This window comes from Cetorhinus maximus, chromosome 5 (genome assembly GCF_964194155.1).
Source record: "Cetorhinus maximus chromosome 5, sCetMax3.hap1.1, whole genome shotgun sequence".
NCBI lineage: Eukaryota > Metazoa > Chordata > Chondrichthyes > Lamniformes > Cetorhinidae > Cetorhinus > Cetorhinus maximus.
This window is the reverse complement of record NC_135883.1, coordinates 123,117,437-123,405,794: the sequence shown is the minus strand read 5'-3', so window position 1 is coordinate 123,405,794 and position 288,358 is coordinate 123,117,437. Positions and strand designations below refer to the sequence as shown.

The window sequence follows — 288,358 nt, the reverse complement described above, 5'->3', positions numbered from 1 at the left end:
GTGGGAGGAGAGGGAGGTGGGGGGGAGAGGGAGGGGGAAAGGGGGAGAGGGAGGGGGGAGAGGAGGGGGGAGAGGGGAGGGGGAGGAGAGAGGGGGGGACAGGGGGAAGGGGAGAGGGAGGCGGAGAGGGGGAAGGGGAGAGGGAGGAGGGAGGAAGAGAGGGGAGGGGGGGAAGAGGGTGGAGGGAGGAGGAGGGAAGAGGGAGGAGGGGGGAGGGAGGGGGGAGGGGGAGTTACCCCAAAGATGCGCTGGGAAATCCCCTTCACAAGTTCCCAGGTTCCAGGTAATGTTTGCACGGCAATTGCCGGAAGTGCAAGCTTCCCTGGGCAATTGCCCTGGACTCGGAACCATCAGCAAATGTGATTTAAGTGGCAAACTTTGGATGGTCCCAACTGGGTTACACCGATAGTTACCCAGAAAATGTTAGAAAGATTAAAAGCACTTCTAACTTCTGGGTAACTATTGTATAGAGCCAGGGAACTCCCCCCTCACCCCTGGCTACTGCCCCTCACGGCACACCCCCAACTCCTGACATCCACCCCCCCCCCCCCCCCCCCAGGAGTCTCCCCTTACCCCACAATCAATGCCCCTCCCCCCCACAGGACTCCCCACACCCCCAAGGGATTACAACCCCTGACAGGAACTTGCCAACCCATGGGAATCCTCCACCCCAAAAGGAATCCCCCACCCCTCCCCATCCATCAGGCCTGATTCTCACCCCCACCCGCACCCATCCCCCCCACCCCCACCACCGAGGCCTGACCAGACTTCCAATGCTCAACCTTCCCCCCACCGCCTTTGACCGTCCCATCCCCGCCGATCTCCAACCACCACCAACCTCTGACCACCGCCCTCCGATTCCCCCCGATCTCCAACCACCCCCCCCCCCCAACCTCCAACTCCCCCCTCCCCCAAACCTCCAACCCCCTGACCACACCCCGATCTCTGACCCCCTCACCTTTGACCCCTCCAGCCCCCACTTCCAACTCCCTGACTTCTGGCGCCCCCCCCCACCACCCAACCTCCAACCCTCCCGCCAATTCCGATTTCCCTTCCCAAACTCTGATGTCCCCCTAGAACCATCACCACCCTCCCAAATCCTATCTACTTACCAGAGACACTTACCTTTAAACTTCAATGGATCGTTAACTTACCTGGTTTACGGCAGCTAGCGCCATAAAAAAGGGGTTGCAGACTCCTCTTCGACTGAATTGCACTTCAGCTAGATAGACCCCAGGGACACACTGGATCTCGACTAGCCTGATTTGGAAGGTCGGGCCAGATAGGATCAAAAAATGTTAAGGTAAGAAATTGGGTACGAAGTGGCAATCCAACACTGATGGCCACACTGAGGAAGTTCAAGCCCTATATGCCCTTGCTCTGTTGTGCCTTCCACTATCTTTTCTTCATTTTTCCCATTTTCCTCTGAGAAACAGAAATGGCAGATTTTGCTTATTCTCTTGTTAAGGGCCATTTCTTTCCTGTAGAATTACAGGGATGGGGAAAGGTTTATTCTTTTCTTTCTCCTACAACTATTCTTAAACCTCAAATCTTTTACTTCTGTTCTTTTGAACGAAAGTCCCCACCCACTCCGGGCTAGCAGGTGATTAAATTTTCTGCATTTTCTTCCAAAATGTCCATCACTTGTGCCCAAGGCTCTTGTCATCCTCAGTCTTCTTCTGTATAATTCCATTGCCATTATGGCTTTGACCAAAACCTGGCTCACAGGTAGTGAGTGACACCTTGCCCCTTACTGAAGCACCCCACCTGATTACATTTTCCACCATTTTCTGTGTCCAAACCATTGTAGTTATGTTGTGGCCCTCATTACCAAATTACACTGCGCTTTCCCCTCTTTCAGGCTTCTAATCTGGTTCCATCCCTCACAAAGCAGCCACATTGGGCTACCATTTTGAGCATCTTTTAAAGAGATCCTCTGCTACACTCATGGAAAGCTGTTTAGGATTGGTCAACTATTTTATGTATGTCTGATCTTCCGCGAATATGGCAAAAATTTTGCTTGTTGCTCAAAACCAATGCTTCCTTTCACTTGAAACACACTTCCAGCTCTCCCCTTTTAGAGCCCTGTTACCTGCCCTTCAATACCAACTGCCCTACTGGATTTTCCACCCTCTAGATTAGCAAGCTGTCTACAGGGCCCACATTTTGCACTATCATCAGCTTTCTGAATCAACGTAACTAATGCTGGGTTATGAACATGGCCTGAGCACCATACTGAGCCTTTCCGGTGCTTGTCGGGCTCTGCCCCTCTGCCTGATATTCTGCCAAATACAAACATTTTACCCCCCGCACCCAGCATATCTCCCCCCCCGCCGCCACCCAAGTATATTCTAGCCTGCTGCTGGTTCAGTGTACATTTAGAAGTACAATTGGTTAGGGGCTAGTGACAGACTTTATTCATTGTCTGCAGTGTTTGTTTCCTCCGCAGGCTGAAATTGTCACATGTGCTAAACAGATAGAAATGTTACAACATCAATTAAATAAACGGATGTTGGATCTGAATGCTGTAGTCAAGTCAAAGTCAGCAGTGCCCACCGCTCAAGTCTATGTAAGTTTGGCTTTATAAGGTTTGTTCCTGCCACTTTAAGACTTGTAGAACTCTGGTACAAATGCACCTTTGTTTTGCACTATTCTGTGTTTCTATTTTAATCAAAGGAATAAGAATCACTGTGAAAATTTTTAAAAATTGTTTGATTAACCGCTCTCATTTCTCACTCTTGGTCATGTGGTTTGGTGACAGGTACAGGAGAACATGAATGCCCAGTAGGTGCAAATTGGTAAACCTGGGCAAAAGCAGGACAATTACCTCGCTCATAATTTTAAAAGTCAAGTATTCACAATTCTGCCGAATTAGGAAGAAAAGTGGAGAGAAGAGGGAATCTGGGTAGTTTGCACCAAAAAGACTTTCGTTAGAAATGTTTCACATAAGCACACTCTCCTGCAAAGCTCACCCACTTTGGTATTAGGGCCAAGAGCCCCAGTTGATTTTTTTTTTGACTCTATGTAACCCAGTGGCATTCTACTTTAAAAATCTTCTTAAAACAAACAGGGTAATACCACTACTAAAATAGCAGAAAAGGGGTTTATTAGATAGCAGGTGATGCTTTTGTTCATAATATTAACAGCTAGGCGCTAGAAGCTTCCAAATTTGTATGAGGAGTGAATTTACCCATTCAACAGTTGGGAAAGTGATGGTGGGGGTGTTTAACCGTTTTTACATACAAAGACAATTTCATGCTTGCCATAACTTTCTCAAAACGCCTTATATATTATATAACGAATTCTTCAACTTTATATTGAACCTAATGTAGATTTCTGTTTACCTATTATACAGCCTCATTTTATTGCTCTCTCCAACCTGTGGACCTCTTTCCAGGATGAGATGGTGCTGCTCAGCGTCTTCAGCAACTTAGTAACCAACCTAGATCCATATTTGGGAACTCACTCACAACTATTTCCAGATGGTATCATTGGGCCCTTACTGGAGGGAGTGGTTGTGAAAACAGACGAGCAGAGGTTAAGTGAGGTATCAGGTATGCCGGACAGGGACAGAAATGTCGTCACTCCAGTGAGTTTTAAATTTGAGCCTCCCAGCACAGTACTTTGCTTTTCAGGGGAAGGCATAGTTGAAATTTGGGCACAGGGGTCAGTAAGCCCACAGCTGGATTCCTCATTCATGGTTGTGGGACAGTGAACTTTCCTTTCCTGGCTGATTTGCCAGGTAATTGCTAATGAGAACCTATTGCAACATCTCAATTACAACAGCCTGCACTTGTCAGCATTCGACATCAAGAAAATAATAAATTAGCCACATGCCCACAGAATAAAATTGACACTCTCAAGGTTATTTTCTGGTGGACAACTGACAGGATCAGATTGGCGGCCTGTTTTACACTCAGTCCCCTTCCGCTCTCTGTTGACTTGGATGAGAAGTACAATTGGCTAGAGTGGCAGCTGACCCAATTCTTTTGGTTTCCCACTGGGCAGGTTCGGTTAAATGACCCTCTTATTGTAATCTGTGACTGTAGTATCCTGAAGGGAGCACATCTAAGGTTAAATATATTGATGTTATTCGTTTTGCTTTGGGACAAAAGCAAAATTTGCCCTTGGTCACATTGTATACTCCACCTTCACCAATGACTTAGTGGATGCCACAAAAAGCAATCGTGTTCCCTTTTCCAGTGACAGCAAAGTGCTATCTCAAATGCTGAAACGACAGAACCCTTAACTGTATTTCCACTCCTTGCTTTCATGCAATTTTCCAACTTATACCTGCCAGGAAGATATCATAAACCAGTCTGAAAGGGTGAGGATAGGGGTTGGGGCTTGGACAGTGAGCATAGTGAAGATGATCAGAGGTTTGGTCAAAGTGACGCTTGAGGCTATGTTTTTAAGCAGCCTATAAAGTTATTATTAATGTAAATGTTGTACAAGTGCTCACTACCAGTAGGGAGCTCGTTAGCAACTGCATTTATCAGGATGTCATGGATGGATAAATCTTGGGGAACATGGACACAATTTTCAGCAAAGCTGCCCACTGGGTTTGTAATTTTGCAAAATTGTTCCTGAGAAGTTAATGTATAGGATTATGTTGAGGTGGCATTAAATACAGAACTTGTGGTCATCTTCCATAATTGACCAAACCATCATTTAAAATTTACTTGATGATGCAAGGCATCATCAGCATTGGTATAGAAATTATTCTTTCCTCTCAAGCTTTAAGTTCCAGTCTGTGCTGAGTTAGTTGATCTAAGCCAGGGCACTGCAAGATGGTTGCTGCTATTGAGCTCGATCCTTCCCATTTCTGATTGTTGACCATTGGCATTTTCTAGATAATGTTTGTGTGTCAATATTGGTGAGGATAAGTTCAGGGTTTGTTGTGAAAATCCCACCACAATCAATTAGGCTGCCAAATCTCACTCTCTGGCTTCACATATGAAAAAAAGCTACTGACATATCAGAAAACTCCAGGTATCATTAGAATCATTTCTCATTGGTTAGTGTGGAGAATTGGTTTGGAAATAAAAAGCCACTAAAAGCTTACCTTCCTTCACTTCTCCATCTCACCCCCAAGCTTGGGAATAGATGTGCCTCCAGTCACAGAATCACAGAATCTTTACAGTGCAGAAGGAGGCCATTCGGCCCATCGAGTCTGCACTGGTTCTCTGAAGGAGCATTCTACCTAATCCCACTCCCCTGCCTTATCTCCGTAACCTTGCACATTCTTTGTTTTCAAATAGCAATCCAATTCCCTTTTGAATACCTCGATCGAACCTGCCTCCACCACCCTTTCAGGTGTTCGTTCCAGACTCCAACCACCCTCTGGATGAAAACATTTTTCCTCACATCACTTCTACACCTTTTGCCCATTATTTTGAATCTGTGCCCTCTAGTTCTCTTGAGTAGGAACATTTTCTCATTATTTACCCTGTCCATACCCCTCAGGATCTTGAATACCCCTATCAAGTCTCATCTCAGCCTTTTTTCCAAGAAAAACAATCCCAACCTCTCCAATCTATCCTCATAGCTACAGTTCTTCATCCCTGGAATCATTCTTCTGAATCTCCTCTGCACTCTCTCCAATGTCTTCACATCCTTCCTCATGTATAAAGCCCAGAATTGGACACAGTACTCCAGATGAGGCCTAACTATTGTCCTGCATGAGTTTAACATGACCTCCTTACTCTTGTACTCAATGCCCCTATTAATAAAACCTAGGATACCATGTGATTTATTAACTTCTCTCTCAACATGCCCCGCCACCTTCAATGACCTATGTATGTTTACACCACATAAATGCTTGTGCTTCCTCTCTCAGGCCTGAGGAGATTTCTGCCTTCTCATGCTCCAGATTTTGTCACTCAGTGTTCTCAGAAGCTGAGAAACTAACTCAATGTCACTCACACTTCAATTTGAAGCTTGTAATCCTCTCAGCGGAATCATCCCAGATTTGATCTAAGTACAATAGTAGGCAGGAAAAAGGACGTTTTACCCATCGGCAGCAATTGGTGGCTTTTCAAGCCATCTTGTCTGCTTCCCGCCTCAGTAATTATGCAGCCACAGGAAACACACCGTCTCGCTGGTAAGCGGCCTCTGAATTGCCTGCCACACCGTTACCTCACTGTTTCCTCACTCTGGGCGCCATATCTAAATTGCAGTCGCGCACACAGTTCTCAATGCTTTCAGCCTAGGACTGCTCCAGTGAAGACATGGCCCTGAAAGTCAGGAAGAGTTCAGTGACCCGTCACTGGAATGCCTTTCGGAGGCCCGCTGTGATGTCCTCCACTTCCACTCTGGCCGCAGAGGTCCAGCAATCTCACCACTCCGGCTTGGGAGGCGATGGCAGTGGTGGTCAGTGCCAATACTGCACAGAAGAGGTTGGCCTTCCAATGGTCATCCAGTGCAGAAAGAAGATGAATGATCTTACCTGTGCAGCCAGGGTAAGGCAACCATCTCATCACTCTAAACTCTCACACTCACAAGGCCATCACACATTCACTGACATCTCACTCACTGCCAGCTCAAGGGACATCACCACTCACTCTCTCACACACACCCTCGTATCTCCATCTGGCCTCATCTCCTCTGCAGACTGTCTCCTCAGCCCTCATCGTCTTGAGGCCACTTGCACAGATCAACATGTGCCCCCACACACACCCTGGGTTACCCCCCTTCCCCAGTACAGCCCTCAGCCTGCAGCATCTTCCCTTGCCTGAGGCCTCTTCTCCCCCTTCCCCAAAAAAGCCCAGCGCTGCAGATGTTGAAAAGCCACCCCCGTCTTAAGGCTGGTCTGGTAGGTAGAGACCTGCCCGTGAGCCCCCGTAAAAGTGATCTGGTGCTGCCTGTGAAGCTTGGCGCTGATGACTGCGAGTGCTGCCTGAAGCAAGGTAGGCAAACAAACCTCAAAGCCCCGAGTGAAGTGTAGCCGCCAGGTGCACATCCTCATGCCGATGTGCCAGGGTGATCCAGCATGAGGTGATGATTCCAGCAGACAGGACTTATAATGATATGCAGATAAATTACAAAGAAGTTCCTGACGTCCGGCGATGGGAAGTGCGGCCCACCATTGACGGGTAGAGTAGAGGATTGCAAACTGGTTACATGACCGCATGAAACCAATTTTTGGCCTTCCCACCATATTGTCCGCTCATGCCCGCCATGATGCCCGACGTCAATGGGCGTGGAAAATTCCACCCCTAGTAAACCCCTGGTTTAGCTGGCGTTACCCATACAAATGTTGGCAGAATATAGATATTAGTCTGTGATGCCAACGCAACTAAAGCAGAAGAACTATGCTCAACTGTTGTATTCCCTGCCCAACTGCTCCACTCCTCAGTCCATATCCCAGATGACCCAAAAGCAACATGGGGGGAAGTCAATTGGTAGATAACCAAAATATTGAGGTTATATTTTATTGTTCCTGCATCTGAGAGCATTAGATTGCCTAGGCACTTTGCATAAAAGAAAATTATACGGAGAGAATCATATGCCCATAAGGCAATCTTCCTGATTTTCTGTCTATTAGTGAATGGAAAATTGAGCAGGTTCCTTTAAAGGCATACAATCCTTTCTATCTGATTTTCCTTTATGCTTTTTGCTCAGGTAGCCCTCTGTATCCAGGAGGAAGAATAGAAAAATCAGTAAAATAAAAGCAGGTGCTGGAAATCTGGACTAAAATCAGAAAATGCTGTAAAAACTCAGCAAGTCTGGCAGCATCTGTGGAGAGAGAAACAGAGTTAATGTTTCGGGTTAATGGGAGAATGGGAATTTTCTTGGTAGTTCTGCCATTCCACTCAATCTGCAAGCTCTTAAAGGGCCAGCACCGATGGGCACCAATGGACATGGTCGCAAGATCTACACATGATTAAGAGATGTTAAGTGGATAAAAACCTTTTGTTATTGCTACTATGACTGGCTGTGGTTGATTGACATTTTTATGAAGTTTTTCTGAGCAGATTTTTTCACAATAGGCTTGTCAAAGCCTCTTTGCTTATGTTGTATGTTTCAGGCGCATTCAGAGCTCTGAAGAAGAGTCATGCGAACTCAATAGGAAAATCAGTCCCGTTATCTTAATGTAAATAAGGCAATTGCGTAACAAGCAGTGATGAGGGATTACGCTGAATAACACCAACTGTTCCTTGTACTGTTTCTCTGCTCAGGGCAAAGAATTATTCCATCAGACTTCAAGAATCGTGAGTGGATCTTTCCAGAAGACATTCTAACATATCGTCAACCAACTATACAGTATCGAGGATTTTGTGCCTATGCATTTGGTGCAAGATATGGTCTTCTTCTGAGAGGTATACAAGATGTACTTTTTAGTTTAAATAGTTTTCCTAATTCGTGAAAAGCCTTTGCTTGATCTGCACACTATCGTGGTCTGACAAGGAAACTAGGCAACAGGTGGTTCGTCCCTGCCAAGTTCTATGAAGTGACTGCTAGGTCATACACATTAACTGGTTATTAATAGCTCTCCTATGGTAGTAGTAACCCCAACAACTTGCATTTATACAGCATCTTTAACACAGTAAAACGTCCCGAGGCACTTCACAGGAGTATTATCAGACAAGATTTGACATCAATGAGATATTAGGGCAGGTGACCAAAAGCTTGATTAAAAGGTAGCTTCAAAGTGTATCTTGTAGGAGAAATGAGAGAGATGAAGAAGTTTAGGGAGGGAAGTCCACAGCTTAAGGGCTTGGTATTGAAGGCACAACTGCCAATGATGGGTAAAGGGAAATAACTCTCCAGGTTGCCAGTCTCTTGAGGAAAACGTGAACTTTATATGGTACTGTCCCATATGAGGTGCCTGAGATTAGAACTCAGCAATGTGGGGGGTGGCCTTGGATGCAAATTTATGTCCCACCACTCCATGGTGCTGTAGTACATTGTGTCGCTATGCTACCAGATGTCACCATTTTAGCTTATTTTAACTTCACTGATCTTTATGGCCAGGCCTTAGGAACCAAAGGACTTGGCTGAGTATATAGCTCTCTCCCATAAGCTTGTTCTAAGCAATAACAATTAAATCATCTATTTAACTTAAAAAGGAGAAGTACTTTCCACTTTGCCAAATGATCAGGAAGATGAAAGCATGGACCTATTGGTAACCCCTCAGGGGGAATATTATAGCCCCTGCAGCAAGCGTATTTTCGGTGTTGGGGGGGTCACATAAAATAGGTTGGGTGGGTAGCCCACCGCTATCTGCCCAGTCTCCATAATATGGTGGGTTAGGGGGAACCTGAATAGGGTGCCCATTAGCCTCCCATCCTTAGGCCTATTGAGTGCCTTACCCACCCAATTAAAGGCCTCAGTCTGCCTCTGCAGAGGAAGCCACTGCCACTGCTGGTCAGTGGAAGGTGGGCAAGAGTGGGAAGGCTGTTTTTTTCACCAAATTTGGCAAAAGGACAGGAAGGAAGGGGGTGCCTTCTGCATGGGGTGCCCTGGGCACATCGGGGACACCCCTCGCCCCAAGATCGTACCCCCCCATTTTGTGCCTCCAAAACCTACCCCGTTTTCTAGGGTGCCCGTTCCCTCCCTGCCCAAGAAACAAGGGAGTCACATTGTCCAGTGTCACTTCTTCATGGGCCTCTTTTCAGGCCCAGCAGCAGCCACGACTCTCCTCCGGCCCTCTTCTCTTTCAACTGAGGGGCGGAAGTCTGACCTTCAGCTTGTTAAGACCACACGCAATTATGGCTGTGGGGTGGCCTTTTTAAAAGTCGGTCAGTTTGCGACTGAATTTTCTTCCTGGGTGGTGGTGGTGGTGGAGGGGGGTGTTTGGCAATGAGCAGTACATCTCCATTCATCCCCCCTCACCATCCGAAAAAGGTTCAGCTCCCTGTTTCGGGGTTTCTGCACTTGCAACATGTTGAATGCAATAGATAGGGTAGTTTGACCTAAGTCATTATTGCTGCAAGTTATGTGATGGGAGAGCACTTTTGGACAAAAAAATGTTCCTGGTGCAGGCATTGGTATCCCAGTAAACTAAACGCAGTGCCCTTTCATTTCAATATTTTTCAGTTGGTCCTAATGTGTGCTGTCCACATGGATTCTGGGCCACTCTGGGTGTTGGTAGCAATTGGCTGACTGCTTTTACAGAGCCAACATTTTCTTTTTTTATCTATCAGACACACAGTCCTCATGGGAGAATTGGAATTTTCTTGGTTGTTCTGTCCTTCCATTCGATCTGCAAGCTCTTAAAGGGCCACAACTGATGGGCACCAACAGACATGATTAAGAGGTGTTAAGTGGATAAAAACTTTTTGTTATTGCTACTATGAATGTTTTATCAAAGCCTCTTTGCTTCTGTTGTAAGTTTCCGACTATTTCACAGACTTGGCAAGTCTAGCAAAGACTTGCCAATGGCTCACTCGTTCTGTGCATAGTGTTATAGGTGAGCAGTATGGAGAATGCATGGGGGCATGGAAGGAGCCTGGGGCATGTGAATGGACATGGGAGATATGGGGGGTGCATGGAGAAGGCATGGGGGCATGGATGGGGCATGAGGTGTGGGTGAGGAGTACAGGCTTGAGATCCTGACAGTCTTGATTAGAACTGGGTCAAAGTCTCAGTAAATGGAGGCGGGACTTCAAGGGTCCCAGCCTCAACATCCGCCCGCCTCTGCTGCCGCCTCAGGCCTGCCTCCAGTGGCAGCTGATCCAACTCCTTTCTGCTGTCCCCACCACCCCAGAACAAAACTTTCCCGACTCACACCTCCCATCTCCTTCACGAAAATCCGCGCCATAATATATGACCAACAACTTGACCCTTCATCATAAATTTTGTAAATTTAGTCAGGAATAACATTAAAATTTAGTTTAGAATCTTCCCCTGTCTTATTTGTTAAAAAAGGAAAAATATCTGTACTTTGGGCAGTTCATATCCATTATTCCTTGTTTTAGGCAGATTACAAACAAAAAGTAACACACCAGATGACCAGCTGTGGGATGAGATCCCCATTTCCTTTTACTTTCAATGCTTTCCTTTTTGAATTAACTGTGGTTAATTGATTTAGCATTTCTATAGAATCCAGTTAGTCTTTCCCCATGTACCTGCTATTTTTTTCTCTTTCAAGTATTTATTCAATTCCTATTTTAAAGCTACTATTGAAGTTGTTTCCACCAAACTATGAGGCAGCATATTCCAAATCCTAACCACTTGTTGCATAAAATGAAGTTTTCCTTCATGTTGCTTCTAGTTCTTTTGTCAATCGCTTTAAAGTTGTGCCCCTCTGGTTATCGACCCGTCAACCATTGGAAACAGTTTCTCTTTATTTACTCTCTTTTGCCCTGATTCACTCAAGGAAATAATATGGACTTTTAATCATTTCAGAGGTAAACACACAAAGGGTCGCTGTAGACTAAAAAGAAAGTATCACATATAAACTGATATTGTCATGTTATATAAGTAGCAGAATAATTGGGTATAAAATATTTTACAAGAGTGTCATAAAATAATCTGTTCTCTATTTTTTTCAGGAAACCCAAATATTGGAATTCTTAAATATCAAGAAAAGTATTACATATTCTCCTCAAAAGAGGCTGCCAGTGCTTTCGCTCAAAAGCCTGATTGTTACATTTCTATGGCAGCAGAGCATGCTAAGCACTCTGCAGAACTCATTCAGCTCCTGGAGCTCCATCAGCAGTTTTCCACAATCACTACCTATACAAAGGTATAGCGACTTTAGATGAAACTTCTCAAAGAAAAGTGGCTACAAACCATGTTGTTTGCACTTCTCCACGCAGTTCCAGTGGGATCGCGATTCCAACCTCCAATATTCAGTCCAATAAACAGAAAATACCATAAAATTGCAGCATTGAGCCCAAGAATAATGATGAAAACACCAAAAATACTGAGATTCTAGTAAAAGAAGCAGATTTTTGAGGGAGTTAAATGTATATTTTGACTCCATTCCCACTTCAAAATCTTCAGATAAGAGGGCATTTTCTCTTAAAACACTTTTGTTTTCTGGCCAGACGTTTTTCCGCACCTTTATTAACAATATTTTGAATATTCAGTGTTTTGGAACAAGGTACTGATGGTGATCACATGCACAAAGTAGCTAAGTGGAATAATCGAGCTGTACTACAGGCAGAAAAGAAGGAATAAGTGACAGCAATAGAGAGAAGTATAGATGGCAAAGAAAAGGCAAGAATAGGAAATGAGATGTACTAGAGACAGTATAATATAGAGAGAAGGCTACAAATATTCTGTTACTTCAATTTTCTCCCCTTGCCAGTCATGTGACCTTGGATTTGGAAGTCCATGAAATTTAAACACCAATTATGTCATTCAGGGTCTTAAAACAATTGAAATAAATTAGAATATTTTTCTCACCCGGAACCTAAAAATGTCCTTACTCTGTAACATTCCATTATTACAGAAAGACTTGCATTCATACAGAGCCTTCAAGGGCTCATTACGTCCCAAAGCTCTTTATAGTTAATGAAGTACTTCTGCAGTGTAGTCATAGTTGTAATGTAGGAAACAGAACAGTGGGAAGACTTTTTTAAATTATGAAAACAAACTAAATACTTAATTTCACTTGTATGTACATCTCAAGGCAAAATAAAGTTACTGAGGTTGCTGCCTGTTGTTACAGACAGGAGGGGGATTAATTTAAGCAGCCTTGATTTCTCCTCTCACTACCCGTCCATAAACAGGTGTTTTTGATTTCTGATTTCCCCCTTTATAAGTGGTGTCATGTTTTCCCCAACCCTTCAGTTTACATCCAATCCTCTATTAATAACCCCACAGCAAACTCGAGATAAGGTAAAATAAGAGGGCTGGTTTATTTTACACATACACAAAACGCGGGAAAGGGGTTTCGCAATGTTCGCCCCTGTTTGCACTCATACAGTAAAAGAGGGGTAAGGGAAAGAAAGTGGTTACAGGGCAAGACCACGATAAAAATACGAGTTATGGTTTCACTTGAGTCCAGAGTCCCAGAATCAAAATGTCCAGAAGTTAGCAGGCTGAAACTGTTGCATGGTAATCCATCTTTCCAGAAGCAAGGGCTTCCATGACGGGAGAAGACACGTAGAGATTAATTAATCTTGAAGACACAGACACAGAAGTTCCAATATTCCAGTAGTTCACAGTATAGATGAGGGCCAAGCACTTTACCTGGACAGAGCTTTTTCTGCTGCTATTAGTTGGTAAAGTGGTAGACTGGCTGGTTTCAGTTCCACATGGCAATATTACAGGTTCTAGCAGCTTGGGTGAGGTCATGTGACATACCTCTCACTTCTTCTCCTGGGTGTTGGACAAAGGATGTATTTTCCCAGGTCTGGAATCTTGAGGTGTTTAATAGAGGAGTCAGGGTTTCTTTTTTCCTTGCAGACATACCGTCTCCGTTGGCCAACTCTACCTTAGAAATGTAAAGGGTGTGGGTACATTTCTTTGGAATTTGATTTTCTGCAGTCACGGGGCATTAGTGCCTCTTTAAAGGTAACAAGGTCCCTGCTAGTTTCTGACGGATAGAAATTCCTCTGGTATGAATCATGGCTATTCAGGGTAAAGCCTTGGTCCATTTAAAAAAATAATAATTTTACAGAGTAGCCAGGTTGACATAGATATATATTTTCCTTCCTGTCTTCTGGCCGGGACATGGTATTCTCTCAAAGCTGGCTACAGGCATGGACAGTGGGCAACCTGTCTTAACTCCTGATTCAGAGAAACTATCATTGACAATGCAGTGTACATATGTCTGTACAAGTTTCTTTAAATGTCAGTTCTATGCTAATACTATAAACAATCTTTGGTGGTAAACATGAATAAATTCTTTCTTGCAGTCAATTAAGACTTTGTGGAGCTCTTTCTATTCCAGGAAATGAGGTACAAAATCCAGAGCACAAACAGACACCTATTTCATAAATTTCCAATGTAAGATTTGTAACCTTTAGACCAGCGGGTCCAGGAAATTTCAGTAACTGGACTACGACACCAAAGCAAACTCATCGTTACAATAATATAAATGTTATGCTTCTAAAATAATGACTGTAAATTTAAACATAAGTTTTACAGTGACAAAAGCTATAGTTGACCTTATTGCCCCAGACCAGGGAAGAAAAAAGAAAACGCCTCGTGTTACCACTGCTTATTCCTATCTAGTAGCCCATGACGGAAGGTGTGCATGTGTGGACTGAATTGGACTTAGTTGTGATTAACAGTTTATTGAAACTCATTCACCAGGATCCCACATGGCCATTTAAGCAAGATAGTGAAGATCTTCAGACCAGGAGGAAAATTTCAATATACTTGATTTTATATAATATTTTTTTAAAAATTAATATTTTTGTAGGGGGCACGGGGGTTGTTGAGGACTAAGACAAGTAAACTATTTTTTATAATTCAGGCATTGAAGAATAAGTCAGTTTTCTACAGTTCTTCATCATTTTGCAGTCAGATTCTTGTCTTTTACTCCTTTATTTTCTTTACTTTCTAAATTCTAGGCAGCCAGCTGCATGAAACCCATCATAAAATATGACAGCTGCACGCAAACTGACACTCATATCCTGGAGCCGAACATTGTCAAATCATATGAATGGAATGAGTGGGAGTTGAGAAGAAAAGCAATTAAATTGGTGGGCATGCTTTTACTTAAATTTAATTTGCCAAAATTTTTTTGCTTATAACCCACCAACCAAAGCTACTATCAGCTGGCAATATCCATACCTATTTATTTATAAAAAGATTCATCAAGCATACAGTGCACAAGTGACTAGCTACATTGCACTCATGTCACTTTATTACAGGTGCAATGTAATAAACTGACAAGCACATTTCCATTGCCAGTTCCCTGATCAAACAACTGTTAAACTCATGATGGATTTAGCTCTATTTTGTCTACTAACAATGTGATTTTGTGACCTTACCAGAATATATATTATACATTATATGCTGTAACACTCCAGTCTTTATAAAATAGCATATCATGCAACACCATGGGAGAACCATAAATATATCCAATGTATTAAAGTCTTGCCTATAGTATGCACCTTAGTGTAAATGTCCGTCTCACTACCTACAACACTTTTCCTGTCATATTTTGTAATCACACAACTGTTATAAATGTGGAACGTGGAACTTGAAACATAAACAGATCAGCCATGATCATATTGAACAGAAGAGCAGGCCTGAGGGGCCAAATGGCCTACTTCTGCTCCTATTTCATATGTTCATAACTTACCTTCTGGCTTACCAGGAGCAGTGCCACAGAAGATTAATACACCTGGACATAGTTAAATTACTTACAGCTGATTGGCTCAAATTTTATGTTTTTTTAATGTTTAGCAGAACTCAACAGATAAGGATCATTGAAATCAGGAAGAATTGAAATCGCCAAACAAATGTTGTCTCCACATAAAATACTGTGAACAAAATTGTGATTTGCACTAAATGTATTTAGGCCACAGAATAATGGCATTTTAACTTCTCCAATTTCTCCAGGCAAATCTGCGGCAGAAAGTCACACGCTACATACAGACAAACCTCAGCCACATGAGAAGAGACAACACTTCCCAAGTCTACCCACCAAAGAACAAGGCAACACAAACAAAACAAGACAATTCCAGCAATGTGCCCAAACCACAGGTCTTCTATGCTGGCTTGCGTGGAGGGAAGACTACAGAACCTACGCATATGATCAAATACAACTTAACAAGAGCAATAGATGAAACATAAAACCGAACCTCCCTTTTTGAAAAAAGGCTTAATTAATCAATCTAACTACATTTTTATTTTGGCTTCAACTATCAAATTTAGTATTAAACGGTTGGAGATGATACATTTAGCAGCTATAATTCTAAGTTAATTCTTGTTATTGTATTGCAGACGTTTTAGCAGCATGTTGTTACCCTGACAAGCAAACACAAATTTATGAGGCTCTCAATAAAATTGTTTAAACTAGTTGATGTTCAAGATGTTAGCCACAGCCTGGGTGGAGGAATTCAAGCAAAACAGCTGGAGGAACTTCTGAATGAAGGCTCCAGTAATTCTATAATGGCTTATAACACAATGATTGACGCCGCTGGACTTGCAAGCCAAGAGGAAGAGGTCCAGGCACCATTTTAAATTGGCCCTTGGCCTCATTGGAATAAATGCTATAGGCGCTCCAATATAACTCACCAGTCCCAAAGAAAAGGTGGAAGGGGAACGGCGAACAGGAGGACTGTGAGCGCAGTATTAATGTGAAGGCAGGAGGAGCACTCTTTCTCCTTCTGTTTCCACCATAAAGTAATTTCTTTTACAAAAAACTTGCCTGCCAATTTGAAGGTTGGCCATCTCATTAACCCGCCGCAGAACTCGAAAATACAGGTAGAACTTGTGAGGCACAAACTCTTGACTAGTTTCTACAAATGTAGAAAATGGGTTCTGAAATGAGTGCAGGACCCTCCTTTCAGTCCTGAAGTGAAAAGAATTGAAAATCTGAAGAGATGTATAACAAGCGATTCAATCGGGATCGTCTGTTTTACATTATCACTCAAAATCAAAACTGCCTTCATGGCTTCTTCCAGTTGAGCTTGCCTAAAGACCCTTACTGTTGTACAGGTATGTCTATGGTTCTTGGTCCAGGATGTCATCTGCCTGCTCCGACGTGAGGTCCCTTATAGGGTGATTTATGTTGCTGATAAATTTAGTGGCTTAGACAAATAATGTATCTGGTGCTTGGATGATATCACGGGAGGCTGGGAGGTTTAGCATTCCTTTCCTGACCTTGAGAAGGTGATGGTGGACCATCTTACAATAGGATATGTGGCACAGAAACAGGCCATTCAGCCCAACCAGTCCATGCCAGTGTTTATGCTCCCCTTGAATCTCTCCCCATTTTTCTCACCTATGTATACCATCGTAATCCTCTATTCCCTTCTCCCTCATATGCTTGTGTAGTTTACCCTTAATTGCCTCTACACTATTCACTTTAACCACTCTCTGTGCTATGGAGTTCCACATGCTCACCACTCTGGGTAAAGAAGTTTCTTCTGAATTCCATGTTGGACCTATCTTTTTGAACCATGTGATTGTTACGACCAGTCCTCACACAAGGTTCCCCCGATTTGTTATGCCGGACATGGTACCCCAAATTGTTATGCTTCCAGGTGAGAAGGGATGAATTGGTTCCTCTTCTTTATTTAACCCCCTCAGTTGATCACAACAAGGTTAATTTAAAAAGGATCCCTTTCCCCTTAGATACCTTTTCCCAGTCCAAATGTATTTATGTTTTAAAAGGAGCCAATTTAACCAAGCTTTCTTGAGTCAAAGAAGGAGTGAGTTTATTAGTTACTAAAAATTGAGAAAAAATAATAAAAATGCAAAACACGTACACACAGTTTTAAAAGATATACGAATCAGTCTTTGGCTTGTCCATGAATAGTAGATGGCAAAAAAGTGCAGTCGTTAAGTTGGGTGATTCCAATAGAACTGACTTTGGCAGTTGAGCAGTTGGTTTGGAGATTCTTGGTTCTGCAGGTTAGCTGAAAGGAGTTGATCTGTTTCCATATCAACTGTGGCTTTGCTGACTTGTGACTTGCTTCCAGCAATCAGAGAGTGAGGACTTTCTTTTACCTACAGTGCAGGGACGCCTAGTTGATGTTCTTCAGCTGCAACCTTCACAGTACACCCTCACACACCAGGCCTAGAATGCCAAAACTAGCACACACTGAGCAAGTTTGCAGTTGTCTTTCAGCTCCTTTTCTTGTGTATTCCTGGAGGGGGAAAATCAAATCTGTCTTTTGCCCAGAAACTGCTTTCTTTCAACTCACATCATGTCCACAGTCTGGGATGTAACTCACAGGAGATGATTTCTGTTGAGATGGTGATCAGCCTTCAATATCTCCGCAACCACAGGAGATTACAGTTCAATTTTTGCATTGCATCTTTTCCTTTGAAGTGTCTCAGTATGAAGTAGGCCTTGACACCAATTTAGGTGCCACATTCCATTCTCTGGACTAGTTGGTCAAGTGTAATCCACATAGGAATTTTCCAGCAAGCGGTTACTTTACAGTCTCAGCCGACTTTTGCTTGTATGTCCTAATATTAAGAAAACACGTCTTATTTAAAAGTTCAATATGCCTTAAATAATGGAAGCACCTTGGAAGGTGCTTCCAAGGCCTGGGTGCTGCAGGATTTTGACCTAGTGATAATGAAGGAAGGAAAATATATGCCCAAATTGGGATGGTCTTTGACTTGGAGGGGAACTTTGAGGTATTGGTGATCTCTTGCAACTGCTGCCCTTGTCCTTCTAGGTGATGGAGGCCGTGAGCTTGGGAGGAGTTGTCAAAGAAGCCTTAATGAGTTACTGCAGTGCATCTTGCAGTTAGAATGCACTGTAGCCACAGTGCATTGGTGGTGAATGGGGTGCCGATCAAGACCACTGTTTTTATCTGGATGGTGTCAAACTTCATGAGTGTTATTGCATTTGCGCCCATTCAGGCATGTTGGAGAGTATTCCATCACACCCCTGAAAATTCTCCTGAACATACTTAAGAAACTCATCCTTTTCTCTGCCCTTTCTCCTATTACTATCCCAGTCTATGGCCTGAATTTTCATCCTTGAGGTGAGTAGTGGGAGCCAGAAAAATTCCCACTCAGCCCACCCATCTTGGAAATAATTGCCCGCAAAAGCGGGGTCTTCATTGCCGGGGTGGGGTGGGTGCAAGCTGGAGTCGGGCCAGCTGACCTTGGGAAAGGTTTGGAGGCAGCCACAGGGGCTGCTGAGTGCGGAGGTTGGCTGTTTAAAAGGCCTGCCTCGATGTTATGTGACTTTGTCCGAATTAAAATAAAACACAAAAGCCCTCCAGCTCCCACCCCCACACATCCATGCCCCATCACTGATACTTTATGACCCTGCCCATATGGCACCTCATGCCCCCTATGCCAAGCTATGCCCTTCCACCCACCCCTATGGCCCCTTATAATTCAATGCCAAGCTATGTCACTTCCATGCCCATTGGCCCACTATACACTGTGTAGAACCGATGAACCCTATAGTAACGGTAGGACATGTATTAAAAAAAAGTTTTTAAAACAATTCATTCATAACTTTCCACTATGTTAAAAAAGTTACTTCACTAGAAGGCAATAAAAGTGTCAATCTTTCAGCCCCCTTAAAGGATCAATCACAAAAACCACAAGCCCTTAAAACCACTTAACCTTGTGTAATTAAACATTCTGAAATTGACGGCAGAAATCAAAGAGCCTGAGTTGTGATTCAACCAATGTTTTCTCCAAGACGGAGGCGTTCCAACAGGAGTAATGGTTGTCTGGCTTTCAGCCAAGCATACATGAGAGGTTTGGCTGTTATCCCAGAAAACCATTACTCTTGTTGAAACAGCTGGGCCTCAGAGAAAATATTGCTTTATTGACAGCTCTGGCTCTCTGGCCAATTTCACAATGTTTGTTTATGCAAGGTTAAGTGGTTTCAAAGGTCAATGGGCATGGAAGTGCCATAGCTTGGCTTAGGAGGTGTGAGAGGCCATGGGGTGGGTGGTAGGCATAGCTTGGTATGAGGGCCATTGGGTGTTGTTGGGAGGCATACCTTGGCATGGGGGCATGAGGAAGACCTTTTGAACTTACTGTTTAAAAGGTCTCCTCATGCAGACAACTCCTCAGAGGGGCCATGAGCCATGAGTTTTTAGAAACATGACCCAACGCCATGAAAATTGTGGAGGAGTACAACACACCTTTCTCTGCAATAGAATCAGCCAGGTTTGGAGTGCCAGGTGTGGGCTTTTGATGGGAACCAGCCCACACTCTTTAAAGGCACTGCGGAAAATCAGACAGCTCAGGAATGGGGTAAGGAATCCTGGAATCGAGATCCACCTGCCATTTTTAAAAGGCTCCTGGATCATCCCAACTCAGTGAAAATTCAGCCCTATATTAGGATAATCACAATGACCTATTATCGCATGACACCCTATAGTTTTTGCACCTTTCTGTAATTTCTGTGTAAATTCATTCCTTGTCTTTCCAAATAGTTTGCAGCCTATAGGATACAGCTAGTAGTGTAAAGGTACCTCTATTGTTTCTTACTCTAACCAACTAGATTCTGTACTTGACTTTTCTAGGAGAATCCCTCGCTCTAGCACTGTAATATTCTCCTCAATATTGCCACCGCTCCTTTTCTTTCCTTCCCTATCTTTCCTGAACACCTTGGGTTGGATTTTCATCATCCTGTATGGGACTAAATGGAGTCAGGTGGAGAAAAAAACTGGTGGCCAGGGTGCAAATCCGGACATCATGCTGCTTTTGCCTGCACTAAGGCACTAAGGTACTGCCGAATGTGGCTCTCCATGAGAGGCCCCGAGACATGGTCGAGTTCATCTGCTGCATGGACTTCCCCATTTGCAGTCCAGGAGCCTGCACAGCCTCAAGGAGCTTCAACAGATGGCCTCATATCTGCTGCCACTGCAAGTACTGAGCCCCAACATGACTCCAGAGGCTTTTCCACATTGGCAGATGGAGTATCACTGACTATCGCCCCCCCCTCATCTCTGAGGAGGGCCGTCCACAGATGCCGCTGCCACTTCCTCCTGCACCCTAGTGCTGTGTTCCTCACCCAGCACCAGTGATTAGAAGTGTGCATAGACTCCGTGAGGTGCACTTCTCTGCGCTGGTGCCTGGTGCTCCTGGTGACCCTGCATCCTGGGAACTCCTGATGTCCAAAGGATTCCTTGGCTTGCGGACGTGGGCACACACTGCTGGGACCTGTGTGAAACACAAGAGAAGCTCATGAGAGGTAAGCAGGGAGATCCTGAAAGTTCCACAAAGATGGAGCTCCCCACACCACCCAATCCTCAGCATACTGTCAGACTAGGTGCAGCACCCACCCAATTTCCCTACCCCACCCCCACCCCGCCACTGCTACCAAGACATTCCTCCAAACACTACCACCAAAACCCCTGCAACCACATCATGTTGATGTAAGCCTGTTCATGGTCATGTACACCTCAAATTCACTACCAACAACACGCTCTTGTAAGTGGACATGGCAAAGCCCAAAGCCATCTCCTCCATGGCCCATGCTGCACTCAGCAGTGGCATCCCACCCCCAACCTATGCCATCTCTTGGGTGTTGTGCACCTGGGTTCTCCTGCAAGGATAAGGACGAGAGGGAGATAAGGCTGTATGCTGTATGGACAAGGGCAGCTCCTCCACGTGGATTGAGACAGCATTTATTCACCAGCAGCCGAACCCATAAGCACAGAGCGTTGTGTCAGTATCCTAAGCACACCCTCCTGCCAGGTTGATGGGCAGCGTGCGCCCTGTATCCCCACTGCTGCTGTGCATGTTGCAGGCTGTGAGTCAAAGGGAAGCATTGAATAGCTGGAGGCCACATTCAGCTTTCCAGAATGCAACAGGACATGAAACCTTTCCTAGCACTGCACCCATATTTGGCGGTCCTCCCCCAAGGCACTCCCCACTTCTGCAATTTTCACCCATGCCCTCTTGTTTAGGGTTGGCGACAGCTTGTGACCTTCCAGGTACAGGATTGTCCATCCTGTCATTGATTGCCTACACAAGCAGATGGCCACTGAATCTTGGAGCTGACAAGACAGGGTTCTCCTGACTACAGGATTACTGCAACATCCTGGCATTAGAGTAGATGAAGTACATGGGTTAGAATGTGTGCTTGCCTTTTCTGAAATGCACCATGGCTAGGCATGATTACATTATAACGAGGGGCTGGTGACTTGTGAGATGAATACTAGCGATGGGTTCACCATGTGTAGGTTTGGCGGCCTCGCCACTGGTGTGTGAATACCAGCGTGACATGGGTTGATACTGTACGGCAATGTTCTGGGAGGCTGGAGTCCCTTGAGGGGCACACTTGCATTGGGATGATGGAGGCTAGGAATAGCCAGGGGATTGGTCAGTGGTTCCCGTCCTCTATTGAGATTGTAGGGATGAGGTACTGTGAAGGGCAATAAAATTGTGGGCTGACTGTGGGTGGCAGCCCCTGAGCAGGGCTGCTGTGCTACATTGCAGCACTGTGCTGGGACCTGCTGCAGCTGCACATGACAGTGTGCAGCCACTTGCAGGGAAGAGCAGAGACAGGTTGGGACAGCCATCCTTCAGAGTTGGGTGTCGGAGGCATCAGAGCAAGAACTCAGGGGAGCCTGCAATGGGCTGGGAGTTCACTGGGGGGTTCCTCAAAGTTGAGCCAACAATAACAGGTACATCAAACTATGGCCAGCAATGACATCAATAATGAAAGTTAATACTCATAGTACAAAGTTCAGCCAGCACTTCCAAGGATGCCTATCAGTTGCACTACAAGCCATTGGTCTCCTGCAGCACAAAGATGGTGGCAGAAGAAGGCTTTTTATCAGGCCTGTGCTGGGATTGCCCTGTATCCGTTTCAAGGCTCCATGCTGGTGTGGGAGGTTGCAGGCACATCACAAGTCTGTCCATGCCTTTACCAGACAAAAGTACTGCCAGGACAGTGGCAGGATTGTGATGTCAGGAAAATTCCCAACTCCTGATTCCCGGCTTCATGATGAAAATCTGGTGCCTTGTATCCAGGAACATTTAGGCCCCAGCCCTGCTCATCTTTGAGCCAGATCTCCGTATGGCTACAACATCATATTCCCCTGTGTCCACCTGCATCTGTAGCTCACCAAATTTATTTAGCACCCTCCATTGTTATGACCCCCTCCCTCCATACCCATGAAGACCAACCAATAAACTAGAAGAACCAATCTTACCAAACAGCCCCAATGGAAGAAACTGATGGACACGATTTCACTTTTTATAACTTTTATTCTAATAATCAAACCAAAATCAACATAAATTTAGTATGGATTAACAGGAAAATTATATTTAATATAAACTATAAATTACGTTTTGAGTAGCTTTAAGCTCGACACCATCCAGGACAAAGTAGCCTGCTTGATTGGCACCCCATCCACAAACATTCACCAACTCCATCACCGACACACAGTAGCAGCAGTGTGTACCATCTACAAGATGCATTGCAGGAACTCACCAAGGATCCTTAGACAGCACCTTCCAAACCCACGACCATTACCATCTAGAAAGACAAGGGCAACAGGTGCATGGGAAGACAGCCACCTGGAATTTTCCCTTGTCAGGAAAACAAGAAATTGTAATATTTTTCTTCTGCTAATTTCACTGTCATTTTTCTTATGCACAGGAAGATAATTGGTTGGGGTAATTGGAATAAGAGCCAGAGTGACTGCACGAGTCTAAAACCAACAGTAAGAAGTGGTTTTGATATGTTAATGAACCAAGAGGAACTTCAATCAGAGTTTTACATAAAGCATAATAACAGGACTGTTTTTGAATTGAGTTGCTTTAGTTGAAAGCGGGATATATGCAGGTTGTAAAAGGTGTAAGTAAGGTAAAGATAGGGTAAGTTTGTTTTTACAATTCTAAGAGCTAGGTTAACGAAATGAGTTTATTCAATTCTGAGACTAGGTTGCTAAGACTTGTCTGGGAGTTGGTTATAACCTTGGTTGGTTTACTAAAAGGTGACTAAAGCTAAGTTAATGGAATTGGCAGATAAGTTACAATTAGGATTACCTGCAAGGGTAAGGGAATCAGGCATAATTGAAGGTATAGCACAGCATTTGAAATTGGAAGTGATACCCAAGAGACCGAGATCTCCTGTCAAATCCAGTTCCAAATGAAAAGGATTGAATTGGAGGAAAAGGAAATGGAACAAACAATTCAAAGGGAACAGGCAGAAATACAGGAGGGAGAAAGAAAACAGGAAAGGGAATTGGAACTGAAGAAATTAGCAATGGAGAAAAGATGAAAAGGAGAGGGACAGAGAATTCCAGCTTAAAAAGCTAGCAGTTAAAAACGAGACACCAGAAGGTGAGAAAGGATTTATTTCCAGACCAGAACCCAGTGGGGAGATGTCTAAATTTGTACAAGCTTTTCCAAAGTTTGAAGAAAGAGATGTCAAAACATTCTTTATCTCATTTGAGAAGATAGCTGAATAGATGAAATGGCCAAAAGAAATTTGGACATTGCTATTACAGCCTAGGTTGGTGGGTAGAACTAATGAGGTATATGCATTGCTATCAGAAGAAATATCTGGGGAACATGGTACAGTGAAGAAGGCTATTCTGAGTGCCTTTGGGGAGAATTTTCTCCCCGTCGGTGGGGCTGAGTGGGAGCGGGTGCGGGCAGGCACGCAGTCAATCACTACCTGCAATCGGCTGCTTGCCGCCATTTTACATGGGCAGGCCAATTAAGGCCCGCCCAGCGTGATGCGCACTCGGAAGCGCTGTGCGCTCCCTGTGTGGGCGGGGGGAGGGAGGAGGCTGAGTTGGGGCCAGCGCTCTTTCGCACGTGCGCATGCGCGAAAGAGCACAGAAATCTCCCTGAGGCACGGAGCTGCCTCAGGGGTATTAATTTCATTGTCAAAAAGTCAATAAAAGATTTTTAAAAATTATTCGGACATGTCCCCTCATGTGACAGTGTCACACGAGCTGGGGCATGTCTATGAATTTTATTAAAAATTTTTATTAAAGTTTAAAAACTTTCATGAAACCTCATCCCACCTGTGATGAGGTTGCATGATAAATGCGAAGGCCGCCTGGGCTCTTCACCTGCCCGCCAACCTTAAGGTTGGACGGGCAGCTCTGCTAATTCTTTTAATTGATACTTAAATGGCCTTAATAGACCTTTGACGGTTTGGCAGGTGCGCAGCTGACTCCGGTGCACGCCCACCGAACTGAAGATCTGAATGACGCGCAGTGACATCGGGACGTATGCCCGACATCACCGTGGGTCATTTTATGTGTCGGCGAGCGTAGCCTGCCCCCGCACACCAACCCAAAGATTCTGGCCCATGAGTTGGTTCCAGAGGCATAGAGACAGAAATTTCAAAATGTGAGAAAACAGCCTGAACAGACTTATATGGAGTTTGAAAGAGTCAAACAAAGTAATTTTGACTAATTTCCTTCAGATTCATTTCCTTCAGTAGTAAGAACCCATGTGGAGGAACAAAGGGTTAAAACTGCTAGGCAGGCAGCAGAGGTAGCAGATGATTATGAGCTGGTCCATAAATCAAAACCTTTTTCTCAACACCCTTTTAAATCTGAGGACAGAAAATGGGAAGGTGAGAGGAAGATAGGTAGTCAAGGAAGAGAAGGAACAGCTGGAGATTCTGGGGAGATTTCACCTCAGGCTAGGAAGGAGGGTGCTGAGAGTAGAAGGGATGTAAGAAAGTTTAAATGTTTTCATCGTAATAAAATTGGCCATACGAAGTCAATATGCTGGGGGGTTACATGGGAGACCTTGTGGATTAGTAGGAACTATGAAAGGTCTGTAAATGCATTGGCTTTAGAACAGAACAAGCCGGTAGGATTTGTTCAAGTAGAAAAGCAAGCACAAATATTAGCTGAAGGTGTGCAAATGGGGTCACAACCTATTCAAGGGATTGTTGAAAGGGGGGTTGCACACCTGTTTAAAGATTTCATCTGAAAGGGAAAAGTCTTTTCATGTGTACAAGGTGGAGTTGGCAAAGATATCCAAATTTTAAGGGATACTGGAGCCAGTCAATCCTTAATGATATGAAATAGTGATATTTGTTGTCCAGAGAGAATTTTGCAGGATTAGATATTAATAAAGGGAATTCATGAAGAAACAAAAAGTATTCTATTGTGTAAGGTGAATATGAAAAGTAGCTTGAAAACAGGTGAAGCAATTGTAGAAGTAGTGGAGAAATTGCCTATTTCAGGGGTTCAATTTATCTTAGGAAATTATGTAGCTGGGTCACAGGTGTTTGTGATGCCTACAGTAGTTGAACAGCCTGTGGAAAAGCAATCTATAGAAGTGTTGCCGGAAGAACATCCTGGCTTGTTTCCAAACTGTGTGGTAACACGATCACAGATTCATAAGTTGAGACAGGAGGAAGAGTCTAGAAGACAGGGCAAAGAGACAAATGCAATTAGCTGAAACTATCTTTGATAAGATTGTTTTGGAAGAGAGAATGGAGGAGAATGAAGCTGAAGTGTTTAGCTCAAGAAAATTGATAGAGTTACAGCGAAAAGATCCAAAAATAAAGCAGTTATACCAAACAGCTTACTCAGAAACAGAGGCAAAGTGTACTCCAGGAAGTTATTATCTTAAGTATAATACATTAATGAGGAAGTGGAGGCCTTCTCATGTTCCGGTGGATGAGAAGTGGGCACAAATACAACAGGTAGTAATACCGTCTAGATACAGGGAGGAAATTCTGAGAGTAGCTCATGAAGTTCCAGTAGGGGGGCATTTAGGAATAAAGAAGACCCAGGCTAAAATACAGAAACAGTTTTATTGGCCTGGACTGCATAAAGATGTATCAGGTTCTGTTGAACATGTCACACAGGTCAGGTGGTAGGAAAACCTCAAGCAGTAGTAAAACCTGCACCTTTTATTCCTATTCCAACATTTGAGAAACCTTTTACTAGGGTCCTAATTGATTGTGTAGGGCCCCCCCAAGACAAAAAGTGGAAATCAATATCTGCTGACAATCATGGATGTAGCCACTAGATTCTGGAAGCGATACCATTGAGAAGTATCACAGCAAAAAGGATTGTAGAAGAATTGACCAAATTCTTTACCAGATATGGTTTGTCAAAAGAAATACAATCAGATCAGGGTTCAAATTTCATGTCACAGTTGTTTAGGGAAGACATGAACAGCCTAGGGATAAAGCAGTTTAAATCATTAGCTTATCACCCTGAGTCACAAGGGGCATTAGAGAGATGGCATCAAACTCTAAAGACTATGATGAGGGCATATAGTCAGGATTATCCACAAGACTGGGATAGAGGAATTCCGTTCTTATTATTCGCTATTGGAGATGCATCTAATGACTCAACAAAATTTAGTCCTTTTGAATTAGCATATGGTCATGAAGTGAGAGGACCACTCAAACTAATTCAAGAGAAGAGAGTGAGTAGGAATTCAGAAACTACACTCTTGGACTATGTAACAAAGTTCAGGGAAAGACTGAACAGAGCATGTGAATTAGCTAAAGAGCATTTAAAAATAACACAGCAGGTGATGAAGACAGATAGGAAGGCAAAAACTTGTAGCTTTGTAGCTGGAGAAAAGGTGTTAGTTTTGTTGCCAGTATCAGGTGAACCATTAAAAATCAGGTTTAGTGGGCCTTACCAAATTAAAACAAAGTAAGTGAAGTGAGTTATTTGGTAAGAACTCCAGATAGAAGAAAAATCCAGAGGCTATGTTATACAAATATGCCCCAAAAGTACTTCAGTAGGGACGATAGTCAAAAAGAATAAGTATTAGTCATGATGAATCAGGAAAAGGAAGTAGGGATTGAAGATTCTGAAATTGACTTTCCTCAAATTCAATTGGACAATGAGGAAGTGCTTAAGAATTTGAACAAAATACTGAGTTACCTTCCAGATAAGAATTAAAGTGACTTGAGAGAGCTATTGCAATCACATAGAAATATCTGTGGGGATAAATTAGGAAAAACAAAGGTAGCTGTACATGATGTAGATGTGGGGAGTTCTATTCCAATCAAGCAACATCCTTATAGGTTGAAACCAGTAAAATTATCAGAAGTGCAGAAAGAAATTGAATTTATGCTCAAGAATGACATTATTGAGTTGAGTTGCAGCAACTGGAGTTCACTTATTGTGATGGTACCAAAGCCGGATGGAACACATAGACTGTGTGTGGTTTATCAAAAAGTAAATGCAGTGACAAAAGTGGATTCATACCCTATTCCATGTTTGGAAGACTGCTTTGAGAAAGTCTGACAACCAAAGTGCATAACAAAGATTGACTTGCTGAAAGGATATTGGCAAGTACCTCTATCAGAAAGGGAGAAAGAGATTTCAGCTTTTGTAACACCAGATGGGCTCTATTAGTTCAAAGTCATGCCGTTTGGTATGAAAAATGCACCAGCAACCTTCCAGGGACTAACGAATGAGGTTATTGCTGGACTGAGTAACTGTGCTGTGTACATTGATGACTTGGTGGTATCCAGTCAAACATGGGAGTAGCACTTCTAGCATCTGAGAGAACTATTTGATTGTCTACAAGAAGCTAATTTGGTGGTGAACTTGGCTTAGAGTGAATTTGTAAACGCACAGGTCACATATTTAGGCCATACTGTTGGACATAGCAAGATGGCCCAACGAGATGTAAGAATAAAGACAATTGACAAGTTCCCAGTGCCTTCAATGAAAAGGGAAGTTTTATGATTTCTGGGCATAAGTGATTTTTACAGGAGGTTCATGCCAAATTTTAGCAGCGCGGTTGCCCCATTGAGTGAACTCTTTAAAAAGAACAAGAAGTTCAGCTGGACATCACAGTGCCAAAATGTATTAAAATAAATGAAAACTGTGTTGACAATAGCACCAGTTTTAGTGACACTGAATTATACCAAGCAGTTTAACTTGGCTATTGATGTAAGTGATATGGGTATTGGTGCTGTATTTTTGCAGGAAGACGACTCAGGTATTGAACAGCCTGTGGGATATTTTTCAAAGAAGTTAAATATTCATCAACAAAACTACTCCACTGTTGAGAAGGAAACATTGGCCAGAATTTTTCCATCGGCGAGCTGGGGGTGGGGCCCGCTCGCCGACGCAAAAGTGACGTGGGATGACGTCGGGAGGAACCCCCGACATCATCTCGCCCCATTTAAATATTCAGGAAGGCGGGGGGACAGCGAAATCAGCTGTCCACCCGCCGACCTGTCAATGGCCAACTGAGGCCATTGACAGTAATTAAGCCAATTAAAGGCCCTGCCCGTCCAACCTTAAGGCTGGCGGGCAGGCCAGGAGCCCCATCAGGCTTCTGAAAAAACATGAAACCTCATCCACCGGCGGGATGAGGTTTCATGTCTGTTTTAAAAACTTTAATAAACTTTATGTGATATTTATTAACATGTCCCATCTCGTGTGACATTGTCACATGAGGGGGACATGTTAATAATTTTTTTATTATTCCATTTTTGAAGTTTATAAAACTGTCAGCGCTCTCCCTGAGGCAGCATTTAGTCTCAGGGAGATGTGCGTTCTTTTGTGCACATGCGCGAAAGAACGCACTTTGACAGTTGGGGAATCCCCCCCCCCTGCACAGGGAGCACATAACGCTTTCAGTTGGGCGGCCCGCTGGGTGGGCCTTAATTGGCCCGCCCACTCAAAATGGCCGTGGGGCCTGTTTCGGCGGTGGTGATTGGCTGCCTGCCCACCGCCGAGCTAGTGAGGCCCGCCCGCCCATCAAGGTCAAAATTCTGCCCGTTGTGTTTGGTACTGGTATTGCAACATTTTGAAATTTATGTTGCCAACAACTCATCAGAAACAGTTGTTTACACCGACCATAACCTAATAAGATTTTTGAAAAAATTTTCAAACCAGAATGCTCGTCTGTTTAAATGGAGTCTATTGTTACAACCATTTAACTTGAAAATTATGCATGTCGAGAAAACGTAATTGCGGATGCACTATTAAGGGTTTACGGTGTAAGGAAGATTGGACAAGTGAAACGTGGAAAAAAGGACTGAAATGGACTCTATTTTCACTGAAACCTTGGGTATATTATGTTACTGCATGCATCTTATAATGTAATAGTATAGTGTATAAGAGATAAGTAGTAATTAATACAAGGTTGAGAAAATGAAACTGTCTTTTTGAATTGCAATGGTTCATTTTCTAAAAAGTGGAGGGGGTGTTGTCAAGAAAACAAGAAATTGTAATATTTTTCATCTGCTAATATCACTGCCATTTTTCTCATGTATTGGAGACAGGCAGTTGGGGTAACTGGAGTAAGAGCCAGAGGGACTGCACGAGTCTAAAACCAACGGTAAGAAGTGGTTTTGATATGTTAATGAACCAAGAGGAACTTCAATCAGAGTTTTACATAAAGCAATAACAGGAGTGTTTTGAATTGTGTTGTTTAGTTGAGAGGGGGATATATGCAGATTGTAAAAGATGTAAGTAAGGTAAAGATAGGGTAAGTTTGTTTTTACAAGTCTAAGAGTTAGGAACAAGTTTAATCATATCTGGGAAGAAAACATTTCTGAAGAGACTGGTTGAGACAATAGAGAGATCAAAGGGAAGGAATGTATTTAAGGACATACTGATGCCTAGGTCAGGGTAGCTGCTCAGATCTCCCAGAAGGCAGAGTGAACAAGGTCAGGCCTGAAGGCCCAGTTGCTGTCAGCCTCAGAGGACACCCAAGGGAAAAAGACACTGTGTGGTAAAGATTATTGGAATTCTATAGATTTTGAAAATCTATAAGGATAGTTGCTGAACAGAAAAGGGGAAGGTTAACTCTGAGGGTAGTTAAGTTAAGATATTTTGGAACTGTTTTAAAGTACTGTTTACAGTGTGAAGCCATTCCTGTGTTTAAGTGTAATTGCGTTTTTTTCTCTATTTTCTTTTAATAAATGTTTACTCTACTATAAAATCATCACAAGTAGTTTGGGACATAATTTCCTAATTTCAGAACCTCTTCTCATACTATACAAATTGCAAAAACTGTTTCCGCAGTTGTTTCAAGATTCCCTCTGGGATTTGGGCAGCTCGACATTTACCATCAGCTGTGCCATAACACCCTCCAAGTCACACACCATCCTGACTTGGAAATATATCGCCGTTGCTTCACTGTCTCTGGGTCAAAAGCCTGGAACTCCCTCCCTAACAGCACTGTGGGTGTGCCTACAACACATGGACTGCAGCGGCTCAAGAAGGTAGCTCACCACTAACTTCCCAAGGGTAATTAAATTAGGGCAATAAATGCTGTCCTAGCCAGTGATGCCCACATCCCGTGAATGAATAAAAAAGAACAAAGGTGGATCTCACCAATTTCTCAAGTAGTCCCTTCAGCATATATGGCATTAATCTCAGCGACAAAGTCCTTCAAAACTCTGTCAGATAGGTGACAGGATCTCGCTTGCCAAAAAATCTTTTATGAGTCTGGGCTCTCAGCCAAGCATGCATAATGAGGACATCCAGTTCTACTGAAAAAGTTCTCACACCAGACTCAAAAGGATTTTCCCAGCAGGAGGTTATGTTTTCGCAGCTGGAGAGAACTGTTGACTTTGCTTGACGTCTTCTTCCAAACGATTTGTGAATAGGTTTTTTTCTGAGCAGTTCCACACATTATTTCTATATGGTTCATTGATTCTGTACATAGGGTATACTGAATGCATGGGCATGGAAGGACCATGAGTTGGCATGGACAGTATGAGGGACCATGAGGGGGGGTGGGTAGGTAGCATAAGCTGATATGAGTTGGTTGACATGGGGTTTGATAGGGGCATGTGTTGGTATGGAGGAGCATGGGGACATGAGTAGGACCTGTTGAACTTACCTTTCAAAAGGTTCCCGAATCCAGACTATGGCTCACAACTCCTCTGGGGGACCTTAAGCCACAAGTCATCTTGCAATTGGTCTGACTCTACGAAAACTGTGGGGGGCTAGGAGATACCTACCCTTGCAATGGAGCTGGCCAGGCCAGGAGCACAGCGTGCAGGCCCACGCTGTGTCAGCATAAATTGGGATGCCAGGAATGGGGGCAGGAATCCCACAATCGGGGCCCCCCCGCCATTTTTAAACAGCTCTGGAGTCGTTCCAGTGTGAAAATCCCGAGCCACACCCATTCACAGAAACCTCAAGTCTTAATTTCTCTGGACTGTCAAAAAAAAACAAGCTCTGAGACCAAAATTTTTTTTTTTTGAAATTGAAGTTTGGGTTCTATTCAAAATGAACAATTTGGTATACAACATATCACATGACTGCCAGCCTCAAGGACAGTAGATGTTAAATCGTTAAGACTGTCGGTCCTTTTCTTAGTGATTGCCATTTTATTCTTTGCTTTCAACCTTCCCTGCTCCTTTTTTGTTGTGTTTCTTGGCAAACCGCATGTTCCTCAGGAACTTGGGATCAACTCCTTTCAGGGGTTCAAATCGGTAAGACTTGGGCTTTTTGATCCCTGTCCTGTGCCACGTGCTGGACTGATTGTGATTGGTGTGATTCTTGGACTTGGCCAAGACTCTCAACTGATCTCCTGAGCCTCCACCACCACCAGCCATGGAAGAGAAAGTAATCATTACCCAAAGTGAGGTTTGAGACAATTACCCTGGGATTAAGAGCCTCATTAACTATGTGCACCCAACCAAACATTCGACAAATCATCTGCAGGTAACAGCTGGCACCCACTCCCCACTGGCTCTGCAAACCATGGATTTCATCACACTATGTATTGACGTGCATGCCAAACAAAGAAGATTACTCTGTTAACTCTGTTTTTCTCTCCACAGCAGCTGCCAGATCTGCTGAGTTTTTCCAGCGCTTTCTGCTTTTACTTGACATACGTTCACTCTAAACCTAATTTGGATCTTTATACATTGCCTCTCTGACCCCACCTAATGCTTTACTATGTCTTCATCTGGTGCTGTCTGTCCCTCCACCCTGGTATTCCTTTCTGATGCCACACGTCACTGATCCCACTGCCAAGTTAGTTTAAACCCTCCTCAACAGGGGCCACAATGATGTTCTCTCAGAGGTGGGTGTTGCTGCAATAGTCAGTTTGTAAGGCACCCTTAGAAGACATATCAAAATTATTTGGCGACGGGGGGGGCGTTAAATGCTGCAGCGCCAAAAGCAGCTCTGCAGAGGTGAGATAATGGAGGGCCACCTCTAATGATCTGCGGGACTTCGCCAGCAGTCAATCCACCAATGTATCCCCCAAGATAAAAGCAAAAAACTGCGGATGCTGGAAATCCAAAACAAAAATAAAAATACCTGGAAAAACTCAACAGGTCTGGCAGCATCTGTGGAGAGGAACACAGTTAATGTTTCGAGTCCGCATGATTCTTCAACAGAACTAAGGAAAAATAGAAAAGGGGTGAAATATAAGCTGGTTTAAGGGGGCGTGGGACAGGAAGAGCTGGATAGAGAGCCAGTGATAGGTGGAGATAACCAAAAGAAGTCACAGATAAAAGGACAAAGAGGTGTTGAAGGTGGTGATATTATCTAAAGGAATGTGCTAATTAAGGGTAGAAAGCAGGACGAGCAAGGTACAGATAGCCCTAGTGGGGGTGGGGTGAGGTGAAGGAATCGAGAAAGGCTAAAAGGTAGAGATAAAACAATGGATGGAAATACATTTAAAAATAATGGAAGTAGGTGGGAAAAGAACAATCTATATAAATTATTGGAAAAAACAAAAAGGAGGGGGAAAATCGGGAAGGGGGTGGGGATGGAGGAGAGAGTTCATGATCTAAAATAGTTGAACTCAATATTCAGTCTGGAAGGCTGTAAATTGCCTAGTCGGAAGATGAGGTGCTGTTCCTCCAGTTTGCATTGAGCTTCACTGGAACAATGCAGCAAGCCAAGGATGGACATGTGGGCATGAGAGCAGGGTGGAGTGTTGAATTGGCAAGCGACAGGGAGGTCTGGGTAATGCTTGCGGACAGACCGAAGGTATTCTGCAAAGCGGTCACCCAGTCTGTGTTTGGTCTCTCCAATGTAGAGGAAACCGCATTGGGAGCAACGAATGCAGTAGACTAAGTTGAGGGAAGTGCAAATGAAATGCTGCTTCACTTGAAAATGAGTGTTTGGGCCCTTGGACACATCTTCCCTTCACCCTCCCTGGCGGCATTCCATAGGGATCATTCCCTCCGTGACATCCTGGTCCACTCCTCCATCACCCCCTACACCTCAACCCCCTCCCACGGCACCTTCCCATGCAACTGCAGAAGATGCAACACCTGCCCCTTCACTTCCCCTCTCCTCACCGTCCAAGGGCCCAAACACTCATTTCAAGTGAAGCAGCATTTCACTTGCACTTCCCTCAATTTAGTCTACTGCATTCGTTGCTCCCAATGCGGTTTCCTCTACGTTGGAGAGACCAAACGCAGACTGGGAGACTGCTTTACAGAATACCTTTGGTCTGTCTGCAAGCATTACCCAGACCTCCCTGTCGCTTGCCAATTCAACACTCCACCCTGCTGTCATGCCCACATGTCCGTCCTTGGCTTGCTGCATTGTTCCAGTGAAGCTCAATGCAAACTGGAGGAACGGCACCTCATCTTCCGACTAGGCACTTTACAGCCTTCCGGACTGAATATTGAGTTCAACAATTTTAGATCATGAACTCTCTCCTCCATCCCCACCCCCTTTTCGATTTTCCCCCTTTTTGTTTTTTCCAATAACTTATATAGATTGTTCTTTTCCCACCTATTTCCATTATTTTTAAATGTATTTCCATCCATTGTTTTACCTCTACCTTTTAGCCTTTTTCGATTCCTTCACCTCACCCCACCCCCACTAGGGCTATCTGTACCTTGCTTGTAAAAACAAAAAGCTAAAAGCTACTGCGGATGCTGGAAATCCAAAACAAAAACAGAATTACCTGGAAAAACTCAGCAGGTCTGGCAGCATCGGTGGAGAAGAAATCAGTTAACGTTTCGAGTCTTCATGACCCTTCGGCAGAACTGAAGCATAGTTAGGAGAAAGGTGAAATATAAGCTGGTTTAAGGTGGGGGGGCGGGGGGGAGAGAGAAGTTGAGGGTGTGGTGATTGTGGAGATAAGCAAGTAGTGATAGGAGCAGATAATCAAAAGATGTCACAGACAAAAGGATCAAAGACGTGTTGAAGGTGGTGATATTGTCTAAGAAAAGTGCTAATTAAGAATGGAAGACAGGACACTCAAGGTACAGCTCTAGTGGGGGTGGGGTGGAAAGACTAACAAAGTTTTAGTTTTAGATTTAAAAATAATGGAAATAGGTGGGAAAAGAAGAATCTATATAAATTATTGAAAAAAAGGGAGGGGGGAGAAACGGGGTGGGGATGGGGGGAGGGGGAGTTTAAGATCTAAAGTTGTTGAATTCAATATTCAGCCCGGAAGGCTATAAAGTGCCTAGTCGGAAGATGAGGTGCTGTTCCTCCAGTTTGCGTTGGGCTTCACTGGAACAATGCAGCAAGCCAAGGACAGACATGTGGGCAAGAGAACAGGGTGGAGTGTTAAAATGGCAAGCGACAGGGAGGTTTGGGTCTTTCTTGCCGACAGACCGCAGGTGTTCTGCAAAGCGGTCGCCCAGTTTGCGTTTGGTCTCTCCAATGTAGAGGAGACCGCATTGGGAGCAACGAATGCAGTAGACTAAGTTAGGGGAAATGCAAGTGAAATGCTGCTTCACTTGAAAGGAGTGTTTGGGCCCTTGGACGGTGAGGAGAGAGGAAGTGAAGGGGCAGGTGTTGCATCTTCTGCATGGGCATGGGGAGGTGCCATAGGTGGGGGTTGAGGAGTAGGGGGTGATGGAGGAGTGGACCAGGGTGTCCCGGAGGGAACGATCCCTACGGAATGCCGTCAGGGGGGGTGAAGGGAAGATGTGTTTGGTGGTGGCATCATGCTGGAGTTGGCGGAAATGGCGGAGGATGATCCTTTGAATGCGGAGGCTGGTGGGGTGATAAGTGAGGACAAGGGGGACCCTATCATGTTTCTGGGAAGGAGGAGAAGGCGTGAGGGAGGATGCGCGGGATATGGGCCGGACACGGTTAAGGGCCCTGTCAACGACCGTGGGTGGAAAACCTCGGTTAAGGAAGAAGGAGGACATGTCAGAGGAGCTGTTTTTGAAGGTAGCGTCATCGGAACAGATGCGACGGAGGCGAAGGAACTGAGAGAATGGGATGGAGTCCTTACAGGAAGCGGGGTGTGAGGAGCTGTAGTCGAGGTAGCTGTGGGAGTCGGTAGGCTTGTAATGGATATTGGTGGACAGTCTATCATCAGAAATTGAGACAGAGAGGTCAAGGAAGGGAAGAGAAGTGTCAGAGATGGACCATGTGAAAATGATGGAGGGGTGGAGATTGGAAGCAAAATTAATCAATTTTTCCAGGTCCCGACGAGAGCATGAAGCAGCACTGAAGTAATCATCGATGTACCGGAGAAAGAGTTGTGGGAGGGGGCCGGAGTAGGGCTGGAACAAGGAATGTTCCACATACCCCATAAATAGACAGGCATAGCTGGGGCCCATGCGGGTACCCATAGCCACACCTTTTATTTGGAGGAAGTGAGAGGAGTTAAAGGAGAAATTGTTCAGTGTGAGAACAAGTTCAGCCAGACGGAGGAAAGTAGTGGTGGTGGGGATTGTTCAGGCCTCTGTTCAAGGAAGAAGCTAAGGGCCCTCAGACCATCCTGGTGGGGGATGGAGGTGTAGAGGGATTGGACATCCATGGTGAAGAGGAAGCGGTTGGGGCCAGGGAACTGGAAATTGTTGATGTGACGTAAGGTGTCAGAGGAATCACGGATGTAGGTGGGAAGGGACTGGACAAGGGGAGAGAGAAGGGAGTCAAGCTAACGAGAAATGAGTTCCGTGGGGCAGGAACAGGCTGACACGATCGGTCTGCCAGGACAGTTCTGTTTGTGGATTTTGGGTAGGAGGTAGAAGCGGGCCGTCCGAGGTTGGGCGACTATCAAGTTGGAAGCTGTGGGAGGAAGATCTCCAGAGGAGATGAGGAGACCTCCCTGTCGCTTGCCATTTTAACACTCCACCCTGTTCTCTCGCCCACATGTCTGTCCTTGGCTTGCTGCATTGTTCCAGTGAAGCCCAGCGCAAACTGGAGGAACAGCACCTCATCTTCCGACTAGGCACTTTACAGCCTTCCGGGCTGAATATTGAATTCAACAACTTTAGATCTTAAACTCCCCCTCCCCCCATCCCCACCCCGTTTCTCCCCCCTCCCTTTTTTTCAATAATTTATATAGATTCTTCTTTTCCCACCTATTTCCATTATTTTTAAATCTAAAACTAAAACTTTGTTAGTCTTTCCACTCCACCCCCACTAGAGCTGTACCTTGAGTGTCCTGTCTTCCATTCTTAATTAGCACTTTTCTTAGACAATATCACCACCTTCAACACGTCTTTGATCCTTTTGTCTGTGACATCTTTTGATTATCTGCTCCTATCACTGCTTATCTCCACAATCACCACACCCTCAACTTCTCTCTCCCCCCCGACCCCCCACCTTAAACCAGCTTATATTTCACCTTTCTCCTAACTATGCTTCAGTTCTGCCGAAGGGTCATGAAGACTCGAAACGTTAACTGATTTCTTCTCCACCGATGCTGCCAGACCTGCTGAGTTTTTCCAGGTAATTCTGTTTTTGTTTTGTACCTTGCTTGTCCTGTTTTCTACCCTTAATTAGCACATTCCTTAGATAATATCACCACCTTCAACACCTCTTTGACTTTTTGTCTGTGACATCTTTTGGTTATCTCCACCTATCACTGGCCCTCTATCCAGCTCTTCTTGTCCCACCCTCAAACCAGCTTATATTTCACCCCTTTTCTATTTTTCCTTAGTTCTGTTGAAGAGTCATGCGGACTCGAAACGTTAACTGTGCTCCTCTCCGCAGATGCTGCCAGACCTGCTGAGTTTTTCCAGGTGTTTTTGTTTTTGTTTTGTGCCGTATCCCCCAAACTGGCCACTAATAACAACTATGTTAGCTGATCTTTCGGAGTTGCCTCCCGGTCCCGCCTCCACCCTGTGACCAGCGGGTTGGGGGCGGAGTTTTGGTCTGCGTTCTTTTTTGGAATGTGACCCGGAGCGTGTGGGTTCTTTTCAATTGTCTTTCGGTGTGGGCCTCGTTTGATCGCAGCGCAGCAGCGGGGCTTTTGGTGAGCAGCGAGGAGCGGAGGCGAGGGTCCGCAAACCTGGCGGTGAATCTGCTGAACACACACACACAGGATTCTTGTTAGAAAGATGGCTACCGGTAAGCGAACATGTCAGCCTTCGTGCACTTTTGCTTTTAGGTGTAATGACATTCGTGTTAATTGAGGTATTTTGATGTGATACCTTCAAACCACATCCTAAAACAAAACCAGTGTGATCTTGTTGATGCCAGTTTACGGTTATTCTTGTGCCCTGTAGCAGTGTTACATGTAGATATGTTTATTTTTGTACAGATTATTACCGAAAGACTGATGATTGAGGCACCGTATGCCTCAACGCCGATGTATGATGCCACTTATTGTCGGAAAGCTGGCTCAAATTTCCCCACCCGCTTTCCCAAATTGACATTCAGGCTGCTTTGGGGAAGGGGCTGAACACGGATGAGGAGAAATATCCTCTTTTGGGAGAGCTAAATAGGCATGATTAGGGTATTCCTATGCATTGACCAATGGCTAAGTGGCAGAGGTTTAAATATTGCCAAAGGAACTAAGATTTTAAAGATTTATTCTTGGGATATTGGCAAGGTTTGTACTTGTTGTTCGTCCAGCTGCACGTTGGTGTGGGACAACAAGAAATATTTATATAGCAGTCCCTTAATGGGAGTGAAGTCACATATAGACCAGACTGGGTAAGAATGGCAGATTTCCTTAGTTGAGTTTTTAAAACCATCCAGCAGTTTCGTGCTCACTTTTAATAATGCTTTAATAATTTCTTTATTTCCATGTTTTGTTTTTCGAAATCACATTCTCAAACTGCTGTGGTGGGATTTGAACCTGCATTTCTGGGTTACTATGTCCAGTAACAACGATGATGCTACCCTTCCTTAATGCTCAATATGTTTCAGTCTCTATGGAGCAGCCACAACAGCCAGATCTTTCATTTATCTGGTGCCTTTAACAAGGTGAAACATCTCAAGGCACTTGGAATAAAGCAACTGAAATGGAAACTATGTAGCCAAAAGTGCAAGTTGGTGAAAACTGTTGAGTGTTTAGGCCAGACCACACCTTAAGTGCTAAGGTGACTTTTAGTTATTGAAACATTCATGCCTTGTAGGCAATGTGGAGAAGAACTGATTTCGTACATCAGAGCAGTGAATTTTGAGAAAGGAATACGGGCAGAAAAAAACTAGGGCGATTCAGCCTTAGAAGTGTGTGTTCCAGATGGGATCTCCTAAAGAGATACAAATGAAAAAAAGTGAACTTGGGAAAAGAATGATTACTGTGTGGAATGGGTAGGGCAGAAGAGGAAGTAAAACCAGTTATTTGAAAACATGGGGATGCTGTAGGTGTTACAATGAATGAGCTGGTTTTGGTTGAATGGTTTCCTGAGTCATATCTACTTTTGTAGTTCTGCAGGTTTTTTCTGTTCCTTTTGAGACATGTTTTCCTTTATCTTTCAGAGAATGTCAGCCTACTATTTAAACTATACTGCTTGACAGTAATGACGCTTGTGGCTGCCACTTATACTGTGGCATTGAGGTACACGAGGACAGTCTTAACGGAGATGTATTTTGCAACCACTGCTGTTTGCATCACTGAAGTCATCAAACTAATTCTGAGTTTAGGTATGTTAACAAGGTATGTGTGAAATCTAACATATTAGCTCAGATTTGAAAAGCATGTGTTGTATTTTAATACTGATTTTGTGAGTAGGCAAATCAGTATTGCTTTTGCATATCACTTGTGTAGAATATTTTTCAGTCATTACACTAGATTAAGTCTGCTGTGTGTTGTAATTTTTTAAAAATTCTTTTCTCCCATTCCTAAATTTCCTTGAGAAGGTGGTGGTTGTGCAATGATAAGAAACAGACTCCCATTCATGATGTACTCATCACTCTAGAAAGAATCTCAACACTTCATATGCAATAAATTACTTTGACATGCTGTGATGTAAGCAAATATTGCAGGTTATTACTTACAGGAAGATTTTACATACTGAATTGACTTGTTGATCTGTTTTTTGGACATGGTTAAGGGAAGAATGTTGGCCAGGATATTGGGAGAACCTTGCTGTTTGAGTAGTGCCATCGGATCTTTCACATCCTCATGAGCCATTCGAGCTGGCAAGCATATTTAACACTGTACACAATGCAACATTCCTCCTATATTGCACTGGAAGGTCAGCCTAGTTTATACATTGAAGGCCCAGAGTGGGATTTGAACTCTAAAACCTTCAGGACTTGGCCAGGGTGAAACGAGCTGTGCCGAATGCTGTATTAACATCGTGTGCCATGTGGTCGCTACTTTTCTCTGCAGAACATGGTCTGTGGTGGGCTAGGTGGCTGGAGGCCTATTGATTTGAAGGCCTTTTATTTTCAGCATACATTTTGCTGCAGTCCATATCTCAACATTGCATTTGCGAATCTGTAATTCAAGGCCACAAGAACTGATTTAAAGAATCAAAGTAATGTGGGGATTAATTGTTGATCAGGTGAAATTCTAGCTACTAATTCTTAGAAGTTCTTGAGGTTTTTGGCTGATTTTAATGCAGTTTCCTGTCATGGGACAAAATGCTGAAAGTATTGGTGATTGCAGCAAGCGGAGCATCAGGCAGGTACAATGCATGTCACTTCCTGGCTTTATTTATAATCTGCTTGGCCAACATATACATGAAACACAGTGGCTAGCACTTTAAGTTTGGGTGGGTAACTCTAGCAGCCTGGGATTTCCATCCTCCCTGAATGTAAGTTGGAATTGACTTCCACTGGAAATTGCACCAGAATGGGGAGAAGGTCTTGAGGGTTTTATGTGCAGTAGGAAGAAGAGGCTGTTGCTGGGCTGCTTGAAGGAAAATGTCTTTGTTGGCAAATGTCTACTTTCACTGATGGGGCCTGTGGGTGACCACTCTCTGAGCCTTCTCCATTTTGTTGAAACCTTCTCTGCAAACCTTTAAATGATGGGCCCTGGGGCCCCAAAAATGGGCCCACTGTATTTACCATTCAAACTGAACAAATACGGAGTGTTTCTTTCAGTGTCCTGTGACATGCGGGTGTTCACTCATATAAGGGTGTGTGCATTTCATGGCTTTGGGACTGACCTCCGAAAAAGGGAGATGGGGTTTAGCAGAGAACTTTTCAAGTCAATTTTTTGTCCCATTTTCCCCAGATGTGAGGGGTAGGGTCAGAGAAGAGACCAGTATCTTTATCGTTACTTGTGATGATTTAACATACTGCGTTACTTCCATTTTTTTCTTCCTAAGGGACACGGGAAGTTTGAGTAGACTGCTGTCAACATTGCATGAGCATGTAATAAGGAGTCCCAAAGAATTGCTGAAGCTCAGTGTCCCGTCTGTAGTGTACGCTGTTCAGAACAATATGGCTTTTGTGGCACTTAGCAATTTGGATGCAGCAGTGTATCAGGTAAGGAATATCTGGATACTGATCATGAAGTCTTTATCAAACAATTTTTCTTATCCCTGTGGTGTATGTATTACGTTTTTTGAACAATTTCCTATTTAATAAAAGCAAAATACTGCAGACGCTGGAGATCTGAAGTTAAAAACAAAGTGCTGGAAAAACTCAGCCGGTTGGGCAGCAACTGCAGCGAGAAACCGAGTTAACATTTCAAGTCCAATATGACTCTTCAGAACTGAAGAGTCAGAAGAAGAGTCATACGGACCCGAAACGTTAACTCTGTTTCTCTCTCCACAAATGCTGTTAGACTGGCTGAGTTTTTCCAGTACTTTTTAGTTTTCGATGAAGTAAAAACAAATGGTTACAGGGAAGGGACAGAAAAATTGGGCTGAGTGGATAGCTCTTACAGAGTGATCACATAGGTGCATTGGACCCTATGGCCTCATTTTGTGTCAGAAGCGTCCATGATCATTGTCACTGGTTGAGTAGGTCGTCTGAATTTGAATCTTGAGGTGGCTATTCAGAGATGCATAATAGCCTGAGAAATGGCTTGATCTCTCCGTCTTTTTTTCCACCCTGCAGAGAAGTCTCTGTGCACAGTCCCGTGCAAGGGAACAGCAGAGACCTGAGACTTGGTTGAACTAAAGGGACAGTGCGCCGACAGCACCAGAACCTCTGATAAAGGGGATTTTAATGGAACAGCTGCAAGCCGACCTCAGCAAGGGTGTTGCAGTTGGCCTCGGCTCCCGGGAAAAATCAGTTTGGGCAGTTGCACCTGTTTTCTGTCTGGCAACCCTGCTTGAAATATAATGTGCGGGGATGTGAGATAAGGACCATACCTTGGCTTGGCTATGACGCTGCCTGCCCAGAGGGTTGACTGGTGCCTCTGTAATCATGCACGAGTAAGGTGCCAAGTCCTTGGACAATATAGTGAAGTCGTCTTGTTGAAGTATTTTTCCTGGTGAATAGTAAGTACCACACTGGAAGAGGTAGGGGGGAGCGGTTGGTGTTGGGGCCAAAGTTTTGGGCACTGCTTGTGGAATGACAGCATTTGATTTCTGGCAAGGAGGGCAGGACGATGGCGGTGGTACACTTTGACATCATGAGGTCAAAGTGCAGGAGAAGATCTAAGCCCGTGGAAAGATAAGGGCCACTTGGGCAAAAACATGCTTTACTAGTCCTCATCTTCCCCACCAGTTTAGGAATGGATTCAGGTGCTCTCTATCAAATAGTGGAGAGGCCCCTAATTTCATTATTTTTATGGTCTTAATGGGCCTTGTGCATAGTTTATAGGCAGGCTTCTAATTCCACTTTGTGCCCGCCAGCCGCCTACATCAAAGATGCATTGAACCCATCAGGTACATCTTGGATCAGAGCCCTTCACGACTAATAATACGGAGCTTCTATTGCCACTTATAAGAATCCTTGTTAAAGCAACAATTAACGTCTCTTTAAAAAAAAGTTAGCAAAGTCAATCACCAAAATAACCGAGCACACCATAGGCTTTCCAGCTGGACTAATTAGAAAGAAAAGTGTACAGCTTCTGTTTTAATTATATTTGTATTTTCTTTTAAGGTGACGTACCAACTAAAGATCCCCAGCACAGCACTGTGCACAGTCCTTATGCTAAACCGTTCACTCAGCAAGCTGCAGTGGGCCTCGGTGTTTATGCTGTGTGCCGGGGTAATGTTAGTTCAATGGAAGCCTGTAGAAACTACGAAGGTGCAAGTAAGTAATTAATTAAGTTTTGGAGATGGCTTGTGTGGAGCATAAATGTCGAAATGGACTGGTTGGGCAGAATGGCCTGCTTCTTGCTCTTTTCTGTTATTTAACCTCTTGGCAGAATAAAAGTTTTCAGCTCCATTAGAAGAAATGTGACATTTTCACACAAGGCACTTGTTTCGCAAATATAAGAACTCCACTTGTTTATTACAAGCCAGCCAACTGTGCCACAACAGCATTGGTTCACTTTATGTACTTATGATGCTTAAGATCTGCTTTTGTCATCATGAGTGGACTAATATCCAATGACCATTGCTGCAAGTACATGGATATTGGGTGAGGGCAAAACTTGAGTATGGTTGTAATTCACATGATGAATAACCAATTGAGCAAGATACTGAAAAACATGCTAATACTTCTGGGAACCTACTTTAGCACAAGTCGCCGCTCTCAGGAAAGGAATGGTGCTGCATTTTGACACTTTCTAGCACCATTTTTTTCACCGAGACATTTTGGGATGATGTGTTTTAAAGCAGAGTGTATTCGTATAAAAGAAAGAAAAATGCTCCAAAAGGGCTGATAGATAATTAAGATGTTAACTGAACTAATTTTGGTGTTCTTTTGTCTCAGTAATCAATAAACTCCTCGTGCCCACTATATTGGAAGTTGTTGGTGTCAGGTGCTCAGCAATGTATTCCTGAAGACCTTCCCTTCCAACTGGGAAGAGAGAAACATAAAATCCAGACACAGGCAGTCAATCAGGATTTTGAAAGGAAATGCTGCAAGGCAATCTGGTGTCAAAACTGCAGAAATTAGAAATGCTGAAGGGCAGTTAGAAGTAATTATGTTTAAGTCAAGTAAGTTAACTCTCTGATGTGGGCAAGGTAGAGTAAGGATTTATTTTGTATTATTATGCAATGGTTAAGTTGTATTGATTTGAATTGAGTGAGTCCAATTGTAAACTGTTGTTCTGCATGTTCACCTTCATTGATGGAAGACAAGTTATGAACAAATAAGCAAAAGAAAGGGACTAAAGATAATTGTGAAGTTTCTTTTGGATGTTTGTTTTTCGCTGCAAAAGTCAAACTAATTTTGCAAATGTACCCAGCTGATCTGATTCATAAAGCAGCGTATTATTCATGTACAATAAGGAGGTCAATCTTTACAGCATATTTGCTCATGTTGCAGGTTGAACAGAATCCACTTTTGGGATTTGTTGCCATAGGCATTGCAGTATTATGTTCTGGATTTGCAGGTAAGTAGATGTAACCTGATATTTAACAACACCATCTCCTTCCCATTTGAGTAAAATAATCCCATACCAAAAATAGAAGTTCCTCGATTGTGTATTTTGCATTGTTAATTCTTTATTAGAGATCAAATCACTTCCTAATCTTCTAAATTCCCAAGAATACAATATCATTTTAGGTAATTGTTCCTTGTAATTTAACTCTTAGAGTCTAGGTAGCATTCTAGTAAATCTACACTGCACTCTCTGAAACACCAGTAAACCCTTCTTAAGGCGTGGTGCTTAGAACTGAACACAGTATTCCAGATGCAATCGAACTAGGGCTTTATATACTTGTAGCAAGACTTCTAACCCCTTTATTCTAGTCCTATAGATATAAAAGCCAACAATACATTAGTGTTTTCAATTAGTTTCTGTACTTGGCCATGACATTTTAATGATCTATGTACATGAGCTCCTAAGTCTCATCTGACCACCACTTTCTAGCTTTTTGCCATTTAGAAAGTACTTGACTTGCTCCTTTTTTAGGTCCTCACCCTTGCCTATATTGAAACACATTTGCCAGAGTTTTATCTATTTATGTAATTTTGTTTTCATCTACACTGCCTATCTTTGCATCATGGGACAACTTTGGCACGTGGTTCTCTATCCTGTCATCCAAATCGTTATTAAATACAGTGAAAAGTCAAGGCTACACCACAGATTTGTGGGATGTCAGTAGTCACATCTGTCAATTAAAGTACCTGCCCCCAATCCGTACTGTTACTCAACCAATCTCCTAACTAGGCCAGTACTTTGCACTCAATTTCATTAGTTCCTTCTCCAAATGTAAACTGAAGCCTATCTATGAGAATACTGGAAGATTACCTTAGCTAAAATAATGCTAAAATGTTGCATATTGGATAGCTGAATGTGTGCTTGTAGTTATGAAAATATTTTAATGGAATGTGTTATTGCATAGCAATTCAAATGTTCACCAAGGGCTATTTTTTAGTTGACCCCAAACCTGGCCAAGGTAGCCTCAACGCAACTAATTTTGACAGAAATTGATTGTCAACAATGACTTTCACAATATAAACAAGAAGCATAATAAAATAGTGGTAAATGTTTCTGGGGAATGTTTTGCAAACACGCGAAAGAGTGGAGGGCTCCTTGCATGAAATTTCTCATAAGTACAAACAAAAGAGCAAGAGCGGCTATGTACAAAAGCAAAATACTACAAATGCTGGAAATGCTCAGTAGGTCAAGCAGCATCTCTGTTCCAAAACAAAAACAGAAATACCTGGAAAAACTCAGCAGGTCCGGCAGCATCGGCGGAGAAGAGCATAGCCGACGTTTCGAGTCCTCATGACCCTTCAACAGAACTGTTCAACAGGGTCATGAGGACTCAAAACGTCGGCTGTGCTCTTCTCCGCCGATGCTGCCAGACCTGCTGAGTTTTTCCAGGTATTTCTGTTTTTGTTTTGGATTTCCAGCATCCGCAGTTTTTTTGTTTTTAGCATCTCTGTTTCTCTCTCCAAAGATAGAGATTCAGGTTGATGACCTTCCATCAGAGAGCTGTGTAGATTGAATATTAATAACTAGTTGAGACTAAATGGATCAATCTTCATCTGGAGACTTTGTGCATTTAGGCAGTGCAAAGCACAGCCTGAAACAGCACAGTAGTCTTTTAAAAGACGTTATAACAATGGAAATTGAAAATGGCTCTGGCACAGGACCTGAAAATGTTTCAAAAGAGTTAGTGATTTGTCATTATGAGGAACTGCTAAAAGTTCTGAACGACAATCAATTGGTTGGACAACAGGGCATAAAATGCACAGAGAGCAGATTACAGCTCTAAGCCCTTCCAGGATGTGGCAGAACTGCTGATCTTAGGCTGGAGCTCAAGATGAATTCCATGTCACTCTATAATATAAGTGTAATCCTGAGTTAAGAGTGGTTAGAATTTTAGCTGCTGACTGATCTGGTATATTATTATCTCAGTGAGAGTCTAACATTGACTGAACAATATGGAAAGAAAGTACAATCTGTTTCATTTTTCTCAATTGTAGGCGTTTACTTTGAGAAGGTTTTGAAAAGTTCTGACACCTCTCTGTGGGTGCGGAACATACAGATGTATATCTCTGGCATTGTGGTAACTGCAATTGGAGTTTATGTGAGTGACGGTGCCCAAGTGATGGAGAAGGGCTTTTTCTTTGGATACACCCACTGGGTCTGGTTTGTTGTATGTGAGTACCATCATATTCATAATAAAGTGGGCATATAAGTCTAATTGTTTTAATACAAATGATAAAATCAGGAACCTGAGAACTGTAGACATTAAACGGTCTCTGTGTGCTGAATAAATGGAAAACCATTGCATTCATAGAATAAGTTTCAGTGATTTAAATGGCCTAAGATGTTTTTTGCTTTCAGGATTTTGTATCCTTTTGGAAAGGCGACTTTTGCCTGTCACTCTTCCCTGCCTTTTTTTACGAGTTTGGCCTTGCTGGCAATCTTGTAGCGCGTGTAGCTATAGGAATCCTAAGGTGTATATTGACCAGTGAAGGTAGGCTTGGGATAGACAGTAATGGAGAACCCGTTAGCAGATTTCTCAACTAGCTTGTTGCGGAAAAGGAGTTTGTTAGACTGTTCCATTGCAAAGGTGAATTTGCAGGATGTGTCGGGATTCTACAGCTGCAGATTCAAATATAACAAACATCTGCATATTTCCAATATGTAGATGATACAGGTGTTCTGTTCACTCCAATCTCTAGGCCAGTTTTCTGGGTTAATGTGATTTCAATAATTTGGATGGTGACTCCTGGTGGGATTCCTGCCACATTGGGAAACTTGCCTGGGCGGAAATTGGAAGATTGCTGTAAGACTGCTGGAGACTTAACACAATGCAGTATGTTAAATACTTGACATATGCAGTCAATTGCTCTGTGGTCTTTCACATTAGAGCTCTCTCCACTGCTGCTTTCACAACCCGTGATGCCAGAAATGAATGTGATCCTAGGGCCTGGCATTGCTAGCCTTTATAGAAGCATGTCTTCATGGATCTGTGGCATTGCAGGTTGTTTGCTTATGCTGTGAACTGTCCTCCATGAATTGGTTTGAGGGGGGGGAAGATGTCTGCAGCTACCTGCACTCCAGTAAGAAAGATATGCACCTGAACTTTAACTCAGCAGCCCAGTTGATTTGTGCCTCTGCCACTGAGTTCAGTTTTTGCTCTCTCCATCATTGCATGCCACCTATATAGAATACATCACAGCAACTTGCAAGCTTTATTCAGCAGCATCATTTAGTCCCGTGTCCTGCACCACCAGTTAGGACTAGAGCATCAAGATTGTGGGGCCAGTCCTCACTTTGATTCCCCTTCAAGCCACGTGACTTGCACATGTATTGCTGTTGCATCATTGTGTTTGGATAAACATTGTAGCACTTGTGGCCACACCATTAGCACAAGGACTACAGGTTCAAGGTGAAGGCCTCTTAACTTGAATCACAGGGCAGCTCGAAATGGGTGAATAAGAAAATGAGGCCTTGGTAGTGTCGCATACATTGAGTTCAGATTCGTTAAAAATTGTTTGAATTTATGCTGTAACCGTTTGGTAACTCTTCCTGTTAACTACCTATAGCAATGGATCACTTTGATCACTTGCAGCCTTTCTTTCATCTCCACAGTATTAGCGAGTCTTGGAGGCCTGTACACTTCAGTTGTTGTGAAATACACAGATAACATCATGAAGGGATTTTCGGCTGCAGCGGCAATTGTCATTTCCACAGTCGCGTCTGTGTTGCTGTTTGGCTTGCAAATAAGTAAGTATAAAAATTCATTACATTAGCTCTTACTGTTGGAATGACACCATGCCTTGTCAGTGCAATGATACAGTTTGTATCTCGAGTGAGTTTACACAAGCACGTCTTCCATGCACTTTGGGGGCTTTAATAAGACACACCTCTTTGGAAATCCAGTTTAGCATGCATTTTTGACCCTAGTTGCTGATGTATCTCCAGGCAACTTGGAAACTTAGTAGTAAAACAGACACCAGGGCCAGAATATAACACTCGTCGGGTGCACCCAACCGAACCAAGTGTAAAATGACACGTGATGACGTCAGGCAAGGGTCCCGACGTCATCGCGTAGTCGTGCAATATTTCGGTCAGCAGCGCGCCTGCTGACAATTAAAAGGCCTATTAAGGCCATTAAAGTTATAATTGAAAGAAATTATTTGCTGCCCGCCCGAACTTTTGGTTGGTGGGCAGGTGAAAAGACCAAGCGGCCTTTGCATTTTTTAGGAAACCTCATCAATGGGCGGGATGAGGTTTCCAACAGCAAGTAAAAATAAAATAATTTTAACATTTCATTAATAACATGTCCCTGCTCGCGTGACAGAGTCACATGAGGGGACGTGTTTTATAACCATTTTAAAATCTTTATTTTTAATTTTTAAACTCTTCGTCTCCCTAAGTCAGCTCTGTGCCTCAGGGAGCTTTTTCATGCGCGAACTTGCACGCTTGCTCACCCCGTCCCCACCCCCAACACAGGCAGTGCTGCCGTGCGCGTTTCACGCTGGGTGGGCCTTAATTGGCCCGTCAGCGTGAAATCACGGTCGGGCCCCGTTCACGGGCGGCAGTCGGCTTCCTGCTCGCCCGACGAGGGAAAAATCCACCCCCAGCAGATTAAATTAAATATAATTTATGTGGAGCTCCTTGCACCCACTTCCACTGAGGATGCAGTGCACTGGCTGACTGCCAGGTTTCAGGATGGCTCGGGGACTGAGAGAGAGAGACCGCACAGGTTCTCGATGTGGCATTGGAATCCCTGGTGGAGGGGTTCAGGAGGAGGAGCGATGTCCTGTACCTGCATTGGGGAAGGAGTCCACCTTACTCTCCTGTCTCTCTATCCTGCAGCAGCCAGAACTGCTCTGCCTGGACTCGTGTCCTCTCCATCCAGACCAAGGGGGTCCTCTAACAAGATGCCCATGACAAGTATTTCCCTTTCTCTTGGTGACTACTATATAGTAGAGTAGCACAAGACACACTCTCTCTTTTAGGTGTAGTCCTCAGAGAATTTCAGGAATGAATATTGCTCGAGTGTTGGTGCAGTCATGATAAAGTGTTTCAAAAAGTATTTGAAAATATTCAAATCGTCAGTAACAAGTGAACTGTAAAGGGTAATATACCTTTAGTGCTCAAGTCCTCAGCAAATTGGAGGAAACTAAAAACTGAGGACAAGGTATTCAAATTAGAGGGTGTGGCTAAAGAATAGTACAGCGTACAACATGGGAATTGTAAAATGTATTAACAAATATTAGACAATTTCTAATATAAGCGGTGTACTTTATTTTCTCTGTTTAATTTCAGCTCTAAGCTTTATATCTGGATCCATTCTGGTCTGTATTTCGATATACTATTATGGTTTACCAAAGCAAAACACAGCCACATTTGAACAGGTTGTAACAGAGAAGTCCAAACAGCCACTGGAAGATGTGTGACCTTGAACACTTCATTCAGGAAAGGTCAAAAGAGCAGAGTAAAAGACCCCCTTATCTGCATCTTCCCTCGACCCAGCTTTTGGCGGGACGTGACTTTTTAAAAAAAATCTCTGTAGGTTATTGACTCATTGATGCATTTTTATTGCACTTAGTGCTCAGCAGGGTGGATGTTTTTGTGCAATGTGGCAACCAAGGAACACACCCAAGTTATTTACCAGACTGATAAAGAAGGATTTTTTTTCATAAGAGACCTGTTTAAGGTGCTGTCAATACAATGCCCCAGCTTAGTCACATTTGGTAATCAAACAATTCCAAAATTCTCTGTTAGACTTTACTATATATTTTTTTCAGACATCATTTCTGGCAGAATGCAAAGTTTAAAAGTCACATGCTTTTCAGCCACCTCATTTACTATATTTTTAGTTGCTGAATAGCTCAATGTTTTTTCCCCAATTGATATCTGGAACAGTGGTACTCTTGCAAGTTTTGTGCTACTCTGTAATTTTCTCCTCTTCCTACTAGATTAATTTTGCGCTGTTGCCTTTGCAACAATATGATTTGGCTTGAACACGTGCAAGCCTTTTTTTAACATCTGCCATTTATATTGTCACTTGCACTTTACAAAAACTAAGATTGATTATTTAAATTGCATTCTTATCATTCACAAAGAATAAATCAACATTGACACCACACACCAACTGGTCTAGCAGCAGAATTACTTCTTCTGATCCTTTAAACTCTCTATAAATCATCTGTGTGCAGTTGCATGACTCGCTGCGGAATAGCCTGAAAAATCACAATTGGTGTTACAAATCAGATTTTGGTATTGGGAGATATTCTCTGCAATCTGGAACTCCTTTCATGGCAGTGACAAAAACAAAGCAATTGAGATGGTGCTCCATTCATCCTGTCAAACCTGAACCTGTTCTTAATCTGCACTTGGTTCCTCGCATTTATCCCTTGAAACACCCATGGGAAATAGCTGCAAGGCCTCTCCTAGTTGTTTAAAAAGACGTAATTGAGCAAACCTCCCCTCACTCACCAAAATAAAAATCTGCGTTTCTCACTCTACTGTTGCTGGTTATTTCCACAGATCCTAACATCCCAGGAACTATTAATCCTCTTTGAAGGTTACTGAGATAGAAGAACAATAGTATACTAACTACATGACTTTGATTTTTTTTGTTGTTACTGGAATTAATCCATAAAATCCTTTAAAATCCAATTTATTAATGACAATGCAGTAATGCTGTTGTGAGAAAGGGCAGGGAAAATACCCCTGGACATGCTCTTTCTAATCTGAGGTTAAGGAATATGAAAAGACACAAGAAATATTCTTCCCCCTCTGCAAAGAAAAAAAATAGTAACTATTGAATTGGTGCTTTGTGAGACTAGGCACTCTCCCATCTTGGAAATGATGTTGGTAAAAGTCTGACGTTTATTCATTCCTCAGAATAGGAGGGTTGTCGTGCCTAAAGAGGAAGGAAACAAACATTTTAACTTTGGTGAACCGTTGAACAAATGACAATAATAATAACAAAAGTCTGGCTTTTTAAAAAAAAAAGGCCTTGTGCAATTGATGTTTTTTGAGAAGTGACATATGAACGTACGAAAATACAAATTTGGAGCAGGGGTAGGCCACTCAGCCCTTTGAGCCTGCTCTGCCATTCAATGAGATCATGGCTGAGCTGATTGAAACCTCAACCCCAGATTCCTGCCTGCCTTGATAACCTTTCACCTCCTTGTTAATCGAGAATCTATCTAGCTCTGCCTTAAAAATATTCAAAAACTCTGCTTCCACTGCCTTTTTAGGAAGAGAGTTCCAAAGACTCATGACCCTCACAGAAAGATTTTCTCCTCATGTCTGTCTTAAATAAGCAACCCCTTATTTTTAAACAGTGATCCCTAGTTCTAGATTCTCTCATAAGAGGAAAAATCTCTACATCCACCCCAACGAGAGTTTTCAGGATCTTAAAGGTTTCAATCAATTATCAATTCATCTCATTCATTTTGTTGTAAATCCTTACAATGAAGGAAAAGGTGCATTCATCAATGTTTCAGACATGAGGAAAATGTAATTTTATTCTTATTAGTTGATGGTACAAGGATGAGGGGACAGACACAGACTTAAGGTTTTGGGAGAGATACAGGGTTGTGAGAGAAAGAATCTTTATGCAGCGAGTGGTAATGACTTGGCACTCACTGCCTACAAAGGTCGATGGAAGAAGAGACTATGATAGGTCTCAAAATGAACTTGGATGGGAGTCGAGGGAAACAAAGTTAGAGGGCTACATGGGTAGTGCGAGGAAATGGAACTGATTGGAACACTCTACAGAGTCAATATGGGCTCGATGAGCCGAATGGCTGCCTTCTGTGCCACATTAACTCTGGGATGGGTAGTATGAGGGTTTGAATACTGGAAACTGTTTTACACTTCTTAATTCAAACCAGACTTTGCTGGCTAAAGTTTGAGCCCCATTCCTGTGGACTTAATGTGCAGGACTCTACAATTTGATTAGGCCAACATAGAGTTAGTAGCCCTGTTTACGATGCACCCTTCTGCTGAATTTGGGACTTTTATTTATAAATGCAAATGTAAATTCCAAGTATAGCTGTCCCTTCTTTAGAGAAGGGTTAGTATAAACAGCATTTGCTTGGAATTGTAAACTGAAAGCTAATTTGTTTATTGCGTACAGCTTGCAAAAAAGTATGATTTCTTCCCTTTTTGATTTATTGTCTCCCATCCTGTCTCTGTGCCATGTCCTCCTTGACTCAGAACTGCATTGAAGCAAGCTATGACAGTGATTGCCACACCCTTTTTTAATGTAAGTCTTTTTTGTACTTCTGGCATGCAAAGTTCTGCACCAGGAGTGCAGATCAGGCAATGGGACTGCACTGAATATCCAATATGCATTTGACAGCACACATTAAAGATTTTTTTTAAAAGTATTTTTTCTTCTTTCCAAAGGCAAAGTGCTTCATCTCCATTTGGAACTTTGTGACAGGGAAATACCCTACCCGTAGTTGAGATTGGAAATTTGACCGGTAATAAATTGCACACTAGTGCTCTGGCCCTCCAACATTGTGAGACAATTACCATTACATAAGTCTTTATTAAAATAGGTTAAATGGTAATTTTTTTAAAAAACAAAAATGTAGGGAATAAACCTAAATTTATAACAGACACTCCACAGATTGAAGTAAAGTTCTAATTTTAATATTAGCAGGTCTTAAGAAAATAAAATGTTTCTTTTAACCCTGTCCTTAGGCAAAATAATGGCATTACCATTGAAACCAACATGGTCATTTCGTTGACTGTTGGTCTTTATCTAGTCTACTCCATTTTTTTTTCTTTCTCTGATCACTTTAGGATTGCTATAACTGGTAGAAAATAGCACATTCATTAAAAGACCAAGGCAAATGTGGGCTGTAGCACCATAGATTAACAGTTCATTATTGGGTGCATCTTTTGATGGGTATTTATGTTTAAGTTTTAAATGGTTTTCCCATATTCAATTTGAACTCTTCTGATATTGAAGAATAAAATTATGTGAGAATCTCAACTTTTAGACTCCCACCCCTTTTTGTCTCTGTATTTCAAGTTTTTTTAAAAACCTGCATATGAACGTATAGGTGCCAATGAAATATAGCTCAATTCCTGTGATTTTCTAATGGTCATTCTGACAAGTGATTTTTTTTTCTACCGCTTACCCCCTTTTTAAAAAGAAAAGTATTTTAAAAATTGTATTGGTTGTCCACTGTCTCTATCCCCAACTTCAATTCTGCTTTGACTTTCTTCTGTTGAACTGTCCTTTGAAACATTATCGAATGAAACAGGACAACATTTATTCATTGAATGTTTCAGTGCCTTCAGCAGCATGAGTTACCTCACAGATACTAATGCTGATGAAACTTCCTTGTGTTACTTTGAAGTTGTGGTGTGGGAACGTGTCCAAATATTTGTAGAAAGTGTGGTCTGTAAATGCTGTGTACTGTATGGAGAATTGAGCCTTTATAGCAATCCACAGCAGAGGTGAATGGGCACTTTTCTATTGTGAAAAATTCTAAACCATTATTCTGAATGTAGTTTGAAATTATCTAGTAGTCTCAGCGAATCATCTGAAATTACAGGTTTCATCCATCTGTGCTGGGAGGTTGCTGTCATCAGTTGGTAATATTTTAGTACCGTAAGTGGAAGAGCTCATTACATGTGTTAATAAAGACAAGTTAACCTGTAAGTTATGTGCACCAAGCTCCAATTGGTATTAGGATCTTTTCTGTGAAAATATTTGTGGTGTAGTGTGGTCAGACAAGCTGTGGGAAAGGTTACACTAATTGTTCTTTTGAATATTAATTTGCTTTGGACTTTCTATGGTGGGAAATAAATGTTTTTTAGCAAAACCGTTCACCTTGTAGCTGTACTGAAGTCATCCAGGAGGGGAAACAACAAACAACCAAATTTACAACATGCAACTTTTACACATTCATTAGACTATATATAACCTATTTCATGGAATGATTTATGATTATTTATTGTCCTTTGGAGAAAATTTTAATTCTGCAGCATGTGTCATTTGATGTACATTTTTTGAATATTATCCTTTTATCATTTTTTCACTCATTCATGGGATCGGAGTGTCAGCAGCAAGGCCAGCATGTGTTGCCCATCCGTAATTGCCCTTGATGCACCTTGAATCACATGCAATCCGTGTGGTATAGCTACTTGTGGGGAAATCTACAGAGGAGCAGTGGGGGGCATTCAAAAAGGAAATGGGGAGGGTACAGGCTCAACATGTTCCCTCTAGGGTGATAGGAAGGAGTAACGAACCCAGAGAACCATGGATGACCAGAGATATTCATGATACAATGAGAAGGAAAAGAGAGGCTTTTAGCAGGTACAAGGGGAGCAAATCAGCAGAGGCATTAGTGGAGTACAGAAAGTGCAGGGTGGAGCTTAAGGAAGCAAAGAGAGGATATGAGAAAGTTCTGGCTGGTAAATGTAGGGAAAATCCCAAGATATTCTATAAGTATATCAATGGGAAGAGGATAACCAGGGAAAGAGTAGGGCCCATTAGGAACTTGGAGTGGGAGGGGGAAGATCCAGTTGTCGTCCATGTAGGTACCAACGATATAGGTAGAACTAGAAAAGAGGTTCTGCTGAGGGACTACGAGCAGCTCAGGGCTAAATTAAAAAGCAGAACCACAAAAGTAATCTCTGGATTAATCCTGAGCCACATGCAAATTGGCGTAGGGTAAATAAGATTAGAGAGGCAAATGCATGGCTCAGAAATTGATGTAGGAGAAATGTATTCTGATTCATGGGGCACTGGCACCAGTAGTGGGGAAGGAGAGAGCTGTCCCATTGGGGCGGGCTTCATTTGAACCATGCTGTCCTGGCAAATGGTATAACTAGGGTTGTAGATAGGACTTAAAACTAATTAGTGGGCTGGGAGGGTTCAATTGAAGGGAAGTTTAAGAAATCAGAAAGAAAGGAGAGAGAGCAGAGATGCAGGGTAGTGAAGAGGCAAATGATAATCAAAGTGTGACAGGAAGGGGCAGAAAATATAAGCAGAAGAGTGCAGCAGAAATCAGTAACAATGAGCAATAATGGTTAAAAAGTCAAAGCTTAAGGCTCTTTATCGGAATGCACGCAACATTTGTAACAAGATAGATGAGTTGACAGCATAAATAGAAATGAATGAATATGACTTGATAGCTATTACAGAGACTTGGTTGCAGGGTGGCCAAGACTGGGAACTCAATATTCAAGGGTATTCGATGTTCCAGAAAAATAGGCAAAAAGGAAAAGGAGGTGGGGTAGCTTTGTTAATAAAGGAAGGTATCGGTGTGGTGGTGAGTAGTGATATAAGTGCAGTAGAACGTGATGTGGAATCAGTTTGGGTAGAAACAAGGAGCAGCAAGGGGAAGAAGTCACGGGTGGGAGTCATCTATAGGTTCCCTGAAGAATTGCCTCACTGTAGAACAAAGTATAAATTGGGAAATAATGGAGGCATGTAAGAAGGGCACTATAATTTGAGGATGCGACTGGAGAACTGATAACAGGAACAGGGAAATGGCAGATAATTTAAACCAATATTTTGCATCGGTCTTCATGGTGGAAGACACTATAAACATCCTGAAGATATCAGATGTGCAAGGAGCTAATGGGAGGAAAGATCTTGTAACAGTCTCTATCATGAGGGGCAAAGTATTTGACAAACTAATAGGACTAAAGGCAGATAAGTTGTCAGGACCTGATGATCTGCATCCAAGGGTTTTAAAGGAAGTGGCTGCAGAGGTAGTGGAGGCATTGGTCGAAATATTCCAGAACTCACTGGATACCGGGAGGGTGCCAGTGGATTTGAAAACCACTAATGTGATGCCCCTGTTCAAGAAGGGAGGGAGACAAAAAGCAGGAAACTACAGGCCAGTCAGTCCTTGCATCAGTAGTTGGGAAAATGATAGAGTCCATTATTAAGGAAGAAGTAGTGGGACATTTAGAAAAGCTTAATGAGTCAACATGGTTTTGTGAAAGGGAAATCATGTTTGACAAATTTGCTAGAGTTCTTTGAGGATATAATAAGCAGAGTTGATAAAGGGGAACCAGTAGATGTCGTGTATTTGGATTTCCAGACGGCATTCAGTAAGATGCCACATAAAAGGTTATTGCATAAGTTGGTGCTCATGGAGTTGGGGTAATGTATTAGCATGGATTGAGGATTGGTTAATACACAGAAGACAGAGAGTCAGGTTGGAAAGACATACCACAAGGATCAGTCCTAGGGCCTCAATTATTTACTACCTATATTAATGACTTGGAGGAGGGGGCAGAGTATAATGTATCCAAATTTGCTGATGATACAAAAATAGGTGGGAGGGCAAGTTGTGATGTGGACATTAGGAATCTGCAAGGGGATATAGATAGGTTGAGTGAATGGGCAAAAACTTGGCAGATGGAGTTTAATGCAGGAAAGTGTGAGGTCATGCACTTTGGTAGGAAGAATCAAAAGGCAGACTATTATTTAAATAGAGAGTGACTCTAAAAAAAGTGCAGCCCACAGGGATCTGGGTGTTCTTGTGTATGAAATACAAAAAGTTCGCATGCAGGTGCAGCAAGTAATTAAGGCGGCAAGTGGAATTTTGACCTGTATTGCTAGGGGATTGGAGTTTAAAAATAGAGAAGTCTTATTACAACCGTACAGGGTGTTGGTGAGGCCACACCTGGAGTACTGTGTACAGTTTTGGTCCCCATATTTAAGAAAGGATATACTGACATTGGAGGCAGTTCAAAAGAGATTCACTAGGCTGATTCTTGGGATGAAGGGGTTGACTTATCAAGCACGGCAAAACAGGTTAGGCCTTTATTCATTAGAATTTAGGAGAATGAGGGGTGATCTTATTGAAATGTACAAGATCCTGAAGGGGCTTGACAGGGTAGATGTTGAGAAGATGTTTCCACTAGAGGGGGAATCTCGAACTAGAGAAAATTGAGATGCAAAGGAATCTCTTCTCTCAGAGGGTAGTGAATGTCTGGAATTCTCTTCCCCAGAGAGTTGTGGAGGCTAGATCACTGAAAGTATTTAAAGAGGAGGTAGATAGATTTTTGAAATATCGGGGAGTTGAGGTCTATGAGGAGCTGGCCCAAAAGAGGAGTTGAGGCCTGGGACAGATCAGCCCTGATCTTATTGAATGGTGGGGCAGGCTTGAGGGGCCAAATGGCTTACTCCTGCCCCTCATTATTATGTTCTTATGTACACCAGGAATTCATCTGCCACAGTATTATTGCTAATTTGGTTTGCCCAATCTAAATGTAGATTAAAGTCACCCATGATTACTGTAGCATGTTACATGCATCTCTAATTTCCTGTTTAATGCCATCCCCTACCTTATCACTACTGTTTGGAGACCTACTGACAACGCCCACTAATGTTTTCTGCCCCTTGTTGCTTCTTAGCTCCACCCAGACTGATTCTACATCTAGATTTTCTGAGCCAATATCCTCTCACTATTGCACTGATTTCATCCTTAACATAAGAACATAATAACTAGGAGCAAGAGTAGACAATTCAGCCCCTTGAGCCTGCCCTGCCATTCAATACGATCATGGCTGATCTCATTTCGGCCTCAACTCCAATTTCTCGCCCTCTCCCCATAACCTTTCAACCCGTTACTAATTAAAAATCTATCTCCTCCTCAAATTTATTCAGTCTGGCATTCACTGCACTCTGAGGTAGTGAATTCCACAGATTCATGACCCCTTGAAAAAAGTAATTCCTCCTCATCTCTGATTTAAATCTACCACCCCTTAACCTAAAACTATGGCCTCTCATTCTAGAATGCCCCACAAGGGGAAACATCTGCTCCACGTCTACTTTGTCTATCCCCTTTGGCATCTTATATACCTCAATTAGATCTCCTCTCATCCTTCTAAACTCTAGTGATTAGAGGTTTAAACTGCTCAATCTCTCCTCATAAGACAAGCCCTGCATCTCTGGAATCAACCTAGTGAACTTCCTCCGAATCCCCTCCAATGCAACTACACCCTTCCTCAAGTAAGGGGACCAAAACTGTGCACAGTACTCCAGGTGCGGTCTCATCAATACCTTGTACAATTGCAACAACACTTCCTTATTTTGATACTCTATTCCTTTAACAATAAATGCCAAAATTCCATTTCCCTTCCTTATTGCCTGCTGCACCTGCATAATAGTTTTCAGCGATTCTTGCACAAGGACACCCCAGATCCCTCTGCACTGAAGCATTCTGAAGTTTCTCTCCATTTAAATAATAAGTCACCTTTTTATTCTTCCGACCAAAATGGATAACCTCACACTTATCCACGTTAAACTCCATATGCCAAATTTTGGCCCATTCACCTAACCTGTCATATCCATTTGTAAATTTCTTATTTCTTCATTGCAACTTACTTTCCCACCTGTTTTGGTGTCATCTGCAAATTTAGCTATAGTACCTTCTATCCCTGAATCCAAGTCATTAATATGGATTCTAAATAGTTGGGGCCCAAGGACCGAACCCTGTGGCACCCCACTAGTTACAGCTTGCCATCCAGAAAAAGACCCATTTATCCTGACTCTCTGCTTTCTGTTGGTTAGCCTATCCTCTATCCAAGCCAATAATACCTAACTCTGTGATTTTATCTTGTGTATTAATCTTATGTGTGGCACCTTATCAAAGTCCAGATATAGTACATCTACAGGATCCCCATTATCCACTTTGCTTGTCACATCTTCAAAGAACTCTGGCAAATTAGTCAAACATGATTTACTCTTCATAAAACCATGCTGACTTTGATGGATTGCATTTTGACTTTCCAAATGCCACATTACTACTTCTTTAATAATGGATTCCAATAATTAAAAATGCCACACCAGCTTCTTTTTCTTTTTGCCTGTCCATCCTAAATATCGAGTACCCTTGGATATTCAGTTCCCAGCCTTGGTCACTCTGCAGCCATATCTCCATAATTGCAATCATATAGTAGCTGTTTAAATCTATTTGCATTGTTAACCCATCCAGCTTGTACAGGTCCCATCTTCCCCAGAATTGGTCCCAATGCCTCAGGAATCCTACACCTACACCATCTCCCCAGCCATGCATTCATCTCGTCTGTTCCTGATCTTGCTAGCATGTGGCACCGGGAGTAATCCTGAGATTATTACCTTTTGAGGTCCTGCTTTTTAATTTATTTCCTAGCTCCCTATATTCTGCTTTCAGGACCGCATCCCCCTTTTTACCTATGTCGTTGGTACCGACATGGTCGATGACCTCTGGCTATTCACTCTCCCCTTTCAGAATGTCCTGCAGCCGCTCAGTGACATCCTTGACCCTGATGTCACATCTGTGGTCACAGAAATACCTGTCTGTTCCCCTTACGATAGAATCCCCCATCACTATTGTCTCCCACTCTCTCTTCCCCCGCCCCCCAACATCCCCTAGTGCAGCTGAGCCACTCATGGTGCCACGGACTTGGCTCTTGCTGCATTCCCCTGAGAAACCATCTCTGCCAGCAGTATCCAAAATGGAAAATCTGTTGGAGAGGGAGATGGACCCAGGGGACTCCTGCATTACCTGCCTATGCTTTTACTCTGTCTGGTGGTCACCTATTCCCTTTCTGCCTGTGCACTCTTTACCTGCGGTGTGACTCCCATGCTGTATGTGCTATCCATGAAGATCTCACCCTTGCAGATGCACCATAGTGACTCCAGCTGCAGCTCCAGCTCCGAAACATGGATTTTGAGTAGCTGCAGCTGGAGAAACTTCCTGCACACATGGTTGCCCTGGACACTGGAAGTGTCCCTGACTTCCCACATCGCACAGGAGGAGCATTCCACTTGGCTGAGCTGCTCTGCCATGACTTACCCTTAAATTACTCCCTTTACTTTTAATTCCTCTAGTTTAGAGAATACTAAGGACAGAAGAACTACTCACCAGGTCCTACTTACCAAGGCAGCCACTCTCCTTACTGAGGAAAGGTAGAAAATGAGAGGATCCCTCCTTCCCTCTTCACCAAACTCCAACTGATACACTCTAATGGAGCCCTAAGCAGCACTCCAGTTCAGACAAAAACAGCACTGTAGATGGTTTGCTTTTATGCTACCTGAATCTAGCTTCTGAAAACTTGTTTAAGCCAATTAAATAATTAACTAGCTGCAGCTGCAAGCAGAGTTTATATAACCCCTGTTTTAAAGCTGGACTAAAACTCACCTCCTAACCCAAAGAACAACTTTTAGTTAGTTGCTAAATTAAAGAAAGATTAGGCGTTAGATAGAAATTAACTCTTACAAGTCCCTCTCTCACTAAACCCCAACAGAAGCACTCTAATGCAGCCCAAACCAGCACTCCTGTACAGGCAGGAAGTGTTGTTAACATTTGTTAATATGTTTAGTATCTGTGGGGCTTGGGTTAAAAAATGTTGACATTGTTTGTAACTTCTGTTAATGGAAGGAAATGTATCATTTGTTTACAATGAAATGTAAACTCTGGGGGCCATGAGGAAACAAGGGATAGACCTTTGTCTTTAGTCTATATGACTCTAGTTACAGAGGTGGGGAGACACAAGATGACTCGCAGCCTAAGCCAATGGAAGAGGTGAATTTGGACTATTTTCAAATAAGGGATTCCACAATGATGAGAAGTGGGGAGTAAAGTTGGAAAATTGGTATCTTTATTGGCACAGTGTTACCATGGCTTCTTGGGTATGACTCTTCTGGACAAAGTTCAACATTACTTCAGAGACAGAAGAAGAGAAAGACACATCACATGCACTGGCAATACTCAAGAAATCCATGGATCATGAGGGATGAGAAACTTCTATTTTGTCTTCACTGTTTGTTGTTAAGTATATGTAAAATCTTGCTTAATAAATTCTATTTGATTCAGAAAAACTAGTTACCTTGTTAGATCAGGCACAACTGAGGGCCCTAGTGTTAGAAATTAAGAATTCGGAACTTAGAGATTTTAATTAGAGGGGTCTTATACCCCAACCCTAAAATCTGAAAACCCCCAGTGTTAGTATAGAGGGTGTTCCAAGATTTTGAACCAGTGACATGGAAAGAGCAGTGATATAGTTACACATTGCGATAGTGTGTGGCTTGGAGGGGATCTTTCAGATGGTGGTGTTCACCTTGCTCTCCTAGGTGGTAGAAGTTGCAGGTTTGGAAGATGCTGTCAGAAAGGGTACGTTTTGGACTGATGCTAATCAGTCTGTCACCTCAGTAGCTTCCCCATATCTTTGGTCTACTTAACAGACACTTGTAGAAAAGCATTCCCTGTTCTGACCATTTATGTGAAGAACTTTCATGTAACTTTTCACTTCATTCAATTAGTGATAAACATCATTCTACACCTGCTTATACCAATTTGCCAAACAGCAGAAATAGTCCCCTGGTTACTTCTTCAATTTTCACTTGGCGTAAACTTTTCTCCATAATTCTACCTTCTTGTTATTGGTATTATTCTAGTGAATCAGCCAACTTTTGAACTGTAGAGTGTTTTCTTTATTCTTTCTTGGGATGTGGGCATCGCTGGCAAAGCCAGCATTGCCCTTGAACTGAGTGAATTGCCAGATCATTTTAGAGGACAGTTAAGAGTCAACCACATTGCTCTGGGTCTGGAGTCAAAGGCCAGACAAGGTAAGGACAGCAGATTTCCTTCCCTAAAGGACATCAGTGAACCAGATGGGTTTTTACAACAATTGGCAGTTTCATAGTCACCATTACTGAGACTAGCTTTCAATTCCAGATTTTATTAATTGAATTTTAATTCCACCAACTGCTGTGTCCTAAGATCACAAAAGGCAGTATTTAAATGCACAGATGTAGTTATCATCCTGGTCTATCATTGATATCATTTTTAAAACATTTGTCCTGGCTGGGATTTTTTTTAATTAAGGTTCCTTGTTCCTAGACCAAACAAAACCCATCCTGTCATTAAAAGCAAAAAACTGTGGATGCTGGAAATCCAAAACAAAAACAGAAACAGAAATACCTGGAAAAACTCAGCAGGTCTGGCAACATCGGCGGAGGAGAGCACAGTTGACGTTTCGAGTTCTGTTGAAGGGTCATGAGGACTCGAAACGTCAATTGTGCTCTCCTCTACCGATGCTGCCAGACCTGCTGAGTTTTTCCAGGTATTTCTGTTCCCATCCTGTCATTGTGCCTCTATGTTTTTCCCATTCTCTTTCTGAATGGTTTATGCTTTCTTTCATTCTTATCCCAATGTACATCTCAAATTTCTTTCTCACTCTTCCTGAAAGTCTCTCTTCCCTATCTTCTCTCATTCTCTGACAATTTTCCAGGTGTTACTAATTTCCCGTTTTAATCTTTTTTGCCGCTGTAATATTGTTCAAATGGTTGTTTTGAGTTCAAGCATTAGAGCCAATGCTGACAAGGATGGAAAAACACAAGTTGAACAACTTAAAAAAAATGCACGGGAATTTTAATCTGTAATACTAGCCAGTGATCTATTTTGGTTGGATTCATGAAGTGAGATAGCTAAACAATCCATAATTGTGCCACATCAGATCCTATGTTCACCTAATCAAAATGTACAAAGGTGACACTTAAGCACACGAGCTCTAGACTTAGAACTTAGACCTCCATGTCAGAGATGCATGAGGCAGACAAAGCACATACCTGTTTTCCACAGCTTGTTTTTCCAAGAACAGGTTGTTAGCCTGAAGCCAGAGGCTACAGCTTGCGGGGTGCCACTCTGCATCAAGCATGGCTGACCAGGAGTGTCTCCCACTCTACTACAGGCATGTTGGGGAAGGAAATCTGCTGTCATTATCTGGTCTGGCCTACATTTGACTCCAGACCCACAGCAATGTGGTTGACTCTTAAATGTCCTCTGAAATGGCCCAGCAAGCTACTCAGTTGTATCAAACCACTACAAAGTCACAAAAAAGGAATGAAACTGGACGGACCACCCAGCATTGACCTAGGCACTGGAAACAACAACAGCACTCTCAATCCTGCAAAGTTCTCCTTACTAACATCTGGGGACTAGTGCCAAAATTGGGACAGTTGTCTCACAGACTAGTCAAGCAACAGCCTAACATATAGTCATCCTCATGGAATCATATCTTACAGATAATGTCCCAGACACCACCATCACCATCTCTGGGTATGTCCTGTCCCACTGGCAGGACAGACTCAGCAGAGGTGGCAGCACAGTGGTATACAATCAGGAGGGAGTTGCCCTGGGAGTCCTCAACATTGACTCCAGACCCCATGAAGTCTCACTGCATCAGGTCAAACATGGGCAAGGAAACCTCCTGCTGATTAACACGTACTGCCCTCCCTCAGCTGATGGATCAGTGCTCTCCATGTTAACTTCAGGGACTTCAATGTCCATTACCAAGAGTGGCTTGGTAGCACCACTACTGACTGAGCTGGCCGAATCTTAAACGACATAGCTGCTAGACTTGGTCTGCGGCAGGTGGTGAGGAAACCAACAAGAGGGAAAAACATACTTGACCTCATCCTCACCAACCTGCCTGCCACAGATACATCTGTCCTTGACAGTATCGGTAGGAGTGACCACCGCATAGTCGTCGTGGAGACAAAGACCCGCCTTCACATTGAGGATACCCTCCATCATGTTATGTGGCACTACCAACGAGCTAAGCGGTTCCACAACCAACAGATCAGGTCTAAGCTATGAGGTCCTGCCACATTCAGTCATGAATGGTGGTGGGTAATTAAACAACTCACTGGAGGAGGAGGCTCCATAAATATCCCCATCCTCAATGATGGAGGAGCATAGCACATCAGTGCAAAAGATCAGGCTGAAACATTTGCAACAATCTTCAGCCAGAAGTGCCAAGTGGATGATCCATCTCGGCCTCCTCTGGAGGTCACCAGCATCACAGATGCCAGTCTTCAGCAAATTTGATTCACTCCACGTGATATCAAGAAATGGCTGAAGGCACTGGATACTGCAAAGGCTATGGGCCCTGACAATATTCCAGCAATAGTACTGATGCTCCAGAACTTGCCACGACCCTAGCCAAATTGTTCCAGTACAGCTACAACACTGGCATCTACCCGGCTATGTGAAAAATTGCCCAGGTATGTCCTGTTACCAAAAAACAGGACAAATCCAATCTGGCCAATTATTGCCCCATCAGTCTACTCTTGATCATCAGTAAAGTAATGGAAGGGTCATCAACAATGCTATCATGCGGCACTTGCTTAGCAATAACCTGCTCACTGATGCCCAGTTTGGGTTCCACCAGGGCCACTCAGCTTCTGACTTCATTACAGCCTTGGTTCAAACATGGACTTAAGAGATGAACTCCTGGGGTGCGGTGAGAGCAACTGCTGTTGACATCAGGCAGCATTTGACCGAGTGTGGCATCAAGGAGCCCTAGCAAAACTGAAATCAATGGGAATCAGGGGGAAAACACTCCACTGGTTGGAGTCATACCTAGCACAAAGGAAGATGGTTGTGGTTGTTGGACTCCAGGACATCACTGCAGGAGTTCCTCAGGGTAGTGTCCCCGGCCCAACCATCTTCAGCTGCTTCACCAATGATCTTCCTTCCATCATAAGGTTAGAGGTGGGGATGTTCGTTGACGATTGCACAATGTTCAGCATCAGTTGCGACTCCTCAGATATTGAAGCAGTCCATGTCCAAATGCAGCAAAAACTGGTCAACATTCAGTCTTGGGCTGACAAGAGGCAAGTAACATCAAAGCCACACATGTGTCAGGCAATGACCATCTCCAACAAGAGAGAATCAAACCATTGCTCTGTGATGTTCAATGGCATTACCATCACTGAATCCCCCACTATCAACATCCTGGGGCTTACAATTGACCAGAAATTGAACTGGACTAGCCATATAAATACTGTAGTTACAAGGGCAAGACTAGGAATCTTGCGATGAGTAACTCATCTCCTGTCTCCCCAAAGCCAGTCCACCATCCACAAGGCACAAGTCAGGAGTGTGATGGAATACTCCCCACTTGCCTGGATGAGTGCAGCTCCCACAACACTAAAGACGCTTGACAGCATCCAGGACAAAGCAGCCTGCTTGATTGGCACCACACCCACAAACATTCACTCCCTCCACCACTGACGCATAGTAGCAATAGTGTGTACCATCTACAAGATGCACTGCAGGAATTCACCAAGTTTCCTTAGGCAGCATCTTCCATACCCATGACCACTACCATCTAGAAGGACAAGGGCAGCAAACACATGGGAACACCACCACCTGGAAGCTCCCCTACAAGTCACTCACCATCCTGACTTGGAACTATATTGCTGTTCCTTCACTGTCGCTGGGTCAAAATCCTGGAACTCCCTTTCTAACAGCACTGTGGGTGTACCTACACCACATGGACTGCAGCAGTTCAAGAAGGCAGCTCACCACCACCTGCTCAAGGGCAACTAGGGATGAATAATAAATGCTGGCCCAGACAGTGAAGTCCACATCCCAGGAATGAATAAAATAAAAAGATGCGGGTTGATGATCATCATGTTTGGCTGTGTTAGAAACGCACCTTCCATGCTTGGTCATCAATTTGTGGGTTGGAACTTGAACCCGGAGCTTCTAGCTCAGAGGCAGGGACGCTAGCCACTGCACCACAAGACCTCCACAAGCTCTAGACCCAGACAACAATCATTAAAGGTAAGGGGTTTCCCTATTGCCACCCCACCACATAGTTTGGCAATGGTGAATAGTACTTGAGTTTAACAGGCAGGCATCCTGCTACCAGGACCTGACTAATAATAAATCAAAAGCAAAAATACTGCCACATGTAGAGAGAGAGAGAGAGAGGGTTAAAATTTCAGGTTGATATTCTTTCATTTTCTATTAATCCCAGAGTTTGGGAAAAGGTTAATGGTTACTTTGTAGCCTGCGCAATCAATAGTTTAAATGGTGAACTTGGTATATAAATGTAATTTTAATATTAAATGTATGACTCTGCTGCAGGTGCTGCATTCAAGCACAAGGCTACTTGTGTGTGACAGGGAAGCCTTGTAGGAAAAATAACTGTTACAACAGAAATGCAATTATTTAACATGGCAAAAATACTACTACTTCATTGTGGTAGGGGCCAAAATCCAATGAGCAAAAAGGAGAGAAAAATTCAGAGGAACTTAAAAACATGGAAAGAGATTCCTCCCTGGAAAGTAATTTCTATAGAAAATTGGTGGTTGTTTTGTCACATTAAGCCTTTTATTGTCATCTACACTTTACACTGGGACGTCGATTAGTAAATTATTTACAATGATATAAGCTGCATGGGCACAGTTCATGTTCCTATCAGACATTACTGTCCCTGATAAATTGTGCTTTTACAGCTTCAATGTCTGTAGCAGATACTATTCAAAACATTCTTCGTCGCCATGCTTCTCTCTAAGCTCTTCCTTTAGATTCTCATTTCAGTATATTCCAGGACTTGATTTTTCACTAAAATGCTATTGCAAAAATAATCTAAAGAGTGGAAACCAACTTAATCAGATTGGTATGGTGATGACAGTTTTTTTAATTTCCTTGTTTTTAAACAAGTAGTTAATAAATGCATATTGACATTAAGAAAAGTTAATAACTTACATTAGTATAGTGCCTTTAATGGAGAAAAACAACCCAAAATGCTCCACTGAGTGGTGTAGAAGGAAAATGTATAACATGCCAAAGGAGGTGTTATTGGGAAGGTGACCTAAAGCTTGGGAGGAGGAGAGTTTAAAGGAAGAGGCGGAAAAGCAGATGAAGGCTTGGTAGTAGCACAAGAAGCCAAAGTTAGAAGAACATAGGGGGGAGGGGCAGCAATTTGGACCATGGAAGGAATTATAGGATTGGGCAGAATTGGACTGAAATGTAGATCAACAGGGACTAGGTGGGTGGTACACAGGATTTCATATGGGATGGGATATGGGAAGCAGAACATTGGACATGCTTAAGTTTATGGATTGGAGCCCAGCCAGGAACACTGGGATAGTGGGAGAGAGAAAGACGGATGAAGGTTTCAATGGTCAAAAGGTGTGAAGTATGGGCAAGTGGGCAATTAGTATGAAGGTAGGTGTTTTTTCTCACGTGATAGAGAGAATGAAAACCAGAATGTCCAGTCAGGCTGGAATAATTTACTGAGGTTATGAAGCCTTGTTTAGCATGAGATGGTGTCTTGGGGAGGGGGATGGGGAGTGGCATCAGCGGTGAGGGAGATGAATTTATAGTGGAAGTTGAAGACGATTGCTTTGGTTTTCCCACTGTTCAGCATGATCTATTGAACAGCACAGAGGCAATGGTGAATGGGGGTGGGGAGGGGTGAAATGAGAGGGAGAGAAATGGAATGGTAGAACCAGGTGTAAGCCAAAAATGGGGGGAGTACCCATGTTGTAAACTCTCGCAAAAGGAACTGGTGACATTGTAGGTTTAAAGTTAGAATTTATATACTTGTCTTGTCAAATTTACTGAATTATTTGCTGGAAATCTGAAATAAATAGTGTTGGAGATAATCAGCAGGTCTGGCAGCATCGGCAGAGAGGTTCTGCCAAAGAATTATACTCGGCTCCAAATGTTAACACTGTTGCTCTCTCCATAGATGCTGCCAGGCCTGCTGAGTATTTTGAGCACTTTGTTTTTACATTATAGTTTGTATGATGTGAAGTCTCACGAAAGAGACAGCAGCACATTAATTGGAATCACCTTTAGCAAATCATTAATACTTTCTATAGGACTTTTAAAATTAGTTTGTGGAATCTGGACGTCGCTGGCAAAGCAAGCATTCCTAATTGTCATTGAGGGGGTGAGCTGCCTTCTACAGCTGTTGCAGTCCATGTGGTATAGGCACACCCACGGTGCTGTTAGGAAGGGAATGCCAGGGCTTTGACCCAGCGACATTGCAAGTACAGCAATATAGTTCCAAGTCAGGATGGTGTGTGGCTTGGAGGGGAACTTGCAGATGGTGGTGTTCTCACGCATCTGCTGCCCTTGTCCTTCTTGGTGGTAGAGGTCATGGGTTTGGAAGGTGCTGTTGAAGGAGCCTTGGTGAGTTGCTGCAGTGCATCTTGTAGATAGTACACACTGTGCATCAATGGTGGATGGAGTGAATGTTTAAGGTGGTAGATGGGGTGCCAATCAATGGGCTGCACTGGCCTGGATGGTGTTGGCCTTGAGTGTTGGAGCTGCACTCATCCAGGCAAGGGGGGTGGGGGGATATTCCATATCACTCCTGACTTGTATCTTGTAGATGGTGGACAGGCTTTGGGGAGTCAGGAGATGAGTTACTTGTCACAGAATTCCCAGCCTCTGACCTTTTGTTGTAGCCACAGCATTTACATAGCTTGCCTAGTTCAGTTTCTGGTCAATGGTAACCACTAGGATGTTGATAGTGGGGGAATTCAGCAAATATTACCATTGAATGTCAAGGGGAGATGGTTAGATTCTCTAATGTTGAAGATTGTCAGTGCCTGGCACCTATGTGGCAAGTAACATTCACGCCACACATCAGCCCCATGCTACACATGGACAGGGGCTGCTTCAATATCTGAGTTGTGATAGATGCTGAACATTGAACAATCATCAGCCAACATTCCCACTTATGATGGAGAGGTCATCGCCGAAGCAGCTGAAATGATCAAGCCTAGGACACTACCCTCAGGAGCTCCTACAGTGATGTCCTGGGGCTGAGATGATTGACCTCCATCTTCCTTTGTGGTAGGTATGACTCTAACCAATGGAGAGTTTTCCCCTCCTGATTCCCATTGACTCCAGTTTTGCAAAGGTCCTTTGATGCCACATTCAGTCAAATGCTGCCTTGATATCAAGGGCAGTCACGCATCTTCTGGAATTCAGCTCTTTTATCCATGTTTGAACACTGAGCTGTAGTCACCCTTATCTTCCTGATCCCTGCTCACTGTAAATGTCCATCTCTTCAGGAGAAACCTGTCTTAAAGGCACTTAACTTTAGCAAAATAGAGATTCCAGCATTCTGCTATGCACAAAGATGTCTCTGCTTCCAACTTCAGTGAAAAGCCAAGAGCAAATATTGCAGCAGACTCAAATGGTCAACCACCAGTCCCATCACATCAATGTGGTTAGCAAAGCTAAGGTTACAGAAACATCTATTTCCACGTTATTCTAGATATAGATCGTACACCCAACTTTTCATGTGAGAAATAAGTTCATACGAACAAGGAGCAGTAGGCCATTCAGCCCCTTGAGTCTGCTCTGCCATTTTGACCTTGAGCTTATCCAAGTGCCCTGTCATAACTTCTTTAATAATAGCTTCTAATATTTTCCCTACAACAGATGTCAAGCTGCCTGTAGTTCCCCGCCATCTCCTTCCCTTTTTGAAGAATGGGAGTTACATTTGCTATCTTCCAATCTAATGGGACCTTCCCTGAATCTAGGGAGTTTTGGAAAAATTAAAACCAATGCATCAACCATCTCACTACACACTTCTTTTAAGACCCTAGGGTGAAGTCCATCAGGACCCGGGCTCTTGTCAGCCTGCAGCTCCAACAATTTACTCAGTACCGCTTCTCTGGTGACTGTAATTTTCCTGACTTCCTTCCCCACTTCCAGTTCCTGGTTTATAGCTGCTTCTGGGACGTTATTTGTACCCTCTATAGTGAAAACTGATGCAAAATACCTGTTCAATTCATCTGCCATCTCTTTGTTTTCCATTATCAATTCTCCAGACTCACTCTCTATAGGACCAACACTCACTTTGATAACTCTTCTTCTGTTAAAATATTTACAAAAACTATCTGCTGTTCCTTATATTCTGTCCAATCTTCTGGCCTTCCACCTATCTTTGCACAATTATATGCTCTTTCTTTAAGTTTGATGCTATACTTAATAGCAATGAGCATGAAAGCAAGCTCCTGACAGCAGTCTACCTATAAATAAAACCACCAGAGAAAATGATCCATTATTCGAGTTCCAAATTGTCACCACATTCCTAAGATCATTCTGTTAGTATTAGGGAGCAGTCAAACAATGGAAGTGGAAGTCTGGCCCAATTAAAAAAAAAAGTGCAATGAAACAAGAGGTACAGACAACCCCAAATAAGGAAAACAGCCACTGCCAGTTTTTACTGTGAAGCTTCTTTAATGGTTTACAGTTAAACCCAGCAGTCCCTATGACTACTGCAAGGTATACAAAATTAGCCATTCAGCAACTGATAGCACGCAAGCTCATCGTTTTGCAAGCAGTTCAAAACTTCAGTGCTTTTGTTCAGTCTTGGACCATGGTTACTGCTATTGGACCTGCATCTGTGGAGTGCGACAGTCAGTCAGCAGTCCTTTGTAACTGAAAACTAGTTTTGCATGGGAGCCGGTCACAATGTGCCCTTTATGTTGTACTTGGGACACATTCTGAGCTCTGCTTTCTCTTAAGTGATACATCCTTAATATTAGGAGAGCTCAGTAGGGATTGTCACTTCATGGAAAATAAGCTTACAAATTGCCAAGTTGTGAAACACAGTTCTAAATTACACCACACCCACCCAACTTTCTTCATGGGTGCTCATACACTTGGCTTTAATGCATTCATCAACCAGATGAGGTGTAACACCGGAGTAATATTAGCATTTTCATGTTGAGGTGTACCTCAAATTAGTTTCCTTGGATGAAAAGGTGCAGTAAATATACCCACAAGCTCTCATCTGATAAAATAATTTGGTGAGGGGCTGGGGTAGCCCAGGAAGAGAAAGAGATCTTGCATTTTCATCCTGCACAGCATCAGGGAAATAATCGATAGGTTACTGCTTAGAGATAATGCCTGCAACTCATTTCTTCATCCTCTCCAATTAGCATTGATTTTCCTTTCCTGCATTGCACTTCCAGATCAGCTATAGGATAGCCAGGTACAGAGTAACCCCTGTAAGCTCCTTTACTCTATTTAAACTCCACATCAATTTGCCAACGATTTTCTGACCGTTATCCATACCAGTTATTTTATGGCCACTTTTGAACCTGTAAATCTGTGTCTCCTTAATACTGGCCAAGTTCATTCACAACCAGAGGAGATTTTACCCCAAAAATATGGTTGTATACAAGTCCAGGTTGCAGAGCTAAATAGACACTGTACTGTTAACCAGCAACTTTTATAATAAGCAATAATTGCAGCTAATTCTAATGAATAATTACCATGTAACAAAATAACATTGTGACATACTGTGTAGGTTCATGACTTTGATTTTTCATGAAAGATCCCAAACCAAATAAAAACAGAAGAATTGTGTTTGTGAAATAGTGCATGATGGTATATTCTTGAGAATATCATGTCTCGTCTCAATTGACTTGACTTATCTCTAATCACACAATTAGAAACAGAACCCCAACTGTAAATGTTGGCCGGGCGTTTGCAAGTTACTTTGGCCATATTTCCTTCAGGGTAGAAATCCATCTCAGGTAGTCAACGTGCAATGGGTAGAAATAAAAGGGCAGCTCATGGGATTTTTAAAGCAAGTTGCTTGTTAAGCTCAGTACTGAATAAACACTCAAGGTCTAGATAGATTCTTGATAAGCAAGGAATGAAAGGTTATTGGAGGTAGTTGGGAATGTGGAGTTGAGGTTACAATCAGATCAGCCATGATCTTATTAAATTGTGGAGCAGGCTGTCTACTCTTGCTCCTAATTCATATGTTCATATGTATCACACATTGCCTAGCCCACATAATCTAATCTTCTTCAGCCCTGTACTGCTCAATGTTAAGAATGTGGTTCTGGTTGGCCATTGCACCCAGAGTAATAATTTGAATCATTGATCCACTTGTACATGATGTCACCTATTACAGAATACAACTCTTTACAATCTACATTAATGACTTGGATGAAGGGATGGACTGGATTGTAGCCAAATTTGCTGATGATATACAGGTATGTAGGAAAGTAAGTTGTGAGGAGGATACAAAGAGTCTGCAAAGGGATATAGATAGGTTAAATGAATGGGTAAAAATGTGGCAGATGGAGCATAATGTAGGAAAATTTGAGGTTGTCCACTTCGGTAGAAGAATAGAAAAGCAGATTATTTAAATGGAAAGAAACCGCAGATTGCTGCAGTACAGAGGGTTGAGTGTCCTTACAGATGAATTACAAGAAATCAGCATGCAGATACAGCAAGTAATTCAGAAGGCAAATGGAATGTTGGTCTTAATTACAAGGGGATGGAGTATAAAAACAGGGAAGTCTTGCTACAATTGTACAGGGCATAGGTGAGATCGCACCTGGAATACTGTGTACAGCTTTGGTCTCCTTAACTTAAGGAAGGATACCCTTGCATTGGAAGCACTTCAGAGAAGGTTCACTGGGCTGATTCTTGGCATGAAGGGGTTGGACCTATACTCACTGGAGTTTAGAAGAGCCAGAAGTGATCTTATTGAAACATAAGATTCTGAGAGGGTTTGACAGGGTAGATGCTGAAAGGATGCTTTTTCTTGTGGGGGAAATCTAAAACTAGGGGGCACGGTTTAAAGATAAAGGGTCTCTCATTTAAGACAGAGATGAGGAGGAATTTCTTCTCTCAGAGTATTGTTAGTCTTTGGAATTCTCTTCCGGACAGCAGTGAGGTCATTGAATTATATTCAAGGCTGAGTTAGATAGATTTTTGACTGACAAAGAAGTCAAGGGTTATGGGGAACAGGCAAGAAAGCGCTGTTAAGGTCACAATCAGATGAGTCATGACCTTATTAAATGGCAGAGCAGGCGTGATGGGCCGAATGGCCTGCTCTTGCTCCTATTTATTATGATCCTAGTTCTGTGAAATAGGCTGTCTGAAACCAGGCAGGTTATTCTCTGCTCTTCATTTTTCTCCTTTCTGGACCGTGGGCCATGCACTGCACGGAGCTGAGTTATAGGGACAACTGCTCTCTGCTGCATGTTGTACAAGGGCAGTTTCAGTCTTCCATCTTGTTTTTCCTTCTTCCTTGTGGGTACTCAGATAAAAACAAAGTTTACTTTGGGTTTAATCAGTTTTTGTAAACCTGTGTGCTTAATCACACCTTTACTTAAGTTACGTTGAGTAAAGTCATTAAATTGGCTAGAATATAAAAGCAAATGTTTCATCACATCTTCTCCACTGGAGTTATACCAAGCAGCTTCATTCCATTGGCTAGTACAGAAGCAGTTCCCTTGAAAAGTAGAAATCTTGCCTAGAATAAAAGAGGAACAGAGGTGAAATATCTCTTGGGAGTGTTAATACTGGATCAGCAATTTTAGCAATAACATGCACTCCTTGGATTGAGGAGGGGAAAGGTACCCAGTTTACTGGAAGCATAATACTGTGGATGCTGGAAATCTGAAACAAAAGCAAAAAATGCTGGAAAAACAGTTCCAAAGAGAAGTGACACTGGACTCGAAACATTAACTCTGTTTCTCTCTCCACAGATGCTACCAGACCTGCTCAGTTTTTCGAGCATTTTCTGTTTTTTTTAATTGCCAATTTTATTAGTTCTTATGTTCAACTTTGCTTTTTTTTAAAAATGAAGGTACTGTCAATTGACTATACTTAAAAAAAGAAAACAGCTTTTATGATCTAAGGTGTGTAAAATTCTCAGGTGTCATGACAAAATCCATGCAATATTAACAAGGACTGTGACTCAAACCATAGCTTCTCAGTTAAGAGTCTGGTGAGATTGCCAAAGATGTCATAAACAAAAGGATAAAGGGGTGTTGACAGTGGTGATATTAGCTAAAGGATGAGCTAATGGTGACATTAAGGGTAGAAAGCAGGATGACAAGTGACAGATAGCCCTAGTGGGGGTGGGGTGGGGGGAGGGGATCGAAATAGGCTAAAAGGTAGAGATAAAACAATGAATGGAAATACATTTTAAAAATAATAATAGAAATAGGTGGGAAAAGAAAAAAAAATATAATAATTATTAGAAAAAAGGGGATCAAAAAGGGGTGAGGATGACAGGGCCCTCAACTGTGTCCAACGCATCTCCCACGCCTCTGCCCTCACACCTTCCTCTCCCTCCCAGAAACACGATAGGGTCCCCCTTGTCCTCACTTTTCACCTCACCAGCCTCCACATTCAAAGGATCATTCTCCGCCATTTCCGCCAACTCCAGCATGACGCCACCACCAAACACATCTTCCCTTCACCCCCCTGGCGGCATTCCACAGGGATCGTTCCCTCCGGGACACCCTGGTCCACTCCTCCATCACCCCCTACACCTCAACCCTCTCCCATGGCACCTTCCCATGCAACCGCAGAAGGTGCAACACCTGCCCCTTTACTTCCCCCTTCCTCACCGTTCAAAGGCCCAAAAACTCCTTTCAAGTGAAGCAGCACTTCACTTGCACTACCCTCAATTTTGTCTACTGCATTCGCTGCTCCCAATGTGGTCTCCTCTACATTGGAGAGACCAAACACAGACTGGGTGACCGCTTTGCTGAACACCTTCGGTCTGTCCACAAGCATGAACCAGGCCTTCCTGTCGCTTGCCATTTCAACACACCACCCTGCTCTCATGCCCGCATGTCCGTCCTTGGCCTGCTGCAATGTTCCAGTGAAGCTCAACGCAAACTGGAGGAACAGCACCTCATCTTCTGATTAGGCACTTTTACAGCCTTCCAGACTTAACACTGAGTTCAACAACTTCAGATCATGAACTCTCTCCTCCATCCTCACCCCTTTTTGATCCCCTTTTTTCTAATAATTATTATATATATATTTTTCTTTTCCCGCCTATTTGTATTATTATTTTTAAAATTTATTTCCACCCATTGTTTTATCTCCACCTTTTAGCCTATTTCGATCTCTTCCCCCCACCCCACCCCCACTAGGGCCATCTGTCACTTGCTCATCCTGTTTTCTACCCTTTATGTCACCATTAGCACATCCTTTAGCTAATATCACCACCGTCTACACCCCTCTGATCTTTTGTTTATGACATCTTTGGCAATCTCTCCTTTGCCTCCACCTATCACTGGCCCTCTATCCAGCTTCACCTGTCCAAACCCCCTTAAACAGCTTATATTTCACCACACTTCTATTTCTCTTTAGGTCTGATGAAGAGTCATACGGACTCAAAACGTTAACTCTGTCTTCCTCTCCATAGATGCTGTCAGACTTGCTGAGTTTTTCCAGCAAATTTTGTTTTTGTTTCAGATTTTCAGCGTCTGTAGTATTTTGCTTTTATCTCTGTGACACTAAAGCATATAGCCAGGAGCAAGACCAGGATTTAGCTTTGCTCTTTATTGCAAGAACTGAGCCTCACTGAGACCTTACTCTCTGCTGCTCACCTCGCTATATTGAAATATCTTTGAAATGTTTAACTCCTGCTGCCCATATGGGTAAATTCTAACTCTGTTAGGAGCCAGTTTCATGTTAATGGAGACGGTATTTAACCAAACTCTTTGCAGGTGTGAAAATGCTTTGTATGGTTAATGCTCACTGAGCAATTGCACTTACACTGGGCATGAATAAACTCTAATCAATATGGTACTGTCTTGACCTGTTGCAGTTGTGAAAAATAGAATTGGAGTGGGATAGCTAAGAGCTGGAACACAATTCTGGACGTTCAAATCCAGTTTAGTTATTGCACATATTCAGTGTCACCACACTACTTATACCAATATGGCTTCTTGCCATACTCCAATTTTCCAAAGGCTTTGCCATCTCCATACAATCTTACAGACTCAGACATTTACAGCACAGGGGAGGCCATTTGGCCCATTATATCTATGCTGGTCAACAAAGATATGACTACACTGATCCCATTTTCCAGCACTTGGCCCATAGCCCTGGAGGCTATAGCAACGCAAGTGAATATCTAAATTCTTCTTAAATGTTACAAGAGCTTCTGACTCAACCACCCTTTCAGACACTGAGTTCCAGACTCCAACCACCCTCTGGGTGAAAAATTTCTCCTCAACTCCCCCCTTAGCCTTCTACCTCTTACCTTAAATCTATGCCCCCTGGTTATTGACCCCTCTACTAATGGAAAAATTGCCTTCCTATCCACCCTATCTATGCTCCTCATAATCTTATACGCCTCTATCAGGTCCCTCTCAACTTTCGCTGCCCAAAGGAAAACAATCCCAGCCTATCCAATCTTTCCGCATAGCTCAGACCCTCCAGCCCAGGCAGCATCCTGGACATTCTCTTCTGCACCCTCTCCAATGCAATCACAGCCTTCCTATAATGTGGTGACCAGAACTGCACGCAGTACTCCAGCTGTGGCCTAACCAGCGTTTTATACAGTTCCAGCATAACCTCCCTGCACTTGCATTTTATGCCTCGGCTAATAAAAACAAACATCCCATATGCCTTCTTAACTACCTTATCTACCTGCCCTGTTATTCTCAGGGATCTGTGGATATGCACACCAAGGTCCCTCTGATCTTCAGTACTTTAAAGGTCCTACCCTTCATAGTGTAATCCATTACCTTGTTAGCCCTCCCCAAGTGCATTACCTCACATTATCTTGACCAAGACCACCTTCTAAGGATCACCTCATTTTAGGTCCACAAGTTACTGAACAACAACTTGCCAATCCCAGAGATGAAGTGTATCTGTTGCTTCTGTGTTAACTTTAATTAAAAGTTTTTTGTTAAAAAGACAATGTCTGGAGGATTAATCCATTAGGCAGCCTCAGGGCTCAAACCTGTGATCTGAAGCTGATAGAAGAAAAATGCTAATTGGATTTTTAAAACTTTTTTATATATAAACACTATGCAATAATATCTTATAACAGCTGAATAGATATGATGCATAATACATACTAACCGTTGCTACTTTAGGTAAGCTGCCCTTAACGTGCAGAGTCCTATGAGCTATAGAAGCAAGACGGCTGTGAAAAAGAAATTGAAAAAAAATTCAGCACATTTATAGTTTAAAAAAGGTATTGGGAAGCAAAGGCATTGCATTTTTTTTAACATTCAGTGGGGCCCCTACATGACTTCCCTGGGCTACCAAGCAGAAAATGAAGTGGGTCAGGCAGGATGCCTACTCTAGGTTGCTATTTGGTCAAGTGGACCGGAAACTGCTCAGGTATAAATATTGGGTAAGGGCAGGATCAGATTCAGTTGTGATCCTGTCCAGTCAGAAAGCCTCACTTGTACTCTTAGATGAAGATTGGAGGGCTACCACTGTGCACTGAACCATATCTCAATTCAAGTCTTCTCAGAATAGAGGAAGTGTGGAGAAAACTAAGAAATATATTGACAATTGCTGAAAATATATTTAATAACAACTTCAGGTAACTAAGGGTTTTGTATTTTTTTAAAATTAAAATTGGCAAATCCTCAAAAGCACTTCGGCAATAATCAGTTTGAATTTCATAATCAAGATGTCAAAGGCAACTGAGGGATGAACTCATCCTTGGAACAACAATACCAGGGAGGTCTTTCCAGCATCACTCACACCCTGAAAACTAAAGCAACCAGGTTGATTCAGTCTCCACCTGTGTCTGGTGGAGATTCCATGAACTACTCTGATGGCTTTGTGCAATGAATTGACCTGCACATTGAAGGGTTATCACAAGAATAGCAACAGTTCTGATTGTGCAATTGACTATTTTTTATAGTCAGGAATAAATGTGACATTTTGCTACTGACCATTAATTGTTGGGTGGCCAGTTTATGTTGGTCAAGATATCGTGAAACCGAATGATAGCCCAATGCTACTCCAAAATACTAAATCTGATTTTATTCATCCCGAAAGTCAGGAGTTTGCAGCTGTTCAAGGTGTTTGCAGAGAACACATATTCCACAGCGATGAAGCTTCAGGCATTGAATTCTGTCACCTACAAACATTATTGAGGCAGCAAGAGTCTTTACCTCAACATTATCAGGTAGTTAACAAGATGTTTAGGTTGGAGGTCCTCTGAAACCTGGTACAGAACTTCATCGTACCTTAAAAACAAAAAAAGGACACAAATATCTGAAACTCCTCACCATGACACGACGTGCACTCCTTCAAAATGAAATTTCTAGAAGTACTTCTTACAGAATCAAAATGAGCAAAATGATTGCTGTGTAAATTTAATGCACAAAATATTTCCACCTTCTTTACTTGCTCAAGGGATGCGGGTGCCGCTGGCAAGACAAGTATTTATTGCCCTTGGGAAGGTGATGGAGAGTCACCTTCTTGGATTGCTATAGTTTTGTGTGGTGCAGTTACACCAACAGTGCTGTTAGAGCGGGTGTTCCAGGATTTTGATCCAGTAGAGTATGCAACAGGTCAGGGGTGGAATTTAGAAGAGAAAGAACAAGAACATTCGCTAACAAAAGGAACCCACTACTCACAGCTATTAAATCCAGAATTATAGTTTTGGAATCCCTTCCCAAAAAATATAGCTGCATCTGTTATCAACTTTGTACCTGAGGAGATGCTGTAGTAAAGTAATTGCCTGAGGATCTTGTAAATAAGCTGGGTTGAACTGCACCTGGACATCATTTTGACATGTTCTCTGTAAACTAAATTTTAAGAAAAATTACAGTTGTAAATACATGAAGGAGAACAAGCAATATTGGACACTTCAGCCCTGCAGCCAGCATCAATAGTAGCATTGCTAAGTTAATTTTATCCAGATTTACAAGAACTTGTTAACCATTAGATGGTGCATTTTATTCCCAATTTGCTGGTCATTCAATAGGAATCTCTCGGCCATAACTTCCAAGCTCCAGGGTGTTCTTTTGGGGAGGGGGTGGGGTGAGTACCCCAAAGATGCACTGGGGAATCACCGCCAAACCCCAGAAGTATCACAGCTGAGGTTTGCACGGTAATTGCCCAGAGGTGCAAATTTTCCCTGGGCAATTGCCCTGCACTGGGGGCCATCCGGAAATGTGATTTAAATCGCAAACTTCAGTTGGTTCCAACTGTGTTACATCAATGGTTATCCAGAAAAAGTTAGAAGAATTAAAGCCTCTTCTAACTTCTGGGTGACTATTGTACAGACCCACACTGACACCCACCATGGGACTAGACCCTACACGCCAAGCCCCCCAGGGTGCTTTCACCACAGGACTCTTCCCTCCCTCCCCCCCATATCCCACCCCACTCCACGGGACTCTTCCCTCCTCCCCACCCACCCCCCAGGACTCTTCCCTCCTACCTCCTCACCCCACCCCACGGGACTCTTCCCTCACTCCACCAGACTCTTCCCTCCACTACCTCCCACCCATCGGGACTCTTCCCACATAATTCTTTCCAAAGCCTCTCCTCCATCCTGGAACTACTGGAGCTCAGGGTTTGAAGGGAGGCCAAAACTTGCATGGTGTGTGGTGGAGCGGGGGTAGGGAAGTTCTCCTGCTCCTCATGGCCCAAGAAGTGCTGAAAGAGCCAATTAACTTTGGGGAGTTGGTAGCTCCTGCTTGAGCTCATTGGCCAGGAGTCCGACAGCTAAAGGTCTCTCCCTCACTTTCTGTTACATTCAAGTTGAGCACTGATGAGGTCATCAGGTTATGACTATGGTTCAATCATTAGGCCACTGCCTGCATCTCCTGTGCCCTGAATTATGCAATTGAGCATCTAAATGGACAGGAATGGGTTCAGGCTGTCCAATCCTGATACTTGATTCCCACCCTCTCCCCAAATTACCCTTTTCCGTCCTTTGCTGGTACGTTGGGACAGTCAAAGCCTGACTGTCTAACATTCACAAATGCACATGCTCATAGTAGAAAAAAAGCTGGTAAAAGTGGAGGCACGCAACCAGTGTAAAAAATTTTAGTGACTAACCTGTCTCCCGAGAGTGGACTGGTCGCCCACCTCCTAACCCATCTCTGTTAAAACCACAAGTGGTTGTTTTCCATACTTAATTAGTCAGGAATAAGAATGACTATTCAAAAGCAAAACCAGTAGGAACTCTTTGGAGATAACACAGCTGTATTCAATAAAACATCCCTCATTTCCTCCAAAAACAAGGGACCTGGGGTATTCAATGTTGCCACTCTACAGGTGCCATGTCCAGAATAATAGATGCAGGCAGCATCAAACAGTGGTCATTTTGGGGGTGCTATAAGACATAGTACTGTGCATTTTTTCCCCCCTTAACTACATTTATAGTTGAGGGTTCAGTTTACACAGAATCCTACAGACAACAACTTGAACCTAAATAATGTCATTAAGGCAGTAAAATGTCCCAAGGCGTTTACAGGAGCATTATCAAACAGAATTAAACACCGAGCCACATAAGGCAATATTAGGAGAGGTGACCAAAAGCTGGTCAATGAGGTAGGTGTTAAGGAGCATCTTAAAGGAATAAAAGGAGAGGTAGAGAGGCAGGGGGGTTTAGGGAGGAAATTCCAGAGCATGGGGCCTAGGCAACTGCCAGCGATGGAGCAATTAACATTGGGGACGCGCAAAGGCAAGAAATTGAAGGAATGCTGATACAGAGCAGAAGGAAGCGATTCAGCTCATCGCGCACGTGCCAGCTCTTTGAAAGAGCTATCCATTTAGTCTCATTCTCCCGCAATTTTTGCTCCTTTGAACACTTTGCATGAAAAATTGTTTAATATTGGTCCAATAACTGCTAAAGATTTTATGACTCTTTAGCATTCAGGCCTTACCTACACAGCCTTGCATGAGTGTATTGTAGGAACACTCCGGTATCTCCCTGGCTCTGTAAGACACGATCCCAGTCGAAGTCATAATCAGACAAAAGGGGACCTTTGAAGTCCTATAAATTACATTAAAAAATTAGTTACTTTTCTGCAAGAAAGAAGCCTAACTTACAACTTGAAAGAAACTCAGGAAAAGTTGACTTTGAGAAAGAATTGAAAATTGTGCGATTAATATTGTATTGCACAAACAAATTCAGTTACATCCAACATGGCTGTAAACTTAAATCAATTAGATGGTTTTTACATTCGTATACAATCTGTCTTCTGCTGGCTCCAAAATAGACAATGCACTATTTGCAGGCCCAACAGTCACAATGACTAAGGGTACATGAGCGAAGAATTTTGTTGTTCAATTTTTATGCAAAACCAACATAGAAAAATCTATATTGAGCTTATAAGCACATGTGCATCATGACAGCACAACCAGTGTATTGCAGCAACCAGATATAGTAATAGAGGAGCAGGTGGTGAATTCACAACCATTATGCCTTAATGTTGCTAAGTTTCTGCTCTCCATTGGGAAGTGTTAAGTGGAGACTAGATGGTTCCTTGCATGGAGGCAGTAATTCCAACGCCCTTCTAAGGTGCACACTCACTAAGTCTGGATATGCTGGATCCTGGCATATGTTGCCCATATTCTTGGAGAGCCTTATAAAAAAAGGTCCAAAACCCTTGTCTGCCTGTTTCAAGGTCACCTACATCATCAGGTGCAGTTGGAGAGTAGGCTCTCAGACTGGGAATTTGACGTCTGGTGTTTAAACGTGCGCCAAGATGCCAAAGATGCACACTAATTTGAGAGTCCAGTTCTGGACCCTTTTCTTCTTTCCTTTTATTTGGGACCCAAAAGCCATAAAATCATCTTCCTAGAGGGGCAAGCTGGCAATCCCCACCTTGGACAACTGCATTAGGTCACTATTTCGGTTTGTGGGGGCAGGCAAATGCTCGATATATGCCTGCTGAGGAAGTTTTCTTTTATTCTTTCATAGGTGTGGACATCTTTGGTAGGGCCAGCTTTTGTTGCCCATCCCCAGTTGCCCTTAGGAAGGTGGGGGTGAGCCACCTTCTTAAACTGCAGCAGTCCATCTGGCATCTCAGGTGGCTTGCTAGACCATTTCAGAGGACAGTTAAGAGTCATATTGCTGTGAGTCTGAAGTTGCATGTAGGTCAGATCAGACAAGGTTGGCAGATTTCCTTCCCTAAAAGGTCATTAGTGAACGAGATAGGTTTTTCCGACAGTTGATGGTAGTTTCATTACTAAGACTTGCTTTCAATTCCAGATTCATTAACTGAATTTAAATTTCACTAGTTGCCGTGGTAGGATTTGAACCCATGTCTTCTGAGCATTAGTCTGGGCCTCTGGATTACTAGTCCAGTGACATTACTACTTATGCCACCGTCTCCACTAAAAGTGAAAATCAAGAAACCTCTTCCTGACCCTGCAGACTCTTGGAGTCAGCAGCAGTTTCCTAGCAGATGATATCCTGATATAAGTGCAGGGATTGTCAGCCTGCAAGTTTTCAGGGTTATATTTAGGGGACAAAACTTGTGCAACTTACTGAGTAGCTGAGTTAAAATTAGTATTGGCAGAGATTTGGGACAGAATGTGTAATTTTGTTACCTTTTGCAGTGTATGCCTCACACGAGTGCCTAGGGAAATTCCATTAGCAATGCCCCTGGATCATCAAGCAAATGCTAGTACCCTTCTTGGAAGCCAGTTCGAGAAGCCTTCAGGCAAATTCCAGCAAAATTAACTTCAATGGACAGCACTTGGTGTTCAGATGGCTGAAAACTCTCTCCCACCAGGTCCTGTTTTCTCATCTTTCAAATGGCCAACCTCCCAGGGGGGGACAATGCTTTCAGGACATTCAAACTCTCCTTCAAGCATTGATAACTGGGAAGAGCTTGCTACCAATCATTCAGGCTGGCAACAACTTGTCCATCAAACTGCATCACACTGAGTCACAATGTCTTAGGGATGAGGCAGAGCGGCAGCAGAGAAAAAAGAGAAGCAAATCCTGCATCTTCCCGCTACCTCATGTGATGCCCTACCATTTTCCCAAAGATCTGCGGGTTGAGAATCGGCCACTTCATTTACATGAAGATCCACAGCAGGAACTTGCAATCCTGAGTAGACGTCATCCTCAAATCGAGGGTGTGACAAACCCATGTAACCCAGGCACATTATTTTCCAAAGCGACGTTTCACCCTGTAATTTTGTAGTTTGACCTTGTCTCAAAAATCACATCCCCAATATTTACAAACCTTAAAAAAGGATGGTGATAAACTAGAATCATCTAATCTCTCATAATGACACTGGGCCATTTTCATGGCAATCATTACCTGAATAATAAGTGCAGCCACACCCACTTTTTCAGCTGTATCTTCAGGGTCCTCCAGATCTTTTGTTGCTTTGCATGAATAAAAATAAACAATTACACACAAACCATCTGTAATCACTTCTTGCAATGAGTTTATCCTCATCTTGGAAACAAAAAGAAAACTTGTGTTTTGAACCTTCAGATTTTTAGCATTCTGCATCCAAGTTCTGGAATTTTCTTCAGCAGTTTGTCCATGAGTGCTCATTTTTAATTTTGAAACTAGTTGTGTCAATGGCAACAACTGCATTTAACTTTTGGACTTGTGTTACGTCACCGCTAACTATGTTAAAACATTTAATTGTCCCATTGCACATAATGTACAATAGGTGCTTATAACCAGGTACTCTGATTAGAATGGTCCTGTAAATATCTCATAACACTAGATTTTTGAATGCGTCTCTGATATACAAGAGTATTATTTTTAAAATCTAAGTGGAAGGTTATATATTTTTTGGCCTCATCCATGTGCATGGAACAAAGTGATCAAGAAATTTCCTGAGCATAATTCATAAAATCATCAGGTGTATCCCTGATGATTAAGGTGGTAAACCAGTAGCTCCCAGGATCAATTCCTGGAGCTAACTGTATTAATTCAGTCAGTATAATTCTAGTATTACCCGGCCTCAAACTTTGGGTAAGACAGTCCTTTTAGAAATAGTCAGATGGTAATGCTCAAATATTAGGAGTGGAGTACTCACTCCTTGAGGCAGCCATGTTTTGCAACATTCTGAGCCGGGCTTCATTTAGAACATCTTCGAGAAAGACGACATCTCCTTTTCGGGTCTTCATCCCCTTAACTAACCCAAAGGGAACATGCTGACAGCTGCAAAAATGACAAATAAAAATGGTGCACAAGGTTAAAAAAAATGACAATTTTGAGTTCCTCAAGCCTAAAAATTGCAAGGGAAGCTTAAACATTTCAGGAACAAGAAGCACATTTAAGAGCCACACTGATTCTTACTAACTTCTCACTGTTTAATGCTGTTGGGTAAATACAGCTAACTTAAGAAAAAATCTTTGGTATGTAAATTTGTTTTAAAAAAAAAACAATGATGAAATGAAACAACGTTTAAGGTTTTATTTCTTTATATTTGACTGACAATGAAAATTCTTCAGCTTTTACAATTTATGTCACAAGATGCTGAAATAATTTTTTCAAACACTTAGTGGTGATCTATGAGATTTTCTTTGCTTCATTTATTGATTTTTTCCCCTCTTCTCCAAGATACTCTGTGTGATCAGCTGCCTGGGGCGTGTGTGTCTTTAATTGGAAGCTAGACAAGTATTTGAAGGTGAAGAGAATTGAGGGTTACAATGCTAGGTTTAGATGAGAAGATGGGAGGAGGCTCAAGTGGAGCATAAGCACTGGTGGAACTGGTTGGGCTGAATGGCCTGTTTCTCTGTCGTATGTCTCATGCAATCCTACATACCATTACCGTCTCCTCCACTTCTACATGGAAATTTTCCTTTGGGTCCTTAATAGGCCCAACCTTTCCCCTAGCAAAACGCTTACAATATGTTTAGAAAATGTTTTAGGGTTCAATTTAATGTTGCCGCTACTTTTTCCCCCAAAACTTGTAATCCCACTTTGCCTTCCTTATTAACTTTTACAATTCCTTCCTGTACTTGATATACTCTCCCCGGTTATTAACTGAACCTTGCTCCTGACATCGATCATAAGTCTCCTTCATCTTGTTTTATTTTAACTTTTATTTCCATTGGCATCCAAGACACATGAGCTTGTAAGCGGAATATGCCTAGTTTGCACTTGAAATATCTTTCTTGAATGCCCTTGATTGCTCCGTTATTACTTCACCCTGCAATTACCTTTTCCAATCTACCTGTGCTAGGTCCCTTCTCAAAGTCACTGAAATTAGCTCTTCCCCAGTTGAGAATTTTCATCTTCAATACTTACTCGTCTCTTCCCTGACTACTTTAAAACTGAATGATGTTGTGGTCACTGTTAGTGAGATGATCTTCTACTTGTCCTACTGAATTTCACAGAAACAGATCCAAACACTGCTTTTTCCCTTATTGGACCAGAGACACGTTGATTAAGAAAGTTCTCCTGTGCACATTGCAGAAATTCCTCTCCTTCCCTAGCCTCAGCATTATCTATATCAGGGTAACTGAAGTCTCCTATTACTACAGGTCGAATATCCATTATCTCTAAATCTGAAAACCGAACACGTCCAAAACCCAAACCTTTTTGAACCTCATCAACCTTTAGCACAGGAAGTCTGTGGCCAGAGCTGAAATGAACCTCACCGACCTTTAGCGTGGGAAGTATAGTTGTTTCTCTGCACTGTTTACCTGGCAAACCCTTTCCTGCAAGCAGGATCGCAGATTGCACGACAGGTGGAAATTTACAGATACCCTGTATTTATTATTCAGTGGTACATCTTACTTTCCTAGCCATTTTATTTACTGTAGACTATAGCTAGCCCAGGCTTCAGCCATTGTAAGTGGGCCTAGGCTTATACGTGGTATCCGAAAACCAAAATTATCTGAAATGCAAAACGCTATCGGCCCAGAGGGTTTCGGAGAAAGGGTACATGACCTGTAGTCTATTTTTGTTACATACCTTTGAAATTTGCTTACAAATGTTCTTATCTATCTCCTGCTCGCTGTTTGGAGTTCTATACAAAAAAATAACTCCCAACAATGTAACAGCTTCCCTTCTGTTCCTCAACCCATGTCAAATAAATTCAGTCCTACAATGATCTAGCAAATTGTTTATACTTAGAACTGTAACATTATGCTTAATGATTACTGCCATGCTCCCTCCTCTTTTTCCTTCTCCATCATTCCTGAATACTTGGTAACCAAGAATATTAAGAAAAAAGCAAAATACTGCGGATGCTTGAAATCTGAAACAAAAACAAAAATAGCTGCAAAAACTCAGCAGGTCTGACAGCATCTGCGGAGAGGAACACAGTTAACGATTCGAGTCCGTATGACCCTTCATTGGAACAGAAGAATATTAAGAACCCATTCCTGACCTCGTTTGAGCCATGTCTCTGATAACGCAACCACGTTACAATCGACGTTCGCTCTAAGCTGCAGCATACACAGCCACGTAGCAATCCAAAACTTACAGGAAATACCGTGCGTGTGTGTGTGTGGTGGGGGTGAGGCAAAAAAACAAATCAAAAAAGGTACCAGGCACAAAAGAACAGGCTGTACACAACAAAAAATATGGTCACAAGCCCATGAAGCAACTTGCGGCCTGCAGCTCGCCAATTTTATTAAACTACTGACACTGATGTACATAAAAGCCTCCTTCATCACTTTTGCTTTTGACAACCTGGTCCCGGCAATTTTTGGGCTATTCTAATTTTTACCGCTGTTTATAGCTCTGTCATTTGATCTCATTTTTAATCCTCTCTGCTATCCTTTGGTTCTCCATCTTCTGCCAGATTAGTTTAAACCCCGCCATCCCCAAGCGTTCTAGTTACCTCCAGTGAGAACATTAATCCTGGACGCAACCTTGTACAGGTTGATCCTTCCCCCCCACCAAACCAGTCTGAACAATTTAAAAAAAAAATTTATTCATTGGATGTGGGCTAGGCCACATTGCCTTATTGCCCATCCCTAATTGCCCTTGTTCAGAAGGGCATTTAAGAGTCAACATGTAGACCAGACCAGGTAAGGGCAGCAGATTTCCTTCCCTAAAGGGCATTAGTGAACCAGAAGGGTTTTTACAACAATCGACAATGGTTTCATGGTCATCATTAGACTTTTAATTCCAGATTTTTATTGAATTCAAATTCCAACATCTGTCGTGGGGATTTGAACCTGGGTCCCTAGAGCATTACCCTGGGTCTCTGGATTACTAGCCCAGCAACAATACCACTACACCATCGCCTCCCCTTATATCTGAACCTTCCGTCCTACACTGCTTCTCCAACTGTGCAATTAGCTGCACGCTCAGGTACTTTCTATGCCCACTAGCATATGACACTGGGAGTGATTCTAAAAATTTTGATGACCTTTTTTAATATTCTTTAATTGTTTAATTAGACATTTGAAAATCGTATCCAAGCAAATTAACAATTTGCCTCAAAGGCAAAACTGCTGTACAAAGCCAATTACGAGAAAATTTGCAAGAGAATTCAATAATGAACCCTCCATTGCTCACTATAAAAGATGAGCTGCTGGGGAAAATACCCTAAGGAAGTGTCTTGAAATAAATCCTCAAAAATGCAGTCAGTAGTCAGATGAAATGCCAGGAAAACAAGTATCAAAATGCAAATTTTTTTTTTTAATTCATTCACGGGATGTGGGCTTCGCTGGCTGGGCCAGCATTTATTGCCGATACCTAGCTGCCCTTGAGAAGGTGGTGGTGAGCTGCCTTCTTGAACCGCTGTAGTCCATGTGATGTAGGTACACCCTCAGTGCTGTTAGGGAGTTTCAGGATTTTGACCCAGCGACAATAAAGAAGCAATGGTATTGTTCAAAGCCAGGATGGTGTGAAAGGATGGGGGACAATGGGTCACCTTCAAAGTAAAGGTGTTGCAGGCACTGCCAAGATATATTCCCTTGAAGGGGAGAGATAGGACAAATAAATCCAGAGCGCCCTGGATGATAAGAGAGATAGAGGTGAAAATGAAAAGGAAGAAGTGCACGTACGACAGATGTCACATAGAAAATACAATGGAGAATCCGGCTGAATATAGCAGGACCAGAGGGGAAGTGAAGAGACTAATAAGAAAAGCAAGGAGAGAGCATGAAAAGAGGCTGGCAGTGAACATAAATGGGAATCCCAAGGTCTTCTATAAGGATGTAAATAATAAAAGGGTGGTAAAAGAATGAGTAGGGCCAATTAGGGTCAAACAAAGGGGACTTGCATGTGGAGGCAGGAGAAAGAGCAGAGGTATTGAATGACTATTCTGCATCTGTCTTTACAGAGGAAGACGACGCCACCCAGGTCGAGGTGAAAAAGGAGGTAACTAGGACACTAGAAGAATTTACAATTGAGAAGAACGAGGTGTTCGAAAAGCTGTCTTTACTTAAAGTAGATAAGGTACCAGGACTGGCTGAGATGTATCCAAGGGTACTAAAGGAAGTGAGAGTGGAAATTGCAGAGGCACTAGAGATAATCTTCCAGTCTTCCTTAGACACAGGGGCAGTGCCAGAGGGCTGGAGAGCTACGAATGTTACACCCTTGTTCAAAAGGGGGTGCAAGGGTAAAGCTGGCAACTACAAGCCAGTCAGTTTGACCTCAGTGGCAGTAAACTATAGTTCGGGATAAAATCAAGTCACTTAGACAAGTGCAGGATAATTAAAGAATGCCATCATAGATTCATTAAGGGAAAATCATGTTTAACGAACTTGGGAGTTTTTTTTTGAGGAGGTAATGGAGAAGGTTGTTAAGGGAAATGCTGTTGATATGGTGTAAATGGATTTTCAAAAGGCATTTGATACAGTGCAACACAACAGACTGTGAGCAAAATTCTAGGTCATGGAATAAAAGGGAAAGTAGGCACTTGGATAAGAAATTGGCTGAGTGACAGGAAAGAGAGGGTAGTAATAAATGGAACCAGTGTAGACTCGATGAACCAATGGTTCCTTCTCCAATGTAAAGATTCTGTGATTGTGTGTGGGGCTTGGAGGGGAACTTGCAGGTGGTGGTGCTCCCATCTGCCTGGACCTTTGCCTTCTAGGTGGTGGAGGTTGCTTCAGTGCATCTTGTAGATGCTACATGTTGCTGCCATTGTACATCAGTGGTGGAGGTAGTAAGCATATGCCGATCAAGTGGACTGCTTTGTCCTGGATGGTGTTGAGCTTCTCTTTTTTCAATTGTTCGTGGGATGCGGGCGTCGCTGGCTAGACCAGCATTTATTGCCTTTGTTCAGAAGGGCATTTAAGAGTCAACATGTAGGCCAGACCAGGTAAGGACAGCAGATTTCCTTCCCTAAAGGACATTAGTGAACCATCTGGGTTTTTACAACAATCGACAATGGTTTCATGTCATCAGACTTTTAATTCCAGGTTTTTGTAGAATTCCATCTGCCATGGTGGGATTTGAACCCAGGTCTCCAGAGAGTTACCCTAGGTCGCTGGATTACTAGGCCAGTGACAATACCATTACGCCATTACCTCCCCATCGCCTCTCCCTGCACGGTAAAGATTCTGTGATTCTATGGGGAACTTGCAGGTGGTGGTGTGGAAGCCATTCGGCCTTAAGTGTTATTGGAGCTGCATTCATCCCGGCAAGTGCAGAGTATTCCATCACACTCCTGACTTGTGCCTTGTAGATGGTGGACAGGCTTTGGGGAATCAGGATGACTTGTATGGGCCAGCAAGTGTATACATTTCATAGTTAAAAATGCACATGACGGTCATTGCTGCCTAACAGGGGATCAGTAGTAAATCAAAATTTGAGAATATACTTTGAACATACGAGGGGAGAGAGTGATGTAGTGGTGAATCCGTTGGACTAGTAATCCAGAGGCTCAGGCTAATGCTCTGGGGGCATGGGTTCAAATCCCACCACAGCAGCTGGTGGAATTTAAATTAAATTGAATTAATAAACCTGGAATTAAAATGCTAATCTCAGTAATGGTGACCATGAAACTATCATTGATTGTTGTAAAAACCCATCTCATTCACTAATGCCCTTTAGAGAAGGAAATCTACTGTCCTTGCTTGGCCTGGCCTACATGTGACTCCAGACACACAGCAAATGTGGTTGACTCTTAACTGCCCTCTGAAATGGCCTAGCAATCCACTCAGTTCAAGGGCAATTAGGGATGGACAACAAATGCTGTCCTTGCCAGCAACGTCCATATCCCATGAAAGAATTTTTTTAAAAGCCATACGAATTAGGAGCGGGTAAAACCACTTGGCCCCTCAAGCCTGTTCCACCATTTAATAAGATTATGACTGATCTGATTGTAACTTCAACTCCACATTCCTATCTACCCCCTATAACCTTTCACCCCCTTGCTTATCAAGAATCTATCTACCTCTGCCTTAAAGACATTCAAAGGCTCTGCTTCCACCACCTTTTGAGGAAGAGTTCCAAAGACTCATGACCCTCAAAAAGAAGTTCTCCTCATCTCTGTCTTAAATGTATTTTTAAACAGTGACCCCCAGTTCTAGATTCTCCCACAGGAGGAAACATCCTCTCCACATCCACCCTAATGTACCCAGAGATATATTTTTTAATGGGCCTGAGTTAGTGATTGCCCCATATATCTGTAGTTTATGATGTCAGGTCATGTCGTATGAGGCCGAGTAAATCTTCATTGTCAGCCAAATTACAGATCCTTAATGGAATAGCGGATATGTCATTTTATCCATTTAGGTGCCAACAGCAGCTCACACTCCAACTGCTTGGAAGATATGAATGGTTAAAAACTGCTTTTGAGCTCTCCGGACAAGGTCTCTCTCTCTCTCTGCATGGCAGATGGAATGCCTTTAGTAACCTTGGAAACAGCACATCTGAGGCATGACAGTGAGCAGAGACTACATGGTGCTTACGACTACATTTTGGTTAATCGAAGTTTAATGCATTCTGAAAGAAGAAATAACCTTGAAAAAAAGCTGACAATTTAATCTTAAAACAGTTATAAGAAGTATACTCTGCTTTTCCTCCTCTCCCTCTGCCCGAGAAATTCCAGTGAGCGGGGTTGGTGAGTGCAGAAGGTGCTTCTTTTGCTTCCTCCATTAGGTGAAGCTGCCAGTTTGGCAGCAGATCTTCAGGTTCTCCAGGGCTTCCCTGGGGCATCCTGCCAGATGTGCATGTGATAGCAGACCTGGGCCTTCCTGGCCCTGAGCGCAAGTGTAGATAGGTGCTGTTGTGAAGCTGAAGCGTGGCCTAAAGCTTCAAAAAGCAAGTGGAAATTTACCCCAGAGGGATCAACTGGCAGGCCCACAGGGGCCACCCACCCTCCAGTCTACTATGTCAAAAGCTTCACACAAAGGGTTCAGCCATAGGAAGCATAAGCTCTGACCTTAATAGAAAGTGCAAAAAAAAACTACGCAGGTAATCGGGAAGCAGCCCAAATTGTAATATTGCCTCAAGTTGTAGGAGGTATTGTATTGACGATATTAGCTTTAGTTACAAAATGACCCACTATGTCCCACAACACACAAAAACACAGGTGGGCCTTGGGGGGGGGGGGGGGGGGGGGGCAGTTGGGGAGGGGGGTTGGTTGGGGGAGAAAAACAGATTTAAGAAATAAAATAAAATAAATAATAAAAATAAAACAAATAATTGGATTTAGTAAAAAGAGTAGAGATAGAGGAGAGAGTTCATGGTCTGAAGTTGTTGAATTCAATATTAAGTGTAAAATGCCTAATTGGAAGATGAGGTGCTATTCATCCAGTTTGCGTTGGGCCTCACTGGAACACTGTAGCCAGCCAAGGACAGAAGTGGGCATGCGAGCAGAATGGTGTGTTGAAATAGCAAGCGACAGGTAGGCTTGGGTCACGCTTGCAGACTGAGCAAAGGTGTTTCGCAAAGCGATGACCCAGTCCGAAGAAGAGTCATATAGACTTGAAACGTTGTTTCTCTCTGCACAGATGCTGCCAGACCTGCTATGTTTTTCAGCATTTTAAAAAAAATTTCTTTAGGACAGAGATGAGGAGAAATTTTTTCTCAGAGGGCTGAGTGTCTTTGGAACTTTCTTCTTCAAAAAGCGGTGGAAACAGAGTCTTTGAATATTCTTAAGGAAGAGCTGGATAGATTCTTGATTAACAAGGGGGTGAAAGGTCATGGGGGGGGGTAGGCAGGAATGTGGGGCTGAGGTTACAATCAGATCAATCTTATCTAATGGCAGAGCAGGCTTGAGCGGCCGAATGGCCGACTCCTGCTCCGAATTCGTATGTTTGTATATACATATGTTCTTAGTTTACGGGTCTGCTTAGGGCAACTTGTGATAAGGAACCCATCTGAAATCATTCTACCAGTGTCCTGGATTGATGACCTTTTATTACAGATTTACTTTATAATTCAGAAATAATGTCGATAGCATATGATCTCACATGCTATTCAAATTTATGACTGGTTTGTTAAAACATCACACAATTTGATGTAATTAAGGGCAGTGTAAAGCACAGGCAAACGTGAGACGGATCGTGCATTTATCCACATTGTGGGTTTCCATTATTGGTTGCAGAGGTAGAAAGTCAGAGGTCAGGCTTTTACCCACTCAGAAGTTATTATGCCCTGGATCATTGGAAGACTATGACAGAGCAGGACTGACAAAAGGTCTGGAGTAGGTGACCCTACCCACCTTCTGCTCAGGGATTAGTGACAGGCCTGCAGAGACCAAGTGAGGCAAAGAAAACAAACAGTAGACAGGGAATACTAATTGGGTCTGAGGAGACAAAAAGAGAGATAATGGTGGATGAACAAAGGCAAAATCTCACTAAGAACTGGCTGCCATTATGACCTCGAGATAAAGTTCTCTCACCAGTAGTTGAAGTTTCCAAGTACTTAAATTTATTTATCCTACAAACTTGTCAATCTCCTATGGATAGTGGAGATTAATTCTTTTGAAAAGTTTATTTATTTTAATAAATCTCTTTTTACTTTTCCTCTTCTCTAATTATCTTTTTAGCTTAATTTTTTAAGACTCTATATTCCTCTCTTTTTTCTGTATGTCTGACATACTTTGGTTCTGTTATCTGAGTTTTCCTCTTTCCTTATCCACCCCTACTACCATCTTCTGATAGGCCTCTCTCTTTCTCTACCCCTCTCAAGTTTCTATAGTTTTCTCTGCATTTCTTGCTCTCTAACCACCACTCTATCATCCCCAAAGCCCTTAGAGGAAAGGCTTAGCTGATCAGAGCACCAAATCTGGCTTGGAGAACTTCAAAATTTAAGAACATAAAGAAACAGGAGCAGGAGTAGACCACACAGCCCATTGGGCCTGCTCCGCCATTCAATATGATCATGGGCTTCAATTCCATTTTCCTGCCCGTCCCCCATTCCCTTAATTCCCAGAGAGACCAAAAATCTGTCCATCCCAGCCTTAAATGCATTCAACAATGGAACATCCACAACTCTCCGGGGTAGAGAATTCCAAAGATTCACAACCCTTTGAGTGAAGAAAATTCTCATCTCAGTCCTTTTTATCTAATCAAGAGAGGAGGGAATCAGCATTTGAATTGGCTCAGGCAGAGGGTCCTCATTGCAATGGGACGGGGTAATTAAAAGTGCCTTCTTTACTTGTGACCTACCGTTCAGTCCAGTTGTAGCCCATGAGTTTCAGTATTTCAAACAGTTGCTGAAAATGAGTACACTGTTGTTTATCTGTCTGTAGAAAGATACAGCTATTAATATAGAAATTGCACCAATATTAAAAGCTGAAAGCCTCAATCATGTTCCTTTACCAATCTAATTCCAAGATATATCCCAAAATAATCAAATTGAATAGAACAAGTTGCTTTTTTAAAATTGCTGAACCGTCAATGCTCCAACAGGGCACCGTCCTGACCTTGATCATTGCAACATATGATCAAAGTCCCCTGGCAGACACTATGAGAAACAACTTTATAACTACTCCTAAATAGGTGGCAGCATTTCAGTAAATGCTGAACGTCTGCACATTTCCAGGGAGTAACAATCCATTGAAATTAAAAAGCTAGCTAATGTATAGTGGCACAGAATGGTAGCATCTGCGCTACTCCACACGGTGAGTTTTCAATCTCAGAAGTGGCTCCATGAAGTCTTGCAATAGAAGCGAGATGTTAGAGGTTGTCTATTCCTGGGTACATGAAACGTTTAATGGCGTGATAAGTAATAATTACCACCAAATAACCTCTCTAGCACTGCAAATTAACTTTTACAAACGTAGGGTCTCAGCTTCAGATTTTAATTATGGTTGGAAATTTAAAACAAAATTTATTTTACCTTTCCTTTGTCTCTCATCTCTCTCTCCAACTCCCATCTTTCTTTCCCGCTCTTTATTTTGCTTTCTGTAAATGATTTTACATTGAATTAAATATTCTAACTTACACTTCTTGGTCTAGACTTTGCATGCTTCAATCTGACTGGTTGAAGAGATAAGCTGTTGCTAGCCCTGTTCCTAGCACACAGGTCCCAGATGCCTAGTGGTCGTGCCACACTGGAATTAGTTTCTAATTACCACAAATTGTAGTGCAAAAGCCTGCTAAAATTCTGTGGGCAGGGGTGTGCATAGTGAACAGTGAGCAATATTCATTTGCTGCTGTCCACAAAACCCAAGCTGATAATTCATTGCTAGTTACACAAAGATGCAACTTCTAATTGCTTCATGGTCATGAGATTGCCCTTGCTCGGTCCTAATCTTATTCATAAAATCATAGGCAAAGCATTACCAGAAATGGCTTGCTTTCCTACCCAGTTACCTTGGGTCCACTAACGAATTGTCTTGACTGTGTGCTTCCCCTTGCAACTCCCACCCCACTTCCTCGATCTTTGGACCAGGGCTGCAATGAGATTTGGAGCTGAATGGTAAATGCAAAACCCAAACTTCACATCAGTAAACAGGTTACTGGTGAGTAACAGCTGCTTCATAACATTGTCCATGACAACTTCCATCACTTTGCTGATGTTTGAAAATCTGCTAATGGGACAATAATTGGCTGGGTTGGATTTGTCTCAATTTTTCTGAATGGGAACCTGGGCAATTTCCACATGCCAGATAGGTGTAGATATTCTGGATCAGCTTGGTTCAGGGTGCAGCTAGTTCTGGAGCACAGGCCTTTAGCACTACTTTTGGGATATTGGGGAGGCCCATAGCCTTTGATGCGTCTAGTGCAGTCAGCTATCTGCTGGTGTCATTACATTGGCTGAAGACTTGTACCTCATTTTGGAGACCTCAGGTTGAGACCAAAAAGGATTATCCCCATGGCAATTCTGGACAAAGATGATCGAAAACCTTGCCCTCTGCACTCGTGTTTGGCTCTGCCACCATTGAGGATGATATTCACTGATCCTCCTCCTCTCATTAGTTGCTTCACTGTTCATCACCATTCACAACCAGATGTGGCAGGGATGCAGAAATTTGACCTGATCAGTTAGTTGTAGGATTGCTTAGGTCTGGCATGCTGTGCCATAACACTGCCCAGCTCCATTCCTGCCTCAGCCTTCATGCTCTGCAGACTTCAGCACATCCAAACTCTGCTGCCTATACCTTATTCCATATTAAGTCCTGTTCACATAACTCCAGCTCTTGTTAACCCAGACTGGCCCTCAATCTTGTAATGCATCTAATTTAGAGTTCTTTCCCTTCATGGTCTTGCTGCTCCCCAGTTTACCAACCCACCAGAATTTTCCATAATTCCAATTCTGGTCTCTCACGCATCCCTATTGCCTTCAGCCCCTCTTGATGAATGGCTGCAGTCACCCAGTCATCATCCTTTGAAATTCCCTCAAGCTCCTCCACTTCCCTACCTTATTTAATCTGATGCCATTCAAAGATTCTTGTGAATATGCCAGTTAAAAAAAAATCCTCTAGAGAAAGAAACCATTTTGGAACTGAGTAATGATTGTAGATCCAAACAAACTGCTTATAAATCACCAGGCTACAGCAAGTACATGAATTTTCAAACAGTTTGTCTACCAAGAGCATTTCTTGTAAAACCTCTCTTTAGTTACCTACCACATAAATCAATTGGTCAAAATTGTATTCCTTCATTCGATCTACAGCAGCCGCAACATCTCTGCAAACAAAAGTGAAGCAACAGCAATTATTTCCATGGATGACATCCGTTGTTTCAACAATTTGGGTTGTCTGACAATCAAAAAAACCTTTCATCAAGTAAATACAGGTTACTAAAATTTTACAAAAGGGCACTTACTTTCACAAGGTAAAAGAGCACAAAATCTTCACACTATAACATTATTCCACTGCCAGAGTTATGTGGTAAGTTCTTGTTGTTCATTACCCAGAACATAGGCGCCACCAAAGGGGAGCAAATGTTTCCGAAATGTTAACACCGGTTTTGAGACGGAGGGGGGGGGGGGGGGGCAATTTCATCTGTGGAAGTCAATGATGGGCTTTGAATGAGTTAAATCCTGGTGTCTTTCAGGGGACCCCAGTTTGACTGATATGAGACGATTATTGCTACCTTGCTCAGGGAGTATAAGAGCAACATAATTAAAAGCAGCAGATCCAAATTGTCCATTTTCCACAGAGCTGGCCTATAAACCACCACAGAACATGGGAATCTGTTGCTTTAACTGTTAATTTGGGTGAAGGGATTAAAGACCTTTCTGCTGAGTTATTTAAAGGTTATAATTTTCTTTAAAATCTTGTCTCAGTTTTTAATAAATGCCACTGAAAATAGCAGTTGATGTCTCTTCTCATCATATTTCTTATTATTTACATGTTAACAACATTTTCTTTAGCTGAAAAACAATTCATTACGTTTGAGATGTCCTATCATAAATTAGAAAGCTTATGTACTTCAGTGAGGTGCACTGATCTCTAATTACAGACCTTAAAAGCATCTTCATGCCTGTACATTATCTAAACCTTTATTACTTTGATAACATAGCAACTCTCTGCAAAAGCATTTGCTCAAGTAAGCAAATATTACAGCAATTAGTAGAGGATCTGCCTGCTTACCAGACAAACCTATTTACACCAGTGAATTAACTAGAATTTAAGCTTAAATAAATGGATTATTGGCTAATTCATAAGCTTCTCCACTCTCATTTAACCAAAATAGTTTAAGAAGGTGGAAATAATTTGTACCAAATGTTGCATTGTGGTTAAAAACATGTAACAAATTTAGTGGCAGGGACACTAAAGAACTTGCTTTGCTTTTAGTTCCTGGTCACCAACTCACCTACATATTGATCGAGATAAAAGGAACGTGTGCTAACACTTCATGGATAGGGTTGTATAGGGACCAGACCCTTTATCCAGCATCCCAAAATCTGGAAGGACCCGAAAACTGGGTCAGGCATTGCTGTCCGTATTATCTTTTGTTAACAAAGGGTCTATTTACAGAATTTAATTGATAGCCCCAAACGCAATTAATCAACCACCCCCACCCCCCGGTAGTTAACTTGTTTAGTGTTGGCGGTGGAGAGGTACTTCCGGTATGTTGGTAAGTCAGAGAATGTTATTTTATAAGGACAATTATGCAATGTAAAGCAGGATGTTATTGGGAAAATATATCAATGACTAGCTAAAGACCTGCAACCTATTTGCAACCTGGAGAAAAGTATTGTTTCTACCAGTGAAAGCAAAAAACCAATGGCATCAAACTGACTTCCATGATAATAACACTGCGCAAGATCAGCGCCCCACACTGTGTATCTGGGTCACAGCGTGCTAATCCCACTTCTCAATGTAATGAATCTACCCATGGTCTAGCTTTGCTATGCATCTAATTGAAAAATAAAGCAAGTCTGATGGGGGAAAAGAGCAGACACAGTTAATTATCTTCAGTTAGGCATCAGTCCGTCTTGGGAGACGATGTACTGCACCCAAAGTGTATGTCATTCCTGTATTGAACATTGTCTGTTGTGACTGTAGCGGTTGATTTGTGAGTGGCAGTCCCTTCTGCAGCTGGGGCAGATGAATAGCATTGGCCTGAGGTCAACTGATGTTTTTTTCTTCCGGCGGGCTCTCTTTTCCACCATCTGGTCATCTCTTTTTGCCCTCTGCTTTCTACACACCCTTCTTGACTGCTTGTAACTCTTTCTTCCAGTGTTGGGCCAACTTAAACCATGAAGTGGAGTGACCTCTCCTGAGTGCAAGTCTGGGCAAATAGTATGAAGACCCCCCCGCCGAGTTGCCCATGTATCAGGATCCCCCTCTTGGCATTGCTAGTATTGTACGAAGGGGAGGATGAAATCAGTACTGTTTGGTACCAGCTATGCTACAGGAGTTACTGGAAAGCTGCCTGATGACAGATCACTGTCTAAGGGACTCCATTCCAGATTTTCTGTCAGGGTTTACCCCCTTAGATAACTTCTCTCTCAAGACACCCACAAGGCAGTGAGGCTATTTACCCACAACTCAGGGTCTTGTCCCTGGGCACAACCACATATCAGTGGGCCTGTATGCCATTTGTCTGGGAGCCAGGCCTCCTCAGAGTCTCCTGTAGTTTAGCCAGTTTTTGTATGTTGCCATGGGAAGGGAAGGGACGGGATGGCTTGCTGATGAAGAGGCTAGCTATTGGCCAGAGAGGCTTACACACTCTCTTTTCACAACAGATGTACTGCTAGCCAGCGGTGAGAGCTGAAAGCAAGAAGTGACAAGCAGACTGACCACTATATACGCCACCTACAATGCAAACACACTTAATGCATCACATCAACCACAGACATAATTCTCTTCAGTCAGTTGTGAAAAGCATCTCTAATGCTTTTCATCCATAGAAGTGGTAAATTTTACACAATGTACTTTATGCATAGCTGATCAAGCATATTGACCATGGTGTTAGTGGGGGAACATTCAAAGGATGGCCCTCCCTGCTTCTCACATGATGAGCTCATTAATGAATCAGCATAAAGCCAATGGGCTGAGTCCAGCTCTGGAAGATTCACTGGTTTGCAGCCCATGCTGAACTGTTAAGATTTTCAAACAAGTGGCAAACTACTGCATTACTTTGGCAACCTATGATCCTAAATAATGCAACTCATCTAGAAAACATCTACTAGCCCTGATCCAATAAAATCGGGCAGAATTTTTCAGTCGGCGTGCGGAGGGTGGGCCCGACATGCCGATGTGTAAAATGACATGCGATGTCGCTGGCGTGCGTCCCGACATCATTGCGCACCATCGCGATATTTCATTTGGCGGGCGCGCGCTGTAAACAGCCTGTTAAGGCCATTAAGAAATCAATTGAAGCACTTGTGAACGCTGCCCGTCCAACTTTAAGGTTGGTGGCAGGCAAAAAGGCCAAGCGGCCTTCGCGTTTTTCAAGACGCCTCATCCACGAGCGGGATGAGGCTTCCTGAAGATTTTATTAATTAAATAAATACATTTTCACATGTATAAAAACATGTCCCAATTCATGTGACACAGTCATGATGAGGGGGCATCATGTTTAAATGGATTTTTAAAGTGATTAGATAAAATGTTTAACGTCGATCCAATCTCCCTAAGGCCTCGGAGATTGAAGCGCTCTTTCGCGCGTATGCGCGAAAGAGCGCTGGCCTCGACTCGCCCACCTCCCCACGCCTGCACAGGTAGCGAGCTCTTCCGGCCGTGTATTACCCTGGGTGGGCCTTAATTGGCCCGCCCGTGTAAAATGGTGGTGTGGAGCTGATCACGGGCGGTGATTGGCTGTGCGCCTGCCGAGCCCGCCTGCCACATGAAAAATTCTGCCCACTGCGTAGTTGCTGGAATCTCATACAAATGTTCAACAATTGATTCCAGCATTTTTGCCTCCTTAATATGTATTTTATTTATTACTGTGTGAAGACTTCACTCTAAAGCTTCCCTTTACTAATCTGAACTTCAGTTTTCATGCTGTGCAACCAAGGGTTTAAACTGAAATTAAGTTTCAAAACTAACTTTGATATAATTTACCAGCCCACATAATTTTTTTGATGTGATTCTCAGTCAATGTCATTCTAGCTGAAGACACAGAATTTCTTTACTCTTTCCTTCTAATTCAGTTCTCTAATGTTAGGGGTGTGGTTTTTTTCATTCACCATTTCCCGGGCTCAAATGTCTCCTCGTGTCTCAGTGAGCAGAGAATGACTCAGGATTCAAGTGTGGGTTGATCACAGAACTAAACAGTTGGAGCTTTTATTTCTATACTGTCATGATTTTGGTCATAGTTCAACAGTCCATTTGCTTTGTTGATGACTTTCTATAGTGAATGGACATACTCAATGGGGCCCATCAATAGCCTCAAGATTGGACTGATGCAAATTCTCAAATTATTAACTTCCAACTTCACTTTGCACTCAGAGAAAAATAAAGAAGATAGATTTTCATTTCTAGGCCGATGCTTTTACCCTTCCTGGGTTTCCCCTCAAGAAGCCGTTGGTGGTGGTGATGATGGGTCTTCCTACTAAACACACTTTCAGTGTGCTGAAAATGTAAACATCACTCCTGATCGGATGAACTGGGATAAGTTCAAACAGAAACATTTTGACCATTACGAAATATATAGGCCTGCTTCAGATGCTTTTGAGAATTCTTTCCCATTATATTTATATACTTTGGAGTGAGGATTGGTCTGTCAACATGCTTTGCACGATCTTTATTTTCTGTTTAATGATGGACCGCACAACTGCTTCATTTCTCACACTCTTCAAAAAAAAAAGCTCGCTTGAGGAATATTTGCATACTGCACAAATGTCATCTACATTCACTTAGTTTGCTCAAATATTGCAAAACATCACCTCGAATTAACTGCATAGATCATAGATCTGCAAGTTATTGTATATAGATATACTTTAGTGACATGACTACCTTTGTCTTCCCCCCAAATTTCTTGCCCTATCAGCAAATAGTAAGGTTTTTACCCAAGTCTCTGCTAGTGAATCTCTTAACTAGCTGCTTGCGATGCATAACAGCAGGATGATGCAACTTACCCTCCTGATTTTGTTCATTCAAATGGAGAAAGCTGCCCATCTTCACTGCTAATATCCTTCTAATGACATGGTCAGGGTTGCGAACCCTCTGTTCCCAGTTGCTTGCACATCAACCTATACACTACCACCGTGATATGGGGTACCTGCACACCAGCATTCCTGCTGTCGCAGAGAGCTACTATTAATTACAGCTGGACATTCCAACTTCAAGCTTTTGAGTTTTACTTTAATTACATATCGGTGAAGTCTTTTTTACTGATTTTGTAAATTTACATTGATTGGTATGAAGGTGAGGATTCTCTTCAATAAAAAAAAAACTCTGGTCCATGACCATAATTGCAACAATTAAATCCCATTAAAAGTAAAAAAAGTGGAAACCTAGGGCAGAATTTTGCCCTCGTCAGACAGGCTTGGTGGGGGCAGGCAGGAAGCCGCATGCGATCGGGGCTGGACCACAATTTCACGCTGGCGGGACAATTAAGGTCCGCCCAGCGTGAAACACACGCAGTAGTGCTGCCTATTGGGGGGGGGGGGGGGGGAGAAAGAGGACGAGCGCGCAAGTTTGCGCAAGCGTGCGCAGGGAAAGCTCCCTGAGGTATAGAGCTGTCTCAGGGAGATGAAGTTATACAAAAAAATAAGTAATTTTAAGGTGTTAAAAAAAACATGTCCCCTTATGTGACTCTGTCACATGAGCAGGGACAGGTTAGAAATCAGTATGAAATTTATTTATTTATTTTTTTAAAATGACAGATTGAAACCTCTTCCTGCCCATGGATGAGGTTACGCAAAAAATGCAAAGGCCGCTTGGCCTTTCCCTATGCCAGCCAACCATAAGGATGGACAGGCAGCGAAAAATTTCATTTAATTATATTGTAAATGGCCTTAACAGGCTTTTTAATTGTTGGCAGATGCGTTGCTGGCTTCTGCGCACGCCCGCCGACTGAAATTGCGCACAAGTGCACGATGACATCGGGACACTTGCCCGACGTCATTGTGCATCATTTTACGCTTGTTCGGTTCCGGTATGTGCCCACCCAACAAGCATTATGTTCTGGTCCTACAGGAACAAAAGTATTGACCAGTCACGTGTCTGCTCTGGCAAGTACAGCTTTATCAAATTGCCTAGTGTCAGACATGGGCATTTGGATGGATAAATATTTAAATGTCACCAATACTTCTGTGTATAGCAATTAAAACGCTTTAAAGATGGGAAAAAAAATCTTACCTGGTCAAGTAGAGGGACGTCCCATCACAACGAACCATTTTGGCATAAACAGAGAGATCATCATTCGCTGAAAGATCAACCACTCCAGTTCCTTGCCTTTAGGGAAAAAGAAAACACTTGTATAGAGGTAGCTTTCCATTACTTTGTACGCATAATGTTTTCATTCTCAAGGGGGCAATAAAGAAGTAGGCAGTTTTGGCATAAACCACTTTATTACACACCCAGAATATTGCAAAGTATTTTATAATGGAGTAATTAGTGTAATGTAAGCAAACATAACAAAAGTGAGTCACAAAGCAAACAAGGAAGGGACTATAAATATAAAAGCAAAGTTTTTAAGGCGAATTATGAATCCTGTTTTTTGATAATATTGCTTAAGCGAGGAATGAATATCCCTCCCAACCCAGCCCAGCTTCCTGGACAGATACAAGCTCCTGGCATCACCTGGTCCTGAAGGAAGCTGCATGTGATTAATACTTCCACTTTTATTACTAATTTATTGGCCAGGATGATAGGCCAATTCTCTAGCCTTATTAGAACAGTGACAGAAGATCCTGCAAGTCCACCCGAGCAGGCAACAGAATCACAGCTTAACATCTTACCTAACGGACAGTACCTCTGACAGTTCAGCATCTCATCAGTACTGCATTGAAGTGCAGCCCAGATTGTGCGCTCAAGGCCTGGGGAGGGATTTGAACCCTAATTTTGTATTTCTTTTTTTATTGAGTGCTTGGCCGATTTGTTTAAGTGCGTAGCCCTTTTAAAATTTGTGTAGCCGCATGGTAACCAAGGGGCTGACTTGTGTGGGGGAGCTTTCAGGTTGGTGCGCAGACACAGTTTAGAGAGAACATGACAAGTGCTTCCTCTAATGTTAGAGATTAGTCTAATTGACAAATCTGTATAATATAGGTGGGAATGAATTTATATAGCACCTCATCACATTCTCAGCACATCCAAGTAGCGTTCAATGAATTACTTTTGAAACGCATTCATTGTTACAAAGCTGAATTGGCAGCCAATTTGTCTACAGTTCAATCCCACCATGGATTAAATTACAGGCTTATCTGTTTCTGTTGGTGTTGCTGAGAGAGGAAAAAACACGATGGGAAAACCGAGAGCTCCCTGCACACCTTCAAATAAGGCTATGGGATCTTTCACACCTACCTGAGCAGACAAGTTTAGGGACTTACCCAAAAAATGTAATCACAGACAATAGCAACCGTTCCCTTGGTTCTACAATGAATCTACTTGCTATGATGAATATAATTGGTGGCCATTAGAGGGATCCGGGCCAAAAGTTTGCCTGTTCCAAATTCCGAAAGACAGTATCAAGAGAAAATACAATTGTTGCAGATATTTTTCCATTCGTGTACAAATATCAGAAAGACAAGTCAACAAGCAGAGGAAGAGGCTTCATGACACTATGGTCACCTTACGCTCCAGATGGACAGGAAACCTTAAGAAAACCCCAATTCGTTTCAGACCCGATTGAAAGCCCGTAGGCTTAGGGATGGCAGCGTACTGGATGAGTTCATGATTATGAAGGATACAAAAGGTGGGTGGTCAGATGGGAGAGTATTGGGATAGTCTGGTTAAAGGGTAACAAAAAGCATGGATGAGGGTTTCAGCAGCAGATGAGTGAGGAAGGGGCAGCGATGGGTGGCATTACAGAGTTGGAAATAGGTGGTCTTAGCGATGTACAGGATATAGGGCTGTAAGTTAAACTTAGGGTCAAAGAGGTCATGAATGGTCTGGTTTAGCCTCAAATCATGGTTCAGGAATGGATTTTGTGGCAAGGACCAAAGACAATGGCAAAAAGGGTTTTTTAAAAAAATTATGGAGGAATTGGAAAAAGAAGATTGGTAACAAGGATAATGTGAATATTTAGGGTCCAAGTTATGGAGAAAGACTCCATAAAATAACTTTTATTGCAAATGAGAGGAGGGGTGCTGTGATCTGGTTTCTGAAGTACTCAATGCTAGCATCCATATAGTTAAGTTTGTTTGGACTCTGAACACAGCATCAGAGGGTATGGAGGCGGAATTGAAAAATCCAAAATAAGATAGTGAAGTGAATATGCAGTAGTATTGTCAGATGTGCAGGGTTATACAATGGTGACATTGTGACCTTAATGCAACCTTTGGTGCAGTTAATCACACAATCTTTCCTCAATGTTCAGTTCTGTGGGACAGCACTTGCATTTTTCTAACAAATTACACCTAGAGTATTTCTAGTGATGGCTTCTCATCCCAATCCTGCACTGCTATCACCTGTGATCACTCCTGCCTGCCCCACTCCCATCAGGTTCCATTTTTTAGACCCCACCTCTTTTTCATCCACAGGCTGCTCATTGGCGAGAACATCCAAAGTCATGTGGCCAGATTCTGCATGGATGCTGATGACACCAAGCTCTATCTCCCCATCACCTCTTTTGACTCCTCCACTGTCCTGGTGCTATTTACCCAACATGCTATCCTGGGCGAGCCATAACTTCCTCTAGCTAAACATTGGGAAGACTGAAGCCACAAACTCCGTCCCTCCACCAAAGCATCCAGCCCTTCTATTAATTATTTTCCAACAAAATACCTGTTAAACGTAAAAGCTTTGGAGAAAAATCACAGCACAAAACAAGAGCAAGTCGGCCTTTCAAGCACATGGGTCATCTGCGATTTTCAGGACAATGAATTAGCACCAACATGTTTTGAATGTCTTGGGAGAACACTTCATTCCCAACATCTTTCAAATTCTTTAGGTGAACACAGGCTGAAATCCTGCTAGGACGTTTCAACTTACTGCCACAAGGCTTCTTCAGGCCCGGCCCTATGGCCAGAATTTTACATCCCGCGGGCTGGCGTGGGCTCGACCCGAACCCCAGGAAACGTTTTTTTAAAAAAAAATACATTAATGGGATGTGGGCTTCGCTGGCTGGGCCAGCATTTATTGCACATCCCTAGTTGCCCTTGCGTAGGTGGTGGTTAGCTGCCTTCTTGAACCGCTGCAGTCCATGTGGTGTAGGTGCACCCACAGTGCTGTTAGGGAGTTCCAGGATCTTGACCCAGCGACAGTGAAGGAACGGGGATACATTTCCAAGTCAGGATGGTGAGTGATTTGGAGGGGAGCTTCCAGGTGGTGGTGTTCCCAACTATCTGCTGCCCTTGACTTCCTAGGTGGTAGTGGTCATGGGTTTGGAAAGTGCAGTCCAAGGAGCCTTGGTGAATTCCTGCAGTGCATCCAGTAGATGGTACACACTGCTGCTACTGTGCGTCGGTGGTGGAAGGAGTGAATGTTTGTGGATGTGGTGCCAATCAAGAAGGCTGCTTTGTCCTGGATGGTGTCCAGCTTCTTCAGTGTTGTGGGAGCTGCACTCATCCAGGCAAGTGGGGAGCATTTCATCACACTCCTGATTTGTGCCTTGTAGATGGTGAACAGGCTTTGAGGAGTCAGGAGATGAGTTACACATCACACGATTCCTAATCTTTGACCTGCTCTTGTAGCCACAGTATTTGTATGGCTAGTCCAGTTCAGTTTCTGGTCAATGGTAAACCCCAGGATGTTGATAGTGGGGGATTCAGTGATGGTAATGCCATTGAACATCAAGGGGCGATGGTTGGATTCTCTCTTGTTGGAGATGGTCATTGCCTGATACCTGACATTTGTATGGCGTGAATGTTACTTGCCACTTGTCAGCCTAACGTGGATATTATCCAGGTCTTGCTGCATTTGGACATGGACTGCTTCACTGAGTCGTCGTGAATGGTGCTGAACATTGTGCAATCATCAACAAACATCCCCACTTCTGACCTTACGATGGAAGGAAAGTCATTGCTGAAGCAGCTGAAGATAGTTGGGCCTTGGACACAACCCCGAGGAACTCCTGCAGTGATGTCCTGGAGCTGAGATAATTGACCTCCAACAACTTCAGCCATCTTCCTTTGTGCTAGGTATGACTCCAACTAACAGAGAGTTTTCCCCCCGATTCCCATTGGCTCCAGTTTTGCTCCGGCTCCTTGATTCCACACTCGGTCAAATGCTGCCTTGATGTCAAGGGCATTCACTCTCACCTCACCTCGGGAGTTCAGCTCTTTTGTCCATGTTTGAACCAGGGCTGTAATGAGGCCAGGAGCTGAGTGGCCCTGATGAAACCCAAACTGGGCATCAGTGAGCAGGTTATTGCAAAGAAAGTGCTGCTGATGATATTGGGTGAGCGTCCGGGCATCACTGTGCACTTACATGATATCTTGCACAGCGGGCGTACATAGCAATTGGAAGTATGACTGCCGACAATTAAGTGGGCCATTAAGCCTATTAAGGAGACAATTGAAAGTGATTTTTTGTGGCCCATCCACTTCTACGGTTGGTGGATGGGCCATTCGGCCTTTACATTTTTGCTCAAACCTTGATCCAGAGCGAGAATGAAATCCCCATGTGAAAATAAAATAGAGATATCTGGGGATTGGTTTTTTTTTTATAAAAAGAACTATGCTTTCAGATGCTTGACTGTGCTGCATGCACATATTTTGCAGCATTTCTGTTGTTTTGTTTGTACTGTGGAGGTTTGCAGCTCCCTGAGGCAGCTGTCTGCCTTCAGGGGGCTCACTGGAAGCGCTCACTAGCACCTGCGGTGACATCAGTGCCCGCGGTCTTCCCGCCCCCGCCAGCAGTGCTGAGCCTTTGTCAGCACGCGTTTCATGCTGGCTCGTCGTTAATTGGCCAACCAGTGTGAAATCGCGGTCGGGGGCCCCTTTCCTGTCCGCTCCCGGGCCCGCCGATCCTGCGTGCATGACAAGTGAAAAATTCAGGCCCATGTTCCAGAACTGTCACTGCAGCTTCATTTGGAAGCAAGCATAACTATCCAGGTTTCCTTTTTTCAGTTTTGATGAAGAACGTCCACTCTAAAATAATCTACCTTCATCTCTTTTTAAAAGTCGACTGACCTGTTGTACATTTCCAGCAGTCTGGATTTTTGTTTTAACATTTTTAAAAAGTTCTACAGTGACATTTCTATAAAATATGACTGCTGAAGTCTAACCTTACTTTGTTTTCTTGAGCAGTCCTTTCTGATCCATCAGCCATAGAACCTCCTGTGCTTTTTCTTGGTACAATGATTCTCCAGAGTACTCATCAAAATGCACACCAAGCCGCTATTGGGATACACATAAATTTAAAAGTTAGATTCACACACACACACACAAAAAAAGACTGTTACTGGTACAATTACAATGTTAACAATTCTAAGGCACACTGAAGAAAAATCTCTATACACTAGATAAACTCATTTACGAAGAACTGGTTCATGATTTTTCCAAATCTACCACAGAGGGAAAACCTTCATTTATTGCCTTTTAAATTTAAGGGATTTTTATTCTTCCTTTATTTTTTGGGGGATTTTTTTGGAGCAAGAAGGAAAAACCAAAAAAAAGAGTGGATGGAGCAAAGTCGACAGTTCTAAATTAATCTCTGTGCATTTCCTCCTGCCTCCCAACCCCTCTACCTCTCCCCCAACCTTTTCCCCTTACGTTGGCTGGGAGGATGGGTGATTTGCATTTGCAAATACAGCCCTGGTCAACTACTCCTCTGACGTTCATCATCTATTTGTAAGAAAACATTTGATCTCTGTTTTACAACTTTCACAACACGGTTGGTATCAGGAACCGAAGTCTGTGGTTTATGACTTAATATTGGTCAATCAAGTCTTCACACCTTTCTTGACAATGGGGATGATGGCCAGTAACAGTTGTCCCCTTCACATATTTTCCCAGGCTGAGTTATTACACATGATTAGAAGTTACATTTGTTTATCAAAGCGTATATATTACATTTCAGTCCTGCAGTCTGAGCCAAAGCCAATTTATCAGCTATTTCATGGTTATAAACCTTTCCTGATTCAAGCAGATGGTGTCTCTCTGGTACCATTTTCACTTCCAAAAAGAACACATTTGGGGATAGGGGAGGAATAGCATAGAATCATAAAAGGTTTGCGGCAAAGAAGGAGGCCACTTGGCCCATCGTGTCTGCACCGGCCGATAAAATGAGCCACCCAGCCTAATCACACTTTCCCACATTTGGTCCATAGCCCTGCAGTACTTCAGGTGCACATCCAGGCACCTTTTAAACGAGATGAGGTTTTCTGCTTCTATCAGCCTTTCAGGTAGAGAGTTCCAGACCTCTACCAACCTCAGGGTGAAAAAAAAAAATTCCTCATATGAACATACAGGAGCAGGAGTCGGTCACTTGGCCCTTCAAGCCTGCTCTGCAATTCAATAAGATAATGATTGATCTGATTGTAACCTCCCACCTACCCCCAATAACCTTTCGTCCTCTTGTTAATCAAGAATCTGTCTCTGCCTTAAGAATATTCAAAAACCCTGCTTCCACTGCCTTTTGAGGAAGAGAGTTCCAAAGACTCACGACCCTCAGAAAAAAATTTCTCCTCATCTATCTTAAATGAGTGTTATGATATGGCAGAGGTAATTGCCAGGCTGACCAAATCTCAAAAGGGAAACTTAGCTATCACAACGATTTGCAATTTGTATTTTTATTATGGGAAAGTATGTGCACTGAAGTCAGAAGCAAAAAAGTCCACGACCACTTTGAGATTTTAAAGATTTAATTAAACATTTATTAACAAAAGAAAAACGGAAACACAGAAGATTACAGCTACACAGTTAAATTTAGTCTTGCAACGTTTCCCAAAAGATTTCTACTTAGCTAGACTCCCAAATAAACACCCTTTTCCAGGCAACAGCCTAAATAGATTCTTGATTTATAAAATATCCAGTAATATTACCACAAGGCACCCGTTGTTGCGATAAGGGAGGTATTTCACAATTTCTCTCTTCTCACTCGACAATGGAATTCCAAGGCTTTTAACAAAACCTTGCTTTCTGGAACAAGTGAGCAATACTCTGGGATAGCTAAAGCTTGATACTTCACAGTACACTCAAGATCTCACATGGCCACTCCTTCATACAGCTTTCAATCTTTCCTTAAATATATTTTTCCTCTTATCTTTAAATCCATTGTTTTAAACTTTCTTTGAAAATCAAATCCTTCTAAATATAAGACCTTTCATGTTTCCATCTCGTCTTCGCTTTTGGGTTAATATATGATATCCTCACTATCTGTTTACCTATGAATTCCTGCAAGCTGCAAACATTTTCCTTGTCACCTTTTAATTCCCCATTGAAATTCAAACAACTACTCAGCTTATCTACAAATGCAAATATTAGCTTATCCATTTCCATTTCAAAATGTCTGCTTACACCTAACCCCTTTGATAATTTAAACCTCGCAGTCTGACTGTCTTCAGTTTACTTAAATTAGTCTCACACACAACCCCCACAAGCCTGCTTCAGTGTTCACAGTATGTAAAGGAAATATCAATTTTTTTTCTAAATGAGTAACCCATTATTTTTAAACCGTGACCCCTAGTTCTAGATTCTCCCACAACAGGAAACATCCTCTCCACATCCACTCTGTCAAGACCCCTCAGGATCTTAAAGGTTTCGATCAAGTCACCTCTTACTCTTCCAAACTCCAGTGGACACAAGCCTAACCTGCTCACCCTTTCTTCATAAGACAACACGCCCATTCCTGGTATTAGTCCAGTAAACCTTCTCCGAACTGCTTCAAATGCATTTATATCTTTCCTTAAGTAAGGAGACCAATACTGTACACAATACTCCAGTTGTGATCTCACCAGTGCCCGTCCGACTGAAGCATAACCTCCCTACTTTTGTATTCAATTTGCCTCGCAATAAACGATAACATTCTATTAGCTTTCCTAATTACTTATTGTACCTGCATACTAACCTTTTGTGATTCATGCACTAGGACACCCAAATCCTTCTGAATCTCAGAGCTCTGCAATCTCTCACCATTTAGATAATAAGCTTTTTTATTCTTCCTGCTAAAATTGAATGATTTCACATTTGCCCACATTACACTACATTTGCCAGGTCTTTGCCTACTCACTTAACCCATCTATGTCACTTTGTAGCCTCCTTATGTTCTTCTTCACAACTTACTTTCTTACCTATCTTTGTGTTGTCAGCAAATTTAGCAACCATACCATCTGTCCCTTCATCCAAGTCATTTATATAAATTGCAAAAAGCGGAGGCCCCAGGACTGATCCCTGTGGCAAGCCACTTGTCCTGCCAACCAGAAAAAGATCCATTTATGGCTGCCCTCTGTTTCCTGTTAGCTAGCCAATCTTCTATTCATGAAAATATGTTACCCCCTACATCATTAGCTTTTATTTTCTGCAATAACCTTTGATGTGCCACTTTATCAAATGCCTTCTGGAAATCTAAGTACAATACATCCACCGGTTCCCCTTTATCCGCAGCAGATGCGGCTCCTTCAAAAGAACTCCAATAAATTGGTTAAACATGATTTCTCTTTCACAAAATACATGTTGACTCTGCCTGATTACCTTAAACTTTTCTAAGTGCCCTGCTATAACATCTTTAATAATAGCTTCTAACATTTTACCTATGACAGACGTTAAGCTAACTGGCCTGTAGTTTCCTGCTTTCTGTCTCCCTCCCTTTATGAATAAAGGAGTTACATTTGCTATTTTCCAATCTAATGGAACCTTCCCCAAATTTAAGGAATTTTGGAAAATTAAAACCAATGCATTAACTACTTCACTAGCCACTTCTTTCATGACCCCAGGATGAAGTCCATCAGGACCTGGGAATTTGCCAGCCCACAGCTCCAACAATTTGCTCAATACCACTTCTCTAGTGATTGTAATATTCCTGTGTTTCTCCCTTCCATTTCCTGATTTACAGCTATTTCTGGGTTGTGACTTGTGTCCTCTACAGTGAAAACCGATGCAAAATGCCTGTTAATTCATCCGCCATCTCCCTACTTTCCATTATTAATTCCCCAGACTCACTTTCTATAGGGCCAACGCTCAATTTGTTAACTCGTTTCTTTTTTAAATGTCTATAGAAACTCCTAAATGTCTTTATATTTCCAGCTAGCTTTCTCTCGTACTCTAATAGTTCCCTCCTTAGTAATCTTTTTGTCATTCTTTGCTTTTCTTTATATTCTGTCCAATCTTCTGACCTGCCACCCATCTTTGCGCAATTATGTACTTTCCTCATTCCCCTCTAATAATACTTCTACCGATTACTTTAAATCTATTCCCCCCTAGTCACTGACCTCTCTGCTAATTTAAATAGGCCCTTCCCATCTAGGCCTCTTACAATTTTGTACATCTCAATCAAACCGCCCCTCAGCCTCCTCTGTTCCAAATAGAACAACTCCAGCCTACCCAATCTTTCCTCATAGCTGCAATTTTCCAGTCCTGACAATATCCTCGTAGCATCAATGTAGAAAGAAATTTAAAATCTACAAAATATTATTTTGTTGAGAATTAACTGGAGGGAATATTACACAGTAAAATTAATCAAATTAAATTCTAAATCAAGAAACCACATTGACCAAATGAGTACACTTAAAAAATTACATCTGGAAATACTTTGCTGTCACTTTTTGTTGTACTTTGTGTCAACTTTTTCTATTATAAATCCCTGTGTTCATATTTATAATGCAAACTGTTTAAGTAAACTTGTTATACTGTAATTGCACCGTGTCAATATTAGCCCCTCTGCGGTACCTTCCGATTCTCCCAGCTCCTTAGTCTGTACAGCTGAGATACTCTTGCATTTGAACCAAATTTATTTCTCTGCTTCCAAAGTTGCTCTCAGTTTTCCAATTTAATTCTAAAATAATAATCGAAGCATTACATCATACTGACAGAATACATGACTTTAAAATGGGCACTGGATTATATTTCCATGCCCTGGGCAGGATTTTACGCGTCGGCGAGCTGGGGTGGGGCCTGCTCGCCGAAGCGTAAAATGACACGCGGTGACGTCAGGGGGAACTCAGCTGCCCGCCCGCTGAACTGTCAATGGCCAATTGAGGCCATTGGCAGTGTCAATTATGTAATTAAAAGGACCTGCCCATCCAACCTTAAGGTTGGCGGGCAGACCAGAAGCCCCGACGCGATCTAGAAAAAGCATGAAACCTCATCCACAGGCGGGATGAGGTTTCATGTAGGATTTTAAAAATTTTAATAAAGTTTGTGAAAATTATGGACATGTCCCAACTCATATGACATTGTCACATGAGGGGACGTTAGGGAAATTTTACTTTTCTATTTTTAGGTTTTGTACATTTTGAGCCGATCTCCCTGAGGCAGCACTTAGCCTCAAGGAGATGAGTGTGCTCTTTTGTGCGCATGCACAAAGGAGCGCACTCTCGATTTTGGGATTCTCCCCCCCGCCCGCATAGCGCTTCTGTGCGGACCTCATGCTCACGTAAAATGGCGCCATGCCCCCGATTGGGGGCGCCAATTGGAAGTGCGCCTGCCCTTCAACTTCCCCTCCAACGGGGGGAAAATTCAGCCCCTTGATTCAATTATGGCCCATGCTCCAGCTCATTTCACCTGAAGACTGTAATTGGTGTGATCCCAAGTGCAATGCCACAGGAGAACGGACACCAATAGAATGCTGTAATGTAGAATCCCCAGATCAGGGCATCAGGAAGGCAATTTATAGATCAAAGCTTTACTTGGAGCCTGCTTACAATGCAGCGAAGTTTCCTTCGTTGATACATTAGCAAACTGATTATTAGTCAAACCTCTACTCAATATGCTTTGGGGGTGCAATGGGAAGGAGGGGTGGGAGGGAGAAGTTACCTGAATACAGTAGAAAAACTGCTGATATGCATCAGGATAGCTGGAACAATTGTAAGCCAATATTTCACACCTGATAAATTTTTTCATATTCTTCAATGCTTATGGATCTGAACTCTTTCCACAATGACAAGGTGTGTTTGTCCCCTCCCTCCAGTTTCTTGAAGAATACTTGTGCTGCTTTCTGAATATCTTCATCGTTCTCTGCCATTTTGTTTGCTTCAACATAAACCTGCAATTCAAATAGAAGACCATTTAGTGCCAATGAACTGGTTGTGCAGTTGCTTTTATTCTGGTTGGTGTTTAACCATCGACTATCAGAGCTTTGGATTTATCTTTCACAATTTCTCTCCAATAAAGACTTAAAATTTGTTTTTTTTTAACTCCAATAACTATTTTTAAGTTTCTCAAAATTGGTCTGCTTGGTGTCAAAACTTTTCATTCCTGTGCTCTCTAGTCAGTGACTTTCCATCAATTAAATAAAAAGGAAGGGGCAGGAAGTTCTGGGCTAGGAATATAGAACTAAAATATAAAATTCAACTGCAAGTATTTATTTACCAAGCAATCACCATCCTAGCCTCATTAGGCTACATACCTGTACCAATACCACAACTTGCCACCCCCACATCCACCTTCCACAGCTACTTACAGAACGTTCATACCTCAGCATCTTCCCTGATCCTGAGTGGAGCTTCCCATCTCACATTCTCTCTGTCACAAAGAATGCCTACTTCCAACTCTGCTCTGTCCATCTGCTGCTGAAATCCTTATCCTTTGTCATTGCCAGAATGACCTACAACAATGTTTTCTTGGTCAGCCTTCAATCCTTCACCCTCCATAAACTGCAGCTCACGTAAAGCTCTGCTGCCCACCCCCTATCCATTCCTCCAATTTTGGCCTCTGTCCAATCTTTCTGCCTCACCATTGATGGCCATGCCTTCAGTCATTTAGACCCTAAGTTCTGGGATTCACTCCCCATCTCTCTCTCTCTGTCCACCACTCTTCTCCTCCTTTGCTTCTGTGAAGTGCCTTGGGGTGTTTTTCTACATAAAGGGCACTATTCAAACACAAGTTTTTGCTGTAATCTGAAAGGGAGAAAATCTTAGTTTCAATTCGATAAAGCCATATCAGAGATAGTCTGATGAATAGTGTGACTGTAGAGATAGGATTTCCAAAGATTTCTTTCATACAACTAAAACTTTTAGTATCCAGCCCTAACTAAATGGTTCTTTCAAAACCATTTTAAACCTCTTACCTACAATTCTCTTGGAAGACTGAATAGCACGTTTTTAATCTTCAATCCATCGACATCTAAACTTGGGTTCACCTCCAATGAACAGCAACGAGCTCCGGAAACAGAAGCACTCCCGCTCAAGGCCAGGCGAAGGGAGAAAACAGATAGCATTCCCCACCTTCCTCTCCCCATTAAAAGTCTGTTCTACTCTATAAAGCATACTATTTCCTTTGGCACATATGAAATAATACTGACAACAAATACTGTGACAGGCTGAAACAGAAGCTGTGTTATGGGTTGAGAGGAGGCTTAAAATTAAAATATAAACCAATCTAGTTTCAAGCTCCTACAGGAGCTTGTCAAAAAGTACTCAAAACAAAAAACTTATGAAAGCACTTTTGTAGAACAGCACATCATGTTGGTCTCAACGTTTAATTGGAGCTAGAAAAGAAAGAGTGGACGAGGTTCTGTGGATGGAAAATCTGGGGGTCCTACTAGATTTGCCAGTAGGGCACATTTTAAATTTTTTCAGATTTTCTGCCTAGCGTCCAGTTTGACTAGCAGTCTGGCTGTCTATCAGGTGTGAAAGCAGCCGACGAGCAGATGGGAATTAAGTCAGATTGTGGCGGCAGTGGAGGTGGTTTTGTGCGAGTAGTTAACAAGACAACCAACAACTTGTATTTATACAGCATCTTCAGCATAGCAAAATGTCCCAACTTGTTACACAGGGCGTTATCAACCAAATCTGACATCGAGCCACATCGGGTGATTTTAGGGCAAATGGCCAAAAGCTTGGTCAGAGGCAGGTTTTAAGAAGTGTCTTGAGAGAGTAGAGAGCAAGAGAGACAGAGTGTGTTTTAGGGAGGGAATTCCAGAGCCTAGGTCCTTGGCAGCTGAGGACATGGCTGCCAATGCTGGAATGATTAAAATTAGGAATGTGCAAGAGGCTAGAATTGGGGAACTGCAGATATATTGGAGGGTTGTGTGGCTGAAGGAGATAACAGAAATAGGGTAGGGAAAGGTCACGGAGAGATCCGAAAACAAGGATGAAAGGTAAAAATTTAACTGGGAGCCACGGTAAGTTAGCAAGCACAGGGGTGACTAGTGAATGGGACTTGATTGAGTTAGGACACGTGCAGAGGTTTGGATGACCTCAAGTTTAGGGAGAGTAGAATATGCGGGGGGCAACCAGGAGTGTGTTGGAATTGCCAAGTCTAGAGGTAACAAAGGCATGGAGGAGGTTTGCAGCAGCAGGTAAGCTGAGGCAGTGGCAATGCTACAGAGGTGGAAGGCAGGCAGTCCTAGTAGTGGCACAGCTAAGTGATCAGAACGTCATCTCTGTGGGTCAAATATCACACTAATGCTGGCAACTGACTGAGACTGAACCAGACTGTTCACAGAGAGGACGAAGTCAGTAGTTAGGGAATGGAGTTTGTGACAGGGACTGGAAGAAAAAACATCTTTGGTCCTCCCAATATTTAACTGGAGGAAATTTCTGTTCATCCAGTACTATCTTGGACAAGCAGTCTGACAACTTAGTGAAGGTGAAGGGGTCAAGAGCAGTGGTGGCGAGGTGAAGCTGAATGTTGTCAGTGTACGTGTGGAAACTTTCAACGAGAATGTAGATGAGAAATAGGGGAGAGCCAAGGATAGATCCTTGGTGGACACAGGTAACAGTGCAGAAGCGCCAAGAGAAGCCATTGCAGGTGATTCTCTGGTTACAATTCGATAGATAAGAATGGAGCCAAGTGAGTGCAGTTCCACCCAGCTGGACAACAGTGGAGAGGTAATGGGGGAAAATGGTGTGGTCAACTTGTTGGAGGCTGCAGCCAGGGCAAGAAGGACTGATCGAGAGGAAATTTGATCCTTGGGGGAAGGGAGGGAAGCAGCAGTGGCAGCTGTACTTGTTGGCAGAGAGTGGAGAAGATATGGGATTTAAGAAGATAGCTTGCAGTAGCGAAAAGAAGCCAGTGGTTACCTTTCTAGTCCAGGATGATCTTGGAAAGAGTGAGCAGTCTTGGCAGACAATGACAGGATCCAACAGTGCTTAATGTGGTTTAGCCAGATCTTGTTGTGGATGATTAAACCAGTTGGCTGCCATATCTGTTCAAGTCTACATTGTTGGACTTAAAGGAGTGGAGGTAAGAGTCATACCAGGGGGAACAGTCAGGCTGAGAGAGAGAGAGAGTAATGGTTTAAACTGGGGAATAAGACATCGCATCAAGACTGAGGCAGACCAAAGCAAAATACTGCGCATGCTGGAAATGTGAAATGAAAACAGAAAATGCTGGAAATACTCAGCAGGTCTAGGAGTATCTGTGAAATAAAGTCAACACTTCAGGCCTGTGACCCTTCAACAGAAGGCCTGAAAGGTTAACTTTTTTTTCCCTCTAGGAGATAGGAATTCCTCTATGAACAGGAGTTTGTTTGTTTTGATAAGGGATTAAGCACTTGAGGGAATTTAAAAGCTTTGGCTAAGTGTGTGTTTTTTTTTAAAATGGAATTGTTTTAGGTATTTATTTTATTTCATGTCAACATGTCTCCCGAGGTCTGCCCATGATGGATACTAGGTGCGTCGGCATGGGGAGTGGGGTGATGGAACATGAAGGGGCCAGAGGGCCTAAAAAGTTCAAGGAAATAACTGGGACAAAGTCCCAGAGGACCGAGACAGGCCTTTTAAACAGCTAACCTTGGCACTCAGTAGCCCCTGCGGACGCCTTCGATTTGTGTCTGGGGGTGGCCCGATTTCATCCCGCACCTGCTCCAGGACAAAAATCTGGTCTGATGGGGTACCTTCTCCCAAGGTTGGTGCAGTGAGCCAGGAAATTTACAGACTTGCACTACCCGCCTCGAGTGTCAAAATCCAGTCCTGAGGGAGGATAGGTCAGAGCGTGATGAATTGAGCTAGAGGTTGAAATCTTTAAGAATGAAAAGTTGCAGAGGCTGAGGGAGGAAAGTGGTGAAAGTGTCTTGGTGAGAAAAGTTTTATGATACCCACAACATTTTGCTTTTGTTAAAATCAGTCCCATGTTGGAGTAAAGTTGACATACGGCAGGTGGAGCCAGTAAGCAGCGACAAACCGTTGTCTTTATTCATTCAGGGACAGGCATGGTGCGCACATGAAGTCCAGAAGTTATTTGAAGGGTACAGTATCAGAGGATGCACTGATGGGAGGTATTTCCAAGAGAGTGACAATCTAGGAGAAGCTGTGCAAAATTGTTCTGCCCCGCAAAACCAGAAGTGATGGTGAAGTTGAAGCTCTCCTTCATATTTTGAAGTGGCAGAGAGATATGCCTCAGCCCAGGGGAATGGTTTGTGACAAGATTAAGACACAAAATAAAATCACACAGGGTTAGGGATAATATATTAGCTTGGATAGAGGATTGGCTAACCAATAGAAAGCAGAGAGGTGGGATAAGTGGGTCTTTTTCTGGATGGCAAGCTGTAACTAATGGGGTGCCACAGGGTTCGGTCCTTGGGCCCCAACTACTTACAATCTATATTAAGGACTTGGATTCAGGGATAGAAGGTACTACAGCTAAATTTGAAGATGACACCAAAATAGGTGGGAAAGTAAGTTGCAAGGCAGAAATAAGAAATTTACAAATGGATATGGACAGGTTAGGTGAATGGGCCAAAATTTGGCAGATGGAGTTTAACGTGGATAAGTGTGAGGTTATCCATTTTGGTCGGAAGAATAAAAAGGCGACTTTGCACAGGAGGTGGTTCAGAGGAGGTTCACTAGATTGATTCCAGAGATGCGGGGCTTGTCTTGTGAGGAGATTGAACAGTTTAAGCCTATACTCGCTAGAGTTTAGAAGGATGAGAAATCATCTAATTGAGCTATATAAGATGCTAAAAGGGATAGACGTGGAGTGGATGTTTCCCCTTGTGGGGCAATCTAGAACGAGAGGCCATAGTTTTTGGCTAAGGGGTGGTAGATTTAAATCAGAGATGAGGAGGAATTACTTTTCTCAAAGGTTCATGAATCTGTGGAATTCACTACCTCAGAGTGCAGTGGATGCCGGGACGCTGAATAAATTTAAGGAGGAGATAGACAGATTTTTAATTAGTAATGGGTTGAAAGGTTATGGGGAGAGGGCAGGAAATTGGAGTTGAGGCCAAAATGAAATCAGCCATGATCGTAATGAATGGTGGGGCAGGCTCGAGGGGCTGAATTGCCTGCTCCTGCTCCTAGTTCTTATGTAAGAGATTCAGACTGCAGCTGAAGTTGAAAAATTAATAGAAACAGTAGGCCAGTCATAAGCGGTGGGGAAAGGGCTGTAAACTGATCAAGGTTACTTCAAAATTGAAGTGGCTGAGTCTTACTGTGTAATCCAGTGCAGAAGCATAGTCTTGATGACCAGAAAAGACCAGGTATTTGGAATTTAAACCTTGAGAAAAGACCCAGAGCTCACTGAGAAAGGCAGGGTGCAGGCTTGTCTGGATGGATGGGCAATGGTAGCTTAAATTAGCAGTTAACCAGTAGCTAGGGCTAAAATGCCCCTGCTATTATAGTCACAGGAACTCAGAGGAAGAGAGGAGATGGGGAGAAAGGGCAACAGGTAGCCAACAATAGAGGTGCATAGTAAGGAGCATCCATAGGGAATCAGCATCCCAGAAGCCATCCTGAATCCAATGCAGAGATTGCAGGTCAGGGGGGGGTAGGAGCAGTTAGAGATCGGGGATAGAGCAGCAACTGGAGGTTGTGAGAATGGGGATGCGCATCTGGATATCAGAGTCGGAGTCAGACCTCCTGGGTGCGTAAAGAGGTTAACTTGGGAAACAATCATGCTCCTCCTGCCCTATAAACAGTGCTACAAATGCACTTACCTCAAGGATCCCACCCATCCCACCTCCTTTTACACACCAGGATTCCCGCAGTTCAATAAACCTGGCATCCATGAGGAAAACGGTAAAACTTTGGTAAAAGATTTTACTGACCTAGCTACCTCCCGACAGGCTGGTCATCAGTACCCGCCTCTGTTAAAACTGAAACTGGGTGGTGAGTTGGGTTCAGGTTTGAGAAATTTAAACTTTTTACCTCCCTCATCCACCCCCAATTTACTTCTTTTTGGGGGTTAAAATTCCCTTCAATAATCCACCATTCTACATGCACCCTATATATGGTTATTTATATGAAAATGAAGAACAATTCTTAATATCCTGTTTTCTCTTCCAAAGGCTAAAGTAAATACGTCTTGTGTGACAATTTATAACATGCTAAAGTAGGAAAACTGAAACTATTTTATTCATATACAAAGATTTTAGTTTCTTTTTCTTCAGCAACATATCTGATGTTGATTGTTCAACGTTCTATGCACATCTTTCTTGTTATGTTCTTAATTAAAAATATGCAGAACCAACATTTGGATACGCCTCTTGATTGCAACTCAGCCTTCAGTTTTGAATGAAAAACAAAACAAAAACAGAATTACCTGGAAAAACTCAGCAGGTCTGGCAGCATCGGTGGAGAAGAAAAGAGCTGACATTTCGGGTCCACATGACCCTTCAACAGAACTGAAGTATAGTTAGGAGAGAGGTGAAATATAAGCTGGTTTAAGGTGGGGGGCGGGGGGAGAGAGAAGTTGAGGGTGGGGTGGTTGTGGGGACAAGCAAGCAGTGATAGGAGCAGATAATCAAAAGATGTCACAGACAAAAGGATCAAAGAGGTGTTGAAGGTGGTGATATTATCTAAGCAAAGTGCTAATTAAGAATGGATGGCAGGATACTCAAGGTACAGCTCTAGTGGGGATGGGGTGGAAAGACTAAGAAGGTATTAGTTGTAGATTTAAAAATAACGGAAATAGGTGGGAAAAGAAGAATCTATATAAATTATTATCCCTCTACACCACCATCCCCCACCAGGATGGTCTGAGGGCCCTTAGCTTCTTCCTTGAACAGAGGCCTGAACAATCCCCATCCACCACTACTCTCCTCCGTCTGGCTGAACTTGTTCTCACACTGAACAATTTCTCCTTTAACTCCTCTCACTTCCTTCAAATAAAAGGTGTGGCTATGGGTACCCACATGGGCCCCAGCTATGCCTGTCTCTTTATGGGGTAGGTGGAACATTCCTTGTTCCAGTCCTACTCCGGCCCCCTCCCACAACTCTTTCTCCGGTACATCGATGATTACTTCGGTGCTGCTTCATGCTCTCGTCGGGACCTGGAAAAATTTATTAATTTTGCTTCCAATCTCCACCCCTCCATCATTTTCACATGGTCCATCTCTGACACTTCCCTTCCCTTCCTTGACCTCTCTGTCTCAATTTCTGGTGATAGACTGTCCACCAATATCCATTACAAGCCTACCGACTCCCACAGCTACCTCGACTACAGCTCCTCACACCCCGCTTCCTGTAAGGACTCCATCCCATTCTCTCAGTTCCTTCGCCTCCGTCGCATCTGTTCTGATGACACTACCTTCAAAAACAGCTCCTCTGACATGTCCTCCTTCTTCCTTAACCGAGGTTTTCCACCCACGGTCGTTGACAGGGCCCTCAACCTTGTCCGGCCCATCTCCCGCGCATCCGCCCTCACGCCTTCTCCTCCCTCCCAGAAACATGATAGGGTCCCCCTTGTCCTCACTTATCACCCCACCAGCCTCCGCATTCAAAGGATCATCCTCCGCCATTTCCGCCAACTCCAGCATGATGCCACCACCAAACACATCTTCCCTTCACCCCCCCGGCGGTATTCCGTAGGGATCGTTCCCTCCGGGACACCCTGGTCCACTCCTCCATCACCCCCTATTCCTCAACCCCCACCTATGGCACCTCCCCATGCCCACGCAGAAGATGCAACACCTGCCCCTTCACTTCCTCTCTCCTCACCGTCCAAGGGCCCAAACACTCCTTTCAAGTGAAGCAGCATTTCACTTGCATTTCCCCTAACTTAATCTACTGCATTCGTTGCTCCCAATGCGGTCTCCTCTACATTGGAGAGACCAAACTCAAATTGGGCGACCGCTTTGCAGAACACCTGCGGTCTGTCCGCAAGAAAGACCCAAACCTCACTGTCGCTTGCCATTTTAACACTCCACCCTCCTCTCTTGCCCACATGTCTGTCCTTGGCTTGCTGCATTGTTCCAGTGAAGCCCAACGCAAACTGGAGGAACAGCACCTCATCTTCCGACTAGGCACTTTAGAGCCTTCCGGGCTGAATATTGAATTCAACAACTTTAGATCTTAAACTCCCCCTCCCCCCATCCCCACCCCGTTTCTTCCCCCTCCCTTTTGTTTTTTTTTTCAATAATTTATATAGATTCTTCTTTTCCCACCTATTTCCATTATTTTTAAATCTACAACTAATACCTTCTTAGTGTTTCCACCCCACCCCCACTAGAGCTGTACTTTGAGTATCCTGCCATCCATTCTTAATTAGCACATTTTCTTAGATAATATCACCACCTTCAACACCTCTTTGATCCTTTTGTCTGTGACATCTTTTGATTATCTGCTCCTATCACTGCTTGCTTGTCCCCACAACCACCCTACCCTCAACTTCTCTCTCCCCCCGCCCCCCACCTTAAACCAGCTTATATTTCACCTCTCTCCTAACTATACTTCAGTTCTGTTGAAGGGTCATGTGGACCTGAAATGTCAGCTCTTTTCTTCTCCACCGATGCTGCCAGACCTGCTGAGTTTTTCCAGGTAATTCTGTTTTTGTTTTGGATTTCCAGCATCCGCAGTAGCTTTTTGTTTTTTTCAGTTTTGAATGCCTTGTTTGGATGAGTTGAACCAGTAATTGGCCTTTGTGTATCTAACCCTTTGGAGTTACATAGGACCACCTTTGCATCAAAAATAAGAACTGTGATAATACTCAAATATTCTGGTTCATCTATGAACATTATTGTTCAATGCTAAGACTTCCTGCATTTTCCAAATTTAACTCTATAACTCCCATTAGAAAGCTAAATGCAAAGATTTTCAGCATTGAAGATAAGATTCACTCTATTAAACACAAGTTCACATTTTCATATTTTCACTTACTTCAAAAAGATGCTGTAATGGATTTGCTTTCAGTTTCACTTCTGAGCCAAACAGTTGAAATCCTGCTCCTAGCAATCCTAAATCATTGACAAAGAACAAAACACCCAGAAAAGTAAAAACATATATGTCTTGCTAAGTTACAATTGTGATGCACAGCAATGCAACAGTAAAAGAGATCAACTTCACAGAAACATCTGCAATTACTAAAGATCACTCACACATCCAACCTGACTCAAGACGGCCTGAATTTTCTGATGGTTTTATTAGCACAGATACTACATTGCAAGGACAGCTGGAATGTCATCCATGACACCTTAGCTGAGATGCTTCTGTTACCCACCCAAGGCAACAACACAGCCAGCATGTCATGCCACCATCTAGGAGGAGGAACACTTACAAGTGTTACGATACCAGCTTGATGTTAGTACTGGGCAAGTCACATCCCAGAGTGATATCTGGCATGATATATCTTGACATTAGACAAAAAAGTTGGAAGGATTTCGATACAAAAACAAGTAAATGATTCAAATCACACTATTTCTTCACCCCAGCTACACCTTTACAGATACATACAAATTCGGAAAGATAATCTAAAATATCTATCTTATACTTTAATATTCAGGGTAAGTTGTGGTCAGGCATACCACACTCCAAAGTGACAGATTCAACCAAAGCAGATTCTATGGATTTCTCAACAGTCCACCCAGAAGCTTGTTACACTGTGAGCCAAGCGGTCTCACTGAAGCTCTGTCTTTCTCACAAGGGTTTCCAATCTCAACATTCGAAGAACTCGTGCTCCCACTCGGACGGATTCAACAAGGATCCATCTCCAGGGTTTCAATCTCACCTTCGGAGATTCCTTTCCTCTGGATCTCCGCGTACTCGAGCTTCACCTTCCAAGCACAATTTCAGATCTTCAGCTATGCCAAGCAGAACACCACTGCTCCAATGGCCTGCAGTAAGGAGTCATCCACCTTTGGCTGCCTCCTTGGATATTGTGGCTTCTCTCAAGTCCACTTTGCTCCAAGTCTGCTCCCCACAGCTTCCTCTTTACTCAGGGTCAATTGCACTGTTCCTTTCTCTCAACTTTGTTTAACAGGATCTACTTCTGATCTCCGTCCTTGTCCTTTACCTAGGACTGTCTTTTGGGACCGGTTTCTGATCCCTGTCTTTGTCCTTGCCTGGAACCTTCTTCAGGGACTTCTCCCTGCCCCCTCCCTCTTTCCTGGTCTGTGGGACACCTCTGTAATGGTGCTCCACTTCAGGTCACCTGGCCTACAGTTTCTTCTCCTGCGCAAGCACGCAGGACCGGCTCCCGTCCCAAAGAGCTGAAGAAACGAACTGCGCACGTGCGCAGAGCTGGTTCCTAGCCTGAAGGCATAAAAGAACTGCGCTTGTATGGCCAGTTCCTGGCCGGCGCACACGTGAAAGTTCTGAGGGCTGCCGGGAACTGAAGTTCTTGGCCTTCAAACGTCTGATCTCCGACTTCCAGTTAAGGCAAGTTGGCAAGTCCCTCGGGGTTCATCACGCAAGCTAATTGCCACAATAACAAGAGGGAGCTGAAGAAAAGCAGAGGGTATTGTAATGAACCAGAATCTCTACAGTTCCCTGACTAATATTGCATTAGTAGCTCAAAGGCGTGCACAACCATCACCTCAAGGAGTTCAAATAATACTTAGTAATATGCAATACAAAAAGTATCCCACCCAAAAACTTACCAAACTGCATTCCCCAGTCTCCAAGGTAGTTGATCCTGATCACATCATTTCCCAAAGCTTGCTTTAGGTTAGCTATGAAGTTACCTAACAAAATAGCATACACATATAATTTATCCCTGCTACATTGTCCTTTTTTCTAAATTAATACTGAACTATTGCTTTACTGCTGCCATTTGTAGAACTATTTTGATGTTTATTATTTTTGAAACTTTTCACTCCCCACCCATACAGTAGAAAGTACAAGTTTCAAAAATGAATCAGCTGTGGCTCGTTGGGAGTACTCACATCATAGTTAAAAAAGTAAAGGATTCAAGCCCTACAAGTACATAATCTAGGCTGATGTTCCAGCGCAGTATAAAACGAGTGATGCACTCTGAGGTGCCATCTTTCAGATGAGACATTAAACCAAGGTGTTGTTGTAAAAGATCCCATGGCACTAACCAAAGGTGGCCAGGAGAGCTCTCCCAGTGTCCCAGCCGACATTGATCACTCAACCAACACCTATAAAACAAATAATCTGGTCATTTCAGACAATTCCAATTTTGGGCACAATACTTTAGGAAGGACTTGTAAGCTTTGGAGGACATAAAGAACAGATTTAATAGAATGTTTCCAGGACTGAGGAATTACAGTTATGTGTATACCCTGTTGTATCGTTCTATGATTCTATAATTTATTTCACTGTTGTTTGCAGTTGTTGTATTTATCTATGTAGCAACAGTGTTTCCAAAGTACTTCATTGTGCCGAGGACATGAAAGACACTAAATAAATGTGGTTTCTTTCTTTCTAGCAACTAATATTTTGCAACATCAATACAACAAAATTTTATTTTTTGGGACGGTCCTCTCCAAGATACTTTAAATTATGACAACACAAAGCATACTCTAATGTGATGACTTCCAAAGCTACAGATATCTTCAACTGCCATCTGTCTGAGACTCTTGGTAACTACCACCCGAGTAGTGTTTCTCTTTATCTGGTCATGAGGTGTCTCAATCTCACATGCAACAGAAAAGCAGGAGGCAAATACCTTGCTGCTATAATGTGGACAGTGTATAGCAAATTGAAGTTCAGAACCTGCACTGCAGGAACTCACCAAGGTTCCATAGATAGCACCTTCCAAACCCACAACTGCTACCATCTAGAAGGACAAGGGCAGCAGATAGATGGGAACACCACCACCTGGAAGTTCCCCTCCTAGCCACTCATCATTCTGACTTGGAAATATATCGCCGTTCCTTCACTGTCACTGGGTCAAAATCCTGGAACTCATCCCCCACTATCAGCACTGTGGGTGTACCTACACCACGTGGACTGCAGCGGTTCAAGAAGGCACCTCACCTCCACCTTCTCAAGGACCATTAGGGATGGGCAATAAATGCTGGCCCACCCAGCAACACCTACATCCCATAAAATGAATTAAAACAAACCTTGGCTTGTTGAACCTTCTCTTCTGCTTTTCTGTTAAGTTATATTTAGGTTGTGGAATATTTAAGAAATTATCAATATGTTCTAGCGGAGTGGTATGACAGTCCAGATCAGCTTATTTTATTTAAATATATTGCAAGTTAAACACCTAGAAGCGAGCAGATGATCTAGTGTCGGCTTTAAATTTACCTTGTACGTCAGCAATTTTATTTAAAGTAGCTTTGGGCTATTAATGTAGTTCAGAGTTAAAGAGGTCTTAGATTCTGCATTAGACTTTCAGATTAGAATTATTTAACTGGCAGAACTAATCCTAGATTGCAGCAAAGAACAGGAAATGTTTACCTATTATTGTTGAACGCAAGTGTCCAGCATGAAATTTTTTTGCAATATTTGGTGAACTATGAAGAAAGAAGGAAAAAGAAGTTAATATTACTCAACTTTTTGTTAAAATTTGAAGATCCATCCTTAACAATACAACAATAACCCGCAGGTCACCACTGACCAGAATCTCAACTGGACAAGCTACATAAATGCTGCAGAGCAGGTTAGAGGCTGGGAATTCTGCAGCGAGCGGTTCACTTCTTGACACCTCAAAGCCTCTCTACCAGCTATAAAGCATAAATTATGTGCATGATGGAATATTCCACATCTGCTGTAACAGGTGCAGCTGCAACAACCTTCAAGAAGCTCAACATCAGCTACTAGATAGCAGGCCTTGGCTCCAAACAAGTTGTCCTGCATGCTCTTGACGCTCCCTCCAACTTCACCTTGTTGAGATTAAGACATATCCCATTTTTTTTATAGAACATTAACAACTCCTTGTACAATCTACTGCCTCTTAAAGCCCAAGCTTGTTATCATCTGATCAGTAGTTCTTATTTTCTCATTTTTAACACTTTATTGGCCATTGTTCTATGTTATTATTAAAAATAACAGGCCAATAAAGAAAAATTACCTTTAATATTCACACCCAAATATAATGAGCGAAAGCACTTAAAGGGACCAATTTAAAAAACAAGTAGGCTTCACTTGTAATTTATTGTCTTATACTTCTGAGCCAGAAACACACCTAAATTCCACTATAACTCGCCCACAGGGGTAATCTTGGAAGAGTTCACTCTCTATTCCATATTTTGAACCCTTCTTAGAAATTTCTTGCATTACAATCTGTAAAGTAAAAAGATAGATAACGTTAAAAAAAAACAAATAGAGTGCTTTAGCCACAATCAAGTATTCGAGTGAGACGGGCGTCCATTATCACATTGATTAAGTTTCCAGAAAGAAACCTGGAGCTCCACTGAAAGTGAAAGCACATAGCCAAAAAAACAATCTTATGCACTAACCTCAGCAAGTAAAGATCGGTTCACTTTGAAATTAATGGTTCCTTTCCCAACAGCAATCTCAGTAACCACATCATCACAAGTTAACTAAAACAAGAATAAAAAAAACATTAGGCCTAAACAAGATTTAAAAAAGCAATAAAATAATATTTTAGCTTCATTACTGACGACTTGTTGAATAGCTGAAATAAGCTTAAGGATTTACTTGTTTGGGAGTCTCATGCTGCCACACTCTTGTTATACTACAACATTCACACTAACGTTGCACCCGTAGTAATATCACTTTGTTTTGCTGCATGTCTCTACCAAGTTCAAGAGATACCCTGACCCTATACTGGCACAGCACTGTCTTGGCTTCAGTGCAACAGCTTGAGCACACAATACCAAGATTTCAATAGACAGCAATATCTATTTACTCGTGCAAACCCAACCTGATAATACTCTTAGGCATGTAGTGGTGATCAGATTTACATGTATAGCTGGTTTGAACATCCTTTGGGTTGTCACCTTTATTGGAATGCACTGGGTAAACTTTATGACCTGGCAAAAATTCACATTTCTTGACAACTTCCAAAGAAAGCAGGGTTTTGAGAAATTTCTTCTAACTCTTACTTTTACTGGGAAGTGATTTGATTCCAGTCATAGTAGCATATAGACTGTTGCAAAAAATCTCCACAGAGCAGGCATTAGAAATCATGATCTTTCACCAGTGTGGGAATACCTTCACTACAATATGGTCCACTACCACCTCCTCAAGGGCAATAAGTGATGTTCACCTTGTCAGCAGCGCCCACATCTTGAAGAAAACAAGTACTGCAGTTTGGCAATAAGAGAAAAAACTGCATGCTTTAAGGTGTGGAGGCTACCCTTTCCAGTTAAGCGTGAAACTAAAGTGGAATTTCCTAAATAGATATTTGACCCGGTTGACAGTAAAGATCCCTGTTTGCAACAGAAATCTTAACAATTTATTGTATTTAAGCTGATCCTTTGTTCTCGCTACGAAAAACAATGTGTTTTGATGAGCTACTTGAAGATGGCATATCTGTTTTGGTTTCTATATTGAACCTCCGCTCTGTTACACTGTCCTGTCCTTGCAGTACAACCAAGCCTGTTCATGTGAATAGGGTTAAGCTATTGAACCCTTTGATTCTGTTCGGACCTTCAATTCAAATCCATTTACCCACTTTTGTTTCATGTCAATTTTGCAGGAGGTCCCCTGCTTGTCCACCATAACTTCGGGGAGTGAAGGGCGGAAGAGCTGAACAAACTCTGGAAAAGTGGGAAAATGGCATAAACACTATTTACTCCATTTTTTCAGGATGGAGTTTCAGCCAAAGTAAGTGCTTATGCCCTGCCACAGATGGTACCTCAGACATTTTTGCTGACTGACATTTGGTGATGAGGAGCTCATATTTCAAGCATACATGCAGTGCAGAGGCTACATTCTCTCTTCTTTTACCTGCAAGGATAAGAATCGAGGGGAGAAAGTTCTGGGTCTACACCTAAGTACGCTGGATGGCTTAGCTGCAATTGGAGAATTGGAAAACCTTGCGAATCAGAACCCTCAACCTGTAAAAAGAACCCACCTGATTCTCCTCCCAGTTAAGATAAAGCTCCATTCAATGCGATTTCATCACATTCACTGCATCCAACCAATGCAGTGCACTTGGATGCAGACCCCAAGTCAGTAATAGCCAGCACCCTCTTCTTCCCCTTCACCCTCCAACACAACAACATGCATAAGTTAGTAACAAAAACAGAATTACCTGGAAAAACTCAGCAGGTCTGGCAGCGTCGGCGGAGAAGAAAAGAGTCGACGTTTCAAGTCCTCATGACCCTTCAGCTGAACTGAATATAGTTAGGAGAGGGGTGAAATATAAGCTGGTTTAAGGTTGGGGGGTGGGGGGGGGGAAAGAGAGAAGTTGAGGGTGGGGTGGTTGTAGGGACAAGCAAGCAGTGATAGGAGCAGATAATCAAAAGGCGTCACAGACGAAAGGATCAAAGAGGCGTTGAAGGTGGTGATATTATCTAAGAAAAGTGCTAATTAAGAATGGATGGCAGGACACTCAAGGTACAGCTCTAGTGGGGGTGGGGTGGAAAGACTGACAAGGTATTAGTTGTAGATTTTAAAATAATAGAAATAGGTGGGAAAAGAAAAATCTACATAAATTATTGAATAAAACAAAAGGGAGGGGGAAGAAACGGGGTGGGGATGGGGGGAGGGAGTTTAAGATCACTGAAGCCCAACGCAAGCTGGAGGAACAGCACCTCATCTTCCGACTAGGCACTTTACAGCCTTCCGGGCTGAATATTGAATTCAACAACTTTAGATCTTAAACTCCCTCCCCCCATCCCCACCCCGTTTCTTCCCCCTCCCTTTTGTTTTTTTTTTCAATAATTTATATAGATTTTTCTTTTCCCACCTATTTCCATTATTTTAAAATCTACAATTAATACCTTGTCATTCTTTCCACCCCACCCCACTAGAGCTGTACCTTGAGTGTCCTGCCATCCATTCTTAATTAGCACATTTTCTTAGATAATATCACCACCTTCAACACCTCTTTGATCCTTTTGTCTGTGACATCTTTTGATTATCTGCTCCTATCACTGCTTGCTTGTCCCTACAACCACCCCCCCAACTTCTCTCTCTCTCTCTCTCTCTCTCCCCCCCGCCCCACCTTAAACCAGCTTATATTTCACCCCTCTCCTAACTATACTCAGTTCTGCTGAAGGGTCATGAGGACTCGAAACAACGACTCTTTTCTTCTCCGCCGATGCTGCCAGACCTGCTGAGTTTTTCCAGGTAATTCTGTTTTTGTTTTGGATTTTCAGCATCCGCAGTAGTTTTTTGTTTTTATATATGCATAAGTTAGTATCGTGAAGTGACAGTACCTGTGCAGACAATTGCCTTGCTTGACTCTGGACTGTTGATCCAAATTTTAAACAGCCGTCCGCCAGCAGAGAGCTCACCGATACCCGAAAATCTAGGGTCTGCCTGAAAAATGTTTGCAAGTGTATTAAATGCAACTTGCATTTCCACAGCAAATTACACAGACAGATTCCATTGCAAAGGGGCAAGACAATACAGTCAGTCAGAAAGCGGGGAAAATTTAAGAAAATTGGCAAAACCAAACACAAAGATTAAGGTCACAAGTTTCAAGGGTGCTTTCTAAGGGAGCAGAGATGTGGTACAAAAGTTACGAGTGAAAACTTCCAATGGTCAGGGGTGGAATGACTGAATGATTGGCCTCTCACTGTGGAACAACAGAATTAAGGGCTGAATAGAAAAACAAGAACTTTTTTGCTTTTAAGAACTAGAAGGAAGAAGGTTATCATCAAGAACAATGCTTGGGAAAGATTAGCCAAATAAGGAGGGATTTTAAAATGAAGACTTTGAAGTGCATATACTGAGGGGATGGAGAACCAGTAGAGATTGGGAATGAATGGAAGGAACATGGCTTGGTGCTTGAGTAGACAGATCATGAATTATGGATTAACTATTGTTCTTTGCGAAAGGCTGAAGAGGCCAGTTGAAGAAAGGCGATGAGCAGGGGGAAAATAGGTACACATGTAAATAGGTGAAGTTCATGATTAACACAAATTAAAATGTGAAAAAAAAATGTACCTCTACAAATCCTACAGGGAGAATGAGGAAGGGTTTCACTGGGAGGAATCAAGAAAATCATGTTCAGAGGTGCAAAGAGGTACCCAGGGAAAAAAAACAATAGCAAAATCCAAGCAGAATGGTAAAGAATTATTTCAGTATTACAACAGTGAGACAGCTGTCAGAGAAGAAGCAAAATCATAAAAGATGTAAGTGGAATCTAAATTTGTGAACATGTGCAATTTTGAATGATTACTTCTTCTAAGTGTTCACAAGGGCAGGCATGAGTAACATGCCTTCCCCAAACAGATAACCAAAATAAAAAAAAAAAATCAGTGGATGTGTGTTAAATGTGATGGATTTCTGAGCCGGTTTAAAAAGGCTCAAAACTAATATCACCTTGGACAGATGAGACACACCAGGTAGGAGATTTGTGAGGGCTTCGCTAGGTAAGGTACCAATAGATTGGAAACAGGTCAATGTAGTGTCCATATACAAAAATGGTAGTAAAACTGAAATAGGCACCATCGTTAACCTGACTTTTATTTCAGGCAACATAATATAAACGGATTTAATCAGGAGTAAGCTTGAGGATTATCACTATATATCAAGGACATGGCAAACAGTGGCCAAAATTGGCTCAGAAGGGAGAGGTCCTATCTCATTAATCTCCTTCACATCTCTGAACAGGGATCATCCTGCGGAAATCATACAAGTGGACCCAGACCTTGAAAGAACATTTAATAAAGTTTCACATGAAAGGCTATTGGTCAAACTCAAAGGTGTGGAGGTTCAGTGTATCCTCGAGATAAGAAACTAGCGGGAGGATAGCACTCCAAGGGATGACGTCAGAATTGGATGAGCACGAGCACTGTATGGGATCAGTTTTTGGGGCTACTACTACTACTTCTCAAATCACAAATAAGCTGGAACTTCATCAGAAACTCATGTAAAATGGACAAATTTATTGATACCAAACTAGAAGAGGCAATGGAATTAGTGGAAGGAGCTCAGAAATTAGAGAATGAGTGGGATAGAACAAAACACAAGCAGGACATCAGATGATGAAATTTAATGCAGACCAAGTAAAAAGCATTGCAAAGAAGGAAAAACAGACAGGTACTCAATGAATTATGTTGAAATGGCCAAGGATGAAATGGAAAGAGACCTAGGGAGTTCTAGTAGGCTCAACACTAAACATGTCTAACCAATGCAGCGCAACAATCAAAGCCAACAAAAATGTTGGAACTACACAGCAAAAGAGTAGAATTTAATTCAGAGGAAGCATAGTCAAACTGTACAGTACTCTGGTCAGATCCATATTTTTGAGTATTACATCCAGTTCTGGTCACAGGCTTGAGGGAGACATTTGAGTTCTGAAGGCTAATCCATAAATGTTAGCAGTTGGGAGTTATGAGGAATGACCAGAAGATGGAGTAGATTACGCATATATTGTCTGGAGTTTAAGAACAATGAGAGGTAATCTCAATGAAACATATAAAACTCAAGAGGACTTAACGGGATAGATGTCGAGAGGCTGGTTCCCCTGGCTGGAGAACCTACAACTTCAGAATCATCATCTCAGGATAAGGGAACAGCCATTTAGGACTCAGATGAGGTGAAATTGCTTCACTCAGAGGTCTGTGAACTTCTGGAATTCTCTACCCTAGAGGATGCCAAGGGTATATTCAAGACTGATAACTTTGTGGGCACTAATGGAATCAAGGGATTATGAAGATAGGTCAGGAAAGTAGAGCTGATATAAAAGTTCAGGCATGTTCTTAAACTTGGGAGATTTTTTTAAGCTTTGTAAGGAAGTATCTGGGAAGTGGCCTTATAGGAGGCATACTGAGGCAAATCTTGATTAATTCTTCAAGTTAAATTGCAAGGGTAGGACAGGGAGATTCAAGTTAGAAAGAGGCAGAATGCGGTAATGATATCAGGAAATTATTCTTCACACACAGTAATCAACACATGGAATGAATTCCTGGATATAGCGGAGACAAAAATAAAAACTCTAGCATCATTTAAGAAACTGGATGCTTTATTGACATTTCTGGACAGATGATTAAGATGGCTGCAATTTTATGAATGAATTGTTGCACTAACATGCCTCTCATCCAGCTGTGCCCACCTGCCAGCCCAGACACGATAGGCTGAATGGCCTCTTTCTGTGCTATAACTTTTCTATGGTTCCTCTGCCTGCCTGACTTCAGGACAGGCAAGAGTACCAATAGCAATCGGAACCGTATCCCATGTTTTTGCCTACAGAGAGTGAGAGCGAGCGAGAGAGAATCAGACACAGTAACAGAGTTAACCTTCACCTACTGATCCTAGTTTTCTGGAGTACATCTAAAGCTCCGGAAAATATGTAATGTGCCCACTGATATGCCAGTACATTTTGTCTCGCTAATGGCAACCTCTTAGGTCAAATCAATGGGTCAACTGGCTTTTTCTTACATTATTATTATGCCACCTAATGCAGAATTTTCTTTTTTTTTTAAAGAAAAGGATGGTGGAAATATGCACCAAAGTCTGCTCAGCCTAATCCATATTTTAAATAGTGGTCCTAGAACAGCTGCAAAAAGCATTACTGCTAGTAAACTGCAGATGGCCTGCTTTTAAATTCATTTGAAACTGTCCACAGCAAAGCTAATTAATACATAACTCCGTTAAGAAATGCTGTAAATACTGCTTAAAGTGAATATTGATGACTGAGAGCATTGTATTTGACATAATAACCAATCTTTGAACTGTTAAAATTCCCTCCAGCTATTAACTATTATATTAATTTGGACTCATCACATCACTGGTCTCCATTGCTTCAGTCAGCCCCTGTTCTACTGATAAAGTACGGAGCATTCATTGTTCAAAAGACAAATATGTCACATAAAAGAGAAAAAAAGATGGCAAACTTTGATTTTATTACCTTACATATTTTCCAAAGCGTGTGTGTTGGATTTGGAGACAAGAAGCGGGTAAGAAAATCAGGAGGGGAGAACGTAATCATAATTCTTATTGATCATTTCAGTTTTTCCCCAATTTCTTTTTTCTTTAATTCGTGCATGGGATGTGGGTTTCACTGGCTAAGGATAAAGCGGTTAGCTTCCGAGGCCATCCCCAACTGCCCTCGAGAAGGTGAGCTGCCATCTTGAATCGCAGCAGTCCATGTGTTGTAGGAACACCTACAGTGCTTTTCCCCTTTTCCAACCAGTGGTTTTCTCCTTTCACTGGTTGGAGTCAAACCTAGCACAAAGGAAGATCAATCATCTCAGGCCCAGGACATTGTTGAATGAGTTCTTCAGCCCAGGCGCGACGATCTTCAGCTGCTTCAATGACGTTCCCTCCAACATAAGGTCAGAAGTCACAGAATCACACAGTGCAGAAGAGGCCCTTCGGCGCATCGAGTCTGCACCGACACGTGAGAAACACCTGACCTACCTACCTAATCCCATTTACCAACACTTGTCCCATAGCCTTGAATGTTATGATGTGCCAAGTGCTCATCCGGGTACTTTTTAAAAGATGTGAGGTAGCCCGCCTCCACCACCCTCCAGACTGTCACCACCCTCTGGGTAAAAAAGTTTTTCCTCACCTCCCCCCTAAACCTCCTGCCCCTCACCTTGAACTTATGTCCCCTCGTGACTGACCCTTCAACTAAGGAGAACAGCTGCTCCCTATCCACCCTGTCCATGCCCCTCAATCTTGTACACCTCGATCAGGTCGCCCCTCAGTCTTCTCTGCTCCAACGAAAACAACCCAAGTCTATCCAACCTCTCTTCATAACTTAAATGTTTCACTCCAGGCAACATCCTGGTGAATCTCCTCTGCACCCCCTCCAGTGCAATCACATCCTTCCTATAATGTGGCAACCAGAACTGCACACAGTACTCCAGCTGTGACCTCACCAAGGTTCTATACAACTCCAACATGACCTCCCTACTTTTGTAATCTATGCCTCGATTGATAAAGGCAAGTGTCTCATATGCCTTTTTCACCACTCCACTAACATGCCCCTCCGCCTTCAGAGATCTATGGACACACACGCCAAGGTCCCTTTGTTCCTCAGAACTTCCTAGTGTCATGCCGTTCATTGAATGCTTCCTTGTCAAATTACTCCTTCCAAAGTGTATCCTCACACTTTTCAGGGTTAAATTTCATCTGCCACTTATCTGCCCATTTGACCATCCCATCTATATCTTCCTGTAGCCCAAGACACTCAACCTCACTGTTAACCACCCGGCCAATCTGTGTGTCATCCGCAAACTTACTAATCCCACCCCCCACATAGTCATCTATGTCATTTATATAAATGACAAATAATAGGGGACCCAGCACAGATCCCTGTTGTACGCCACTGGACACTGGCTTCCAGTCACTAAAGCATCCCTCTGTCATCACCCTCTGTCTCCTACAATTAAGCCTATTTTGAATCCACCTTATCAAATTACCCTGTATCTCATGTGCATTTGCCTTCTTTATCAGTCTCCCATGTGGGACCTTGTCAAAGGCTTTGCTGAATTCCATATAAACTACTCCAGCTGCACTACCCTCATCTACAAACCTGGTCACCTCCTCAAAAAATTCAATCAAATTTGTCAGGCATGACCTCCCTCTGACAAAGCCATGCTGACTATCCCTGGTCAAACCTTGCCTCTCCAAGGGGAGATAGATTCTCTCCTTCAGAATTTTCTCCAATAGTTTCTCTACCAGTGACGTGAGACTCACTGGCCTGTAGTTCCCTGGCTTATCTCTACAACCCTTCTTAAATAGCAGAACCACATTAGCTGTTCTCCAGTCCTCTGGCACCCTCCCCCATGGCCAGAGAGGAATTAAAAATTTGGCTCAGAGCCCCTGCGACCTCCTCCCTTGCCTCCCTCAGTAGTCTGGGACACAAATCATCCAGACCTGGAGATTTGTCCACTTTTAAGCCTGCCAAAACCTTGTCACTCCCTATATCAATTTGCTCAAGAACCTCACAGTCTCTCTCCCCGAGTTCCATACCTTCATCTTCATTCTCTTGGGTGAAGAAGGATGTGAAGTATTCGTTCAACACTCTACCGATGTCCTCTGGCCCCCCCATAGATTTCCCCCTTGGTCCCTAATGGGTCCTACTCTTTACATTGATATACTTATAGAATATCTTGGGATTTTCCCTACTTTTACTTTCTCATATCCCTTCTTTGCTCGAATATCTCTGGTCATCCATGGTTCTCTGGGCTTGTTACTCCTTCCCATCACCCTAGAGGGAACATATTGAGCCTGTACCCTCCCCATTTCATTTTTGAATGCCCCCCACTGCTCCTCTGTAGATTTCCCCACAAGTAGCGTTCTCAGTCTACCTTGGCCAGATCCTGCCTTATTTTACTAAAATCCGCTCTCCCCCAATTCAAAACATTTTTTTGCGACTTGTCTATTTCTTTGTCCATAACAAACTTAAACTGTACCATGTTGTGGTCGCTATCACTAAAATGCTCCCCCACCACCACCTCAGCCACCTGTCCGGCTTCATTCCCCTGAATTAGGTCCAGCACTGTGTCATCCCTTGTTGGACCCTCTACATATTGACCTAAAAAGTTCTCCTGTACACATTTCAAGAAATCCACTCCATCCAAGCCCTTAACACGCACCTGAATTTTCCCGTCGGCGATTTGGGGGCGGGGCCCGCTCGCCGACAGGAAAATGACGCGGGATGACGTCGGGAGGAATCCCTGACGTCATCCCGGTCCCTTTAAATGTTTAGGAAGGCTGGCGGGCAGCGAAATCAGCTGTCCGCCTGCCGACCTGTCAATGGCCAATTGAGGCAATTGACAGAGTAATTAAGATAATTAAAGACCTGCCCGTCCAACCTTAAGGTTGGTGGGCAGGCCAGGAGCCCCAGCGGGTTTCTGATAATACATGAAACCTTATCCACTGGCGGGATGAGGTTTAATGTCCATTTTTAAAAACTTTAATACATTTTATGTGATATTTATTAACATGTCCCATCTCGTGTGACATTGTCACAAGGGGACATGTTAATAATTTTAAATTTTTCTATTTTTAAAGTTTTCTGGACTTTCATTGCACTGGACTGTCAGTAATCTCCGAGACAGTACTTTGTCTCAGGGAGCAGTGAGCTCTTTGACAGCTAGGGATTCCCTCCCTCCCCACGGCACAGGAAGCTCATAGCGCTTCCTGTCGGGGATACCGCTGGGCGGGCCTTAATTGGCCCGCCCACTCAAAATGGCGGCGGGTCTCGTTTCGGTGGCGGGGGTCGGCTGTCCGCCCGCCACAGAGCCAGTGGGGCCCGCATGCCCACCAAGGGAAAAGTTCTGCCCACTATGTCCATCCCAATTAATGTTGGGAAAGTTGAAATCACCTAATATAATTACCCTATTGTTAGTGTTTTTACACACCTCTGCAAATTGTGCACATATTTGCTCCCCAATTTCTCGCTGACTATCTGGGGGTCTATAATAAACACCTAACAATGTGGCTGCCCCTTTTTTATTCCTAAGCTCTACCCACAAAGTTTCATTTGATGCCCCCTCCAAGATATCATCTCTCCTTACTGCAATAACTGACTCCTTAATTAATAATGCAACATCTCCTCCTCTTTTACCCCCTCCCCTGTCTCGCCTGAAGATTCTATATCCCAGAATGTTGAGCTGCCAATCCTGCCCCTCCCTCAACCACATCTCTGTGATGGCTACTATATCACAATTCCACGTGTCAATCCTCACTCTTAACTCATCCGTTTTACCTGTAATACTCCTGGCATTAAAGTAGAGGCCATCCAGCCTTGCCTTACTCCCCTGAAACTGAATGCAGCTGTACTCCCTTTGACTTGATTGTTTTACTGTATTATGATGTGTCCTTATTCCGCTAACATTTTGTGTCCCTTCCCCTTGCTGAATTAGTTTAAACTCCTCCCAACAGCGCTAGCAAACCCGCCCGCAAGGATGTTAGTCCCGCTCTGGTTCAGATGTAGACCATCCCGCTTGTACAGGTCCCACCTTCCCCCAATACGGTCTCAGTGATCCAGGAATCTAAAACCCTCCCTCCTGCACCAACTCTTGAGCCAAGTATTCATCAGAAGTGCGGATGTTTGCATGGGCTTGTCTGCAGGCCCCTTGCACTGGGTATGAGAAAGAGAGAGTCTGCGGAGTACTGAGGTTAACTCTGTGTTAGTCTCTACTTTTAAAAACCTGCTGAAAACCTTTTTTTAAAAAAATATGTTTTTGCTCATCTCTCCTAATTGAAACACTACTGCTCACTGCCTACTTCTGTGGAAAACAGCTAAGGACCATTTCTAATGTTAAAAACGTTATTTATGTGCAGTTTCCTGTCTTCTGCAATACATTCCTTCCTCCTTGGGCCAGTCACTGGAATGCAGTGGTGTGATGCTGTCTAGCTACGGGACAGGATATATCTGAAGCTCAGGCTATCAATTCTGCCTCAGGGTGGGAAAAGCATCATAGTGATTGGAACAGGGGGATGGGAAAAATTTATGGATTGAGAGAGTTTTATAGTCAGTGCCAAAGCAAATGTAATGTTGGCGTTTATTGCAAGAGGAATGGAATACAAATGTGTTGCTACAGCTGTATAGGGCCTTGATGAGAGCACATCTGGAGTACTGTGTACAGTTTTGGTCTCCTTACTGGAGAAAGGATATAACTACATTAGAAGCAGCTCAGAGAAGATTCACTCAACTGATTTCTGGGATGAAGAGTCATACGGACTCGAAACGTTAACTCTGTCTTTCTCTCCACAGATGCTGTAAGACCTGCTGAGTTTTTCCAGCAATTTTTGTTTTTGTTTCAGGAAGTCAAGGATTATTGGGGCCGATATGTAGGTGGAGTTAAGACCACAATCGGATCAGCCATGATCTTATCAAATGGGGGAACAGGCTCAAAGGGCCAAATGGCCTACTTCTGCTCCTAGTTCTTGTGTTCAAAGCCGCTTGCTGCTGACCTTGAAAAATACTGCCCACAAAGATCCAGAGATCGCTGTAGCACAAAAATTTCCCCCTTTCCAATCTGGCTCCAAATCGGGGGGGGAGGGGGGGGTCTCCAGGCATTTAGCAACATTGATGTCATCAAGCAGGGCAAGTGGGCAATCACATTGGCGTATTCTCACGAGAACAGCAAATCAGGAAGTATATACCACCCTTCATTTTTTAAGTTTTACAGATTGTGAAATAAATGATTGTGACATTCACATGGGTTTAAAAAGATAAAGTGTCGTACACAATCTTTAATGTTTTTAGTTGCATAATTCTTTATTATAATGGATAAATCTGGCTTTCAACAAATATGAAGGTACTTTTTCAGCACCAGAGAGGCTGTTTAGCAGTAATCATGAACTTAGGATGTCATCTAAAAACTCAGTTACACCTCATAGCAAGGTGTAGCATTTTCAAGGGGTTTTTACAGCAAGACTGAGTGTAAGAATTTAAGTTCTTATCAGTTCAATGATTTCTAATAGATTGCTCAGGGATCTCAACAGTGCAGCCTCTGGAGGAGCATAGAATCATTGACAGCAACTTGTGAATTTCCAAATGCGCACATGCAGACTTCAGAAGTTGCTGTCAGTTTCAGAGGAGTTAGGACAGCACTGACAGTTTCACGGTTATTCCTACACCAAATTCCAGGCCACTAAATTTACACATATTTATTCTGGTACGTCTCCTGCCTTCCCTGTACTATCATCACCCAAACCCCCAGGGATCTTACTGAAGCTCTTTATCTAAATATTGTTAACACAGCTGAGGGGCAATAACTTGCATTTATACAGTGTCATTAACATAATCAAATTTTGCAAGCTTCAGACAAAATTTGACACTGAGCCACATAAAGAGATGCTAGTGCTTAAAGCTTGGTCAAAGAGTTAGTCTTTAAAGGAATGTCTGAGAAGAGAGGGAGAGATGTGGTTTAAGGAGGGAAATACCACAGCTTGACGTCTTGGCAGTTGAAGGCACAGCCACTAATGGTGGAGCAATTAAAAATTAGAGGGTTGTAGGGCTGCAGGAGTTTAATTGCCTGCATCATCCACAAGTACAAGATCAGCTTCCATGAACTAGTACAATACCTCTTCCTTTGAGCTCATTCCATCTCTGTGTGCTCATACTGTACAACCTGCCATCAAATTTTAGACAAGTGGTAACCTCTTTCAGGTCAGCATTGGGAAGACCAAAACCAATACTTTCAGCGCTCACCAAACTCTGCTTCCCTGAACTGAAGTCACACCTAAAACATCCTCTAGTGCCAAGACCGCTTACTTTTACCTCTGCAACATTACCTGTTTCTACTCCTATGACAGAGATAAAGATTGGGATTGAGCAGGAAATTTGTATCTATATGTAATGAGATCCAATGCATTATAAAATAGAAAATACAGAAAGATAATCTATTTTCCCTAATTTGCAAGTGACTTACATTACGTTCATGAGAACGACACACACACACTCAGAAGTGCTTCTCTGTATATTCACATGTCTAACATAGCTGCATTATATTTACAACCTGTGACCTTGAACCCATTATTTCCCCAAGGTCTCAATGCTCTCTTACATTTTCCCTCCAAATCACTACTCCTGGATTTACTTCCAGTCTTGGTAATAATGGCTTGTACCTAGGTCCTTTCCCCAGGCTCAGGATTCAAGAGTGGTCAAGGAACTCCCAAAAATTTACATTTACACAATTAGTGAAAATTGACAAAGATGCTTCGGAAGGATATATCATGAGCGTGATAATGATTGGCATAACTTCCTCCTCAGTAAAAGAGCAATCGCAGCATCATTCATTTTCCCTTTACTGTAGCTTTTTCCTTTCTTATTTTTTAAATATGTCCCATTTGTCCAAAATATCAATTTTACAGCCAGCAAGTTCATACACCATTCATTTATTGCCTAATCTTGATCGTGCTTAGGAGTAAAGCAGAGAGAAAGTAACTATATGTACGATGACCAACAAAGCAAGGAGCATAGAGTAGGCCATGACTGATGACAGCGGAATGGCTGAGGCAGGGAGGGGCTGAAGGGAGGATGCATTCCTGATAATCATGTGATTGCTACTGCATTAACAGCCATGCCATTTAGCCCACAACAGACACCGGGGCCACATGCCAATCAACCTGCTACAAAGACATTTTAAAAACAAGTTGCATCAATACAATCTAAATCAGCGGTGCTTATGAAATATATAAAACTGTTAAATTACTGTTTCTTGGAGACAGGAACAGCTGACACCATGGGAATAAGCTTCTCTGTAGATGTCCCCAGAATTCTGGAAAGCTGAGAAAAACCATTAAATTAAAATAATATTAAGAAAGAAAGTGCCTTTCTGAAAAAAAATTCAGATAACAAACAGGAAGCACCAGATCACTTAAATTTCAAGTTAAAAAGTTTAATTTCAATATATAAGCAGAATGGGCTTCTAGGACGATGAGGCAGTAATCTAATCGCAAGGTATCAAAATGGCAAACTTTAGGAGTGAAACTTGTACAATCATTTTAACTTCAAGGTTACACTGCTGCCTCATAACCGTTCCAAGGATCCTTTACTTGTATGACATTTAAATTTACCTTTGAATTAGTTTTTATGCTGACAGTGCCTATTAGTGCACTTCATACAACAGTTAAATAAGGACGCTCATATTAGGGTTGCTGATTGTGACTTTGCACTAAACATGCAGCTAATCACAAGGAAATCCCATGGTTAGTGATTTGCTTAAGTAAGTTGCATACAATATTTATGATCCGTTGTATTTTATACTATATAATTTTCTATCAAAAATTGAAAACGTTTATTCTTATAGTTACACAGAATTAAGAATTAAGAAATTCAAATGAAATAGTACGTTAAATTCTCAGAGCATCTGATATGTGGGGACAGGGAGAAAAAGAACTGTCCTTAATTATAAAACATTTGAATACACTTTGCTATACCCATTCATCTCTTCTCAGGGTCAAATGGTTTGAACTAAGTCACAAACAGTGGGCAGAATTTCAGGGCCCCGTTGCGGTGACTTTGTGGGGACTGGAAAATCCCGCCAGTGTAAAATCCCACCAGCATAAGTGACAATTCCAACCCCTTCAACTTAAGACTTGCAAAAATTATACAGTATACACAGTTCCTGAAGTTCCTACAGAATGCATCAAGAAACATGGCCGCAAAGCATCTATTCACTGTTAAAAATTGATGGAAATCGAGGGTGGCAAATAGAGTTCAATCTGGAGAAGTGTGAGGTAATGCACTTGGAGAAGGATAACAAGGCAAGGGAATACACAATAAATGGTAGGATCGCAGGAACCTTGGAGTGCATGTCCACAGATTCCAGAAGGTGGCTGGGCAGCTAGATAAGGTGATCAAGACTGCATACGGGATACTTGCCTTTATTAGTCAAGGCAGTGGCGTATTGGTATTGTCGCTGGATAAGTAATCCAGGAACCAAGGGTAATGCTGTGGGGACCTGGGTTCAAATTCCACTATGGCAGATGGTGAAATTTGAATTCAATAAAAATCTGGAATTAAAAGTCCAATGATGACCACAAAACCGTTGTCGATTGTTATAAAAACCCTTCTGGTTCACTAATGCCCTTTAGGGAAGGAAATCTGCCATCCTTACCTAGCCTACATGTGACTCCAGCCCATGTGGTTAACTCTTAAGTGGCCTAGCAAACCACTCAGTTCTATCAAACTGCTAAAAGGTCTAAAAGGAATGAAACTGAACAGACCACCTGACATCGAGCTAGGCACTGGAAATGACAACAGCAAATTCAGCCCTGTCGACCCTGGAAAGTCCTCTTTACTAACGTCTAGGGGGCTAGTGCCAAAATTGGGAGAGCTGTCTCACAGGCCAGTCATGCAACAGCCTGACATAGTCAGCCTCACGGAATAATACTTTACAAATAATGTCCCAGACACAACCTTTACCATCCCTGGGTATGACTGGTCAGACAGACCCAGTAGAGGTGGCAGCATGGTGGTATACAGTCGGGAGGGAGTTGCCCTGGGAGTCCTCAACATCGACTCGGGATCCCATAAAGTCTCATGGCATCAGGTCAAACATGATTACCACGTACTGTCCTCCCTCAGCTGATGAATCAGTGCTCCTCCATGTTGAGCATCACTTGGAGCAAGAATTGAGGGGGGCTATTGGCACAGAACGTACACCAGGAGGCGGGGGTGGTGGCTTCGATGTCCATCATCAAGAGCGGCTCAGTAGCACCACTACTGACCGTGCTGGCTTAGTCCTAAAGGACATAGCTGCTTGACTGGGTCTGTGAAGGTGGTGAGGCAACCAACAGGAGGGAAAAACATCTTTGACCTCATCTCACCAATCTGCCTGCCGCAGATGCGTCCATCCCTTACAGTATCGGTAGGAGTGGCCACTGCACAATCCTTGTGGAGACGAAGTCCTGTCTTCACATTGAGGACATCCTCCATCATGTTGTGTGGCACTATCACTGTGCTAAGTGGGAGAGATTTCAAACAGGTCTAGCAACTCAAGGCGGGGCAACCATGAGGCGCTGTGGGCCATCAGCAGCAGGAGCAGTGTACTCAACCACAATCTCATGGCCCAGCATAACCACCCCCCCCAACCTCCAAGCCAGGGGATCAACCCTGGTTCAAAGAAGAGTGCAGGATGGCATGCCAGGAGCAACACCAGAACTACCTAAAAATGAGCTGTCAACCTGGTAAAGCTACAACACAGGGACTACTTGCGTGCCAAACAGCAAGCAAAAGACAGAAATAAGTGATTCCGCAACCAATGGATCACATCTAAGCTCTGCAGTCCCGCAACATCCAGTCGTGAATGGAGAACGACAATTAAACAACTCACTGGAGGAGGAGGCTCCACAAATATTCCCATCCTCAATGATGGAGGAGCCCAGCACATCAGTGCAAAATATAAGGCTGAAACATTTGTAACAATCTTCAGCCAGAAGTGCCGAGAGGATGGTCCGTCTTGGCCTCCTCCAGAGGTCCCCAGCATCACAAATGCCAGTCTTCAGCCAATTTGATTCACTCTACGTGATATCAAGGAACAGCTGAAGGCACTGGATACTGCAAAGGCTATGGGTCCTGACAATATTCCAGCAACAGTACTGGAGGCCTGTGCTCCAGAATTTGCCACACCCCTAGCCAAGCTGTTCCAGTACAGCTAAAAGACTGGCATCTATGTAGAAAATTGTCCAGGTATGTCCTGTACACAAGAAGCAGGACAAATCCAACCCAGCCAATTACCGCTACATCAGTCTACTCTCCAGCATCAGTAAAGTGATGCAAGGGGTCATCAAGAGTGCTATCAAGCAGCACTTGCATAGCAATAACCTGCTCATTGATGCCCAGTTTGGGTTCTGCCCAGGTCACTCAGCTCCTGACCTCATTGCAGCCTTGGTTCAAACATGGACAAAAGAACTGAACTCCAGAGGTGAGGTGAGAGTGACTGCCCTTGACATCAAGGCAGCAATTGATGAAGTGTGGCATCAGGAAGCCCTAGCAAAACTGGAGTCAATGGGAATCAGGGGGAAGACTCTCCGCTGGTTGGAGTCATACTTAGCACAAAGAAAGATGATTGTGGTTGTTGGAGGTCACTCATCTTAGTTCCAGGGCATCACTGCAGGAGTTCCTCAGGGTAATGTCCTTGGCCCAACCATCTTCAGCTGCTTCATCAATGGCCTTCCTTCCATCATAAGGTCAGAAGTGGGGATGTTCACTAATGATTGCACAATATTCAGCACCATATGCAACTCCTCAAATACTGAAGCAGTCCCTGTCCAAATGCAGCAAGACCTGGACAATATCCAAGCTTGGGCTGACAAGTGGCAAGTAACATTCGCGCCACACAAGTGTCAGGCAACGGCCATCTCCAAGAAGTGAGAATCCAACCATTGCCCCTTGATATTCAATTGCATTAGCATCACTGAATCCCCCACTAACAACATACTGGGGGTTACCATTGACTAGAAACTGAACTGGACCACCTATATAAATACTGTGGCTACAAGAGCAGGTCAGAGGCTGGGAATCATGCGACGAGTAACTGCCCCCTGATTCCCCAAAGCCTGTCCACCATCTACAAGGCACATGTCAGGAGTGTGATGGAATACTCCCTACTTTCCTGGACAAGTGCAGCTCCAACAACACTCAAGAAGCTTGACACCATCCAGGACAAAGCAGTCCACTTGACTGGCACCCCATCCACAAACATTCACTCTCCCGACCACCGACACAGTGGTAGCAGTATGTATCATCTACAAGTTGCATTGTAGGAACTCACCTAGCCTCCTTAGACAGCACCTTCCAGACCCACGACCACTACCATCTAGAAGGACAAGGGCAGCAGACAGATGGGAACACCATCACCTGGAAGTTCCCCTCCAAGTCACTCACTACCCTGGCTTGGAAATATATCACCTTTCCTTCACTGTCGCTGGGTTAAAATCCTGGAGCTCCCTCCCTAACAGTACTGTGGGTGCACCTACACTACAGGGACTGCTCACCACCACCTTCTTAAGGGCAATAAATTCCGGCCTAGTCAGCGATGCCCACATCACATGAATGAATTTAAAAAGCAGCTGGGAGGGATGTTGGGACTGTATAAAAAAACTGGTTAGGCCACAGCTGGAGTAACGTGTGCAGTTCTGGTCACCACATTAAACAATAGGAAACATGTAGAGAGGAGATTTACCAGGATGTTGCCTGAACTAGAAAATTTTAATTGTGAGGAAAGATTGGATAGGCTATGGTTACTTTCTCTGGATGAGGAGGCTGATGGGTAACCATATTGAAGTGCATTAAATTATGAGGGGTCTAGAATGGGTAGGAAAGACCTATTTCCCTTCGTTGAGTGGTCCATTACCAGGAGGTATAGATTTAAGGCAAGAGGTTGGTTTATAGAGGATTCGCGAAAACAATTTTTCACCCTAGAGTGTGGAGGGAATCAGTGTAGAAGCAGAAACACTCGCAGCATTTAAGAAGTACTTGGACATGCAATTGAAATACCATAATCCAAAAGGCAAACATTGATATTCCTCCCCACTCACCCCACCAAGTCAAAAATCACTAAAAAAACATTTAGTTGGTCAAAAAATAAAATACAGACCAAGAGCTGGAAAGTGGAATTAGGCTAGATGGCTTCTTGGCAGCCAAAGTGGACACAATGGGCTGAATGGCCTCAATCCATGCTGTAAATTTCTATGATTCTATTACACTGCCTACTCCTGTCTTATGAAGGTTACTTGAAATGCTGTAAAATGTAAACAATATATATGAACAGAATTTCCTTGAAAAAAGTATTGATGTAGCACTTCACATCCTCAGAATGTCCCAAGGAGTTCCACAAGTAATGTGTTATGTTTGAATTGAAAATGCTGTTGTCATGTAGGCAAACCAGGTGGCCAGTTTGCAGACAGCAAACAGCAAATGAGTTGAATGACTAATGAAACAGTGCTGGAAACACTCAGGTCAGACAGCATCAATGAAAAGAGAACAATAGAATCAATGTTTCAAGTCAATGACTTTGTCAGAACTGCAGTTTAAGGATCAATGACCTTAAATGTTAACCCTACCCTCTTCTCTTCACAGGTGCTGCTGAATGTTTCGAGCGTTTTCTGTTGTCATTTTAGACTTCCAGTATCTGCCATATTTTATTTTTTTGACCAACTAGATTTTTTTTTGGCAATTTTGGCCAACTGGGAGGGGGGGCATTGGAGGGCGGGTGGATATCAATGATTGCCAGCTCACAAGGACAACTCATTGCTCTTCTTGAACAGGCAGTCATGGCTGTTGTCTAAATCTCACTAATGATTTAGTGATACAATCATTTGCTACCAAATATTCTTCCTTATTTCACTGTTGATAGTAATGGCAATGAGCTGATCTGGCATAGTTTAATCGAATTAAACATTATAAACTTCTGATTAGTAGCACATTATTTCCAAGCTGGAAAAATTAATTTTCCATTGAAGGGAAAGGATAATAGCTTAAAAAAAATCTTTAGCTAGTGTCAATTTATATAATATGCAAAGCTCAATGCTTCTCCAGTTATCAAATAGCTTAAAAAACAGAAAATGCTGGAAAAACTCAGGTCTAACAGCATGTGTGGAGAGAAAAAAAGGTTAAAGTTTATGACTCTTCTTCATAAGAACTCGAAACGTTAACTCTTTTCTCTCTGTACACAGATGCTGTTAGACCTGCTGAGTTTTTCCAGCATTTTCTGTCGTTTCAGATTTCCAGCATCCACAATATTTTGTTTTTTTTCAAATTGTTTCCAAAATGTTTTTTCATAAGCCGGTATTGGAAAACTGATAGAACTGGTGTATTTATACCATGGTATTCAACAAACTCACAACAGACAACAACTGAAGGTCACGCAATATGGAACCCCTGAATTAGATGATCAGCGTATCTTAAAAGCGCTGCTTGCTGCTACGTACCTGAGCTGCTATAGACCTTCGGAAAAGGCAAGCCATACCATCATTTGCCTGAGAACTAAAATTCAGGAATCCACATTCAATTCCCTGCCTTCTACAGCGCTTATGCCATTCAGCTACTCAGATCTGCAAACTCACAACTTCTACCTTGCGGCTGCCCCGTAAAGCAGCAACTCACACGCGCCGTGCTGTAGACCCCGCCTTCTGACCTCCGAACTCTGAACTGTGACCAGGACCACAATCAGCCAATGGCAATGGCCCTCCCAGTCTGTGCGCTGGTCGCGGGGAGGTAGAGGCGCTCTGATTGGCTCTCAGCGGAGTGCTAGAACGAGTGGGAATCGCGCGGTGGGGAGGGGGAGCGTTTCGGAAAGCGAATGTGGAGTCAATGGCGACTAGTTCTGTATCCAAGGTAAAGGCTCCTTCCACTGAGATCCACATGAGGGGAATTAGAGGAGGGTGCAACTCGCCGGGGGTGGGGGCTCCTGCTTTAGGCTTTTGCCAACACTAAGTACTATTGTCTGAAGTAAAATACACCAGCAACTGAACCATAAGCTGAGTTTGCTGTTGTTCGGAGTTGAGTATATTAGTAATTTGTGCAGTGAAACTAGGGATCTGTCAATCCAACTACTTCAGGGACTTTCCTCCCCACTCCACCCCAGACCCCAGTTTGACCAGGGTTTCTTGAGCTATACTGAGCTGATTTCTGGCCTGATCTTGCATCTCCAGTGTGATCCACATCTGGATCAAGACTATGATGATATCTGGAGCCAGGTAGTTCTGGCAGAACCTGAACTAGGTGATGTTGAGAAGTTATTGGTGATCTGGTGTTGCTTGATGGCATTATTGATTACTCTGCTACTTCGCTGATGTTTGCAAGGAGGCTAATTCAACGCTATTTGAAAAAGTTAGATTTATCCTGTTTTCCTGAGGATAGAACATACCTGGGCAATCTTGAACACTGTCGTGGATAAAGTTTCGTAGCTCTGTTGGAACATCTTGGCTAGGGCAGCAGCTTATGTGCACTCTCACTATCATTTCGCTAAGCACACTTCTACACAAAAGTTGCTACTTCACTATACAAGTCCAACATCTAAGCTAAAACTATCTGCCCAACGCAGTTGCTCACTTTTAGTAACAACTTTCCATCCCTATGTACAGCCTGGAACCATGTTGTTAATGTTGGTGTAACTACTGTCTCCATTTTCCAGAAGCACTGACACCTGTAGATCTGCTAATATGTTTAATCTGCTCTGATTAATTAGTATTTCATTCTCTCCATTATCTTATCTTCAATGTGTCTTTCTCCATGGACACAAGACTAACTTAAGTTTAAAAATTAGTAAGCAATTTTTTCTAAAAAAAAAATTACTTTTTGATTTCCTTTGGTGAAGGTAGCATGCAGCTAAGTCATACAAACTGTGAGGTATTGGGTTATATTACTGATCGCTGCTGAGTTTGTTAATTCAGATGGATTGGCTGTAGGGTTATTACAATTATCTATAACATCCTGGGGATTACCACTGACCAGAAACTAAACCTGACCAACCATATAAATACTGTGGCTACAAGAGCAGGTCAGAGGCTAAGAATCCTGCGATGAGTAACTCACCTCCTGACTCCCCAAAGCCTGTCCACCATCTACAAGACACAAATCAGGAGTGTGGTGGAATACTGTCCACTTGCCTGGACGAATACAGCTCAAACAACACTCTAGAAGCTTGACACCATCCAGGACAAAGCAGCCCGCTTGATTGGCACCACATCCACAAACATTCACTCTCTCCACCATTGACGAATAGTGGCAACAGCGTGTACCATCTACAAGATGCGCTGCAACAACTCACCAAGGCTCCTTCAACGGCACCTTCCAAACCCATGACTTCTACCAGCAAGAAGGACAAGGGCAGCAGATACATGGGAACACCACCACCTGCAAGTTCCCCTCCAAGCCACACACCACCCTGACTTGAAGCTACATCGCTGTTCCTTCAATGTCACTGGGTCAAAATCCTGGAACTCCCTCCCTAACAGCACTGTGGGTGTACTTACACCACATGGACTGCAGCGGCTCAAGAAGGCAGCTTACCACCACCTTCTCAAGGACAATTAAGGGATGGACAATAAATGCTGGCCTAACCAGCCATGCCCAAACCTCGTGAAAGAATAAAGGTTTTAAAAAGTTTTTAAAAATCAATAGGTATCTAAGTGAGGCACCCCTATGGCACTGTATCCCATCGTGAGTCAGCAGTTTTAGGGGGACAGGTGGAACTTGGACGGGGAAACATTGTTTTGTCATTGTGGTTTGATGTATCATTTGAGAATATGTATGTCTGATTATTCCAGCCCTAGAATAGCAAAACCTGATGAGTCACTTGCAGACACTAGACATAGTCTCCATTACTGTATTCTGAAAGCTCCATGATGCTTCCATTTACTTGAGTTTGTTTAAATTAAATTCCTCTGCAATATTAGAATGTGAATTAATGTAGGCAGCTGTTCACAGTTCTGTTTCTAATGCCTGAGATTTAGTGAACTGTTGCACAGTGTTAAGATTGTAACATGATGTAGCTGCAAGCGGTTGATTTTTTTTTGTTCCCCTTTTGCCATACAGGGGTGTTTTGTTTTCAAGCCAAAAGACTCCAAAAAGAGAAAGATATCTGTCACAGGTTTGTACCCACTGTTTTAATTAGACAGAATTGTGTGCAGGTCATGTGTACAACATTGGGTAAATAAGTACTGTATTTTATATTATAGTGCACTGCTATGTTTAATGACATTCCACATTTTGTTTCTATCACTTATTTGTTCTGTTCTCATCCCTATATATCTAATTCCTCCATCTCCCCCCCCCCCCTTAATCTGCCCACAACAAAATGCAATAAAGTGTCATTTTGAGGATGAGCTCAAACATGTTTGCAATAGATTCTGGGAGTTGTAGTGCTGACCAGCATTCCTGGTTTTGCTCGACTGGCTGCTAGTTCAAACTTCCTCCGATAACACTGTAGAGATAGAACATGTAACAGCTGGGAAACGGTGCGCATGAGGCTATGGGCAAGATTTTTCAGATAGCGGTGTTCAGCACCCCCCGGGTTAGTGGGAAATGCATCCCCGATGAGGCAGCCAGTATTGCAGCTATTTAACGCACCTCGCTCAGGAGGAAGTCCCACCTCAGAAAGCTGTCAGTCAATCAGTGATCCTAGTAGCACTGCCCAGGAGTGGAGCTAGAAGCAGTCCCCAAGATTCTAAGTCCGGGAGTCCAGGACCAGGTAAATGTGGGGGGATCTCGGGGAGGAGAGGTGAAGCCTGAAGTGGGTGGGGAGTGAAGGGTGACAATGTTGGAGGAGAGGCTGGGGGATGGGAGGGGGTGGGGAGGAGCACCTTTGTGGGGCATACCTTGTAGGGGGATGCTTGATGCTGGAGGGAGGCAGCCCACCTCTTCTCATCCAAGACCTGAACAGGGTGACTTTCCGCGCTTCCCTCATGCTGCTGAACTCCTCCTCCTGAAAATTGAGGCCGGATGGGAAACAGCCCTTAACTGGTCCTTAATTGCCCACGTATGGACCTCAATTGGGGCAATTGATTGATTGTAAAATAACACCCCCCCCCTCAGCTCAAACTGAGCTATATTATTGTTCAGAACAATTAATTTTGCCTGTTGTAAATATGAACAAGAAAAGAAAGAAGGACTTGGATTTGTAGAACGAACACCTTTCATAGCTGCAAGATGTTCCGAAATGTTTTACAGCCAATAAAGTGCTTTGGCAGTGTAGTCACTGTTGTAAGAATTGTAGAAAGTCAAACTGTTGCAAATAACAACAAAGCTAATTTAGGTGACCATAACTTTTGCACTAAGCAGCCATTAATTGAAAGATCATTTTTTATCTTTCACTTGGGTGTGTGTATTAAAACAAAGTCTGGCCAATAATTGCAGTAATTAAAATTATATTCTGTTTTATAAAAGAAATGAAAATATATTTATTTGCTTTTCCTCCCCCTCGAGTCTGATTTGGTTAACTTGAGACATTCTGCGTCCAGGCTTTGCCTGAAATTGTTTTGCAGCTGAGATATACGTTTTTTTTTCCACAGGAGGAACATAGGCCGGGATTTTCTGGCGGGCCAGCCAAAAGCCCGTTGACTTTTCTTTTATATGTAGCCTTTGACATTGTAAAACTGTCACCATTTAAAATTTGTCCTTAGAAATTGGCTGCCGGCTGTGTCTTAAAGAAATCAAATAAACTGTCCAAAAGAAGACCACTAAAATATACTGAAGATTCAGTATCTTAGTGTGGGGTAAAACTCTTTGGATGTTTCACAATGTTAAAAGACATTATGTAAATATAAATTGTTGGCATTGATAGTCATGTTGCATTTTATTTTATTTTTTAAATAGTTATCTACAGGGGAGAGAGGCAAACTGAACCTTTATTTTTCTCACCCTCTGTCCATAAGCAGAGTTGTTTTAATTTTTGAATTAGTGGCGTGTTTCCCCAAACCCACTGTTGGCGAAGTCAATTTTAAAGTAACTTGCAGCAAAATCTCTTTAGGGTTAAACCAGAAGTATCGCTTATCCGTACACTCAAACCCGGGGGATGGCCGCCACAGCTCCATATACACACGCACACGAGCAGGAGATAGGAAAGGAGAGTTTTACGATTAGCAATAACTTAAAACAAGAAAAACCCCAAAGATAGGGATATTAATCCACGTGAATGTTAGAATCCAGAATGTCAGAGCTCAGTGAGGGTCCCTTCATGTAGGAGTTAAAGTTCAGGTGGGCTCAGCTAGCTGAAAGCAGGAGTTACCGAATTCCTTCAAAGTTGGTGATGGTGCAGCAAGATGAGGCTGGTAAACAGAGATTTTGTCTGCTCTACAGGCAATGGCAGGAATCTTCCAGAGCACCAGGCTTCAAGGAGTTTTAGACTTGAGGCAGGCTTTGTTTTCAGCCTGCAGTCCTGCTTTGGTGTTGACAGGGCTAGATGTTAACAGCAGACTGCCCTGGGAGTCCAGGAATTTAGTATTAAAACTTTCCAAAGGCCAAAGGAGCTTAGATCTTGTGATGAGTCAGTTTCAGGTTAATAATCAGTTTTGAAGTCTCTGGTCAAAATCCATTGTTCCTCTTGGGTGATAGATGGTGGATACTAGTGCCTCTGCAGCTATAACAAGTTTTGATGCTTGCTGTCTGTTTTAAGTCTAGGTTGGGAAGACAGACTATCTGCTGCTCCTTTGTTTCATTGATTGTAATTGTTCACACAATGATAGGTGTGAGATTCCACAAGGATGAGGGTTGAGCTTTGTTCTGTACGGAAGCATGGACTGCTTCAGTACCGTGACTCCTCAGACATTGAAGCAGTCCATGTCCAAATGCAGCAAGACCTGGACAATATCCAGGCCTGGGCTGACAAATGGCAAGTAACGTTAGTGCCACACAAGTACTGGGAAATGACCATCTCCAACAAGAGAGAATCTAACCATCGCCCCTTGACATTCAATGGTACTACCATTGCTGAATCCCCCTCTATTAACATCCTGGGGATTACCATTGCCCAGAGCCTAAACTGGCCTAGCCATATAAATACTGTGGCTACAAGATCAGGTCAGAAGCTGGGAATTCTGTGGTGAGTAACTCACTTCCCTACTCCCCAAAGCCTGTCCACCATCTACAAGGTACAAGTCAAGAGTGTGAAGGAATATTCTCCACTTCCCTGGATGAGTGCAGCTCCAACAACACTCAAGAAGCTCAACACCATCCAGGAGAAAACAGCCCACTTGATTGGCACCCCATCGACAAACATTCACTCCCTCTCCCACCGACGCACAATGGCAGCAGTATGTACCATCTACAAGATGCACTGCTGGAACTCACCAAGGCTCCTTAGCAGCATGTTCCAAACCCACAACCACTACCATCTAGAAGGTACAAGGGCAGCCAATACATAGGAAGACCACCACCTGGAAGTTCCCCTCCAAGCCACTCATCATCCTGACTTGGAAATATATCGCCGTTCCTTCACTGTCACTAGGTAAAAATCCTGGAACTCCCTTCCTAACAGCACTGTGGGTGTACCTACATCACATGGACTGCAGTGGTTCAAGAAGGCAGCTCACCACCACCTTCTCAAGGGCAACTAGGGATGGGCAATAAATTCTGGCCTAGCCAGTGACGCCCATATCCCATGAATGAAAAAATAATCTATTGGAAGTTTCCAGAACTATAGCCAACTTGCACATCGTGACCTGTAGCAGCCATGTTTTTGGTGTAGCAAAGTCCAAGGAGCAAGCAAGGTTTGATTTAAACAGTTTATGATCTCTTTCATGTCTTATGGACATGACAAATGCAAGTAGTTACTCTGTAGTTACTAATGGCAATTTTGCAACTTTGTCCAGCTGAATCTTTTGGAATATGGTTTAATCTTACACTTTAAGGTAGTCTTGATATTTTTAGGACCATTTTACATAATTCCCCTGAATAAAATTAGCTGATCTCCCATGGCCTTGGTGAATATGATTTCTCTTGCCCGTACCTGCATTGTTGATTCTGTCTTCTCATCTTTTTAAAATATAGAAAATAGAAGCAGGAGTAAGTCATTTGGCCCTACGAGCCTGCTCTGCCATTCAATATGATCATGGCTGACGCTCTGTCTCAACATCAGACTCCCGTGCTCTCCCCATACTCCGTGACGCCTTTAGAGTCTAGAAACCTATTTCCTCCTTAAACATATTCAGTGAGTTAGCCTCCATCGCCCCCTGTGGTAGAGAATTCCACAGATTCACCACCCTCTGAGTGAAGAAGTTTCTCCTCATCTCAGTCTTAAATGGCCCATATCATATCCTGAGGTTGCGACCCCTTGTTCTAGACCCCCCCCAGCCATTCTGGACCTCCCCCCTTGCATCTATTCTGTCTAGCCTTGTCAGAATTTTATATGTTTCAATGCGATCTCACCTCATTCTTCTGAACTCCAATGAACACTGGCCTAGTCAGCCTAATATCTCCTCATACGACACCCCAGTAATCAGTCCGGTGTTCCTTCGCTGCACTCTCTCTATGGCAAGTATATCCTTCCTTACATAAGGAGACCAAAACTGCAAACAATAATCTAGGTGTGGTCTCACCAAGGCCCTGTATAGCTGCAGTAAGACATCCTTGCTCTTGTGCTCAAGTCCTCTCGCAATGAAAGCCAACATACCATTTGCCTTCTTAACTGCTTGCTGCACCTGCGTGCTTGCTTTCAGTGATTGGTGTACAAGGACACCCAGGTCCCTTTGTACATCAACATTTCCCAAGCAATCACTATTTAAATAATACTCTGCCAATCTGTTTTTCCTCCCAAAGCGGATAACTTCACAATTAAGCATCTGCCATGTATTTGCCCACACACTCAACTCGTCTAAATTGCTTCTTAACATCCTCCTCACCACTCACATTCCCACCTAGTTTTGTGTCATCAGCAAACTTGTAAATATTACATTTGGTGCCCTCATCCAAATCATTGATATATATTGTGAATAGCTGGGGCCAAAGCACTTATCCCTGCGGTACCCCACTAGTCATTGCCTGCCACTCCAAAAAAGACCCATTTATTCCTATTCTGTTTCCTGTATGCTAACCAATTCTCAATCCATACCAATATATTACCCCCCAGTCCCATGTGCTTTAATTTTACACATGAATATCTTACGTGGGACTTCATCGAACGCTTCCTGAAAATCCAAATACACCACATCCACTGGTTCTCCCTTATCTACTCTGTTGTTTCGTCCTCAAAAGACTCCAGCAGGTTTGTCAAACATGACCTCCCTTTCATAAATCCATGTTGACTCTGCCTAATCCCTTTGATATTTTCTATGTGTCTTGTTATCACATCCTTTATAATAGACTCTAGCATTTTCCCTATTACTGATGTTAGGCTAACCAGCCTGTAATTTGCTGTTTTCTCCCTCCCTCCTTTTTTAAATAGTGGGGTTACATTTGCCACTCTCCAATCTGTTGGACTGTTCCAGAATCTACAGAATTTTGGAAGATGCCAACCAACACATCCACTATTTCCATGGTCACCTCCTTTAGTACCCTGGGATGTAGATTATCAGGCCCTGGGGATTTATCTGCTTTCAGTCCCATTAATTTCCCCAACATTTTTTTTAGTAATACTAATTTCCTTAATTTCCTCCTCACTAGACTCTCGATTACCTAGCATTTTTGGGAAGTTATTTGTGTCTTCCTCCGTGAAGACAGACCTAAAGCAGTTGTTTAATTGCTCTGCCATTTCCTTGTTCTCTATTATAAATTCTCCCATTTTGGACTGTAAGGGACCTACATTTGTCTTCAATCTTTTTTTTCTTCCATGCTTATGTAAGCTTTTACAGTCCTCATTTATGTTCCTTGCAAGTTTACTCTTGTACTCTGTTTTTCCCCTCTTTGTCAATCTCTTGGTCCTCCTTTGCTGAATTCTAAACAGCTGCCAATCCTCAGGCTTGCTACTTTTTCTAGCAACTTTACATGACTCCTCTATGAATCTAATATTATTCTTAATTTCTTCCATTAACCATGGTTGGGCGACTTTTCCAGTTGTGTTTTTGTGTCAGAAAGGAATATATAACTGTTGCAATACATACACTTGTTCCTTAAATATTAGCCATTGCCTATCCACCATCATGCTTTTTAATGATGTTCCTTAAACTATCTTAACCAACTCACGCCTCATAGCATTCTCCCATTTTGGACTGTAAGGGACCTACATTTGCTTTCACCAATCTTTTTCTTCTTATGTACTTATACCTTCGTAGTTTCCTTTGTTTAGATTTAGGACCCTAGTTTCGGATTGGACTACTTCACTTTCCAACCTAAGGAAGAATTCTATCATGTTATGGTCACTGTTCCCTAAAGGACCCTGCACAACAAGATTGTTAATTAACCCCTTCTCATTGCACAAAACCAAATCTAGGATAGCCTGTTCCCTAGTTAGTTGCTTGACGCACTGGTCTATAAACCCATCTTGTACACACTCCAGAAATTCATCCGCCACAGTATTATTGCTAATTTGGCTTGCCCAGTCTATATGTAAATTAAAGTCACCTATGATTACTGTAGCACCCATGTTACATTCTCTAATTTCCTTTTTAATACCATCCACTACCTTACTGTTTGGAGGCGTTTAGACAACTCCCACTAATGTTTTCCGTGCTTGTTGCTTCTTAGCCCCACCTAGATTGATCCTACATCTAGATTTTCTGAGCCAGTATCCTCTCCCACTTTTGCACTGATTTCACCCTTAACTAACAATGCCACTCTACCTCCTTTTCCTTTTCGCTTGTCCGTCCTAAATATTGAATACACTGAGTTATTCAGTTCCCACCCTTGGTCACCCTGCAGCTATGTCTCTGTAATCGCAATCCTGTCGTACCTGTTTGCATCTGTTTGTGCTGTTAATTTGTCCACCTTATTGTGAATGCTCCATGCATTCAGATACAGTGCCTTTTAGACTTGTCTTTTTACACATTGTTTTTTGTACTATGGCCCTATTTGCTGCTAACCCCCGTTTCCTCTGCCTTCAAGTTTTGCTTTTACTTTTCTGTCTTTCATTTCTATCTTTGTTTCCCTCTCTTGTGTCTCCTCTCTCAGGTTCCCATTCCCCAGCCACTCTAGTTTAAACCCTCCCCCACAGTACTACTGAATACCCTTGCGAGGATATTGGTTCCGGTCCTGCTGGGGTGCAACCCGTCCAGCTTGTACAGATCCCATCTTCCTCAGATTCGGTCCCAATGCCTCAGGAATCTAACTCCTTCCATCCTACACCATTTCTCCAGCCACACATACAGCCGGTCTATTCTCCTATTCCTGATCTCGCTAGTTTGTGGCACAGGCAGTAATCCTGAAATTACTACCTTTCAAGGTCCTGCTTTTTAATTTATTTCCTAGCTCCCTATATTCTGCTTTCAAGATCTCATCCTTTTTACCTATGTCCTTGATACCAATATGGGCCACGACCTCTGGCTGTTCACCCTCCCCCTTCAGAATGTCCTGCAGTCGCTCAGTGACACTCTTGACCCTGGCACCAGGGAGGCAACATACCATCCTGGTGTCACGTCTGCGGCTGCAGAAATGTCTTATCTGTCCCCCTTATGATAGAATCCCCTATAACTATTGCTGTCCCACTCTTTTCTCCCCACCAGCCCCGTGCAGCTGAGCCACTCATGGTACCACGGACTTGGCTTTTGCTGCATTTCCCTGAGAAGCCATCTCCCCCAGCAGTATCCAAAATGGAAAGTCAGGGGTCTCCTGCACTCCTGGCCTTTACTCTGTCTGGTGGTCATCATTTGCCTTTCTCCCTGTACACTCTTTACCTGCGGTGTGACCACCTCATTGGATGTGTTATCCACAAAGATCTCAGACCTTTGGATGCTCCACAGTGACTCAGCCGCTGCTCCAGATCCGAAACACAGATTTTAAGCAGCTGCAGTTGAAGGCACTTCCTGCACATGTGGTCACCGTGGACACTGGAAGTGTCCCTGCCCTTCCCCCATTGCACAGGGGGAAGCATTCCACGTGACCAAGCTGTCCTGCCATGAGTTACCCTAAAATTACTCCCTTTACTTTTACTTCCACTAGTTTAAAGAATATTAAGGACAGTAGAAATACTCAGCAAGTCCTACTTACAAAGGCCACTGCTCTTCTTTCTGAGGAATGGTAGAAAATGAGAGGATCACCTCCTTCCCTCTTCAGCGAACCCCCTCACTCACCAAACTCCAACTGAAGTACTCAAATGCAGCCCAAGGTAGCACTGTAGATAGCCTGCTTTTCTGGTCCCTAGCTTCTGAAAACCTGCTTAGCTGCAAGCAGAGCCTGAATGAGTCCTGTTTTAAAGCTGGACTAAAACTCACCTCCCAATCTAAAGAGCAACTTCTGGTTAATTGCTTAATTAAAGAAAGACTAGTCTGTAGATAGAAATTAATCCTTAAATTAAATTAACCCTTAAAACTCTCACTCACCAAACTCTAACTGAAGCACTCAAATGCAGCCCAAGACAGAACTTGGTGCAGACCTGTTTCTTTCTTTGCTGCTTCTCTGCATTTAACCCTTGTTTTGCTTCCTCTGTCTGAACTCTTCTGTCTGTGCCTCTATCTCTCTCTTTCTTTCCTTTTGTGTGAGAGGTGGCATGATTACGTGTGATATGGAAAGCAGCTGCCAATGAATGCAGACAGCATTTGGGGTAAGTGTTGTGGAGGAAATGTGGCCTTCCGTGGCTACCTTTCCATCTCTTTCCCCGATAATTATTGCATACTATCATCTTTATTACACCTCATCCCTTCATCTTTCCACTGCCCATTTCCCTCCCTATCACTTATCCTCCGCTGTCCCTGTCTCTTCCTCTTTGAATCATACTCTCAAGCCCCCTATCTTAATCTCCCCCTTGCTGTATTGCCAATCACCTCATTCTTAAGCCTTCATCCATTCTACATTACTCCCAACCACTTCCACAAAGTCACCTCCTTACCCTTACCTATTGTCATCAGTCTGCCCTGCTTCTACGTTAAGGTTTGCATTAATTCCAAATTTTTACTTTTTCTACCTGTCCTTCCACTTGTATATCTATCTCCCCTTCAGTTCAATTTGCCTTTTTAAAGTTTATAAAGTACAAAATAAAATTTACAACAGGTGTGGCACAGGAACATTTACTTTTTTATAATTCCCTCACATGCAGACTATTTTTAGTTTTAAAAATTGTTCTGGAAATTTGTCGTCTTGCTCGCAGGTGAAGACAAAAAATCCTATTGACACCTGGTAACCAGGTGCACAATCAAACTGCTCAATTAAATTCAACTTGCAAATCGGGACAAAAATAACCAGTTCTGCGTTCAGACTTTAGGAGACTGACAACTTCATGTTAACATTTTAAGCAAGGATTAAAAAGACAAAATCAATGGGTAATATATTCAAACCAAAAAGTATTTCTTTTTACTCATGGGATATGGGTGTCGCTGACTGGACCAGCATTTATTGCCCATCCTTAATTGCCTTTGAGAAGGTGGTAGTGAGCTGCCTTCCTGAACTACTGCAGCCCATGTGGTGTAGATACAATCACAGTGCTGTTAGGAAGGGAGTTCCAGGATTTTGAACCAGCGACAGTGAAGGAACGGCGATATAGTTCCAATTCAGGATGGTGTATGGCTTGGAGGGGAACTTCCAGGTGGTGGTGTAACCATACATCTGCTGCCCTTGTCCATTTAGGTGGTAGAGGTCATGGGTTTGGAAGGTGCTGTTGAAGGAGCTTTGGTAAGTTACTGCAGTGCACCTTGTAGGTGGTACACCTTGCTGTCACAGTGCATTGGTGATGGATGGAGTGAATCTTTAAGGTGGTGGATGGGGTGCCAATCAAGCAGGCTGCTTTGTCCTGGATGGTGTCAAGTTTCTTGAGCGTTGTTGGAGCTGCACCCACCCAGGCAAGTGGGGAGTATTCCATCACACCCCTGACTTGTGCCTTGTAGATTGTGGACAGGTTTTGGGGATTCAGGAGGTGAGTTATTCGCCACATAATTCCTAGCCTATGACCTGCTCTTGCAACCACAGTATTTCAATGGCTGTTCAGTTCAGTTTCTGGTCAATGTAACCCCCAGGATGTTGATAGAGGGGGATTCAGCAACGTTAATGCCATTGAATGTCAAGGGCCCATGATTAGGTTCTCTCTTGTTGGAGATGGTCATTGCTTGACACTTGTGTGGCGCGAATGTTACTTGCCACTTGTCAGCCAAAGCCTGAATATTATCCAGGTCTTGCTGCATGTGGGCACAGAGTGCTTCAGTATCTGAGGTGTTGCAAGTGGTGCTGAACACCCCCACTTCTGACCTTGTGATGGAGGGAAGGTCATTGATGAAGCAGCTGAAGATGGTTGGGCTTAGGACACTACCCTGAGCAACTCCTGCAGTGAAGTCCTGGGACAGAGATGATTGACCTCCAACAACCAGGATGGAAGACTGATGCATCCCAAGGATTTTCTGTATGGTGAGGTAGCTGGAACCAAACGACTAGTACTATGCTCAATGTTCCGCTTCAAGGGTGCTTGAAAGCATGGCATGAAGGCCATAAGCATCAATTCTCGCACCTGGGAGACAATAGCAGATGACAGAGGAAAATGTGGGCCAAAGTGCGTCATGGCAATTGCTGGTTACAGCGGCTTGGTAACACTAAAGATGACATCCCACAATGACTCCTGATAATCACTTCACATGCAGCACTTGTGACAGAATCTGCCTCTCAACCCATCAGCAAAAGTGCAATATATGAAGCCACCCATGCCCAATGGACTTTGATTTGCTGTACGCCCATCATCTTACGCATATGGAAGGATGCCAGTGACAATGGGGATATTTTCTTGAAAGCTCTTCAGTATCTGTTGTACCAGCAGGTGGTGTTGCAATAGGTATTATTAACGTTGATGTTTCTCCATGCATGTTTTTTCCGTTAGCTAGAGGTGGCAGCTGCTTCCCCTCTGCGTCTATTAAGTCCTGCATGAAGAGACAAATTGTCTGTCACCATGAAGTTTACTAGCCACTTTTGGTGGGGCGTTACTTAGCGTGATCAAGAGTGGAGACAGTTTTCTTGAAGCTTGTAGTCAGGAAGAACAAGTTACAGGCATGGGAGAGACAATCCATATGCCCCATGTATCAGAATTTATTTATATCAGATGCTTTCAGTTAGAACATTTCTCAGCTGTCTGATATCATGCATTGGGATTTTAGTAAGAATTGCAGTGAAATCATTTATCCACTTCTGTTGCTTTAAGTTATCAAATGCAAAGTCCAGCTGAACATTGCTAAAATCTGCCCTCGTTCACAAGTGCCCGGACTGTACCTTTTGCCTGCATTGGGTAAAAAAGATATCCACTGAATATGCAAAAAAAAATGGAGATGGTTGCATTGGCTTTTAAAATACTCCAAAACATCTTGTGTGGTTGGACAGTTGATCTGAATGTGGCTTGTTGCTTAATTATAATATGTATTTGTGTTGTTTAGTCTGACCAAGTATACACCCTGCTTTCTATATTACAGCTGACTTCTTTATTAAAGGCAAAGCTGTTTCCGAGAATGACAGGTTGCGGTTTAGTACTTATGTGTCACTATGGCAACAGATGAAAGAGGAAACCGAGGTAAGCTCTTCTAGAAGCCTGGCTTAGATTTGAATAATGCTTTAGGGCAGCAATAAATTTAACAGGTGTCATTAATTGATTTATATAAATCATAAAATTATGCTTTCTACTTGAGCATCCTCCACTTCACTGAATCTCTGTGCATCTGTCTAAAAAATGCAGCCTAGGTTCACTAAATTTAAGTGTGTTGCCAATCTAATTTGGTGCAGATTAATCGGCTAATTCAAAAGTTTTTATTGCATCTACATGGTTTAAGGTTTCTCTTAATATAAGGGGGCGAGAGAGAGAGAGGAAAGGGTAAGTTTAGTCATTAAAAGGGACTAATCTATTCTGGAGCCGCTTTGTAATTATAACTAGCCTAAAGGAAGGGCTGTGCACCTTTTGGTGCCGCTAGTGTGTCACTTGCACTTTAAATAGTGGCAACCCATTGACAGATGTTTAGTGTAGCACTCCCCTCCTGTCTTGACACGTGATAATTTACTGTCATCAAAAACAAGGAGCAACACCCATAATCCTACATGATTGCAGTGGAATAGAACTTGATGTCACCTTGTGGGAACTTACATGTACATTGTCTGCTCCAATGTTGTGATTTTATAACTCCTTTTTAGGTTAGGCCAGCATTTATTACTCATCCCTAATTGCCTGCGAGAAAGTAGTAGTGAGCCACCTTCAGTGCATGTGGTGTAGGTGCATCCACAGTGCTGTTAGGGAGGGAGTTCAAAGATTTTGACCCAATGATAGCAATATATTTCCAAGTCAGGATGGCGTGTGGCTTGGAGGGGAACTTGCAGGTGGTGGTGTTCCCATGCGTCTTCTGCCCTTGTCCTTCTAGGTGACAGAGGTCATGAGTTTAGAAGGTGCTGTTGAAGAAGCCTTGGTGAGTTGCTGCAGTGCATCTTGTAAATGGTGCACACTGCTGCCACTGTGCTTCGGTGGTGGAAGGAGTGAATGTTGGTGGATGGGGTGCCAATCAAGTGGGGTGCCAATCAAGCGGGCTGCTTTGTGCTGGATGGTGTCAAGCTTCTTGAGTGTTGTGGGAGCTGCACTCATCCAGGCAAGTGGGGAGTATTCCATCACGCTCCTGACATGCTCCTTGTAGATAGTGGACAGGCTTTGGGGAGTCAGGAGGTGAGTTACTTTCCATAGAACACCCAGCCTCTGATTTGTTCTTGTAGTCACAGCATTTATATTATTTTTTTATGCGTTCATGGGATGTGGGTGTTGCTGGCTAGGCCAGAATTTATTGCCCATCCCTAATTGCCCTTGAGAAGGTGGTGGTGAGCTGCCTTCTTGAACCGCTGCAGTCCATGTGGTGTAGGTATACCCACAGTGCTGTTAGGGAGGGAGTTCCAGGATTTTGACCCAGCGACAGTGAAGGAACGGCGATATATTTCTAAGTCAGGATGGTGACTGGCTTGGAGGGAACTTCCAGCTGGTGGTGTTCCAATGTATCTGGTGCCCTTGTCCTTCTAAATGGGAGTGGTCGTAGGTTTGGAAGGTGCTGTCTAAGGAGCCTCGGTGAGTTCCTGCAGTGCATCTTGTAGATGGTACACACTGCTGCCACTGTGTGTCAGTGGTGGACGGAGTGAATGTTTATGGATGGGGTGCTAATCAAGTGGGCTGCTTTGTCCTGGATGGTGTCAAGCTTCTTCAGTGTTATAGGAACTGCACTCATCCAGGCAAATGGAGAGTATTCCATCAGACTCCTGACTTGTGCCCAGTAGATGGTGGACAGGCTTTGGGGAGTCAGGGGCAGTTACGCGTTGCATGATTCCTAGCCTCTGACCTGCTCTTGTAGTCACGGTATTTATATGGCTAGTCCAGTTCAGTTTCTGGTCAATGGTAACCCCCAGGATGTTGATAGTGGGGAATTCAGTAATGGTAATGCCATTGACCATCAAGGGGCGATGTTTGGATTCTCTCTTGTTGTAGATGGTTATTGCCTGGCACTTATCAGCCCAAGCCTGGATATTGTCCTGATCTTGTTGCATTTGGACGTGGACTGCTTCAGTATCTGGGGAGTCACGAATGGTGCTGAACATTGTGCAACCATCAGTGAACATCCCCACTTCTGACCTTATGATAGAGGGAAGGTCATTGATGAAGCAGCTGAAGATGGTTGGGCCTAGGGCACTACCCCAAGGAACTCCTGCAGTGATGTCCTGAAACTGAGATGATTGACCTCCAACAGCCACAACTATCTTCCTTTGTGCTAGGTATGACTCTGACCAGCGGAGAGTTTTCCCCCTGATTCCCATTGACTCCAGTTTTGCTGGGCTCCTTGATGCCACACTCGGTCAAATGCTGTTTTGCTGTCAAGGGCAGTCACTCTCACCTCACCTCTGGAGTTCAGCTCTTTTGTCCATGTTTGAACCAAGGCTGTAATGTGGTCAGGAGCTGTGTAGCCCTGGTGAAACCCAAACTGGGCGTCAGTGAGCAGGTTATTGCTAAGTAAGTGCTGCTTGATAGCACTGTTGATGACCCCCTCCATCACTTTGCTGATGATCAAGAGTAGACTGTTGGTTTGGTACTTGGCCGGGTTGGATTTGTCCTGCTTTTTGTGTACAAGACATACCTGGGCAATTTTCCACATAGCTGGATAGATGCCAGTGTTGTAGCTGTACTGAAACTGCTGGGCTAGGTGTGTGGCAAGTTCTGGAGCACAAGTCTTCAATACTATTGCCGAAATATTGTCAGGGCCCATAGCCTTTGCAGTGTCCAGTGCCTTCAGCTATTTCTTGATATCACATTGAGTGAATCGACTTGGTTGCAGACTGGCATCTATGATGCTGGGGGCCTCTGGAGGTGGCCGAGATGGATCATCCACTCGGCACTTCTGGCTGAAGATTCTTGCAAATGCTTCAGCCTTATCTTTTGCACTGATGTGCTGGGCTCCCCCATCATTGAGGATGGGGATATTTATGGAATCTCCTCCTTCAGTGAGTTGTTTAATTGTCCACTACCATCCAGGACTGGATGTGGCAGGACTGCAGAGCTTAGATCTGACCCGTTGGTTGTGGAATCGCTTGGCTCTGTCTATCACTTGCTGCTTATGCTGTTTGGCATGCAGGTAGTCCTGTGTTGTAGCTTCACCAGGTTGACAGCTCATTTTTAGGTATGCCCAGTGCTCGTCCTGGCATGCCCTCCTGCACTCTCCATTGAGCCACAGTTGATCCCCTGACTTGGTGGTAATGGTAGGGTGGGGGATATGCCGGGCCATGAGGTAACAGATTGGTGGAGTACAATTTTGCTGTTTGCTGATGGCCCTCAGTGCCTTATGGATGCCCAATCTTGATTTGCTTGAACTGTTTGAAATTTATCCCATTTAGCATTGTGGTGTGCCACACAACATGATGGAGGGTATCAAAATTTGAAGACAGGACTTTGTCTCCACAAAGACTGTGCAGTGGTCCAGTTCAGTTTCTGGTCAGTGGTAACTCAGGTTGTTGATGATGGGAGAATTCAGCGATGGTAATGCTATTGAACCTTATGGGATGGTTAGATTTTCTCTTGTGGAGATGGTCATTGCTTGGCACTTGTGTGGCACAAATGTTACTTGCCAATTGTCAGCCCAAGGCTGGATATTGTACAGGTCTTTCTGCATTTGGACATGGACTGTTTCATTACCTGTGGAGTTGCGAATGGTACTGAACACAATGCAATCATCAGCAAACATTCGCACTTCTGACCTTATAGAACCATAGAGTAGTTATAGCGCAGAAAGAGGCCTTTCAGCCCATCTTGTCTACGCCAGCCAAAAAAGAGGAAAAAGTAGAAACTAGCCGCTCATTTTAATCCCACTTTACAGCACCTGGTCCGTATCCCTGCAGGTTACAGCACTTCAGGTGCAGATCCAGGTACCTTTAAAATGAGTTGAGCGTTTCTGCCTCAACCACCAACTTAGACAGTGAATTCCAGACACCCACCACCTTCTGAGTGAAAACTTTTTTCCTCATGTCTCCTCTGATCTTTCTACCAATCACTTTAAATCTATGCCTCAAATTAATTAATTAGTTAATCCCTCAGCTGGGGGAAACAAGTCTTTTCTGTCAACTCTATCTAGGCCCCTCATAATTTTGTGCACCTCAATAGGTCACCCCTTAGCCGCCTTTGTTCTAAGGAAAACGACCTTAGCCCATCTAATCTTTCTTCATAGCTGCAGTTTTTGAGCCCTGGCAACATCTTGTAAATCTCCCCTGTACTCTCTCCAGAGCAATTATGTCCTTCCTGTAATGTGGCAGCCAGAACTGTACATGAACTCCCAGCTGTGGCCTACCCAGCATTTTATACAGTTCCATCATTCCATCCCTGCTTTTGTATTCAATACTTCATTCAAGAACGGAAAGCATTCCATATGCTTTCTTTACCACCTTATCCACCTGCCCTGCCACCTTCAGGGACATGTGGACATGCACTCCGAGGTCCCTGACATCCTCAACCCCTCTCAATATCCTCCTGTTTATTGAGTATTCCCTTGCTTAGTTTGCCCTCCCCAAATGCATTACCTCACACTTTTCTGGATTAATTTCCATTTGCCACTTTTCCACCCACTCAACCAAACGTTGATATCATTCTGGAGACAACAGCTATCCTCTTCACTATCAACTACACGGCTAATTTTTGTCATCTGCATATTTCCCAATCATGCTTCCCACATTTATGATGGAGGGAAGGTCATTGATGAAGCATCTCTGAATGGTTGGGCCTAGCAACGCCCTAGGACTGAGATGATTGGCCTCCAACAATCACAGCCATTTTCCCTTTGTGCTAGCTATGACTCCAACCAGTAGAGAGCTTTCCCCCGATTCCCATTGATGTCAGTTTTGCTAGGCCTCCTTGGTGCCACACTTTGGCAAATGCTGCCTTGATGTCAGTCACTCTCACCTCACCTTGGGAGTTCCGCGCGTTTGTCTATGTTTGGGCTAAAGCTATGACTGGCGAACCCCGAACTAAGCATTGGTGAACAGGTTATTGGTGAGTGGTTACTGCAGCAAGAATGAGACGGAGACGGAGCGAATGCTTGGGAATTTGATTCAAAGTGGGAATGTGATGCGTAGGGGGAAAGAGGTGCTTTACGTAGGTTCATTGCAAGAAGTAGAGCTTGCTGAGTTGGGAGTTGGATGAAGAGGGCAGGGGGGCGGGTGTGGTTGTGAGGAGGTGCTCCTTCCTTTTTTTTTAGCCTCCAGCATTTGATTTCCACTTTGATGCAGCAGAAGGAATAGGTTAATCAGTAACTGGTAATTAACTGAAGAGATCCAGGGGCTTAAAGTAGCAGAGAGAGCAGGGAGTTTACAGATAAAATCTAAAAGTTACGTCACAGGAGTCCTGTAAGTTGTTTGGTTGGTAAGTCTTTCCGGACTTGGCACAGAGGAGACAATTGGTGATGACAGGTGAGTTAGTATGTTATATTATACCATGCTGTAGTAAACACTATATATAGAGTTTAAGGTATGTCATTGCAACTCAGCTGTGTGGAATATGCATCCTGCAGGATGTGGGAAGTCATGCAGACACAAAGTGCCCTCGATGACTACACCTGCAGGAAGTGTCACCAGCTGCAGAAACCTGAGCTCCAGGTTGAGGAACTCAAGTGATGGTTGGAATCACTGTGGTGCATCCGCAAGGCTGAGGATTACGTGGCTGGCACGTTTAGAGAGGTGGTTACACCACAGCTAAGAAGTACACAGGCAGAGAGGGAATGGGTGACTGCCACAGTATCTAAGAGAAACAGGCAGGCAGTGCAGGAATCCCCTGAGGCTACCCTGCTCTCTAACAGCTTTTCTATTTTGGATACTGGTGAGCGAGATGGTTCCTCAGAGGACTGCAGCAAGACATGGCACCACAGGTGGCTCAGCAGCACAGGAGGGGAGGAAGAAGAGTGGAAGTGCTACAGTGATAGGGGATTCCATAGTTTGAGGAGCAGACAGGCATTTCTGTGGCCGTAGACGTGACTCCAGGGAAAAGGGATGAGGTCCTGAAAGCAGATTTTAGGGAGTTAGGAAGGGTATTAAAAAGCAGGACCCCGAGAGCAGTAATCTCAGGATTACTCCCAGTGCCACGTGCTAGTGAGCGTAAGAATAGGAAGATTGGGCAGTTCAATACACGACTGGAGAAATGGTGTAGGAGGGAGGGCTTTAGATTTCTGAGGCATTGGGACCGGTTCTGGAGCAGGTGGAACCTGTACAAGAATGACAGGTTACACCTTAACAGGAGTGGGACTAGTGTCCTCACAGGGAGCTTTGCTAGTGTTGTTGGGGAGGGTTTAAACTAGATTGGCAGGGGGATAGGAACCTGAGGGGAAATTCGGAGCGGAAAGGAGAAAAACTGGCTGTGGGAAGTAGAGAAGTATTAACTGATAAGGAGGGTTGTTTCGAGGTAAATGGAATAGTTGGAGAGTTTGATAGAATTAGAGTAGGCAAGAGTAAGTCACTAGATGGGGTTAGAGTACGGTGGAAAGTAAAGCCTAATCAGGGCTAATATGCATGTCTGTGAATGCACAAAGTGTGGTTAATAAGATTGATGAACTGCAGGCACAGGTTGACAAATGGAATTATGATATTGCTATAAAAGACCTGGCTCAAAGAGGGGCAGGACTGGGGGTTAAATATTTCTGGATACAAGGAGTTTAGGAGAGACAGGAAAGGAAGAAATGGTGGTGGGGGGGGTGGTGGGTGGCATTACGCACTGGAGAGAGAGGATGTTCCAGAGTGGTCAAGGACAGAATTTCTCTGGCTAGAGGTAAGGAATGAAAAAGGTGCAATAACATTGATCGGTGTATATAGATCACCAACTAGTGGAAGGGATGTAGAGAAACAAATTTGCAAAGAAATTAGAGAGGTGCAAGAATTATAGAGTAATCATAATGGGGGAACTTCAATTATCCAAATATAGACCGGGATAGGAATAGTACAAAAGGACAAGAGGGGCGAGAGTTCCTGGAATGTCTCCAAGATAATTTTCTGCAGCAGTATGTTTCTGGTCCAAAGAGAGGGCAGGCACTGTTGGACCTGGTTCTGAGGAATGAGTTGGCGCAAGTGAATCAAATATCAGTTGGAAGGCATTTAGGGGACACCAACCATTATATCATAAGGTTTAGGTTAATCATGGAAAAGGACAAAGAGCAGGGATAATTAATTGGAAAGCCAACTTCAATGGGATGAGACTGCACCTGAGTTGGAATCAAATTTTGGCAGAAGAGACAGTGGCTGAACAATGGGCCACCTTCAAAGAAAAAGTATTGCAGGCAATGTCAAGGTATATTCCCTTGAAGGGGAAAGGTAGGACAATAAATCCAGAGCGCCCTGGATGATGGGAGAGATAGAGGTGAAGATGAAAGGAAAAAGTGTGTGTACGATAGATGTCAGGTAAAAATACAATGGAGAATCAGGCTGAATATAGAAGGACCAGAGGAGAAGTGGAAAAACTAATAAAAGCAAGGAGAGAGCATGAAATGAGACTAGCAGCTAACATATATCAAGGTCTTCCATAAGCATATAAATAATAAAAGGGTAAAAGACCGACTACGGCTGATTAGGGATAAAAAGGGGGATTTGCACATGGAGGCAGGAGAAAAGCAGAGGTATAAAATGAGTACTTTGCATCTGTCTTTACAAAGGAAGAAGATGCTACCCAGGCTGAGGTGAGAGGGGAGGTAACTGGTACATTAGAAGAATTTACAATTGAGAAGGAGGAGATGTTAGAAAGGTTATCTTTACTTAAAATAGATAAGGTACCAGGACCGGATGAGATGCGTCCAAAGGTACTGAGAGAAGTGAGAGTGGAAATTGCAGAGGCACTGGTGATAATCTTCCAGTCTTCCTTATACACATGGGTGCTGCCAGAGGACTGGAGAACTGTGAATGTTACACCCTTGTTCAAAAAGGGGTGCAGGGATTAAGCCGACAGCTATAGACTTGTCCGTCTGACTTCAGTGGTAGGGAAACTTCTGTGAACTATAGTTCGGGACAAAATCAATAGTCACTTAGACAAGTGCAGGATATTTAAGGAAAGCCTGCATGGATTCATCAAGGGAAAATGGTGTTTAACTAACTTGCTGAGTTTTTTTTTGAGGAGGTAACAGAGAAGGTCGATGAGGGAAACGCTGTTGATGTGGCGTATATGGATTTTCAAAAAGCATTTGATACAGTGCCACACAACAGACTTGTGAGCAAAATTCTATCTCATGGAATAAAAGGGAAAGTAGGCATGTGGATAAGAAATTGGCTGAGTGACAGAAAACAGAGAGTTGTGATAAATGAGTGTTTTTCAGATTGGAGAAAGGTTTGTAGTGGAGTACCGCAGGGGTTATAAGCGGTTCCCGTTCTTGTTTCCTTTCTATGATGGTTCTTGGACTTTACAATTTTATAGAGAACAAAATTGCACAGCCACAGGGTTCAACTCAACTACAAACTTGCTGTTTATTATAAGTAAATGTCCTAACGTCCTAATACAAAACTCTAAGCTTGGTTTAAATGACACAACACCTCAATTGGTTCATCCAATTTAAATGCCGCCACGATTTGACCTCGGCTCCCAACCAAAACACACAAAGTCACCATGACTTAACGAGGAAAAACCTTCACTGGAGAAACCACAGGTGAAACCCCACATTTCTGTCCAACTGTACTTAGCTCAGACCCAGACCCCCTGGATTTAGTCATTACCCTTAAGTTACTCAAACCTCTCAGCCCCAATATCCCTTGGATTTGGCTGATAACTTGCAATTCTCCACATGGTTGGTCCTTCCTGTGAGAACTGTAGGTCCATGAGCCAGGTTGACCTTCCTGACCCCCCTCCTTGACTGCAGTGCCAAACCCTTCACTCTTGTCCTTTTTATGATGATCCTTATCAAAATATCATGAACACATCTTCTGAGGCCATCCTGCTGGATGGTTAGTGCCTTGCGCAGCCTTTGATCCTTCAAGTCTGTTCCAGACAGACCTACTCAGTGCTGATGTTGTTTTCACAACTGAAAATAATGAATCTCATCAAGGTGAGGTATCCCTGGCTCCAAAGCTGATCTTTATATGAAAGGTTTCTCTCCTTCCGTGAGAGGATTGAATGGATGTTGTCTGGGGGCCATTTGGTTGTGACAATGGCCTCCTTCATTTTTTATTTAGATTACGTGATGGTGGTTATCCTGTGTTCATTGCTGTGATGATGTCTTAAATTCCAGTCCTTTTAATAGTATCAGTCTTGTTGCGATGCTGGAATGTCTGAGATTAACCCTCGCACCACAATGTAGCCTGCCTTGGTGTGTTTTGTTTTGTTTTGAGCAGTACTTGTGTCTGTGGGGGTTTTGGGGTTCTTCCATCACATTTTATACAGTCCAGTTGCAGGCGATTCCGATCTCACAGGGTCAGTGTTGGGACCCTTGCTCTTCCTGATATATATTAATGACCTAGACTGTGGTGTGCAGGGCATGATTTCAAAATTTGCAGATGATACAAAGATCGGAAATGTTGTCAACTGCGATGGGGATCGTCTTGAACTTCAAAAGAACGTAGACATGTTGGTGGATTAGGCAGACAAGTGGCAAATAAAGTTCAGTGCAGAGAAGTGTGAAGTGATTCATTTTGGTTGGAAGAATATGGTGAGACAGTATAAAATAAAGAGAGAGCCTCTAAAGGAGGTGCAGGAACAGAGGGACCTCGGTGTATATGTACATAAGTCATTGAAGATGGCAGGGCATGTTGAGAGGGCAGTTAATAACGCATATGGATCTTAGGCTTTATTAATGGGGACATTGAGTACAAAAGTAAAGAGATCATGTTGAACTTGTGTAAGATATTAGTTAGGCCTCATCTGGAGTACTGCATCCAGTTCTGGGCTCCATACTTGAGGAAGGATGTGAAGGCGTTGGAGAGAGTACAGAGGAGATTCACAAGAATGATTCCAGGGGTGAAGAACTGTAGTTATGATGATAGATTGGAGAGGTTGGGACTGTTTTCCTTGGAGAAAAGAAGGCTGAGAGGGGACTTGATTGAGGTATTCAAGATCCTGAGGGGTATGGACAGGGTAAATAGTGAGAAACTGTTCCCACTCAAGGGAGCATCAAGAACTAGAGGGCACAGATTCAAAATAATTGGCAAAATGAATAAAAGTGATGTGAGGAAAACATTTTTCACCCAGAATGGTTGGAGTCTGGAATGAACTTCTGAGAGGGTGGCGGGGACAAGTTCGGCCGAAGTATTCAAAATGGAATTGGGTTGCCATCTGAAAAGAAAAAATGTGCAAGATTACGGGGTAAGGTAGGAGAGTGAGACTAGGTAGCATGCTCTTTCAGAAAGCCAGTCAGACTCGATGGGCTGAATGGCCCCCTGTAGTAATGATTCTGATTCTGTGATTCTGAGTGGATGCTGTTTGATAGCGCTATTGTTGGTCTGAATTTGGATGTGAAGCTCCACTTGGGATCGAGCAGGATTCAGCTACGACAAACAACAGGGGAGATGGATGACAAGGGTGTAGTTCCTGATGAGAACCAGTTAGATTGAGAAAGCTCTTCATGCAACAGTTATTTTAAGAGTTTTTATTTATAAAATGCAATTACAAAGTCTGGAGATTTAAACCAATGCTTGCAAAGATATGGGCCTGGAATTGGATTACACCGAAATGGGGAGGCAAACCCAATACTGTGTACACCATGCACCTGACGAGACCGGCACTTTGGTTGATGTCTCACATTTGCTTACTAGTGATGAGCTGCAGGCATCATTTGCTGTCAGAAGCAGCTCACTGGTTCTGAGGTAAAATGAGAGTTCTGGGGTGGGGTGGACGAGACATCACTAGCAATGGCAGATGGATTTAATGCAGAGCCAGGTGGAGAATTCCTGCTTTTTTGACTCTGCAATAAGGTAAATTTTAAAGAATACAAGCTGACCTTTCTGATGGCAACTTTCAGCAGTCCCATTAAATACCTTGGGCTGGCTGCTGGCCAGCACCATGCATGGCATACACTGTGGTCACGAATGATGCAGTTTTTCAAAGGGAGCCTCAAAGAGGCATCAGACCCCCCCCCCACCCCCTTATCTGCATTTGTAAAGGACCTATCTCCTGTTTCAGGCATATCTGTGGAACACTATGGAACAGCTGTTAGCAATGTGGCGACTTGCACACTCCTGGAATGGAATGGGCACACATACACTGCCATACTGGAAACAGAGACCACCATCTTAGGCTGGTTAAAATGGGTGCAGGGTAATTCATTGTCCAGGCTGTGCACTTATCCCTAATGATAATGTGCCAGTTTAGTAGAATACACTGTCCATTAATTTTTATCTCTATTTTGAATTGATAAAGCTAAAGTTTTGACAAATCTTCGATGCTTTAAGCCTCGATTGCTCATACTATAGTTTTGGCTTTTTTGGTTCAAAGCTTTGCTGCCAATTTAATCCTTGTTCACAAATCTACACCTTTTCCTCAGCCAATTCACTCTCTTTATCTCTTTTTGCATTAAGGATTAGTAATGCATGTCAGAAACCATTTTCTCACAGCCACTATCTGGTCTGTGATCTTCTTCAGTCAACAGTCAAAGAAGGGTGTTTATAATGCATAGGATATACAGCACAGACACTGGCCATTCATGGCATGGTGGTTATGCTACCGCATCCAGAGACATGAGATAAAATTTTACCACTGGAGAGTTTAAATTCGGTTAATTCATTAAATCTGGAATAAGAAGCTAGCCTCAGTAATGGTAACTATGAAACTACTGGGTTGTTATAAAACCCGCCTGGTTCACTAATGTCCTTTTGGGAAGAAAATCTGCCACCCTTACCTGGTCTGACCTACATGTGACTCCAGACCCATGACAATGTCGTTGATCCTTAACTGCCCTTTGAAATAGCCTAGCAAGCCATTCAGTTGTACTTGAGGCAATAAATGCTAGCCTACCAGCAATGCCCACATCCTGTGCATGAATAAACTAAGTTACTGCGTATTTTGTAGCCTTGCTTAGGTAGCACACCGTGTTTTACAAAGACAGGAAGGTACCATGTTACCCATGGTGTGTAATTTTGCTGCTAATAGTCTGATAATACCTCACTTGGCCTCTTGTTTTGAGATCAAGGAGTCTAATTACAAGACCATGCTGAAACTAATTGCTCATAGTGATATCCTGGGATAGAATTGATAGAATTTCTGTGGAGTTTTCCCAATTGCTCCACTGTAACTTCAACAGAAGCCCTTGAGAAACTACACCAATGGCCGTTGACGCCACTTCCCTGGGTTTTCCGCCAAAATTCCAGCAGAGGATTGAGAAGTCCTATTCTTCTTCTTAGGCAGTCCCTCAGGACCGAAGATGACTTTCTTCCACTCTGACGTTGTGGGTCCTGAGGTGACTAAAAAGTCCAATGCAGATCCACACATTCTGCCACAGGTGGGGCATGTAGTTTTTGACGAGGCGGGTGGGTAGGGTTCTCAGATTTTGGTACGCTCCTTCTGTTTGCGCTTGGCCTCCAGCTGGGCCTGTCGGAGACATTTGAAACGGTCGGCACCTTTGCGGATGCGTCTTCTCCAGTTTGGGCAGTCGAGCCAGAGATTCCCTATGGAAATTACAGTCACCTGTGGGGTGAGGATAATTTGCAGGTACTTGTGTTTTTTTTTTATATTCATTCATGGGATGTGGGCGTTGCTGGCTGGGCCAGCATTTATTGCCCATCCCTAATTGCCCTTGTTCAGAGGGCATTTGAGAGTCAACCACATGGCTGTGGGTCTGGAGTCACATGTGGGACAGACCAGGTAAGGACGGCAGATTAAAGGACATTAGTGAACCTGATGGGTTTTTACGACAATTGGCAATGGTTTCATGGTCATCATCAGACTTTTAATTCCAGATTTTTATTGAATTCAAATTCCACCATCTGCCGTGGTGGGATTCATTACCTGGGGTCTCTGGATTACCAGTCCGGTGTCAATACCAGTACGCCACCACCTTTGTGCATTGTTTGCATTGATATGAACACCCTGGTGTATTTTTTGAGAAGTTGTTTTCAGGCATTATATTTTCTGTTTTTTGTTAATCATAGAGATTGCAAGAGAATTTAAATGAGAAGATATTTGATAATTTATTATCATTTATTAAAAAATCCCACATTCAACTTCATTCGAAACAAAATGATTGGAGCTATAGGATGCGGTGCAGTGAGATTCCCGCAGCAGCTGTTGTTCTGGGTAAGTACATTGATTTCTGATGTCAACAGACAGGACTAGATTTATGTAGTAAAGATAAAAAAGAGAAAAACACATGCTGAAAATCTGAGATAAACGTGCTGGAAGTGTTAAGCAGGCCAGAACACACCTGAAAGAAATCTACAGGTTAATGTTTTGCTTGAGACAGTATGATCAACAGTTTTAGTAAGTGCTTAAAGTTGAACTAGCTCGCTCTTTTTGGAAATACTGTGTGCTACCTTTTTAATTCTTGAACAATAGCCCAACCAACCTTCATCCACCGGCATCCTCATCTGCCTGGCCCAATCTGTGCTTACCTTAAATAACTCTCTTAACCCACTGACTTCCTCCAGGTAAAAGATTCCACCAAGGGAACTGACATAGGTCCCATCTATGCCTGTCCTTTTGTAGGATATGTGGAGCATTCTGTTCCAGTCCTGCGCAATACCTCTTCCTGATCAGCTCCTCTATTATATCGACAATTGTGTCAGTGCTACTTCTGGCTCTCAGTTTGATCTTGTGAATTTCCCTAATTATGGTTCCAGTTTTCAACCTCGCTTCCCTTCATTCGGTTCATTTATAACTCTTCCCTTCCCCGAGTTCTTTCTCTATTGCAAGCCCACTGCCAGAGACATAGATGTCTGTGCAAAGCCCACTGTTGCAACAACTATCTTTGATTCTTTCCACTCTGCTTCCTGTGAAATTTCCATACATTACTTCCAATTTCTTCATTGGATTATGAGAGCAGGAAGTGAGACAGAGAAACAGATAAGATCCCCTGCGTTTTCCATCACACATCACATTTGCCAGGCAACTTTACCACCATTTACACTATGATCCCACTGCCATGCATATCATCTTCTCCTCTTCGATCTTTGCTTTGTGTCGGGACCAGTGTCTCCGCAATGCCCTTTCACCACCCAGCATCCATTTTTCACATGGTATTTCACAGTTCAGTATCAGCAAGTTCAACATTTGCCCATTCACCTTCAGCACCATTGTCCAGGGCTAAATATTCCTTCCATGTGAGGCAGCTGCCACCACCTGGTATTTGCTGCTTATGGTGCAGTGTTACTTTGGCAATTGTTGGGTCTCTCCGAACACTTCATTCTGTCCACAAGCATGACCCTGAATTTCCTGTGATTTGCCATAATTCAATTCCCTTATCCCGATGTACACTCTGACCTCTCAATTCTTTGCCTCCTACACTATTTCAGGCAAGTTTAAACCAAATTTCAGGATCAATAATATCCCTTGAGGCCTTTGGTCTGAACATGGACTTTCCGCTTCAGACTTCAGGTATAATGCTCTTTTATTTTTAACCACAAGGTGTAGTGGGCCTGTTGGTAACTGGGGCATGAGGTGGGGGGGAGGTATTGCAAAGGAGATTGAGGTCCATTTGCTGAACATAATTCTGGCAAAGACTTAGGGTTGTGTCCCTGCTGTTAGCCTGTTTCTTTTTCCTCCGTGTTGGATATTAAAAATTCATTGTGTGCTTTCAACATTGCAGTGTTTGTTTTGTATCTCCACCTGAAGACTGATTTGTTTTTCAATTGTCACCATTTTCTCACCTTGTTTCTTCCTGTGTCTCTCACCATTTTGGCCATCTGCACGTTTTGATTTTTATTATCTTTCCATTCCCTCACTGGGATTATCTTTTATATCATATAAACTTTTAAACAGGTTACAGGCCATATAGCTCATTGATTAGAATATCTGCTGCTTTTCCACCACACTGTCCTTCCATCAGTTTTCCTAAAATGTTTATCTTTTCGGTTTTCTATTCTGAAGGAGAGTAATGGTCTCTTTCTGTGCCATAACCATTCTATGATTCAACATGCCGACTTGTGTATTTGTCGTCCAGAACTTGATTATTGCTGAGAAGAGAGACATGTTGCCAAAGCTTTTCATCGTTCATTCATCAGAACCAACTCAAGAATGCCAAATTTTAAACTACCAAAACAATATATACTACATGAGAAAAGGATGCTGAATGACTGGCCGATGAAGAAAGTAGCAGGGAACTATAGGTTCCCCAAGCTCCCAGATAATTAAAAAAAAACACAAGGTTTGAACATATCCCTTTTGTTTGCAGGGAATGGCTCCCTGTGTATGAATAATTGTCACTTCTAGCAAGTGTAAATGAGACATGTTACAAGCTCAACTGATTATCTTAAATTTGTAGTTAGTGTAGCTATTAGCACACTCAGAATTGTTCAGTAAGTGCTGCCCAATCACGGAATCTAACAGTAGTCATTTTGCTTTGGGTTTTGCAAACAAAAGGAATATGTTCAAGCCTTGCACCTTTTTTGAATTACCAGGGAGCTTGGGAGCCTATAGTTCCCTGTTGCTTTCTCCATGGCTGGTCAGAGTCGACTTGTCAACCAATCAGCAGCCTTTTCTCTTGTAGCATAAATTGTTGTTGTCATTTAAAATTGGGAACTCTTGCGTTTGTCCTGATGAGTGCAAGATGAAAAGCCTTGGCAACGTATCTCTCTTTTCAGCAATAGTAATGTATTTCCTCTATTTTCTTATTCTCTTGCTCTCTCTTGTATTGTGTTCTTTGGTCATGCAGCATCAAATTTCTGATCTCTTTTACAATAGTTTTGAATTTGTTTTTCCCGTTGTTGCTATGGTTACAAATGTAGCTTTGCCAAAAATGGTATTTTAAGGATATTATCAGTGAATGGAAACTTGAAACCATAGAACCATTGAAAAATTACAGCACAGAAAGAGGCCATTCAGCTCATCGTGTCTACACCAGCCAAAAAGAGAGAAAAAAACTAGCTGCTCGTTTTAATCCCACTTTCCAGCACCTGGTCTGTAGCCTTGCAAGTTACAGCACTTTAGGTGCAGATCTAGGTACCTTTTAAATGAGTTAAGCATTTCAGTCTCAACCACCAATTCAGACAGTGAATTCCAGATGTCCACCGCCCCCTGAGTGAAAATGTTTTTCCTCATGTTCCCTGTAATCTTTCTATGTCCCCTGACAACTGACCCCTCAGCTAAGGGAAACAGGTCTTTCCTGTCTACGTTATCTCGGCCCCTCATAATTTTGTACACTTCAATTAGGTCATCCCTCAGCCCCCTCTGTTCTAAGGAAAACAACCCCAGCCTATCCAATCTTTCCTAATAGATGCAAATTTTCAAGCCCTGGCATCATGCTTGTAAATCTCCTCTGTACTCTCTGCAGAGCAATTATGTCCTTCCTGTAATGTGATGACCAGAACTGTACACAAAATTCTAGCTGTGGCCTAACCAGAATTTTGTACAGTTCCAGCATTACATCCCTGCATTTGTATTCAATACTTTGCCTAATAAAGGAAAGCATTCCATATGCTTTCTTAATCACCTTATCTGCCTGTCCTGCCACCTTCATGGACCTGTGGATATGCATTCCAAGGTCTCTCACTTCCTCAACCCCTCTCAATATCCTTCCATTTATTGAGTATTCCCTTGCTTTGTTTGCCCTCCCCAAATGCATTACTTCACACTTTTCTGGATTGAATTCCATTTGGCACTTTCCTGCCCACTCAACTAAATTATTGATATTCTGGAGACAACAGCTATCCTCTTCACCACCAACCACATGGCCAATTTTGTGTCATCCACAAATTTCCAGATCATACCTCCCACATTTAAATCCAAATCATTAACATACGATGATCCATCTCGGCCTCCTCCCGAGGTCACCAGCATCACAGATGCCAGTCTTCAGCCAATTCAGTTCACTCCACATGATATCAAGAAATGGCCGAAGGCACTGGATACTGCAAAGGCTATGGGCTCTGACAATATTCCGGCAATAGTACTGAAGACTTGTGCTCCAGAACTTGCCTTGCCCCTAGCCAAGCTGTTCAAGTGCAGCTGCAACACTGGCATCTACCCGGCTATGTGGAAAATTGCCCAGGTATGTCCATGTACACAAAAAGCAGGACAAATCAAACCCGGTAAATTACTGCCTCATCAGTCTACTCTCCATCATCAGTAAAGTAATGGAAGGGGTCATTGACAGTGCTATCAAGTGGCACTTGCTTAGCAATAACCTGCACACTGACCCCCCAGCTTGGTTTCCGCCAGGGCCACTCAGCTCCTGACCTTATTTGGTTCAAACATGGACAAAAAAGCTGAACTCCCGAGGTGAGGTGAGAGTGACTGCCCTTGTCATCAAGGCTGCATTTGACAGAATGTGGCATCAAGGAGCTCTAGCAAAACTGGAGTCAATGGGAATCGGGAAAAACTCTCCGCTGGTTGGAGTCATACCTAGCACGAATGGAGGTGGTTGTGGTTGTTGGAGGTCAGTCATCTCGGCTCCAAGACATCATCGCACAAGTTTTTTTTCCTCAGGGTGGTGTCCCCGGCCCAACATCATCAGCTGCTTCATCAATGACCTTCCTTCCATCATAAGGTCAGAAGTGGGGATGTTTGCTGATGATTGCACAATGTTCAGCACCATTCATGACTCCTCAGATACTGAAGCAGTCCATGTCCAAATGCAGCAAGACCTGGACTATATCCAGGCTTAGGCTGACAAGTGGCAAGTAACATTCGTGCCACCCAAGTGCCAGGAAATGACCATCTCCAACAAGAGAGAATCCAACCATCGCCCCTTGATGTTGAATGTTATTACCATCACTGAATCCCCCACTATCAACACCCTGGGAGTTACCATTGACCAGAAACTGAACTGGACTAGCCATATAAATACTGTGGCTTCAAAAGTAGGTCAGAGGCTAGGAATTGTGCGATGAGTAACCCAACTCCTGACTCCCCAAAGCCTGTCCACTATCTATAAGGCACAAGTCAGGAGTGTGATGGAATACTCCCCACTTGCCTGGATGAGTGCAGCTCCCACAACACTCAAGAAGCTTGACACCATAGGACAAAGCAACCTGCTTGATTGGTACTACATCCAAAAACATTCACTCCCTCCACCACTGAGGCACAGGGGCAGCAGTGTGTACCATCTACAAGATGCACTGCAGGAATTCACCAAGGCTCCTACGACAGCACCATTCAAACCCTCGACCGCTACCATCTAGAAGGACAAGGGCAGCAAATAGATGAGAACACCACCACCTGGAAATTCCCCTCCAAGTCACTCACCATCCTGACTTGGAAATATAGCGCCGTTCCTTCACTGTCACTGGGTTAAAATCCTGGAACTCCCTTCCTAACAGCACTGTGAGTGTACTTACACCACATGGACTGCAGCAGTTCAAGATGGCAGCTCACCACCACCTTCTCAAGGGCAATTAGGGAAGTGCAATAAATGCTGATCCAGCCAGCAAGCCCACATCCCATGAATGAATAAAAAAAATCCCACTTTTCTGACCAGTCTGCCATGTGGGACCTTGTGAAATGCCTTACTAAAATCCATGCAGATAACATCCACTGCACTACCCTCATCAATCCTCCTTGATATTTCCTCAAAAAATTCTATTAAGTTATTAAGTCATGATCTTCCCTTAACAAAACCATGCTGACCATCCATGATCAATCTGTGCCTTTCTACCTGACACTTTATCCTGTCTCTCAGAATTGATTCCAATAATTTGCCCAACACCTAAGTCAGACTGTTCAGCCTATAATTTTCTGGCCTATCCCTCCCACCCTTTTTAAATAATGATGCAACGTTCGCAGACCTCCAATCCTCTGGCGCCTCACATGTATCTGGTGAGGAATGAAAAATGGTCCTCAGAGCATCCGCTATTTCCTCCCTGGCTTCCTTTAACAACCTGGGATACGATCCATCCGGCCCTGGTGATTTATCCACCTTCAAGGATGTCAGTCCCGCCAGCACTTCATCTTTCATTATGCTTATTGTGTCTAATATTTCGTACTTCCCCTCTTGAACTAGAATGTCTGCCTCATCCCTCCGCTTAGTGAAGACAGCAGAGACAAAGTACTCATTGAGGACCCTGCCCACATTTTCAGCATCAACGCATGTTACTGCGTACATCTCTGATAGGACCTACCTTTTCCTTAGTTCTTCTGTTGCTCTTCATGTACTGATAAAACACCTTTGAATTTTCTTTGATTTTACCTGTCAATATCTTTTCATACCCTCGCTTCTCTTTCCTAATTTCCTTTTTTACTTCATCCCTGTATTTTCTATACTCCTCTCGGCTTTCTACAATATTAAGGTTTTTGTGACAGTCATAAGCTTTCTATTTCTGATTTATCTTGGCCTGTCTGCTTGTGGATAACCAAGAGGCTCTAGATTTGGCAGTATCACCCTCTTTACTTGTGGGGACATGTCTATACTATGCCCGTAGAATCTTGCTTCTGAATGCCTCCCACTGATTTGACGCTGTTTTTCCTTCTAGTAGCCGTCTCCAGTCCACTCTCAGCTTTGTAAAATTTTTCTTCCCCAATTTAGAACTTTTACTCCTGTTCTATCTTTGTCCTTTTCCATAATGATGGTAAATCTGACTGTATTATGGTCACTATCTCCAAAATGGTGCCCCACTGCTACTTCATCCACTTGCCCAGCTTCATTTCCTAAGACTAAATCTAGAATTGCAGCCCTCTTGTTGGGCTTGTTACATGCTGGCTGAAAAAGTTCTCTTGAATTCAGTTCAGGAATTTTGTGTCCTTTACACTGTTTGTATCCCAATTGATATCAGGGTAGTGGAAGTCTCCAACGATTACTGCCCTATTGTTTTTGCGCTCAGACATTTGCCTACATATTTGCTCTTCTAACTCCCTTCCACTATTTGGGGTCTATAGTACAGTCCTAGCAATGTGGCTGCCCCTCTTCTTGTGCTTAAAATTGGCCACCGTAGAAATACAAATATACGGGTATATTGTCTTCTCTGCTATTTTGGTGGAAAGAAGATGTGAATAACTGCACTTCAAGCTCACACCTACTTCTTTCTTAAAAATAGTGAGTGGATGAAAATATACTCCCTCGTAATCTGTTCCAACATGCTGATTAACTAACTATCCTATATCTCTTTTATTGCTATGAGAATTCCTTTGTTATCTATCAAGCACAGACTGAAGGCATGTGGCTGATCTGCGTCCAACCCATCACTAGGGCTGCATTAATTTAGCCCAAGTGAAAGTGTGGTGGAGCAGCTTGGGAACAACATCCCCCTCTAACTTTCCTTTTCTGTGTGAGCGAATACTTCCAGAAAGAATCGTTCAGAATTTGATGATTTTTCAAATTGCCCTTTCTGACCCATTTATTGTAACTCGAGAGGGATCAATTCCTGAGTTTGTCTTGGTGAGTAATTTTAGCTGTGCAAGGAGATGGAGGTATTATTTTCGATTGGTGGAATGGAGTGGATCAGTCAGTAGGCTGCCAGTAAAACATTTTTTGGCCATCTCTGTGAAACTATGTCATGCATTTCTACCTCCCTTTTGCAAATGTATTATTTGCCCCTTGTTCATCCCCTTACTCTGCAGGTGTGAATGTGCCTGACCACGAAATGACATTTCAAAGCTTATCAGACCTCTTGAAACAGTCGCTTACCCCCCATGTGGTTTGTCTGCAGGGCAAGGAGTGTACAAGTAAGGACAGGTCTACTTTGATGCGACATCTAATTTATATTTTCTACGTGAGATAAATTGATACAAATGTAATCCTAATTTTCTGCAGCATTTATGTCCATATTCCCTGCCTAAGCTGGTATTTACGTTCCCTGCTGAGATTCGATATGCTATTCTGCTGAAGTTTTGTGCTGAAATCTAGGCCCTGCATTCGAGTTTGCTTCCTCTTCCTGACTCAGGTTTATACTCGCAGAAGATGCAAAACAGAACAGTTTTTAATTCTGTAATTTGATTTTGGATTTTTCTTGTGTGTTCAGAATCAGCTCAACAGATAGTTTAGGCAGGGCAAGAAGAACTCTGTGCTAGAAGACCGTCATTTTCAGAAATGGTTATTTTCAAGAGGAAAAGGAGAAATTCCGTTAACAACAACTTCCCTTCATATATAGTATTTTTAATGTAGTAAAGGTGTCCTAAGACACTTCACGGGAGCCGTATCAGACAATATTTGACATTGTATCATAAAGACATTAGGGTTGGTGACCAAGCAATAGGTTTTAAGAAGTGTCTTAAAGGGGGGGAGAGAGAGAGAGGTGATCTCATTGAAACTCATAAAATACATAAAGGGAAAGACAGGGTTGATGCAGGTAAGATGTTTCCTCTGGTCGGGGAGTCTAGAACCAGGGGACACAATTTCAAAATAGGGGGGAAGCCACTTAGGACTGAGATGAGGAGAAATTTTTTTGCTCAGAGTGTTGTGAATCTTTGGAATGCTGTACCCCAGAGGGCTTTGGAATCTCTGTCGTTGATTATATTTAAAAGGAGAGATTGACAAATTTCTAAATACCAATGATGTAAAGGCATATGGAGATAGTGTGGGGGGAAAATGGCGTTCAGGTTGATGATCAGCCATGATCGTATTAAATGGCAGAACAGGCTCGACAGGCTGAATGGCCCACTGCTCCTATGTTCCTAGAAGTGGAGAGGTTTAGGGAGGGAATTCTAGAGCTTTGGACGTAGGTAGCTGAAGGCACAGCACTCAATAATGGAGTGATGAATTGAGTTAATTTAACTTGTTTGATATTACAAGTTGGCTGTAGTGTTGACCTACAAATGTTGCTTTAATTCCACTAAGATTGATTTGCCCAGCTTTATGTGTTTAATTTTTTTTCTATTTTTATAAATGCCACTGCAAGCAAAGAGCTTCTTTTGACATTTACAGCTATGTGGATCTGTCAGAGCGATAAGCCACTGCAACTGGAGATAGTTTAAAAACTTTAAAACATGCTAAAGGGCAGTGCTGTTGCACTGGTTATGGTGTTACTTGACACTTTTTGAAGATAACTTAATATGAAAAGGAGTAAGGAAGAAAATGGCCTTGGAATAATTTGTTCTCCTTATTTGGCAGCGCGCACAATACTATCAAATATGCCATCAAGATGTTTAAGATGCCTTCATTTAGCTGTGTCAGTTACTTTCTGATGATGCTTGTTCATTTTTCTGACTAGCTGTGAAGCAGGTTTTGCAGAAAGTTCTGATGAACCTCATGGGTGGCACTGTGAATGATGAAGAGGAAGATGAGGAGGGTGTGCACCATTCTGTTCACTTCTCTCAGAGAAAAATGCACTGCTCCATGGCCTCCCTTGCTGGATGGTACAGTGCTACCACACAGGTAAATGACAGCAACCATCTTTATTATTATTGACATTTCCAAACACATGAATACCACCTAATTATTTAATGAGGGTTTGACTTTGAAGAGCATCAGTTCATTTTCCATTTCACCAGTTAGTATTTCAGCCCTTAGCAGGATTCTTACAGTAAAGCCTCAGCGACTGACAACTGTCATTTTTATCGTCCAGATTTTGGAATGTCTGATTTCTGACTGATTTTGCTAAATGCTTATGTTACATTCCCATAATTTTTCCTTTTATGTTCCTAACTGTGCAAGGCTGAGAACACCATTATGTAATTCACACAATCAAAGCAGTACCGTTTTGCCAAAGATGAACCAAGGTATTAAAAAGAAAGAAAGACGTTCTGTGACAAACCAGATCCAAATCTGGATTTGTAAATCTCGAGCAGGATCTGGCTCATGGCAAAAAAAAATACCTAGGCTCAGTGTTTAACACTCTTGCCTCAGAGTCAGAAAGTTGTGTGTTCAAGCCCCACTCCAGAGACTTGAGCACATAATCTAAGCTGTCATTTCAGTGTTGTTATGAGGGAACACTGCACTGCCAGAATGAGATGTTTAGTCCACAGTCAATCTGCACTCTCAGTGTGGGGTAAAAGATTCCAATGCACTATTCGAAGAGAAGCAGTGGAGTTCTCCTGACATTCTGGCCAACATTTCTACCACAACCAAATCACTAAAAACATCTCATCGCTGTTTGTAAGATATGCAAATCGGCTGCTGCTGCATTTCCTTTTACTTAACAACAATGACCATGCTTTGAACATACTTCATTGCATGTGAAGCCCATTCAAATGTCCTGAGGACGTCCTATATAAATACAAAATTTGCTCTATGTATATAATGCATTCTCACAAATACTTGAATTTTTTAAGCCACCTTCATGATTGTCTTTGCATTTACAATGCAAGTTCAAAATCAGGGAGCCAGATTTTCAAAGGGCCATGGGCTAGGGGCTCGGTGTGGGCAGGAATTAGATGTCCAGGAGGTCATCACAGAATTCCGACACCTCAAGGACACTTTCGTATTTTCAAGGGGCTGACAGAGGGGAGGGAATGGGAAATGCCGTGGCTGCCATTTAATGGCTGCTTGAGCTCGTTAAGGGACCTGTCAGTTCACTGTTGGAATTTTTTAAAGCTGAATTTGACAAACCCAAAAGTCTGGTGCAGAATCGCAGCCAAGTTCGCTGCAGAGCCACCAGAGATCTTCTCCCGATTTATTTATAACTGACCTCTCCTGGATCTCCTTGCACCAGTTCCAGCGCTGCTTCGTGAACTCACCTACATAGCTCCCTTGCATCGCCGTGGACACTGCTGGCCCTAAAAGGCTCTCTTCAGCAAGACAGTTCAGCCCCCAACATGGTTGCCACCTACCTTTGCCACTGATGCCAGGCAGGCACCTCCCACTTCCTGGAGGCGTTTGGCGCTTCTAATTCAACACCAAGCTCACCACCTGGCCAATTAGGACACTTAGATTTGAAAATAACATTGTGAGAGCGATGCAACTCGGGTGCGGGGTTGGGATCTGGAATTCAGTTGGGTGTGACGGGTTCCATGGCCGTGCGTTGAAAATCTGGCCCAGGGTGTCAGCCTTGCATCAGTGGTATTCTTTTTTGAAATGAGCCAGAGGATTGAGAGTTCAAGCCACCCTCCAGAGAAATAAGTGCATAATCCAAGCTGAGGTGTCATCTTTCAGATGATGTTAAACTGCGCAGTGCCTGTTCTCTTGGGCACATGTGAAAGATCCAATGGCGCCATTTGAAGAAGAGCAGAGAAGTTCTCCCTGTGTCAGAGGCCAATATTTATCCATCAACCAACACCACTGAAACAGATGATCTAGTCATCATCACATTGCTGTTTGTGGGAACTAATTGTGTCTAACTTGGGCTGCCGCATGCCCTTTTATTTCAACAGTGGCTACACTTCAAGAGTATTTCACTGATTGTAAAGTGCTTTGGGATATCCTGAGGTTGTGAAAAGAGCTATAATATAACTGCAAGTCCTTACTGATAGGGCAGGAGTTTTAGGTCAGGTGCGGGTGTAATCAGCGGGCCCAGGAGTGGCTGGGGAATGGACCGCTGCCCGCGATCGGCCCCCGACCGTGATGTCACACTGGCGGCTGGCCAGTTAACGAACGCTGAAATACTCAGCGCTGCCGGGGCGGGAGGAGGGCGGGTGTGGGGGGAGCGTGGAATGAAAGCTCTCTGAAGGCAGGGAGCTGCCTCAGGGAGCTGCAGAATTTAAAACCAATAAATAAAAAGATTTTGAAATCCGGGAAAATATGTCCACGCGTCAGAAACAGTTACCAGAACCTGTAAATGATGAAAATTCTGTCCATACGTTTTAATTTATTTATATTTAATAATGGAAACCTCATTCCGCCCTTGAATGAGATTCCATCAAAAATGCAAGGTCCGCCTGGCAGGTTCGCCCGTCCAGGCACGTTTGGAACTTTAATGCGCTTAATTGGCCTCTTAATTGTCGGGCAGGCGCGCTTCCAACTTTTGCGCGCGCGCCAACCGAAATATCACATGAGCGTGGGATGACGTCGGGACGCTCGCCCAACTTCATCATGCGCTATTTTACGCTCGAGCAGGTCAGGTGCACACCCGCGTGCCAACCTAAAAATTCTGCCCATAATATTTATTCATTTTCAAAGTTAATTTTAATCATGTTAGTTATTTCTCCCTATTTGTTCTGGCCTTGTATTGTATAATGTTAAGGACTCCAGCTATCCAGCTCCCAGGCCTTCCTCAAGCACAGGGGTAGCCTGGGACAATTATCTTTCTTCATGATCTCGCTCTTTTGCCCTTCCCTGTCGTTCTATCTTCCCCCAGATGACCCTCCACCCCCGCCGCTCCCCCTATCCATGGATGACAGAGTAGTGTAGCTGTGCTGAGGAATTCAGAGTTGCCCTTCTGTGGCATGGCATAACTTTGAATTGTTTTTCTTTTCTAAATAATGGAACAGGATTTTATGAGTGTTCCTGCAGTGATTTACTTTTAAAGTAACAAAACCTACCTCATGGATATCAGTTGGAGGCCTGGTTTTATTTAAATGGGATTAATTTAGATGTACTTTGTTCTGATGCAGAAATCTACCTCAAACAGCCCATCTAAAAAGAGGAAGTCCTCTTCCCTTGGGCAAGAACAGTCCCCTCCCATTGTCATTATCTTCAAAGACCTTGAGAGCTTCCTACCCAAAGTGCTGCAGGACTTCATCATCATCAGCAGGTAATAGCAGATTAACAGTAGCTCCTTTTGTATTGCCGGTTGTAATGAATTAGAGAAGCTCCTTAACTTAGTGCTTAGCACTAGTGTAACTGAGAACCTGGAAAACATTACTTTTGAAGGCACTCCTAGTGGGAGAAATTCAACTCAAAATCATCCTCATGCACCTGAAGATCAGAGGTAGGAATTGAAAATCAGGGGCAGCGACATTTTGTGCACCCCTTTGATGCCCACGGCCTGTCTAAAGCCATCTTCAGATTGGTCTGTAAACGGATGCACAGCCTGCCCATCTGAAACAAGTGAACGGCTGCTTTACTGTACAAAACAGCATTATAGGAATAAGAGAAGGCCTTCACCTACTCGTCCCTATTCCGCCATTCATTTAGATTGTTATGCAGCAGATGGTATATGCCAGGCAGATCAAATCTATGAGAGACACTTGATCACGCAGTCACAGTGGTTTTGGAATTTGTATTCTATTTCGAGATGCGTGCCCTGAATTCAGGAGTAATAAGCCCACCAAGACTCTATGTTTTTTTTTACAAGACTAAATTAAACATTTATTAACAAAAGAAAAGATTTCAAGCACATACATAGGTCTACAAATTACTACTATAATAACTCCTAAAGCCCCTAATTAATCTGGCTTCCAGTTACACCCCTGTTAAAGCAACAGTAAACAAAAAAATAGCTTTTAAATAGGTTCCAGCCAGTTAACACTATACCCTGGATAGTAGAATTCAAAGTGGCTTTTCCTAGCTTTGGTCTGTAGACAGCAGCTTATTGCACAAATACTGGAGGCTTTTCACACTTCTGATAGATCTTGTAATGCTTTCTCTAACACACAACCTCATTCTGCTTTATACATGTTTCTCCCTTTTAATGCAAATTCCATTGTTCCCATATGTCTTTGGGACTTTACTTTTCTCATAACATTAGCACCATACAATGATTTATGTTATCAGTAACCTTTGGGAAAAATAAACACACTGCTTGGCCGAGCTTCTCTGGCTAGGTGCAACATTTTGCCATCTCTTTGAAATTCAAACTGCCCTGATTTATCTAAAAATGCAAACTCTCTTCACCTCATATTCTAAAACTTCAGCCATGTTTATGTATTTAGCATTTCAAACCTGGTTTCTTTTTGAGTCAAAGCCTTCAGACTTCCAAAGTCTCTAATTCGATTAAATCCCACACACACCCCCACACACTCTCTCACACACACACACACACACACACACACAGACATTATCCAAACCCCACTATTAACCTATTTTTACAATAAATCACAATATTATGAGAATTATTATACTTTCATGACAAGATCATAGCTGATCTGTATCTGAACCCCATTTATCTGCTTTTGCTCCATATCCCTCGAATACTCTTACCTGACAAAGTTTATTGATCTCAGTCTTGAAAGCTTCAATTGACTCAGCATCCACAACCTTTTGGGAGTTTTAGATTTCTGCTATCTTCTGCATGAAGAAGTGCTGTGTCCAATAGAAACTTTAAATATGTGATTTTTAAAAATCTGTTCTTGAAATCAGAGTGTCGCTGGCAAGGCTAGCCTTTATTGCCCATCCTTAATTGCCCTTGAGAAGGTGGTGGTGAGCTGCCTTCTTGAACCGCTGCAGTTTGTGTGGTGTAGGTACACCCACAGTGCTGTTAGGAAGGGAGTCCTATGATTTTGACCGATGAAGGAAAAGCGGTATAGTTCCAAGTCAAGATGGTGTGTCAAGTCAAGAGGGGAATTTGCATTCACATATGTCTGCTGGCCTTGTTCTTCTAGATGGTAGAGGTCACAGGTTGGTAGGTGTCAAATGAGCAGTGCATCTTGCCAGTTGTACACACTGCTGCCACTGTGCAATGGTGGTGGAGGGAGTGAATATTTAAGATGTTGGATGGGGTGCCGATCAAGTGGTCTGCTTGACTTGGATGTTGTCAAGTGTTGTTGGAGCTGCACTTATCCAGGCAACTGGAGAGTATTCCATCATACTCCTGCCTTGTGCTTTGAAGATAGTGGACAGGCTTTGCGGAGTCAGGAGGTGACTCACTTGCTACACAATTCCCTCTGACCTACTCTTGTAGCCACAGTATTTATATGACTGGTCTAGATAAGTTCCTAGTCAATGGTAACCCCCTCACCCCACCCCCTCAGGAGGTTGATGGAGGATGCAGCGATGTTAATACCGTTGGATGTCAAGGGAAGGTGGTGTTCCGATCCTAGCTGATGTTACTACTGGACAAGTCGGATCCCAGAGTGAAACCTGGCTTGACACATCCTAACTTTTATTTTTTAGAAACTGTTGAGGTAAGTTACTGAACAAATTCACAGGAGTCTGCTGTTGAACTTTTTAACAAAAAGAATAAAACATTTATTAAACAAGAAAAATGAACCGTCTTACGCCAGATGAAAAGGTCAGAAAGATCTCGCTACCAACACTAGAAAATGATTCAAATATTGACTCTTCCTTCATCCCAGCTATTTCTTTACAGACAGATACAAATTCAGAAAGATAAAGCAATTTACCATATCTATCTTATGCTCTAAAATTCAGGGTCATTATGCAGTACATGTGAACCAACTGGCGAACTGTGGACACACCACACTCCAAAGTATGTAACAGATGCTAGCAAAGCAGATTCTATGGATTTCTCAACCCACCCAGATGCTTGTTACATTGTGAGCCAACCGGCCTCACTGAAACTCTGTCCTTCTCATGAGGGTTTCCAATCTCTATGTTTGAAGAACTCCCCTTGGAATCCTCTCCAAGGGTCGCTCCCATTCAGACAGCTTCAACAAGAATCCACCTCCAGGGTTTCAGTCTTGCCTTATGAGATTTCTTTCCAGTGGATCGCTGTATGCACTCGAGCTTCACCTTCCAAGCACACTTTCAGATCTTCCAACGTCCCAAGCAGAACACCGCCTACTTCAAAAGGGTACCTTTGCACTCATGGTCTGCAGCGCCCAGTCCCCCAACCGTTGGTTGCCCTCTCAGCTCTTCTAGGCTTGTCTCGAGCCCACTTTGCTTCAAGCCTGCTCCCCGCAGCACCCCCTCTCTTCAATTCAGAGCCTATTGCCTTGCTCCTTTTTTGCAATTTTACTTAGGACCTGTTTCTGATCTCCGTCCTTGTCTCTTACCTGGGACCTTCTTCTGAGATCTGTTTCTGCCCTACTCCCTGGTTTGGGCAAGCAAGTGGATACATTTCTTGTTCGCGTGGGGTGGGGGGATGGTGGTGGGGCGGGGGATGGTGTGGGGATGGTGGTGGGGGATGGTGGTGGGGTGGGGGATGGTGGGGGGGGCGGTGGGGGATGGTGGTGGGGTGGAGTGGGGGGGGGGGTGGGTGATGGTGGTGGGGTGGGGGGAGGGGGGATGGTGGTGGGGTGGAGTGGCGGGGAAGCTTGAAATATGAATTGTGTGTTAAAGGTCTATTCAAGTCAGTGAATGATGTGATTTCTAGATGGTATAAATGTGGTTCATCTTACTAAGAAGTCATCATTAATTTTGCTTTTTATTAATATTTCAGTAACTACATCCAACAACTGCCACTCGTGCTGGTTTTTGGAATTGCCACATCTCCAATTACTCTACACCGAATGCTGCCCCATGCAGTTTCCTCGTTGCTCTGCATTGAACTGTTTCAGTCTCTTTCCTGCACCGATCATTTGACTACAGTTATTGATAAGGTAATCACTACCCCTTTCTGTTGAAAGTACTGTACGTCAACCAGCAGTAGTCCATGTTTATTGAAGGAGTTCACTTGAAGGAGTTGAAGATAAAAAACATTATTCTGACAAGAACTGAACAGTTCACATAAAAGAATTCACTTTGGAAGCGAATCAAAGATTACAGACCCAAGGTGGACAGATGGAGTTAACATACAGATAAGTTTTGAAATAATTGAATTGTGGAGCAGGTTTAAGGGGCGGAATGGCCTACTCCTATTCCTATATTCTCACTGGCCATTGTAGTGTAAATGCAGCCTTACAAATGTCCCCAAGCTTTGATTTCCTTATGGAAAGGACTTGTCTACTGTTTTCACTTTTATTATGCAGAAACAGACACTGGAGTACTGGGCTCTGGGTTTAGTTTCTCCCACTGAATTCACTGACTGTCATTTCATTCGGGCTAGGGGCTGATCAGAGACCAGCTATTTCAACACAGAGCAGAAGGCAGAAGCAAAATACTTCGGATGCTGGAAATCTGAAATAAAAATAGAGAATGCTATAATTACTTGGCAGGTCGGAGAGAGAAGTAGAATTACCGTTTCAGGGATCTGAAATGTTAACTCTGTTTCTCTCTCATTCATCCGGAGGCAACCTTGTACACCTACTGGCAGCCAGGTCGGACTGGTAATGTCTGAGCTGGACAGGAGGCTTCTTCGGAATAGCAACTAAAACATGGGGTTAGTATTTAAAGGGCCGTACCTCCTTATTTTTAAAAAAAAATTAAAGAAGTTTAAGAGAAAGTTAGAACAAGGAAATGGATGAGGGATAATGGGCAGCAATGTGCAACACAGTGCAGAAGCCCTTCCATCACAAGTGAGACATACAATCAAGCTGATGCACTGTATTATTACACTCCAAACTGCCCCATGGGTCATATCAAATTGTGGGGGGAAACAAGGCAAGACTAACCCCAATTTGATGAAGTTCTGCATTTGTTCAAATATATTGGAGCATGATTCATAAGTTGGTTTAAGCTGATCTCTTGGTTGTAGTGTCTGTAACAGATTAAGAAGATTTTTCTGCAATATGCTTCATCTGTAATAGGAAAAGTAAAATGCTTTAGCAACTTCTTTAAAAAAAAAATAGTGGATGAGTGTGTTCCATTTTCAAACTTTGAATGGGACACACGGCTGACAAGTTCCTGGACCTGATGGCCTTCATCCGAGAGTCTTGAAAGAAGTGACTACCGAGATAGTAGATACATTGGTTGTAATCTTCCAAAATTCCCTAGATCCTGGAAAGGTCTCAGGGGATTGGAAAGCTACAAATGTAACCCCACTACTCAAGAAAGGGAGGGAGATAGAAAGCAAGAAAATGTAGGCCAGTTAGTCTAACATCTGTCATTGGGAAAATGCTAGAATCCAGAACATTTTGAAGAGCACAGTGCTATCAGGCAGAGTGAACAAGGTTTTATAAAAGGGAAATTGTGTTTGACAAATTTATTAGAGTCTTTTGAGGACGTAACAAGCAGGATGAATAAAGAGGAAGTAGTAGATATAGTGTTTTGGAGTTCCAAGAGGCATTTGGTAAGGCGCCACATAAAAGGTTACTGGGAAAAATAAGAGCTTGTGGCTTTGGGGGTGATATATTAGCATAGATAGAAGACTGGCTAACTAACAGGAAAGAGGGAGTCAGGATAAATGGGTCATTTTCAGGATGGCAAACTGTAACGAGTGGAGTGCCACAGGAGTCAGTGCTGGTGCCTCAACTATTTATGATCCACATTAGTGACTTGGAAGAAAGGACTGGCCGTATTGTAGCTAAGTTTGCTGATGACACAAAGATAGCTACGAAAACAAGTTGTGATGAGGCTTACAAAGGGATATAAATAGGTTAAGTGAATGGGCAAAAATTTGGCAGATGAAGTATAATGTAAAAAAATTTGAACTTGTCCACTTTGGCAAGAAGAATAGAAAAGCAGGATATTATTTAAATGCAGAAATACTGCAGAATGCTACAGTACAGAGGGATCTGGGTTTCTTTGTATATGAATCTCAAAAAGTTAGCATGCAGGTACAGCAAGTAATTAAGAATGCAAACGGAATGTTGACCTTTAAAGCAAGGGGGATGGAGTATAAAAGTAGGGAAGTCTTGCTACAACTGTACGGGGCATTGATGAAACCGCATCTGGATCATTGCGTGCAGTTTTGGCCTACTTACTTTAGGAGGGATCTTGCATTGGAAGCGGTTCAAAGAAGGTTCATTAAGCTGATTCCTGGGCTGAAGAGGCTATCCTATGAGGAAAGCTTGCACCGATTGGACCTATACCCATTGGAGTTTAGAAGAATGAGAGGTGATCTTATTGAAACATACAAGATTCTGGGGGGGGCTTGACAGCATATAGTGCTAAGAGGATGTTTTCTATCGTTGAAGAATCTAGAACTAGGGGGCATAGTCTTAAATGAGAGACCCCATATTTTTAAACTGAGGTGAGGAGGAATTCCTCCTCTCAGGGGGTCAGTAGTGTTCTCTTCTACAGAGAGCAATGGGTCATTGAATATACTCAAAGCTGAATTAGACAGACTTTTGATTGACAGGGGAGTCTAGGGTTATGGGGGCAGGTGGAAAGTGGAGTTAAAGCTACAATCAGATGAGCCATGATCTTATTAGTTTGCTAGTACCTCTATGGCATTTATTTCTATCTTCTAATTGTTATCATTTAGTTTATTTAATGCATATGTTGTACCTAGTTATGCATACACCTGGGAGTAACTCCCTCTTTCTAAAAATGTATGTTCTTTCTATTTTTTTGTACTCTCTCACAGTTGGTGCTGACGACTAAATTCCCATTTAAGTTGAATGGAAAAGTACTTCAGGTCCTGATCAGCATATTCTTGTACCATGATTTTTCTGTAAGGAATTTTGTTAAAGGTTTACAGGTAAGTTCAAGTTGGCAAGGCTGAACAAGTTTAAAACAGATGATTAGATGACAAAAATTGAAATTTATGATTATTCAATACCTTGTATATTTTTCTTTTGCACCTCTTATGGCCATTTGTTTTTCCCAGCTATCTCTGTTAGAACACTTCTACTCCCACCCTCTTAGTCTTCTGTGCTGTACACCAGATGAAGCCAATGCCAGGGTACAGAATCTTACCCATGATGACTGTGAACTAATCCGACAAGTGCCATCTTTTATGGGGTGAGTGAAGGTTACTTGTTTTTCAGCAAAGGTGGTGATTTTTTTTTTTCCCTCTTGCCAATTTTTCACACCCATCCTGTTTCCCCATCCTGAGTTGGCTTACTCAGTACTTCACCCAAGTGGCTATTCATAAAGTGTAAGCCTTGGAAATTGGTGTTGATATCTATTCACCTGCAGGTGGCATAACAACCCAACCCTGATTCTGCTCTTACCTGATGATCTCATTCACAACACATTTCCAACAGGGGTCAATCAGTGGCCTCATTATATGATTTTTTTTTATTCCCTATCCCTTGGGGAGGCGATGGCATAGTGGTATTGTTGCTGGACTAGTAATCCAGAGACCCAGAGTAATGCTCTGGGGACCTGGGTTCAAATCCCACTGCAGCTGGTGGAATTTGGAAATAAAAGTCTATGCTTTGAAACCATTGTTGTTTGTTGTAAAAACCCAATCTGCTGTCCTCACCTGATCTGGCCTACATGTGACTCCAGACCCACAGCAATGTGATTGACTCTTAAATGCCCTCTGAAATGTTGTACAACTCTGTTGTATAAAACTGCTACAAAGCCGAGTGCCAAAATTGGGAGAGCTGTCTCACAGACTAGTCAAGCAGCAGCCTGACATAGTCATCCTCACAGAATCATATCTTACAGATAATGTCCCAGACACCACTATCACCGCCTGTCCCACCGACAGGAAAGATCAGTAATATACAGTCAGGAGGGAGTTGCCCTGGGAGTCCTTAACATCGACTCCGGACCCCACGAAGTTTCATGGCATCAGGTCAAACTTGGGCAAGGAAATCTCCTGCTGATTACTACATGTCACCCTACCTCAGCCGATGAATTGGCACTCCCCCACGTCGGACATCACATGGAGGAAGCACTGATGGTGGCAAGGGCGCAGAACGTACTCTGGTTGGGGGACCTCAATGTCTATCACTAAGAGTGGCTCGGTAGCACCACTACTGACCAAGCAGGCCAAGTCCTCAATGTCATAACTGCTAGACTGGGTCTGTGGCAGGTGGTGAGGGAAGCAACCAGAGGGAAAAACATGACCACATCCTCACCAACCTGCCTACCGCAGTTGCATCTGTCCATGACCACCACACAGTCGTGAAAAGTTCCACCTTCACATTGAGGATACCCTCCATCATGTTGTGTGGCACTACCACCATGCTAAATGGGATAGATTTCAAACTGATCTAGCAAATCATACTGTGGGCCATCAGCAGCAGCAGAATTGTACTCAGAACACAATCTGTAACCACATATCCCCCACTCTACCATTACCTTCAACCTCATACCACCCACTGTACCATTAACATTAAGCCGGGGGGGTCAACCCTGGTTCAATAAACAGTGCAGAGGGCATGCCAGGAGCAGCACCAGACATACCTAAAAATGAGGTATCAACCTGGTGAAGCTATAACACAGGACTACTTGTGTGTCAAAAAACATAAGCAGCAAGTGATAGACAGGGCTAAGCAATCCTACAACCAAAGGATCAGGTCTAAGCTCTGCAGCCCTGTCATATCCAGTCGTGAATGGTGGACAATTAAACAACACACTGGAGGACGAGGCTCCACAAATATCCCTATTCTCAATGATGGGGGGAGCCCAGCAAATTGGTTCCAAAGATAAGCATTTGCTACAATTTTCAGCCAGAAGTGCCGAATGGATGATTCATCTCGGCCTCCTCCAGAGGTCCCCAACGTCACAGAAGCCAATCTTCAGCCAATTCGATTCACTCCACGTGATATCAAGAAATGGTTGAAGTCACTGGATACTGCAAAGGTTATGGGGCCTGTCAATATTCCAGCAATAGTACTGAAGACATGTGCTCCACAATTTGCCACACGCCTAGCCAAACTGTTCCAGTACAGCTATAACACTGGCATCTATCCAGCAATGTGGAAAATTGTCCAGGTATGTCCTGTACACAAAAAGCAGGACAAATCCACCCCAGCCAATTACCGCCCATCTGTCTACTCTCGGTCATCAGAAAAGTAATGGAAGGAGTCATCAACAGTGCTATCGAGCGGCACTTGCTTAGCAATAACCTGCTCACTGATGGCCAGTTTGGTTTCCACCAGGTCCACTCAGTTCCTGACCTCATTACAGCCTTGGTTCAAACATGGACAAAAGAGCTGAACTCCCGAGGTGAGGGGATAGGGACTGCCCTTGACATCAAGGCAGCATTTGACTGAGTGTGGCATCAAGAAGCCCAAGCAAAACTGGAGTCAATGGGAATTAGAGGGAAAACTCTCCACTGGTTGGAGTCATACCTAGCACAAAGGAAGATGATTGTGGTTGTTGGAGGTCAGTCAGCTCAGCTCCAGGAGAACACAGTAGGAGTTTCTCAGGGCAGTGTCCTCAGCCCAAACGTCTTCAGCTGCTTCATCAATGACCTTCCCTCCATCATAAGGTCAGAAGTGGGGATGTTCGCTGAGGATTGCACAATGTTCAGCACCATTCGCAACTCCTTAGATACTGAAGCAGCTCGTGTCCAAATGCAGCAAGGCCTGGACAATATCCAGTATGGGCTGACAAGTGGCAAGTAACATTCGGGTCACCCAAGTGCCAGGCAATGGCCAACTCCAACAAGAGAGAATCTAACCATCGCCCCTTGACTTTCAGTGACATTACCATTGTTGAATCCTGCACTTTCAACACCCTGGGGGTTACCATTGACCAGAAACAGGACTAGCCATATAAATAATGTGCTTTAAGAGCAGGTCAGAGGCTAGGAATCATGTGACAAGTAACTCACCTCCTGACTCCCCAAAGCCTGTCCATCACCTACAAAGCACAAGTCAGGAGTGTGATGGAATACTCCCCACTTGCCTGAATGAGTGCAGCTCCCACAACACTCAAGATGCTTGACATCGCCCAGGACAAAGCAGCCCACTTGATTGGCACCACATCCACAAACATTCACTCCCTCCAGCACCGACACACAGTAACAGCAGTGAGTACCATCTACAAGATGCACTGCAGGAATTAACCAAGGCTCCTTAGACAGCCCCTTCCAAACCCACGACCACTACCATCTAGAAGGACAAGGGCAGCAGATAGACGGGAACACCATCACCTGGAAGTTCCCCTCCAAGTCACTCACCATCCTGACTTGGAAATATATCGCCATTCCTTCACTGTTGCTGAGTCAAAATCCTGGAACTCCCTTCCTAACAGCACTGTGGATGTACCTACACCATATGGACTGCAGCGGTTCAAGGCGGCAGCTCACCACCACCTTCTCAAGGGCAACTAGGGATGGGCAATAAATGCTAGCCCAGCCAGCAAAGCCCACATCCTGTGAATGAATTTTTAAAAATCCTCTTACCCACACACCGTCCCAACTCTAATGCAGTGTTGCTGTGGCCAATTAAATGACTACAGTTGAGACAAGATCAAGGATCAAACCTGGAACCTTGCCACTCTCTATGACTCAACTTCATACTGAATGAACTTAAGCTTATTATGCTTATTAGAGGACTGCAGGCAATTCAAGTTTAAAAAAACTTGTGGCTATGTAGTGCTGTAGCACTGAAGTCAAATGACATTCTCTTGTCTAAATAGGGCTGCATTCATAGTGTTTCATGAACTGTTTGATCCCTACATATAGCCCTATAAATCATGAACTAGCAATACTCTTCAAAGGAGCAAACTGCTCCTATCTAATTCTATATGTAATCGTTTCACTGAAATATATATTAAGATGTGCTATATCATCTCACCATTCTGTTTCATTTTTAAAGCCATGTGGATGGCGTTAGTGACAGTCTTACCTGATCATCCATTACTGGATCTGCCATGTGAGCTTCTATGCCATAAATTCGAAACTGCACAACACAGACATTTTATGATAGAAATCTAATACATAATATTCTGTTGGTGAAACAAATCATTTTCCCTTGCAAGGGAACAATCCTTATGGCCTTTTTCTCCCCGGTTGCCCCCTCCCCCTGAAGTTATTAACTCGCTCGGTGGGGTAGGGTTCCCCAAGGGGAGTTAGTAATCTTGCCAGAATGGTCACTATTCATGTGAGTCATAGTGAGTGCTGCCAGGCTACCTGACAGCCTGATACAGGAGGACATCAATCCTGAACTCAGTCTTGTCCATAAGCATGTTTTAATATTAGAATCAAATTTGGCTTGTATAAACCACTAAATACATGCTGAGATATCTCAGATACTCGAGTTTCAAAGTAGCAACTCTGGTACTATCCGTGTGAGATTGTACTAGCAAGCTTTTGAAAAAAAAAACTGAAGTAAATATGCTTTCACAACATTATCTAGTCAGTATCTGGAAATTATGTTTTGTGTGTTTGGTTTTTTTCATTGCCTCTTTTTTTAATTATTGCCAAAACATTTTTTTTGAAGAAAGCGGCCTAAAATTTGGGATTGCAGGATTATTATAAATTTTGTCTCTTATATGCTTTAATATTTTTAACTACTTCTAATTTTAGACCATCCTGTAGATCCCATCCTATCGATCCTTTAATCAATCGCCCAGACTCGCCTTTTCTGATTGTTGATCTGTACATTCACATTTTAAAATATGCAAGCTGTTAGAATGTGACCTTCCATTGTCCAGAGGTCATAGACTGCCACATGTGACAGTCCTAGTGACAGCTGGTAAAAAGCTCCAGTGTCCCTCATATAAATCTGCTTCCTTATGTATGTTTCCTTATAGCTTCCTTAACCATGCAGTAAATCTCTGTGCCTATTCATTCAGACATAAACTTTAAACAAAAAAAAAGTTTCTTAAAGCAGTTAATTTTAAGAGCTCAAACCTAATTTTCTATGTATGTAAAATGTTATGTTTTAAATCTATTGAAATTTATAAAAATAAAAACACTTAATTTACACCATACCTTGGTCCACCATCAGAATGTCTCAAAGTACTTTCACACAGGAATGCAATGACTAGCATTTAGACAGACATGACTTTTCCACTAATGATATCCCACAAACAACAGTGAGATGAATGACCAATTAATCCGTTTTTGGTGTACTGATTTAAGGAGGAATGTTTTCAAACTGTAGACGTAATGTTTAGAATTTGTATATTCTTTCACTTCAAGTAACTTGTATGACAGTTTTAACACTGGTTGGATTATTTGCAGGTTTCAGCAATAATTGTGGATGGATGAAAGTCAAAAATAATATTTTGGTACTTTTATGCAGAGGCTTAAATATGCAACACATTTTCTTTTATTTATCAAAGCTAAGGAACTTACTAATAAAACTAAATATAAAATATTGACACAAGCCTGTTTCATGGAGTTTGCATTCTTCTTCAAGCGTTTAAATATAAATTAGAGGGTATTTATATAGTCCCTCTCACAACTTCAGGACTTCCTGAAGTGCTTTACAGCCAACATAGTGTAATTACTGTTGTAATGAATTGCAGTATGAATTTGGGCACGCAACTGCAATGAGGTAATGATTGGGTAATCGGTATTTTAGCGATGTTGGTTGAGGGATAAATGTTGGCCAGGACATGCTGCGAAGCTCCCTGCATTCTTTGAACAGTGCTCCAAAATCTTTATATCTACCTGAGGTTTAACATCTCATGCAAAAGACAGCACCTCCAACAGTACAGAACTCCTGCAGTGTTGTACTAAGCTGTCAATCTGGATTAAGTGTTCAAGTGAACAGAGTGGGACATGAACCCATGACCTGCCACTGAGCCAAGTTGATGCCTGAATGGATACCTTTATGCCGTAACTATCCATTAGTTTCCTTCGCCATGCAAGTGCCAGGCAATGACCATCTCCAACAAGATCGAATCTAACCATCGCCCCTTGACGTTCAATGGCATCACCATCACTGAATCCCCCACTATCAACATCTTGGGGGTTACCATTGACCAGAAACTGAACAGGACTAGCTATATAAATACTTTGGCTGCAAGAGCAGGTCAGAGGCTAGGAATCCTGCGGCAAGTAACTCACCACCTGACTCCCCAAAGCCTGTCCACCATCTACAAGGCACAAGTCAGGAGCGTGATGGAATACTCTCCACTTACCTGGATGAGTGCAGCTCCAACAACACTCAGCTTGAATCCAGGACAAAGCAGCCCGCTTGATTGGCACCACATCCACAAACATTCACGTCCCTCCACCACCGACAAATAGTATCAGCAGTGTGTACCATCTACAAGATGCACTGCAAAAATTCACCAACGCTCCTTAGACAGCACCTTCCAAACCCACGACCGCCACCATCTAGAAGGACAAGGTCAGCAGATACATGGGAACACCACCTGGAAGTTCCCCTCCAAGCCACTCACCATCCTGACTTGGAAATATGTTGCCGTTCCTCCACTTTTGCTGGGTCAAAATCCTGGAACTCCCTTCCTAACAGCACCGTGGGTGTACCTACACCACAATGCAGCAGTTCAAGAAGGCAGCTCACCACCATCTTCTCAAGGGCAATTAGGGATGGACAATGAATGCTGGCCTAGTAAGCGATGCCCACATCCTGTAAATGAATAAAAGAAAAATTTACGACAGTTCATACACACTATTTAGACATTTGAAGGTTGTTGATAAACTGTTAGATATTCAGGTGAACAACTGAGCACTTCTTTCTTATGGCTGCTGCAGATGTAGAGCAACACTATAATTTTGCATTTAGGTGGTTGTCAGCCAAATCAAGGAAAATGAACATCTCCCATTCACCAGGGCTTCAAAGTCCCTCAGCACCACTTGAGGTCCCCTGTTGTACCTAATCGCTTAACCTTCGACTATCCAACTTTAACTCTAATGAAGTTTGGAAATGTGAACAGAATCCACAAGTCGTCACAAACAAAAACCTTGTGAAAGACCAATACAGATGATTCCTGGCTTTATTCTTTCATGAAGCTCATAGGAACCCCTAAACCGAACCCACACAAACCATGGCAGCTGCAGATAATTGACACACAAACGGAAAAGTGTAAACTCTCCAGTGTGCGACTGTGGTCACCCAGAACAGACCATGGAACATATAATGACTCAGTGCCTGATTGACAAATATGGTGACATCAGTGCTAACACTCCATTACTCCTGACGCAATAATGGACTTACCAGAGGGTGCAACATCGTGGTGAGTGGATGGGGGAGTGATGCACATGCTAGGATCGACTTGAGGGTTCCAGTGATGCATCACATTGCAGCGTTCAGTTGGAAATTAACAAGTTGAGTGCAGCTGTTTCTAGTCTATACCAATGCTCATTACTTGGCTGTGGAGCACAGATAGGCTGTCACTGATATCTGAAGCACTGATGCTTTGCAACTTGTGCCTGCCAGTTTCTGGACCAGGTTAACGCTTGTTTTTATCTTGGCGACTACCTTCTTCAGGTAGTTGTGGAAGGCTAGTGTGCGGACTAGCTTCACTCCGAGGTAGGTCAGATTGGGGTTGTGTGGCACAGTATTAACATGAAAGGTCACTTAGCATTCATTTTTGCCATCAACATGGAATGCAGCCACTGCTGTTTTATGAGCGTTTGTAGTTCAGGCCTTCAACAGACTCAGTGCACCCATGGCATTCTGGCTGAGTCTGCAGACTTGAGCAGGGCTTTTGTAGTCTGGGCTGCTGGACTGTTATACTGCCAGAGCAGGTACTGGGTCTCTTTGGCCCAAAGTGGGTGTAATTTTCCTGGAAACCTCAGGGGATAAGCTTTTTGGTTCTTGTTGCTGTAAGGAAGTCAGTGAATCGACAGCCTCCCTATAGCAGCCAGAGTTGGTTTTGGCCAGCTTCCACCCTGGAAGAAGTACTACACGTGTATATGTTGTACTTTATTTATAATATTAAAAAAAAACCCTCTGTTGCAGTCGACTGAGATCTGTTTTGTGATGTCAGTGCAACTCTTCAATGTTACCATCTTGCAATGCTGCCACCTACAAATCCAATGTACAACTATTGTTAGCATTATAATCTCACTATAATGCTCAGCCAGCAAAATGAATCTGTGTGTACATTTTAATTTTAGGTATGTTGATCATCAGGACTCTGAGAAGCAGGTTAAACTTTTGACTAACGACCAATATTTAAAGGTAATCTATTTGGTTACTGTACATTCCAAATGTGTTATGTAGCCCACTTGCCTATCCTACTTATCCTTACTAATCTACACTGGCTGCTTATCATCCACTGCATTAAATCTTTTGTCAAATCTCTTCTTGGCCTCAGCTTACCCAATCTCTACATCCCCTCCAGCCTTGCACATCTTCCTGCAACCTTTGGTCCTTTGACTCTGGCCTTTTTTGTACCTGTACTCCCTTTGGATCTTTGAATTTATTGAAGGCAGACTTGGACAGATTTTTGATAGGCAAGCGAGTCGAGGGTAATGCAGGGCAGATTGCAAAGTGGAGCTGAGACCACAACCAGATCAGCCATGGTATTATTGAATGGTGGAGCAGGCTCGGAGTGCCAAATGGCCTAGGCCTACTCCTGCTCCTGAGTTCCTATGTTTGTGGGCATAACCTTCAGATGCTTAAGCCCTACTGTCTGGAACTATTTTCCAATACCCCTTTGCTTTTCATCTCTCTGCGCCTTTTAACCCATATCAAAACCCATTTTAACAATCAGACTTTCATTCACCTCTTCTCCCGCTCACAATTCATTAAAATCTCACTCAATTGCTCCTTGACTATTTCGTCTCCACTCCCACTCTCCACTGTGTAAGGCACCTTGGGATGCTCCTGCAATAAAAGGTACTACGTAAATGCAAGTTTCTATCGAAACTACTTTTGCCTTCTGAAGTTGATACAATTGAAAGGTATGTTTTTAGAAGATTGTGATTCCGGATGCTGATGCTTCTGCAAACCAGAAAGATTGAATTAATAGGAGTACAAGAGTAAAGAAGTAATGATGAATTGACACACAACTTGGTTAAGCCACAGTTGGAGCACTGTGTGAAGCTTCAGTGCCACAATATAGACAGACAGCCTTCAACTTAGATTCACCAGGATGATGCCAGGGATGAAAACCTATACTTAGGAAGAGAGATCAGGATTATTTCCTTTGCAGAAGAGAAGAAAGGGACTTTTATTGGAAAATTGTTAAGATTATAAAGGAGTTTGGTAGAATGAGTAGGGAAAAAGACCACGGGTTAGATTTAACGGGACAGCAGAGTCCCCGCACCCCCCCCCCCCCTTTCAAATGTCGGAGCAAGCTCACCCCCACTCCAGTGGCTTGCCCCACAGGCGTTTAATGCTCAGAGGAGCCATCTGGGAAGGAAATCCTGCCTCCGAGAGCTGTCGGCCAATCAAATGGCTGGCAGCTCTCCAGTTGAAGCAGTGACACTGGGAGCGGTGGCCACTACTGGGACTACAACAGTCCCCAACACCAAGGAGCCTGAGCAGTCGTCAAGGGTAAGTGGGTTGGGGGATATTGCTGGGGCCAGGCAAGATAGCCCTGACGAGGGGGGCGTGGGATTGGGGGAGGGGAAACTGGGGGAGCTGAGGGAGGCCTCTGATGGGGACAAGGAGCTTCTACCCCAACCCCACACCCATCCCATTGCCTGTCAGCCACCAGCCCACATTGGGCAATGTGCCAGGCTAGACTCCTGGCGTGGGCCTCTCCCATTGCTGGTTAAATCCCAGCGGCAGCAGGATGAAACCCTTAAGTGGGCACTAACTGACCACATAAGGGCCTCAATCAACCCATGGGTGAGCTCCCGGCACCTTCCCCACCACTGGTAAAATTGTGGCAGGGACCAGCTGGTAGGCGACAGCATGACACCCACAGTGCTTTATGCCCCCAACCCCTCCTCCCCCCGCGTCCTGAAAATCTGCTGCTGGAGGCCCACAAAATCTAGCCATATATCCTCCAGCTTCGGGGTGGGCTCAGTGACAGGGAATAATCAATTTAAAATTGTCACTAAGATAGAGAGAAAGAGGTTAGGAGAATTTGTTTTTCATAGAATATTGGAATTTGGAGTGCCTCCTTGTGAAGTAGATGGGACTTAGATCATTGATTATTTTATGGAAAATTTGGATAAATGGTGGAAAATACTTTCAAAATAGGTAATTTTGCAAGAGAGAGTGGGGCAGTGGGATTCATTTTGGATTGTTCTGGCAGAGATGGGTACGGATTTGATGGTTCGAAAGGCCTTATTCTGTGCTGTAAATTGCTACAGTTTTGCTTGTGGACACAATTTAAAGTCTTATCTGTTGTCTACAGTTTATGACTGACTCAGTAGTTGGAATTGTCATGAATTGTAGGTAACAAACTTTTTTCTTGATCTGCAAAAGTCATATCAACCAGCCACCATCAAAATTAGCAAGGATAATTGATGTTGCTCCTAGTGATATCAGTGCATGTATCCACACGATGAAGCGCCAAATGATGCTTTAAAGCCATACAAAAATGTACGTTGAGTATCTAAGGATTTTCACTTCACTGATATGTATTAATCCAAGATAAAGTCATTTCCTTTTTATTTTCCCTTCAAATGATGCAGGATGATGTACAGAAGCTGCTGACAGACCTTCACAGTTACCACCAGAATTACTTCCCAATTCTGAAATGTCTGCATATTTCCACATCGTCTCTTCCAAAGTATCCTTTAGGTAAACAGGTGCGTGTTCCCTTATATTGTACCTGAAAGATATAACCAGAAATGTTTTATTGTTTACTATTCTAAAGATTAACAGAATACCTCTTTAGTACTTTGTTGAGGATTATGAAAGGCTCATTGTGTGAGATTTCATCAGTCCTTTATGTTAAAATAAAAAGATATGATTTTCATCTGCAAGCACTTTCCTTGTTATGCTGCTCCTCTCACTCCTCTCATAGAGATGAGCTACTGTAGAAAACCACCTATGCTGTTTCAAGGATACTTTTTTAATTCATTCATGGGATGTGGGCATCGCTGGCCAGCATTTATTGCCCACCCCTAATTGCCCTTGAGAATACTGTTAAGCGTGTGACAGGGAACCTTTAAGGTCTATAATTGACCATCTAAGAACTGAATTACATGCTGGTTGAGTAGACAGTACTGTTGTAGCCTGCTGTGAACAGCTGAAGGAGCGTGCTATTTGATACCATCCACTGGTCGTTGGGACGTTGGCCCATGGTTGTAAAACTCAAGATAGTGTCCAACATTATATGTGGTTCCGCGACTGGATAGCAGTGTGCTAAGAATGACAGTAATGACTAATTTAAGATCATCAGCCAGGCTCACTTGCGCTTGCTGGGAACTACATTATTCATACCACAGGGCCCTGTCCTCTGCAAGCAGAAAGAACATGTCCAGCCATTGTGTCTTTTTCAATTAAACAAAAGTATGGAGGACAATTGATCCATGTTGCATTCCCTATGGCAATGCCTCAACCAATCAAAGTTGACTTGCCTATTTTGAATTTAAACAAAAGCTTGGGGGAATAAATGTTCTCTGGTGAATTCTCCATGGCAACACCTTGACCAGTCGGAGTCCTCTTGCCAACCCTTTTCTCATGCAGTATAAATTGTTGTTCCTTTAGAAATGTAGTATTCTTGTGTCTGTCCTGAGGAGTGCAAGATAAAGGGCTTCAGCAGCATGTCTGTTTTTTCAGCAATGCTGGAGGATATAAAGTTATTTTACTAAACTATAATTTTTATTTATTGTTACACATGGAAGAAAATATACCCCAGAGAGCAATTATATGGGCATTTTGATCACTTTAGGGGGACTGAGAGATAGATCATTGTGAAATCTATTTTTGGAAGTTCCTTGGCGCTGCACCCATTTTAGGTGTGAAGTGGGAACCTTATTGTCCAGGTGTACACACGTATTCTGTGCCAGAAGTATGCTGCCTGCCATTTAAGCACAGGGTGTGATATAGACATCCGGGCCTGTGACTGAAGCAGTCTATTCAATTTCTCCCCAAAGAATTGTATTTAATTTGTTCTTATGGCCACTGCAGAATGCTCAGTGAAGTCTTGAGAAAGCAGCAATTTGCTGTTCTGGGCTAGAAGTGTTGAGTAAACCTTTATTATTTACTAGTGATGGTCCTGGTTTATCATGGTACATTGATTTTACTCTTTTTTCAGTTGCCCAGTAAATGTTTCTATGCAATTTACTCTCCACAGATCAGGGAACTCTACATCACATGTTTGGAGAGGAACATATGGGAAACTGAGGAGTACAGCTCTGCCTTCCAACTACTCGGGTAATTCTGATTGGCAGTGATTGCATACTTTAGCTCTACCAGCTCATTTAAGAGCCACACAGTCATGCAGAATTTTGCACCTGTAAGGCGCTGCACTTACTTTGATGAAAGCAAAAAACTGCGGATGCTGGAAATCCAAAACAAAAATAAAAATACTTGGAAAAACTCAGCAGGTCTGACAGTATCTGTGGAGAGGAACACAGTTAACATTTCAAGTCCGTATGACTCTTCAACAGACCTAAGGAAAAATAGAAAAGAGGTGAAATATAAGCTGGTTTAAGGGGGGGGGTGGGACCAGTAGAGCTGGATAGAGGGCCAGTGATAGGTGGAGATAGCCAAAAGATAGCCACTTTCAAGAACTGTTCCTCTGACATTTCTTCCTTAACTGAGGTTTTCCACCCTCGGTGGTTGACAGGGCCCTCAACCGTGTCCAGCCCAACTCCCACGCATCCGCCCTCCCACCTTCCTCTCCCTCCCAGAACCATGATAGGGTCCCCCTTGTCCTCACTTATCACCCCACCAGCCTCCGCATTCAAAGGATCATCCTCCACCATTTCCGCCAACTCCAGCATGATGCCACCACAAAACACATCTTCCCCAGTCCAATGTCGCTCCAACTAGTCAGCTATGAGGTAAACCACTAGGAGGCATGCAACAACTGCCTGGGATAATTATTCCCTCCCAATTCCAGTTCAGCACGGGCTTTTCACTTCTAATCTTTGTCTGATCAGTTGCTGCATGTTCCTAGTGGTTTCCGTTTTGCCATTGTAATAATTGTGCAACGAAGGCATTCTAAGGCATATAACGAAGGGCACAGAGCTTCCCATATATTCCACAGAATGTGGAAAAAAAACGCAATGGCATATTGTCAAATCAGCCGCAATCTCACTGGCAACAGAACAAGATCGAGAGGCTGAATGGCCTGTCCCTATGTTAGGTGAAAAGGGATGCTCATTTCAGTACATTTGTTGAATTTGTGGTGTGGTTAAAAGTGTAGCTTTTTTTCTATCTGTTGCAGAATGATGGCGAAAGATGAGTTGGTATGTCTGCTTCAGAAATGCATGGAAGTGTTAAAGTCTTCCAAGCAGCAGACAGCTCTCACTGGCGCAATGCAGAAGCTGGAAGAATTCCTCACAAACTTTCAGAAACTGGATGGTAAGTGCTGAGCGATACATTCAGCCGATACAACGTGGTAGTGTGACAGGTCCATGTTTGTCGTGTGGAACTGAGATTTCCAGCATCATAACAGAATGTAGGTGTGGAGAAAAGTGAGTGTCCCAGCTGGCGGATTCTTACATCTTTAACAATTTATTTAATTCCATTTCCTCGAATCATAAAGGAGGCCATTCGTGCCATCATACCTGTATTGACTCTTTGAAAGAGATATCCAATTTGTTACACTCCCCTGCTTTTTTCCAATACTTCTGCAAATTTCTCTTTTTCAAGTATATATACACTTTCCCTTTGAAAGTAGACATAGACAAACATCAAAACATAGAAAATAGGAGCAGGAGTCGGTCATTCGGCCCCTTGAGCCTGCTCCGCCATTCAACACAATCACAACTGATCCTCTATCTCAACATCGTACTCCCGCACTCTACCCACACCCCTTGACATCTTTAGAGTGCAGAAATTTATCTATTTCCTCTTTGAATATATTCAGTGAGTTGGCCTCCAAAGCATTCCATAGGTTCACCACCCTCTGAGTGAAGAGGTTTCTCCTCATCTCAGTCCTAAATAGTCTACCCCATATCCTGAGACTGCGACCCCTTGTTCTAGACACCCCCCACCCCCCCAAGCCAGGGGAAATACTATCCCTGCATCAAGTCTGTCCATCCCCATCAGAATTTTATTTGTTTTGATGAGATCCCCTCTCATTCTTCTAAACTCCAGTGAATACAGGTCTAGTTGGCCCAATCCCTCCTCATACGACAATCTTGCCATTCCAGGAATATGAGTCTGGTGAACCTATGCTGCATTCCCTCTATGGCACATATATCCTTTCTTGGGTAAGGAGACCAAAACTGCGCACAATACTCCCAAGTGTGGCCTCACCAAGGCCCTGTGCAGCTACAGTACGACGTCCTTGCTCCTGTACTCAAGTCTCCTCGCAATGAAGGCCTACATACCATTTGCCGCCTTAACTGTTTGTTGGACCTGCATGCTTGCTTTCAGCGGGTGGTGTAGATGGACACCCAGGTACATCAACATTTCCCAATTTATCACTATTTAAATAATACTCTGCCATTCTGTTTTTCCTACCAAAGTGGATAACTTCACACATATCCATGTTAAACTGCATCTGCCATGTATTTGCCCACTCACTCAACCTGTCTAAATCGCCTTGAAACCTCTTAACACCCTCCTCATCGCTCACGTTCCCACCAAGTTTCATGTTGTCAGCAAATTTGGAAATATTACATTTGGTTCCCTTATCCAAATAATTGATATATTTTGCGAATAGCTGGGGTCCAAGAGCTGACCCCTACGGTTACCCCACTAGTCACCGCCTTCCACTCCGAAAAAAGACCCATTTATTCCTACTCTCTGTTTCCTGCCTGCTAACCAATTCTCAATCCATGCCAATATATTACCCCCCAATCCCATGTGGTTTAATTTTACACACTAACCTATTATGTGGGACTTCATCAAAAGCTTTCTGAAAATCCAAATACGCCACATCTGGGGTAAGCAGGAATGTAGGGCTGAAGTTACCTTCACATCAGACATGATCTTATTGAATGACGGAGCAGGCTCAAGAAGCCAAGTGGCCTACTCCTGCTCGTAATTCGTATGTTCGTATAATGAATAAGTAAAAACAGTAAGTCATGTAAGTAATAAGCAATATTGAATCTGTTTCCATTACCCTTTCAGATAATGCATTCTAGATCATCCTAACTCACTGAGTTTAGGAAAAAAATCTCTCTTCATTGCCCCTTAGAGGATTTTGGCGATTGTCTTAGATTTGTAACCTCTGGCTATTACTCTCTTGCTGTGAAAATCGTTTCTCCATGTCTGATGTTATCAAAACCACTCGCTATAAAATCTCTTAATGTTTTCTGCTGTCAGGAAAACATCCCAGCTTTTCTGGCCTCTCCATATAACTGAAGTCCCTGACCCCTGGTAAAGTTCCATTAAATCTCCTCTGCGCCTTCTCCAAGGCCTTGACATCCTTCCTGAAGTGTGATGCCCAGAATTAGACACACTACTCTAGCTGAGGCCTAACCTGTGATTTATGAAGGTTTAGCATAATTTACTTGCTTTTGTACTCTATGCCTCTATTAATAAAATCCAGGAATATTCTTTTTGAACGTCCTGCTTAACTTGCCAGGCCATCTTCAAAGATTTCCATATCCAAACTTTCAGGTTTCTCTATTCCTGCAACTTGCTTTAAAATTGTACCATTTAGTTTATAAATTTCTCCTTCCAAAATGTTACACTTTTTCACCCTTCTGCAATAAGTTTCATCCGTTATGTGTCCAGCCATTCTTTTGCAATTTTTTTTTTTAAGCCACTGCTTAAAGTCTGTTGCTATTTTCTGAGGGAATTCTGTACACAGTCAGCTTGGAACTGATTGTCATTTGCCTTAATGAACATTTAAATGGATACAAGACCTTTTGTTCCAGTTAATTGTTACGGTCACAACCTATTTCTCACGAGTTACATTGTTTATCATGTTAAGGAATGTCAGTGATGGAGAATTGGAACATATTTGACATCCTGTGTTGAGTAATATCAGATGAGATAAAATGCAGGCCAGAACCAAAGTTAAATTAATAATGACAATGAGAATTTTGCCACTACTCCCAACGTTTGTCTCTATGGCCTTTGGGTGAAGTTGCCAGTTTTTTCTGAATAATGAACATCTTGTGTCTCTGTACCCAATGACAACCAAAACTCGTCATGTACAACCCATACAGCTGGTACAGAAGACTACAAGGAGACCTTTGTGGGTCTGTACATTACTGTGTTTGGATTTCGGTTTCAGGGGTAAAATGATATCTTCAAACAGCTGTGCCAGCTGGGGAGGCGTATTTCTTATCCGTTTACATTTATTAAGCCAGCGATGAGAGCTTTCCACCAGATAGTGGAAGTTTCATCTGTAAGAAACTTACCTGGCATTTTGGTCTTTTAAAAAAAAAAGGTCAATTGCCCATTTATCATGGTTACAGTTCAGGAGTCCTTGTTCCTTATCAGACAGAGTTGCAAGAGAATTTACAATGGGAACATTTTAGGTCACTTGGATGTATTGGTTGAGTTGTCAATTCTGGTTGGACATGTATTCCTGGAGGTTTCATCACATGACCATCCGCCTCCAATTGCCTAGGCCAAAAGCCTTTTATCCCCCACCTTAACTAATCAAGAAGGTATTGCACAGTTGTAAGAGGACAGAAACAGGCCATTCAGCCTGAAAAGTCCATGCTGGTGTTCATGCTCCACAGGAGCGTCTTCGTGGCCCGCTTTATCCAACCCCATCTACATTTCCTTCTGTTCCTTCATCCCTTGTGTGCTTATCTAGGTTCCCCTTAAAAGAAAATGGGGAAAAAACAAGTTTTATTGTCCTTATGATTTTTCTCTTGGGTTCCTCAAGTTGATCTTTTCTGGTGGAGTCTCCAGGACATTTCTGGAGAGTTAATTGCTGTATGTACCAAGAAGGGGAGTGCACAATCTGTGGCTGGTTGGCCTTTCTTCTTGTTATTGATGTTGTCTACCAGCTCATTGCTTCTGATGAGAATGTTCAATACTGGGCTGACAGAGTGGACATTCAGTGAATGACATTTAACTAACATCACTTGGGGTTTTTTTTACTCAGGCAAATTTTATTTTCTTTTGTCTCAAAGGCGTTGTCTCAACAGTTCTTTGGAAGAAACTATCCAGCTGTATTTTGCAATAGCTTTTTCTCATTTGTGTCTAGATGTTGCTCCTGTGGCAGAGGTCAAAGAAAATGAAGATCAGAAAACGTCGCCACGGAAATCATTACAAGAAAAGACTGACCTTTATCAACTCCAAAAGGTACTTCAATTTTCAATTAGTGTTTTGCTCCTTTTTCTGTAATGTCGCCATCTCCAATTTCCAGATTGTTTCTGATCCATCTTTTAAAGGAAACCACAAACTGACGTCGCATATTTAGTTGAAACCCTCACTTGAAAATTTTCTGAATCCAAGTCATCATAATTTTTTTTTGTTCTGTTTGCACACGTCTGTCAATATTGCCCTGCCCTGTCAGCAGCGATCCTTGAAGAAGAGGAATAGAATGGGAAGGGAACCGATCACAGAGAGCCGTTGGGAATGCTGTGTATCCGGGAGAAGCACTTGTGCTCCTCCTGGCTGCGTGTCAATTCTGTTTTAAATTGACTGACCTTTTTTGGTGGTGGCCGCTTGCTCGGCTGAATGCTGCTCTGCTCAGAGCAGCCCTGTACCTTGGAGAAGTCCTAATGAGCTCCTCATTAACATATGAAAGGGACCTAATGTCTGTTTTGGGCAGTCACCCTGGGTGCCTGAGATGTTTCCATAACCAGTATGGCACTGGATGATTTTCAGGCAACCGCTGGAACTCGGACACAATGAGGACCAATTTCAGCTCCATGTTAAGAACATAGGAGCAGGAGTAGGCCATTTGGCCCTTTGAGCCTGCTCTGCCAATTAACTACATCATGGCTGATCATCTACCTCAACACCATCTTCCCGCACTATCCCCATATCCCTTAGTGTCGTTGGTATCTAGAAAACTATTGACCTCTACTTTGAACATACTCAGTGACTGAGCCTCCACAGCCCTCTGGGGTAGAGAATTCCAAATATTCACCACCCTCTGACAGAAATTCCTCTGCATCTCGGTCCTAAATGGCCTATCTCTTATTCAGAGATTGTGATCCCTGATTCTAGACACCCCAACCAGGGGAAACATTCTTCCTGCATCCACCCTGTCGAGCCCTGTAAAGAATTTTGTACACTTCCATGAGATCATCTCTCATTCTTCTAAACTAGGGAATACAGGCCCAGCCTCCTTAATCTTTCCTCATAGGACAAACCCGCCGTCCCAGGGATTAGTCTGGCTAGTCTACCCTTCCTTGGGTAAGGAGACCTAAACTGCACACACAACCCCAAGTGTGGTCTCACCAAGGCTCTATACAACTGCAGGAAGACTTCCTTATTCCTGTACTCAAATCCCCTTGCAGTAAAGGCCATCTGCCTTCCTAATTGCCTGTTGTACCTGCCTGTTAGCTTTCAGTGACTTATGAACAAGAACACCCAGGTCTCTTTGGACATCAACATTTCCCAATCTCTCCCCAGTTAAGAAATAACCTGCATTTCTGTTTTTCCAACTAAAGTGGATAACTTCACATTTTTCCATATTATATTCTGTCTGTTGTTTTAGGAAAATCTCCTGAATGTATCAGTTTTGTTTTCTACTTGTGTTGCCATGTATCCCAATCTCAGTATGTTAAGATGTACCATTATTACCACGCTTATCTTCTTACCGGCTTCTCTGATCCACATATCCATAGATTCTTCTATTGAGTCGTGACTGTAAATACTCTGCTAATGTTTTGCATTCCTTTTCGTTCCTTTAATTCTAGTCATAAGATTTGCACCTGTTGAATACAAGTTAAAATCGGAAAGCACTACGTTTTTGTTTTCAGTAATCGGGCAATTGTGTAGTCCTGTGTTTGATTTGCACCTGAAAATAATGGTGAATACTCTTCAAGTCCAAATGGCAGACATTTCAGTGGAATTTACACCTTTGTGTGAATGTGTAATATTGTAAACCTGAATTTGGAAAATTTAAAGAATCCTCAGGCATTTTTAAAGAAAATGTAACTTAAGTTATATACCCTGATAATCTGCGACCAGTGGACATCGGATGAGAGACGTGAACTGACACTACTGTAAATGCCAGCCATTTAGTGCAATATACTTTCGGGTTCCCAAAACGCTATTTTTTAATAATATCAGCTCAGTCATAATATGTTTTCGGGATGTGAACTGTGCAAACGTATTAAAAATGAAATCCTTGCTTAGAGGGCATATTATTTAATGTCTGTCAGGAAGTTCCAAGGCAGCAGTAAAATAAAGCAGTTCCGATGGCCTGCAGAATGAGTTATAATTGTAGGGTCGCCTCAGCCACTGTGAGTTATTGTCCAGCTTCAGCTCTAGTCATTGTACATGGTGAATTGGTTTCTTTGTCTGAGGAAAAAGTCGGTACGGTACAAAGTTTACAAGCCAATCCTAGCAAGAGCATGTTTATTTTTGTAAAACAGGCCCCAGCGATATTAGCTAATGGAACCAAGGCATCATGCCCAGTCAACACCCGAGGGATAAACAACAGTTATACCAATGAGTAGTTGTTGAAAAGTATTGTATTATTCTGACTTTTATAGACCTTGATGGAAATGAAGAAATCAAGAAGATCCAAGAAACTAAGCCGGTTTGAAGTACTGAGGATGGAAGTTCTTGAATTTCTGGACAAACTTGTAAGGTGAGACAAAAAGGAAGTTGGCGACAACAGTTAAAGCGGCATGATTGATCTAGGGATAAGTTTCCCTCTAGGAGTTCCTGACTGGGTTAGAATATCTGAAGTGTGCATCTCCTGTGAGGAAAGTGCTGTCTGTGATTTTCCTGCCAGGCACAGGCCAATGCCCTATCTGTGTCCCTAAAAATCGTGGAGGAAATTTGATGCAGCTGCAGGCCCAAAGACTTTTAAAACCTTTAGTTCTTCGAAGGAAGAGAGGTGACAAAGTTTTGAACACTTGCATCCATTCCATGGGGATCCTGAGGCAGATCTGTGTACCAGCCATCTGTCCACATTTTTCTCCCTCCCTCTCTCCTTTTTTTCCCTCGCTTTTGCACACTCTGGTTCCCTCGTCCTTCCTTTCTGGGAAGCAACAAAAGGCTTTGAGGCCTTTAGAACTTCCTTGGGCAGGGCATGTCAAGAAACATTTGAAAACTTGTCTGCATAATGTCCAGCCTGCCCCACAGGTTCCCAGGCAGGTCCTTTCTCCTGACCCCTCTCGCTCTCTTAAGTGACCACTTCTAAATTTGATGACTTCTCATCGCTGACTTACGAACCAGACAAAACAGCTTTCCCCTATTCACTCTATTAAAACCATTCATAATTTTAAAAGGCCCTGTTTAAGGCTTCTCTTAGCTTTCTCTGCTCCATTGGAATAGTCCAATTATTGCAAGCCTTTCCTCATAACATGCAATCATCCTGGTGAATCCGTGCTGTATACTATCTTTGGCTTTAATGTCCCTTTTTTTAAGGGGTGATGAAAACCTCTCGCTCACTACCCTAACATTTTGCACAGACTTGCCATTACTTTTTAACTCTCCTCCTTCCTCCTTTTGACCTTCCTTATAAAACTCAAAATGCTGTTGGCCTTTTTAATGGTGTTACCTGCATAAATGTTCACTTTCAGGGAATTATGCACTCATACGAATTAAGAGCAGAAGTAGGCCCCTCGAGCCTGCTCTGCCATTCAATAAAATCACAACTGATTTAAATTTAATCTCAGCTTTACATTCCCGCCTATCCCCGATAACCTTTCACCCCCTTGCTTATCAAGAATCCATCTAGCTCTGCCATAAAAAATCAAAGACTGCCTCAACCACCTTTTGAGGAAGAGAATTCCAAAATCTCCCAACCCTCTGGGAGAAAAAAAATTTCCTCACCTCTGTCCTAAATGGGTGACCCCTTATTTTTATACAGTGGCCCCTAGTTCTAGATTCTACCACAAGAGGAAACATCCTTTCCATATCCACCCTGTCAAGTCCCCTCGGTATCTTGTACGTTTCAATCAAGTTGCCTCTTACTCATCTAAACTCCAGAGGATATAGTCCTAACCTGTCCAACCTTTCCTCATAAGACAATCCGCCCATTCCAGGTATTAGTCCAGTAAACCTTCTCTGAACTTCTTCCAATGCACTTACATTTTTCCTTAAATAAGGAGACCAATACTGTAAACAGTGCTCCAGATGTGGTCTCACCTATGCCCTGTATGACTGAAGCATAACCTCCCTAATTTTATATTTAATTCTCCTTACAATAAATGATAACATTCTTATAGCTTTCCTAGTTACTTGCTACACTTGCATACTAGCCTTTTGTGATTCATGCACTACCCTCTGTATCTCAGAGCTCTGCAATCTCTCACCATTTAGATAATATGCTTCTTTTTTATTCGTCCTGCCAAAATGGATAATCTCTCATTTTCTCACATTATACTCCATTTGCCAGGTATTTGCCCGCTCACCTAACCTATCTGTATCCTTTTGTAACCTCCTTAAGTCCTCTTCCTTCCTATCGTTGTGTCATCAGCAAATTTAGCAACCATACCTTCAATCCCTTTATCCAAGTCATTCATATAAATTGTTTTTATAGCTTCTAACATTTTCCCTATGACAGATGTTAAGCTAACTGGCCTATAGTTTCCTGGTTTCTGTCTCCTTCCCTTTTTGAATACAGGAGTTACATTAGCTATCTTCTGATCTAATGGAACCTTCCCTGAATCAAGTGAATTTTGGAAAATTAAAACCAAAGCATCAACTATTTCACTAGGCAATTCTTTTAAGACCCTAGGATGAAATCCATCAGGACCCGGAACTTATCAACCCGCAGTTCCAACAATTTGCTAAGCACCACTTCCCTGGTGATTGTAATTTTCTTGAGATCCCTCCCTCCCTTCCAACTCCTAATGTACGTTATTTCAGAGATGTTACTTGTATCCTCTATAGTGAAGGCCGATGCAAAATACCTGTTCAATTCATCTGCCATCTCCTTATTTTCCATTATTAACTCCCCAGACCAACATTCTTGTTAACTCTTTTCTTTTTTAAATATTTATAGAAGCTCTTACTATCTGTCTTTCTCTTGTACTCCTATTTTTTCCTCCTTATTAATCTTTTAGTCATTCTTTGCTGTTTTTTATATTCTTTCCAATCTCCTGACCTACCACTCAGCTTTGCACAATTATGTGCTTTTTAAAAAATATTTGATACTATCTTTAATTTTTTTAGTTAACCACGGATGGTGGATCCTCCCCTTGGAATTTTTCTTTTTCATTGGAATGTATCTATTCTGTGTATTCTGAAATATCCCCTTAAATGTCTGCCACGGCATCTCTATTGACCCATCCCTTAATCTAAATTGCTAGTTCACTTTCGCTAACTCTGCTTTCATGCCCTCATAATTGCCCTTATTTAAGTTTAAAATACTAGCCTTAGATCCACTCTTCTCTCCCTCAAACTGAATGTAAAATTCAGTCATATTATGATCACTGCTAACTAGGGGCGCCTTCACTCTGAGGTCATTATTAATCCAATCTCATTGCACAACACCAAGTCTAATATAGCCTGCTCCCTGGTTGACTCCAGAACGTGCTGATCTAAGAAATTATCCTGAAAACATTCTATGAATTCGTCATCTACGCTACCTTAGTCCATCTCATTATTCTAATCTATATGTAGGTCAAAATCCCCCATGATTATCGCTGTACCCCTGACAAGCTCCTACTATTTCTTCTTTGGTACCTCATCCCACCGTGTGATTACTGTTAGGGGACCTGTACACCACTCCCATAAGTGATTTCTTGCCTTTATCATTCCTCATCTCTACCCAAACCGCTTCTATATCCTGGTTTCCTGAATTTAGGTCATCCCTTTCTATTGTGCTAAAGACATCTTTAATTAACAGAACCATCCCTCCACCTTTTCCTAACCTCCTATCCTCAAAAGTCACATACCTTTCAATATTCAGGTCCCAATCTGTGCTGTCCTGCAGCCATGTCTCTGTAATGGCTATTAGATTGTACTTATTAATCTTTATTGCACTATCAATTCATCTGTTTTGTTTCGAATGTTACATGCATTCAGATACAGAGCCTTACGTTTTGTCCTTTTATTATTTTTGTAACCTCTAGCCTTATCTGTTGATTTACCCTTAGGCATGTACTTTTTGTCCCTTCCTGTTATTGTCTGTTTATCATTTCTCATTAATACCTTCCTCTCTTCTCTTGCCTCTACTCCTTGATATACCACATTGGCCCACATTTGATCCCTTGCCCCCACTATTTAGTTTAAAACCCTCTATACTTCCCTAGTTATGTGGTTCACAAGAGCATTGATCCCATTTGAACTGTTGGATCTCTCCATCCATTCACAGCCATCAGCTCCCTTTTGCTGAGTGGATGCTGTCATTCCTTGTTTCTCCTTTCAAATTATATTTTACTTATTCAGTTAAATTGAAGCAGTCACCTGTGTCCCTATTCTGCTAACACGTCTTAGTTGTTCTTTCAAGTCTTGTATAACTCACTAGGCTTTTTGGCATCATCTTATTTGAATTGTGCTCCCGATGCTCAAGTCTAAATCATCAAGTCTAAATCATCTACAAGTGGAGAACGAAAGTGGTGAACACAAACCCCTGGGGTACACCATTTTCAATCGATCCCCAAAGTAAGCAACACCCATTTCACCTAACTCTTGTTTCTCTCCGTTAACAAGTTTTCTTTAGATTCTTCTATATTTAATCCTACGTGCTGAATTTTTTTGACACTTCTCTTGCGAAACACCTCATTGAATACATTCTGAAAATTTATTTACATTACATCGACTGTATTTCCTTTATACGATTGGTCACATTTTCAAAACTTACTTTAAGTTTGTCAAACATAGCTTGTTGTTGCAAATACATGCATCTGTCCTTGATTAACTTTTTTTTCTATTCATTCACGGGATGTGGCCAGCATTTATTGCCCATCCATAATTGCCCTTGAGAAGGTGGTGGTGAGTTGCCTTCTTGAACTGCTGCAGTCCATGTGGTGTATTTCTAAATTTCATTTCTAAATACATTTCGAAATGTTCAATAATCTTATTTTGAACTATAGATTCTAGGATTTTACTGATGTTAGACTAACTGGTCTGGTGGCGCAGTTTATCCTTTTGACCCTTCTTGAACAAAAGTGATGTGTTGACTATTCTCCAATCCCACAAAGTAATTTTCACATTTGAGAAGGATTGCAAAATGGTGGCAAATGGCTCTGCTATCTCCCCTCTAACATTTTTGAACAGCCTAGGGGGCTTGTCATTTAGGACTTCCATACTTTGAGTTCTGCTAATTTTTTTTAGAGATGATTTTTCTTCAGTTTCTTCTTCTGTCTGTCCTCTTTCTCACAGTTTCTTCCCTCCTGCAGTTGAGAGATGGTCTTTCTCCAGGCTGCAGTCAGTGCAGATTCCAATTAGTCATGCTCTGCAAGGGTATGGCTGCTTCTCTGCACGGTGTTGTTGAAACTGAAATTCAGCAGATTTGGGAAGTTAAACCGGTAGTCATCAACAACTCCAACTACAGTTATGTATCTGCTTAATAGTTGATAGAAGCTTTATATTTAACTAAAGAGTGACTGGTCTGGGCAGAACTCTGCTGGTGCATCATACTGTATATTTGGTAGCATTTCCAAGAAACCTGTTCAATAAGACAGTTTCAAAATATAACATAACAGGAAATGATTAAATCCAAATTTGCCTTCTGCCAAGCTGTTGTCAGTATGGTTGGTAGACAGAATGTTGTTCGGAATGATTTAGTTCCTGTTGATAAAATAGTTCTGTCAGAATGACTCCCTCGTCCTTTGTGTAATTAAGATTAATTTAAACAAATAGAGAGCACATCCTACAAGGGTGAAAAACAGTTGCAAAGTTTGCAATAAATTTTCTCTTAACGTTTCCAGTGTAAATTTTACGTTATTTGTCCCTGTAGAAAACTATTGCCACTGTTTTTCACCCTTGTGGGATGTGCTTTCTGCTATTTGTTTAAATTAACCTTAATTACACAAAGGCTATGGGAGTAACTCATACATATAATCCTGATTTGACACAGTAAAACAAGTCAAAGAACTCTGGCGATGCCAGTACTATAGCTCTGTGACATGTGAGCAAGCCTAGAAAATTGCCTGCACTGTGGTCGATGGGCCGAATGGCTGTCTCCTGCACTATAACAATTTTGAGATTCTGGTAATTTGCTAGGAAATATGTATGCGTATCATGCATGTAATTTGAAAAAGAAAATCTTGTAGCATAGTTCAATCATGTTTTTTATTATATACAATAGTAAGTAATTAGCCATAGTCCACAAAGGACCATTTGTATCTCTCTCCATAGAGGGAGAAACAGTTGGTTATATATAGCTTGAGGGGCACCACCCCACAAGTGTGGTGCAATGCAAAGAGGCAGACCCCCCATGAACTACTACAAGCTGGTACAAGGATTGAACCCACGCCATTGGCATCATTCTGCATCATACTCTATCCATCTACCCAACTGAGCTAACTGACCCCCATGTATACAAAAAAAAATTGCATGTTATTTTAAAATGAAAACTGAAGAATGAATCTTTACAATTGCTTATTAGATAAATCCAATTGGACTTTTCTTATTCTGTTTTACACTTTGGTTATTTAAAATGCAGTGGAAGCACTGGCTTAAAAATTCAAAACATGCAGCTTAGAACCTGTTTTTACTCTTTATTTTTAAGCAATTACCCCAATTTTAAAATAAATTCATTTAAAATTTCTTACCTCCGTTAAAACCATCAGGGTATACATTGGATCAATCAATTTGCAAGCAAAGCTGAAAAATAATTTTGAAGAAACAAAATGAAAAGTATATCCAGGAAAGAAGAGAAATTCAATCTAGCATAAAATGTTTTGAGCATTGTACTCACCATCTGCTGAGAAGCAGTTCTTGTTTCTGCTTGTCTGTTGGTTCTGGTGGACCTTTTTGCCCTCATCATGTCACCCAGAGCTGAATGTTCATTGCTTCACTAAACCTGACTCGATCAATGTTTGCTTTTAAGAATGTTTTGTTAGTGCTTTTCTCTGTTGCTAGGCAATGACTTGGAAACTCTGTTGTTTGAAGAAACATTAATGATGTACATGTGCAAACTTTAGTCAGCTGCCATTGCTGTAATGTCAGAAGATGTGAACCAGTATTGCCAGTCTAGACTCCAGCTTCAGCTGTCTTAGCTCTACCTTAGTACAAGGGGCTACTGCTGTAGCTATTGGGATTGCTTACCCTTGTGAGAAGCAGGGCAATGAGGAACAAGAAATAAGGTGGTGATCCATATTTCTGGATTTCCCCTCCCTCAAAGCATGTAATTCTTATTCTTCAGCTGGCTTTTACCTGAAATGCTCAATCCAAGCAAGAGCTGCATTTTAGTATTGAAGTAAGTGTTAATGTTGGTGACAATGGTAGCTATGTGCTATCTCTGAGTCAGAAGATCGTGGATGTGCCAGCCCTGCTCCAGGACTTGTACACGTGATCTAGGTTGACTCTTCTGTGCTCGGGGAGTGCTGCAATGTCGGAAGAGCACTTCTTTCAGATGAGACCTTAAACCGAGGATGAGTCTACCTATTGGGGTGAATGCAAAAAATATAAATAAATCACACTGCACTGTTTGATTAAGACCAGGGAGTTCTCCCAATGTCTTATCAAAAATTTACCCCTTAATCACCAACAAAATCAAATTGACTGCTTGTTTATCTTGTTGCTGTTTGTGAGAACTTGCAGTGCACAAATTGGCTGTCGCAAATGTGTACATAATGAAGTGACTACGCTTCAAAAATAATTTACTGGCTGCGAAGGGCTTTGGGACATCCTGAGTTGCTGCAATGCATTATATAAATGATGTCTACTACAACCATAATGCATCAGTGTTGAAGGGGATGACGTTGAATCAGTGGCAGGGGCATCTGTTGAATCAATTGTGACTCAGTTGTTTCGGATGAACTTCAGAATAAAGCTCTTTCTTGCTTTGCCCTAATGTTATGTTACCTCAGACTCAGGCAGCATCAGCCTTTTGCTCCAGCAGTTTGTAAAGGATTCAAATTATGAACCCAGAGGTGATCAGAGAGTTTTCTGTCCCACTCGCTACCAAGTGTATACAGGAAAAATGGTACAGTTCGTGTTTCTTCCACAGGCTCACTAAAGGGCAGGCAAGCTATTACTTGCGTTCCCCAATATTACAAATCAGAAAAATCCTGTCAACTTGTGACTTATGACATAGAATTTACAGCACAGAAACAGGCCATTCGGCCCAACTATGAACAATGGTGTTTGTGCTCCCTGTGAGCTTCATCTCATCCTATCAACATATCCTTCTATTCCTTTTCCTCTCATGTAATTATCTAGCTTCCCCTGTCATGCATCTATGCTATTTGCCTCAACTACTCAATGTGCTATCAAATTCCACGTTCTCACCACACTCTGGGTTTTGAAGTTTCTCCTGAATTCCTTATTGGATTTATTAGTGACTACCTTATTTATGGTCACCTTATGCAATTTATTCAAATGCACTGTACAAAGTACAGTACAAAGTGGGGTGGTGGAGAGAGTCGGGTCAGATCTGGGAGGTAGTCGGGTGTTTAGAGGGTAGTTGGGCGGGGAAGGTAGTCAGGTTGAGTCAGCGAGGGTAGACGGTGGGGGTGATTGGGGGGTTAGTTGTGTAGTTATCAAGATGTTAGACTAGGTTTTAATTTGTCTTAACATTTCCTGGGTAACTATCCAAGTAAGTACCACGGAACTGTCTTAAGTCTCCGACTCTAGCTCAGATTCTGAGACATTCATGGAGGGTCCCAGGGTGCAGGGAAATTGCCCATCGGAAGCTCAGACTTCCTGGGCAATTCCCACATAGGTCCGCATGTCAGGACTTGCACACAAGGTCCCGTCTTCAGTCATACATCTAGTCTCTGACGATCTGGAGACTGGAAGATTTGGGCCAAGGTTCTCTGCTGGAGCAGAATAGACACAAACCATTAATCTAACATGGGAGCAGCTGACATGGATGCCGGGTGTATTTTTAATGGATTTATTAACCCCGACCCCCCCCCCCCACCGCCCCAACTCCACTTCCTCAACTGTGAAGGTTATATATGACTGGCAATTTGCTCTGTTATAAGTATCAGATGATAATGCGTCCATGTTTCTTGTGCTTTTTGCAGACAATACCTTTTGCCACCAGAGACTCAGCCGCTCCATGAAGTTGTATATTTCAGTGCTGCTAGCACAATTCGTAGACACTTAAATGCTGCACCTCGCACTGCCTTGCAAACAGCTTTAAGTAACCCATACTACTATCTACAGGTAAAACACTGCAAGCAACCAGTTTATTATTTAAGCATTTAATATATTTCCTTTCCTACAGGACATTAGTGAACTGGATGGGTTTTTAATGTCAATTTGGTACAGTAGTTTCATGGTCGCCATTACTGATCCTTGCTTTTTATTTTAGAAATTAATTATTTATTATTATTATTTATTTAAGCTTTTAATAACTTCCCCAGAGTAATTCCCTCTGATCTAGATAAGTATAAAGTCAAGTCTGAATAACTGTGTTACAAGTTTGTTTCATTTTCATATCGAGACAAGGGCGCTAACTACAGTTATATTTACAAACATAACAATTCGGAGCAGGAGTAGGGCACTCGGCCCCTCGAGCTTGCTCTGCCATTTAATAAGATCATGGCTGATCTGATTGTAACCTCAACCCCACATTCCCGCCTACCCATGATAACCTTTCACCCCCTTGCTTATCAAGAATCTATCTACCTCTGCCTTAAAAGTATTCAAAAACTCTGCTTCTTCCGCCATTTAAGGAAAGAGTTAGTTTATAATTGGTTAGTTTTATAGTTGATTTAAAGAGAGTCCATTTCTGCCAATTACTTGCATCAGCTTACTAATAAGTAGGTATTTCCCTATAGGACAGTAAAGTGCATGCACGAGAGCTTACAGTGCATTGTAACCCGCTGAATAAAAAGTTGGTATAAATAATTGTTAGGGGCTCAGAAAACCTCATCTCAGCAGTGCTTGCCAACCTTTCCCTTTTTAAAGGTGCTGGTGTAGCAGCCCCTCTCTTTTTAATATGTCGACCCATGCTAGGGTACCATGCCACTGGTGTCAGTTACTATCTGCTACCTTGCCCAAGTGGCCATTCTTTAGCATCAACAAACTACATAAAAGAGGTTCATTGTAATGCATAGCAGAGCACACCAAAAGACACAGGATAATCGGAAGGGCCAAGAGACACATGGAAAAATGCACAGATATTGAGGCAAAACATTACTATTTTTACAATACTGAGAGGGTAATAGAGGAAAAAGTGAGAGCCATTAAAGATGCAAATCGACTCAAAACTGAGGATGATGTGCTTGAAATGGTAAAGTTTGGAGGGCTGGGGAAGCGAGCAGTGAAGTGAGAATAAATGCATTTCAGGGGAAGCTAGATAAACACAGGAAGGAGAAAGGAATAGAACGATGTGTTGATGGGGGTTAGATGAAGAAGGTTGGGAGGAGGAGTATAAACATGGAACTGTCGAGCTGAGTGTTTTTTTCTCTGTGTTGTAAATACCATGTCGCTGTAGGGAAGTGCTTTTGTCCCCCCTTTCCTCACCGATTGAGGATTCTGAGACCAGCAGTTGCTGCCCTTCTACAACAAGAGTGGTTGATTCAGTGCAAATTGGGCACCATCCTTCCACACTTTAGTATCAATTTCAGATTCAAACACAAATCTTTTGCACACCTTTTAAAACTGTGACATTTGGGTGAAGTGCCATAGGGAGCTGGCATCAGTGGAACTATTCCTTAGCATGAGTCAGTGCATCAAGAGCATTCCCGAACAGCTTTTAAAAAGTGTGGGAACAGAACAAAAGGCCTTCGTTTAGCTTTTATTGACCACATGGCCAACGTGACTTTAGATATGAGCTATTTTGCATAAATGAGCATGAAAATACACTGAGCAAAATAAAGTAAACTTTCGCAATGGTGAGTGAAGTGAGGTGCTATAAATAACCATAACAAAGCTAATGTGTGATATGAGTACAGATTTTTCCACTCGAGATTCTGAGTAAAGGATGTAATTCATTTAATAAGACCTCTGTTGTATTAAGTGTTACAAAATGAGAGTCTACCTGGTTAACTCATTGAACGCTGAATAATGACCTTTTCAGTTTACTCACTTCTGGCCCTTGGTTTGAACCCATCATCTCACCCCCAGTCCCCAAGATAGACAGTCGAGAGTCGAGGTTTGGCGGGTGGGGGGGTTAAAACAACAGGATTGGCCAACTGGACTCCATTTTCCCCCATTTTGAAATGTTAAAATGCTTGATTCAGGGCACAGACGAGGTTCCTACAAAAGGCAGGGAATGGCCTATTTGCAATTTCTAGTTCATGTGAGCCTACAGTTTAGGGTAAATTGCTGGAGATCAAGTCCTGCAAAGCCAACTACTGGAAGCCAAATTCCACGGCAAAGAAGCCTGTACCAGGCACCTTCTCCCTACATTTACATATACCAGGGCCATTACCACCTCTGCTCCTGGACCACTGTCACCAAGCTGTCCCGGAGAGTAGCAATGGGTGGGAAATGGGCCAGGAGGCTAGGCTCTGCCAACATGTATGTGCAGCGTGTGCGGGAAGGAAAGGGCAGCCAGCGGCATTCATGATGAGGCCGTGGGAGGAGTCAAAGAGTCCAGGTCAGGCCGGGTTGACAGCAACAGTCCTCTCCCCTCTTCCTCCTCTCCCCCCCCAACCGCCACTTGGGGCCAGTTGACAGAGGAAAGTTGAGACCCTTGCATCTGTCATTTGGTTATAATGGCTAAGCCTGTTCTCTCAATTCCACAAATGCCATCATTATACAGCAAGTGCCACCTTTTTTTAAAAAAAAATGAACCTAATTTTACCCTTTTGCAACGGAGCAGAATGACGTCTTGAGGAGCGAGGGAGGTTCCATTACCAATACGGCACCCGATATATGTATAGTCTATAAACTTCACCTGGAGTGTGGACGGTTGATTAACCTATACGACTGGTTGCAGGTGAGTTTTGTTTCTTTATGTTGTTTAGAATTTGTACAGACCATTAAACTGCATACCTTTCAAGCTAGGTCAAGATACTAACAGACCTAGATGTTCTGATTTAGGCTCTATTCACCAGTGAAACATATATACTAATAGTTCAGCCCAAACTTCCAGGCCCTCAAAACTCGAATGTGGCCTGCTAACACATTTGTAGGATTAAATAGAAAAAGAGTTTCCTGAAATACATGGCCTGGAGTGCCTGGCTGCACAAGCTGCCAAAGGCTCTTGGGCTGTTATTTTGACACCCAGGAATTATTCCATGTATAAGGAAATAACCAGTAATAACAGACTTGTAGGAAATGCCTTTTATCTGACTTCTGTGGTGTTTGTGAGCTGTCTTACTTGTGGCATATAAACTGTATCCAATGGATCTTTGCCAGGTCGTCCCTTCCACATTTACATTGTACATACTTTACATGAGCCTTGGATATTAAGAGTTGATGCATTATGTTAGTAATCATGTTTATCGTAACAACATGCCAGTTCAAAGAATCATTTATACAGTTGTTTTCTCCTAATTGTTATTGATTTCACTAATTGAATTTTAATGTTGCCTCTTTCTTCCAGGGGATATCATTTTATTTCCTTTAAAGTGATGATTAGTTCCTTATGTGTGGCACTGAGCCATGCAGGGCAGTAAATTCCCGGGGATATATTTGGGCTGCGATGAGTTAGAAACCTCAGCTTGAAACTACTGGGAAAGCTACAATAGATTTTAGTGCTCTGAGGTGGAGAGGTAATGGAGCGGTGGTGGTGGAGTGGCGCTGGGAACCATCAGAGAGTTCACACACCCAATAACTATCCAGCAATTTCAACCAGAAGTATGAGCAGTGTGAAGCTGGGCACAGTATGAAGCAGTTTGAGAGCATCTCCTATCCTGGATCACACATCAATATAGCCTTGTGCGAACGTTATACCCCGCCCTTTCCTCTGCGCTGTTAATTCTACGTCTGAGGACTGTGGATAATTTCAGAAGGTTAGTCAGAACATAATAATGGTTGAAGAGGAAGGCCAAGGCAAAAAGATTGGGAGGGGTAAAGGCAATTGCTCTGGCGTGTCCTGAACCCAGGCAGTTCTGCTTTGCTTCCACATCCTCTCCAGGTCAGATACAGACACTATAACCAACCCTTCGTGTCTATTCCACAACCAGATTCTATCAGGGAAATAGGGCCATGACACAGGACTGCCACCTTGCCCGCATTTCGATATAATGGTTCTGACCAGATATTATTGGACAACTTATTTATACAATTAGTGTTGCCATTTCAGTCAGGGGGAAAAAAAATTAAAGCGTACACATCCTTTTAATCGGATGTATTTTTACAGAGGAGACTTTCTCATAAGTTACGCAAGTTGAGTGGAATTCTCCTTGGCTAAAAAGAGGTTAACCAGGTACAGCTATATCTGCATTAACAAAGCCCCAGACCCCTTTTGACCTATGGTTAATGCTCATCAAACTGGAGGGCTTTATGTAAGGTTTTATGATTGTTATTGTCATGGCAACAAATTGCTGTTTCCATCCTGAGAACTAGGATCACTTGACCAGCTGTCACGCTCTTCTTTAAGAGCTGTCCATCTCAGCTGTGAAAACAAGAGTGTTTGTTTTTTTTTTCGTATTTCTGTTCGGCTTTCTACTGACCTTTAGACCTAAAGAGCAGTCCAGTTGTTTGGAGCTACAGTACACATTCCGAGCTTTATTAACCTAGAAAACAGTAAAAACATCTGCAGAGGTGTGGATCCAATTAGTTTCTTCAGAGAGGAAGTTCAATTCCATCTGGCAACCAGAATTAGAAGAGCAAATCAGAAATTTTAAGACAGTACAAACTTGAGTTCTACAATTGGTTGGATTATCGACCGTAGCCCACAGGCAGCAAAAAATCTTCATCGGTGTGTAGTGGTTGTGGGCCAAGCTACTGACAATTCCTGACATCTGTGATTTTACTTCAGTTAAATTTGTATCATGTATGCTCAAATCATAATTTAATGACATTGGTATAACCATTACAGATCAAAATAGACATTTTTTTTCTGAAAAAGTATTGCAAAATATTTTTGAATGAAATCCACTGACATTTTATGGTGGGAATGTTTGTTCCAGTGAAGAGTAGCCATTTAGCTCTAACTCCCTGTGTCACAGAAGGAGCTAGATTGTATTCCCTTTGAATTCCTACCTTATTAAAGTTGTATGATCACAATTATTTTTGCCCATTGGGTGTTATGTGACTGTAGTTCCAGAATTTGGTCATGAGCTGTTCAATTAAACATATTTTTATGACTTCTTGATGATTGTGAATTAAGACAAAGTAGTTGCTCTTTGCTGAGCTAGGTCATTTCAACTAGGGTTAGAATGATGGGGCTGTAGTTTCTTCTGTGTTAGGGAGAGGAGGATTTCCACTATCCGGTGGCCCATTCTGGAAGCGCACATCAGGACATTGAGTGATAAGAAGTTGCATGTATTCGGTAGCATTGCAACTCTGAAGTCACCATTCACACAGAAAAATGGCCACTTAGTCCGTGCAGTCAGGAATGGCATGGAACCTAATCTCAAAGGAGCCAAGTGCTTGTGGAGGGGGGAACATTGATGAGAAAAAGTGGAGGAATGGGGATGAATTTCCCCCTCCTCCATGAGTATCACCAGCAGATGTGCAATAGAAGACGGTGATAAAAGTAAGCTGCTGCTTTTCCATTGATGCAACAGTCAATAGGAGGAGCCTGAGCATGTTTGGGGCGTTTGTTCCTCCAAACTCATTGTGGCAAAATTAGTTTTTGCCTATGTTAAATTTGTTGAATTTTTAAAATTTATATTTATGAATTGCTAGAATCAACATTTAAGCGGCTGACTCTGAGGGCTACATTATGTATTCTTTTCAAAAAGCCATTTTCTTGAGATTGTTTGCTGGTTTTCCTCAAGGTGTAAGTTTGCTTTATCCCATGCAATAGCCACCTGAAGTCTAATTGATTAATCATCCTGTTAATTTAATCATTTATAGTCTCAAAAATCTTGAGCAGTATGTTGATCAGAATTACTGCTTAAGATGTCATTTTATTCCATTTGCCTGGTGTGATAGGCAGTTACTGAGGTGGGAAGAAGCCCCCTGGTCAAATTACAGAGATGATGCCATGGCCTGGTGCAGTGATTTTAATTGACAGTGGTCTCAGTCCTTTGAACAGAGGGCAGGGCCTCTTTTTTTTATTCTTATTATTCTTTTTATTATTATTCACTCATGGGATGTAGGCATTGCTGGCAAGGCCAACATTTATTGTCCAATCCCTAACTGCCCTTTGAGATTGTGGTTCTGAGCCACTTTCTTGAATGGCTGCAGTCCATGTGGTGTAGGTATACCCATAGTGCTGTTAGGAAGGGAGTTCCAGGATTTTAACCCAGTGACAATGTAGGAGCGGTGACATAGTTCCAAGTCAGGATGTTATCTAGCTGGATGGTAACTTGCAGCTGGTGGTGTTCCCATGTGCCTGCTGCCCTCATCTTTTTAGGCAGTAGATGTTGTGGATTTGTGAAGCCTTGGTGAGTTGCTGGAGTGCATCTTGTAGGCAGTACATACTGTAGCCATGGTGCAGAGGGAGAGGGAGAGAATGTTTCAAGTGGTTGATGGGATGCGGGTTGCTTTGTCCTGGATGGTGTCGAGCTTCTTGTTGGAGCTGCACCCATCCAGGTAAGTGGAGAGTATTCCATCACACTCCTGACTTGTGCCTTGTAGACCACAGTATTTATATGGTTAGTCCAGTTATGTTTCTGGTCAATGGTAACCTCCCCACCCTCCCCCCACCCCCTCCCCCCCACCAAGATGTTGATAGTGGGGGATTCAGCAATGGTAATGCCATTGAATATCGAGTAGAGGTAGTTAAACTCTTGTTAGAGATGGTCATTACCTGGCCCTCGTGTGATGCGAATGTTACTTGTCATTTTAAGGCTAGTCCAGGACTTGCTGCATGAGGGCACACAGACTGCTTCATTATCTAGGAGTTGTGAATGCAATTTAACACTGCAATCATCCGTGAGCATCCCCATTTCTGACGAAGGGAAGATCATTGATGAAGCAGCCGAAGGTGGCTGGGCCGAGGACACTACCCTGAGGAACTCCTGCAGTGATGTCTTTGGGTTGAGATGATTGATCTCCAACAACCACAGCCATCTTCCTTTGTATAAAGTATAACTCCAGCCAATATAGATCTTTGCCTCATTCCCAACAATTTAGCTGGTTGTTATCCTCCATGCTTGACAACCTATTAGGCAAAGGCTTTTTCTTGCACATTTCTATTGGCAGTGAGTGCAAAATTTGCAGCCAGTAGCCAAAGGGCTGCTTGTGTTATACAAATCTAGACATCTTACTCGGGAAGCTCTGTCATCTTGAGTTTGAGCTTACAGAAGGTGGTATTAGAAAGAGAAAATGAGTCTTGTTTGTTTTATGCATGAAGGAGTATAAATACCACTGTTCCACTGTGTTACTGTTCATCGATCTATGTTCTATAAATAATACCATTTATTTAGCCAGAGCCTTTCTGCAGTCTACAATTGAGATAGATGGGAGCATTGTTGTGGAATGCAACTTTTATTCTGCCTGATTTCTGGGTAAATGATATTGCAACCCAGGATTTGTGACAAAGAATGCACACCAGCTGCTGGAAATGTCTCATTTTGCAGGTGTAAGGAGTAAGAGTTCTCTGTTACAACCCATGAGCCGTGATATTGTATCCCTTGATATCGGGCAAATAAAGGTGCATGTTGGATTAGGGGGAGTGGCTGTTGACCTAAGAGGAATATTTAATGACCGAACGATGTGATATGCGCCATGTGGGAAAATGTGCCTAGGCATGTTATCACGTCATCATGGGTAGCGCTCCCATCGTGCTGAGGTGCCAAGCTGTCTTGTTTTTGTTATTTTAAATTCGTATTAATTTGCTTGTATTGTATATAGTTTAGAATTTTCTTTGTATTTACAGCTGCATCTTGTATACATTTTTAAAATCCTGCCATATTGACATCAAGGCATTTTGCGTATCAAGATGTAACGAATGTTAATTGTCCACCTGAAGAACAATTGTAAAAGTGAAAAGTTTTCACCCCTTATCGGTGAATTCATTACAATTATGCAATGATTGATATGCTGCATTGGTAATGCTTTAACTTGTAATGGTAAGTGTTCCATTTTAATGTCCCACAAGCTAAATACGCCTATTCTTCAATTTGTATTTTTATTTCTGCAGGAGTTGCTTATATTGAGGCTTTCACTGAAAATGGCTATGTGGATGGACTGTGCAAAAAGCTGACATAACTATGTGGATCCCTTTGCAGTTTTGTGAATATTCTGTGCTGCTGCTTTTGCTGTTACTTGAACCAGATTTTATTTTTATTTCTAGGCATTTGTTACAGTGGTTAGTGCTGCAGAGGAGAAGGACCCAGACAAAATGAGTAACGGACAGGTGGATGAAGTTCTGCAGTATCCTTTCTGTACATATACATGCCAGTCGATTCTATTAGTAACCTGCAGTGGCAAAGGCAGTTTTACATTAAATATGTCGTATAGATGTATAAATAAAATCTTGTGTATTGTGAACACTTCCTGTTGCTCTTTAGCCATCACTCTTCAGATGGTGCAATAAATTACATTTTAGTGCATCCTCTGGCTCAGGCAACTCAATGGGAGATTGAAAATGGTACTATATATACATGCAGATGTTACAACCTACTCATCATTTTTTCTAACACACACAAAGCAATGCCTGTTGTGCCTGTTCATTTCTACCTAACCATGAAGTAGTCGGGCAGGATTAGCTTCTCTTAAGAGATGAGCACAAAATCCCCCTCAACACTTTCCATCTCCACAGTCCCTTGACCAGACAAGTAAACACAGTGCCATTGGAACCTATGTTTACTTAATAACAATTAGATTTATGAAGTTAAAGAGTCAAAGCCCTTCCATACAAGACTACTATATTTGTATATTACGTGGTATCATGTTCCTGTCTTTGTCAGACAGTGAATATCAGCCAATTTCTTATGAGCGTCTCCATAATATGCTATACAAATATATTGTATTGGCACTGCACATAAAAGTCAAGTTTTGTTGCAAAGTAATCTTAAAATGCTATGTGCTGTAGACTGAAACTATTATATTCCAAGCTGCAAATTTTCTGCATAAATGATAATGACACTCAGTGAGTCACTAAAAATGGGAAAGAACACCGACATTCATTGCTGGTGCTTTTGGCTTGAAGCCTAAAATCATTTCCCATTCTGAAAACTCCCATTACCAAACATGTCCATTTCTTTATTGACACTTGCCTGATCCAGCTTTCGGTATCGGTGTCGCAAACAACAAAAGAGTCTTGTTTATAAAAATGCCTGAGTATAAAAAAGTGAGTTCCAACACAATCCTTATATTACTTGATAACAGAGTGGAGAGTAGAATTAGAAGTTGTTTTTATTTTTTAAAAATCCATTGTTACCCCTGTCCACTCTTCTTCCCCCACCCACAGTTTAGAATTGATGAAAATTATTCAAGAATATTTCCACCTGCCTATGCCTGCGCATGATGACTGAGATGGTCTGCTGATTGCTTGAAAGACCTAGTAACAATGCACTACAAAAGGGACCATCAGGCATGATTTTGTTGGGGAGGTGCTAGAGTTTGTTTTTAAAATGCTGCTTGCTTCAGATCTTTACACTGAAACTAACTAGTGATCTAGAATCCCTAAAACCATATATGCAGTTCAAATGAATTGCCCCCAATGTTAAAACTTCTCTTCAATTTTTTTTTATATAATATTTTATCTATTATTTAATATTGTGACTAGCTTTTGTTTTGAAGTAATGACTGACTATTTTTCACCTTTTCAATAAGTTGCCTAGATGTGAGTATGAATCACTTCTTATCATTGTAAAACCTCCTGTTGATTAAGTCAGACAGGCTATTAACAAGAACAGGAACATAGACTGAGACATTGGAGGAGGGAAAAAGGCAAGCCAAACTTAGAGAATCAGATATAGACAGGGCACCATGAATTGCGATACACAGGGTGATTGTATGACATTGCAGAACTGCTGGCACATTGCCTCACTGCTTGTTTGTCTCAATTTGCTGCATAACAGGTATAGCTCACCATCTTTGTGCCTATTATCCATACGATCCTCAGATTCTCGCAGTATTTCAGGAACTATTCACAGCCAAGTCTGATCCTGCCCATCCATGCACTTCCTGTCTGATAATTTTGGGATGCGAAGAGTTGAGTGGGATTTTTCTTTTACATGCTCTCTTACCCAGGAACTCTTGAGGCTAATTATAGCACCCTACCACTGCCGCAGTGCAATGGGCTATAAAGCACTGATCAGGAATTGAACTAGTGCCCTTGGATGCTATAGCTCAGTACACACCATGTGGTGGTGCATTTACTCAGAGCTGCCCAAGGAGCTTATATTTTTTAATGGAGATTGGGGAAAATAATTTGCAGATCAATTTCAATTCATGAGAAAGATCCCATTACAAAAACAGCCATGCTCTCATTCAAAAAGAATTAATACTTTTCCTGTTGTCAACAGTTGTAGCTATCATCAGCACTTTATTAATGAGTGGGTCAGAATTGTATGGTTTCATTGATCAGTTGAATAGTTTAGATCTCTGATACTGCAAAAAGCCTATGAAGCATGGAATTGTCCCAATGTTTAGGCACTAATACTCACTCAACAAATACCTCCAAAAACAGATTAACTTTTTCAGTTGTTATGATCTGGAATGCGTTACCTGAAAAAAGTGTTGGAAGCAAATCCAATGGTAACTTTCAAATGGGAATTGAATGTATCCTTGAAGAGGAAAAATTTGCAGGGCTAAGGGGAAAGAGCAGGTAATGAGATTAATCGGATAATTCTTTCAAAGAGCCGATACAGGCATGATGGGCCAAATGGCCTCTTTCTGTAGGATTGAGTGATTCAATAAAGTGTGCCACAAAAATGAAGGAATGGACATGGGAAGGAAAGTATTTTGTGATAGGAAATGTCATAATTTGCTGAAAGTGTTAAATGGCACTGTCGGAACTGTTTTCCTTGACTAACTTTATCAGTGCTCGTTTTATTCGAGCTGTTTCTGAGCTGGAGTTCTTGGGCTTTATTAAACCAACCAAACAGAAGACTGATCATGTAGCAAGGCTAACGTGGGGTGGCCTCTGATCACAACCTCAAAAGCCTTGAAATATCATCCTCCCTGTTTCATTAGATATTTTGTGCTAGAACTGGAGAATGTGATCCTGAATAAACATATTGGTAGCATGTGTGCTACAGCACAATGTGATCATTTTACATTGACTGATAAAATGCCTATTTCAGATGCATTGTTGGACTTTATAAAGACATTGATCTTTACCTTAGCAGTCAATGAGTGGGCATGCAGTCAAATTCTTACCAGACCAAAATACTCTTTGGTCAGTTGCAAAAGATCTGTGACAATAACCTAGTTTGATTTGCTGCATAATATTTTCTTCCTACTATTTGAGAAAGTCCTCTGCTTCCCACCTCTGCCAAAACACCCAACTGAGACTAGCAACCAGTGAATCATGGACACATGCCCTTAACCCTGCACACCTGTGGAGCTTGTGATGCCAGGAGCAGAAAAAGAAGATCGACCTGTTTCAAGCAACAAATATGAATTTTATTAGCTTTCAGTAATTATGGGTTCTAAACTATTGTTATATAAGTGAAATTTATTTCTCTTTAAAACGAAAAGTATTGTTTCATGGATGTTATTGTCTGAAACTCATCCACTATTCGAAGGTAACAAAGAGTAAAACGAATATCTGATGCTTAAGCAAAACCTTAGTTTTACTCTTTCTTAAAACTACCTTAGTTTTGCTTGACAGCTTTTATTTTGAAAACTTAATTTAGAAACATAGAAATCTATACTAGTCTGCACAACCTAGATTACAATGCATTACTAAATTAGAATTATCAATAGACAGTAACACCATGCAATGATTTACCTGAAAGAGGTGAAGTTTATCTGCACGAGTCCCTTTGTAGGAATTCATCTTGGTCGGTAGCGAATTGGCAGTCCGTCTTGCAAGCAATAGAGCAGAAAGTTGGGCAGTGTGTGAAAGCGGCCAGCTGTGGCTTTGTCGGAGGCACTCTCACCTCTGATCCAGAAGGTTGTAGGTTCAAGTCCCACACTAGAGACTTGAGCACCGTGCTGTCTTTCAGATGAAATGCTAAACCAGGGCCCCATCTACTCTCTCAGGTGGATGTAAAATATTCCACGATGCTATTTTGTCCTGGCCAGTATTTATCCCTCAATCAACATCACAAACAAATTATTAGGTCAGTATCACATTGCTGCTATGTACAAATTAGCTGCTGTGTTTTCTACAACAGTTCAAAAATACTTCACTGGCTGTAAAGAAAGCACTTTGGAACATTGAGTGGTCAGGAAAGGCACTGTCTGAATGTCAGTCTTCTAATAAAAGTCTGTGCAATGAGGCTCTGAATGCATTACAGTGCTTGGTTTTTAAACAAGTGTTCCCATTTCAACTTTATGGGCAGAATTTTCCATAAATGAGATTAAGTGCAGCAGCGGGCTGTTTTGGCAGTGTGCACCCTGCTGTCTGGAATGGCAGGATCCCGCACCCAATTCTGCGCTTGGAGCCTCATTTAATTATGCAAAGGTACGTATCGGTCTGAATCACCTGGCAAGTCGGGAGTCGATTCCTGCGGCTGCTGTCAGCTGTCGGGTTTGAAGGTCCAGGCGCCATATTTAAAGGCCAGTTGAACATACAATCTCACTCCCTTCAGCCCACCAGAGATGTCTGACAGCCACAAGAGGAAGGCCGGGAGCCTGAAGAAGAAGGCAGCACCCACTTCACACGCCAGGCCCTCTAGGCTTTGATCAGAGGGGTGCAGGCACACAGGCAGCTGCTCTATCCCAGTGATGGCTGCAGGAAGCACAGCAGCCTCACCTCTCCAGCCTGGGAGGCAGTCGTGGAGCAGGTCAGTGAGGCTGGCACCCACGCCCGAAGTGCCAGCCAGTGCAGGAAGAGGATGAATGATCTCATCCGCTTCGCCAGGGTAAGTCATCCTTCAACTCCCTCCAATATCAAACTCTGATCATGGTATCATGCACTCAAATGGCTACTCTCTTCAAGGATCTCACATAACCATTAGCAGGGGACACACATCAACACTTACTCTCACCGAGACGTTCAAATCACCACCATCCCATCTATCATGTTACTCACACTCCATCCTCTGGCCCTTCTGGGGATGATTTAACACACACACAGAGAACATGTATCTCACCCAAGCTCTGCTCCATCCCTTCTCATCACATGCCTGCCTTTCTTCTTCATACAGGCCAAGCTGGAGCACAACAGATTTGAGAGCACAGACCGGGGGAGGGGCTGCCGACATCATTGCCCTCGCTGAGATTGAGGAGGCTGCAGCCAAGCTGGCTGGGGAGGACAGGGATCACTCCTGTGGGGAAGGGGAGATCGGCCTCTCCCACCAACCCAGTACGGATCACAGCTCCATCACCTCATCAAATCCTGACATTCACAGTGAGTCACGTGCAGTCTTATCTAGCTCAGGGTCAACTGAAGATCTATTTTCTAGGCACCAGCAGATTGAGGCCAGCAAATCAGTGGAGCACCAGTGCGATCCCCTGGACTTCATCCGAAGAAGAAGCTCTGGAAGAACCGTCACGGCGCTCGCGCACACCCTCCACCAACTCAGAAACATGTCAATGGGCACAGCTGAAGGTTAGGCTCGGACTCACTTTCTGGAGAACACCTCACTGACACATCCTGCAGCAGTGAAAGGCAGGGGCAGCCCAGGTTGGAGGGCTGCTGGAGACCAGCTACACGCTCAGCCTGAGTCAGATGATGAGCCTCTTGAAGCAGCCGCCAAATCAATGCTGGAGATGCAACGACAGGTGGCGGAGCATCAGCCAGAGATTTAGCAGACTAGAGCGAACGATGGAGGAGTCCGTCCATGTTCTGTCTGATGTCGTGGCTCCAACATTAAGTGCCTCGAGGTCACCAGGGGAAGGCTGGCAACCAACACGGAGACCTTGGTTCAGCAGCTCTTGATGGATTTGTGCTTGGCCCTGCACTCCATGGCCACACACCCTGGTGGGCACCATCAAGATGTAGGTGACATGGGGACAAGGCACCTTGACCCCTCTCCAGGTGCACCCATCTCCTGCAGGAGTCAAGGCAGGACCTGAGATGGTGGTGAAGCTGGTGAATCTTGCAGCCTGGCAGAATGGCCTTCCTGTAAAGGGCATCTGTGACCTCCTTTATGCATCGACATGTTGCGGTCTGAGATGCCGCACAGGTCCCCTGTTGATCCTTGGAAAGAACCAGAGGCAAAGAAATTTAGCACTGCACTGGCAGGTGATACCCTCCAACTCCATGTGGTGTCAGGTCTTCACAAAGAATGTGGCATATATGATGTACCAGAGCTTGGGACAAGCACAGACGATAACAGCATTGCCCTTCGCTTATTTGTAAATGGGAGACTCTTCTATGATAAATCCTAAGTTTGGTGAGTTGCCCTGGTTGTCTGGCTCTCTCCTCCTGACCTTTCTGTTCATGCTCTGGCTCCACTTGACCATGTCCCTCCTGCTGGAGCTGAGCGCGGCATCACCTCTCCCTCCTTTGCCTCTTCCATTGCATTAGAACCCTGACAAAGGCAGCAATGAGCCCTGTTTTTGCCTTCTCTCTGAAAGGAAACATTGAAGACATTAATGATTCATGGGGCAAGAAAGTGAAGCTCAGAAGATGACACATTTAGAAACTGTAAGGGGTCCATAGTTTTTCCTGCCCTACTTGCATGGTGACTGATGCCACCTTGTCCCTGAGACACTAGCACACACATCGAGGTGACCAAGATGGCACCTTAGACATATAACATCTTGAGCCCCGAGTGACCCAACCTAGATCTGTGCTCCATATATTCAAGGCTGAGATAGACAGATTTTTGATCAGTAAGGGAATCAAGGGTTATGGGGAAAAGGCAGGAAAGTGGAGTTGAGGATTATCGGATCAGCCATAATCTCAGTGAATGGCGGAGCAGCCTTGATGGGCCGAATGACCTATTTCTGCTCCCACATCTTATGGTCAATCTCTGATGTGGCATATTAATGACCAATTAGTTGCTCATGGTCAATGAGTGACAATTCTGATGAACACGTAACAGGCCTTCATTGATGGAATGCCATATATGATACAGCTGTGCCTCCTTCACTATTGCCTGCATTCCCAAATTTTACATTCCTATGTGTTACCCTTGAGCTACAATGACTGTGATGTGAAGCCACTGAGTTCTGAGTAGCCCTTTAACAGTGCTAATGAAGCCATTGGCTTTCAGTGGCTTTCATCGTAAGGAGGTATTCCTCCCTTCTTTCTAAGCACTCCTGCAGCAACAAGCAATTAGAGGGCGACCCCAGAAAGGCCCCCCTGTGTTCACCCTTACCCCTCACCTCCATTCCACTGCCTTCCTTCCCCCTTGCTCCCTTCATGTTCATCAACCCCATCCTCGCCTCACAGTTCACCCACGATTGAATTGCTAGTCTCTGAAAGTGGAGGCCAGCATGAGTACCATAGCACAGTGGTGTTCCACAGGACAATGTAGGCAAAGAGCAGGAGCAGACCAACCCTACAGCCCCAGCAGAGTGGCATTCATCGCAACAAGACCGGTGCAGTGCTATGTCTGGTAGGCTATGAATGTTCCAGTCACCTCGAAGTTACCAGTGGACTGAGCTCCGACTTGTGCACGCCACCCCTTTTCAAACGGATTTGAGGCCGACGTGAATTCCCGCTGGCGTGACGGACGATTGGAAGGCATGGCAAGATTCCAGCGAGCTGCTGTTTTAATGAGCATTCATGAGATGTTAATGAATGCAAATGGGGTTCAACACAACTAGTCGGCAGGATAACCGACCCACCATAAACACACCATCGGAAGAATTGCAACCTATTTTTACAACGGCGGATTTGCAATTTTTTGCCTGCCACTGGATTGTCCGGCCCCGCCCACCACAAAACCTGCCGCGGGCGGGATGGGAGAATTCCGCCCAAGAAGTGAACTTTACATGATCATGAGAGGGAAAAAAAGACACATCTTTTATAAATGGTAAACATGGAATGCATTTTACATACATCACTGACGAGACCATGCAGTCGTTTAGGATTGTAGCAAACGGGAGGGAGGTAGGATTTCAGGAGATCTTGATGATAGAAAGGAAGTTAGCAAGAGGGAGCTGCTCAAGAAGAGAATTCCAGAGGATAGAGGTATAGTGGCTGAAAGAACAGCAAAGTGGCTGGCGGAGAATTGGGCATAATACTCCAGCTGAGGCCTTACTAGTGTCTTATATAAATTCATATTAACCTCCTTGCTCTTGCACTCTAGCCTAGGATACCGTATGCTTTGTTAACCACTCTCTCAACCTGTCCTGCCACCTTCAATGACATGCACATATACACCCAGGTCCTTCTGCTTCTAAACCCCCTTCAGAGTGGTATCCTTTATTTTATATAATCTCTCCATGTTTTCCTACCAAAATAATTACCACATTCCTCCACATTGAACTTAATCTGCCACTTGTCTGCCCATTCCACCAGTTTATCTATGTTCTTTTGAAGTTCTACACCATAGTCCTCACAGTTCACAATATTTCCAAGTTTTGTGCCATCCACAAGAACAAGGGCAGCAAACACATGGGAACACCACCACCTGTAAGTTCTCCTCCAAGCCACAAAACATCCTGGCTTGGAATTATATCACCATTACTTCTCTGTCGCCGAGTGCAAATCATGGAACTTCAATTCCTAACAGCATTATGGGTGTACCCACACCACATTTTGTTTTTAGTTCATTCGTCAGATGTGGGCATCACTGGCCAGGCCAGCATTTATTGCCATCGCTAGTTGCCCTTGAGAAGGTGGTGATGAGCTGCCTTCTTGAACCGCTGCAGTCCATGTGGTGTAAGTACACCCACAGTGCTGTTAGGAAGGGAGTTCCAGGATTTTGACCCAGTGACAGTGAAAGAACGGTAATATATTTCCAAGTCAGGATGGTGAGTGGCATGGAGGGGAACTTCCAGGTGGTGGTGTCCCCATGTGTCTGCTGCCCTTGTCCTTCTATGTGGTAGAGGTCGCAGATTTGGAAGCTGCTGTCCAACTTGGTGCATTGCTGCAGTGCATCTTGTAGATGGTACACACCTGCTGCCACTGTTCGTCGGTGGTTGAGAGAGAGAATGCTTTTTTTATATTGTGGTAGATGGGGTGCCAGTCAAGTGGGCTGCTTTGTCCTGGTTGGTGTCGAGCTTCTTGAGTGCTGTTGGAGGCAAGTGGAGAGTATTCCATTATGCGCCTGACTTGTGCCTTGTAGATGATGGACAGGTTTTGGGGAGTCAGGGAGTAAGTTACTTGCCGCAGAATTCCCAGCATCTAACCTGCTCTTGTAGCCACAGTATTTCTATGGCTGGTCCAGTTCATTTTCTGGTCAATGGTAACCCCAGGATGCTGATAGATGGGGATTCAACGATGGTAATGTTGTTGAATGTCAAGGGGAGATGGTCATTGTCTGGTACTTGTGTGGCGTAAATGTTACTTGCCACTTATCAGCCCAAGCCTGAACATTGTCCAGGTCTTGCTGTATTTGGATATGGACTGCTTCAGTATCTGAGGAGTTGTGAATGGCGCTGAACATTGTGCAATCAACTGGAAACATTCCCACTTTTGACCTTATGATGGACGGAAGATCATTAATGAAGAAGCTGAAGATGGGTGGGCCTAGGACATTACTCTGAGGAGCTCCTGCAGCGATGTCCTAGGGCTGAGATGATTGACCACATTCATCTTCCTTTGTGCTAGGTATGACTCCAACCAACGGAGAGATTTCCCCCTGATTCTCATTGACTCCAGTTTTGCTAGGGCTCCTTGATGCCACACTCGGTCAAATGCTGCCTTGGTGTCAAGAGCAGTCACTCTCACCTCACTTCTGGAGTTCAGCTCTTTTGTCCATGTTTGAACCTAGGCTGCAATAAGGGCAGGAGCTGAATAGCCCTGGTGGAATGCAAACTAAGCATCAGTGAGCAGGTTATTGCTAAACAAGTGCCGCTTGTTAGCACTGTTGATGACACCTTCCATCACTTTACTGATAATCGAGAGTAGACTGATGGGGCGGTAATTGGCTGGGGTGGTAATTGGCTGGGGTGCTTTTGTCCTGCTTTTGTGGACAACATACCTGGACAATTTTCCACATAGCTGAGTAGATGCCAGTGTTGTAGCTGTACTGGAACACTTTGGCTAAGGGCACGGCAAATTCTGAAACACAAGTCCTCTGTACTATTGCCAAAATGTTGTCAGCACCCATAGCCTTTGCAGTTTCCTCAGCCGTTTCTTGATATCATGTGGAGTGTATCGAATTGGCTGCAGACTGTGATGCCAGGGACCTCCAAGGCGGTCGAAATGGATCATCTGCTCGGCACGTCTGGCTGAGGATGGTTGCAAAAGCTTCAGCCTTGTCTTTTGTGATGTGCTACGCTCCTCCATCATTGAGGATGCGGAAACTTGTGGAGCCTCCACCTCCAGTGAGTTGTTTAATTGTCCACCACCATTCACGACTGGATGTGGCAGGACTGCAGAGCTTAGATCAGATCTGTTGGTTGTGGGATCACTTAGCTCTGTCTATCATTGTTGTAGCTTCGCCAGGTTGATACCTCATTTTTAGGTATGCCTGGTACTGCTACTGGCATGCCCTCCTGCACTCTTCCTTAAACCAGGGTTGATCCCCAGCTTGATGGTAATGGTAGAGTGGTCTAGCAGCTATGTCCTTTAAGACTCAGCCAGCTCGGTCAGTAGTCCCCCACCCAGAGTACATTCTGTGGCCTTGCCACCCTCAGTGCTTCCTCCAAGTGGTGTTCAACATGGAAGAGTACAGATTCATCAGCTGAGGGAGGGCAATACGTGGTAATCAGCAGGAGGTTTCCTTGCCCATGTTTGACCTGATGCCATGAGACTTCATGAGGTCCAGAGTCAATGGTGAGGAGTCACCAGGACCAATGGTGAGGAGACAATGGAGTCAACCCCAGAGCAACTCCCTCCTGACTGTATAGCACTGTGCCGCCACCTCTGCTGGGTCTGTCTTATCAGAGGGACAGGACATACCCAGGGGTGGTGATATCTGGGAGAGTGTCTGTAAGGTATGATTCTGCGAGTCTGTTGCTCGACTATTCTGTAGGACAGCTCTCCCAATTTTGGCACAGACCCCCAGATGTTAGTAAGGAGGACTTTGCAGAGTCGACAGGGCTGTGTGTGCGCCACCATTCACAGTGCCTAGCTGAATGGCAGGTGGTCCATACAGTTTCATTCCTTATTGACTTGTTTTTAGCAGTTTGATACATCTGAGTGGCTTGCTAGGCCATTTAAGAATCAACCACACTGCTGTGGGTCTGGAGTCACATGTAGGCCAGACTAGGTAACGACAGCAGATTTCCTTCCCTGAAGGGTATTAGTGAACCAGATGGAGTTTTAACAATTGACAATGGTTCTGTGGTCACCAGATTTATTAATTGAATTTAAGCTGCTGTGGTGAGATTTCAACCTGTATTCCCCAGAGCATTAACCTGGGCCTCTGGATTACTAGTCCCATGATATTACCACTACACCACTGCCTCTCCCAGAATGACAAAATGAAGCATTTTTGCCTACAACATATTATGGTACAATTTTCTTTTTTTTTTAAAGCCATGCTACATATAGGGTTAAAAAAGACTTTACTCAAAAAGTAGTCAAACTTGTTTTAGTACACAATAGGCCCAGACAGGAAAGGTTTTGCCTGATCAGCTATCCAAGGTAGGGGCCAAGACATTAAATTAAAATGCAAGCATCTTGTGGCCTGTGTGTGTGGATATGGTTGCCAATTCTTTTTGACTTTTGAGGTGAAAATTTAAATTTCTTGCAGCCAAATTTTGAAAATATTTCTCAGCCAGTTTTGTTGTGGATGATCAGCAACAAAACAAAATATATACATAGGTTAAAATTTAGGGTCCAGTTTAAATTGCAGACTAGCAAAGCAGATCTGGCTGCCATTTTCCATTTTCTGAGGAGGGACAGATTAATCTTTAACAAATAATAATGCAGAGTTCTGTTTTTTGCTAGTGTTTGTGTATCACTTGCAGTTCAATAAATCTTTTTGGTAGTTTTGAGTCATAAAATGTTTGTTCTGCCACCTGCTGAAGTTAAAGATGATCACAGTTTGTTGCTTGGCATAATGAGTAGTGTAAGATTTTGATAATACTATTAATGTTTAGGGTTTGTTGTTCGTCTGTATCATCTATGGATTTTATTGTTAACCACTTTTAAAACGGTTCTGTTTGAATTTCTGTTAGTGAGACAAGAGGCAGTCAAGGTGGTTGAGATAAAAAAACAAGAACAGAAATACCTGGAAAAACTCAGCAGGTCTGGCAGCATCGGCGGAGAAGAACAAAGTTGACGCTTCGAGTCCTCATGACCCTTCAGCAGAAGTAAGTAGAAATAGGAAAGGGGTGAAATATAAGCTGGTTTAAGGGGGAGGCGGGGAATCAAGGTGGTTGAGATACTTTACAAGATGGCAGCTGTTGTTTGTGAGAAACTACACTTAATGGTTTCATGACTTTAAGTTGCCTGAGAGTCTGGATGCAGTAGCTCTATTTGAATAAATGGCTGGAAAGGTAGCTTAATTTAGGCTAACACTTTATTTATAAACAAAATCCATGCAATGATTTAATTGATTATATTTGTAGGGCAGAACACATGTATTAGAGGGAAACTTTTCTTTCTGTTTTGACATTATGGTAGGAAGTAATATTAACATTTGCTCTTAATGGTTTGAGTATGTGAGAATGGGTTAGAGTATGCTGATGTGAATGTTTACAATAGGTGTACTGTTGACAAGAGGATGTGATATTGTTGAAACTGCTCTGTATCTAAAGGAAATGTATCATTTGTTCACAATGGAATGTAAACTCTGGAGGCCCAGGGGAAAAGGGACATCTGTCTTTAGTCTCTATGACTCTAGTTACAGAAGGGGAGTGACATCAGATGACTCACACCCTAAGCCAATGAAAGAGATGAATTTGGACTATTTCCAAATAAGGGATTCTGGAATAATGAGAGGTGGATATAAAAGTTGGAAAATTGGAGTCTCTGTTGGGACATTGTTACCAGGGCTTCTGGGGTATGATTCTTTTGAACACAATTCAACATCACTTCAGAGACAGAAGAGAAAGACATCGCCTGTGCTGGCAATGCGCAAGGAATCCTAGGAACTTGAGGGATGAGGAACTTCCCTGTTGTCTTCACTCTTTATTGTTAAGTATATGTATAATCTTTCTTAATAAATTCTACTTGCTTCATAAATACTAGTTATTTGTACCTTGTTAGTTCAGGCACAACTGAGGACCCGAGTGTTAGAAATTAAGAATTCAGAACTTAGAGATTTTAATTAGAAGAGTTTTATACCTCGAAACCCTAAAATCTTACCATAGCAAAGTTTTTCTGTTCAACCTTTGGCCTTGCCACAATTTCCCTGGATATTGGAAAGAGTGAAGGTATATTCTTGGCCTCAGGGAGAAAAGACTTGCTTTTGGGTGCAATCTGATATGTTGAACCCAGGAAAATTCTGATGTTGAAGACCCCAAAATCTAACAATACTGGACATAATGAGATTTTAAATAAAAACATTCCACAATAAATTAATCCATTAAGTTGCCTTTTAATACCTTTGCAGAATAAGTTTTGCAGCTCAAGAAGAGGCTATTTTGTCCATCATACTTGTGTCAACTCTGTGAAAGAGCTATCCACTTGATTCCCTTTTTCCCAAAAACACTTTAAAATTTTATTTTTCAAATATTTGTCCACTTCTTCCCTTCACCCCCCCGGCGGCATTCCGTAGGGATCATTCCCTCCGGGACACCCTGGTCCACTCCTCCATCACCCCCTATCCTCAACCCCAACCTATGGCACCTCCCCATGCCCACGGAGAAGATGCAACACCTGCCCCTTCACTTCCTCTCTCCTCACCGTCCAAGGGCCCAAACACTCCTTTCAAGTGAAGCAGCATTTCACTTACAGTTCCCCTAACTTAGTCTACTGCATTCGTTGCTCCCAATGCGGTCTCCTCTACATTGGAGAGACCAAACGCAAACTGGGCGACCGCTTTGAAGAACACCTGCGGTCTGTCCGCAAGAAAGACCCAAACCTCCCTGTCGCTTGCCATTTTAACACTCCACCCTGCTCTCTTGCCCACATGTCTGTCCTTGGCTTGCTGCATTGTTCCAGTGAAGCCCAACGAAAACTGGAGGAACAGCACCTCATCTTCCGACGAGGCACTTTACAGCCTTCCGGACTGAATATTGAATTCAACAACTTTAGATCTTAAACTCCCTCCCCCCATCCCCACCCCGTTTCTTCCCCCTCCCTTTTGTTTTTTTCAATAATTTATATAGATTTTTCTTTTCCCACCTATTTCCATTATTTTAAAATCTACAACTAATACCTTGTCAGTCTTTCCACCCCACCCCCACTAGAGCTGTACCTTGAGTGTCCTGCCATCCATTCTCAATTAGCACATTTTCTTAGATATCACCACCTTCAACACCTCTTTGATCCTTTTGTCTGTGACATCTTTTGATTATCTGCTCCTATCACTGCTTGCTTGTCCCTACAACCACGCCCCCCCCCCACCCCCTTCAACTTCTCTCCCCCCACCCCCCCCACCTTAAACCAGCTTATATTTCACCCCTCTCCTAACTATACTCAGTTCTGCTGAAGGGTCATGAGGACTCAAAACGTCAATTCTTCTTCTCCGCCGATGCTGCCAGACCTGCTGAGTTTTTCTAGGTAATTCTGTTTTTGTTTTGGATTTCCAGCATCCGCACTAGGTTTTTGTTTTTATCTTTAAAAAGGTATTTGGTTTTGCTCTACTGTTGTTTCTTGCAGGGCATTCTGTTTCCCAAAATTCTCTGCTTTAAAATATTCAAAATTTTCCATTTACTCTTTTAATTTCTGACTCACCAACTAGGAGAAATTTTCCCTCTGGTATAAAAATTTGCAGGATTTTAACAATCTCTTAAACTTCTCTGTTCTGATGAAAAGAGCCCTCATTTCTTTAGTTTCTTTTGACCAAAGCCTCAACCCACATATTGCCTTAGCGAATGCCTTTGGTGTCCACTTGATGGCCTTGACAACCTTAAATAGGCTATACTAAGTTGCACAAAATATCCTAACAGCAGCCTAGTCAATTTCTATAGGTTTAGTATTATCTTTTTGGTTTTGTACTCTAATTCTATTTATAAATGGAGGATTCAGATTTTAATAGCTTTATCAACTTGTCCTCCCAATTTTAGAGGTTTGTATAACTCCTAATTTCTTATGCTCCTCTACTTATAGTTTTACTATTTAGTGTATGTTCCTCCCAAAACATATCCTCATATTTTGCATATTGATTTTCATCCAACGTCCATCTACCCCAGCCTCTTATAACAAGTCATTGCCTTCCTGAAGTCAGCCGTAGTCCTGTTCAGTTAACCATGTTCCCTAATTTTTATAATCACCTGCAGGTTTTGATACTGTATTACCTATAACCAGGTCCAGACTATGTATTTATTTATATTCTATGGAGAAAGAAGAGAAATAATCCTGACAATGGTCCCTAGGGACCACTACTGTTTACATCCCTCTGCTCTGAAAAATATCAGATTTGGGAGAAATGAAGATCTGTTTTACCATTTTTCTAGTGTAAAACAAAGGGCCGGGGGCTGGGGGGAGGGGGTGGGGGGGTACTTACCAAAGTTGAGCTGTTATCTCCTGCATCCAAAGTTTGGGTGACACTTATTGGATCAGGCAGCTTCTAGTCATCCTGTGGGCCAGCAGCAGCATTGTATACAACCACAATCTGTAACCTCATGGCTCAGCATGTCCCCCACGCTACCATTACCACCAAGCCAGGGATCAACCCCAGTTCAATGGAGAGGGAAGGAGGGTATGCCAGGGGCAGCACCAGGCCTACCTAAAAATGAGGTGTCAACTGGTGAAGCTATAACACAGGATTAGTTGCATGCCAGTGACAGCAGCATGCAATAGTCAGAACTAAGCAATCCCACTAATCCTGATCTAAGCTCTGCAGTCCTGCCACATCTGGTTGTGAATGGTGGTGGACAATTAAACAACTAACAGGTGGAGGAAGCTCCACAATGGTTGTAGTCGTTGGCAGCTGTGTGCACCATCTACAAGATGCACTGCAGGAACTCACCGAGGCTTCTTACACAGCACCTTTCAAACCCATGACCACTACTATCTAGGACAAGGCCAGCAGTGAGAACACCACCACCTGGAAGTTCCCCTCCAAGCCACTCACCATTCGGACTTGGAAATATATCGCCGTTCCTTCACTGTCACTGGGTCAAAATCCTGGAACGCCCTTCCAAAAAACACTGTAGGTGTACCTACACCACATGGACTACAGCTGTTCAATAAGGCATCTCACCACCACCTTCAAGGGCAATTAGGGATGGGCAATAAATGCTGGCCTAGCCCACATCCTGCAAAATTTATAAAGCCCTGAGCAAGCACCTAACTAGAATATCCAAATAAAGGTCCTGAGTTGGTTTTACAGCTCTTCTGGGTTATTGTTGTGTGGCAACACCTGATTTGTTCAGACTTAAACTGCATATGAAGCAGGAAGTCAGTAAGCACGCTGCAACTTTTAAAAGGATCCTCATCTGCATTAAGGTTAAGTATCTGGTTAGCATTGATATGCTGCAGGTGCATTTTTGGGCTTTTCTTTTTGCTGTTTGACATGTCAGTTTCAGTTGATGCAGTCATGCGGATTGGCTTCAGCCAATGCTGCATGGTCAGCAGGAGAATCTGGTATAGGTGTTTGAAGAAGGGGAAAGGCATAGGACATCTTACATTATACCTTCAGGAATCCCAATTCTTTCCTGAACCTGAAACTGAGCCCAAGTTTGAAGGTCTTGGCATCATAATGGTTTGTCCAAGGCACTATCTGTTCCCCTTCTCAGGCCTGACCGAATGCTTAACCTCAGTTACAGCCGTCAGTAAAATTCTCTACCCAAGAACATTCCTGGGAACACTCATTGGCTATTTAGGTTAAATAGGATGGTTCTGTCCATTGATTGGTCAAGAATTTTGACCAGCCTACCAGTGAAAAATCATAATTAACCCATTAACTTGTCTTTTGTGTCCTGTTGACCAGTTACCAACGTGCCCTTCTGAGCACATGCAGTTTTCAGAATTTCCCAGCTTGCATATCCAAGCTTCTGGCTCAAGTCGAAGGACGTTCTTCTCAAATCCTGTGAAGATTTGAGTTTTCCACATTTACAGGCAACAACTACCCCAGTTCTATTACGAATAGCTTAAATGAACAGAATCTGATTTGTTATTTATAAAAGGAAAACAATAGTTATGGAAAATAAGTTGTAGTCACATTTTCTCTTTAAGTACAATAAACTTTTTAGGGTGCAATTTTGTTTAAGCATTGGTAACTGCATACATGAACTCCTGGAGTATGTCTTCAATAAGTTACTTCATTAACATAAACCAGCTAATGGCAGAGAAAGCAATAGAAAGAGCCTGAAAAAGGGTTGGCAGACTGACAGGTGAAAACATGGTTAGAAAGTGGCTGGTCCCAAACAGACTAAAGGTAATTCTGGACATTCTCTTTTCCCCTTCTCCTGAGGAAGTCAGAGTCTGGCTCCTTTGGGGAGCCTGTGTTTTCTCCTCCCATTCCTTCTCCTAAGACTACAGGATATTACTCTTCCCCCATCACAAATTACCTATGCTCACAAACCTATCACCCCATCATTCACATACTTTTGGATCACCCCAAATGCTCCCAAACCCTGGGGCCCCCTTCTCATTACTCCCCAAACTCAAGAAGGGCTGTATGTGTTATAGACAAGACACTTTCTCTAAATGCTCCTCTCAACAGTGCTCCCTAGGCCTGCGCAAAGAATTCCAGGTCCTTAGGCCACATTTCTAATAGCACTAGAGTCCAGACCTCTTTATTAATGTTTTCAGATCACCGAGCCCCCATCAGTCCCAGTAAAACCATTGCTGATGATGCTACTTGGAATAATAGATATAACACAACCTCCATTTGCCACACGCTGTAGCTTATATATTACTGTCATGCATTTTGTTCATTCCTCTGTGCCACACTTGCTTTTCCCATTTTAATTCATACATTCCTTCCCTTTTCATATATGATTAATGGCTGTTTAATGAATACAAGATTTGAGCAAATGAAGTGCAAGCGTGGCACAGGGGAAGAATAAAAACACATCAAAGTTCAAAAGTAGGCAGTCGCCACACAACTACCACTAGGAAGAAAAACATTATAACACATTGCAGAAAGAAAGGCAGCTGAAAACAATGGAGATTTGGGTAGTGGGAAGAGATTCAGTGATGAAGAGAAGTGCAACTAATTGGATAGCTCTTTCAAAAGAGCCAAATGGCCTCTGTGTGCTGTGATTCTAAAAATGTCTCAATGTCTTTTGTTCAAATCCTATGCCTATCATTGAGCCTCCCAAGAATTAGTCAGCTTACAATTTATTTAAATAATTAGTAACCAGATTTACCGATGGTGCCAGGAATTATAGTCAAGTATTTTTTAATGCCGCAATGACCTGATAGTTAACTCTGCTTCTTTCTCCACAGATGCTGCCTAATCTGAATATTTCCAGCATTTTCAGCTTATTTAAAATCTTGATGCAAGAAATATTAAACATGCATTTGTCAGCTTGATTTTTGCAGTAGTTTCATCAATTCTGATAGTATCTGCAGAAGTTGTGATAATAGCTCCCACATGGCATTCAATTTGGTGTCTCTTTTACCCCCAATACTGCTTTGGGAGCCGACTCAAACCTTGATGTGCTTTTCAGTAATTCCCTTCATCCTGTGGTCATCATAAACTGTAGAGACCTGGGTGAATTTTTTAAATCACTATAGCAAAACTTCCACTATTCAGATTCTATTTTCCATTATACTTTACAAACTGCCTGGCAAATCGTAGCAAACTTGAATATTGCTGAAGTAAACAAAAAGATGTTCAAGCCTAGCACCTTTTATGAATTACCCAAAAGCTTGGAAAGCCTATAGTTCCCCATTGCTTTCTCCAAGGCAACATCTTGGCCAGAGTCAACTTGCCAACAAATCTGCATCCTTTGAAGATCCTGCATCCTAGAAATTGTGATCGTTTGAAATTATAACTTTTATGTTTGTCCCGATGAGCTCATTACAATGATACACGTGCAGGTTTATCAGGCAACATTTTACTTTGCATTCACAAACAACCTGAATTAGTGATCAATACATTCAAACAAACCCCTCAGAACTGCAATAAAATTGTCTGCCTGGATTGTGCACTCAACTTCTGGATGGGACTGGAATTCACAACCTTGCGACTCAATGTGCTACCATTGAGTCATGCCAATTCTTAGTAGAACGTGACTCAGGAAATTCATGATTGTGTGTGTGTGTGTGTTCACAAATGGTTCGCAGTGCTTTTAGCATTAACTACTGTAGAACTCAATGATACATGCCAAATTTTGCATACCAAAAGTGCTGAAACAGCAGTATTTAGTTAAGTCAGCCATATCCCACTTGTCAGAAATATGTTGCATCACAAGGTATTAAAGATGAGCATTCAATAATTCTAAGCTGTTTGGAGATTAAATCTTTCTACAAGCTGCTTTGTAATCTGGTTCACCATATTCTTCAGAACACTTTAAACAATAGTCCTTACAACTGGATGTAAACTTTTTTTTTTATTGTCAACTAAATTCCATTACACTACAAAGAACAGTAAAATAATGGTACATCAAAATGCAGAAATAAACTTTGAAAGACTGCTAGAATAAATAAAATTTACTATTTCTCAAAAAATTACTATGAAGCTTCAGTTACCCCTTCCAAACCCCTCTTTCTCCCCTTCAAAAAAAAAAACTCCCTTCTGAGCCTTTCATTTAACAGGCAAGACCACAGCTACATGCAGGCAATATCTCATACCCTACAGTCGGGATAATTAATCTCATAATTCAACATTCAAACTGACTTTTTGCCTGCAGAAGTGTTGTAGTGCACAATGAGCCTTTGCAAACCTTTGCCCTCCAGCTATTTTAATCACAGGCCTGCAGTCACTGCACCTTCATGGCTGCTCTCTTGGAAGCATATTCACTATCAGTTTTCTTGGACATCTGTAGTTTAATGGTTAACCAGACCTAGTTTTTTTTTTGCAAGTAATTTTCAAAATTCACTTGAATCACCACAGTAATAAGCTTATTAGAAATTAAGAATCTCAGGTTTAAAAAAAAAAGTCAAATTTGTATCCTAGCATCCAGTTTTTGGAAAGCAACATTCTGATTAACATATCTACTATTAACATAGGTAAATATCCAAAATGGAAACAAGGTCAAAATGTAGGCACTCCGCTGTTGGCTGTCAGGAAAACAGATCAAGCTACTGCAACTCAAAGTTCAATGGTTTGGATTCTTCAGAACATTTATGACTAGATTGAATAATGCTTCACTAATCAGTTTAAATGAAAATACTAAATCACATTAAAACAAGGAAGCCACATTTCACCTTGTTCAGATAGTGAACCTCCGTATTCTGTCAATATGAATTGGTTCTAAAAACCAGGCAACAAAAAGCCTCCAAATCCAGCTTGAGAAAATTTAAGAACACTTACACAGGTAATAGTAATAAAAAAGTAGATTGATGGTTCCCCTCTTCTGCCTTTGTAGCTAGAAGTCCAAAGTTTGCAAAAAAAAAAGGCTCATTACCAAAACCATACTGGACTGATTCTTCTCCTAAAAATCTGACATTTAAGATACAATGCTGAAATTATATGCAAAGGGCAAATTCTGGAATACCAGCACTGCTCCTTTGAAGTTATTAAAATTAAAGGACAAAGCTTTTCAGATTTTAACAATACAGCAAAATTTTTAACAGGGAGCCACTGGTATGTAAGTACAGGTAGCAAAGGTCCAATTAGGTGATGACACATCAGGGAGCACTCCAATAAACATATGCTGCAGAAAAGTGGTTGCCACTGACAAGCTGGAAACACCCTGTGCTCACAGGTGGTTAATATGGCACTGCTACAAGTCTCAGAGAAACAGCCAACTTGCAGTGTTCAAAAGGAAAAGGGCACTCCGCAGAAACATGGGGCAATTCAAGACACATCTGTGAATTAGAAGAAAAATAAATGTTAACTTCAGGTTAGACTAAAATGCAAAGTTTCAAATTAATATACCTTTCCATTTTGCTGCAAAGACAAAAGTTTTCCTTGTTTGTACAGAAAAGGTAAACAACTGGAGCTTACTTTCCAACTACCATTGAACAATACATTGAATACACTACAAGGCACTGACTTTTCTTTGGGACTTAAATTAGAAATGACAATTTTTCAGCCACCATCAGAAGTAAGGTCACCTTATTTAGCTTCCTCTCAAGATTTGGAACAAATTTGACTGTATATCCTTTGAATTACATCATAGCTGCCGAAACAACTGAACTTCAAGCTGTTGCAAAATAAAGGAGATGCCACTGATGCCGACAGCTGACAAAACGGTGGCTCCCTGTGGCGAAGGCACAGTACAAATGCAAACCAACAATCGCCCACGAGCCAACACCACCTGGGTGTGCAACATACACATATAAACTGGCAATGTGCATTTCATTCAAGTTGCAATCATGATTTTTGAACAGTTTTGCTGTCTCACATTTCCAGTGCCAATGTCATCCCACTGGGTAAATGAAACTAAGGGATAGTACTGGCAATTCCGCAATATAAACTGATCATACACAGACAGGGTGTCAACAAACTCAAACATATTCAAAAACTGCACGCCACCCTGTTGTAATATAAAGCAGCAAATTCCACAAGACTAGAAGCTCCAATCTACTGCATAGAAATGGCATTAGATTTTCTCTGAACATGATCTCTGAACACTGAAAAGCTTAAAACATTTTAAAATTGGGTTTTCTTTTTTTCCCCAATAACTTCAAAAGCAGTTTTCTGTTGATGAGGCATATTATTGCAAACAAAAGCATGCAATGCTACAGTATGGCAGAGTGTGGATTCAGCCTTGCTTTTCAGAGACATGCACTTTTCCTCTGGGAAAAGAAAAGAAATTAGAAGGCGAGTCACCTCAGGCCACATTCAAGGCAACTAGCTGCTGCTGATTCGAGACTGGAAGATCTTGTCCTCTCAGTCAAGGATGTGGCACACACAAGCCTAAAATGGAGATACACAGTTTGAGGATTAGAGCATTTGAAAAACAATTGGTCTAAATACATACAGCTCGCAGGTTGCTCTCCATATCTTCGCATTATCTGGTCGTGCGTGAACTTCACAAAAGTATCATATTGTTCTGAAAAACATTCAGATCAAATCAACTTCATTAAAATCTTTTTTTTTAAAAAAAAGACAACTTTTAACCCAGGCTAGAATGAAAGACTAGATACGGCCATTTTGATAAATAAAAATTAAATCATTCTGAGCAAAGTGAGAAAATTAAATCTACAAAGGGAGCTCTTGCAAATTTTACATGGTAGTTGTGTCCATAATTAACAATGAGCATGCACTAGCAAGATATGGCAAATTCTTCCCCATCTCCACCCAGCATTCAAACCAACTCTCCATCCTGCCCCTAGCAGAGTCACAGATAAATGAAATGAATACTACGGACTGGAATACACTACCGATTGGAAATCTTCCACATCCAAAAATACCCACTGGCAAAACGTGGTTGTTTCATTCCAAGTGCCTCCTGCTTCCAGGATGCTTCCCTCATCCCTTCTAGTCAAGGTTCAAGTCAGGAAACCACAACAATCAAGATTAACAGATTGCTAAAAGGTCTTAAACATGTACTTAGGACTGCTGAGCACTTCTACTTCTCTTGCCCCATCCAGAGCTCCCAAATGTTGCACTCATCCATGAAAAGCCACCAACCAGGAAACTCAAATCACCTTCCTTTCTCCCATGCATACCATCCAACACATCCTGGATGCAGAAACCCCTGGATAACACCAACACCCCCATAGTCTGCAAAAAGCAGTAAACCAGGATCTCCAAATGTAGATCAACTATGGGACCAAGGCACCCAAACTGTACAAATAACCACCGGTTGTTTTTGTGGGAACATCAGTAAAATAAGCAACAATTATGATTACCAAAAAACATTTCAATGATTGCATTTGAACCTAAAAAAAATCTTATTTTCAGGATGCAGCACAAATACTTCTTTGGGGAGCTTGGATGGGAGGACTCAAACTTTTGTGCAACCCAACTGCAAGAGGCAGCATATATGCAATTTAAAAAGGAAACAAAGCTTTGGCAAAGGCAATTCTCAATACATTTATAGCTGCAATGACAGGCTATCAAAGCCCAAGACAAGTTCTAACTTTAGCAAAAGGATTGAACAGCCAATATTACCTCTAGGTTTAACACTGGAGGAGTTCTATTTAAATATTTGACTCCCACAATGTTAGCTACCAATTTTTGGGCCATGGCAGAGCACTTCTGCTGGTGCTGTAAAATCAACCATGCAATAGAGTCCACACTTAGGAGCCAAAACTATAAGAGACCATTTATACTTACAGCAATTCTACTTTTCGGTTGAACACTAAGCAATGAATGAGAGGTTTCAAACTGCGGTCCACAAAAGGATGCAGAGACTGCTACTTAATGGCACAACATTTCTGTTACATATCCAACTAAAAATATTTTTCAAACACTTCTGATTTGCCTTCAGTGGCTGAGCTGGTCTTGGAAGTTTGACCATAGCATTTTTGGAGTGCACTCACATTTCAAAGTGCATGTTTCTTTGTTGGATATTGCCCACAAAGGAAATGAGCTGGAAAAGCACTGCTTATTAAAATCTGGGTCAGAAAAAAAAAGTGAAACTGACTGTACGCAGAGATTGATCACTATGAGTTTCTTTTTTATGTTTGCGGTGGAGATCTTTTTATTCCATAGCTCCAACCACAAATGTAAATGTCTGCATTAAATCAAAATAATTATCCCAATAAGCCTGCTCTGCTTTTCCTATCATGTAGCTCAGTAAGAGACTGCTGCACTCCATTCGTGGGTTAATTCAGTACTTGCCATTGTGCTGCCTCATGAGATTCCACACTACAAAATGCCAAGTCCCCACCTGAAGGTACAAATTTACCTGCCAGCTTTGAATCCAATATTTCTTCATATTCTTCACGGATCTTCTCTTCTCGCTCTTTAATCAGGCGTTCACAGATGATCCCAACTTGCCTCAAAGTGAACAGTGGCTGGTCTTTCTTCGACTGTGGTGACAATGATCCAGATGAAGTACCTGGGGTTTAAAAAAAGAGAAATACAAGTCCTGTAATTTCAACCTTTTTAACAAAGATAAAATGCTGGGAAATGTACATTAAGTCAATCAGCATCAAAAAGACTGAACGTTTCAGGTGGAACCTTTCCCCAGAATTCCTTTTTGCATCTATTATCTTTCTATACTGCTCCTGTTGACTAGAGATTACCATTTTGCACACTATATATATTAGCCGAAAGCACAGCTCTCAACGCAGGGGCATTAAGGAGGTTTTGAGGGGCCCATTAAAGATAATAAATTTGTATAGCTGGTAGGTTTTAAGAAGTATCTTAAAGGAAGAAAGCGAGATAGAAAAGGTGGAGTGGTGTCAGGGGGGGAATTATGGAGCAATTATGATTGGGAATGCACAGGAGACCAGAATTAGAGAAGGATACCTCAAGAGGGTTGTGGGTTGGAGAAGATTACAGGGATAGAGAGGAATGAAAACAAGGATGAGAATTTTGAAAGCAAGATGTTTATTTTCAGGATCCAGTACATCATCTTTTGGGAGTTTGGATGGAAGGGCTCAATGCAGGTCAGCAAGCACAGGGGTGATAAGGAACAGGACCTGGTGCAAGTTAAGACATGGACACCAGAGTTTTGGAAGACTTCAAGTTTACAGAGGACTAAAAATTAAAGAAGAAAAATTAATTAACAGTAAAGATGGCAGGACAGGTCATGTGCCACAGCTACGGCATGTGGGAGCTCCTGGATGCCACTGCAATCCATGGCAACCACATCAATAATCTATGTCTTCAGGAGCTTCAGCTCAGAATTATTGAACTGGAAGCTGAGGTGCAGGTATTGCGATGCATCAGGGGAAGTTACCTGGACACTGTTCTAGAAGGCAGTCACACCTCTTAGGTTAGCATCTTCCGATTTGGGCAGCAGTCTGGGACAGGAGGATGTGACTATGAGACAGGCAGGTAAGAGGGTCAAGCAGGTGGGAGTGGAGGAGCCAGTGCCCTTGCAATTGAGCAGCAAGTTCAAGGTTCTTTCAGCTTGCATGGACAACAGCAAGGGCTGCAGTGCAGATGAGCAGGCCAACCATGGCACAATGGTACAGGAAGCCATTGAAATGGGGGGAGTTAAAAGGAATGTTGTAGTGGTAGTAGGGGTCAGTATAGTCAGGGGGATACATAATGTTCTATGCAGTTGACAGAAGGCTATGTTGTCTGCCTGGTGTCAGTGTTTGGGATGGCTGCTCAGGACTGGAGGGGAACTCGCAGTGGGAGGGGGAGGATCCAGTTGTTGTGGGCCAGGTAGGTACCAATGGTGGTGAGAGATTGCAGAGCTGAGATTCAGAGGGGTCCTAGTGCATGAATCACAAAAGGCTAGTATGCAGGTACAGCAAGTAATTAGGAAAGCTATAATAGAATGTTATCATTTGTTGTGAGGGGAATTAATTACAAAAGTAGGGAGGTTATGCTTCAGTTGTACAGGGCATTGGTGAGACCACATCTGGAGTACTGTGTACAGTACTGGTCTCCTTATTTAAGAAAAGATGTAAATCTGTTAGCAGTTCAGAGAAGGTTTACTAGGCTAATACCAGGAATGCGCGGGTTGTCTTATGAGGAAAGGTTGGACAGACGGGGCTTATATCCACTGGAGTTTAGAAGAGCAAGGGTAGACTTGATCGAAGCCTTTAAAGATCGTGAGGGATCTTGACAGGGTGGATGTGGAGAGAACGTTTCCTCTTGTGGGAGAATCTAGAACTAGTGGTCACTGATAAAAATAAGGGGTCACTTATTTAAGACAGATGGGGAGAATTTTTTCTGAGGGTCTATAGTCTTTAGAACTCTTCCAAAATAAAGGCTGTGGAAGCAGAGTCTTTGAACATTTTTAAGGCAGATTCTGAATTAACAAGGTGGTGAAAGGTTATCATGAGTAGGTAGGAATGTGGGGTTGAGGTTAGAGTCAGGCCAGCCATGACCTTACTGAATGATGGAGCAGGCTCGAGGGGCCAAGGGGCCTACTCCTGCTCCTAACTCGTATCTTTGCATGAGCTAGGTACCAAACTAAAAAGCAGAACCTCAAAAGTTAATCACCTCTGAATTATTACCTGAGTCATGTACAAATTGGCATAGAGTAAAGAAAATTAGAGATATGAATGTGTGGCTCAGGGACTAGGGTGGGAGAAGACCTACTGAAGACCTGTACTCTAGAACTTGCTGCACCCCTAGCCAAGCTATTTCAGTACATCTACAACACTGGCATCTACCTGGCTATCAACAGTGCTATCATGCAGCACTTGCTTAGCAATAACCTGCTCAATGATGCCCGGTTTGGGTTCCGCCAGGGCCACTCAGCTCCTGGACTCATTACAGCCTTGGTCCAACTATGGACAAAAGAGATGAACTCTCGAGGTGAAAGTGACTACCCTTGACATCAAGGCCGCATTTGACCATGTGTGGCATCAAGGAGCCCTAGCAAAACTGGAGTCAATGGGAATGAGGGGGAAAACTCTCCACTGGTTGGTGTCATGCCTAGCACAAAGGAAGATGGTTGTGGTTGTTGGAGTTCAGTCATCTGAGCTCCAGGACATCATTGCAGGAGTTCCTCAGGGTAGTATCCTAGGCCCAACCATCTTCAGCTGCTTCATCAATGACCTTCCTTCCATCACAAGGTCAGAAGTGAGGATGATCGCTGCTGATTGCACAACGTTCAGCACCATTCACACGTCCCCAGATACTGAAGCAGTCCATGTCCAAATGCAGCAAGACCTGGACAATAGCTTGACCTGACAAGTGGCAAGTAACATTCATGCCACACAAGTGCCAGGCAGTGACCATCTCCAAAAAGAGAGAATCAAGAACAATCAACATCAAGAACCCCTTGATGTTCAATAGCATTACCATCACTGAATCCACCATTATCAATATCCTGGGGGTTACCATTGACCAGAAACTGAACTGGACTAGCCTTATAAATACTGTGGCTACAAGAGCAGGTCAGAGGCTAGGAATCCTGTGACGGTAACTTAACTCCTGACTCCCCAAAGCCTATCCACCATCTACAAGGCACAAGTCAGGAGTGTGATGGAATACTCCCCACTTGCCCGGATGAGTGCAGCTCCCACAACACTCAAGAAGCTTAACCATCCAGGACAAATCAGTCTGCTTGATTGGCACCACATCCACAAACATTCATTCCCTCCACTACCAAAGCACAGTAGCAGCAGTGTGTACCATCTACAAGATGCACTGCACCAAGGCTCCTTAGACAGCACCTTCCAAACCCATGACCACTACCATCTAGAAGGACAAGGGGAGCAAGTAGATGGGAACACCACCACCTGGAAGTTCCCCTCCAAACTACTCACCATCCTGACTTGGAAATATATCGCCGTTCCTTCATTGTCACTGGGTCAAAATCTTGGAATTCCCTTCCTAACAGCACTGTGGGTGTACCTACACCACATGGATTGTAGCGGTTCAAGGAGGCAGCTCACCACCACCTTCTCAAGGACAACTAGGGATGGGCAATAAATGCTGGCCCAGCCAGCAAAGCCCACATTCCATGAATGAATAAAAAAAAAGTGGGTTCTGTTTGTGGGGCGCCAGCATCAGTACTGGAGAAAGTGGGGGCTGTATCATTGGGACAGACTTCACCAAACCATGCTAGGACTGGTGTCCTTGCAAGTCATAAAACCCTCTCTACTTCCCTAGTTGTAAAATAGATAAGGTGGGGGGGGGGAAAGAGAGAGAGAAAATCATGTAGGGTAAGATTGAGTAAATTAAAGGGAAATGAGAGGCAATGGATCAAGGTAGCAATAAAGGTAATGATATTCAGAGTATGGTGGGAGGGGACAGTGATTACGAGAGCGAGAGCGCCAGAAGACAAGGCCAGGAGGTTACACAGACAGTAAACAAAAAACAAATTAAAGGACTCTGTATCTCAATGCCTGCAGTATTCACAATAATATACTTGAATAGTCAGCTCAAATAGAAATTCATATGTATGACCTGATAGCCATTAAAGAAGCGTGGCTACGAGGAAACCAAAGCTGGAACCCGAATATATCCAAGGGTATGCAACATTCAGGAAGGACAGGAAGCCGGGAAAAGGTGGTGCAGTGGCTCTGTTAATTAAAGAGGGCATCAGTGAGAATCTTAGTTCTGAAGATCAAGATAAAGATTCAGTTTGGGTGGAACTAAGAAACTGCAAGGGTCAGAAAACATTGGTAGGAGCTGTTCATAGGCCACCAAACAGCAGTGGTAAGGTAAATCACAGCATAGATCAAGAAATTAGAGGTGCATGTAACAAGGGTAATATCGTAATCATGGGGGATTTCAATTCTACATTGAGACTGGGTAAACCTAATTAGTACTAATATTATGGAGCCAAATTATTGGCATGTAAGTAAGGTGGTTTTCTAGAGCAGTATGTTGAAGAACCAACTGGGGAATGGGCTATTTTAGACCTAGCATTGTGCAATGAAAAAGGACTAATTATTAATCATGTCATAAAGGAGCCTCTAGGAAAGAGTGACCATAATATGATAGAATTTTACATTGAACTAAATCACTTTCAAACTCAAGAGACTAGGGTCTTAAATCTGAACAAAGAAAACTATGAAGGAATGAGCAGCAAATTGACTTTGGTTGATTGGGAAACGTCAAAAGGTATGACAGTAGACAGGCAATGGCTAACATTTAAATAACTAATACATAGTTTACAATGAAAATACAATCTTTTAATGCATTAAAACCCAGCACATGTTCCAACTGTGACTAACGAAAGAAATCAAGGATTGTATTAGGTCAAAGGAAGAGGCGCATAAAGTTGCCAAAGAAGGTAAGCCTGAGAATTGGGAGCTTTTTAGAATTCTGCAAAGGAGGACCCAAAAAAAAAGATTAAGAAAGTGAAAATAGAATGAGAGTTAAGATTGTGAATAACAAAAAGTGGACTACAAAAGCTTCTTCAGGTATGTAAAAAAGGAAAAGGTTAACAAAAACAAATGTGGGTCCATTATCAGCAGAGTCAGGAGAATTTATAATGGGGAATAAGGATATGGTAGAGAAACTAAACAAATACTTTGTACGTCTTCACGGAGAAAAAGTTTTAAAATCTCCCAGAAATAATGTAGAATCAAGGAGCCAGTGTAAAAGAGGAACAGCAAGATATTAATCTTAGTAAAATAATACTAGAGAAATTAATGGCACTTAAAAGTAGATAAATCACCTGGACTTGATGACCTACATACCAGAATGTTGAAAGAGGTGGCTTTAGAGATAGTAGATGCTTTGATGGTCATATTTCAAAATTCTATAGAATAGTTCCAGAGTGAACTACAGACCTGTTAGCCTGATATCAGTAGTAGGGAAAATGCTAGAATCTATAATAAAGATTGTGATAACACAACACTTAGAAAATAATGGTACGCTTGGGCAGAATCAACATGGATTTATGAAATGGAAATATGCTTAACAAAGCTGTTGGGAGTTTTTTTTGAGGATGTAACTAGCAGAATAGACAAGTGAGAACCAGTGGATATGACGTATTTAGATTTTCAGAAAGCTTTTGATAAAGCCCCACAGAGGTTAGTAAACAAAACTATAGCACATGGGATTGGGGGGGGCGGGGGTGGTGGTGGTGGTGAAGAAATACACTGGCATGGATTGAGAACTGATTAACGGACAGAAACCACAGTAGGAATAAATGGGTCATTTTCAGATTGACAGGCTGTGACTAATGGGGTTCTTTAAGGATCTGTGCTTGGGCCCCAGCTATTCACAATCAATATCAATGATCCGGGGATTAAAGGTAATATTTCCAAGTTTGCAGATGACAAAACTAGGTGCAAGTATGAGGAGGATGCTTCAAGGGGATTTGGAGAGACTAAGCTAATGGAGAAAATTTGGCAGATGGTTATCCACTTTGGTAGGAAAAACAGTATTTCTTAAATGGTAAGAGGCTGGGAAGTGTTGAACTTCAAAGGGACTTGGGTGTCCTTGTTCATGAATCCCTGAAAGTTGACATGCAGGTACAGCAAGCAGTTAAGGCAAATAGCATGTTGACCTTTATTAAAAGAGCATTTGAGTATAGGAGTAAAGGTGTCTTACTACAATTATGTGGATCCTTGATGAGACCGCACCTGAGTGGTGTGTGTAGTTTTGGTCTCCTTACCTAAGGAAAGGTATACTCATCATACAGGGAATACAATGAAGGTTCACTAAATTAATTCCTAGGTGGACAGATTGTCCTATGAGGAACAATTAAATAGACTGGGCCTTTATTCTCTGGAGTTTAGAAGAATGAGACATGATCTCATTCAAACAAAATTCTTACAGGGCTCAACAGGGTAGTTGCAGGGAGGATGTTTCCCCTGGCTGGGGTGTCTAGAACTAGGGGACACATTTCAGAATAAAGGGTAGGTCATTTAGGACTGAGAAGAGGAGGAATTTCTTCACTCAGGGGGTGGTGAATCTTTGGAATTCTTTGCTCCAGAGGCACGGTCATTAGACATGTTCAAGACTGCAATCGATAGATCTCTACATATTCAAAACATCAAAGGATGGTGCAGAAAACTGTGCTGAAACAGAAGATCATCGTTGAATGGCGGAGCGGGCTTGAAGAGCTGAATGGCCTGCTCCTATTTCTTTTATTTTTATGAATGAGGATGGGACTGTTATCTCAGAGTTCAGGAAGTGGTGGTGGTGGCCAGGCTGAATGAGACAGGAAAGTCTGCCTTCAGTTGAAAGGTCAGGTCACCCGGTGGTGGTGGGGGGTGGGGGAAGGGCAGCAGAATGCAAAATAGAAGAGTCTGGTTCACTACTCAAGAAAACAGTGACAGGTTCCATCACAAGCCATCAGTAAATTGCGAGGCCTTGAAGTCCGTGTGCAATGACATTACACAGCTAAATGGCTCAGATAATTACTGTTAAACTGTCAAAGTGACTAACCATCCCAGATTTTACAGGACCGTCCCTGTATTTGGAGGTGCATGTCCCAGGTTGTATGCATCCAGGATGCTATTTATCCCATATTTGCGTTCTTCTGATTTCACATATGTGCAGCACCCACAGTACTCTCCCAGCCACCCACACCCACAGATTCACACCCCCATGCCCAATGCCAAAGTATCCCTTAGTTTGTTCCCTGAGAGTTGGTCACCCTACTGCTGGTTTGCTCAAATACAGACAAATAAAAATTACCTTGAACTAGCAAGCACAAGAAATGGCTCAAATTTTTAATTCCTGTCGACATCAATCAGGAACTAGCAACTGTCACATACACAAAAACAATCTGATTTCTGACTGGTCAGGGCTCCTCAGCAAGCTAACACCCCTAAAAAAGTACCATTTATAAAACACCCTTAATATAATTTGTAACATTTAAACCAAATAAAACTACCCAAACTCATATGGAAACCCATCCAATATATTTTGTTTAAACAGGCTGCTTTCTGAACTGCTGGATGATCTTGCTTATTTGTGCCAGACACCATGTCCTCCTCATGAAACCAAAACAAAAGGATGCAAAAAGAAACTGCAAGATAAAATTTTAAATTCCATATACACTGCCACAAGATTAGCTATTTTATACCAAGTATATTTTATGGTGCAATGGGGTTAGAAGGCAGGAATAACTGAACCATAGTTGAGTCTCCATTTTAAAGTAATACATGATTCCCTTCGTTTTATGGACTATTTTGATATTTATATTATTATTTTTTATATTTTGATATTTATATTTTATTATTATTTTATATTGGTTGAAGAGAAACATTGATGGCAATAGAAGAAACTTTTTGCAATACAGGCTAAGGAGACAAAAAAGTGAAGCTGAAGCGATCACCACATGAGCAGTTCCATAATAGAAATGGATGCACGAGTACCTGTTACAAGTAGGAAGGTTTTGTAGACAAGATGTGCATGCAGTTAAGATTTCTAATATCATATATACTTATCTAAAAGCCGACCATGATTTTTGGTCTAAAACTAATTGTTCATATACTTCATGGAAAAGTTGGCCCTCATTTTTCAGTGATCAAAGGCCAAAAATTTCAGAACCATGTATAATGTTAAAGAGTCTATTCATTGTGAATGTAAAATACTAATGAAAATGAATGCCAGTAAATAAATGAATAAATGTTAGATAATCAATATGGATGAAATGTATATAGTTTGTCATGTTATAAAATAAATAACTTAGATAATTAATATGAATTCTTTAGCATTGTTGCTTTTTACTTTATTCCATTGTGATGAACTTTCTTGGATTTCACTTGGGCCCAAATCAAGCACTTGTGTCAACCTGTCAGAAATATTACCCATGTAAAAATCAACCCATGACTTTTGGCCTAAAACACTGATTCAAAACTCTGACTTTTACATGGCGTATATAGGGTGTATTACTGATTGTTATGTTACATGAGATAATGCTCCCATAATTATAAATGGTGATGTCCTCTAATTTATAAGGGTCAGCACAGGAAATCAGTTATTTTAGACAAGAAAAAAAAATGCGTAGGTAGACTCAGCCTGTTTGAAGAGTTCAGGATTTCTCACAAACAGACTCTAGCAACTGCAAAATAAAAAGACCTACACTCAAAGCTCACCGACCCGTTCTTCCTCCCCACTAGACCCTTGACTCCTTCCTCCTTCCCAAATCATGAGCATTGGCCTTGTATCTGCCCAAGCTGATGGATCTAACAGCATTGTGTCTCTCTTAATTCAATTCCATTCATCATGTACCTGTGCCTCATTCCTTTGAAGTGCAATAATTTCCATGCCAGTCTCCAAAATTTAATTTTACCGTATCTTGCATTAGTGTTTTTTTGCAGAAGTAAAAAAATTTATTTTTGTTCAATACTGTGATTGAAATGGCATTCAAGCAATGGCCCCTACACCACTCCAGATAACAAATGGCTTTCCCACTGCCAATAACTTCACACACCACTTCATAAGTTGTTTTCTATTTTAAACATTAACTATTAGAGTACTATGTCTTTCACATGAAAGATGTCAAAATCCAGATGAAATCAAGTGGGCTCTACTATGACATTTCAAACCCTTAGAGATGCATCAAGCACTCTATCCCTTCCAAACCTTAAATCATGCAGACCTGTTGTGCAATCAGTGGACAGACTGGAGCAGTGCCTGATCATTAAAATGGTTTCCATTAATTAATTTGGCAGATTCAGTACGATGTGGGTAAATGTGGGGATGCCCACTTTGGAAGGGAGAATAGAAAAGCAGAATAGCATTTAAATGGAGAGATTGCAGAACGCTGTGGCATAGGGGGATCTGGGTGTCCTTGTACATGAAACATACAGTTAGCATACAGGTGCAGTAAATAATTAGGAAGGCATGGTATTGATGTTAGACTAATAAGCCTATAGTAGCTTGAGTCAGATATGTAACTTCCAAGTATAGGTGCCACATTTGCTTCTAATCCTATTAAACCTCACTCCTGCCCGAAGTGCCTAATAATTCCTTCAGGAACATGGCCAGATCTTGTATCAGGATTTTGTATGTTTCAATAAGGTCATCTCTCATTCTTCCAAACTCCAATAGATTTGGGCACAACCAGTTCAAACTTTCCTCAGCCCCTTCGTCACAGAAATTAACCTAGTGAACCTTCTCGAAACTACATCCTATGCAAGTATATCCCTCCTTAAATAAGGTGACTCCAGGTGTGGTCTCACCAATGCCCAGCTGTACCATGACTTCCCTATTTTTATGCTCCATCCCCCTTACAATAAAAGCCATGGTTCTATTTGCCTTCCTAATTATTTATTGCACCTGTGTGCTAACTTTGTACGTTTCGTGTACAAGGACACCCAGATCCCTCTATGCCACAGCATTCTGCAATCTCTCCATTTAAATGCTATTCTGCTTTTCTATTCTCCCTTCCAAAGTGGGCAACCCCACATTTATCCACATCGTACTGAATCTGCCAAATTTTCTGTCCACTCTCAACCTGTTCCTTCACAGACGTGTCCTTCTCACAACTTGCTTCCCCAACCTTGTGTCGTCAGTAACTATGGCTCCAATACACTCGGTACCTTCCTCCAAGTCATTAATATAGATCGTAAATAGCTGAGGCCCCAGCACTGATTTCCCATGGTTACTACTTCCTTAATAGATTCCATCATTTTCCCAATGACAGATGTTAGGTTAACTGGTCTAGATTCTTACTTTGTCTCCTTCCTTTCTTGAATAGGGCTTTACATGTGGTTTTCCAATTCACTGGGATTGAAAGGGACTGGAAGGCAGCTCACCACCACCTTCTGAAGGGCAATTAGAGATCAGTAATAAATGCTGGCTTAGCCAGTGACGCCCACATGCTGTAAATGAATTTTTAAAATTCCAGAATCTAGGGAACATTGGAAGATTACAACCAATGCATCCACTTAAAAAAAGCAGACTGCAGAGATAAAGACCCTAGGACACAGGCTATCAACCTTTCACCCATTTGCTGCCTAGTTCTTTTTCATCTTGCGACAGTGACCATCTTAAGTTCCTCCCTCCTCTTGCACCCCTTGATTTTCTATTCGTGAGATGCCTTAGGTCTTTTATCGTGAAGACAGATGCAAAATATTTGTTCAACGCCTCTGCCATTTCTTCATTTCCCATTAATTCCCCAGCTCAACTTCTAAGGGGCCAAAGTTTACTTTGGCAACCTTCATTTTGGATATTTTTCCAGAAGCTCTTACTGTCTGTTTTTATATTTCTTGCTAGTTTACCCTTATATTAGGCATCTTCTGCTGATTTCTGAAGTTTACCCAATTTTCTGGCCGACCACTGATCATTGCAGCATTGTACACTGTTTGTTTCAATTTGATACCATCCTTAAGTTAGCCATGGGTGCCTCATCCTTCCAAGTTTTTCTCAAGAAATATATCTTTGTTGAGAGTTATGAAATATCTCCTTAAATATCTGCATTGCTTTTTAAAAAAATTCATTCATTCATGGGATGTGGGATTCACTGGCTAGGCCACCATTTATTGCTTCATCCTTAATTGCCCTCAAGGTGGTGGTGAGCTACCTTCTTGAACTGCTGCAGTCCACGTGGTGTAGGTACGTCCACAGCGCTGTGTGTGTGTGTGTGTGTGGGGGGGGGGGGGGTTTGAGGAGAGAGTTCCAGGATTTTGAACTAGCAACAGTGAAGGAATGGCAATATATTTCCAACTCAGGGTGGAGAGTAGCTTGGAGAAGAACTTGCAGGTAGTGCTGTTCCCATGTGTCTGCTGCCCTTGTCCTCCTAGATGGTAGTGGTCGTGGATTTCGAAGGTGCTGTCTAAAGGAGCCTTGGTGAGTTCCTACAGTGCCTCTTGAAGATAGTACACACTCCACCACCAATCAGGAGGGAGGGAATGTTTGGAGATGGGATGCCAATCAAGCAGGTTGCTTCGTCCAGGATGATATCAACCGAGTGTTGGTGGAGGTGCACTCATTCAGGCATACATAAGAACACAAGAAATAAGAGCAGGAATATGCCATTCGACCCCTCTAGCTTGTTCTGCCATTCAATAAGATCATCATTGAACTGCTTGTGATTTGAATTCCACATTCCCATCTACACAGCTCCCCCAGTAACCTCAGACTCTTGTTAAGCAAGGGAATCAATCTACCTCCGCCTTAAAAAATAATCAATGACCCCCCTCCACCGCCTTCTGATGCAGAGAGTTCTAAAATCGCACAACCCTCAAAAAAATTTCTCCTTATCTGTCCTAAAAGGGCAACCCCTAATTTTAAAACTAGTTTTGGACTCACCCACAAGAGGAACCATCCTTTCCACGTCCACCTTGTCAAGGCCATTCAGGTTCGTTTATATACTTCAATCAAGTCGTCCCTCTAAACTCCAGTGTAAACATGCCTAGTCTGCCTAACCTTTCCTCAGCCAACCTGCTCATACCAGATATCAATCTAGTAAACCTCCTCTGAACCACCTCCAACACACTTACATCCTTCCTTAAATAAGGAGACCAAAACTGCACACAGTATGGTCTCACCAATGCCCTGTATAACTGAAGCATAACATCCTTACTTATATGTTCAATTCTTCTCGTAATAAAGGATAGCATTCCATTAGCCTTCTTGATTACTTGCTGTACCTGCATGCTAACTTTTTTGTGGCTCATGTACTAGAACACCGAGATCCCTCTACACCCCAGAATTCTGCAGTTGTTCTCTGTTTAAGTAATACTTTGCTTCTTTATTCTTCCTGTCAAAAAGTGAACTTCACTTTTTCCCACATTATACCCCACTTGCCAGATCTTTATCCACTCACTCAACCTACCTATATCTTCCTGGAACCTTATGTCCTCTTCTCAACATACTTTCCTAACTATCTTTGTGTCATCTGCAAATTTAGCACATCAACCATCTTACCTTTTAACCTACTTCTCTAGTCCACTGTAGCAAACGCTGGCTTCATACCCTCATAGTTGCCTTATTTAAATTTAACAAGTTTCAGACTCAAGGTTCTCACCCTCAATCTGAATATGAAATTCTGTCATGTTATGACTGCTTTCACCTAGAGGCTCCTTTACTATTAGATTAATTAATCCTGTCCCATCACATATTACCAGGTCCAGAATAGCCTGTTCCCTGGTAGGTTCCAGAAGATATTGTTCTAAGAAACTGTCCTGAATACTCTGAATTCATCCTCCAGGCTACCTTTGAACGAATCAAATTGGCAATCTTGATGATTAAAAATTGTTCATGATTATTGCAGTAGCTTTCTTACAAGCTCCCATTATTTCACGATTTATACTCTGTCCTATAGTGTTGCTACAGTTAGGGGCGCTATAAATTAATTTTACCATTGACTTTTTTCCTTGTTTATCGTCATTCAAATTGACTCTACAGCTGTCAAAATGTGAGCAGAGTTTTCAGAGCGGGTTGCTGGATGTGGATTGGCCTGAAGCCTCTTCAGTGAGATGGAAGCTATTAATGAAACTATTTATTTTATCAAATTTATAGTTATAGAGCATTAACTTGGCAGGGAAAAGCCTCCAGGAAGAATTGCATAATTGTAATAAATGTTAACAGCATGGCAGAGGTATGCACTGAGTGCCCATTCACTTGTTTCTATTTACACCATCAATTCAAGCATCTCATCTGAATGCAAGTAGCATTTGTAACAATGAACATTTCCTACTGTATTTTTACCAATTTCACTATCAAGAACCCATTTGCTGGTGCACTCGGTTTCTATGCTCCGTCCCATCTTACTCAGGTTATTACCAGTTTTGCTTCCCTGCATTATTGCCTTGTCCTTGCTCATTAACTTTCTAAATCTCCCCTTACATGAAACCTTCCCCCACTATTTAGTTTTAAGCCCTCTCTACAACCCTAGTTATTAGATTTCATCAGGACACCTGCTCCCAGCAAGCTTTAAGTGAAGGCCATTTCAACCGCTCTCTTTCCAGTACTGGTGGCAGAGCCCCATGAACCAAAACCCATTTCTCCCGCATCAACCTTTGAGCCACACATTCAACTCTCTAAACTTATTTCCCCTATGCCAATTTGGTCATGGCTCAATGAATAGTCTAGAGATTACTACCTTTTGGATTCTGTTTTTTAATGTAGCCCCTAGCTATTTATACTCCTTTAACAAAAGCTCTCTCTTAGTCCTAAGTATTTCCTTGGTACCTACGTGAATGACTACTAAATACCTCCCACTCCAAGTTCCTTTCTAACCTTGAGGAAACGTACTTAACCCTGGCATAGGGCAGGCGACACAGCCGTTAGAACTCATGCACTTGGCTGCAGAGAATAATATCTATTTCCCCTAACTATACTGTCCCCTGCTACAACTATACTCCTTTCCACTCCCCAGATTTGAATAGTCCCTGCACCATGATGCTGTCATCAGTTTGCTCATCTTTCCCACAGTCCTTGCTCTTGTCCACACAGGCTGCAAAAACCTTGTACTGTTGGACAAGTGTGGAAAGGCTGAGGCTCCACCAATGCTACATTCTGGATCTTCATACCTGCATCACTCATGGTTACACCTTTCTATCCCTGACCATGGACCAAATCGTAAGTACTTAACCCAAGGGGTGTGACTGCCTCCTGGAACAAAGCACCCAACTTTCACCCTCCGTGATGCAATGCATGTCCAAAGCTCGGATGTCAGCTCATCAACTCGGAGGCAAAGTTCACTGGGCTGCAGATACTTACAGCAGATGTGGTTGCTGTGGATCATACTGGTGGCCACATCTCATGCTACAGCTGCAACACATCACCTGCCCTGTGTGTTTATGTTACTAATTAGAGTGTCAAGTTTAGAAATATCACTCAAATGAATGTTTGGAGTTATATTAAGTAGTTTAGCTAATTAAAACTATAAACTTAATACAGTACTTGTATCTCCCTGGTCCTAGTTTAAACTACTGTCCCACTGAGAAAGGAAAATGTAAATCTAACCAACCAATCACCTACCTGCTCATTTAATTAATGCTCTCCCCCTCGCTGACCACTCCCTGCCTTATAAAAGATCAGAACAGCTACTCTTCCCTCAATCATCAATATCTGCTTACACTACATTATTGGTCTACATTGTGTTGCACACACAATATCCTAAATCATTGGAATATTGTAATTTTGAATCCGTTTGAAAAGAATGGTTTGTTTAGTCTTTGAAGTTCTCCTGAACTAATATAGCAGCTGTCTATACACATAGATTTATCCTTTATTTGAAACCCGATATGATCCGTCAGTCTTTGGGACATACGGCCTATAGGCCTAGCATCACACTGGCACTGAAATTCATATACCACATTACTCAGTGTGATAGGTAGAAGGTCTTTTTTGCTTAATACCACTCCTGTTGACACTGCACAGTAGCAGCAGGAAACAGCCAGCTTCACCTGTTGCTCAAATTTTTGAGATAGCTTGCCCTTCTAGGGTAATGTGAGGTAGACACAGCACTTTTCAGGATTGAAAGTGACGGCCTTAGGCCCGTTCAAAAAATTTCAGCAACAGGTGAAGCTAGCTGTTTCATGCTGCTACCATGCAGTGGCAACACGAGTAGTATTCGCCATTAACAAGATGCTGCCGTCAAGCCAGAAGGATGTTCTGCCTATCACAGTGTGGTGCATTTGCATGTATTGGAAGCTACATATATTAATACACAGTTCTTTGCAGACAGAAAGAACATGTACACACATTGCACCCATTTCCACTAAATAAAATAAGTGGCAGCCATTCATTGACTCATTCCTCAGGGTGATGCCTTGACCAACCAGGGTCAAGCTGCCTAGTTTAAATTTCAAACAATGCGTGGCAGTTAACTGTTAGTCACCATCACTGGTGCATCCTCCATGGCGATGCCTCCACCAGAGTCCATTTGCCAACCAATCAGCAGACACTCACATTGCCGTTTGCCCCTTATACTGGTATTCTTGCGAAATGTCCTGATGAGTGCAAGACAAAAAGCTTTGACATATCTCTCTTTTCAGCAATACTCAAGTTCTGTACTGCCAAACGACTATCAGCACACAATTTTTGCACAAAGGGAACCCATTCATAGGATAATGTTGTGCAATGTCAAGCTTCACGATGTCCATTTGTGAATTGGTCAATGATGGACAGTGACTTGCATCCTGACCTCCCTGGTTAAATCCAGGAATCATTCCAAAAATGTTTCAGTTGATGCTGAAGCATGAAGATCACAACAGATTTTACAGACAACTGTTAGCAAGGAATCTAGATATCCACACATACCTTGCAAAGCTGGTCCATTTAAAATTGGAATATGAGATTGTGTATCACTTGAACAACTTCCCTCCGTCTGATGCAGGAAACTTTCTAAATGCCTCCTTTTCTGAATGCGTTTGTACTCCTGTTTTATGTTGTACAGAATTTGTTCTGAAAAAAAAGGAAAACAAAAAACCACTTTAAAATCTGTAATGTGTGCATTTATAAAAGGTTCAGCTAATCTGCTCCAAAAACATTTGTGTGGCAGCATCACATTCAGAAATTTTATTTGTACCGTTTAATGTAAGTACAAAAATCAGACAATATACATAGTTTGTCTTGTTGAAAAAGATCAAATTTCCCAGTTTCTAAAAACAATGATTCAAAATAAAATTAAGATAAAAAGGATGGAAGAATCTTACAAGGGAGATGGAGTGTGATGGCTGTACAGTAATTGGTACAATCAACACAATGCCAATGCCCTGATGCCTTTGCAATCATATTCAAGTTGGCAAACTTGTCCCACCAAGAGCTATCTCCTTCCTGCTGTGGCTGAATGCAACTGATATGTAAATCACAGTCATATGCATCTTTTTCCTTATACAAAGTATTATATTAAATAAGAGACATGGATCAAATTTGTTTGGTTTGTCTGGCACCTGCAGCAACCAGTGATTTTTCTGCAAATTTTGCAATATAAAAAGTCAAATGTACTGAACTCAAAAGCTGTTTTAATGAAAACATCTGGTGCAATGGAGATATCAGACGTCTATGATCAGGTTTTACATTGATGGGCTGGGACGTGAATGCAATCATAACACCTTTGCAGACAACAATCTATATTTCAAAAGAGCTCTGCTCTAGTCGGTACTTTAGTGTACCAATGCCTTAGAAATAGGGTGCATTACAAATACAGACAATACTTAAAATACTAATTTTAGTTAACAGTCTAGTGATTCTGGGGAAAAAAACATTGTTGAGACATCTAGCTTTAAGACAGAATTGAAGGCTACATAGAAGTTTTTCAAACCATTCTGCCAAAATCAAGAGTTGATGCTTTATTCAGCAGAGAATGGATTTAGATTTGGAAGGCGTCCCTTATGTTAGCACCGTGAGACTAGGGAGTGAAGAAAAATAAAATACTCAGGGCTCTTGTTCCTGATCACTAGCCAGTACATCCACTGCAAAGTGCATTTCTGTGAACATGAATGAGGATCTGCCCATGCTCTCTACCGGAACTCACTGCTTAAGATCGGCCACTTGGACATAATTCTGAAAGACAGCCTTAGTCTAATGGCACTGCCTTGTGCAATGGAATAGATAACAATTTAACAGGCATTTAGGAAATTTTAAAAAGGTGCGCAGAATTGAATTCCACCAACTATTCAATGTCAGAGCAATAGAAAATGTAAACAGGCCACATATTAAAAGTAAGACTGTACAAAGATGAAATAAGTTGACATCCCATGTGTATAACATTAGCAATATTTAAAACTTGTAGTCCAAATGTAATGCAAGGTAAGATATGCAAACCAAATGGTTTCTTATTAAACACCTTCCCTTCATATCACATTTTATCCCTTCCCCAGCTAGGACCATGACCAATCCACTCACAGGGTAAGTTATCTATCAGACATAGAAGAATAAATAACCAATGGTTTACTTTGTTTTGCTCTGCTGTGCCTTCAAGCAGTATTTCTCCTCCACACAAAACCTTCTCAAAGTTAAGCTGACATCGGCAGCTCATCCATGGAGAAAGGCACACTATTGGTAAACCAGGTGTAAATTAAGTGTCAGAGTTAAAAAAAAGTGTTAAAAACAAGATCTCCTGGGACTAGTTGGAGCCCAATTAGAAATAACCTAGACATTTAAGTACAGGCAGATGAAAAATGTCAGTTCCAACACATTCCCAAAAATGAAGAGGAATAGCATTTTAAAATGACGTAGTTGTCACTGGCAGCTTCCTGTAATGCAAGCACTGTCGGTGAATTGCAAAATTATCAGACAAGTTGCTGTAAAAAATACTTTTAACATGTTTCAAAATGTGTTATACCATCGACAACCACATCCCATGAACGAATAAATATATTAAAAAAATGGGGTGCTATAGTCTGTTAACCTTTCACTTGCGGCCTAGACTTAACACCAGCTCAGCTCAAAGCAATGAGAATCTATGGGCAGTCACAATCTAGTTCCTCCTCTTAATGCAGGAGGATCTTAAACATTTAATTGGGAGATCACATTGACTAGTTTATAAAATAAACATCTTCAATTCGACGCAATAGAAATGGGGCTACTTCTGAGCCTGAGGCGCACACAGGAGCGGATTAGAGAGGATACATCTAACCTATATCTAAGCCAAGAATGCTCAATGACAACACAAGATAACAAATCAAGAAACATTTCATTTTTTTCCAAAACCAACATCTCACTTTATAACTCAACTTGCTGCAGATTTAGAAATGTATACAATGACTACAGAACAAAGATTCACTTCCACCATTGCAGAGAATCTTCCTGGCAATCTCAGGTCTAACCAGGAAGGAGACACATACTGTCTAGTGTACATAGTCAAACCTCAAGTGCAAAAACATTTTTGCAGTTACCTCATGCCCTTGTCTATACCGAGCAACAAATGAATTAAAATGGCTATTAAAACTGTTGATCTGTAAATTTGGTTCTAACAGAAATCAATCAAAATGCACAAACAAGTTTCACATAAGGATTTCAACTGTAACAGTTTAACAAAGTTACAGAAAAGAAAACATGCTGCACCAGAATATGGCTCACTCAAGCTTTACCACAATAAAATCAATACAGAATGTAGTCGTATCTGTGGATTCTGACAAATCTAGCACATTTCCACTTTTGGAAAGTAACAAGTCTTGATCTTGTACAATATGGATTCGGTTATACATAGCAAATAATTAGATAATCTGTATCCTACTCAACATTTGTAGAATACACCCTCAAACAAAGCAAACATTCTGAAAGCAGGCCACACAAATTTGAGGCATAATTCCCCTTCAGGGTTAAAGAGTCTCAAAGTTAGGCAAAACTCATTTTAAATGGTAAATTTAGGCAGGGAAAAAATTTCACATCAACAAGAACAGGCTCAAAGCGTTTTCACAGCAGACTCCAGGTCAAATGGTGACATTTACTCATAGGCTGTCAAAGATCTTGTCAGTTCATCTCCCTCTGAAAAAGCAGTTGTCCCTCCTCTAATCTCAGACATAGATCAATTGATGTAAATCAGATTATTTAAAACCACCCAACAACTGCACTCCCCTGTTTGTTGACAAAAACTCACATCCCACTGCACTGACATCAATACAGGACCACACTTCAGTCTGGGGTGGGGAGAAGAAGTGGGGGTTAGAAAGGGGTGGACAATGATTGATTTGAGAGGGAGGGGTGGGGGAAGGGAGGAGAGAGGGGAGGGGAGGAGGGTGGAGGAGGGGGGAGGAGGGGAGGGGAGGAGAGGAAGGTGGAGGAGGAGGAGGGGAGGAGGAGAGGAAGGTGGAGGAGGGGAAGAGCGAGGAAAGAGGGGTGGGGGGGAGGGGAAAGGCGAGGAAAGAGGGGTGGGGGTGAGGGGAAGGGCGAGGAAAGGGGGGGGAAGGGCGAGGAAAGGGGGGGGGAAAGAGCGAGGGAGGAGGGGGGGAAAGAGCGAGGGAGGAGGGGGGGAAAGAGCGAGGGAGGGGGGGGGGAAGAGCGAGGGAGGGGGGGGAAGAGCGAGGGAGGGGGGGGGAAGAGCGAGGGAGGGGGGGGGAAGAGCGAGGGAGGGGGGGGGAAGAGCGAGGGAGGGGGGGAAGAGCGAGGGAGGGGGGGGGAAGAGCGAGGGAGGGGGGGGGAAGAGCAAGGGAGGGGGGGGGAAGAGCAAGGGAGGGGGGGGGAAGAGCAAGGGAGGGGGGGGGAAGAGCAAGGGAGGGGGGGGGAAGAGCAAGGGAGGGGGGGGGAAGAGCAAGGGAGGGGGGGGGAAGAGCAAGGGAGGGGGGGGAAGAGCAAGGGAGGGGGGGGGAAGAGCAAGGGAGGGGGGGGGAAGAGCAAGGGAGGGGGGGGGAAGAGCAAGGGAGGGGGGGGGAAGAGCAAGGGAGGGGGGGGGAAGAGCAAGGGAGGGGGGGGGAAGAGCAAGGGAGGGGGGGGGAAGAGCAAGGGGGGGGGGAAGAGCAAGGGGGGGGGGGAAGAGCAAGGGAGGGGGGGGGAAGAGCAAGGGAGGGGGGGGGAAGAGCAAGGGGGGGGGGAAGAGCAAGGGGGGGGGGAAGAGCAAGGGGGGGGGAAGAGCAAGGGAGGGGGGAAGAGCAAGGGAGGGGGGGGAAGAGCAAGGGAGGGGGGGGGAAGAGCAAGGGAGGGGGGGGAAGAGCAAGGGAGGGGGGGGAAGAGCAAGGGAGGGGGGGGGAAGAGCAAGGGAGGGGGGGGGAAGAGCAAGGGAGGGGGGGGGAAGAGCAAGGGAGGGGGGGGGAAGAGCAAGGGAGGGGGGGGGAAGGGCAAGGGAGGGGGGGGGAAGGGCAAGGGAGGGGGGGGGAAGGGCAAGGGAGGGGGGGGGAAGGGCAAGGGAGGGGGGGGGAAGGGCAAGGGAGGGGGGGGGAAGGGCAAGGGAGGGGGGGGGAAGGGCAAGGGAGGGGGGGGGAAGGGCAAGGGAGGGGGGGGGAAGGGCAAGGGGGGGGGGGGAAGGGAGGGGGGGGGAAGGGGGGGGGAAGGGCGAGGGGGGGGGAAGGGCAAGGGAGGGGGAAGGGCAAGGGAGGGGGGGGGGAGGGCAAGGGAGGGGGGGGGGAGGGCAAGGGAGGGGGGGGGAGGGCAAGGGAGGGGGGGGGGAGGGCAAGGGAGGGGGGGGAAGGGCAAGGGAGGGGGGGGAAGGGCAAGGGAGGGGGGGGGCGGTGAGGGCAGGGGGGGCAACGAAGGGGGGGCAAAGGAAGGGGGGGGGCAAGGAAGGGAGGGGGGGCAAGGGCAGGAAGGAGGGGTGGAGGAGGGGGAAGGGTAAGGAAAGAAGGGTAGAGGGGGTGGGGAGATGTGGCTATAAATGGGAGCTGAGTTATGGGACACACGCCCAACCTTAACCCGGGGCTCTGGGCGAGCTCAGGCGCCGCCCTGCCAGTCAGTGAGACAGAACCGAGCTGCCGGCCTCTCCTTCCCCCCTCCGCCCGGCACTAACTGACCTGTGGTGAGGCGGGGGGTGACCTCCCGGAAGGGAGACGGCTCCATTTTCAGGTATTTCTGCGGGGAAGCGGCCGAGCTGAGCGGGGTGCAGCGCCTCCTCTTCGGGGATTGGGACGAGGGGCTGAGCAGAGGGTCGAAATCGATAGTCCTTTTGAGAGTGGCTCCGCAGGCCATGGTGTCTCGGTCTGGACCGGGAGTTATATGGAATGAAGGAGGAGCGGCTGTAGAGATCCCGCGGCTTCTCTTCTCGGCGACTCTCGGGCTGGCGGCTCCGTCGTCACTACAAAAAAAAGCCGGCTGTATTTTAACCCTCGGCCGGAAAGCGATAATCTGTCCGCTCCAATATCCACCCGGGATAATAGCGCCACTCGCCGCGGCAATCGTGCGGCACCAACCGAGTTTCTGTCGGCCAGCAGCGGAGCGGATGGCAATGGATTATCACTCCCCACCCTGGTCTCAGTCTCCCCCTGTCTCCGGCCTTGCACCGTGATGGCGGCCCCGGCCACAATAAACAACGCCAGCCTCGCTCTGGCCCGCGACGCGCCGCAGCGCGCAGGCGCCGCCCCGCCCACCCGGGCCGCGCCGCCCGCTGGGAGTTGTAGTCCCTTTCCCTGCCGCTCAGCCGCCCGGAGATGAGGAGGAAAACTACAAAACCCAGCGTGCACAACCCAGAGAGCCTCCCAGCTGTTGCATTTAAATCCCCCATTGGTAAATTCAAGCAGTAACAAGCTCTGTCTGCCGATCAATGAGATCACTTCTAGTTCACTAGGAAATCCCACAAGTGTCTTTAAAAAAAAAATAAGGAAGTGGTCTCGAATATTTCTGTTCATTATGCGCTGGAGAAATGTTAAGAAATTGTGTTTTCCTTCCTATCCCCCTCTCTGGATCAAATTAAATTGCAAATTAGTTTTTCTCTAGCAACTCAAATGGAAGAGAAAGTGTGGTTTCCACCTTTTCGAAGTGATAACTGATAACCTTGGCATGTTGCCGGGTTGGGCTGTTTGGGGGGTGGTTGTTGGCGGTGGTGGAATGAGCTTTTCTGTACTCAACAAGTGAAGAAACAAGTTTGATATATAAGTATATGGAAATTTCTTCATTTTTTATGGGATATGCACCATTTTGACATTGGGATGTACAGAATTTTGACCTATGAATAGCCCAAATACTAGGAGAGTGAAGTGAGAGTCTACATTTAATTCATTCATTAGGGCTGAAGATGCACAACGTTACAGAGGTAGAATAAAAACAGAAAATGCTGGAAAAACTCAGCAGATCTGACAGCATCTGTGGAGAGAGAAACAGAGTTAATGCTTTGAGTTCGTATGACCCTTCTTCAATAGTTACAGTAGACTGCTTTTGTGCTGGACACAAGCTGAAGCTCGAAAATAAACAGCCTGGTTTACTCTGAGACAGCCTGGCTGGGGAAGGAGATGGAACCAATGATATGCATATAGAGCTTGTGGTCAGGCTGCAAATGATGGCTTTGGTTTTCTCAGTGTTTAGCTAGAGGAAATTGTGGGTAATCCAAGACTGAAGTCAAATAAGAAGTCTGACAGCACTGCAGTCATGGAACCATTGCAGAAGATTGCTCACCTTCCTTCCTCTAGCCTATCTGGCCTAATCTCCTCGAAGGCTCCCCCTTCCCTAGCATGACCTCACAATGTTCTTTAGTTTCTCCCCTCATGCCCTCTCTGAGTTCATTTTGTCCATCCTCCTACTCCCTCAAACTTTTTCTCACTAAAAAGCTAACCACTCAACCTTCCTTTCTGGCTTCCATGTTACCTGATATTAATAGTTTTCCTTCCTCTGCTACTGTTCTCCTCTCCTTCAAGTATGCTACTGTTACCCTCTTCTTAAAATAAACAACCCTAGACTCCACAGTCCTTACAAACTACCGCTCCATTTCCAACCTTCCTTTCTTCCCCAAAGTCCTTGACCTTGTTTTTGTAGAATCATAGAATGGTTATAGCACAGAAGGAGACTGCACTTTAGGAAAGATGTGAAGTCATTGGAGAGAGTGCAGAAAAGATTCACGAGAATGGTTCATGAATGAAGAACTTCAGTTATGAAGATAGATTGGAGAAATTAGGACTGTTTTCCTTAGAGAAAAGAAGGTTGAGAGGAGAATCAATAGGGATATTCAAAATCATGAGGGGTCTGGACAGAGTAGATAGGGAGAAACATTTCCCACTCATGAAAGGATCGAGAACAAGAGGGCACAGATTTAAAGTAATTAGTTTACACAGCGAGTGTTTAGGGTCTGGAATGCACTGTCTGCGAGTGTGGTGGAGGCAGGTTCAATTGAAGCATTCAAGAGGGAATTAGACCGTTATCTGAAAAGAAAGAATGTGCATGGTTATGGGGAGAAGGAAGGAGAATGGAACTAGGTGAGTTTCTCATTCGGAGAGCTGGTGCAGACACATTGGGCCAAATGGCCTCTTTCTGTGCCATAACAATTCTGCCTTTCCCTGTGACCCTGCAAATTTTTTCTGCAAATTTGTCGCCCCTCAAATCCTTGCCCATCTATCCCCAAATTCTGTGTTTGAGTCATAGAGTCATTATGGGCAGAATTTTCCCGTTCCCGTTATGGGCAGGCCCCGCACGTCCGTGCATAAAATGATGAGCTGTGACGTCGGGCGAGCATCCTGACAACACCGTGCGCCATCGCGATATTTCATTGGGCGGGCGCGCGATGATATCCACTGCGCGTCCGCCATTAATTAATGGGCCACTTAAGGCCCTTGACTCACCAATCGACGATGATTTTTCGGCGCCCGTGCAATCTTTGAGTCGGTGCACTGGTGCAACAGGCAGTCGGATAGGACACATTTGTATGAACCTAATCCATGAGCGGGATAAGAGGGCTCATTGGGGTTGCGAGTGTGCTTTCTCAAGTATTGATTTTTCAAAGTTATTGAAACTTGCCTGTGTGATCTGCAATATTTCAAAATGCATACCAGCTGCTTTGTCTGGACTCTTAACCGTCAGGTCCTCACTCTGCAGTGAGGAATCTTTTTTGGGCCTGCAGGTTTCAGGAAGCCTTCCCTTAGTCTGAGAATGGGAGCTGAACTCTCCACTGGAGGCACCTCCTCTGAGGAAGAAAGGAGGGCTAGAAAGGGGAGGAGGCCAGGAGTGCACATTCAGCCTCCTGGGGGAGCCACCTTTTGGAGGACAGGCGCAGGCACAAGGGACACAGGGCCAAGAGGTAGACCAAGGCGGAAGGGGCCGCAGAAGACGCCACTATCCTGCTGCCAGAGTATACAGACGGCGAAGCAGCTACCTCAATATGTCTGAGGTGCAGTGCCAAAGGAGGCTCCGTCTCTCCAGGGAGACAGTCAACTATATCTGTCAGATGATTGGGCCTGGGATCTCCACTAACTGTGTGGGTGGACACCCCATGCCAGTGGCTCCAAGGGCCACAGCTGCCCTCAACCTCTATGCCTCTGGCTCCTTCCAGGGGTTGGTGGGCGATCTTTGTGGTGTCTCCCAATCAGCTGTCTACACTTGTGTCAAGCAGGTTACAGACGCTCTGTTTAGGCATCCATTGACCTTCATCCACTACTGTTGGGACCAGGCAAGCCAGAGGCTTCGTGGCCATTGCTGGCTTCCCCCGTGCCCAGGGTGCAATAGACTGCACACATGTGGCCATCAAGGCGCCAGCAGGTGAGCCCGGTGCCTTCGTCAACAGGAAGGGCTTCCTCTCCATGAACCTGCAGATAGTGTGTGATCACAGGATGCTGATTCTGCAAGTCTGTGCAAGGTACCCAGGCAGCTCCCATGACGCCTACATCCTCAGACAGTCCCAGGTGCCGAGTCTCTTCAGTGCTCCAGCCCGGCTGGATGGATGGCTGCTGGGTGACAAGGGCTATCCCCTCAGAAGGTGGCTCATGATGCCTCTCCACCATCCAAGAACAGAAGCTGAGCAGCGGTACAATAGGAGCCACGCCTCCACAAGGGCTGTGGTAGAGAGTGCCATTGGTCTTCTCAAGATATGCTTCCGACGCCTGGACCAGTTAGGGAACGCACTCCAGTAGCCCTCAGATTGTGTGTCAGTGATAGTGGTTGCATGCTGCGCTCTCCACAATCTTGCGCTGGAAAGGGGGGATGCAGTGGATGATGGAGACGCAGTGGCTGCGGCTGCACACGATGAGTCCAGAAGTGAGTCTGAGGATAAGCACGCACAGGGAAATACTGAGGGGGTAGACGCTGTTCCGGGCATACTGCAGAGAGGCAGGGACACCCAGGAGGTTTTAATCCAACGAATCTTCAGCTAGCACACCACAGATGGACCTCCAGGACAAGCCTGGGCTGTAGGCTCCATACTCGATACCTAAGTGCAAAATCTGCCAGATTAGGAACAGTAACTAAGGGCCTTGCTAATAAAGCTGAATGTCCCACAAAGCACTCCTAACATTTTTGGAAACCTTACACATGCAGAAGAAAATAATGTACCCTCAGCCATGGTCACATGTCTGAATTTAAGCAATATCACAAGCAAAGAAACTTAAGCCAAAAAAAATGACAATGGTGTTCCAATTCAAAGCAAATCATAGAGACCTCATCTCGGGCCAACACAAAAGCACTGGTGATAAACCCGTGGTGTGCCTAAGGTGCCTTATGTTTACGATTTCGGGTGCTACGTCTTGGTGCTGCCCCCTCACTGGGAGTGGCATCTGAAGCAGCCTGCTGACTCTGCTGTCCTGTTTGTCTCGATGACCTTGGCAGTCGGCCTCTGGCCCTTGGAGCCTGTGCTGGCCCTGCCTGGGAGGGAGCTACCAGTTCCACAGCTGGCATTTCCCCAGTTGTCGCAGCCTCATCGGATGCTACGGTCACTGGCAGAGGAGCGGAGGAGCTGCCGCCCTCATCTGGAGCGCCCTGAGAGGAGCCTGCAGAGATGATAGGCAGCATCTGTGTCGACGTGAGGTCGCTTCAGACCTCCCTGCTCACCGTGGATAGATGGGCACCGAGCTGGGAATCTTGGTGCCCAGACCATCTCCCACACTGTCACTGACCAGCTGAGGTCAATGCCGATGTGAGGGCTTGCTGGTCAGAGTACATCCTCAGGAAGCCCCGATGGGTCTCCTGGAGGAGCCTCTCCATGAGAGTTGCCACTCTCCATGGAGGATGCAATGCGCTCGAACATGTGGCTCATTGCTTCGGCAATAGTCCGCGTAGACTCCTCCACCACGGAGGCCAAGCCAAGCATAGCCTCGTGTATCTCAACCAGATGCTCCTGCACACCCGGTCGCATTTCCTGCACTAGCTGCATCGTGGACGACTCCAGAGTCACATCATCAGGCACCGACTGAGCATGTGCCTGGTCCCCAGCAGTCCTCCGACTGCTGGTGCCATGGGCACTCTGTCTCTGCCAGCTCCTCCAGTGACTGTGAAGTGCCATCAGCGCTCTGCCCCGGGACACTAGCCAATGTTTTAATTCCCACTGAGGTGCTAGTATCTGCATTGGTGCCTGCCTGGCTGAGATGGTGTGACGCTGGTGAGACTTCAGGCCCCTCAGGTGTGAGAGGGGGCCTCTGCTGCTGTTCCTCCCGGCCGTGCTCCACTGATGCTGAAAGAAAGAACAAGGACATTGGATCAGTTAGCCTTGGTGAATTCCTGCAGTGCATCTTGTAGATGGTACACACTGCCGCTACTGTGCGTCGGTAGTGGAGGGAATGAATGTTTGTGGATGTGGTGCCAATCAAGCAGACTGATTTGTCCTGGATGGTTAAGCTTCTTGAGTGTTGTGGGAGCTGCACTCATCCGGGCAAGTGGGGAGTATTCCATCACAATCCTGACTTGTGCCTTGTAGATGGTGGATAGGCTTTGGAGAGTCAGGAGGTGAGTTACCCGTCACAGGATTCCTAGCCTCTGACCTGCTCTTGTAGCCACAGTATTTATATGGCTAGTCCAGTTCAGTTTCTGGTCAATGGTAACCCCCAGGATGTTGATAATGGGGAATTCAGTGGTGGTAATGCCATTGAACATCAAGGGGCAATGGTTAGATTCTCTCTTGTTGGAGATGGCCATTGCCTGACACTTGTGTGGCGCGAATGATACTTGCCATTTGTCAGGCCAAGCCTGGATATTGTCCAGGCCTTGCTGCATTTGGACATGGACTGCTTCAGTATCTGAGGACTCATGAATGGTGCTGAACATTGTGCAATCATCAGCGAATATCCCCACTTCTGATCTTATGAAGGAAGGAAGGTCATTGATGAAGCAGCAGAAGATCCTCACACTTTTCTGTATTAAATTCAATATGCCACTTGTCTGCCCATTCTGCTAGCCTATCTATGTCCTGTTGCAGTTGATTCAGAACATTCTTCCTGTCAGCCACACCTCCAAGTTTGGAATCATTGGCAAATTTTGCAATTTTATTTTGAATTCCTCCAATCAGGTTTCCATCCCTTCCACAGTACTGAAACCCAGATCTACCAAAGTCATAAATGACATGCTATATGAGTGTGACAAGGGTAAATTATTCCTCCTTGTCCTTCTCAACCTGTCGTCAGTCTTTGGCACAGCTGACCAGACCATCCTCCTCTCCATTGCTGGGTGGACTGCACTCACCTGGTTTCATTCTTATCTATCTAATCATAGCTAGAGAATCACTTGCAATGCCTCCTCTTCCCTCTCCCGCACCATTACTCTGCTGAATTTACTCCCATGAATTTATCCTTGCTCCCTCCTCCTATTTTAAAAAATTTATTCAGGGATGTGGGCATCGCTGGCTAGGCCAGCATAATTGCCCTTGTTCAGAGGGCATTTAAGAGTCACATGTAGACCAGACCAGGATTAGTGAACCAGATGGGTTTTTATAACAATAGTTTCATGGTTATCATTAGACTTTTAATTCAAGATTTTTATTGGATTCAAATTCCACCATTCCAGATTTGAACCCAGGTCCCTGGGGTATAACCCTGGGTCACTAGTCCAGCAATAATACCACTACTCCATCACCTCCCCTGTATTTCTCAGCTACATACAGCCCCTTGGCAACATCATCTACAAACACAACATCGTTTTCCACATGTACATTGATGACACCCAGCTCAACTTCATCACCACCTCTCTCAATCCTCCACTGTCTCTAAATTGTCTGAACAGAAAGTTCCTCCAATTAACTATTGGATAGATCAAAGTCACTGTTCCTGCTCCTACCAGAAACTTTTTGTTCCCTCATCAGTAATTCTACCCATCTCCCTGGCAACTGTCTGATACTAATCCAAGCTGTTTGCATTCTTCATGTCATATTTGACCCTGAGATGAACTTCCAACCATATATCTGTGCCATCACTAAGGCTGTTGTTTTCATCTTTGTAACAGTGCCTTCTGTCTCAGCTCATCTGCTGCTGAAACCCTCATTCATGCCTTTACCACTGGTAGGCTTCACAATTCCAACGCACTCCTGGCCAGCTTCCTATAATCCACCTTCCATAAATTTGAGGTCATCCAAAACCTCGCTGCCCATATCCTAATTGCCGAAGTCCCGTTGCCCTATCACCTCTGTGCTTGCTGGCCTACGTTGGCTCCTGGATGAGCAATGCCTCGATTTTAAAATTCTCATGTTTATTTTAAAATCCCTCCACGACCCTCACCCGTCCCTTTCTCAGTGACCTCTTCCACACCTATAACCTTATAGATATTGGCACCTCCAATCCTGGCCTTCTGAGCATCTCCTCCAATCTTACAACCCTTCAAGCTATCAGTGCTCTCCTGGCCTCTTGTGCATGCCTAAATTTAATCACTCCAGTATTGTCAGTCGTGTTTTCAGATGCCAAGGCCAAAGGACTGGAACTCCATCCCTAAAACTCTCTGCCTCTCTACCTTGCTTTCCTCCTTTAAGACACTCCTTAAAACGGCGCTCTTTGGCTGATCTTTTGGTCATCTGCCCTAATATCTCCCTATGTGGCTCAGTGTCAATTTTGTTTGGTAACAAGGTGCTGTGAAGTGTCTTTGGATGTTTTACTACATTAGAGGTGCTGTATAAATATAAGTTGTTGCTGGGGAGATAGAACTGCATGCCATTAGTGTGAAAGCTGAATCCATAAGGTGGAAATAGGACATAAAACGGGTGTATTGAGGCCCAATTTCAGCAATGAAATGAACATATGTAAAGGTGGATGCTCTAAGCCCCTCACCAAAGTTAGTCTGCAATGAGTAGGGCAGGAGTGGGGCCTGGTCCACTCAAGATTCTTAAATGGCCACTGATGCCAAATGGTAAGTGCTTTCTTAAATAAATAATTTTAAACAATGTTGTTGTGGAACCAGCAATGCTCATGAGCTCTGAAGCTAGACCACAATTAACACCTCTGCTGTTCTCCTTCCCCCACCTTCAGCCTGAGGGCCAGTGGAAGGAGGAACTGAGACTGGATGCACTGTCTTTGCCCTCAAAATGATTTGCATCCCAATGTCTGCAGACCAGCACATTTGTGTAGGTGAGAAAGAGGAGAATATCAAGGATGAGTCTGATGCCTTACATCATATCAACAATTTCCAGTTTCCTGGCCCTAACTGTCTCTTCACTATGGACGTCCAGTCCCTCTACACCTCCATCCCCCACCAGGGCGGGCTGAGCTCCACCATCATTAAGGATGGGGTTGTTCACAGAGTATCCTCCTTTTGTTAGTTCTTTAATTGTCCACCACCATTCATGACTGGATGTGGCAGGACTGCAGAGATTTGATCTGATCTATTGGTTGTGGGATCTCTTAACTGTCGATAGAAAGCTGCCCTGTTGTTCAGCATGCATGTACTCCCTGTGTTGTAGATTCACCAGGTTGGCACATCATATTTAGGTACACTGCAGAAGTTCCTCAGGACAGTATCCTAGGCCCAGTCATCTTCAGCTGCTTCATCAATGAACTTCCTTCCATCAAAAGGTCAGAAGTGGGGATGTTCACTGATGATTGCACAATGTTCAGCACCATTCGCGACTCCTCAGATACCGAAGCAGTCCATGTCCAAATGCAGCAAGACCTGGACAATATCCAGGCTTGGGCTGACAAGTGGCAAGTAATATTCATGCCACACATGTGCTAGGCAATGACCATCTCCAACAAGAGAGAATCTAACTATCACCCACATTCAGTGGTATTACCATCAAGGAATCCCCTGCTATCAACATCCTGGGGGTTACCATTGACCAGAAACTGAATTGAATTGGACCTCCTGACTCCCCAAAGCCTGTCCACCATTTAAAAGGCACAAGTTAGGCATGTGATGAATACTCCTCACTTGCCTGGATGAGCGCAGCTCCAACAACACTCAAGAAACTTGACACCATCCAAGGCAAAGCAGCCTGCTTTATTGGCATCTCATCCACAAAAAAATTCACTAACTCTCTCCACCACCAATGCACAGTGGTAGCAGTGTGTGCCATGTACAAGATGCACTGCAGGAATTTACCAAGGCTCCTTAGGCAGCACCTCCCAAACCCACGACCGCTACCATCTAGAAGGACAAGAACAGCAGAGAGAACACCACCACCTGAAAGTTCCCCTCCAAGCTATTCACCATCCTGATTTGAAAATATATCGTTGTTCCTTCATTGTTGCTGGGTCAAAATCCTGGAACTCCCTTCCTAACAGCACTGTGGGTGTTTCTACACCACATCACAGAATTGTTACATGTAGAAGGAGACCATTTGGCCCATCGTGTCTGCACCGGCTCTCTGAGCATTTTAACTTAGTGCCAATCTCCGGCCTTTTCCCTGTAACCCTGCACATTGTTGCTATTTAAATAATCATCCAGTGCCCCACTGGATGCCTCAATTGAACCTGCCTCCGCCACACTTCCAGGCAGTCCACTCTAAACACTAACTACTCGCTGTGTACTGCAGTGGTTCAAGAAGGCAGCTCACCACCACCTTCTCAAGAGAAATTATGGATGGGCAATAAATGCTGGCGTAGCCAGTGACATCCATATCCCAAGAGTGAATAAAAACAACGTAACAGTGTAAGCATTACATTTCACCATGCCATGCTGTCCTACAATCCTCTTTGAACCAGGGTTGATCCCCTGGCTTGGTGGTAATGGCAGAGTGAGAGATATGCCTGGCCATGAAGCTACAGATTGTGGTGGAATACAATTTGACCACTGTTGATGGCCGACAGCACCTCGTGGATGCCCAGTCTTGAGCTACTGGGATGTTTATGTAGCACATCCACTAACAACCCATTCTGAATATTAATAAATGACCATACATTACAGAGGGAGGTTGTATTAAAAGCCTTTGTTGTGTGAAATCTGTTTAATATTTTAGCATGACAACAGTTTCAGATTTAAATTGCAGCTTGCTTTTGGTGTCCTGCTGCGACACATGGCAAGCAGTCACACGGTGGTAATATTTTCAATGGGGCATCAGGAAATGAGTAACATGCTATGGGGAAACCTATTGTATAACTTGAGCAGCTGCGTGACAATGGAAACCTACTCCACAACCTTATGTTGATACCTTTCTTTTGATCTGTCTTCTTGCACATTTGGATCCAGGTAATCCAGGTTGGTCTGCTATCTCCTACTACATTTTTGTGGGATTGTCCCCTCTTTCCATTGATTTCTGCAGCATCAGCTCCAACCAACATCAGTAAATCTGCCAGTGTGTGTGGTTGAGAAATTACCATTTCAGATGCAGATTCTTTCCCTTCAGTACCAGACAAGAATGTTGCAGCATAAATAGTTGGTGGAGCCATTTAAATCCGTCTCAGCTGTTATCCTTGTGTGAGTGTCCCATTAGGCAGCCACTGTGGGTGGGAATGCAGGCAGAATAGGCAAAATATGCAAATCTCAAATGTTAGGGATAAATGGCCATGCAAATACAGTGTTGAAAGTTAGGTAATGCATTGTTTTCGGACTATGATGCCATTTAGTCTGCTAATTGAAGTTGGGCCTGGCTGGTTCTATGTATTAATTTTGAAGCTAAAGGACATTATTAGGGAAAGAAAATTGGTGAAAAAATTGATGTAAGCAAAGATAAGAGGGATGAGCAACAGTGTAAGCGTTACATTTCACCAATCCTCACTGACCACAATGGCTACTTCTCTTAATCCAGACAATGTGACATTATTTCTTCCTTGTTTGCTTCCAGGTGTAAAAGCATAAAAACGCCTCTGTAATCCTGAGGCATTGATGCAAAGGTCTAATAGCATTCCATCAAGTTTTGGTTTTAATTAATAAACCGAAATACAAAAAGATTTAACAATATAAACAAAGGCTGGTATCCAGCCAATATCAATGTCACAAAACTTGGTATCACTGTTGCAACAAATTTACAACTATATCCCAATCACCCATTCCAAATAGCCAAATGGCCATTGCAGGATGTGTAAATAACAAAGTTAGGGTTTTATTTTTGGCTACTTGTTTGAATTAAAGCAGCGCAAACATACATCATTAAAGAAAGGGAAGATTATAGTATAGATGCTAGCCCAGTCTGTAATATTAATATTATGAACAATGTTAGTACAGAAGAAAAATCCAGCCATTCAGCTGTATTTTAGAGCAACACTGGAAAGACTTGTAGTTATTGCCTATCCCTCATTTCCTCTGAAGTGTATTGACCCAATCACATAGTGTAGACGACAGGCATATGTTAGTTTTGATCATGTAGCATTAAGGAACATTTAGGTTTTTTGCTGTATCTGTTAAGAAATTACCAGACTTATTAAAGTCAGTTGTCACAACTTACCATTCTGGGATTGGATCTCATAACCTTCTGGGTTAGAAGTCCAGCACTAAACCACTGGGCTGCTAAACCTAGATTGTGTGTAGCTCAGAATAAAATGAACTTTCCAATAAGATGCCATGCCAAAAGCAACAAACGGGGAAAAAAAATCACAATTAAGAAAAGAATTGTCTGAAGCAAAATAAAAAAACATCTATTCCTGATTCATTTATTAATAACTACAGTGAATCATCTGGCAAGTATGAAGAGATAAAGGGTCCTCAAGCCACCGAAAGCACTTTTGTCTCCCCACATACTCTACAATTCTCAGTCACCTATGTCACCATAAAACCTCCTAGATCATTCACTGTAGTCTTATGAATGTGGTCTCCATAGTAACCCAGGTCCTGACATCAGGTTATATTATGATGTGTCACTGTCTCCGTGGTAATTTAGGAATCTATTTTCATGGTCTCCGTGGTAATTTAGGATTTTTTTCTCATTTCATATGGTAACATCTCCCACCATATACAGCAGAAATGGCAATATACAGTGTCTGACCTCCCCATTGCCACACCTCCAGTACATTCATGGTTTGTCCTTTCAGGCAATGTCACTAAATTATAAAATAATTTTAAGTGGTCTTCTGTTATTTTTGCTCTCCCATGGACTGGTTGGTAGTGCAAAGGAACTGGAGTTGGATCATAATGCTACCACAGGAAAGAGTAAGTACATTTCCATCCATGCTAGTTATTACAAAGGGTTTTAACCAAAGACACACTTGCATTTATATAGTGCCTTTTATATTCTCAAAACATCCTAACATACTTGGCAGCCAAATAAATACTTCTGAAGTGTGGTCAATATTGTAGCGTAGGCAAAAGTGAGAACCCCAATTTGTACAAATTAAGATTGCACAATCTGCAGTAAGAACAAATATATTTTTGTGGTGTTAGTTGAGGGATAAATATTGGCTATGGCAATGGGAGAACACACCTGCTCTTCTTCAGATTGTGCCATAGGATTCTACATTTAAGTAGGAGGGCAGATTGGACCATGGTTTAACATTTCATCTGAAAGATGGTACATCTAACAGTACAGCACCAGCCTAGATTTGGTGGTCAAGTCTCTAGAGTGAGGCTTGAACCCAGTACCATCTGATTCATTAGTGAGAGTGTTACCACTGAACCATTGGTTTGAGAGTTAACTGTACGTTTTTGTGAGTCCCAAATCACATGTTGCCTCCAAAGTGTGTGAGTAAGAATCGTAAGAGAGTATGTGCAGAGTCTCTCAAATGGCGGGTTTGGGGTGGTGGTGATATGGGGTGGGGGTTGGGGTTGGTCAGTATGCGATGAGTTCATGTTTATACTGGAGTTGTAATGTATGGAAGAATTGGATCCAGATCCCAATAAAAAGCATTTCAGGAATTAGGTCATAGTTTAAGAAACAGGACCTTGAGAGGCCATTGTGACCAGTTCTGGAGGATGAATGAATCATACCAATCTAAACCAGAGCAAAGCTGGGACCAATACCCTCTGGGGAAGAGTAACTGGAGATGTGAGGGTTTAAATCAGTATGTCAGGGGAGGAAAATAATCAAGGCCGGAATTTTCCAGCCCCCACCCCCCCCGCGGCGGGTTTCCCCATGGTGGGGCCGGCGAGCCATTGAAATCTCCGTTCACGTCGGCGGGACCAGAAGATCCCACCAGCGTGAGGGGCCGGAAAATTCCAGCCAAAGAGTGTAGCGTAGGAAGCTCGGAGGCAAAGTTTTTGCTGTTTAGGTAATAAGGGATGAGAAGGGTTGAAAGAGATTAATCATAGAATGGTTTCAGCCCATCATGTCCATACCTTCTCTCTCTGAGAATTACTCCACTGGTCTACTCCCCTGCTTTTTCCCATAGTCTCGCAAATTTTTTCTCTACAGATAATCATCCAATTCTCTTTTGGAGGCCATGATTAAATCTGCTTCCACCACACTCTCAGGCAGTCCATTTCAGATCCTGACTACTTACTGCATAAACATGTTCCCTCATGTTACCATTGCTTCTTTTATTTTAATCCATGAGGTTATTAATTATTAAATAGCTAGAAGAAGCAGCCATAATAGATTTTAGAAAGGTAGATTAGGCTTGCAAACCTAATAGAGTTAGGGGTGACTTTTACGGTCTCTGTCGACGTACTTGAAAGTGGAGGGGAGGCTCGTAAGAGAAAACGGATGGTCTGCCTGCCACCATCCTGCCTGCCCCTGACCTGTCTCCCGTAATATGGTGGGCGGGCAACATATCAGGCAGCTTGCATGCGCTTGGGCTCTTGAGGCTCACAATTGGCCAATTAATGGCTATTTAAGGGCCACATACCACCTCTGCTTCAATTTTAAGTGAGGCTGGGAAAGGCGGAGATAAGGCAAGCAGTCCGGCAGTTTTCACTGCGCGGTCTGCTGTCAGGCACAAAGTGGGGTACCTCCTTTGGGAGTTCTCCAGTGCCCACTGGGGGAACCCCCTCTGCCCTCCCTCCCCCATCAAGATCCTACATCCCCTTTTTCCCTCCCCCTCCCCACACAAAGGCCTTTAAAACCCAACCCCCCCTCCCCAACCTTGCTGTGGTCTGCCAAGTAGGCCCAACCCAAATTCCTGACTTACCTGTAGTCCAGGATCCATCACTTTTTCATCTTCGTGGACTGCCTTGTAGTTCCAGCAGTGGCCACTACTCAACTCT

General features: G+C 43.0%; 5 protein-coding genes and 1 long non-coding RNA gene across 12 annotated transcripts in view; 3 read left to right on the top strand and 3 right to left on the bottom strand.

Moving 5' to 3' along the window:
* Nucleotides 1–15,931, top strand: part of cfap206 (cilia and flagella associated protein 206) — a 48,983-nt gene extending 33,052 nt beyond the window's left edge. The window contains exons 8-13 of the mRNA XM_078541331.1: nucleotides 2,450–2,569; nucleotides 3,356–3,554; nucleotides 8,181–8,321; nucleotides 11,499–11,692; nucleotides 14,475–14,606; nucleotides 15,472–15,931. Of these exons, the coding sequence (XP_078397457.1) occupies nucleotides 2,450–2,569; nucleotides 3,356–3,554; nucleotides 8,181–8,321; nucleotides 11,499–11,692; nucleotides 14,475–14,606; nucleotides 15,472–15,705 (1,020 nt within the window). The 3' untranslated portion in view covers nucleotides 15,706–15,931. The remainder of the gene's footprint in view (nucleotides 1–2,449; nucleotides 2,570–3,355; nucleotides 3,555–8,180; nucleotides 8,322–11,498; nucleotides 11,693–14,474; nucleotides 14,607–15,471) is intronic.
* Nucleotides 15,932–37,462: 21,531 nt separating this feature from the next.
* Nucleotides 37,463–50,565, top strand: slc35a1 (solute carrier family 35 member A1). 2 transcript variants are annotated; one of them, XM_078542440.1, is made up of 8 exons: nucleotides 37,463–37,733; nucleotides 39,093–39,270; nucleotides 40,892–41,051; nucleotides 42,621–42,773; nucleotides 43,956–44,022; nucleotides 46,068–46,244; nucleotides 47,686–47,820; nucleotides 49,369–50,565. In XM_078542440.1, the coding sequence occupies exons 1-8, from the start codon at nucleotides 37,724–37,726 to the stop codon at nucleotides 49,497–49,499; spliced, it is 1,011 nt and encodes a 336-aa protein (XP_078398566.1). In that variant the 5' UTR covers nucleotides 37,463–37,723; the 3' UTR covers nucleotides 49,500–50,565. The 2 variants fall into 2 exon arrangements, with proteins under 2 accessions (XP_078398566.1, XP_078398568.1); XM_078542442.1 differs by lacking the exon at nucleotides 37,463–37,733 and adding an exon at nucleotides 38,414–38,594.
* Nucleotides 50,566–70,068: 19,503 nt separating this feature from the next.
* Nucleotides 70,069–146,318, bottom strand: rars2 (arginyl-tRNA synthetase 2, mitochondrial). The gene is made up of 20 exons (XM_078542434.1): nucleotides 146,119–146,318; nucleotides 139,896–139,969; nucleotides 128,982–129,084; nucleotides 126,090–126,173; nucleotides 125,816–125,913; nucleotides 125,089–125,144; nucleotides 123,318–123,401; nucleotides 121,600–121,676; nucleotides 112,446–112,604; nucleotides 106,695–106,801; nucleotides 101,661–101,756; nucleotides 95,529–95,589; nucleotides 93,124–93,200; nucleotides 83,628–83,752; nucleotides 82,892–82,959; nucleotides 80,498–80,607; nucleotides 78,311–78,406; nucleotides 77,768–77,842; nucleotides 76,716–76,779; nucleotides 70,069–73,131 (listed from the first exon to the last, which is right to left on the bottom strand). Exons 1-20 carry the CDS (start codon nucleotides 146,152–146,154, stop codon nucleotides 73,045–73,047), a joined length of 1,737 nt encoding a protein of 578 aa, XP_078398560.1. The 5' UTR covers nucleotides 146,155–146,318; the 3' UTR covers nucleotides 70,069–73,044.
* Nucleotides 146,319–146,434: 116 nt separating this feature from the next.
* Nucleotides 146,435–232,129, top strand: orc3 (origin recognition complex, subunit 3). Of its 4 annotated transcripts, XM_078542429.1 has the most exons (20): nucleotides 146,435–146,524; nucleotides 148,727–148,781; nucleotides 160,156–160,253; nucleotides 173,282–173,426; nucleotides 180,837–180,941; nucleotides 182,426–182,589; nucleotides 185,703–185,842; nucleotides 189,371–189,530; nucleotides 192,338–192,451; nucleotides 192,581–192,714; nucleotides 200,699–200,762; nucleotides 203,174–203,290; nucleotides 204,784–204,863; nucleotides 205,882–206,018; nucleotides 209,779–209,876; nucleotides 212,246–212,343; nucleotides 220,850–220,991; nucleotides 223,600–223,716; nucleotides 229,135–229,214; nucleotides 231,832–232,129. In XM_078542429.1, exons 1-20 carry the CDS (start codon nucleotides 146,501–146,503, stop codon nucleotides 231,935–231,937), a joined length of 2,178 nt encoding a protein of 725 aa, XP_078398555.1. In that variant the 5' UTR covers nucleotides 146,435–146,500; the 3' UTR covers nucleotides 231,938–232,129. The 4 variants fall into 4 exon arrangements, with proteins under 4 accessions (XP_078398555.1, XP_078398556.1, XP_078398557.1 ...); XM_078542430.1 differs by lacking the exon at nucleotides 160,156–160,253; XM_078542431.1 differs by lacking the exons at nucleotides 160,156–160,253; nucleotides 173,282–173,426.
* Nucleotides 216,437–218,675, bottom strand: LOC144680354 (uncharacterized). The gene is made up of 3 exons (XR_013576547.1): nucleotides 218,575–218,675; nucleotides 218,429–218,480; nucleotides 216,437–217,148 (listed from the first exon to the last, which is right to left on the bottom strand). It is a non-coding gene; the product is annotated as an uncharacterized LOC144680354 (long non-coding RNA).
* Nucleotides 232,130–248,570: 16,441 nt separating the features above from the next.
* On the bottom strand, nucleotides 248,571–274,509 carry akirin2 (akirin 2). Of its 3 annotated transcripts, none has more exons than XR_013576641.1 (5): nucleotides 273,979–274,488; nucleotides 268,853–268,996; nucleotides 252,999–253,151; nucleotides 250,973–251,059; nucleotides 248,571–250,005 (listed from the first exon to the last, which is right to left on the bottom strand). XR_013576641.1 is itself a non-coding variant. In XM_078542428.1 (5 exons), the coding sequence occupies exons 1-5, from the start codon at nucleotides 274,151–274,153 to the stop codon at nucleotides 249,995–249,997; spliced, it is 555 nt and encodes a 184-aa protein (XP_078398554.1). In that variant the 5' UTR covers nucleotides 274,154–274,509; the 3' UTR covers nucleotides 248,571–249,994. The 3 variants fall into 3 exon arrangements, 2 of the variants coding, with proteins under 2 accessions (XP_078398554.1, XP_078398552.1); XM_078542428.1 differs by lacking the exon at nucleotides 250,973–251,059 and adding an exon at nucleotides 251,124–251,195 and having other exon boundaries at nucleotides 273,979–274,509; XM_078542426.1 differs by having other exon boundaries at nucleotides 250,973–251,195.
* Nucleotides 274,510–288,358: the final 13,849 nt, after the last annotated feature.

What these genes read in the sequence shown, in the direction of transcription:
- slc35a1 (XM_078542440.1), top strand. An exon ending in TAGAAACTACGAAGGTGCAA is followed by an intron (nt 42,774 to 43,955) that starts GTAAGTAATTAA and finishes CTCATGTTGCAG; the next exon opens with GTTGAACAGAATCCACTTTT. An exon ending in GCTGTTTGGCTTGCAAATAA is followed by an intron (nt 47,821 to 49,368) that starts GTAAGTATAAAA and finishes GTTTAATTTCAG; the next exon opens with CTCTAAGCTTTATATCTGGA.
- rars2 (XM_078542434.1), bottom strand. Translation starts at nt 146,154, where the DNA reads ATGGCTTGCCTTTTCCGAAGGTCTATAGCAGCTCAG. An exon ending in CGAGTTATAGTGGAATTTAG is followed by an intron (nt 125,145 to 125,815) that starts GTGTGTTTCTGG and finishes CTTTCTTCATAG; the next exon opens with TTCACCAAATATTGCAAAAA. An exon ending in CTTGCGTTCAACAATAATAG is followed by an intron (nt 123,402 to 125,088) that starts GTAAACATTTCC and finishes CTATTTTGTTAG; the next exon opens with GTAACTTCATAGCTAACCTA.
- orc3 (XM_078542429.1), top strand. Translation starts at nt 146,501, where the DNA reads ATGGCGACTAGTTCTGTATCCAAG. An exon ending in ATTTTGTTAAAGGTTTACAG is followed by an intron (nt 192,452 to 192,580) that starts GTAAGTTCAAGT and finishes TGTTTTTCCCAG; the next exon opens with CTATCTCTGTTAGAACACTT. An exon ending in CAGGTGGATGAAGTTCTGCA is followed by an intron (nt 229,215 to 231,831) that starts GTATCCTTTCTG and finishes TAACTTTATCAG; the next exon opens with TGCTCGTTTTATTCGAGCTG.
- akirin2 (XM_078542426.1), bottom strand. Translation starts at nt 274,153, where the DNA reads ATGGCCTGCGGAGCCACTCTCAAAAGGACTATCGATTTCGACCCTCTG. An exon ending in AAATGGACCAGCTTTGCAAG is followed by an intron (nt 253,152 to 268,852) that starts GTATGTGTGGAT and finishes TTTAAACCCCAG; the next exon opens with GTACTTCATCTGGATCATTG. An exon ending in ATTGGATTCAAAGCTGGCAG is followed by an intron (nt 251,196 to 252,998) that starts GTAAATTTGTAC and finishes AATGTTTTTCAG; the next exon opens with AACAATATGATACTTTTGTG.